The sequence below is a fragment of the Rhinichthys klamathensis genome, unplaced genomic scaffold (genome assembly GCF_029890125.1).
Source record: "Rhinichthys klamathensis goyatoka isolate OS25496 unplaced genomic scaffold, OSU_Roscu_1.1 h1tg000040l_1, whole genome shotgun sequence".
In the NCBI taxonomy this organism is placed as follows: domain Eukaryota; kingdom Metazoa; phylum Chordata; class Actinopteri; order Cypriniformes; family Leuciscidae; genus Rhinichthys; species Rhinichthys klamathensis.
The window spans coordinates 8,516,493-8,760,285 of record NW_026606587.1 but is presented as its reverse complement, the minus strand read 5'-3'; the positions used below and the strand labels follow the sequence as shown (position 1 = coordinate 8,760,285).

Genomic DNA, 243,793 nt, shown 5'->3' with positions numbered 1-243,793 from the left:
CTACTCCTGGAATGTCTAGACGGCAGCAGAAAATTGAAGGGTTAGTTAGAGAAAGGAGACAGCTGAGGAAGCAATGGAAAAGAGCAGAACAAAGTCAGAAGGAGGGACTCAATCTCTTACAAAGGGCCATAAAAGATAAGCTGGCAACATTACGCAGAGCTGAGCGACTACGGAAACGCTACAAAAAGAAGGAACGTGCGAGGGCTAATTTCTATAAAGACCCATTCAAATTCGTAAAGAAGTTATTCACCAGGGAGAAGAATGGCACTTTAAAAGCATCTAGGGTTGAGCTAGAGAGATATTTGGAGGAAACGCATACAGATGCAAAAAGGCATGAGCCTATGTCAATTCCATCAGACATACCACCTATCAACCCACCAGAATACCAAATGGAGGTCTGTGCACCTAAGTGGAAAGAGGTAGAGCAGGCTGTGAGAAAGGCAAGGGCTTCATCATCTCCAGGGCCTAATGGAGTTCCCTACAGAGTGTACAAGAGTGCTTCAGGAGTTCTGCGAATTCTGTGGAAATTGATAAAAGTGGCATGGGAAAAACAGGTTGTACCTAGAGCATGGCGCAGAGCAGGTGGAGTCTTTATACCTGAAGAAAAAGATGCTACAAGCATCAGTCAGTTTCATCCTATTTCACTATTAAACGTTGAAGGTAAGATTTTCTTCAGCATTATTGCCCAGAGATTGTCCACCTACCTATTAAAGAATGGCTTCGTTGACACTTCAGTTCAAAAAGCGGGCATTCCAGGGTTCTCAGGATGCTTAGAACACACCAATGTTATCTGGCAACGAATTCAGTCAGCTAAAAAGGAGAGGAAGGAGCTCCATGTGACATTCCTGGATTTGGCTAATGCATATGGTTCAGTGCCACACGAGCTTCTTTGGGCAGCATTTGATTTTTTCAGAGTACCAATGTCAATAACAAATTTAGTGAAAGCCTATTTTGGAGATTTGCAATTTAGTTTCTCAACTCCAAAATTCAGCACTGCATGGCAATGCTTAGAGGTTGGGATAATGGCAGGATGCACCATTTCTCCACTGGCTTTTACCATGGCAATGGAAGTAATCATTAGGGCATCAAGATGGGTAGTAGGAGGAGAGCGCTTGGCTTCTGGGATGCGACTACCACCAATCAGAGCATACATGGATGACATGACAACCATGACTTCAACAGTAGCCTGCACTAATCGGTTATTGGGGAAGTTAACAGATAATATCTAATGGGCACGAATGCAATTTAAGCCCTCTAAATCAAGGAGCATCTCGATAGTTAAAGGAAAGGTAGTAGATAAAACATTCTTCATTAATGGTGAGGCAATACCAACAGTTTCTGAGAAGCCAGTGAAGAGTCTTGGGAGATGGTACGATGGGGATCTAAAGGACACAGTTCGAGTGGGAGAAGTTAGACGACAAGCAGTGGAAGGGTTGAAGAGCATAAACAGCTGTGCTCTACCAGGCAAACTAAAACTCTGGTGCTTTCAGTTTGGTCTACTGCCGAGGTTGCTGTGGCCTCTGACTGTGTACGAGGTTTCTTTGACAACAGTGGATAAGCTGGAAGCGTTAATAAGTTCATACATCAGGAAATGATTGGGAGTTCCACGCTGCCCCCAGCAGAGTGGGACTTTATAGTAAAGGAATATTGCAGCTGCCAGTCTCTGCTTTAACCGAGGAGTTTAAGTGTGCCAAGGTCAGGCTGGAAATGACCTTAATAGAGTCACGTGACAAATGTGTAAGAGAGGCAGCCCCTGTGTTAAAAACTGGTAGAAAGTGGTCAGCAAAGAAATCTGTAGTAGAGGCAAAGGATGACCTTCAAATTGGGGATATCGTGGGACAGGTACAGCATGGAAGAGGGGGTTTTGGGCTCAGTTTAGCTCCTCCTAAATGGCACAAGGCAGGCCCAGCTCAAAGGAGGAAGCTGGTAGTCAACGAGGTGCGAAAGCAGGAGGAGAGGATGAGGTGTAAAAGGCAATTTCCCAGGCCAAGCAGGGAGAGTGGATGAGATGGGAGAGTGTGGAACAACGCAAGATGGGCTGGCAAGACCTTTGGTCAATGGAAGAGAGTAGGATCAGTTTCCTTATTAGGTCAACATATGATGTTCTCCCATCACCGCAGAACCTAAACCTCTGGGTAGGAGAGGATCCCTCTTGTCCTTTGTGTTCATCACCTGCCACATTAAGGCACATTTTGACAGGATGTAAGGTGGCTCTTAGCCAAGGTCGGTTTACTTGGCGCCATGACCAAGTACTGCGATGTTTGGCTTTAGCACTGGAAGGCAAGCGTAGTATGACCAATAAGTTGCCGCCTGTTCTAGCAAAACATTACACGCAGAAGACAATATTCCTCCGTCCAGGCGAGCAACCACCAAGAAAAGGTGTTAACACCAATTCTCGCCCAGGACAACTGGAAGCTGCTAGGGACTGGAAGATGCTGGCTGATCTTGATCAACGGCTTATTTTTCCACCTGAGATTGCTACCACTAACCTACGACCAGATATTGTTTTGTGGTCCGGATCAGCACGCATTGTTCAACTGATAGAGTTAACAGTGCCATGGGAGGATGCAGTAGATGAGGCATATGAGAGGAAGAAACTGCGGTATGCTCAGCTGGCCACTGAAGCAGAACAGCGAGGATGGAGAGTCCAGGTTTATCCAGTGGAAGTGGGTTGTCGAGGTTTTGTGGCACACTCTACAACCCGGTTCCTCAGAGACGTCGGATTCAGTGGCCAAGAATTGCGTCGCACAGTAAAGAACTTATCTGAAGCAGCAAAAAGGAGCAGCAACTGGCTTTGGTTGAGACGGAAAGATTCTAGCTGGCTGTGTACAGGCCGCCATGCTACGGTTTCGTAGAATTGTTGAAAACTTGAAGAGTCTGTTGGTTTATTTGGATAGGTTGTATAGTATTTACAGTCATTACGTTCCTGTGTATATTGCGTGAATGACGGGTGGTTGGGCAGATATTGTGTTTTTGCGGTAGGTGGTATGCCATACGGAACCGTTGCCACTGAAACTGCATATTAACGCACCAGTGGGGCTCGACAGCCTTAGTCAAACGGGTTGGCGCGTATGGTTGGGTTGCGGAGAGATTGTGAGATTGTGGTTAGGTCTCAGCAGCAGGAGGGATGTAGAGGTCAGTAAGCTGGGCTGAGTTGAGTGGGGGACGGAGGGGGGTGACTCTGGGACGCCAGAGTCACTGTCGAGCCCTCTTGAGGTGTCGTGGGCTAGTCGACGAAACACTGAGGACGGAAGGTGCCCACTTGAAGACCCTAGAGATGTCCCCTACTCGGCTCAATCCAGACGGTTGTCGTGCTGGTCCACTAGGGAGACCACACTGTAGTTGCAGCCGTCGTGTGTGCTGACGCGCCAAGTACACTGCAGCCGTTAGCGCCGGACAGAAGGGGAGTCACACCACCACGTGGAAAGAAGCGTAAATGGATGGAGAAGCATAGTTTACTGTAAATCTACGTCTTAGTGTTGCTTATCTTGGCGAAAGCCGAGTACAAATCAGCATGAAGTTTTAACATCTACTCTCGTGTAATGAAAAATCAGTATTTGATACTACGGTATGTATTTTATTATACAACCAACGGTCATTGTAACCTCACCTACACAATGTTTGTCTCTATAAATTGGTACTTTGAAGATCGAAATGACTGTGTACATGATATGTCGATAACACCAACATATTAGTATTACGAGAATCTTTCATAGTGTTTTCATCAGCAACCAATCCAGCTGCACATGCAAATGAGCACGCTTGAAACAAAAGATCCATGAATCAAATTCTCCCCCTTGGAAACTCCACCTTTCTTATTGGTCGAGCCAGCCCTGAGAGGCTGGGACCTTTCTCTGGCTTTAAATTGCACCTCCACAAGCCCTTCCCTCTCTTGTTTCCTGCTTCTCGACTGCTGGTTGATGTCTGTGGGGACCCCCCACTGGGGCCCATGGGCCCCAGCAGGCTGTGCCCAACAGAGTCAGACTGTAGTTTCTTCAATCCAACTCAGAGGAAAACTGCAACTTTGCCATTACTGAATGGGCAACCATCAAGACTTCCGACTTCCTCACTCCTTGGTTGCCTTCGTGGCCTCTCTGGCCCAGGGCCAGCAGGTCACAAGCTACATGTGCCCAGCCATGTGCTCATGGAGAGAGAGAGAGCTTTCAACCAGAACAGAGTCGAACTATCCAGGCAAGTTCATCATATCTTCTTCATCCAACGGAGAAGAAAACGATGTAGAGCCATCAACATCCTTTTCCAAGAACTTCAAGAATTGTTTCCACTGCAAATGCCATGCAAGTATCAATTTAATGAGGTGCTCTGAAAATGATAAGCTGCTGGTTCTTTTCATTGTTAAATGGATCTTTCCCATAGTTCCATTTCCTGCTTCCGATTACAATCTTTCTCTCAAACTTTTACCCATGTATGCATATGTTTAGATTAGTTATGTTTGTGATTTAGTTATTTTTATATTCGTATTTTTTTCTGATTCTCTGCTTGCAACTAAGTTTACTTTACGATTTAGATTTTGACTACAAAAGTACTGTACTTAGTACTGTACAGTAAGAAAGACATTTCCCTTCCCCGGAAATGAATATTTCTTAGAATTAATAAACAATTAACGCTGAGTGTCCATGGGACAAACAGGTGGGTTGGTTGTAATATAAATTTTACTACATTTAAGTTAATTATATTAACTGATCCAAATATTCATAATCAATTAAAACCAGTTATTATTGATTATTAATATTTCATAGAGTTAATTCGCTACAAAAGCGAGTCACATCCCCTTCTTTCGCTGAACTTGTGGTTCTCATCCGTACCGCAGAGGACAAACAGACCCTAAAAGAAAAAAGGATGAGGAAGCATCTCGGATTAAACAGACATGCTCCTGTTCCACTTAAGTTAAGGACAGCGACTCACCAACAGTTTGTGTACTGCAGCAATGTACTTGAGGATTCCACTGATGAAGTGCCAGGTCAGTTAAGTGCAAAGCAGAAATCAGCTAAGTCCAAAAGCAAAGCTGAAAAGTCTGAAGTCAAAACCCTGAAGAAGGAAGGTGCAAAACTCCAAGCCCAGATCACCGTGGTGAAGACAGAACCAGTTCATAAAGAATAGAGCAGTCCTACTGTAGATAAAATCTCTGAATTGAGGCAGAAGATAGCTGAGCTTCAAGCTCATCTCGTCCCAAGAGTTCTAGGGGAATATCGAGAGTCTTCAGCTTTGAGCACCTTCCCTGCAATATACCGACCCAAGCCGATGGAACCTGAGATGAATAAGAATTTAAGACCCACCTGGCAATCGCACAGCAGACCCCGTCCTAGCTATTGTTTCCATTCAGGAGAGGATGGACATCTTGCTGTTAACTGTGAAAATGACCCCAACCCTCACAAGGCTGAAGTGAAGCGCTGTGAGTTAAGAGAGCCAGATGGGATCTGCAGAACGTCTCCAACTCTAAGCATTTAAACTGAAATCCATCTTAGTTGCGGGGCGGACAGAGACGGGAAGAAGAGAACGTTGCCCTAGGAAGAATGAATATCTGTTACACCAGCATGCTCATGATTCTCCATGTTGTGAATTACCTACCGGATTAGTAGGGACCAGGTGCACCACCAGAATCCAAATTGAAGGAAGAGAAGTGAACTGCCTTCTAGACACCGGATCGCAGGTGACAACTAAGTCCTACTATGATAAGTACTTGTGCAAGCACCCCATGAAATCCTTGGAGCATTGTCTAGAAGTTGAGGGAGCCAACGGACAAGCCGTACCTTATTTGAGTTATGTCGAGCTTGACCTGAAGTTCCCCAAAAATATCCTTTGGGTGTAAGCAGAAGTCCCAACCTTAGCTCTGGTGGTCCCTGACTTGACAAACATACCACAGATCCTAGTTGGTACCAATTCGCTTGATGTGTTATATACCAACTGCACTCAAGGGAACACAACTACTATCAAGTCACTTTTTTTATGGCTATCAAGCTGTGAAAAATGTACTGCAGAAAAGAAAATGGCAAGCTTCCAGTGGAACTGTGGGATGTGTAAAGCTGAAGGGGAACCAACAAGAGGTTGTACCGGCAGGGTGCACTGTAGTTCTGGATGGACTAAATCAAATGAAATGGGTGTCAGTGGAGCCACCTACGACGTCTTCCTTACCTGGTGGTCTTTTGGTGGCAAGCTGTCTGCTCAGTCAAGTCACCTTTATCTATATAGCGCTTTTTACAATACAGATTGTATCAAAGCAGCTTCACAGTGATAACATGAAAATAATACAACAAGTTTGTTTCTATAAGAAAATTGCATCATCGTCCACCTGAAGTGAGGCAGATCAATAAGACAGGCAGTCTACCTTCAAGGCAACGCTTTGCTCAGTGACCAGTAGTAGTGAGGAATGACACTCAAACTGACCTCGTGATTCCCCCGAAGACTGTGATAGCTGAAGTCCATGCTGTCCAGCGAGTGATGAAAAAATACTGTAGTTTTCCAAAGTGGATGCTGGAAGTGAAAAGAAGGAGCCAATTCTGTCAAAGATTCCGATTGACTTTGGAGATTCTCCACTATCGCCAGAGTGGAAAGAGAGAATAACATCACTGTTGAATTCCATGCCTGATGTGTTTGCGTTACATGATCTGGACTACGGACACACTGACTAAGTGAAACACCGGATAAAGCTCAGTGATGAGACACCATTAAAATACAGAGCCCGACCAATTCACCCCCAAGATGTGGATGCAGTCAGGAAGCATCTCCAAGAGCTTCTTGAAGCTGGAGTTATCAGAGAGGCATCTCGATTCTCATCTCCTATAGTTGTGGTGCGAAAGAAAAACAATTCTGTGCAATTATGCATTGATTTCAGGAAATTAAACTCCCAGACAATCAAGGACGCATATGCCCTTCCTAACTTGGAAGAAGCCTTTTCAGTCTTGAACCGGATCAAGATGGTTTTCAGTCCTGGATCTAAAGTCGGGCTACTATCAAATTGAAATGGAAGAGTCTGATAAGCAGAAGACCGCTTTCGTATGCCCATTAGGTTTCTGGGAATTTAACAGGATGCCACAAGGAATCACGAACGCACCTAGCACGTTTCAACGATTGATGGAACGTTGTATGGGAGATCTCAATCGGGAGGAAGTGCTCGTGTTCATTGACTAGTCTTCTCATTGATAGTCTTCTCAAGAACTCTGGAACAACATGAAGCTCGGCTGGTGGAAGTGCTCAAGAGATTAAGGGAATTCAGACTAAAGCTTTCACCTGAGAAGTGTAAGTTCTGCCAAACGTCTGTCAGATACTTGGGCTACATAGTATCCCAGAGTGGAGTTGAAACTGAACCAGCAAAAGTGGAAGCTCTCAAAACCTGGCCAAGGCCGGAAACGCTTAAGGAGCTCAGATCTTTCCTCGGATTCTCTGTCTACTATCGAAGGTTTGTGCAAGACTATTCGAAAATTGTGAAGCCTCTTAATGATCTCACTGCTGGGTACCCTCCACTGCAGAAAGGTCACAAGAAAAAGATAGACGGGACGAAGCAGTACTTAAACCCGAAAGAACAGTTCGGAGAAAGATGGACTCAAGATTATCAGCGGGCAATTGATACTGTCATTGTGAAACTCACCTCTGCTCCAGTATTGGGATTTGCTAATCCCAAACTCCTGTATGTGTTGCACACAGATGCCAGTACCACCAGGCTTGGTGCAGCATTATACCAAGAGCAAGACGGACAGATGAGACTCATTGCCTTTGCAAGCTGAGGACTTACCAGGAGTGAAGCAAAGTACCCCGCCCACAAGTTGGAATTTCTGGCGTTGAAATGGGCCATGACCACCAAATTCAACGATTATTTGTATGGGACTGATTTCATTGTGATAACTGCCAGTAACCCGTTGACCTACATCTTGTCCTCCGCAAAACTAGACGCCACCAGCTATAGGTGGTTGTCAAATTTGTCAACATTCACCTTCATGTACAATACCGAACTGGGAGTAGAAATCAAGATGCGGATGGACTATCTAGAATGCCACAAGAGGAAGTTCCAGATGACCTGGAGACACAAAAAGAGATGGAAAGAATTAGACAGTCAACTCACCATCACCTGACAGAAGACTCAGAACCACAAGAGGAAGTTCCAGATGACCTGGAGACACAAAAAGAGATGGAAAGAATTAGACAGTCAACTCACCATCACCTGACAGAAGACTCAGAACCTTGGTCAGTTGTGTGGTAATCCTGGTTCTTCACATCTCCTGGTGACCTTAGTGGAATCCTTTGTTATTGATGTGGATGCTTTACCACAAGCCTTCCAACAAGAGGATACTTACCAGTTCATGGAGATTCCCCAGTTGTCTGAGGAGGACCTGCGGGAAAGACCGAGAATGGATCCAGAAATTGGAGTAGTTATCCAAGAGCTGGAATTAAATGACAAGCCTCGTTTCAAGACCATTCCACCTGAATTAATTCTATGGTTCAAAGAATGGAATCGGCTGGAGTTGAGAATTGGTGTGCTTTTCAGGAGAAGCCAAAAGCAAGGAAATTTGTCATACCAGCTGGCATTACCTGCTTATCTTCGTTCTACGGTCTTAAGGGAGCTCCATGATGAAATGGGTCACATAGGCATCGAACGGACTCTCGACCTTGTTCAATCAAGATTCTTCTGGCCTAAGATGGCCTCAGCAGTGGAAAAGAATGTCAAAACCTGCAAGCGTTGTGTTCGATGATAGACTCTGCCAGAGAAAGCCCCTCCATTGGTGAACATCAGAACTAGCAGACCGCTAGAGCTAGTTTGTATGGATTTCCTGTCATTAGAGCCTGACCTAAGTAACAGAAAGGACATACTGGTGATAACCGACCATTTCACCAATTACGCTGTTGCTGTACCGACACGCAATCAGAAAGCCCAGACAGTAGCCGAGTGTCTATGGGACAATTTTCTGTTGCACTACGGATTCCCAGAAAAACTCCACAGCGGCCAAGGTACCGACCAAGGTAATCGACTTCTCGCACGATTAAAGAACTGTGCCAATGTGCTGGAATATCCAAGACCAGAACTACTCCATACCATCCGAGAGGCAATCCGGTTGAACGCTTCAATCGAACATTTCTGCAGACGTTGAGAACCCTGAACAACAAGGAAAAATCAAGATGGAAGGATTATGTCAAACCACTGGTGCACGCATACAGTTGCACTAAGAGTGATGTGACTGGATTCTCCCCATGCGAACTAATGTTCGGGCGACTGGCATTTGGGTTACCTGTCGATAGTCAGTCTGGATCCCATTCCAAGTACGTACAAGATCTCAAGAAACAAGAAGAGGTATGACAAACATGTTGTTGCCTCCACCCTTGAAGTCGGTGATCGTGTATTGGTGAAAAATGTCCGCCTGAAAGCAAAACTCAAGTTAGCAAAGTCCTGAATCCTGTCCTGGCTGTGGATTCTTATCCCTGGTTTGGACTGGCTAGCCATCCCATCGTTTCGGAACTGGAAACAGAGTAAAAAGAACTGTGAGAGTTGTGAGAAAAAAAAGAGTTTTCTGATTGGGTAAGACAGAACTGCACACATTGCGTTTTTCCTGGATTTCCCTGAAGACAAAATTAAGTTTTTTTTCTTCCCTTTTCTCTTCATTGCGTTAATTTTTGATGAACATTCCTACTCAGTAATTTTTTTGGAATTTGAAAACAAGACATTGAACTTGAAATTGAGAAACAGGTTGAATTTCAGAAATTGACATTGGGAAATTTTGACTGTTTATCATTTATTTGAAATACTGTGTTATTGTTATCTATTTGTTTTTCTTTTGTTTTTTCTTTCATTCTTTCAATTCCAAAAGATACAACTCATGCAAAAGAACAAACAAAGAGAAAAATACACTTACCTTTTCTTTAATTAGCTGCATTCCAGTGGTCTGAGTGGTTAATTGTTTTTATTCTTTCTTACTATCATCTTTGCTTCAGTGAGTCGATCCAAATCTTCTGATTCTGGTCCATAGTTTTGCTTTTATAGCAACCTAGTAACTGAGACGAGTGCTACCCGCTGTGTGCTACATAATGATTCACTGTTTTGCAAAATGTGGAGGGGGTTTCTTCAGTCATTAATGGAATATACTTAGTTCTCCAAGGAACCCAAGTAAACAGCTAGGACATATTCATATAAAAATGTATTTAAGCTTATTATAATTCTTTCTTCTAGTCATGCCAAATTTAGTCCAAAGTAGGGAAAGTGGCTATGTTTATTCTGGGTTGAACTCTGTTCTCATGGGAGTAGATGGAAAGACATAGGGATGAACAAGGAATTCATTTTAGCTGGGAAAATGCACCATGTGACGTTGTAGTGAGTGATATAATTTTAGTTGGTTCTATAGCAAAAACAAATTGCATTATCTTAGTTTGTAATATTAAATAGCTCTAAATATGATATTATATCATGCTTCTTACTTTAAGACAATGGCATGGGGTTACTATTCATGTTTAGTTTAATACATTTTTAATATTATTACATTTTTATTTGCTTAGATAATCCCTCTGTTTGCAGTTTTGCTGTTGTAACAAATGTAAACCTCTCTTATCCACAAAATTAAAATGATTCTGTAAATGATTGTATTTAACTATAGTCAATAATGACATTTTCTGAACAAAATGTGTGATACTTTCTATTGCAAATGTTTCCAGCAATATGTCAGGGTGTTGCTATGTAGTATTTTAAAATTTACTAGTGTATTTGTCTACTTTAGCACCTTGCTGTGGTTAGGATGAATGAAATGTGATGTCTGAAAAATACATTTAACACTCTTTGATCACAGACAACATTTGAGTGGCCTGTGCCAACATCAGTGAGGGCAATGAATCCAGCTTAATTTCTCCGTATGTAGATAAGCAGGTAGGAGCACTGCGTTCTGCTCTGATGTTGAAGTTCTGGAGATATTCCCAGAGCTCCATGAAGCAGAGCAGAAGAAGAGCGGCTGTGCCTGAGGCCAGGGTGAATGAGTAGGCTGGAATGTTTGCTGTCATATTTTACTTCCAGGTCATCTGGCTCCATGCAGGAAAAAAAGACACTGTGATAATTTCCTGTTTATCCCTTATATCTCTGCTTCTCTCGTTATTGACATTTGGTGGAATGTCAAGCTCCTGCCTTTTATTTCCCTGGAATCAAATTAATATTTCATGTGTGGTAAGAAACAACCTATTTATGTAAAAGCTTTGTAGCTGGGCGAGCTGTGTAGAAAATATTAATGTGCTCAAACACAAGTCAGTCTAATGTAGCTTAAGTAAACGGAAAATTATTCTTGATAGCAAAAAAAGGAATAGTAAAACAGAATATTAATATGAGTAACTTAGATGGATAGTTATACTATGTACTATGGAAGTCAGTGGGTACATCAACTGTTTGGTTACCAACATTCTTCAAAATATATTTTGTGTTCAGCAGAAGAAAAAAATCCATACAGGTTTGGAACCACTTGAGGGTGAGTAAATGTTGACAGAATGTAATTTTTTTTTTTGTGAACTATCCCTTTAAGTAAACAGCTTGGATGTATCCATATAAAAATACCTAGAAATGTCCAATAGAGCAATTCTAAATTCTATTTAATACAATGTAAACCTATATATGTAAATGTGCATTGTAATTACATATGTATATGTTTATGCAATACAATGCTGATGTTTCTGCTGATACATTCCCTGCAGAAACATAAGGGTTGCAGGTAGTGACTGGCACTGGTATACAAACACTCAGTCAGCGCTCATAGTGTGTTTATAGAAAAATATGTTCATAAGATTATTTCTTCCATGTGATTACTGGAGGAGAACATTATTATGTAATGAATGTGCATTCAGCCTTCAAGAGAAGTTTGATTCTCATTAGCATCCCATTTGCATCCCATTCTTTCACATTGTAGCCTAGGTTAGCAGTCAGACAAAAAATGTGTCAACCCCCATACCAATATACTGTAGGCTACTTCATAATCATGTTTGATCAGCAATGTTTTTATTGTTGTTATTATTTAGATTAGATGTGGAGTTGTAAGAACACAAAGAATATAATTTTCTGTATTTGTAGCACATTGAACACAAACAATCTTGAAAACTATCTTTCACAGCAAAAATATTTAAAGGGATCGTTCACTCAAAAAATAAAATAAATATTGACATCATTCACTTACCCTCATGTTTTTTGCAAACCCTTATAACTTTCTTACCACAAAGGGTATTCTTTACTGATCACCTAATTATAATTAAAGATGTTTATAGGTTGGAATCAAACTAATTTTTAAATCAAATCCTTATAAAGCGATCTGATGTATGAAAGAAAGAGTGGCGTCACAGGAATTGCCACAGATGGAAATAATCATGAAGCACCTTAAGGCATGGTGCACTTTTTCTTAATGTGATTTTTGTGATAGTAAAATTCAGATATCCATAAAGACTGTTGACATTTCTCAAAACATCAGAGAATATTTTTGACTGGTACTACTGTGATGGACTGACCATACAAGCATTTTGGAGAATGGATGAATGTTCTTTCTGTTACTTATGAGATGATGTATATAAATTATTTATTTATTTATTATTTGTCTCTGGTTGGTCCATTGAATTGGACTTCTTATTTTTATCACTGGGCGCTAAAGTAACCTCAAGGGAAGGTCTGTTCATACATTAAGCAAATCGTGAAGAAGGAAATCTTCCCCAACCATATTATGTAATGGTGTGATAATGTCAATGAAAAAAAAAATGAAAAAAAAAACAGGATGATCACTGTTCCCTGTTCTCACATGAGACATGAATTAGACTATTGTTCATTATTTTACAGCTCTACTTGGTTTTGTGACTGGTCAGTGGCAGGCTTCCAGGATGCAGTGTCAGATATGTTTGCATAATGAAGCTACATCCCCCCCCAATTCATGTCTATTTATTTGTTTACTAAGTAGTCTCATTCAATTATTTCCCTGGTATCTGTGATTTTGGCATTGAGCCCTTTTCCAAACACACACACACACACACACACACACACACACACACACACACACACACACACACACACACACACACACACACACACACACACACACACACACACACACACACACACACACACACACACACACACACACACACAACACACCATTCCACCAAAAAATATTTACATTAAAATACCATAATGGTATTTTTTTTGTTTGATTTTATTTTACATATAAAATAGCTAAGAATAAAGAAAAGGCAACATATAGCCAATATTACTATCATGTTTCACGACTAAAAATGTGATAAAAGGGGATGCAATGTGATCTGGACATATTTCACCAAACTTTAATAAAAATAGTAAAAAGTTGTCTGTATCAGACAGTGCGTAGAGAGTAATATTTCAGCTGTGCGCTGAAAGTAACCAGATTTTTGAACATCATCTGGAGAGAGAGAGAGAGAGAGAGAGAGAGAGAGAGAGAGAGAGAGAGAGAGAGAGAGAGAGAGAGAGAGAGAGAGATCTGATCCCAACCTCCCATCATCTGATGCTCATTCATCCTCCTCCAGCAAGACTTCAATGACAACGACGCGATAACGGGCAACCATTGTTGTTTCATCGCTCTCCTCCATTAATTCATCTTCTGTTCACCTCTGGATGTGTAAATGGTGGTGTTTTTTCAACGGTTACCGCCACATTTAGACTTAATGTTTCCGTTTCTGACGTGCAATTCGTAATGTTCGCTTGTATGGAATAAAATAGCGCACACCGAAACTGAGGAAATAAAGATTGACACTGAAAACGATACATTTAAATCTGGAGATATCGACGGATATCTACAAAAGGTGGGTAACGTTTTCTTTCCAGTTATACTAGGCTAAGGTCTTGTAGAAATTTCAGTGATTTTATTATTGAACATATTTGAACGGAGCATGTTTGCACGTTTGATTAAAGGCACAAGGCTTTTTTAAAGGATGGGTTTAACAACAACATTTAACGTGGTTTAACATTTAATTGTTCTTTCGATACAGGAAGTGGATAGGCTCAGATGTGAGTTGAAGAGAGAAAATATTGTGGCTTGATTTAACACAGTTCAACATTATCACATGTGACATTTTATCGCCCACAGAGCTCACATTAGGCTATACTGACAGTATCAGGCTAAACACCTACACGACTGCAGTCAACTATTCATTACTGCAAATGTCGTTTAATCTGCTTCATTTGCATTGAAACGATCGGTGACAGTCTGACATTTATTCTACAATGTACAAAAACACAAACACGTTATGTGTAACAATAAAAATGAACAGTTTACAATTAAGATGTCTCAAATGGCATTAAGATTATAAACGTATGTAAACATATTGTCATCAGCTTATTCTAAATGGATGCGTTTTGCTATCATCTGCCTATCAGTATCCTATATAAGCAAGGGGAGTTTTTGCACATTTCAAACATAATGCTAATTAAAAGTGCTTTATGTATATAGTAATTTCACATAAAATAACAACAAAAAAATTACCTATTAATTGTCATTTAAGTGAAATTACTGAACTTAAATATACTAGCTTGATAAAAAATGATCATTCTAGAAGAAAATTTCAGATGGCACTTAGAGGCTTTTGCATCTGAACTCTTCATATATATATATATATATATATTAGGGATGTAATGGTACACAAAGATGATGGGTCAGTACGGTTCACACAAAATTGCTTCTTTTTTAAACTGGGTTTTTTTTTTAACAAATGTGTATGTGTTTAAATAAATGTTATTGTAATTACAAATTTCTTAAGGATAATATATATATAGGCTATATATATATATTAGCTAATGCTGTAAATCATGGGGAGCCTTACATGGCCTTACTATAATATTACAGGTTACAATTAACAACATATTATTTAATTTAGTTGCTATTTATTTGTAAATAATTAACACTCAAATAAAAATGGCAGGTTTTGCATTAACTTCTAAATCTAATTATAAAAAATCTGACATAACTTGTGTTAATGACAAATGTATTCAAACATACATTAAATAATCAAGACATTACTTACAAATTAAGTAAATATAATGAATAGGCTAATATAGTGCATAAATGCTTCTCTCTAGTTCTTTTCTCTAGCGAACTAACATGTTGTTGACACTAAATGCCTGAGGAAAATGTAATACTACGTGAGATATTGTTCTCAAGCTGTTTTATTGATATCTAATATACTCTCATTTAATTGCAGTTAACATTAGGCTACTTTCAGTTTAACTTAAGTAAATTCTTTAAAAGTATGTTATTTCGGTAACACTTTACAATAAGGTCCATTAGTCCATTAGTTACATACATTAGTTAACTACCTTAGTTAACATGAACTAAGAATGAGCAATACTTCTTCAGCATTTATTAATAATAGTTCATATTAATTTCAACATTTACTAATACATTATTACAATCAAAGGTTGAATTTGTTAACATTAATTAAAGGTGCACCGTGTATTTTTAGCGGCATCTAGTGGTGAGGTTGTGAATTGCAACCAACAGAAGTTACAGCAGAGGGTAGCTAGTTAAGCAATTGGGTTTCTTTACAAACATAAATTAAGAAATTAGGTTTACTTGATTATTCAAGTCAAGTCAAGTCACCTTCATTTATATAGCGCTTTTAACAATATAGATTGTTTCGAAGCAGCTTTACAGTGATAATAGGAAATTAAAGTAACAGAGATAGTTTTGGCTTTACAGCAGCTCTAGAATAAAGTTATTGTCTAGCTAAAGTTAGATTTGATTGATTCACTTCCGTCGCAACGATCATTAGTTATTAACTTATGGGCCGCTAACAAGACACCGTTCTAACAGAAAACCCTTAATGCGATCCGGCCGCTCATTTGCACAAAACAGTGCCTGGTGGCTCGAGTACAAGCCTAGAAAAATGTATAATACAGAATTCTTTATCGCTTCCGCCACGTGAACCGGAATTATCCGACAACGTTTTATCTGTACAGAGGTAAAGGGAAGGGAAGGAGGCCTTCACAGGGGAGAGACTGGTTGACACTTCAAGACTGCGTTGTCGTCGTGTCCAGGAGCAGGTCCTTCATCAGTTCTGGATACGGACTGGATCCGGCGGACTCCAGCCTCGGGATAAACAGAGAGACTAATATTAGTGTAGACGCCATCCTTCTTATGATGTAACAAGTACATCAGGATTTATGGGAAGTGTTCCCGGTTCCGGCTGACCTAATCTATGCAGCCTAACATTGAATTATAGAAGTCTATAATGTGTTATGTGTGTGCTAGGTCAAAGAGATATGTTTTTAGTCTAGATTTGAACTGACAGAGTGTGTCTGCTTTCCGGACAATGTTAGGAAGGCTTCCAAAGTTTTGGTGCTAAATAGGAAAAGGATCTACAGCCAGCAGTCAATTTTGATATTCTAGGTATTATCAACTGGCCGGAATTTTGAGCTTGCAATAGACGTGAAGGGCTATAATGTGTTAAGAGCTCGCTCAAGTACTGGGGAGCTAAACCATTTAGTGCTTTGTAAGTAATCAACAATATTTTAAGGGAGGAATTATGGTGAATGATCATGAATAATGCTCTGATTCACACCTGAGAAGACAATGACCTGTATAATGAGCCGCATAATGAGCTGCATATGAGCTTTTCACACAGGTGTGTCACTGGGTACCAAAGAATAGAGTTGGAAACTTCTTGAAAAAAATTGTCTTTTACCACTGGGTACCACAAGAAAGAATGCGCGGACCTGGGAGTCCTCGCATTCTTTCTTGTGGTACCCAGTTGAAAAAGACACATTTTTTCATTCATTCATTCACACACAGACACGCTTAAACAGTCTTTTTGCAGTTTACAGACACTATTCCATATCGCGATTAGAACAAAGCACTTAAGAATAAATAACAGCTTTCATATCAGCTGGATCCGTTGCTCCTTGAAATGAAACTACCAGCACTTCTGAGGTAAATTTTACAGGATTATTAGATAGTATTATTCCTCACAGTGTAGCAAGATGACGTAAAGTACATGATTCTTATTAACCCAGGGTCCGGTGTTGGGAGCTCTTTGCCATCTCGACAGATGCTTCCCTCACCGGCTGGGGAGCGGTAATGGAAGGCCGCTCGGCTCAGGGTCTGTGGAGGAGTCATCATCTCTCTTGGCACATAAATTGCCTGGAGATGATGGCTGTCTTCAATGCGTTGAGACATTTCCTCCCAGACCTGAGGGGCCATCATGTGCTTGTCCGGACAGACAACACATCGGTGGTCTCTTAACTGAACCATCAGGAGGGTCTGTATTCGCGTCTGCTTTTCAAACTGGCGCACCAGATCCTCCTGTGGTCCCTAGGGAAAATACTCTCTCTGAGGGCAGTGTATATTCCAGGGGGCCAGAATATAGGAGCAGACACCCTGTCGAGGCAGGGGCTGAGGCCAGGGGACTGGAGACTCCACCCCGAGGCAGTGGAGCAAATATGGGAGTTTTACGGCCAGGCAGAAGTGGATCTGTTTGCGTCTCAGCATACGACGCAATGCATTCTGTATGTCTGTATGCATTTCCCCCTGTTGCTCTTCTCCCAGGAGTTCTGGACAGAATCCGCCAGGATGGAATAAGCCTACTGCTAGTAGCACCACGCTGGCCTAGTCGAATTTTTGCAGCCCCTTTCGGTTTCCCCCACTTGCCTTGAGTTTGCACCGGGGATGGTCAAGGCATTCTTATATCCAAAACAGGGTCCCTAAGGTTCCGACCATGCTTCCGAGGCCTATTGTGCTGCAGGCTTTCTGTCTTCCTCCTTTTACCTCTTCGGACCAGGAAAAGCTGAACCTCTTGTGTCCAGTGCGAGCATGTTTATTGTGTCTTATGTTCATCGGACTTCTCCGTGGAGAAGTTCAGACCAGCTATTTGTTTGTTTTGGATCACCCAAGAAAGGTCTTCCTGCTTCTAAACAGACAGTTAGCAAGTGGATAGTCGAGGCTATTTCACATGCTTACGAGTCCTCTGACCAGCCATGCCCTTTGGCGGTCAGAGCTCACTCTACGAGGAGTATGGCGAGGATCTAAAGCCTTACTATTTGGGGTTTCTCTCCAAGACGTTTTTGATGCGGCGGGCTGGTCCTCACCGTTCACATTCGTGAGGTTTTACAGCTTGGACCTGGATGCTGCCCCAGGATCCCAGGTGCTTAGTGCTTAGCTGACAACAGGCTGACACTCAGGTACTTGAAAGTTTGGCGATTTGGGTATTCTCGTTCCCAAAGCATCATCGACGCATCACAAGTTCCCTCGAAAGTGAACGTCTCAGGTTACGACTGTAACCATAGTTCCCTGAGATAGGGAACGAGACGATGCGTCGCCCTGCCATACTTCCTGCATCCCTGCGATCGACTTGCTTCAGCAATTTTCGAAGCTAATGCCGGTTTGCACCGGATGCGCTTTTATCTCCTCCTGTCATGACGTCACCCGCCCGTGACGCTCATTCTTTCCATTGGACTAGTTGACATAGATGCTTCAGACGCATTCATGCTGGAGGCGTTACCAAAGCGTCATCGACGCATCGTCTCGTTCCCTATCTCAGGGAACTATGGTTACAGTCGTAACCTGAGACGTTTTATTTTCTTCCAGCTGTGCGCTATTTTTCTGGCTGCTCTCTTAAGGGCCCGAGTGTGCTCGTTGTACCACGGCATTAGATTATTTTTTTTAATCTTCTTTAAGCGCAATGAAGCAACTGTGTCTAAAGTGCTGGAGAAGAGAGTCAATTGTTTTTGTTGCAACATCGAGTTCTTCTAAGCTATCTGGTATGGTGAGGAGATTAAACTGATCAGGAAGATTTGGGGTGGTTGATTATAATTTCACTTTTCTAACTTTAGTTAGTGTGTAATGTTGCTGTTTGAGCATAAACAACATCTGCAAAGTTACAACGCTCAAAGTTCAAAGCAAAGGGAGATATTTGCTTTTAAAGAAATCGTTTTTTAAGGACCACAACAAACGGCTGGTAGGGACTGCACGAGCTTCCTCCCGGGTTAGTGACATCACTAACCCTGAAATTTACATAAACCCGCCCCCGGGAACACAGTCCATGTTGAGAAGAGGAAGAGCTGTTGTAGTAACTCTGTGTGCATCTCACAACAGTTCCTATACAAGCGATTTATAGATTATCCTGACAGAATATGCTAATTGAAGATAGTTAACTCCACATCAGCAACATAAATTCATCAACTAACCATTCAGAGATGTCCTGTTGCATTCTACAACAGTTGTCACTTCTTCTTAGTCTCTCCATCTTTGTCTGCCCTCACGAAACAAAAATATATTGCAGTATATTGGAAAATATCATGTGATATATTAGGCAATATATTTTCATATATGGGATTTAATATTTATATTTTCCAATATATTGCAATATGTGCATAGACCATATATGTATATATATATATGTAAAAAGTCACTATATTTTTTACATATAATAGTTTGTCTTTATATGCTTTAAAGGTGCATTGCGCACCTCTCTGAGTTTTTGCAGAACTATTTTTTTTATTATTTTTTTTTACGTTAAGTGCTCACGGAAGAGATGAGTTTTCAGTTGTCTTTTGAATGCTGTCAGGGATTCTGCATTCCAGATGAGGGTGGGCAGATCATTCCACCAGCATGGTACCATGAATGAGAATGTTCTGGAGAGTGATTTTGAGGCTCTCTGTGATGGTACCACGAGCCGTCGCTCATTGACTGATCATAGGCTTCTGGTAGGGATGTAGATTTGTAGTAGTGAGTGGAAGTAGGAGGGAGCTGATCCTTTGGTCAATCTGTAAGCAATTGTCAACACCTTGAACTTGATGCGAGCAGCAAGTGGTAGCCAGTGCAGAGAGATGAACAGAGGAGTGACATGGGCCCTTTTGGGCTCGTTGAAGACCAGACGAGCTGCAGCATTCTGGATCATTTGTAGAGGTTTAGTTGCACATGATGGAAGTCCAGCCAGAAGAGCATTGCAGTAATCAAGCCTAGAAATTACCAGGGCCTGGACGAGAATTTGTGTTACATGCTCAGTTAGGAAAGGCCTGATCTTCCTGATGTTGTGCATAGCAAACCTGCATGATCGAGCTGTCTTTGTGATGTGGTCTGTGAAGGTCAGCTGATCATCAAAGATTACTCCAAGATTTCTGACTGACCTTGATGGGGTGATTGAGGAAGAATCTAGCTGGATAGTGAAGTCGTGCTGTAGAGACGGATTGGCAGGGAGGATGAGAAGCTCAGTCTTTGCCAGGTTGAGCTGCAGGTGATGTTCTTTCATCCATGCCGAGATGTCCGCCAGACAGCTTGAGATCCGTACAGCTACTGTGGGATCATCTGGTTGAAATGAGAGGTGGAGCTGGGTGTCATCAGCATAGCAATGCTAAGAGAAACCATGTGCCTGTATGATGGGTCCCAGTGATGTGGTGTAAATGGAGAAGAGGAGCGGTCCAAGAACTGAACCCTGGGGAACCCCTGTGGTCAGTTGATGTGCTTTGGATACCTCACCTCTCCATGTGACCCTGAAGGACCTACCTGTGAGATAGGACTCAAACCAGTGGAGAGGAGTACCTGTTATGCCCAGTGATGAGAGGGTGGACAGAAGGATCTGATGGTTCACAGTGTCGAAGGCAGCAGACAGATCCAGGAGGATGAGAACTGATGATTTGGAAGCAGCTTTTGCGATCCGCAGGGCTTCGGTGACCGACAGCAATGCAGTCTCGGTCGAATGCCCTTTCTTGAAGCCAGATTGGTTGACATCCAGCTGGTTGTTCAGAGACAGGAAAGATGAAACTTGGTTGAAAGCAACTCGTTCAAGTGTTTTCGCAATGAATGGTAGGAGAGAGACAGGTCTCTAAAAGTGATGTGTTTAACGTTGGTTTTTTAAGCAGTGGAGTTACCCGAGCCTGCTTGAATGCTGTAGGGAAAATGCCAGTGTGGAGGGATGAGTTGATGATGTGTGTGAGAGCTGGAAGAAGTGTGGGAGAGATTGCTTGTAGAAGGTGTGAGGGGATGGGGTCCAGAGGGCAGGTGGAAGGATGACTAGAGAGGAGAAGTTTAGATACTTCATCCTCGGTTAGTGGAGTGAAGGAGGAGAGAAGGTTGTTGGCTGTGGGAGAGGTAAGTCTGGGTTCCTGTGTGTGTGAAGCTGAGAACTGACTGCTGATAGTTGTAGTTTTGTTAGTGAAGAAGTTAGCAAAATCATCAGCAGTTAGCGAGGAGGTGGGTGGTGGTGGAGGTGGACAGAGGAGAGAGTTGAATGTCTTGAACAGTGAACGTGTGTTAGAGGCGCTGCTGATCTTGTTGTGGAAATATGAAGATTTTACGGTGTGAACATCAGCAGAAAAGGCAGAGAGCAGAGATTGATAGCTACTGAGGTCAGATGTGTCTTTTGATTTGATTTGAGAGAGCGTTGTCGAGAGACAACAGGAATACATATAAAATATTTATTAATGAAAACAAAAATAGTATTACATGTAATATTCACAGTTTTATCCTTTATTGTGTACATTATTGCACATACATGTTCCCATATACACTCACCGGCCACTTTATTAGGTACCCCATGCTAGTAACGGGTTGGACCCCCTTTTGCCTTCAGAACTGCCTCAATTCTTCGTGGCATAGATTCAACAAGGTGCTGGAAGCATTCCTCAGGGAGTTTGGTCCATATTGACATGATGGCATCACACAGTTGCCGCAGATTTGTCGGCTGCACATCCATGATGCGAATCTCCCATTCCACCACATCCCAAAGATGCTCTATTGGGTTAAGATCTGGTGACTGTGGAGGCCATTTTAGTACAGTGAACTCATTGTCATGTTCAAGAAACCAATTTGAAATGATTAGAGCTTTGTGACATGGTGGAAGTAGCCATCAGAGGATGGGTACATGGTGGCCATAAAGGGATGGACATGGTCAGAAACAATGCTCAGGTAGGCCGTGGCATTTAAACGATGCCCAATTGGCACTAAGGGGCCTAAAGTGTGCCAGGAAAACATCCCCCACACCATTACACCACCACCACCAGCCTGCACAGTGGTAACAAGGCATGATGGTTCCATGTTCTCATTCTGTTTACGCCAAATTCTGACTCTAACATCTGAATGTCTCAACAGAAATCGAGACTCATCAGACCAGGCAACATTTTTCCAGTCTTCAACTGTTCAATTTTGGTGAGCTCTTGCAAATTGTAGCCTCTTTTTCCTATTTGTAGTGGAGATGAGTGGTACCCGGTGGAGTCTTCTGCTGTTGTAGCCCATCCGCCTCAAGGTTGTGCGTGTTGTGGCTTCACAAATGCTTTGCTGCATACCTCGGTTGTAACGAGTGGTTATTTCAGTCACTGTTGCCCTTCTATCAGCTCGAACCAGTCTGGCCATTCTCCTCTGACCTCTGGCATCAACAAGGCATTTCCGCCCACAGAACTGCCGCTCACTGGATGTTTTTTCTTTTTCGGACCATTCTCTGTAAACCCTAGAGATGGTTGTGCGTGAAAATCCCAGTAGATTAGCAGTTTCTGAAATACTCAGACCAGCCCTTCTGGCACCAACAATCATGCCACGTTCAAAGTCACTCAAATCACCTTTCTTCCCCATACTGATGCTCGGTTTGAACTGCAGGAGATTGTCTTGACCATGTCTACATGCCTAAATGCACTGAGTTGCCGCCATGTGATTGGCTGCTTAGAAATTAAGTGTTAACGAGCAGTTGGACAGGTGTACCTAATAAAGTGGCCGGTGAGTGTATATATATGATAGTTTATATATTATATATAAAATAAAGTGTATATATATAAAGAATGTATATATAAAAAAATATATATAATATTAAGCTGGTGGAGGTGTTTACTAAGGCTGTAGATAAATTAAATATTTAATGGCCAGCAGAAATAAGGGGGCACTCGTCCTTAAAATAAATTGAACGAGTTTCCTTCCCTCTATTTTTCCACCTCCATCACGGGGCCTTCCATTTTTCCCGATCTGCACAGCGAGCTGTCTAGATCATGGAAAAAGCCTTACTCATTTTTTAGCCCCACATTCATGTATATTCAGATATTTGGGGGTTAAGAGAGTATGGCTATGGGGCAATACCCCGGGTAGAACAGACACTTGCGAGCTATGTCTCCCGGTTCAGTATCGTCCCTGAAGGCGTCGGCTTCTCTCACTAAACCATTAAAGAAAACTATTTTTTAATCTAGTGGGAAAAGCATATATGGCAGTGGGTCTAGCATGAGCCTGCTTGCACACTATAGCAGTGCTGCAAGCATATCAGGCTGACCTGCTGTGGTATTTGGACAGAAGTGAGGGAGTTTGGCCCGATGGGGTTTGAGAACTCCGTCGGGCCTCAGATTTATCTCTCAGGGATGGCAGCCAAAAAAAATGTGGTCACTGAGAGACACCTCTGGCTCAATTTGATGGGAATCATGGAGAAAGATACAAGATAATCTCTCCCTCGCTATGTCCAACCCACTGGGGCTGCTGGGCGTGAGCAGCTCCAGCCGGCTAGTTTCTCATACACAACACAGCAGCCAAAGCCTTCAAAGCAGAAGCCGGATCCGAGGACCGTTCTTCATGCTGAGAAGGCTGCGGCTCAAAAGAAAAGGTCTGGCGCCACGGCGTCAGACCGGCGAGGGCAGCCCCAACCGGGGTGGAATGGTGTACACCTCATTATACGGTGCCCTTTCCATCTCTGTGCCCTCAGGGGACCGTTCTGCCAACCCCGCCACCCTTGGTGCTTCGGGGCGCAGCGTTCTCCAGCGAGCTTCTGGCGCAGCGTCAACTCGACATTGCGTCGGACTCGCGCCCTCTGAGGGGGGTTCGAAAACAGTCAGTTCGGGTGGTTCCTGCCAGTATGTTTCAGGTCCCCGAACTGGCTGTCTTTATTACACCAGAGGCCAGCCTCGAGGGGCTGGTTCCCTTGGTAGATTTTCTGGCAGCGCGGAAGCTACTACCAAATATATCTCTATGGGTAATGGTAATCTCTCTGGTAATGGAGCAAGGGGTAAAGGCCCTGTTAGCAAAGAAAGCTATAGAGCAGGTGTACTCACCCGACATTGCGTCGGGTCTTTACAGTCGTTATCTCATTGTTCCAAAAAAGGATGGAGAGCTGCGTCACATACTAGATCTTCGTCTGTTGGAGTGTTTGATGCTGGAACTCAAGTCCAAGATGCTGACACTCAAACAGATCGTGACTCAAATCAGATCCGAGGACTGGTTTGTCACGATAGATCTAAAAGACGTATACTTCCATATCTCCATCCTCCCTCAGCACAGGAGGTTTTCTTTGGGGCAAAGAACACCAGTATCAGGCACTTCCTTTCGGTCTAGCTCTATCACCCCGCACATTCACGAAGTGTGTAGACGCAGCTCTGGCCCCGCCAGGCTGCAGTGTATACGCATTCTGAATTGCATAGATGACTGGCTGATTCTAGCGGAATCAGAACAGTTAGCGGTTCGGCACCGAGGTGTCGTTCTCGCTCATATGCAGATGTTGGGGTTGAGGCTCAATGCCAAGAAGAGTGTGCTTTCTCCAGTACAGAGAACCACTTTCCTTGGTGTGGTATGGGATTCAGTGACGATGCGGGCCACTCTGGCCCGTTCGTGTAGCTGCTATCCTAACAGCCACAAAAGAGCTGAGGCTAGGCCAGTCACGCACTGTAAAACAGTTCGAGAGACTGTTGGGTCTTGTGGCAGTAGCGTCCAACGGGATACCTTTTGGCCTGCTGTACATGAGACCTTTGCAGTGGTGGCGCAGGACCAGAGGGTTCTCCCCGAGGGGAAACCCACTTCGTATGATCAAGATCACGCGGCGGTGCCTTCGTGCCTTGGTTATATGGAGGAAACACTGGTTCTTAACCCAGGGTTCGGTGTTGGGAGCTCTTTGCCATCGAGTTGCTATCTCGACAGATGCTTCCCTCACCGGCTGGGGAGCGGTATTGGAAGGCCGCTCAGCTCAGGGCTTGGGAGGAGTCATCATCTCGCTTGGCACATGAATTGCCTAGAGATGATGGTCGTCTTCAATGCGTTGAGACATCTCCTCCCAGACCTGAGGGGCCATCATGTGTTGTTCTGAAACAGTGACTGTTAGGCCTCAGGGCAGCAGCGTTCAATGTGATACCCTTTGACCTGCTGTACGTGAGACCTTTACAGTGGTGGCTCAGGACCAGAGGGTTCTCCCTGAGGGGAAACCCACTCCGTACGATCAAGATCACGCGGCAGTATCCCCGCGCCTTGGTTATATGGAGGAAACTCTGGTTCTTGACCCACAGACAACACGTTGGTGGCCTATTATTTTGGTCCCTCCGGAAATTACGCTGTCTGAGGGCAGTGTATATTCCAGGGGGGGCAGAATATTGGAGCAGACACCCTGTCGAGGCAGGGGCTGAGGCCAGGGGACTCCACCCCGAGGCGGTGGAGCAAATATGGGAGTTTTATGGCCAGGCAGAAGTGGATTTGTTCTCGTCTCAGCATACGACGCACTGTCCACTCTGGTTATCCCTCACTCAACCAGTCCCCTCGGGGCTGGTTGCTATGGTGCAGACGTGGCTGAGGCTACGTCTGTACGCATTTCCCCCTGTTGCTCTGCTCCCAGGAGTTCTGGAGTGATTCCGCCAGGATGGAATAAGCCTATTTAGTAGCACCACCCTGGCCGAGCTGAATTTGGTTTGCGGACCTAATTTTTCTCCTCGACGGACCTCCCTTGGAGGTCCCGATCAGGAGAGACCTTCCGTCTCAGGCAGGGGATGCAATATTGCACCCCCGGCAGGGGATTTGGAAACTGTGGGTTTGGCCTCTGAGGGGGCCCAACTCATAGAGAGTGGTCTCTCAACCGAGGTTGTTGAGACCATTCTAAGCTCCAGAGCTCCCGCTACGAGGAAACTATATTCACTATTTCGAGAGTTTTTCACTTCTTGGTGTTACCAGCGTCAGTGGGATCCGGTTAACTGTTCAGTAAACACAGTATTCGAGTTTCTGCAAGAACGCTTTGTATCAGGTCTATGTCCTTCCACGCTTAAGGTATACGTGGCGGCCATTGCGGCTTTCCACGCCCTGGTGGGTAGTACATTTTTGGGTCGAGACCCCCTGATCACTCGTTTCCTTCGTGGCACTTTGAGGCTGAGGCCTGCAACTTGCACTAGGGTGCTGGCTTGGGACCTTGCAATAGTTCTAGAAGGCCTATCTGGGGCTCCCTTCGAGCCCTTAGATTTGGTCTCAGAGAAGTTCCTTTCTTTTAAGACTATTTTCTGCTAGCTATTTCGTCCCTATTAGAGACAGACCTTCAGGCCCTTTCGGTCCCCACCTGCCTTGAGTGCACCGGGGATGGCCAAGGCATTCTTACCCGAAACATGGATATGTTCCAAAGGTGCCTACCATTATTCCGAGGCCTATTGTGCTGCAGGTTTCTGTCCTCCTTTTACATCTGCGGACCAGGAAAGGCTGAACCTCTTGTGTCCAGTGCGAGCACTGGATACTTATGTTCATCGGACATCTTCAATGAGGAAGTCCGACCAGTTATTTATTTGCTTTGGATCGCCTAAGAAGGGTCTTCCTGCTTCTAAACAGACGGTTAGTAAGTGGATAGTTGAGGCTATTTCACTTGCATACGAGTACTCTGACCAGCCGTGTCCTTTGGTGGTCAGAGCTCACTCTACGAGGGGTATGGCGGCCTCTAAAGCCTTATTATTTGGAGTTTCTCTTCAAGACGTATGTGATGCGGCAGGCTGGTCCTCACCGCTCACGTTCGTCAGGTTTTACAGTTTGGACCTGGATGCTGCCCCAGGTTCTCAGGTGCTTAGTGCTTAGTTCCAACAGACTAACACTCAGGTACTTGGAATTCTGGCGTTTTGGGTATTCTCGTTCCCAAAGCGTCGATGACGCATCGCGAGTTCCCTCGAAAGGGAACGTCTCAGGTTACGACTGTAACCATAGTTCCCTGAGAAAGGGAACGAGACGATGCGTCACCCTGCCATACTTCCTGCATCCCTGTGATCGGCTTGCTTCGACTTTTTGAAGCTAATGCCGCGTTTCACCGGATGTGCTCTTATGCCTTCCTGGTCATGACGTCACCCGCCCGTGACGCTCATTCTTTCCATTGGACTAGTTGACATTGATGCTCAGACGCATACACGCTGGGGGCGTTCCCAAAGCGTCGATGACGCATCGTCTCGTTCCCTTTCTCAGGGAACTATGGTTACAGTCGTAACCTGAGACGTTTTTGCTAACCCTCAAAAAGTGACAACTTTAACAGTCAAGCATAATGACTGTTTGAGTATTCAATTTTCTATTCATTTTGGGAGCTACAGGGACAGTCTCAAATTTCTACCAGTTGATCACGATCAACATGTTGGCGACCATGGTTTAAAGGAAAAAGAGCACTGCAAACCACCTCCAAAATCTCGTCTCAGCTGTGAAGTATAGTGAAAGAAGCATCATTATTTGGTACTAGTTTGCTGCCTCAGGGCCTGGATACTTTGCAATCATTGATGGAACAATGAATTCAAAAGTGTATCAAGACTTTTTGAAGGAGAATGTCTCGACTGCAGTTCATGACTTCAAGTGATGCATACAACAATGACCCAAAGCACACAAGGTAATCAACTAAAAATGGCTGAAAAAGAAGACAATACATGTTTTCCTGAGTCTTGATTAGGCCAAATGAGATGATGTGCCATAACCTAAAGAGGCCTGTGCTATTAAGACAGCCCAGAAATATTAATAAATTGTTTGATGGAGCTTTTGTTAAAGATCTACAAGTTAAATTAAAAGTTTCACTTACTTTATCCACCCTGCACTGGGAATGATTACTCAATGTATTACATAAAATGTGAAAAGTGCAATTTATTGTGTAATTAGTTGATTGTGTTTTAGGGCTGCAGCTATCGATTCTTTTTGTAATCGATTAATCTAGCACTTAATCGATCGATTAATCGAGTAATCGGATAAAACAATTTTGTGTGTGTTTTTAAACAACCAAAACAAATAATGCATAACGAAAATGATGTGGCTGTAAAATTATCAAGCATTTGGCTTTTATTTCTCAAAAAACCTGGTATTTATTCCAACTTCAACATTTGGCTCCAAAACTAAGCCTATTTATTGCAATTTTACCCATTTAGTATAAGTGCCAACAATGTTCTATGCTCAATTACTTTGGTAGCCGATTAAAATGTCTTCCCCAAAAGTACGAGTGGATTTGGAGAAGCAGGCTGGGGAATTTCATTTTTTGTTGTTGTCTGTAACTATTTGGAAGACGTGACATACAAACAAGGTCTCGCAAAGACTGCAATACAATATTTGTTCCTCCATCACGACCCGGTGTATACAGTAAAGGCATGCTGAAATTATTGTTGCGTGGCTACATACAAATTTAAGCATATGTGATGCATTGCCGCAATTGATCTGACTGGCGCGTGAGAGAGAGGAGGGTGCATGCGTGTGTGTGTGTGTGTGAAGGCAAGGGATTCACACACCGAACGCAAATTTAATTATTTGCGCGAGTAGATTACATACAAAGTCAATGCAAAGACGCGAATAGACGCATCATTCGCGCCGGGCGTCGCGAATGACGCGAATTGGGAGACGCGTTTGCCGCGAACGTCTTCCGCGCAAGTTGAAAAATTTGAACTTGAGCGAATGTTCAAGCGTCTCTAGACGCGATAGACGCGTATTTGACGCTCTATTCGCGTTCGTGTGAACACACCATTAGGTTACCTTGTTTCAGCGACGCTTGGTGAGACAGCATGGAGTGGATGTTTTCGGTTCAGATTCTGAATCATTGAAGTCGTAGTACTGTTGTGGTATGCCAGGTCTACTTTGCAGTAGACACATTGCACCTTGTTCTCTTCCTTTTTAAGTATGTAATGATCCCAAACTTTAGAAATTCTCTGCCGTTTATGGACATCTTTACTCCCCGCCATCGCGCCAAATAAATTCAATAGTATCACGCGCTAGTAGATCCCTGCGCGTATAGTGCGCGTCATGGGAATTTAACGAGGCTTCGAGGCAGAGTTTTTGCCTCGAGGCATTTTTGTAATCGAGTAAATCGAGTAACTCGATGAATCGTTTCAGCCCTATTGTGTTTGTCTATAATTGTGACATAAATTATGATCAGACCACATTTTATGAATAAGCAAAAATTCAGATATTTTATATAGGGTTTCTAAATATATTTTTGTCACTTTGTGTGTCTTTGCTATTTGGAGTTTAGCAAGCAGCATTTCACTAAATCTCTTACTTGCCATGTAATTCAACATTCAACTGCCATAACATTATAAGCAGTGTGGTACTGTTCCTCTAAATTAATAGCAAAATATGAAATAGAAATATCACTGAAAGAGTGTTCAAACAATAGTAAAAACACTCAAGGCTGTGCTGAATATTTTCTTACTAGAATGCTGCAAATTAATTTACAAAGATCTCCCATAAATTTCTGTTATAGGCTACAGCGAAGCAAGTGATGCCTGGTGTACCCTCGGCTCTGCTCACAGGCCTGCTCATTGTCAGACATTCTCTCTTTAATTATGTTTTGGAAACTTTCTTAACACAGCAATTATGTGTGAAGTGTTTCCACTGTAGACCTTCTAAACTCCAACAGACATGTTCTGTTGCTCCTTTACAATAAGACCAGTATGACTTGCCATTGTTGTCAACTGACAACGGACATAGAATTTTGAACAGTCAGACACAGTTTCAAGTAATGGTTCACCCCAATATAAAAATTAAATCACAATTTTCTCACCCTTACTGTATGTCATTCTAATCCCATATTTTTACACAAAACGAGATGTCACTCTTTTCCATATGGCATTATTTACTGATAATCTTCCCTTTTGCTGAATCTCATTCATGCTTGTGTTTAGTTTAATACACCACTATGTCAAATGCATTTGATGTGCCGGATTTAATGTTGTTAATGGCAAACACTCTTGTGTGTATATATGCAACTGGAAAATGAGAATTGTGGGCTACAGTATGGTAAATGAATAACAGCTTTCTTCCTCACATCATTAGGTTTCAGGAGACTTAGAATATAGTGTACATGTCATTATGGTGTTTTGGTCCTTTTTAGTCTATTTTGGAGTTTGGCAGTTTGAACCATCCACTTTACTTGTATGAAGAAAAAAAAACCCAGCTTGGACATTTTGTTTAACATCTCATTTTGTGTTTTAACGATGAGTGTCAGTTTTTAATTTATGAGTGTAGTATTCCTTGTAAAGTTTTCCTTGGAACTGGAATAACAATAGCCACAAATACTGTGCACAACATGTGCACAAATGTGTTACTATCTTGGCGAGCTGTGCTTTCTGGAAATATAAAAACATCCTGCCAGAGGTGGACAGAGTACACAACTCCCTTACTTGAGTGAAAGTACAGATACTACTGGTCAAATATTACTCCGTTACAAGTAAAAGTTGTAAAGACCTATTTTTACTAAGTAAAAGTACAGAAGTACTCGTTTTTAAAAGAACTCAAGTATCAAAAGTAAAAAGTGCATTGTTTTATTATTGTTGCATTGTTGGATGTAATACTTACAGTACCTTATGCCTCTGAAGCAACCTAGTAAATACACCTACCAGTTAGCAGTATCTGTGGAATTAAGAGCTTTTAGAACGTTATAAAACCTATAGAAATTAAACAACTGAATTGGCAAAAAAGACAGCCATAATCATTTTCCTTTTTTTTTTTTTAACACTCCTACCACCCCAACAAAAGTACATATCTGTGTGTATCCATTCATGCACATTTGAATCAAGTGGTCTGCAAAAATCCAACCTGCTTTAAAACTCAAGTAAAGTACAGATACTTAATATAAACTCACACATTATGCTTGATCATTTGGTCGGACCAGTCTTGGCAGTAAGTTAAAAAAAAAAATTATTGTAACAAATATACAAAAACTTCACAGGAACTAACAAAATGCTGTTGTTTGGAGTTCCTAAAAGTGCAGGAGTGTTTACTAGTTAATACATTCAATAAAATATGTTGCTGCTGGTTCAATTTAATAACCTTATGCAATTGTCAAGTCACCTTCATTTATATAGCGCTTTTAACAATATAGATTGTTTCAAAGCAGCTTTTACAGTGATAATAGGAAATTAAAGTAACAGAGATTGTTTTGGCTTTACAGCAGCTCTAGAATAAAGTTATTGTCTAGCTAAAGTTAGTTTTGATTGATTCACTTCCGTCGCAACGATCATTAGTTATTAACTTAGGGGCCACTAACACTGACACTGTTCTAACAGAAAACCCTTAATGCGATCCGGCCACTCATTTACACAAAACAGAGCCACCGCTCGAGAACGCAAAACATGAAATAGGTTCCAAGGTACAAGCCTTGAAAAATGTATAATACAGAATTCTTTATCGCTTCCGCCACGTGAACCGGAATTATCCCGACAACGTTTTATCTGTACAGGGGTAAAGGGAAGGAGAAGGGGGCCTTCACAGGGGAGAGACTAGTTGACACTTCAGGACTGCGTTGTCGTCGTGTCCAGGTGCAGGTCCTTCATCAAATCCGGATACGGACTGGATCCGGCAGACTGCGGTAAACCTCTGGATAAACAGAGAAACTAATATTAGCGTAGACGCCATCCTTCTTATGATGTAACAAGTACATCAGGATTTATGGGAAGTGTTCCCGGTTCCGGCTGACCTAATCTATGCTGCTTAACATTGAATTATAGAAGTCTATAATGTGTAATGTATATGCTAGGTCAAAGAGATGTGTTTTTAGTCTAGATTTGAACTGACAGAGTGTGTCTGCTTTCCGGACAATGTTAGGAAGACTGTTCCAAAGTTTTGTGCTAAGTAGGAAAAGGATCTACCGCCAGCAGTCGATTTTGATATTCTAGGTATTATCAACTGGCCGGAATTTTGAGATTGCAATAGACGTGACGGACTATAATGCGTTAAGAGCTCGCTCAAGTACTGGGGAGCTAAACCATTTAGTGCTTTGTAAGTAATCAGCAATATTTTAAAATGTATATGATGTTTAATAGGGAGCCAATGCAGTGTTGACAGAACCGGGCTAATATGGTCATACTTCCTGGTTCTGGTAAGAACTCTAGCTGCTGCATTTTGGACCAGCAGTAGTTTGTTTATTAAGCGTGCAGGGCAACCACCCATAATAGCATTACAATAATCTAGCCTTGATGTCATGAACGCATGAACTAACTGTTCCGCATTTGTCATTGAGAGGATATGATGTAATTTAGATATATTTTTAAGATGGAAAAATGCGGTTTTACAGATACTAGACACGTGACTTTCAAATGAAAGATTGGTATCAAAGAGCACACTAACCGACGACAAAGACTTGACAGAGCAGCCATCAAGTGTTAGACAGTATTCTAGGTTAGTATGTGAGGAAGTTTTTTGTCCAATAATTAGAATCTCTGTTTTTTAGAATTAAGTAGTAGGAAATTACTAGTCATCCAGTTTTTTATATTAGCTATGCATTCCGTTAATTTTGTAAATTGGTAAGTTTCGTCAGGGTGTGAAGAAATATCAGCCTAACAGTGAAAACTAATGCCATACTTCCTAATGATATCTCCTAAGGGTAGCATGTACAGAATGAACTGCAACAGTCCTAGTACTGAGCCTTGTGGTACGCCATACTGAACTTTTGATCAATAAGACATCTCTTCATTTACTGCTACAAACTGATTACAGTCAGATAAGTATGATTTAAACCATGCTAATGCAATTCCACTAATGCCAACATAATTTTCAAGGCTATTTAAAAGAATGTTGTGGTCAATGGTATCAAATGCAGCACTAAGATCGAATAACACTAATAGAGAGATACAACCACGATCGGATGATAAGAGCAAATCATTTGTGACTCTAATGAGAGCTGTCTCAATACTATGGTACGGTCTAAATCCTGACTGAAAATCCTCGCAGATACCATTTCTTTCTAATAAGGAACTGCCTTTTCTAGTATCTTTGACAGAAAAGGTAGATTTGGTTGGAAAAGGTAGGATCAAGTTGCGTTTTTTTAACAAGCGGTTTAATCATAGCCAGCTTAAATGTTTTTGGTATGTATCCTAATGACAAAGATGAATTAATGATATTAAGAAGAGGATCTATGACCTCTGGAAGCATCAATAGCTTAGTCGGTATAGGGTCTAACATACATGTTGTCGATTTAGATGATTTAACGATTTTAGAAAATTCCTCCTATCCTATAGCAATGAATTAATCAATTTTTTCCTCAGGGAGACTACAATGCACTGCCTTGGAGTATATTAAGTATATAAATATCAGCATATTTTCATTGCATGCAATCAATTATACATTGTAAAACAGAACTTTAGTTATATGTTGATCTGTCTTTTGTTTGGTCATTCTGCGGGGGATGTCCAGTTTCCATCATGCTTTGTTTAGGACTGGATGGGGAGTTTAAACTGAATTAAATGTTATTTTATCTGTTTTTGTGCAGAATGGGAAAGGGGGTGACTTGTTCTGTTGGAATTTTATTGGTTATAGTTTGTGATTAGGTTGAGGACAGGCTGATGTAAGTGAAGATTGACATGAATGAAGAATTATGTTTTGAATTTAGATCTGATTTCCTACATAGTGCATTACTCATGCATAGGGAGTGGGAGGACATCTAATCTAATTCCACCCTCTTACACAACACCCATACAGCCTTCATTTCAGTTGTTCTGTCTGCTTTCATGTTGTCTAACAAGAGTACCTCAGTTAATTTTGTTTGCTAAACACACTGAAACTGCTATTTGAATAGAATCTTAGAAAATGACTGGAATGTTATTGGTTCTTGATCCTAACTGGTAAATGTGTAGCCTGGTTAAAACCAGACAATTCTCAGTTGTAACTGAGTTATGGTCTGGCAAAGCGTCATAGACAAATCATTTCCAGAGGGGCGTCACCAACGGACGTCGCGGATAGACCTAAAACCAATCAGAGCGATGAAGGAGATGACGTATGCAGAGCGGCGGAGAAACATCTCCGAGTGTTGTTCTTTGCTCGGTTTTTAACAAAAAGGAAACGTTCAAATCGCTTAAAACAGACGCGATAGCTGATTCGAACGAGTGATGTTCGACGGCAGCATCCATCTTTGTAATGTAGGCTACAAAATCTGCTTCAAAATCCCAGCGCTGTCGTCATCGTGTAAAGCCCGCCCCAACGTTTCTGATTGGTGCCTCGATTTCGACGGATTGGAAATGGGCTTGAATGAGCTCTTTGCCAGACTAACTTTCAGAGCAAATCTAAATTTGCTGGAAGTTGTCTGGGTTTTCCCAGGCTAGTAAAAGTGGGCTGCATGTTAAAATATTTCCGTAAAATAGACGTGCCTACAAATGTCACTGGATCAAGATTATAGCACTACTCAGACAGAATTCGTTTTCTAAACGTCATTTGAGTTACATTTATTAACACTTGACGTCTGTCATTTCATATACTGATTCAGACAATAATACTTAGTAACACTTTATTTTAAGGTGACATAGTTACATGTCACTACATGTACATACTATAGTAATAACAGTAAATTATGCATAATTACAAATAACTCAAAAACAAACCCTAACCGTAACTCTATAGTAAGAATATGTAGTTATGTAGTTACTGCACTCTACTCCAAACCAGGACACGGGATAAAATGGATACAAACACACTTGGAATTGCAGTAGAAACACACTAAACAAAACTTTGCAGGAAATGAATGTGAAAACCAGGCTTATAATGGGGTGAGCTAAACAAGGTAAAGACATACAGATGAATGTGACCATGGCTGATTAGTCTGGGCAAAGAATTATGGGAAATGTAGTTTGTGGATGTGTGGTGATTGTCCAGGTTGGAGTGCCCTCTGATGGTTATCCTGGGCACTCTCACTGGTGATCGTTACATACCTTACAAGGTAACAAAATGCCTTACAAAATATGAAATATGAAATAAAAAAAGAATGGCAGACAATTAGGCCTAAGTGGCGCAAATGAAAATAGGCTACACAACATAATATACAAGGCTTTATTTTTTTCAGCTACAGTAGGTGTATTTAACAGTAGCATTCAAGAAAGAAATTAAATGAACAAATATAAAAATAAAACACTACATAGACATCACTGTATAAATTAATACATTGATTCTTATTAAAGCTACTTTTAAGGTTCTCAGTCAAGAGCAGTGAGTGATTTTCTCTTTGTTTTTGGTTGTTTTATTAACAAAGGATTAGTTGCCCCCAAAATGAAAATTGTCATTGTTTACTCTCTCAAGTTGTTTTAAACCTGACTAAGTTTCTTTCTTACGGAGCCCCCCTAGTCCCACTTTGTCAAAAAAAATTATTATAACTATCTCGTGGCCTCAAGATAAGTAACTCGTGGCCTCAAGATAGTATCTCGTGGCCTCAAGATAGTATCTCGTGGCCTCAAGATAGTATCTCGTGGCCTCAAGATAGTAACTCGTGGCCTCAAGATACTATCTCGTGGCCTCAAGATAGAGATACTGTCTTGAGGCCACGAGATACTATCTTGAGGCCACGAGATACTATCTTGAGGCCACGAGATAGTATCTTGAGGCCACGAGTTACTATCTTGAGGCCACGAGATAGTATCTTGAGGCCACGAGTTACTATCTTGAGGCCACAAGATAGTATCTTGAGGCCACGAGTTACTATCTTGAGGCCACGAGTTACTATCTTGAGGCCACGAGTTACTTATCTTGAGGCCACGAGATAGTTTTAATAAATTTTTTTGACAAAGTGGGACTAGGGGGGCTCCGTACTTTCTTCTGTTGAAAATAAAAGTTATTTTAAAGAATGTGGGTAACCAAACAGTTGCTGGTCCCTATGGACTTCTATAGTATATTTTTTTCCTATGGAAGTCAATGAAGACCAGCAACTGTTTGGATAGCCACATTCTTCAAAATATATTCTTTCTTTTTTCTTTTTTTTCAGCACAAGAAAGAAATGAATACAGGTTTGGAACAACATTAGAGTGAGTAACTAATGACAGAATTTTCATTTTTAGGTGAACTAGGACAAGGGGCAGCATGTTAAGGACAAGGGGCAGCATGTTTACTATTGGGCTACTGTCACTTTAAAGAGATAGTTCACCCCAAAATGGAAATTCTGTCAGTAGTTACTCACCCTCATGTTGTTCCAACCCCGCAAGACTTTCGTTCATCTTCGGAACACAAATTAAGATATTTTTGATTAAATCTGAGAGCTCGATAACTCCTCCATAGGCTTCTAAGGGATTGAAACTTGCCGGCCCAGAAAAGTTATTAAAGACATCGGTAAAATAGTCCAAGTGACTACAGTGGCTCAATCTTAAGTTTATCAAGCGACGAGAATACTTTTTGTGCGCAAAAAAAAAATAAAAAAATAACAACTTTATTCCAACTACTCATTTCCTTCTCTGTTGGCCTCGAGTTAGTTCACGTAGTGGAACTGCGCAAAGCTTCTGTGTTGTACATCACACGTAGGCTCACTATTGGCCGACGCTGGTCATGTGTGTGATGTGTGTGACGTACAACCAGAAGCGCTGCGCAGTGACACTACGTGAACTAACTCGAGGCCAACAGAGAAGGGAATGAATAGTTGAATAAAGTTGTTATTTTTGTTTGTTTTTTTACGCACAAAAAGTATTCTCGTCGCTTGATAAACTTAGGATTGAGCCAATGTAGGCACTTGGACTATTTTAACGATATCTTTAATAACTTTTCTGGGCCGGAAAGTTTCAATCCCTTAGAAGCCTATGGAGTGATCCAGCTCTCAGATTTAATAAAAAAAATATCTTAATTTGTGTTCCGAAGATGAACGAAAGTCTTACGGGGTTGGAACATCATGAGAGTGAGTAATTCCTGACAGAATTTTCATTTTGGGGTGAACTATCCCTTTAAGACCGGCACTCATCTAATGGACACACATATGACATGCATCCGATTTTCTCTCAAATGTGTGCTTTCACTTTAGACATAACCAACTGTGTTTATGTAAACCTTGTGTTTTTTTTTTTTTACAGTATTAGCGCAATAAGACTTGAAAGATAACTTAGTCCAGTAATCAGGCGCTGTTTGGCGTTTTAGTGTTTGTGCTTCGTGTGTATGTGCTCAGAAAAGTGCATGTTAGTTAGAACCACGCAACAGCACGAGAATGAAATGTTTAACCGGCAAAGCTTTAATGCACAGGCAAATAATGAACTTTTATGAACTGCAGTGTCCCGTGAGTGTAACTCTACCACTGCGTTAACATGTGATGTGAATACGTCACGTTGTAGGCTACAGTATGTTGAGACGGAGGCGCCAGAACTGAACTGATAGAATGCACTGTACCACGATATTTATTCAAAAGGAACAGGCAGATAATCAAGAGAACCAGGACACGGGAGAAACAGGACACACACTTGGAATTGCAGTAGAAACACACTAAACAAAACTTTGCAGGGAATGAATGTGAAAACCAGGCTTATATGGGGTGAGCTAAACAAGGTAAAGACATACAGGTGAATGTGGTCATGGCTGATTAGTCTGGGCAAAGGATTATGGGAAATGTAGTTTGTGGATGTGTGGTGATTGTCTGGGTTGGAGTGCCCTCTCACTGGTGATCGTTACAGTTATAGAGGTGCTTTATGTCAAGTCAAGTTAATTTTTTTATTTTTAATCTTGAGAGGATCCAGATCCACCTAGGGGAGCCCATCCTCCTCTGGCATTATAAAGAATGTACATATGCTCAATATTATCTTGTTACATAATTTGTATGTTTTCATTGAAAACAAGTTGTATGCTCAATGAATAAATTAAATGATTCCGTTCATTTGTTAGTAAGGGTAAAGTTTAAATATAGGATTGTGGTTGTAATGATTAGTTTGTAGTGTTTGAAGTTGATGCAGAGGTCAGTAACGTGTCTGGCTGAGGCTGTAGTTTGCAGTTCTCGCTCAACAACACAGATGAGATGGGAGTGGGATATAGAGATGAACCCAGACCTGGAGCGGAACAGGTTCTAGTGACCTCTGGATTTGTATTCTACGGTGGAAAGAGGGAGAACCAATTAAATAATGGTAATGTGAAATAATGCAACTTAAATATATGAATTGTTTTTGTAGGGTAGAGTAATATAGTGCAAGTTTATTGTGCACATTTCATAAGTTGAAAATCATAGGTAATTGCTCAATTTTACTAGTTTTACTAGAGTTTGATTGTTTTAAATGCACACACAAGCCACTTTATTAGGTACACCTTGCTATTACCAGGTTGGACCCCCTTCTTTTGCCTTCACAACTGCCCTTATTCTTTATGGCATAGATTCAACAAGATGCTGGAAACATTCCTCAGATTCCACAGAACCATACTGACATGATAGCATCACACAGTTGCAGCAGATTTTTCTGTTGCACATCCGTGATACGAATCTCCCGTTCCACCACATCCCAAAAGTGCTATATTGGATTGATGGGTGACTGTGGAGGCCATTTGAGTGCATATAGCAAACTCGTTGTCATGTTCAGGAAACCAGTTTGAAATTATTTGAGTTTTGTGACATGACACGTTATTCTGCGGGAAGTTGTCAGGTACTGTCAAGAATCTGAAAGAGGACCCAGGCGCAGAATAGCTGTGAAGGGGGGTTTTATTAACAAGACTGTAGACAGGGCACAACAAGGAGAGTGAGGTGAAAAACACTTCGAAGAGTAGGGCTGACGACACGATGACAGGCAAGGAGGATGACCACTGAAACCAGTCCTGGGTGAAAACGGGCTTGTAGAGTGCAGAAGAAGAGGCAGCACCAGGTGGAATGATGGTGAGGAAGACCAGGCAGGAACACAAGGAACCAGAGGCTTGATCTCCTAGCTGTAGCACCAGTCTAGCTGAAATGCAGTGAATGTCAGTGGTCAGGAATTCTCAGGATGCAGGGCAGGGACAAACACAAGACTCACAATGAACAAGACAAAACACAACAAGATAACAGGGCAAGGCAATAGAATAATTAAATAGGAAATATAAAAATAAAGACTGAAACAGAACAATGACTAGTGAAGCAAAACAAAAGAAAACTAGGAATAAAGTTACTGAAACTTGCAATCAAAAAATAAAACAAAAGAATAAGCTGACAGGGAACTACATATGATAATCTAGAGTAGAAATAAAATCAAAAGACTAAAACTAACTAGAACAAGACTGGAAGGAAAAAAGGCAAAAGGATACACTAGAGCTAAAGACCAATATCACAACAAGAACTAGGTTTAACCATACTCACAAGGCAAACAGGAATAAACCACAAAGCACACAAAACGAACCAGCAAAAACAAGAGGGAAAAAGGCACATAAAGGGACCAGAGCACATGAGGATCAGGTGAGCACAAGTAGTGAAATGAGGACTAGACGTGGACTAAATAAGGGGGCGTGGTAACGGGAAACAAGGAGGCGGGACAAGAGGAGATGGCCAACACAAACAAAGACAAAGCAATGTGCTCAAGCACAAGACAAACAAGGAAACATTAAACAGTGACAAAACAGACAAGACTGTCACGGCGGGACCCTGACAGAAGTAGTCATCAGTAGATGGGTACACTGTGGTCATAAAGATATTGACATGGTCAGCATCAATACTCAGGTAGGCTGCAGTGGCATTTAAACAATGCTTAATTGGAGGAGTACAACGGGGCAAAAGTTTGATCTGAAATACTCAGACCAGCCCTGGCACCAACAACCATGAAACAAGCCACATTCAAAGTAAATCACCTTTCTTCCCCATTCTGATGCTCAGTTTGAACTTCAGCAGATCGTCTTGACCATGTCTACAGGCATTGAGTTGCTGTTGCTGTGATTGACTAATAAGATATTTGTTGAAATCTGGGGCACGTTCAAGTTCAAAACGGTGCGCAACGTTTCCGGTTTCCGGGTTGAACGTCATGTTTCCTTGTGCAACGGGGTTTGAGATACGTTTTCTCTTGTTTGGTGGGTGTGTCAGAACTGCAGTCCAATCAGCAGCAACATGTATATAAAGCACGCGGTATTAAAGTGATCTCGCACAATGGGTTCAAGGAAAATAATTAAAAAATGTGTTCGATGCAGCTTGGTATACGCAACAACTGAGGATTTTAGAAGACATGTTTGTCGTAAGTTTTATTGTAAAAATATAGGATATCAACATAATGATGTAGTTGTTTATATTTCTAGCTTCATTGCAAGTGTATGACATTTGGTATAGAAATAAACAGAGGTGGAAAGAGTAATAAAATATTCTACTCAAGTAAAAGTACTATTACTTCAATAAAATTTTACTTAAGTACAAGTAAAAGTACCGGTCTAAAAATCTACTCAAGTAAAAGTAAAAAGTAGCTCATTTAAAATTTACTCAGAGTAAAAGTTACTGAGTTACTTTTTTAACAGCGGGGGTGGGAATCCCCCGTGTAGGGTTGTATTAATGGTATTTTCACAGTATGATAACGTCTCCGAAAATATCACGGTTTACAGTATTAATCAATTATTAAAGGTGCTATATGTATTTTTTAGCTGCCTCTATCGGTGATGTGTCAGATTGCAACCAATTTTTACAAGAGCACTCATGCTCTTGCGCGTGCCCGAACACAAGAGCGAGCACTCATGGTACCGGCCACACTGAGACTTTCAACACACCGGAGAAAGCATCACACAACATGCTGGAAACTCATGTAAACTCCCACTGCAACATTACAATAATAGGCTACTTTTATCAGCTTGACGTTGAACTAATGCTCCATGCTCGTACCATGATAACGTTACATGTGGTGTTATCTAGCATAAGGCATTTCACTAACTATTCGTGTATCTTTCACAATCAGGCAGCAATGTCAACATAGATGAATGTGATAACGAAAACGGTTAGTGAACTAGACTGAACAATTTCAGTGTAACAGTAAGATCGCAGGAAGTAGCATTACTGTACTGAACGTGTCTGGAAATGTGTATTATAAACAATATGATAGTAGTGGGATGAGTGACGTTAGACAGTAGATCTAGTACATAAAATAAAAGTTACATCCTAAAGCACCTACTTTTTGTTATCCTGGAACAGTCTTTTGTATTCATTTAATGTCTCATGTATGTTGTAGTTTACCTTGCTATTTCATTATAGTTTAACATTATTTCAGCATATCTGAAAACTTGTAATTTATCGCAATAAAAATAGCGGAGGTCTCTCCATAATTCAAACGCTCTGCCGATGTTGATCCGTGTTTTCGTCCTAAGTCGATCCGATTCACGTTTGGCCTGACGAGCTTCAGCAGATCATTTTTGTTTTGTTTTGTTTTTTATATTTTTGTGGAGTTTGTGTTGGAGTGTGTGTTGTGCTGGAGGCAGGTCGTTTGTTGGTGTTATCAGACTCCATGTCGTCAGCTGCAGTGCCGTCGCATAGACTGCATAAAAAGGAGAGAGGCTCGGGAGTCCATGCACGTCACATCCTTTTCTGCTTTCGCAGAAAATCCGACCCAGAGACTTCACATAGAAATAGGAATACTGGCCTTCAGAGGTAATAGCAGAACCCGACAAGTGGATCATTGTAATGTGTGATTACAACCCCTTCACACACAGGCAATAAAAAAAGGATTCATTTTAGAAGAAAAGTTACATATAGCACCTTTAAATAAATAAACAGTATTATTAAATTATGGTTATTATTATTATTTTCATTAGTTAAAATGACAGTTAAATTAATGAAAACTGGGTTTTTTTTGTTGAACAAATGCTTTTACTATAACAAACTTGAAACCATTTGTTTGTTTTGTTTATTAAAATTTCAATAAAACATGTCTAATCAATTAAATTCAATAATTGATAATGAATTAGATTAACAACTTATTTTTAACATTAATAATTTATTAAATTGTTTAAGAATAATATAGTCCTATGAAATGTATTTTATTCAGAAAATTAATGTTTCTTTTTATGATTTAATCCAAATATATTATCAAAAATGGTGGTAATCAAATGTAAATTTAAACTTTGTGTCCTTTTATTTTTTGGGGAAACGCTGCAAAAACAGATTTACTAAATTAAACCATGGACAAAAAAACATATATTCCTTTAAATGTTTAAATAAAATGTATATTATTGTTGTTATTATTATTTTGAGAAGTTCGTTCTATTCTATGCCCAGAATTTCTCCTTAGTAAAATCGAACTTTTATTTTGACAGGTTGTAGTGAAGACCCGTTTCAAAGTGTATTTGACAATGGTTTTTCTCAAATAAAATTATGAAAATGCTCATTAGGCGTTCTCTCAGAGCAGCTCTGAAAATGTTCATGTATTCATGTCCTCAAATTGTTTGTGAGACGCTGAAAACACCATGAACGTCACGCGTACTTGAGTATGTAACGTTAGTAGACAAAGCGGCGCAGCTCAGCAGAACAAATAGGTTATATATTTACATAGCAGTATTTTTGTGCTTAAATATTCACAGACCATGTCGCGATTGGATTTATTGCACATTTCTACTTTCCATGTATTCATCCATCCATTATTTTGCGTGTTTTACGTGACATCTGCATTATGTGAATAATTCCATTTTCATGACTGGATTCCGGGATTCCCTCTGCATCACGTAAGTCATTCGGCCTTAAGTTATAATCATCGGGACATACCTTTATCTGCAGGAGGATGGTGTCCTATGTATCCTCCTTTTGCAGCCACTTTTGCGTCCACATTTTTTGCAAATTGGATATCTATCCTCGAGGAGAACCACTCGTTTTTTCTACAAAGTATTTGCATACTTGCCATAATTCGCTTCATAAGATTTCGAGGGCGCTTCACTTTCAGCTCAGCTGGGTCTGCGTCACCTTTCTTGCGCGTTTGTTCTCCCGCCCTTCAGCCAATGCAGTAGTTTCCGGAGTGTGATTTTTTTTTCTCCCTTGTATTATTATTTTTTACTCAGTAACGGATATGATTTCAAATGTAGCGAAGTACAATACTTCAAACAAAACTTACTTAAGTAAAAGTAAAAGTACAGATTTTAAAAACTACTTAAAAAAGTAGAAGTACACAAAAAAACTGCTCAATTACGTAACGCGAGTAAATGTAATTCGTTACTTTCCACCTCTGGAAATAAACAATGGTAATTAAGTGCTTTTCCTAAAAATGAGAAAGAAAATACAGGGTATTAAAACAGTATGAACTACAAATAAAGTCAGTATGTGAGGCTAAATAGATGTGTTTTAGTCTGAATTAGGTAAGATGTGTGCTTCAATTTCAGTTTCCACAAATCCCTTCACTCGATTGGGATGTTCTCTTGTGTTCTGGGCGGCAAGTGCAACTGTAACATCGGACATATTTTGTAGTATTAAACATTTATACCGCCTACATCAGGCTCAGAAAATTCTTCACAAAGAACACAAAGAATGGGCTTCTCAGCTGCCATAGTTGCAACTCTTGCGTCATCAGAACAGTGTGTTCAAAGCATCACCGTTTCTGTTTTCTTTGTGCAAAAAAACTTTTTGTCGGGGCTGAACGTAGCCCTGTTGATACAGTTGAAAAGGTTTACTTAATAAAATGTATTATATTATATTATATTATATTATTGTCACACTCTCACACCACATGGACTCTTGTTTTCAATCAGTACCATTCTTCCTTAGTTAGTTTGTAAAAATGCTTTTGGGAAACGCACCACTGAATGATTTCTTTCTTCTGTAATGTATTATTATTGGCCCTTTTTCCACATTAACTTAAAGGCATAATAAAAGACAAGAAAGAATGGGAGTAGGTGGGAATGCAGGATAAAAAAAATGATTTTCAATGTCATCCCACCCACTTTAGCACAAGTGCAATGTTGGAGCCACTAGATCACAGCCTTGATATATCTGAATTATTTAATTATAGAGTTTAGCAATTCAGGAGAAAGTGCCTTTAGCTTAAACAATTACAACAATTATTTGCCATAAAAATAAATGATGTACAGTGATGTTTTATATAGAGAAATAAAACAAAATAAAACAATACATTTATTTAAACTCATTTGTGATTTTCTTTCTTGTAGTGCTTTACTTTTATTTAGTTACTTCATAAAAGACTGTTCTAGTAGCCTCCATCTTTGCATCTGTATTGTATTCTGTATTCTTCCATAATTATCTAACATGTAGGGCAAAACTGTGTGGTCTCTTTTGGATAGTTGACTCGTGTACTTTGACATTGACTGAGGCAATATGTGCAAGCAAGTCTTGTTTATGTCCTGGCTTCTTAGAGTTGTGTTACTACATATTTATGTCTATGCTCCTGGGCAGAATTTGGTGGGCCTGGATAGATTGCCAGTGGTTTGAAATGTTCTTCATTTTGAAATGTTCTTCATTTTAAACCCTTAACAGTCAGCCCCCTCTCGCCCCTTTTTTTGGGTATAGATGTAAAAATGCACTATCCAAACTTAAAGGACAAGTTCGGTATTTTACACGTAAAGCCCTGTTTTAAGATCGTTTCTGATGAAATAGAATGGTTAAGATTGAAATTTGGACACATGCTGCTGGCCCGAGAATTTTCGGTATCTGTGGTAGCACCCCCCCACCCACACCCCCCACCCCACCTCCACAATGGTTGCATAGGTGCACTGAAACAATCCTTCATAAAACGCATTAAACTTTAGTTTACAAAGACGTGAAACTCACCGAGTGGTCTGGGGTGTTCACTGATATGCACACACAAAAATGGCTGCAAAAGATGCTTTCCAACAGGTTTTATCGCAGTTTTTGTCCAAGTCAAGTCAATGGAGTGATCGAGACGGTGATCGAGTCCTCTCGCGTGTATATATGTGCGTTCAGTGAGCGCTAAAAAGCTGTTATTACAGCTGGTAAGAGCTGCGCCTTCAATGAGAGTGAGTGCACACTGTCTACAGGCAGCACATTCCCTGTCAGTTTTTCTGCAATCTTCCCCTGTGTGCTTCAGCACCAAGAGAGAGCGAGTTTCCTAAAAGAGCTTACATGGGTGTGAGTTGCGTCTTTCTAAAGATTACATTCCACCCGTGTGTTTCTGGACGCAGTCGTTTCCTGTCCTCACTGACGCCCACGATCACTGTCTCGCATGCCTGGGAAACATGTGAGACTGTGTTTGTGGGTGGTTCATGTTTTCGCATGGGAACATGACCACGTCAGCATGCCGGTCGACTCTTCTTTCCCTGGAAAGCTTGAGTCCCCTCAGGCCAGCCGCTGCTTGTGTGTAAAAGCACAGCTACAGGTCTGCTCGACACTCTGAGAGACCGTGGTGATGAGCGAGAGCTTCCGCCAGGCAACACCTGGACGGATCTCTCGCTCCTCAGCGTGTCGTTTGTCGTCGAGCTGGGTCTTTCCCGGGTCTTTCTCGGATGTGCATTGAAAACTTAGCAGTATGGAGCTATATTGGTTATAGCTCCCACTTATTACCTTCTCATCTATCCAATCGTGTTCTAATACTTGTGGTATAAAAGATAGTTACTTACACATGTCTGAGTTCACAGATGCTGACTCTTCCATTCAACAGGATGGTCCCTTCCCGTACCTCACAGGGGGTCGGCTGCGCCCCTGCCTTCGTCTTCAGGCAGGAAATGCAGAATGCTACGGACAGGGCCTACGCCAAAGAACTTTATATCATAATATTGCTTGCTGGGCTGTTAATAAATGGTTAATTCGCCTTTGGCTAAGCCACACTCTAGAATGTAGATTGACCAATCACAGCGCAGCCAAGAACGCGCTCCCACAGAGGTCCGACACTTTTTCACAGCGCTCCATTGACTTTAACACAGGCGTCTCATATTTTTGGTCTCGGCAGGCTATTACCGTCATAGTTTTATCAAAAATATGGTTAAACGTTGTGCCTGGGGCATTTGTAACACAGATACGCGTTTCCCAGAGAGGTTGGAGGGGGGTGTGCGTTTTTTCCCTTCCCAAAATCGGTCAAATCCTGAAAAGTTTCGTCTAGCACACGCTGCTAATAAATACAACGTTATACTCGCGTAGTCCGTTTGCTTTGTAATAACGATTATAGAAGTGAATAGAGACCTACCCAGCTTTGCATGAACAGTGTTGCTCCTTGATATTGTTAGTCCCAGCCTCCGTCTCGATTAGTAAGATATGCGGTGGTTCATTTTTTGACTGTGACCGGTATGCTTTTGCCTCTATTTGGATGCCTTGTTGTTCCTTGCGTTTCACCTGTATGTCGTGAATATAGCCTTCGAACGTATATTGCAGCCCCTTTTGCCTACTTCTATCGGACACTTTATTTGCTGCTTTATAAAAGTTTGATAAAATTTCAGCAGGAAGAGCTGTCACAGCATAAGCCATGTTGATACCAGAGCCCAGATTAAGTTTGTTTGTCGGACGTAGCAACAGTAACTAAGGGGGGCGGGGCTTAGCCAAAGGTGAATTGTTACAGTATTATTCTCCAGAGTCTTTCTGGTAGAACTTAACCTTCTGGGGTCTAAGGGGTTTTTGGGGTCCTTGAGATGTTTTGACATGCCCTGACATTTGTGCTTTTTTCAGTTGCTTATAAACATATTAATGGCACAGGTGAAATTACACTCTATTTAGCACAAACAGAGCTACCATAATATGTGAGCAACATGTATGTACATGTTTGTATTTTTGAGAGAATATTGTTTATGCATGGTTATTGAAAAAAATAAAAATGAAAGTTTCTGAAATAAGGCCACAAAACACATACTAAATATCTGTCCACAAGGTTTTTGACTAATGGATGTTGTCGCCTAGAGTTTTTGCTTCAAAATGATCTGAAAATCATCCTGCCCAATCATTCACATAAAACAATAGATTGTTTTAAATTGTGAAAAATATTTTTTTTGTTTGGAAAGGCAATATGCGTGGGGGCGTGAACGGCCCAACCCCTTGTCATGAATAATTAGGTGGTTCACACCTGAGAAGCCAAAGACCCGCATAATGAGCCTTTCATTCAGGGTTGTCACACAAGAAAGAATGCAAGGACTATATATATATATTAGGGCTGTCAGTTAAACGCGTTATTAACAGCGTTAACGCAAACCCATTTTAACGGCGTTCATTTTTTTTTCCGCGCGATTAACGGTCTTTTTGGCCTAGCAAACTTTGTAGTTTCTTTTCATATGCCTTTTGCAACAAGACGCGACATGTGCGGCGCGACGCTATGAAACCCATTCATTTCAATGGCTTGCGCTGCGCGAGGACGTTTTATTGCTTCGTCGACCAAAGCGCAAGCGGATGTAGCTAGACCGGAAACAAAACAACAGGCACGACGCCGCACACACTCGTTTGGGCTTGTGAGCCGGCCAAATAGTTGGTTAACGTTACGTTTTGAGTGGATGACGAGCGCGAGACGCCGAAATGGATGTCAATAAGATTCTGAATTGAAAGTTTACTTTTAAAAAGTTGCCAAATGGTTCCATTGACAAGACCAAAGTGATCTGTGTGTTTTGTCGTTGGGAACTGAGCTATCATCATCGCAGCACGTCCAGTCTGAAACACCACTTTTCTTTTTCTTTTTTCAAAATTATATGACATAATACAGTAGATATAAATGTTTCACATATACTGTTCTAAATTATTACAAACCATCATAAGATATGAAGAGCATTAAAGATAACATTCATATCAATGAAATTAAAGAACATTCGAATCACATATTAGAAACAAGAAAAAGAAAGAAAGAAAAAAAAAACAATGGAAAGGAGGTATACATGTGTAATTAAAATAAAGAAGAGGAATTTAATTCTTTTGAAACACCACTTGATGGCCAAGCACACACACACACACACACACACACACACACACAGCTGATGCGAATTCTCCGCCCCCTCGTCAATATCAGGACCTGTCAGTATTTCTTTCACCCTTTTATTGATAGACAGTGTTACATTGTGTGAGAGATTATTTGCTCCAAGTGAGAATGTTAGTGTGAAATTGAACACAGTATTGTCAATGTTGTTTTCAATAAAAAAAAACATTTGCATAAAGCAAGCCGATCCACTTTTCCATGTTGATAAGAGCATTAAAATGAGAGAAATCAAGAGACATTTAGAATAGATAAAAATGTGCGATTAATTGCGATTAATCGCGAGTTAACTATGACATTAATGCGATTAATCGCGATTAAATATTTTAATCGTTTGACAGCACTAATATATATATATATATATATATATATATATATATATATATACATACATACACACACACACATATACACTCACCTAAAGGATTATTAGGAACACCTGTTCAATTTCTCATTAATGCAATTATCTAATCAACCAATCACATGGCAGTTGCTTCAATGCATTTAGGGGTGTGGTCCTGGTCAAGACAATCTCCTGAACTCCAAACTGAATGTCAGAATGGGAAAGAAAGGTGATTTAAGCAATTTTGAGCGTGGCATGGTTGTTGGTTCCAGAGGGGCCGGTCTGAGTATTTCACAATCTGCTCAGTTACTGGGATTTTCACGCACAACCATTTCTAGGGTTTACAAAGAATGGTGTGAAAAGGGAAAAACATCCAGTATGCGGCAGTCCTGTGGGCGAAAATGCCTTGTTGATGCTAGAGGTCAGAGGAGAATGGGCCAACTGATTCAAACTGATAGAAGAGCAACTTTGACTGAAATAACCACTCGTTACAACTGAGGTATGCAGCAAAACATTTGTGAAGCCACAATACGCACAACCTTGAGGCGGATGGGCTACAACAGCAGAAGACCCCACCGGGTACCACTTATCTCCACTACAAATAGGAAAAAGAGGCTACAATTTGCAAGAGCTCACCAAAATTGGACAGTTGAAGACTGGAAAAATGTTGCCTGGTCTGATGAGTCTCGATTTCTGTTGAGACATTCAGATGGTAGAGTCAGAATTTGGCGTAAACAGAATGAGAACATGGATCCATCATGCCTTGTTACCACTGTGCAGGCTGGTGGTGGTGTAATGGTGTGGGGGATGTTTTCTTGGCACACTTTAGGCCCTTTAGTGCCAATTGGGCATTGTTTAAATGCCACGGCCGACCTGAGCATTGTTTCTGACCATGTCCATCCCTTTATGGCCACCATGTACCCATCCTCTGATGGCTACTTCCAGCATGATAATGCACCATGTCACAAAACTCGAATCATTTCAAATTGGTTTCTTGAACATGACAATGAGTTCACTGTACTAAAATGGCCCCCACAGTCACCAGATCTCAACCCAATAGAGCATCTTTGGGATGTGGTGGAACGGGAGCTTCGTGCCCTGGATGTGCATCCCACAAATCTCCATCAACTGCAAGATGCTATCCTATCAATATGGGCCAACATTTCTAAAGAATGCTTTCAGCACCTTGTTGAATCAAAGCCACGTAGAATTAAGGCAGTTCTGAAGGTGAAAGGGGGTCAAACATATTAGTATGGTGTTCCTAATAATCCTTTAGGTGAGTGTGTATATATATATATATATATATATGTGTATGTATGTATACTGTTATGATCAGGCAGGAATGAAGCAGAGAGTGAATCCAATCGCAAGCACTTTAATAATCCACAACAGGATATCCAGGGTAAACTCAGACAATGTACTTAGAACTAGGAACAAGGAAACATAGAACTCAACTACAAGCAACGACAGCAAACAGCAAACAACGACCGACAAACACCAACTGAAACACAGAGGTATAAATACACAAGCAGACAAGCTAAACAAGATAACAAGGGGGCGTGGCTAATCAGAAACACATGGGAACAATGATCAGACAATTAACAAGACACATGGCAAGATCACATGACAAACAGGGAATCACATGATAAACAGGGACAAGGGACAAGACACAAAACCCACACCGTGACATATACACACACACACACACACACATACATATATATATATAATAAAAATATAAATGAAAGTCAAAAGCACATTTTTAGTCATACCTGATAACAAATCCTGTTCAAATAGGTTATATGGGCCATTCTACAGAATTAGTTCAAAGTTAGTTGCAAACATCTTGAAAAGAAAATTGTCTTTTTCCATAAATTTCTTTATAAAGTATTATTTTTTAAAGTAGGCCAATACATTTTATCATACATATTTCAAAGTTAAGGATTCATTATTTATATTTGATATAGCTTGCATTGGAACAAACAATAACAGTTGATTAGTTTATTTTTGATATATATTATAGTATTTTTTTATAGTAAAAACTTTATAATCTATCCAAAACTCGTCAACGAAATGTTGTCATTACAGACACTATTCTATATCGCGATTAGAACGAATCTCAGTAGGCTATACTGCCCTACAAAGGCAAAATACCTTAACTCGCTAGAGTGTGGAACTGAGAAAAATGACTTTAAAGATTTTTAGTTGTCCCGCCAAATTAATTATAGGTAGGACACTGAAAATCTGGCAATTAGATGTTTAAGTAATGAAAATTATCTACATAACAAAATTTTGAGCTCAAACTTGACTTTTGACCACTATTTTAGAGTTACTGTACTCTGCCTTTGTATTGTCAGCAAAAAAGTGAGAAGTCATGCCAAGGCAAAAGGCAGTAACTTCCACATTATCAATATTTGGTTGCTGATCACCATTAACAAAATCATTATAGTAACACCTGTATAAAATCTAGTGATCATGGCATTTATTTTGTATGATTTACAATTACCTAGCCTTCTAGTTATTGTGCTTTGGTTGCATTCTGGTGGCCCTATTAATACATTAGACATGACAAAATACCTCCATAGCGGTAAAGACTAAAGAGTATCTTCAAGTGGTACCGAGTGGCATAAGACTTGCTAAACACGCGTTATAATGTAATGTAATGATCACGATAAAACAGATCCTCGCGCACATTCGACCCGGAGACTGGTTTATAGCGGTGGATCTGAAAGACGCATACTTTCACAGGCGTTTACCGAGATTCGTGTTCGAAGGTGTCACGCTCCATTCACGAAAAGTAGCCTGCAGTGCTTTAGCCCTTAAGACTCAGTAAGGAGCGCGTTCTGGACTACTTAGATGACTAATGCATTTATAGCACAACCTTCTGTGTTCTGCGTCTTTTTAGTATGCGTTGGTTTCAGCTGTCTGCCCTATTATTGTGCGTGCACTTCGCTCGTCCCGTGGATTTATCCCGGACGCTGTGTTTTGTATGCATGCTTTTAACAGCTGTTCTGATGTTGTATGCACCAGCACTTCTTGCTTCATTATGTTGTATGCGCCAATATACCCTTGTTGCTTAGTCCCGCGTCGGCTCGACCGTGTTCAAGGCGGAGCTGAAGGCGCCGGCGAAGTTTTGGCACTCTGCCAGCTAGATGCATGATTGTTTCAACTAGGTCCGGTACCCGAATTGGGTGAGGCGGGGCTTTAGTTCTTTGTTGTATTGACCTGCTTCGGCATGTGTAACATTTTTCTGTCAACTCTGCATATATCCTTCGCAATCGATATCGCACGTTTGTCGATGGAGCGGGTTAAGAGCATACTAAATGTTCTGACCGCATTAGTGCAGGACAAAGCTCTGAGGACATCAGAAGTTACAGGGACGGATGGTAGCTGTACAAAGTACACAGGCACAGGCAAGTACACAAGTACACAAAATATCAATAACTCATTTTCAACCAAAAACGAAGTTACGGTCTTTTGCCTTTGCACGGCAGTATAGCAATATAGTTTGGATGTGTTCATGGATTGGATTGAACTTTGAACTTTATTGTCCAGTCTGTTTTCACAGAGCGGAAATTTTTCTTTGACACTGTAACATAAGACACATCACATATCAACAACACAAATACAAAAAATAATATAGTTAAACACTGTAAAAAGGAAAAAATAAAAAAATTATTAGCAGTCGCTCTATTGTTTCAATTAAAACACTGTACGATTTAAGATAATCACTGCCATAGGAAGAAACGATCTTTTGTAGAGATTTTTTCTAGCCAAGGGAATTCAAAAGCAGAGTGAAGAGGGTGAGTGTTATCTTTAAAAATTGCAATTGCCATTTTTCCCATAAAATGATCGAACAAGCTCTGTATTGACTGTTGTTTTTGTCCAGTAATCTTATTTGCTTGATTGATTATTTGTGAGAGTTTGTTCTTTTGTTTCAGTGTTAGATTGCTGTACCATAAAATAATGTTATATGTGAGAATACTCTCAATCATTGATCGATACAACATAGTTAGGGTCTGCTGACTAACATTGAAGCTTCTCAGTTTCCTAAGGAGACCCAGGCGTTGTCGTGCTTTTTTATGAATATACTCCACATTACTTTCAAAATTAAGTTTCTCATCTATAATTGTACCCAAATATTTGAAATTCGATACTTGCTCTACAGTTTTTTCTTTTATGACAACTGGTTTATATTCAAATGCAGTATCTGCTCTTCTTGATTGATTTCTCAAACATAACTCTTTTGTCTTTTCGATATTAAGATGTAAAGAACTACTCTCAAACCAACGGATGATACTGTCGATGTACTCAAAATATGAGGTGCAGTTCATTTCTTTCTGGCATGAGAAAAATGCTATATCATCTGCATATTTTATAAGAGTAAGGGTATCGTCATTGCACTTCAGTTCATTTATGTATGCGGAAAAAAGTATTGGAGACAGTACACATCCCTGCGGTACCCCAGTATATAGAACCAAGCAGTCCGACATAACATTATTATTAACACAAACTCGCTGAGGGCGACCTTTTAAAAACTCCTTAATCCATAAAATCATCCAACTGCTAGCACCTAACTCATAGAGGCGCTTTAGAAGAAGATAAGGTTGGACAGTATTAAAAGCGGATGAGAAATCCATAAAGAGTATTCGAACATAGGAATTTGAGTTGTCTAGATGATTTTGAACCTTATTTAAAAGAGTAAGAGAGGCATCCACAGTGCTCCTATTGGCCCGATAGGCAAATTGCAGGGGGTCTATGCATGTCTCAATTTGGGATAACAATTCCTTACATACTATGCGCTCCATACATTTACACAGAATAGATGTAAGTGCGATTGGGCGAAAGTCTTTGAGAGATTTTGCATTAGGTATTTTTGGCACCGGAATGACAATGGAATTCTTCCAGGCTAATGGTACAAAACCATTGTCCAGGAAGGTTTGAAACAACCTTGTACACACATGACCAAGTTGTGCTGCACATTCTTTCAAGACTTTCCCCTTCAGACCATCTGGGCCAGGTGCCTTATGCGGTTTAATTTTATGAAGCACTGTGACAACCTCCCTCTCCTGTATAATCATCTGTGATTGAGTCATGGTCATCATTAATTCATTACTAGCAGACAAATTATCGTTAAAATCATTGTCAAATCGTGAATAAAAAATATTAAGATTATTTGCAAAACAATGAAGGTCTTCTTCAGGTTGTTTAATTATTTTCTTCTGTCTACCCATCATTGTATTCAAACCCTTCCATGCGTCTTTTACATTCCCTGTTTTTAATTTCTCTTCGACATTCTCTGTATATTCATTCTGTGCATGTTTTATCTTACGTTTTACTGCTTTGTTGAACTCTTTTACTTTCTGCTGATCATTCTGCAAGAAGGCTATTTTCATGTAAAAATAACGTTTACTAATGTAGGAGCGAGAGTGAATGAACGCACAGATGCGATGTACAGCTGTAGTAAACAACATCGCGCACGCGTCTGTGCCATTCATTCATTCATTCACACACAGACATGCAATTCATATTTAAACAGTCTTTGTGCAGTTTACAGACACTATTCAATAACGTGATTAGAACAAAGCACTTAAGAATAAATAACTTACTACATCAGCTGAATCCGTGCTCCTCGAAATGAAACTACCAGCACTTCTGATGTAACTTTTCCAGGATTATTACGATAGTATTATTCCTCACAGCGCAGCAAGACGAGGTAAAGTACAAGATTCTTATTAAACTGGATGTTTTATCCAGCTGATGTGGGTGTTGGCATGGCTTGCCTCAACATTTGCGTTTGAATAGCGCGCGCTCTCCGTGGGCGCGTCACATTAACATGTAATAAACTATAATGAGCTGAAAGGAAAAAGACTGACATCTCTCTCTTTTCATTCAGATTACATAAACTGAGAATATTTGTTTTTTATATAAATTACTTCATTTAAAAGAAGAGAATTTCAGCTTCATAACGAAAAAAATTTCGTGCCTTTTCATTTTCGGACGCGTTTCAGAATGAACTTCACTGACAGAGAGAAGGCAAAATTCGAATCATGTTTATTTTTCTTTATTTGACAAAAAGCAGAACACTTTGTTTTTATTGTGAGTATCCACAAAACAATAGACACTTAATAGGATCTAATGATGTACAACACTTATATGTAAGATAAAAATCAACAGAGTAATTTGAGTCTCTTTTGCACTGATAAGGAAAAAAGTGAGCTCGTCGCGCCGGCGCGATAGCCGACCCCAGAGGGTTATAAAGCCTCAGGACCTCAGACCAGCTCTTTGTCTGTTACGGAGGCCAGCAGAAGGCAAAGGCTGTCTCCAAGCAGAGGTTGGCCCACTGGATATTGGATGCCATCACCACCAACCACAAGGCGTGCCCTGCCTGCTCAGGTTGCATGCTCACTCCACGAGAGGCGTTGCATCCTCCTGGGCGCTGACACGTGGGTAGAAGCACTGAGAGGCCCAGCTCTGTCGACTTGCTGCGCCCTACTTATTGCTCCAGAGTGAAAAACCTGTTGATCCCTCCAACACCCTTGGCCCGGACGTGGCGGAGTGTCAGATGCCAGGCCTTTATCCGTTGAATCCTTGAGAACCGGGTCTAGGCTGGGTTCCATATGTGTGACCCTGCGGGGATCCCATATGTGTATTCTTCCATGGCTGCTCCTAAACGGAAGCCTGTGTCTTTCCCTTGGGCTAAGTCACCCAGTATTTCATATGCAGTACAACATTCGGGTTAGTCCGGGTATAACCTATATAACCTTATGTGGAGATATAACCTTCGGGTGCTTAGTGTTGGTGCTTAATGTAACACTATCTAATGTAAATGATAAATCACATTTGAGATTTGTGCTGGCTACTGTATACAGGCCACCAGAGCACCATACAGACTTTATCAAAGAATTTGCTGATTTTGTATCAGAGTTAGTACTGGCTGCAGATAAAGTCCTAATTGTTGGTGATTTTAATATACATGTAGACAGGGGTTAAATTGGGATTTATTATGTGGGGGTGCTCTCCCTAGGGGGGTCCGGGGGCATGCCCCCCCGTGAATTTTTTTTTGAAAAATAAACCATTAAATAGCACTTTCTGGAGAGTTTTGTGCAAAGAAATGGAGAAATTGAGTATTACATGATATGTGAAAAACTGCAAGGTTAAGAGCATTTACTTTGCAACAGGTATTAGGACATTTAGCATTTACATTACTGTTAATCAGTCATCACTTGATTACACGTTGTATTACCTTGTTATGATATAGTGAGTGACCCATACAATGTGCCAAACATAATGTGCCACATGGAGAGACAGTGCAGCATATGACAGTAGCAACAGCTGAGAAGATTTGGGTCTGTGGTGACCAGGTCCACCTCATACAAACTTCCTTCTCCCATTCTCTCTCTTTACTACGACAACACACACACACACACACACACACACACACACACACACACACACACACACACACATAAAAAGGCAAAGTTTTGATTTCTGGCTCCAGTGGTTGCCTCATTACACAACCCACGTAAAGTTGATAATTCCGCGAATAACTGCAATTGCAGATTTCGAACAGAGACGGCGAGGTCTAGCAAGTCTTATATTTCTGTAATTCACACAGATCAAATACAAATATGCTGACTGAATAGATTGCTAGTTTATTTTAAGTAGCCAGCTAACGTTAAATTAGCAGTTCTCTTGGCAGTTTGCTGATAATCCGGTATCTGAAGTAAAATGCTCAAAACATCTCCTGAGAAAAATCACATGGTCAACCTAGTCCTGGTTATTTAATTTTGATTTAGTCTTATTTTCCTTACCTTGTCATTCAAGGCCAGGGCACTTTTTGTTTGACATTTCTGGAACATCCACATCCCGCGCAACCACGGTCTCCCAGGAACATTCATTATTGCTGCGTACATTTATCCGTGTCAGATGCGCATGCGCGAGCGGTGCGCGATCATGGTTGACTGACAACGAGATTAAGCAGCTGAACAAAAATACGGCCGTGTTCCGATTGTTCTCATCTCAGCTCCGCCGAGACAAAATAGACATGCCATTTAAAAAATCTTTCATTTATTGTCAGAAATATGTTTTCAAAAGCATCACTTTCATCAAATTGTATGTGACATAATTTCCAGTAGGCAACTGACTGCAAACGAGCAGGCTTATGTGCCGGGGCTGAGCCCCGGAGAGCCCCGGCCCAATTTAACCACTGCATGTAGATAACGAAAAAGATGCATTGGGATTGGCATTTAAAGACATTCTGAACTCTATTGGAGTAAGACAACATGTGTCAGGACCTACTCATTGTCGTAATCATACTATAGATCTAATATTATCGCATGGAATCAATGTTGATGCCGTTGAAATTCTACAGCAGAGCGATGATATCTCAGATCATTATCTAGTCTTGTGTATACTTAATTTAGCCAAGGCTGCAAAGTCGAGTCCATGTTACAAATATGTTAGACCTATCACTTCTGCCACTAAAGATTGCTTTATTAATAATATTCCTGGTCAGTTTCATCTTCTCAGCATCCCAGATAGTTTAGAAGAACTCGATATTGCGTTAGAAACTTTTGACTCTCTAGCTTTTCCAGCACTTTAGACACAGTTGCTCCTTTGCGTTTAAAGCTGCATTCTGTAACTTTTTTGGGTTAAAAATTATCCAAAATAAATTTTTGAGCAAGTACATGACCAGCCAGTGTTCAAAACTATCTGCTTGCCTTAGCTCGATTCAAAACGGTAAGCTTGTAATAATGTTTTTAATTCCAGTGGTACTGGTGGATTTCCGCGTGAAATTCGAGCATGTCTTTACGTCATTACGTCACATCTGTACACATTAAGAAGGTGTCTCGGCTAGTAGGCTATATTGCATGTGAAGATGTTGGAGGTGGAGATTTATAGCCTTTTCTCACAGCACTTGATATAATAAAACATCAATTTGATGGCGGATCCAGAAAGGTTCAAACGACAATCATCAGTGACAACTGGAGATTCCCCCGGTGTAAAATGAAACAAGACAGAAAAAAAGAGACTGCATGCAAGGCCTATGCGAAAACAACGATAAATATCGGAAGGGCATTAAATTTAGTCACGCAATGCGGATGTTGTTAACATTAACAATTTGAGAAGAAAGTATAATTTTTACGGTTTGACGTGATATGATAAGCGATCGTTAGATTTAATCAGCGCGTTTTACTGCAATGCTTTTTTCCCCCCTTAGTTGGTCAGAACAAAAGTGGATGTTACTTACTTGTTCAGATGACATTTTCTGGTGAAAATTCTTATATAGGTCATACTTCCAAAACGTAGAATCTGTGATTCCGAATTACAGTATCCATAACCGGTGCACGGTGACTGACAGCTCCTCATAACATTGGATGCCTCAATGCATTCAACTGTAGTCCAACGTTGTGGTACAACGAGCACACTCAGGCCCTTAAGAGAGCAGTGTAGGGAATCTCGGGATTTAGTTCTATTACAGGGAATATAGTTTTAATAACTATGAAACATGATCGGGAATCACCTACAAATTATCAACCCGCAAAGGGTTACCAACGGCCTGTTTGGACAGCCGAACACAAAGAATTATGATCAGTTCTCCATCCAGGTCATTGAAAATAGATCAATTGTACTGTCAATACTCAATCATAAGAATTATAATTAAATATTAATATCAATTATGTCTATCGTATATCAACTCCCCTGATGGAATTAATTCAGTATCGGATGATCTGTTTGTCCAGCAAGCTGATCACACGATCTTTATCAACTCGTACAGAATTATCTTACTTTATTGACTTTCAAGAGAAGCTATCCTCTGGCCACGAGGATTAACTTTCCTGTTCTATAAACAAAATACTATTTAAAGTATCTTTAATTTGTAAAGCTCGTAGCTTTTGATCGAAACATTAAAGGGACTTGGATATGAGCAAGAGACAGAATTAATAAAATTAATATAATGATTTAATAAAGGAGTACACTACGTATACGGTTACTAACGTTACAGGAATAAAATGTATATACAGACAATAACACAACGACAATGAACAAAACACTAAAAGGATCTGAGAGTGAAAGAAAGAAGGAGAGAGTGAATGAGAGAGAGAGAGAGTCTGGAAGGATCAGTGGCAAATTACAGACTTTAAAACCTTTGAGAGACAACACGGAAAAACACCATCTCAATGCTCTGAGAGCTCGAAAACACGAGTATACTTACATTTGGTTGTTTGCGGTGCTGAGTCAAGAGAGCGTGTGTGTGTGGCGTTGGAGCGTCACGTGGTTTGCGGGTGTGTCCGGAGCGCGCAATTTCAAAGGCTTAAAGGTCCTTGGCATAAGGTTACCAAAGAAATAATTCAGACTAAGTTCATTTCCTCGTCTGGGGAAATGTCTATCATATATCACATATATGATAGACATGATATATGATAGGGTGTTAGCCGATGAAGAAACTATGGAACATTAGTTCCATAGAACATTCTTGCAATACTAATATGTTGTTGTTATCGACATATCATGTACACAGTCACTTCGATCTTCAAAGTACCAGGTTATAGAGACCACATATGCCATACATACGATTCTGGTTAACCGTATGCAAAGTCTGGAACATTAACCCATTAGAGTTTACAAGAAACAAAGACCAAACACACAAAGGAAAATTATGAGATGGAACATTAGGTACATGTTAATACATTTACCACATGGTTATATATATCTAGAATATATAGGATTAAAAAGGGTTCATTTCTTCTCAGAATTAGTCAAGTTACAGATTTCAATGAAGGAATGTCTGTGCTAGGTGAAGGAACGAACTTTCGGCCGCCTGGCATTCCTTTCTCCGCAGAAAGGGGGTGTTAGGACGATAAGATCTTTTTGAAGCTCGGCGAATTCTAGTTTATTGGTGTTTGGGTAAACACTCTCATGCCGTAAAGGTGTCAAGTGGCAATTTTGACGCAGACTCTGTGGGGCCAGGCCTGAGTTACGGGTAGGAGCCAAATGTTAAAAGCTTTCCTAAATGTAGAATTGAACGAGTCCCAACTGACACAGTCCAGATACCCTACAGTAGCCAGAAAAATGGAGCGCAACTGGAAGAAAACAAAACTAGAGTTTTTTCGCATTTCATGGAAAGAGAGCACGGCTGCGTACAGAGAGGCCTTAAAAGCTGCTTGATCTGCTTATTTTTCAACCCTATTTGAAGAAATTAAACAAAACCCTAGGTATTTATTTGAAACAGTGGCTAAATTAACGAAAAAAATAAAACTTCAACCACAGACGTTTCCAAGCAGCACAGCAGTAATGACTTTATGGTTTAAATGATTTTAAATGATTTAAGATTGATAATATCAGGGAGAAAATTATAACTATGCAACCGTCTACTACAGTATCGCATCAGGCAGTGCATTGTAGTCTCCCTGAGGAAAATTTTGATTCACTCATGTATGTTGTATGTTAGACCCTATACCAACTAAGCTATTGAAAGAGATGCTTCCAGAGGTCATAGATCCTCTTCTTAATATTATTAATTTATCTTTGTCATTAGGATACATACCAAAAACTTTTAAGCTGGCTATGATTAAACCGCTTGTTAAAAAAGCGCAACTTGAACCTACAGAATTAGTCAATTACAGGCCGATCTTGAATCTACCTTTTCTGTCAAAGATACTAGAAACTAGGCAGTATCCTCACAACTATGTTCCTTTTTAGAAAGAAATGGTATCTGCGAGAATTTTCAGTCAGGATTTAGACCGTACCATAGTACTGAGACAGCTCTCATTAGAGTCACAAATGATTTGCTCTTACAGTATCATCCGATCGTGGTTATATCTCTCTATTACTGTTACTCGATCTTAGTGCTACATTTGATTCCATTGACCACAACATTCTTTTAAATAGACTCGAAAATTATGTTGGTATATATCTGTAAAACCGCATTTTTCTATCTTAAAAATATATCTAAATTACGTCATATGCTCTCAATGACAAATGCAGAACAGTTAGTTCATCCGTTCATGACATCAAGGCTAGATTACTGTAATGCTATTATGGGTGGTTGCCCTGCACGCTTAATAAACAAACTACAGCTGGTCCAAAACACAGCAGCTAGAGTTCTTACCAGAACCAGGAAGTATGACCTTTTAGCCCGGTTCTGTCAACACTGCATTGGCTCCCCTATTAAACATCGTATACATTTTTAAATATTGCTGATTACTTACAAAGCACTAAATGGTTTAGCTCCCCAGTACTTGAGCAAGCTCTTAACGCATTATAGTCCGTCACGTCTATTGTGATCTCAAAATTCCGGCCAGCTGATAATACCTAGAATATCAAAATTGACTGCTGCCGGTAGATCCTTTTCCTATTTAGCACCAAAACTTTGGAACAGTCTTCCTAACATCTCTTTGACCTAGCATACACATAACACATTATAGACTTTTATAATTCAATGTTAGGCTGCATAGATTAGGTCAACCGGAACCGGGAACACTTCCCATAAATCCTGATGTACTTGTTACATCATAAGAAGGATGGCGTCTACGCTAATATTAGTCTCTCTGTTTATCCCAAGGTTTAGCGCAGTCCGCCGGATCCAGGCCGTATCCAGATCTGATGAAGGACCTGTGCCTGGACACGATGACAACGCAGTCCTGAAGTGTCAACTAGTCTCTCTCCTGTGAAGGCATCCTTCCCTTCCCTTTACCTCTGTACAGATAAAACGTTGTAATTCCGGTTCACGTGGCTACGCGGAAGCGAAAAAAAAAAATCTGTATTATAGATTTTTCAAGGTTTGTACCTTGGAACCTATTTCAGGGTTTGCGTTCTCAAGCCACCAGGCACTGTTTTGTGCAAAGGAGCGGCCGGATTACATTAAGGGGTTTCTCTTAGAACGGTGCCGTGTTAGCGGCCCAAAAATTAATAACTAATGATCGTTGCGATGGAATTGAATCAATCAAAACTAACTTTAGCTGGACAATAACTTTATTCTAGAACTGATGTAAAGCCAAAACAATCTCTGTTACTTTAATTTCCTTTTATCACTGTAAAGCTACTTTGAAACAATCTATATTGTTATAAGCGCTATATAAATTAAGGTTACTTGACTTGACTTGGAAACTTTCCTTGGAGCGCTTTTGAGAACTTTTTTTTTTTGAGGCATCGGCCAGGATTGAAAAACATTTTTGCAATGGAATGGACTGTTTCCTAAATAGACTATTTACTAAATGAACTGTTTGCTCATGTGTATAAACTTGCGACTCTTATTTGTGGCACTAGCCCATTGCATGTGAGCCAATGAATGCTGTTAATCAACCAACAGGGACTGTATGTATAACTTAAATCTAAAGTGTAATAACTGAAAGTATGTGCTTGTTTTAGAAGGTATGTATTGCAAAACTATCACATGTGACCTGTTACTTTCATAAGTGTAAAGATAAACTATATGGTTGGACTGGTTTATGACTTTGAGTGCACTGATGTCAGGAAGACATCTTATTTTGTGGGGATATTTTCAGTGTGATATACTGAAAAAAATATGATTCTTGTACCCTTTACGAGTTGATCAAATATTTTCTATTCTTCCTATTTTATTTCTATTTTATTCTCTGAAACAAAAGTCATTTTGTTACAAAAAGAAAAGGTTCATCATTAATTTCCTGTTATGAGATTATTAATCAGTTTTCTGAGTATAAGTAATGATAGTTTTATGTGTGTGATTAGTCATGTCTATGTATTTGCATGCTCGCGCTGCAGCCCAAGAACATTCGAGATGTTAGTGTGTGCTGATTGGCAGAATGCACGCGAAACACCGGTACCCGCCATTTTAAAAAAAAAGTGTAATTATAGCCTATATATTTACTTCACAAACTCTACGAACATGGAAAAAATGATAGATGGACCCTATTAACCTTTACACTAAAGAGAAAATCCAATGCAACTTTAAGGGGACCAAGCGAAACATGATTATGTATTTCTGCTCAGCTAGCGACATTGGACATCAACCACACGATAATATATAATGCTAATACTTCTCCATATACAGTCTACTTTCTTTGTATAACTGTTCTATCTAATAACGTATTAGACAGGACTGTTAAACAGATCGTAAACTAATGAAAACGGAGAAGAATGGGAGCGCTGTGTGCTCTGGTGTTCTCAGCGCCATCAAAATAAAGGTCCACTGTGCCGTTAAAATAAAAGTCACAACAACATGATCAAGGATGGCGCCTGTGTGTTCGGCTGGCCGTCGGTCTCTCTTGTACTTATTGTTTTGGATATTTTTATGGATGTCTATCTGGGCCTCTAATTGCTGCACACGTCTGGTCTATGACCGACAGTTACTCTTGAACATTCGCACCTCTTTTATGGACTTTTATAAGGAGGATGTAGCGCACGTTTTTAATCAATCACACAGTAACACCACTACTCATACATTGGAATGTATCCGCCAGTGGCCGCCTATCATTTCACGGAGGAAACGCAGAAGGAAACGCGGGAGGCGGGGTGGACGCATCATCAGATTGAAAGCTACTGAAAGACTCAGGATCGATGCAAATCATATGTCGGACGGCGATTTCGTCGCCCGGCGACCGCGAGCGCTGGCTCATCGGTGGCTCCTATCTATCACTCCCCCGCGATCTTCGCCTGTCCATATGGTTGGCTTACCTCGGGTTGGCAGTTGTCATCGGCAAAACGGTGTGAATCCCGGAAATCTACGTTCTTTGAAGAAAGGCGGAGCTTTCCCCGATGTGATTCATCCGCCCAAAATGGCACTGATCAACGCCAGATCCGTGGTCAACAAAACCTTCCTGCTCAACGACTTCTTCTCCTCTCATTGTTTGGATTTCATGTTTATCACTGAATCCTGGACTACGGTTGGTGACCTAACCCCTTTTTCAGAACTAGTTCCTAATGACTGTTCGTTTTTCAACACCCCCCGTCCGAACAGACGAGGGGGCGGGATTGTGACTATTTTTAAAGACTCATTCTCTGTGCGATGCCGGCCGGTTCCTGTCAGTGCTTTTTCAAGTTTTGAAGCGCAACTACTTCATTTAGACTGGAATGGCCCTATTTTATTAGGGGTGATTTACCGTCCACCAAATTCACTTAAGGACTTCATTCAGCAATTTACAGAATTCATTGGTAATATCACCACAACCTATGACCGCTTTTTATTGGTGGGTGATTTTAATATCCACGTTTGTTGTCAATCTAATACTCTCTCAAAGGACTTTCTAAGCCTTATTGAATCTTTTAACCTAGTCCAGTGGATAAATGATTCCACTCACATGAAGGGTCACACATTGGACCTTGTGCTTTCATATGGGATGGTGATTAGTGAGGTTGTAATATCTGATTTTATGCTTTCGGACCATAAGCCAATTTTATTTTCTACATCTCTTCCTTGCATTGCTCAAACCATCAGTGAAGATGTAAGACTATCTAGATCATACTCTCCTCTTTTTGTCTTAAATTTTAACGAGCACGTTATGAATTCCTCCACACACTTGCTTCTGAATTCTCCACTAGTGGAACTGGATGCTGACCAACATCTCGGTCTGTTATACTCCACTTGGTTAAATGCCTTAAATGAAACTGCTCCGCTTAAGCCCTACAAACCTAAACCGAAATCTGAACCATGGCTCAACGTGGATATTCGGCGAATAAGACAAGCTAGCAGAAAGGCTGAGCGCAAATGGAAGAAGGACAAGCTACATATTTCACTTCAGTTATTTAAAAACAGCCTGTCAACCTACCAAAATGCTGTAAAGGCGGCAAGAGCTGCGCACTTCTCTGACATGATTATGGCTAACCACTCTAGACCAAAGGTTTTATTTTCTGTTATAAACTCGGTTTTAAACCCTCCGGCAAATGTATTGAATGATGTTTCGGATGAGCTATGTGAGCGTTTCTTGAGATTTTTTATTGACAAAATATCTAACTTGAGATGCAATGCCAGCCGCTCTGCAACTAGTCAGTTGATGAATTCTGTTACCTGGGATGCTTTCGAGCCAATCACTCTGAATCTCCTCAAAGAAATTATCACTAAGATAAAACCTTCGTACTGCTCTCTAGACATCATCTCTCCTAAGTTTCTTAAATTGATTATCGATTCAGTAGGACCAGGATTGGTGTCCTTTGTTAATAAATGCCTCCTTACTGGCTCTATCCCTGCTGCCCTCAAGGAGGCCACTGTCACTCCTTTGCTCAAGAAGCCTTCACTGGATCCTACCGTGTTAAATAATTTCCGTCCTATCTCTGTTTTGCCTTTTGTCTCTAAGGTGTTGGAAAAAGTTGTTCTTGACCAACTCCAGCCCTTTTTAAAATGCAATGATATCTCTGAAAAATTTCAATCTGGTTTTAAGTCTGCTCACAGTACTGAATCTGCTCTGCTGAGAGTGTTAAATGACATCTATCGCTCCACTGACACTGGTGACTCTGTGGCTCTTGTCCTTCTTGATCTGTCGGCAGCTTTTGATACTATCGACCACTCTATTTTGTTATCCAGACTAGAATATGATGTGGGGCTAAAAGGTGTCGTCCTCCAGTGGTTCCAATCTTATCTTTCGGGTCGTACTTTCAGAGTAAAGCTAGGAAATTGCTCTTCGTCTGCTGCGCATCTAACCTGTGGCCTTCCTCAAGGTTCTATTTTAGCGCCATCTCTCTTTTCCCTCTACATGTTACCACTGGGCACCATTCTAAGAAGACATGGGGTATCTTTTCACTGTTATGCAGACGACACCCAATTGTATGTTCCAATCAAGAGAAATGATCCCACTGCCCTTTCATCATTGTTAGGTTGTCTGGATGAAGTAAAATTTTGGCTGGATCAAAATTTTTTGTTTTTAAATGAAAACAAAACAGAGATCATTGTTTTCGGGTCCACTGGTAATCCCCAGGCTGTTACCTTTGACCTAAGCAGACTAGCGGCATTTCGTTCTGCAAGTGTGCGGAATTTGGGCGTTTGTCTGGATGAGTCTTTAAATTTTGAAAAGCACATCTCTTCTGTAATAAGCTCTAGTTTCTATCACCTGCGGCTGTTGTCAAAAGTCAAACCTTTTCTTAATCACAAAACTCTTGAGATGGCTGTTCATGCTTTTATCACCACACGTGTAGATTACTGCAATTCACTTTACTGCGGTATCTCGAAAACGCAAACAGCTCTTCTTCAACTGGTGCAAAATGCCGCTGCAAGATTCCTCACTAATAGTCGTAAAAGTGACCACATCACCCCAATTCTGAGGTCCCTTCACTGGTTGCCCATTCATTTCAGAACTGAGTTTAAAATCCTGTTATTTGTGTACAAAGCTCTATGCAACCAAGCGCCTAGCTACCTAACTGAACTGCTTCAACCTTACACGCCGTCAAGAAGTCTGAGATCAGGTGGAAAAAATCTGTTACAAGTCCCTCAATGCAGACTTAAGCGTAGAGGGGAGCGAGCCTTTTCTGTGGTTGGGCCTCGGCTGTGGAACAATTTGCCCTTGGACGTTCGGATAGCCCCTTCTGTGATTTTTTTTAAGTCACTTTTAAAAACGCACTTGTTCTCTTTGGCCTACAAATAAGGTGCATGTACAGGTATATATATGTGTATATGTGTACATATATGTGTGTGCATGTATCTATATATATGGGTGTATATTTAGATATATTTATAAAAAATTTTTTTTTTTTTTTTTTTTTTTTTTTGTCTATTCTATATTTCTCTCCTTCGAGTATGATACTAGTTTAAAACCTGTTACTGTCTTCTCTGTTTTATTTTCTACTACTGATAGTCTCTGAGACTTCTTGAAGGTCTCCCGTTTTAAGCTGTTCTTAACCTGTTGTACTGTTCTATGATGTGCTACTACGCATGGTGTTGGTGTCTTTTAATTTTGTAGTTCTGTGAAGCACTTTGGTCAGTCAGTGGCTGCTATAAAATGTGCTATATAAATAAAATGAACTTGAACTTGAACTTGAACAACAACTGCGGCTTTTGTCACTTCAGAGTTTCACAAAATGGCCCTACGGGAACATTAAGTTCTCTGGGAAACACCCTAGTGGCTGGTTCCTATAACTAAGTTCCTAGAACTGGTGTGAAAGGTGTGAAAGCCTCTTATGTTTAATCCACTCTACCCTTCATAATACATAAACATTGGCATGATATTGGCTTTGTCACAGGCATCTTTTGGCAAAAACAAACATAAAAAAAAAAATTCCCAGTTGTCATTATTGCTTGCTGCTTCTGTATTGACACAACAAAAGCAGATGGATTTGTGCTTATCAGATTTGGTAAGGGCAAAGAGAAGGAAAAAGCTGTGAATTGCTATGTTATTCCTATATTATCAGTTTGTTCAATTGAATGTGATCCTCACCAATATCAGTCATATTGTGGTGCCTTGCCATTTGAGATGGATGATTACAGAATAAATTAGATAATTAATGTTTATTCCTCTTTTGTATTCCAATATTTGAAAACTACTCCATTGGTGGACGGTAACACTTTAGAATCTGTCATTAATGAAAAACTACACAGGAACAAATGAGTAACGCACTATTAACATTCTAGTAACTACTGTTAACTAACAAGAAATTTTGCTTACAAATTAGTAAGTAATAGTTCTCAGTTGAATGTGGTAGTTCACTATTCACTAATTAGTAACTACTATTTGTTATACCTCGCAGAGAACTACTAAGAACTACTATATTTAGGTTAATAATTAATGTGAATAATGCATAATGTATAATTAATTCTAAAGTAAAGGTAGCCCATTAATAATGACTCATGTATTACCAAATCCTTTAGAAGGAATTACTAATTATTTGGATCAGTATTCTAAAGTGAAAAACATGATTACTCTAGTAATGACTGAAATCGATTACTTAAAAAAAAAAAGAAAGAAACAAATGACTTTACATTTGTTAACATTCAAAGCTGAAAAAAGCTTTACTTGACCACGAGTTTATCTGCTTATCAAATTTCAGAGATTCATCAAAAACAACACACATTTTTAACACACATTTTAAAATATTTTTAATATTATTGATCTGCCTTACTTCAGGTGGACGATGACGCAATTTTCTTCTAGAAACAAACTTGTTATATTAATTTCATGTTTTCACTGTGAAGCTGCTATGATACAATCTGTATTGTAAAAAGCGCTATACAAATAAAGGTGACTTGACTTGACTTGACTTAACCCATGGTTTCACACAAGAAAACAGCCCACCAAGGTTTATTTTGGGAGCATTAAGTGGATCTGAAGGTCTGAATACAATAATTTCTGTTTTACTCTCATTAAAATTCAAGAAGTTTAGAGACAACCAGGCCTTTACATCTGTCAAACAGGCCATGAGAGTGTCCAGACCATCCACATTTTGTTTTAAAGGCAAATACATTTGGGTGTCAACAGCATAACAATGGAATGACCGCCCATATTTTCTAAAAATAGATCCAAGTGCGAGCATATATAAAGAAAAAGGAATGGGAGCCAAAATGAATCACTGGGGAACCCCACAAGATAAAAGAGCATCACTAGAAAAGTGTTCTCCAATGTTAACTGATAAACTTCTGTTGGTAAAATAAGATTTAAACTAATCCAGGGCACTACCTTTAATGCCTGCACAGTGCTCCAAGCGGGTAATAAGAACAGTGTGGTCCACTGTATCGAATAGAGCATTTAAATCTAAGAGCACAAGCACAGCATAGTTCTGTCATGACAACTCTCAGAGTATTTGGCATGGTAATGGGTATGACAATGTTTATATATTGGTCTTTGCAAAATAGATCTGCTACGCTGCTTCTGCTGTTATTACTGCTGCTGCAGAGCAAGTACGGGACTTGCTACTGGCAATACGTACATGACACGCTGCTGTGAGCAAGTAAGACACCTGCTGCTGCACAAGAACGCAGCACGCTGCACTGCTAAGGCAAAAGCTAAATAAGTATTTGAAGGTTGAGTAAGATCCTTCTGATACAGCAGGAGCCAATCAGCTGTGCCCTATAGAGAATGATATGATTGCAAGCATTTGAGTTAAGGAGAGTTTCATTACAGAACTTTGTATTTGCCAGAATCACAAGTTACTAGGAAATAATTTAAAACATTCAAAAGTACGGTCTCAGTAGAGTGATGTTTTCTAAAACCAGATTGAAAAATCATATTATCATCTAAAAACTTTGCAATTGTTGGAGGATTGTTTTCTCCAAAATCCTTGTGATAAAGGACAAATTGGAGATGGGTCTAAAGTTGGCTAACACTGTGGGGTCTAGGTTCTGTTTTTTAAGCAAGAGGTAGACTGTTGCATGTTTTAAAAAAAACAGGTACAATACCAGTTTCTAAACAGCTATTTATCATAATCCAGCAGCCATATCACCCTGTAGCCCAAGACTGGTTGCCCACTGAAGCTAAGCAGGGCTGAGCCTGGTTAGTACCTGGATGGGAGACCTCCTGAGAAAACCAGGTTGCTGCTGGAAGAGGTGTTAGTGAGGCCAGCAGGGGGCGCTCACCCTGTGGTCTGTGTGGGTCCTAACGCCCCAGTATAGTGACGGGGACACTATACTGTCAAAGAGCACCGTCCTTCGGATGAGACGTTAAACCGAGGCCCTGACTCTCTGTGGTCATTTAAAATCCCATGGCACTTCTCGTAAAAGAGTAGGGGTGTAACCCCGGTGTCCTGGCCACATTCCACCCATTGGCCCCTGCCAATCATGGCCTCCTAATGATCCCCATCCACTGAATTGGCTCTATCACTCTCTCTCCTCTCCAACTATAGCTGGTGTGTGGTGAGCGCACTGGCGCCGTTGTACTGTGGCTGCCGTCGCATCATCCAAGTGGATGCTGCACACTGGTGCTGGTTAAGGAGAGAACCCCTGATATGATTGTAAAGCTCTTTGGGTGTACAGTAGTACATATGAAAGCGCTATATAAATGCCTCATTCATTCATTCATTCATTCATTCATTCATTCATAATCAGGAGATAAGGACCAACTACATAAAACATTTGTTTAAGGAAATATGGAGCAATAATATAAATAGAGGAGCGCGAAGGCTTAAGCTGATCTACTATTTCTTGAAGATAAGTGCCAGAAATGGGTTTAAAATGACTAAAACAGCAGTGCAAATAGGGCAAGTAGAGGGATCAGAGGAAAAGGGAATCATCCCCAATCTTATATCCCTTATTTTGTTGACAAAGAATTTAAGAAAGTCTTCACACATAGATGAGGACACATCAGGGAACAATTAGACAAAAGGGTTAATAGTAGCATTAATGATATTGAAAAGAGTTTTCGGTCAGTGACAGTTCTATGTTATGATTTCTGAAAAAATACCTTGATTTCGCAGCTTACACTGCTCTCTGATATAGGGATAACAAATCTCTTAGCATGTCAAAAGAGACCTGGAGCTTGTCCTTTTTTCATTTAGCCTAAGAGAGCGTATGGTGTCATCTAACCAGGGCTCAGACCTGGGTTTATGCTGTAGAGTCTTTAAAGGTGCCACTGAGTATAAGATATTTACACAGATGGAATTAACCCTTATTTAGGAGCTCCTCAGCACTCCATAGATAGAGTGGCTTCACAGAACGCTAATGAAACGGCATTTCTGGGGGTAGAAGTAATAAGCAGAGACCGGCGAGCATATAGGATTAGAAGCATTAGATACACAAGGAACAGTAAACATAAGTCTTATGATCAGAGAAACCATTTTCACACACCTCAAGGTCACAGACGGAAAAACCATGCGATAACACTTGATCAAGTGTATGTCCTTGTGAGGAGACGGGGTGGAGGAGGGATGCAGAAAAAAAATATCGAGGAACATAGATGATTTATAGGCCTCTGCTCATGCTGATTGGTTAGATTTCTACCTTGCAATGCATCCTCCGAAAGCAGCATTTTTAAGTTTTCGGACTCATAATGTGCATAAAGGGGGGTCGCCAGAACTGGAATTGAGAACCACTGTGTTACTGAAATACAAATGTTATCTGGCCCAGCAATCTCTATGAAAGAATTGTAAAAACCATGAATGACTGGAAAAGTCATAGGAAATTATTGGTCAATAGGTGTAGAAAGCCTAAATCTAGTTCAATTGAATGCCTCCATCTTCTCTGTCTCTTTGTGTCGCTCCATTCTTGTCTAATTTGTCTTTTCAAGACCTGTCTTGTCTTTTCTTTTGTAGGATTGTTACAGCACTGGACTGGCTCTCAGTGCACGTTCTCCTTCTCTGCCCGACCCCAGTGCCTCTTCAAGCTGCTATGCCCCTCGCCCTATCCTCTCAGCACATCCAGAGGAAGGACTGCCCGTCCCTGTAGGAATGCCTGTTCGGGCCTGGCACCTGCCTCTGTCAGCGGCTGCTCCCATACCTTTCACCATTCCACCCCCCACCGGCTCTCACCAGCAGGCTGCTCCATCATGAACGATGAGGTCATCAGCACTAATGCACTGGCCTGGCTGGTCTGCTCGGGAGTGTCCATCCTGGCCAATGCCTGGGGAATCCTGAGTGTGAGCGCTAAGCAGAAGAAGTGGAAGCCACTGGAATTCCTCATCTGCACACTGGCTGGCACGCACATTCTCAACATGGGCATCCCCATCACCATGTACTGTGTCATTCAGCTACGCCGACAACACTCCAACTATGAGTGGAACGAAGGACTCTGCAAGGTCTTTGTCTCCACCTTCTACACCCTTACCCTGGTCACCTGTTTCTCAGTCACCTCCCTGTCCTACCACCGCATGTGGATGGTTCGCTGGCCTGTCAATTATAGGTAAGTGAACGACACTTGAGTTGATCTTTGTTCAAGAATTGGATTTTAATTTTAATTTACAGTGCTAAATTATTACATTTTGAAAATGCCTACCTATTTTTTTTTTTAACTGTTAACTGGCTTTGAAAATGTAGGTAATCTATGTGTATTGAATGAAACCAGAAGTAAACTTAAAATTACATTGGAGTTTATAAGATAAATAAAACTGATAGAACACTCTGGCCTGGTTTCAGACAAAGCTTAGATTAAGCCAGGATTAGACCTTAGTTGAATTAGGGCATTTAAGTACCTTTTATAAACGTGTCTTAGGGTTCTTTCACACTGGCAGTTTAGTTCAAAACGGGGCACAGTTCACATAAAAAAATTTGCTAACGTGAAAGCTGTCATGCGGACCTGAACGTCTCGGTTACGTATGTAACCCTAGTTCCCTGATAGGGAACGAGACGCTGCGTCAAACGCTGTGGGAACGCCCCTGCGTTGTGCGTCATGAAGCACGTATGGAATCAGCCCAATGGAGAGACGGAACGTCATAGGCGGGTGACGTCATCGACCAGGAAACTATAAAGCACCCCAAAAACACAAGCGCATCAGCTTCTGATAGGCCTGAAGGAGCGCTTAACGGGAATGCCGGGAGTATGGCAGAACGACGCAGCGTCTCGTTCCCTATCAGGGAACTAGGGTTACATACGTAACCGAGACGTTCCCTTTCAAGGGAACTTCGAGCTGCGTCAAACGCTGTGGGAACGCGAATACCCACGTCGCCATAGGAGCAAGTGACCGTCATGTGAGATCTAGCGCACAGCGGACGAGAGCACCTGCACGGTGAAGACCATCCAGTCGCATCACAAACCTCACTCAGGGAAACTCCTGACAATAAAGCTTTGGATGCAGCCATACTCCTAGTAGAACGGGCTCGTACAGCCAAAGGTGAAGGCTGACCAGCCGACTCATAAGCAAGTGAGATAGCCTCGACCACCCACTTGCTCATTCTCTATTTAGACGCAGGACACCCTTTCCTGGGTGGCCCGAAACATACAAATAAATGTTCTGATTTCCTCCACAGGGCAGCTCTGTGGACATAAGCGTCTAACGCCCTCACTGGGCAGAGCAAATTAAGTTTCTCCTGGTCTGACGACAGAAATGGAGGAGGACAGAAAGCCTGCAGAACTGTAGGTCTAACAACATTAGTAGGGACCTTAGGAACATAACCTGGCCTAGGGTATAGAAAAGCCTTAACCATACCAGGCGAAAATTCCAGGCACGAACTGCTGGCCGCAGCCTCAAAGTGCCACGAAGGAAACGAGTTATAAGCGGGTGTCTCCCAAGAGAAACTCCACTGAAAGGGACGTGGTAAGCAGCCAGTGCCGCCACATACACCTTTAGTGTGGAGGGGGATAACCCTGTGGAGAAACGCTCCTGCAGGAATTCCAGCACTGCACCCACTGGGCAGTTAACTGGGTCCTACAGGTGTTCTCCATACCAAGAAGTGAAAAGTTTTCACTTCAAAGGCATATAGCTTCCTCGTGGATGGAGCTCTGGAGTGAAGGATGGTCTCAACAACCTCGGTTGAGAGACCGGAATCTAAGAGCTGGGCCCCCTCAGAGGCCAAGCCCACAGTTTCCATAACTCTGGGCGGGGGTGAAATATCATGCCGCCCGCCTGAGAGAGTAGATCCCTCCTGACCGGGAGCTCCAAAGGAGAGCCGTCCAGGAGAGAAACCAGGTCCGCAAACCATACTCTGGCCGGCCAGAACGGGGCTACTAATAGTAGGCTGACCCCGTCCCGGCGAACCCACTCCAGAACTCCTGATAGCAGAGCAATCGGGGGGAAAGCGTACAGACGTGACCTCGGCCACGGCTGCACCATAGCGTCCAACCCCAGAGGGGCTGGATGACTGATGGAGAACCACAGACGACAGTGCGATATCTCCTTGGAAGCGAATAGGTCTGCCTCGGCGCGACCGAAACTCAACCAAAGGAGCTCCACCACCTCGGGGGTGGAGTCTCCATTCCCCCGGCCTCGGCCCCTGCCTCGACAGAGAGTCCGCTACCACATTCAAATACCCAGGAAGATACATTGCTAGTGATAGTAACTTCCCTAGGGACCACAGGAGGACCTGACGGGCCAACTCGTAAAGCCGGCGAGACCGCAGGCCCCCCTGACGATTTATATAAGAGACCACCGACGTGTTGTTTGACTGAACTAGCACATGATGACCTCTCAGGTCTGCCAGGAAGTGTTTCAGAGCCTGAAACACTGCCAACATCTCTAGACAATTTATATGCCATGATAGATGATGGTCCTGCCACAGACCTTGGGCTGGACGACCACTCATGACCGCCCCCCACCCTGTGAGGGAAGCATCCGTCGTTAGCTTTATGTGACGACAAAGAGCCCCCAGCACAGGATCTTTGGATAGGAACCAAGTTTCTTTCCATAAGACCAGAGCACGAAGGCAGCGCCGCGTGACTTTGATCGTGTGGAGTGGATTTCCCCTCGGGGAGAATCCCTTGGTCCTGAGCCACCACCGCAGCGGTCTCATGTACAACAGGCCAAGGTATAACGTTGGACACTGCTGCCATCAAACCCAACAGTTTCTGAAACTGCTTTACAGTGAGTAGCTGGCCTAGCTTTACTGTTTCAAGGCTGAAGAATCGAAGCGATGCGGGTGACCTAATCCCAAACAACGCCCAGAAAAGTGGTCTCCAGGGAAGGAGATAAACACTTTTCTTCGCGTTCAGCCTCAACCCCAACTTCCTGATATGCGCGAGGACGACATCTCGATGTCGAACCGCCATCTGCTCCGTAAAGTACGGGGAGATAGCTAGACCGAACGGAAGAACCCTATATTGGAATGCCTCGCCCCCGAAGGCAAACCTCAGGAACTTCCTGTGTTGTGGAAGTATGGAAATGTGGAAGTAAGCGTCCTTTAGATCTATCGTGACAAACCAGCCCTCGGACCTGATTTGTGACATGACCTGCTTGATAGTGAGCATCTTGAATTGAGCTTCCCTACCGAGCGATTTTATAGGCGCAAATCTAAAATTGGACGCAACCCCCCATCCTACTTTGGAACGATGAAATATCGGCTGTAATAACCTAGCTCCAAACTGGGAGGAGGAACCCGTTCTATAGCCCCCTTTTGAAGGTGCGTTTTCACCTCTTGTTCCATTACCAGAGCCTGCTCGGGGCCCACACTATGGGCAGAACCCCTCTGAGTTTCGGTGGACGACACCTAAATTGGATCGCATAACCTCTTACTACTGTCTGCAGGACCCGCTGAGATATTCTTGGAAGGCTTTTCCACTCTGCCAAACAAATTCTACTAAGGGTACCAGTCTCTCGAGACTGGTCTCTGGTGTAATTTGAGCAGCAAACACAGCGCCCTGTAACGGCGCACTGGCAGGGAACAACTGGTTTGACCGCTCTGAGACCCTCCTCAGAGGGAGCGAGCGTCCCTCGGGAAAGCACTCGCTGGGACCGTCTACGCCCCGGCATGAAGGCGGGGTTGGCAGAACGGGCCCCTGAGGGCACTGAGGAAGAATGGGCACCGTAAAAAGAGGTGAACACCTTTCTCCCTCGATGGGGACCACCCTCAGTGTCAGAGGCGGCGAGCGTCCCTCGGGAAAGCGCTCGCCGGGACCGTCTGCGCCCCGGCATGAAGGCGGGGTTGGCAGAACGGGCCCCTGAGGGCACCGAGGAAGAATGGGCACCGTAAAAAGAGGTGAACACCTTTCTCCCTCGATGGGGACCACCCTCAGTGTCAGAGGCGGCGAGCGTCCCTCGCGAAAGCGCTCGCCGGGACCGTCTGCGCCCCGGCATGAAGGCGGGGTTGGCAGAACGGGCCCCTGAGGGCACCGAGGAAGAATGGGCACCGTAAAAAGAGGTGAACACCTTTCTCCCTCGGTGGGGACCGCCCTCAGCATAGCCAATATAACTGTCCTCAAATCAGTTCTATTGCTTTATATATATATATATATATATATATTATATTATATTATATTTATTTTTCAAAAAGCTTTGGCTGAGAGTGCCGCGTCTGGTCCCACTGTCCAGCAGGGGGAGCGCGAGACGCGATACTCTGCTTTGCTGCGCCTATGCGATGAGCTCGTGGACGGCCGGGGCTGCTCCCGCCCAGCAGCCCCGTGGACGTGAACTTTTAATGGAAGAAACCTTTTAAAAGCTGCTGCCTGCTTCTTTTCTTCCTGAAATTATCAATGACAGTATTAACTAAGTCACTGAATAACCCCGCAGGGGAGAGAGGATCATTTAAAAGAAAGCTTTCTCTTTCTGTTTCATGTTGGAAAAAAAATCATTTTACCACAAATCGGCAGCCTGACGCAGTTCTCGAACCACGTCAGTACTGCCTCCTCACTCACGTCCTTTAGCAAATCAGCCTGGTATGCCTGCAATATAGACATTGTATGCAGACACGACGCAGCCTGACCTGCCGCCAAATACACTTTACAAAGCCGAAATATTTCATAATGGCTTGGAAGGTAATGCCGGTGCTTTAAATGACAATGCAGCCTCGGAAGAGAGATAGCTCGCAAGCGTCTCTTCTACCCGCGGCAAAGCGCCGTCTTTTCTTTTCAAAAACCTAGCCCCCGTTAAATCTGAATATGTGAATGATTGGGGGCTAAAATTATATCAGAAGCCTGCTTCTTCCATAATCTCGACACCTCAGTATGGAGATCATGAAAAAAAACGACAAGCACCGGCATGGAGGTTGCACACGGGAAGGGAGAAATCTTTCATCTAACTTAGATTTAATAACAGACTCCTGCCTAGCCACTGGCCACTCAATGCTTAGTTTTAATACAGCTCGAGTGAGAACCTCCATGAGCTCTTCGCTTTCGGGAGTGTTAGGTGGCGAGTCCTCCACATCTCCCTCGTCAATACTGCTATTTTTATCTCCTAGTTTTTATAACTATATAACGATAGTTGCAGTACTGGTGCCTCAGCCCGGGCGGAAGAAACCGCAGAGCGTGCTTCCAAACCGGGCTGAGACACTGGATCTAACAGGTAAAGGCAGAGATAAGGCAGAGCCCGTCTCTAACCCCGCTGAAAGATCCATTTGCGATCCCCACGATAAGCGTCGCCGCTCAGCCTCGGCAGAAGCGGGACTCGAACCGCGGGGAGCGCGCACCGAGCACTCTCCTCAGAGAGCGCCCGGCGGGAGCGGAGCGTCCATAAAGGCAGACGCTCGCAATGCTCGCAGCCAGCCCCCTCGAGAGCTGACTGGGCATGCTGCACTTCCAAACAAACAACACAAAGAACGTGTGTATCCCCGCCCGTTAGATAGCGCGAGCAGGGAGGAACACACTTCTTAAATGCCGTTCGCTCGCCATAGTCTCTCATACAAAATTGTTTGTGTGGTGTAAATGTGATAACTCCTGCCTAGCAAATACTAAAGACAGACACAGTGTTTACACACAGATTCACATATAGCGCGACTGAAGGCACAGAAGCTGATGCGCTTGTGTTTTTGGGGTGCTTTATAGTTTCCTGGTCGATGACGTCACCCGCCTATGACGTTCCGTCTCTCCATTGGCCTGATTCCATACGTGCTTCATGACGCACAACGCAGGGGCGTTCCCACAGCATTTGACGCAGCTCGAAGTTCCCTTGAAAGGGAACCCGGGACTACCCGAAGGAGGTCCAGTGTGAAACTTTACAAATGTGCATCTTGAGACAAAACAATGGCAGAAACATATTATATGTCAGAGCAATTTGCTTTCAGTTAAAACAGCTCAAACATGCATAGTCTGGGACTAGGCTTAAGCCTGAAACCGGAAGTATGAATCATATTCCATTCAATTATGCCAATGTAAATATCTAAATAACATACTGTAAAAACATTAGATATACATGCAAGTTAAGAAATAGTAAAATCCTTCCCTCAATTATGTTATCCGCAATGTTTTTCATATGGAGATCAAAGCAAATTGTTTTTGAGAGTTGTTTAAGTCCTGATACAAGTCATGCAAAAAAACTTTTACTGTTATCCTTTGAAATAACATGACCAGTGCCCAAAAGTTGCGATAGTCTTTTCTTCCCTATTGTGACGTATATCCGAGTAAAACGGCTTCTTGAAAAAAAATAATAATAATAAAAAATAGGGTGGGATTTGATTTTGTCCATCGGGAATTGATTGGATCATTAGATCGTTGTGGTTTGCTATTGCTGTGATCTCATGTGAGTGACTGGTTGTCCAGCCCTCGTGCCAATAAACACGTCATTAGAGAAAAGATGTAGTTGCAAGAGGGAGGGGAAGTTTTTTTTTTTGTTTAAAGATTACAAGGGCACACGAATAAAAAAAACAAAAACAATAATGTGCACGGATAAATCATTTATAATAAATGCTACTGCAATATTCCACAAAAAACAAGAATTGTCATTTTTGATTTCATTGTGACTTTAACAAACACTATAAATGTTTACATGCTCCCAAATAATCCATTTAATTGGATGTCAATTCTTGAATCTGACTATTTTCTCAAATAGATGAAAAAAATGCTCAATATGTATGTTTACATTTTTTTTTATGTCCATGGGCATACATTTCATCTAACAGTAGGGGGGGGACAGTAAACAAAACAATGCTCAAGAGCATTTTTTGAAGGAGACATTAATAATACCGCCAAAATTGTACTTGTAGCCTACACAAAGAGAAAGTTGTTTAAATATGAGTTATGTTCGTATGTTCACCACGCGGTCATATAATTATAAAATTATCTTGTGTCCTCCACATAGTATTTTAGGTTTCGTCTGGGAAGGACAAGCCCATTGATCTGCCACTTAACATCATATTGAGCAAATCCCAACACAACAGTAGATCTACAATATTAGCCTAATATCAGTTCACACATAAGCTTATCGCTGTGTTGTGGGTAACTTAATATCCAACAAGCTACTGTATTAAAGGGGTCATATAATGCCATTTTTGTACAAGTTAATATGAATCTTTAGGGTCTAAATGAAAACTTTGTAATATACTTTTATTAAAAATTTTAATTAGTATTGTAAGAAAACACTAATTTTACCTGGTCTAAAACAGCTCTGTTTTCAGCACGCCATTTCAGTGCATATGCCTTTAAATGATAATGAGCTTTGCTCAACCCCGCCCGCTGTTCTTTGGTGCATTTTGACACAACGCACGTTGATTGTTGCCTTGACAACAGTTGAGGGTATATTTTGGAGAAAGAATGGCAGCGGGAGTCTCTGAGTACACATCTGTGCAACCATACCAATAGGAACCGGAGTCTGACCCGGAACAAGATGACGGCCACAAAGAAGTTCGACAATTAAGTCTCGAACAGGACGTTTCTGAATGGTTGGTTAACGTAATGTCACTTTGATCTATTTTTGTATGTACTGGCAGGGTAGAGTAGTGAGATACGAACGCTATGTGTTTACTGATGTATAGTTCGTTGACAGATTGATGTTACAGTTAATGGTCATGAATAACTTTTTTGCGCAATTTGCAAAGATTAATATAACGGTGTCAGGGTTGCTGCAGGTAGCTGAAGACGAGGACAAGGGCTTCAATATAATAGATTTATTAAACAAACTTCAAAACATCCAAAAACAAACGAGAACAAAAGAACAGAACTCCAGGACTTCAGGGTTAACATACAACCATACATTGACGACGATCGACAAACACTGAGGGAAAACACAGGGTTTAAATGAACTGAACCAAACGAGATAATAAACTGAAAACAGGTGCAGAGAATTGAACACAAACGAGGAGCGGGAAAACTAACAGGACTAAACCAAAAATCACACAAGACAGGGGAAAACAAGATTACAAAACAGAACTAAACACACTGAAACGTGACAGTACCTCCCCCCTCCCTGAAGGCGCGTCCTCGCGCCGTATAACATCCAAAGGGGTGGGAGGGTGGGCGCCCTGGAGGCTGACGAGGGCATGGTGCAGGTCCGGGAAACCTCCAGGGCGGAGCAGGCTGTGGGCGTGGCCACGGCGGAGTAGGCTGTGGGCGTGGCCAGGGCAGAGCAGGCTGTGGGCGTGGCCAGGGCGGAGCAGGCTGTGGGCGTGGCCAAGGCAGAGCAGGCAGTGGGCGTGGCCACGACGGTGCAGGCTGTGGGCGTGGCCAGAGCAGAGCAGGCAGTGGGCGTGGCCACGACGGTGCAGGCAGAACCTCGGGCGTCCAGGGTGGAGCTGTGGGACCCTCGGGCGTCCAGGGTGGAGCTGTGGGACCCTCGGGCGTCCAGGGTGGAGCTGTGGGACCCTCGGGCGTCCAGGGCGGAGCTGTGGGACCCTCGGGCGTCCAGAGCGGGGCTGTGGGACCCTCGGGCGTCCAGGGCGGAGCTGTGGGACCCTCGGGCGTCCAGGGCGGTGAGGACCCTTCGGGTGGCCACGGCGGTGAAGACCCATCAGGTGGCCACGGCGGTGTTATTTTTCCGGGCCTCTGTGGATCTTTGGCTGGCCACGGCGAAGGCGTATAGCCCCCCCCCAAAATTTTCTTGGGGAGAAGGACAGGTTCAGGAACGGAAACAGACTTGACATCAACGGGCGCTGGGTCAACGGGGTCTGGGTCAACGGGCTCTGGGTCTGGGTCAACGGGCTCTGGGTCTGGGTCAACGGGCTCTGGGTCTGGGTCAACGGGCTCTGGGTCTGGGTCAACGGGCTCTGGGTCTGGGTCAACGGGCTCTGGCGCTGGGTCAACGGGGTCTGGCGCTGGGTCAACGGGCTCTGGCTCTGGCGCTGGGTCAACGGGCTCTGGCGCTGGGTCAACGGGCTCTGGCTCTGGGTCAACGGGCTCTGGCTCTGGCGCTGGGTCAACGGGCTCTGGCGCTGGGTCAACGGGCTCTGGCGCTGGGTCAACGGGCTCTGGCTCTGGGTCAACGGGCTCTGGCTCTGGCGCTGGGTCAACGGGCTCTGGCGCTGGGTCAACGGGCTCTGGCTCTGGCGCTGGGTCAACGGGCTCTGGCTCTGGCGCTGGGTCAACGGGCTCTGGCTCTGGCTCTGGCGCTGGGTCAACGGGCTCTGGCTCTGGCGCATCATGGGACTCGGAACTGGACGGGGCCAGCACATCATGGGACTCGGAACTGGACGGGGCCAGCACATCAGGGGACTCGGAACTGGACGGGGCCAGCACATCAGGGGACTCGGAACTGGACGGGGCCAGCACATCAGGGAGCTTGGGGCTGGATTCATGCTCTGGCGGGCAGGCGACGGTCTCTGGCTGGACGGTCTCTGGCTGTACGGTCTCTGGCTGGACGGTCTCTGGCTGGACGGTCTCTGGCTGGACGGTCTCTGGCTGGACGGTCTCTGGCTGGACGGTCTCTGGCTGGACGGTCTCTGGCTGGATGTGGCTGACGTGAACCCCAGCCTCGGCAGCCATCTTTTTGGCTAATCGCACTGATATCAGCGGGGGATCAGCCATACAGGATATCAGCCGGGGAAGTCCAGGGACAGATCTGGTGGCAGGGCTGATGCGGTGTGCAGGCTCTGGCGGGCAGGCGATGGGCTCAGGCTCTGGCGGGCAGACGATGGGCTCTGGCGTTAGCGTGCAGGTGATGGGCTCAGGCGCTGGCGTGCAGGTGATGGGCTCAGGGGCTGGCGGGCTTGGAACTGGCTGGAGTGGGAGATCTTCCACGAGGTATGTGGATCCACACGCCCACAGTGTGTGATCCACAAACTCCAAAAAGGACATATTGAGGTCCTTCACCAGAATTAACTGGGCTAGCGGGTCCTTCAGACCACCCCAGAAACTCTTAGTCAGCTCTTCTTCTTCCAGCGTCACATGATCATAGAGTTCTAGGTAAAGACCAGCGTATTCTTCAAGTGAGCGCTCCTCTTGGAAGAGGATTGGGTTTTCGAAGGGGCTCACCTCTTTGTTTTTCCTCCTTCGGCCCATTTTTAGATGTTGGTCGATCGTTCTGTCAGGGTTGCTGCAGGTAGCTGAAGACGAGGACAAGGGCTTCAATATAATAGATTTATTAAACAAACTTCAAAACATCCAAAAACAAACGAGAACAAAAGAACAGAACTCCAGGACTTCAGGGTTAACATACAACCATACATTGACGACGATCGACAAACACTCAACGCCTGCGAAGAGACGACTCAACGCCGGCGATATGTTATCCCCTAAATATTACATGATTAACTAAATGTATTTTTTCCAGGTACTCTCTGATATGGACTTACTGTAAAGCTTCTTTAAAACCCTATGATTGTTAGCCAGAGGAGAACTGGCCCCTGACTAGCCTGGGTTCTCCCAAGGTTTTTTTCTCCATCCAATCTGATGGAGTTTTGGTTCCTTGCCACTGTCGCCTTGCTTTTGGCTTGCTTAGTTGGGGATATTTAATATTCAACAATATTATTGAACTGTGTTGTACTACTTTCATGTTATCACTGTGAAGCTGCTTTGATGCAATCTGTATTGTGAAAAGCGCTATATAAATAAATGTGACTTGACTTGACTTGAGGGAAAACACAGGGTTTAAATGAACTGAACCAAACGAGATAATAAACTGAAAACAGGTGCAGAGAATTGAACACAAACGAGGAGCGGGAAAACTAACAGGACTAAACCAAAAATCACACAAGACAGGGGAAAACAAGATTACAAAACAGAACTAAACACACTGAAACGTGACAAACGGTTAATAACTCGTTACACTCACTTCTTCTGGAGGTGCAGCAGGAACATGAATAGTTGGTACCAATTCTTTTTTCAGGAGCAGCTTCTTAGCAATACCAGCTTTATACTGACCCTTGTTTATAAAGCAGTCTGGTGAGAAATGATTCGCGCAAACATGAAAGCATTGACGTTGATCTTTGGGAATATTGGGGAATATTCCCTTCGAAAACAAAACTCAGCCACTGCGTCTTCAGCGGTTCGGATTTAGGAACATCAAAATGACTGCTGTGTTCATTATTACACCCAAGAACAGAACACCACAATCGCTTAGACGCCATTCTGCTCCAGCGTATCATCAACAATGATGACAGACTATGATGACAGCTCGCTCAGCGCGGGTCTGTGTTGAAACGCTGCTGTCAATCAACAATCGTGGGAGGGGCGTCCGATTTAGTGACGTCACAAAATCGAACGGCTCAATTTGAGGCAGGGGAAAACATATAAGGATATTAAAACAAAAACACTGGATGGATTTTTATCATTATATGATGGTTGTGTACAGGCACTGCCAACACACATTTCAGTAGTACTCGAGGCAATTGACATGCATGAGGCGCTGGGGTCCTGTCCAGGAGCCCGCGGCTGCATGTCCATTGCACATGGCGCCCCAGCCCGTGGCAGAGGCATCTGTGGAGACAACAACATGCCTGGAAACTCGTTCTAGGGGAACTCCGGCCCGTAGAAAGCTGAGGTTCCGCCACGGGGTGAAGGACTGACGGCAGGTCGGAGTTATTGGAACCGCGATGCCATGCCCACCTCGGGACCCGATCGCGAAGCCACAGCTGAAGCGGTCTCATATGAAGCAATCCGAGTGGCGTTGCCGCGGCTGCGGATGCCATATGCCCCAGGAGCCTCTGAAAAAGTTTCAGTGGGACCGCACTCTTGCCCTCGAACTGTCGAGGACAAGTCAGCAGTGAGTGTGCGCGCTCGCTCGTAAGCTGCGCGGACATGGCGACCGAGTCTATCTCCATACCGAGAAAAGAGATCCTCTGCACGGGGCAAAGTTTGCTCTTCTCCCAGTTGACCCGAAGGCCCAGACGGGCTAGGTGCCGGAGCACTAGGTCTCTGTGTTCGCAAACCTGGACTCGAGAGTGAGCTAATATTAGCCAGTCGTCGAGGTAATTCAGGATGCGAACCCCGTGTTCGCGCAGGGGAACAAGGGCTGCCTCGACGACCTTCGTAAAGACGCGAGGAGACAGAGCCAACCCGAATGGGAGAACTGCGTACTGGTATGCCTGCCCCTCGAAAGCAAACCGAAGAAACGGTCTGTGTCGAGGTAAAATGGAGACATGAAAGTAGGCGTCCTTCAGGTCTATCGCTGCAAACCAATCCTGTGGCCGCAATGCGTAATTCGAAAATGCGTTTGGTCGTGAGCATCCTGAACGGCAGCCTGTGAAGGAGTGACCGGCCCAGGCGTGGGTGGCATAGCGGCCCGGTGTGGGGGCACGGTCATGCTCCGCGTCCTGACAGAGGAGACCAGGGAAGGACCAGCGTTCCATGGGGGTCTGCTCTGCCAGGGTCTGGCGACAGAGGGGGACAAGAGTGGTGTGGTCCGGAGACGGCACACACTGTCATCCGCGCCCTCAGAGACAGAGGGGGACGAGAGCGGCAAGGCCCGGGAGCGTCGCGCACTGTCGTCCGGCCCTCTGAGGGCTCAGAGATGGGATGCAGCTCTTTGGTTTAGAAAAGATTCTCCCCCAGCCCTCCACCGGGGGAAGGAGTGGCCCTGCAACCACTCCCTGAAGGACTGCAACCCACATCTGAGCTGCCCGTAACGGGAGCGCCGCAAGCCTGGCCTTGGCGGGGCTGCGGGACCGGTACGGGCAGGGGCGCCTTCCTGCGACCACCTCCACGGCGCGGCCCGGTGCTGCTGGGGGCCGGGCGGGAGGGGGCGGAAGTCGCAGGAGGGCGCATTCGGCAGCAAGCGGACTGAGGCGTCTGAGCCGGCAGCTGGAGGCAGCAAAGCCGCGGGGTCAGACAAAATAGCCACAGTCCACTTCTGGGCGGCCGAGAACTGTTGGGCAGAGTCCTCGACCGCGCCGCCGAAGAGGCCAGCCTGGGATATGGGGGAGTTGAGGAAACGAAATCACTCAGCCGCGCGCACATCAACCAGGTTAGCCAGAGGTGTCTGACCACCTATGTGGACATCACTTGACTCAGGGAGCGTGCGGTCACCTACGTCGCTCGGAGAGCAAGGTCGGTGACGGCAGGCAGCTCAAGGATGAGCCCTGAATCAGCCCTACCCTCGTGCATGTCATTGAACACCCAGGAGGATGGCAATAACACGCAGTGAGGTGGCAGCCTGCCCCGCAGCTCTATAGGTCCCCGCCACCGGAGTAGACAAGAACCTACAGGGATTGGAGGGGTGCTTAAGAGTCGCCACGCCAGGTGGAGGCACTGTGGGGACACATAAGTGTTGCCACAGAACACTCCACAGGGGGAACCCCAGTGCACCCTAGGCCGCGGCCTCTGCAAGGGCAGAGAAGGCGGAAGAGGCCACTGAGCAGTCGCGAAAAGTCAAGGAGACTTCCATGATCTCATGATCTCTTCATGCACGTCCGGGTAGAATGGATTTGGGTTCGCCACCCCCAAAAACCAATCAACAGCCTTAAGTGCTCGGGACATGGCAGAAGGTTCCACACAAGCCCGATACTCGCGGCAGCCCGGGAAGCATAGCTGTGCACTCTGGATCAAACTCGTTATGCTAGCACATCCGAGGACGGCAGCACAGACGAGCCATCATCTCTAGAGGACTCCAGCTCACCTTGTGATGCGGTGATACATGATTTCATCAGCCGGGGGACCGAATGAGACCGCGGGCGGGCCGGCGAACTCACCTGGGACCACGCAGGTTGCAATGTGAAAGACGGGGTGTGGACCGAGGAATTTTTCGTCGGTTTAGTTCCAAACCTGCCGTCTTAGGTCACCCTGGCCACCAGCCGAAGTATTATCTCACGTGGAGAAAAATAGATCGGGGTGTGGATGAGGGGACTCTCACTCATTGAGCTCATCGAGTCTCGACCGTTACATTGCGATGATCACGTTCCCAGTGAGAGAACGTGACACACCCACGAGCGCTGTCTGAGCGCGATCAAAGCCCAAACACTCAAAACAGCGCTCGCGCCCATCAGCTGAATCTATCAGAATACCACACTCAGAAAAACACGGGCAGATCGTCTTTAGAAAGACGCGTCTTTAAAAAGACGTGCCGCGTGCAGCTCTTTAGTGAGAGGAAAAACTCCGCGGATGTTGAAGCGACCAGGGAGAACACACAGACTGGCAGACCACTGCTCAGCTCGCAGGCAATGTGAAACTCGCTGGATACCGCCGTCACACCAACACCGGAGAGTTCGCTCGTCTCGAAGAGATGTAGTCACTGAGAAAACTCAGGATTTGGCTTGTGGAGTGAAGAGATGCTCTTGGCTCCGAAGCGAAAACATGATCTGCTGTTGCAGGTGTCTCTCCTTAAATACCCACGCGGTGGGGCGGAGATACATTATGCAAATTCCGCAGACCCATGGCATTTCATTGCCATAGGCTCGTTTTTTAATACTCGAAGATGATAGGCTTTCTGGCGAAACCCCCATTCTCCGTCATCCGACGTAACTCGGAGTGACTACGAAAGGGAACTCACTATCCCAACAAAGGTCTGTGAAACTTCTAACACACTGGCAGAACTCGGTGTCCTGTTACAGGACATAGTAAGACTGATAAGTTTTACGACCCAAAAGAATGTGAAGTTTTCCATCTCATGATTTTCCATTGTGGTTTGGCCTATGTCTTCATTCTCTCTTCTAAACTATTTTGGTCTGAAACATGACTTGCATACTATGGTTAACCAAAATCATATGTGTAGCATGTTTAGTCTCTATAAACTCCAATCTTCGTCCCCCATTTGTTAATTTACATTACATTTTGCTAACTTTATGACGCATTAGTATTATAAGAATCTTGTAGATTCTTTTCTTAAACACCCAATGAAATTACACATTCAAATGCCCTGCTAGAACACAAAGGGTCGTAAAAAACTCCCTCCAAAGGGACCGCTTCGTATTGGCTCACGCACCTCCAGAGGGTGTGACATCTTCACGCTTTAAAAATCACTGATCACAAGATTAGCTCTTGCTCTCTTAGCTCTCTTGCTCTCCTAGCCTCTTGCTCTCTTACTCTCTTGGTCCTTCCTGAGAAGTCCTAATGTGAAGATGATGAGGAACTAGAAGTCCCTCAAGGACTCCCAAGCTTGCGCCAGGCTGCGGCCTTGTCTTTTCATTCACCAAAGATCCTCTGACTCCCACTGGTTCTCTCTCAAGTCAAGTCAAGTCATCTTCATTTATATAGCGCTTTTAACAATTGAGATTGTTTCAAAGCAGCTTTACAGAGATAAACATACAATTTACGGTAACAGAGATTGTTTTGGCTTTATAGCGATTTTTGAATAATGTTATTTCCAGCTAAAGTTAGTTTTGATTGATTCACTTCCAGCAAAATTATCATTTGTTATTGCATTAGGGGCCACTAAGATGACGGCTTTCTCTCTAAACAGACTTTAAACGCGAAACTGTGACCTGATGGCGTTCATAAGCGCATTAAAAATTGATTCTATAGTTATATTCGTTTGAATATATGTGCGCAGGTTTGTAATTTCCCTACAAACCATGCCTAAACAAACTACTTGTCTTGCCTATACATTAAATAAAGAATTTTGTTTTATTTTATCACTTCGGGGTACGCGAACCGGATTTTCAACAACGCTTTATCTGTAGAGTGGGAAAGGGATCCTCCATGGGGAGAGGATAGTTGACACTTCAGCACTGCATTGTCATCGGGTCCAGGCGAATCTCTTTCGTCAGATCTGGATACGGCCTGGATCCAGCAGGCTGCGGGAAAACCTTGGGATAAACAAAGACACTAAAGTCAGCGTAGATGCCATTCTTCTTATGATGTAACGAGTACATCAGGATTTAAGGGAAGTGTTCCCAGTTCCGGCTGACCTAATCTATGCAGCCTAACATTGAATTATAGAAGTCTATAATGTATTATGTGTATGCTAGGTCAAAGAGATGTGTTTTTAGTCTAGCTTTGAACTGACAGAGTGTGTCTGCTTCCCGGACAATGGTAGGAAGACTGTTCCAAAGTTTTGGTGCTAAATAGGAAAAGGATCTACCGCCAGCAGTCAATTTTGATATTCTAGGTATTATCAACTGGCCGGAATTTTGAGATCGCAATAGACGTGAAGGACTATAATGCTTTAAAAGCTCGCTCAAGTACTGCGGAGCTAAACCATTTAGTGCTTTGTAAGTAATCAACAATATTTTAAAATGTATACGATGTTTAATAGGGTGCCAATGCAGTGTTGACAGAACCGGGCTAATATGGTCATATTTCCTGGTTCTGGTAAGAACTCGAGCTGCTGCATTTTGAACTAGCTGTAGTTTGTTTATTAAGCGTGCAGGGCAACCACCCAGTAGAGCATTACAATAATCTAGTCTTGATGTCATGAACGCATGAACTAATTGTTCTGCATTTGTTAATGAGAGAATATGGCGTAATTTAGATATGTTTTTAAGATGGAAAAATGCAGTTTTACAGATTCTAGACACGTGACTTTCAAATGAAAGATTGGTATCAAAGAGCACACCCAGGTTCCTAACCGACGACGAAGACTTAACAGAGCAGCCATCAAGTGTTAGACAGTATTCTAGGTTATTACGTGTGGAAGTTTTTTGTCCAATAATTAGAATCTCTGTTTTTTCAGAATTTAGTAGTAGGAAATTACTAGTCATCCAATTTTTTATATCAGCTATGCATTCCGTTAATTTTGTGAATTGGTAAGTTTCGTTAGGTTTTGAAGAAATATACAGCTGAGTATCATCGGCATGACAGTGATAACTAATTCCATGTTTCCTAATGATATCTCCTAATGGTAGCATGTACAGAGTGAACAGCAACGGTCCTAGTACTGAGCCTTGTGGTACGCCATACTGAACTTGTGATCGATAAGACATATCCTCATTTATTGCTACAAACTGATAACGGTCAGATAAGTATGAATTAAACCATGCAAATGCAATTCCACTAATGCCAACATAATTTTCGGTCCCACTTTATATTAAGTGGCTTTAAGTACTATGTACTTACATCGACAAATAAGTACAATGTACTTATTGTGTTCAGGTTGTATTGTAAAACACTTTTGCTGCTATTGAGGTGTGATACTGGTAAGGTTAGGGACAGGTGTTGTGGTAAGGGTCGGTTAAAGGGTAGGTTAAGGTGTAAGGGAAGGGTCAACTGTGTAATTACAAATGTAATTACATAAATTAATTACAGCTGTAATTACATGCAGGTATTTTCAAAATATAAGTACAATGTAAAACCATGTATGTACACAATAAGTCCATTGTATCAAATTATTAATTTCAATGTAAGTACATAGTACTTAAAGCCACTTAATATAAAGTGGGACCTAATTTTCTAGTCTATTTAAAAGAATGTTGTGGTCAATAGTATCAAATGCAGCACTAAGATCAAGTAACACTAATAGAGAGATACAACCGCGATTGGATGATAAGAGCAAATCATTTGTGACTCTGATGAGAGCTGTCTCGGTACTATGGTACGGTCTGAATCCTGACTGAAAATCCTCGCAAATATCATTTCTTTCAAGAAAGGAACACTGTTGTGAGGATACTGCTTTTTCTAATATCTTTGATAGAAAAGGCAGATTCGAGATCGGCCTGTAATTGACTAATTTTGTATGATCAAGTTGCGGTTTTTTAACAAGCGGTTTTATCATAGCCAGCTTAAAGGTTTTTGGTACATATCCTAGAGACAAAGACGAATTAATGATAGTAAGAAGAGTATCTATGACATCTGGAAGCATCTCTTTCAGTAGCTTAGTCGGTATAGGGTCTAACATACAAGTTGTCGATTTAGATGAATTAACGAGTTTAGAAAATTCTTCCTCTCCTATGGCAACAAATGAATCAAATTTTTCCTCAGGGAGACTACAATGCACTGCCTGATGCGATACTGTGGTAGACGGTTGCATAGTTATAATTTTATCCCTGATATTATCAATCTTATAAGTGAAGAAGTTCATAAAGTCATTACTGCTGTGTTGCTTGGACACTTCTGGGCTTGAAGCTTTCTTTTTCGTTAGTTTAGCAACTGTTTCAAATAAATATTTAGGATTATGTTTATTTTCTTCTACTAGGGTTGAAAAATAAGCAGATCTAGCAGCTTTTAAAGGCCTCTCTTTAAGCAATCGAGCTCTCTTTCCATGAAATCCGAAATACCTCTAGTTTAGTTTTCTTCCAGTTGCGCTCCATTTTTAAGCGCAATGGAGCAACTGCGTCTAAAGTGCTGGAAAAGAGAGAGTTAAAAGTTTCTGTTGCAATATCGAGTTCTTCTAAGCTATCTGGGATGCTGAGATGATGAAACTGATTAGGAAGATTATTGATAAAGCAATCTTTAGTGGCAGAAGTTATAGGTCTAACGTATTTATAACACGGAGTCGGCTTTGCAGCCTTAGCTAAATGTAATTTACATGAGACTAGATAATGATCTGAGATGTCATCGCTCTGCTGCAGAATTTCAACGGCATCAACATCTATTCCATGTGATAGTATTAGATCTAGAGTATGATTACGACAATGAGTAGGTCCCGACACGTGTTGTCCAACTCCAATTGAGTTTACAATGTCTTTAAATGCCAATTTTAGACACTTTTTCATTATCTACATGTATAACAATTAGTACTTTACCTGCAGCCAATACTAATTCTGATAGAAAGTCCGCAAATTCTTTGATAAAATCTTTATGGTGCCCTGGTGGCCTGTATACAGTAGCCAGCATAATTCTCAAATGTGATTTATCGTTTACACTATATATTTTTACATTAAGAACCAACACTTCAAAAGAAGTATATTTAAAACTAGATTTCTTAGTGGTTTTGAAAATATTACTATAAATTACAGCAACACCTCCCCCTTTGCCTTTCAGACGAGGTTCATGTTTATAACTGTAATCTTGTGGGGTTGACTCATTTAAAGTAATATAATCGTTTGGTTTTAACCAGGTTTCTGTCAAACACAGCACATCTAGATTATAATCTGAAATCATATCATTAACTATGAGTGATTTTGGACTAAGGGATCGAATATTCAGCAACCCAAGCTTTATCATTTGCTCATCTGTATTATATTGGTTTTTTATTTGTTGAACATCAATTCAATTTTTAACCTGACGTTTTTTGGATTTCCAAATTCGGGGAACAGACACAGTCTCTATATGATGATATCTAGGTGAAAGAGGCTCTATGTGATGGGATTTATCTGACCTTGGTGACTTGAGGCCGTTAGTAGACGGTCGGTTTAGCCAGTCTGTCTGCTTCCTGACCTGAGCCCCAGATTGTCATGTTTTAGCTCTAAGACTATGAGCCAAATTACTAGAGAGAAGAGCAGCACCAGCCCAGGAGGGATGAATACTATCTCTTTTTAACAGGTCAGGCTTGCCCCAAAAACTTTTCCAATTGTTTATGAATTCTACATTATTACGCGGACACCACTCAGACAACCAACCATTGAGCGAACACAATCTACTAACTATCTCATCACTCCTTCGAACAGGAAGGGGGCCAGAGCAAATTACAGTGCCTCTCTCATCAAGACAACATCAGCAAAGATCAACTGGAGCCTCAACAAATTGCATCAGGGCAGTTTAATTCAAATGGGCGAGACATGCAAGTATCAAACTTAGTCTCATTATTTGATACATTAAGTATCCTTACCCCTTTTTAAGAAGGGCGTGTTAGAACTAAACTGATGGTTTGCTCAGGCTGTTGATCTGCTGAACTTCAAACAATGCTATAACTTCTTGCTTTCCTGTATTCTGCTTCAGCTCTCTTTCCCTTGGTAAACTGTATGCATGTATGTGTGTGTTAGAGTAGTTTAAATGTTTAGTCTAGTTAATAAAATCTTGTTCATGTCACACGTAAAGTTGTCCGTGTCTCAAGCTCATATATGGAGTCACTAATCATAGATCTTGACTACTTGCTCTTAGTAGTACTTAGTAAGAAAGACATTTCCCATGCCCCGGAAATGTACGTTTCTATTAATCAATTAATAACCAATATTGAGTGTTCACGGGATGAACCGAGTAATTGGTTGTAATGTTAATGTAGCTACATACATCAAGTTAACCCGATTAACTGATCCAAATATTCATAATCAATTATAACAAGTTATGATTGATTATTAATATTTCATAGAGCTAATTTGCTACACCAGGATTAACCTGAATGGAATAATATTCTTGATCAATTTAACTATTACAATTTTTGCTTCTTTTTTTCCCTCTAATAAGGCTTGAGATCACTTTTTTTTTTGCTTTAAGATTTTTCTTGCTTTTCAAGATTTATCAAAGACTCACAATTGAAGATTACTTTGCACCCTGTTTGTGGCTATGGACTATTTTTGTTGTTGTTGTGATTTGCTAATGCTCATGGCATGCTGCATTATTATTATTATTTTGTACTATGTTAAAAATTACGGTAACACTTTACAATAAGGTTCATTTATTAAACATTAATTAATGTATTAACTAACATGAACTAACCATGAGCAATACATTTGTTACTGTTTTTGTTAATCTTTGTTAACGTTAGTTAATACAAATCCAGCTGTTCATTGTTTGTTCATGTTAGTTCACAGTGCATTAACTAATGTTAACAAGATTTTAATAAAGTATTAGTAAATGTTGAAATTAACATTAACAAAGATTAACAAATGCTGAAGTAGTATTGTTCATTCTTAGTTAATGTTAACTAATGTAGTTAACTAATGAACCTTATTGTAAAGTGTTACCAAAATTACATTGTGAATGCTAAGCGAACCAGGAGTAAATGTATCGTTTTCTTTTTTGGTCTGGACCAAGAGAACCGAACACACCCTTACAATAATTTAGTTTTTAAAAAATAATAATATTAATTGCCTTCTGAATATAAAACACATCTTGAAGGAATATATTTGAAATGTCTATTATAATGTTGGTTATCACCATGTCTACAACAGACGTGAGCGGTGTGATTTAACGAGACAAAAGCAAATAGAAACCATTATAATCAGTGATGCTGTTGTGATTGATTTTTTAATGAATAAAATACTAAACTGTATATCAAACTAATCATAACTCTAACATCTAACCTTACTTCTCTTTTAGGCCTAACATTCTAACATTTGAAGAAAATGTACTGTTCGAAACCAGTCGAAAACTCGTGACTTTGGGTGTGTGTGTCACGGTGTGGGTTCATGTCTTGTTCCTGTCTGTCTTGTGTTCCCCCCATTATTGTGTATTTGGTTTAGTCCTGTCTAGTTTTCCCGCTCCTCATTTGTGTTCATGTTTTCCACCTGTGTTCTTAGTTAATTTGCCCAGCTGTGTCTTGTTTCACTCACCCGTTCCTCTGTATTTAAGCCCTGTGTTTTAGTTCAGTCCTTGTGAGTTCTTAATGTTGTAATGGTTGCTGTTTCTGTGTTCCTGGTCTGAGTTTCTTTTGTTTGTTTTATTAATAAATGTGCTTGCAATTGGATTCACTTCTTGCTTCATTCTTCCCGCAACGTTACAGTGTGAGTGTAAAAATAACAAATATGGGAAATGAAACTAGACAGATGTCTAGGTTTGAAACCTTGTAATTATGAAGTAATCAAGAAAACAGAGTTGGATTCTACCTAGTAACAGAGGGGTTTGCATATGAAGAACCAATCAAATTGTAGGGAAATTATGTAATGTATCATGTAATTTTTGTCATACTCATATTCTATAAAAACTGTTGTATTCCTTTTGCTGGTGGGATTCTCTGAGGAATGCTCGAGATCCTCCGGCCTTGATTAAAGCATATTCGAAAGGCATTGTCTGAAGTCTGTCGGTGATTAATGCTGCACAGCAAGTTAGTTAGGGGAACAAGTTAGGGATTGTGAACTTGGCCGACGTCGACTGTAGACGCATTAAAGTATAAATATTATTGAATGGGGACGTCGATTGTAGACGAGACCCAGAGAAACTAACGTCGACTGTAGACATTCGGGGATGTCGATTGTAGACGAGACCTAGGTAGACTTGGGTCATGTGCAAAATTACAAAAATCTACCACACGGTTTACACCGGATGCGACGCAACAATTTCTATTTTTATTCTATTTTTATCTATTTTTCCCTTTCTATTTTATTCTGACATGAGAACAAATTGATTTGCAATGCTCGGTTTGTCACATCCAGTGTAGACAAGCCGGTGTAGCCTATGTCTTCAAATTTGAACACCTGTAATCCTTGTTCAGACTGTCAGTCCAAATCCAATTTTTGTGCTTATCCAATTAAAATCTGATCAGATTTAGCAAGTGTGAACAGCAAATAAATCACATGAAATGCATTTTTTACAAGTTTCGAGCTACATTCATATGTGGTTTGAAATCCTATTCAAAACGCATTTCTGGAAATCCGATCTGATAGGATTTTGCATGGTTTATGTGACTTTCTCATGCGACGTAATGTCAGACGTTGTTATTGGAAACAGGCTGAAAGTCGCGGCAGAAACAAGGTTGTGTTGTACAACGTGCCGGACGAGCAGAAAATAACAATATAATGGAGACATGTTTTGAAACCATTGGAGACAACAGCACAGCCTCCTACATTTCTGCCGCTGCCTCAGAAGACGCAGTAGTCCAGCGTGGCGGCTACACATTGTCATGTTGTAAATAAGACAACATCTGTATTACAAACCCCATGGTGCGGTTGTTGTTGTTTTTGGCGTATACCTACCAACATAACGTCATTGCCATAGAAACCAATGCCGATATTCAAGAAAATGAAAGAGCGGAATGGGACACACAAATCGGATGTGAACTTCTGCGATACACAAAGTAGACAGTCAATAATGTCCTTATGCATAGACATAAGAGGATATGTCCTTATATGCCTACTTAGTATATTTATAAATACACCTGTGTTTAAAGGCCCACTGAAGTCCCTTGAAATGCGCAGCTTTGTATTATGCGTTTACTTAATTTACACTGAAACAGGAAGCTAAGACGGGACATATTCAATGGCTCCTCCCCCTTTTCAAATAGCCAATAGCATTTAGTTTACCTCACAGACTGCAAGGACTGCAAGTCGTACTTGACAGCACCATGGAAGCGAATCCGAGTGTTGATGTGATTATACGTTGGATTCAATTGTAGAGGTTCTAGCCATTTCATTCTTACCAACGTCCTGACTGGGACTCTCAAACATGAACATATCACTCCGATTTTATTGTCTGGCTGCCGGTGCATTACAGAATTGACATGAAAATACTGATGTTTTATCTTTAAATCGTTAAATGGTCTTGCACCTTCTTACTTGTAGGAACTGGTAAATGTTAATATACCTGGGAGGTGTCTAAGGTCCATGAGTAACTATAATCTATCCCAGCCACGCTCACGCTTAAAGTCTAGAGGTGACCGAGCTTTTGCTGTTGTCGGTCCTAGGTTGTGGAATAGCCTCCCTGTCTCCTTGAGATCTTTATCCTCTTTATATGAGTTCAAACTCAAACTAAAGGTGTATCTTTTGAAGCGTGCATTCCTCTAAATTTAAATTTATCTATGTTTTCTTCTGCAGTTTGAATGATATTTTTACTCTTAAAATTTTGTTGGATTTATGCTATGTGAAGCACATTTTTGTTAAAAACCGAGCAAAGAACAACACTCGGAGATGCTTCTCCGCCGCTCTGCATACGTCATCTCCTTCATCGCTCTGATTGGTTTTAGGTCTATCCACAACGTCCGTTGGTGACGCCCCTCTGGAAATGATTTGTCTATGACGCTTTGCCAGACCATAACTCAGTTACAACTGAGAATGGTCTGGTTTTAACCAGGCTAATTTAATGATATCGCTAATATATTGTTACTGCCGAGAATTTTCACGTAAATAAGTCCATAGATCCGCGAATGTAGCTTGTGTATTTTCGTGGTCTGGTAAATCTTTTGCCAAGCGTGTCAGAGGTTCTGTGTTCTAATCCACACTATATCAAGCAGTGACCCGTTTGTGGGCATTTTGTTTTGTGATTTCACCAGAATGAATAGAGTGTTTCCACAACGGCATTAAAGGTTCTCTAAGCGATGTCGGGTGACGTCACTTCTTGTTGACGTTTAAAGTATTGTCAAACAAAACGGAGGCTAGCTAGACCCTCCCTCCTCCTCATCCACGCACTAACCCCCCAAACCCCGCCCCCAAGTCCTTCTTGTCGGTGATTGGCTGGAACTGTTTGTCATGTTTCGTGGAGCGGGTTAGCCCAGTTTGTTTTTGTTGCTGTTTGTGGAGCCTGGGCTGTCTACAGAGATCGCGTTTCTTTACAGTGTGTTCAGGGGACAGGCAGCCAGCGTTTAGTGAGGAGATGTTTGCTGTATGTGACAAAAAATGTTTTGGCCTAAAAAACACGTGACATCACTTAGAGCACCTTTAAGGGATAGATTAAAGCCTGCATCCGAGAGAAGACTATGCGCGAGCCACAAGAGAACACTTTATCCAAGCAACTGATCGCATAAAAAAAAAAAACACATTTCAGCGCTAGAACGCCTCTTATTTGCAAACGAATTAAATGAATGCCCTGCTAGTTAACTGGAGATGTTTTATATTGTATATATGTTTTATTATTATGTTTTGTATTAGGTAGCTACAGCGAGTTGTTTCAAAAAGTGGTGAGGTCAATATCCTGGCAGAAACCCATATTGCTCTGTGACGTGACTCGCTTTGGCATAGGGGGCGGGACGCTTTACATTCTAGAGAGCATTTGATTGGACAGAAGATGTGATGAGAAGCTGAAGTCCGCGGTGACATCATCAAAATCCATTTTAGCGGAAGTGAGGGGCTGTAAGTTTTGAATGAAACTCATGACAGACATTGGGAACTAAATGTCAAAAGTCAAGTCAAGTCACCTTTATTTATATAGCGCTTTTTACAATACAGATTGTATCAAAGCAGCTTCACAGTGATAACATGAAAATAATACAACAAAGTTTGTTTCTAGAAGAAAATTGCATCAACTTCCACTTTAAGTAAGGCAGATCAATAATACTGTTGAATATTAAATGTCCCCAACTAAGCAAGCCAAAAGCCAAGGCAACAGTGGCAAGGAACCAAAACTCCATCAGGTGACAGAATGGAGAAAAAAACCTTGGGAGAACCCAGACTCAGTCGGGGGCCAGTTCTCCTCTGGCCAACGAAGAAACAGTGTATGATTCGGGCAGCGTTACAAGTCAGATTGGATCGGAACATTTAGAGTATTCATCCATTTCCATCCGGTTGGAAGTCGAAGTAATCACGCCGGTATGGAGACGAGTTGTTGAGGATCAGAGCCGTTGGCCGTCGTGTCGATGAGGCCTTCACAGGGCTGATGAGGCTGGCACTTCAGGATGAGTTGGGATGGGTTCAGGCGCAGGTCCACCATAGAGGGTCCCTCGGGATAAACAGAGAGACTAATATTAGCGTAGACGCCATCCTTCTTATGATGTACCAAGTACATCAGGATTTACGGGACGTGTTCCCGGTTCCGGCTGATCTAAACTATGCAGCCTAATTTTGAATTAAGGAAGTCTATAGTGTGTTATGTGTATGCTAGGCCAAAGAGATGTGTTTTTAGTCTAGATTTGAACTGACAGAGTGTGTCTGCTTCCCGGACAATGTTAGGAAGATTGTTCCAGAGTTTTGGTGCTAAATAGGAAAAGGATCTACCGCCAGCAGTCGATTTTGATATTCTAGGTATTATCAACTGCCCGGAATTTTGAGAACGCAATAGGCGTGAAGGACTATAATGCGTTAAGAGCTCGCTCAAGTACTGCGGAGCTAAACCATTTAGTGCTTTGTAAGTAATGAGCAATATGTGTTCTGGTAAGAACTCGAGCTGCTGCGTTTTGAACTAGCTGTAGTTTGTTTATTAAGCGTGCAGGGCAACCACCCAGTAGAGCATTACAATAATCTAGTCTTGATGTCATGAACGCATGAACTAATTGTTCTGCATTTGTTAATGAGAGCATATGGCGTAATTTAGATATATTTTTAAGATGGAAAAATGCGGTTTTACAGATACTAGACACGTGGCTTTCAAATGAAAGATTGGTATCAAAGAGCACACCCAGGTTCCTAACCGACGACGAAGACTTGGCAGAGCAACCATCAAGTGTTAGACAGTATTCTAGGTTATTACGTGTGGGAGTTTTTTGTCCAATAATTAGAATCTCTGTTTTTTCAGAATTTAGCAGTAGGAAATTACTAGTCATTCAATTTTTTATATCAGCAATGCATTCTGTTAATTTTGTGAATTGGTAAGTTTCGTTGGGTTTTGAAGAAATATACAGCTGAGTATCATCGGCATAACAGTGAAAACTAATTCCATGTTTCCTAATGATATCTCCTAATGGTAGCATGTACAGAGTGAACAGCAACGGTCCTAGTACTGAGCCTTGTGGTACGCCATACTGAACTTGTGATCAATAAGACATCTCTTCATTTATTGCTACAAACTGATAACGGTCAGATAAGTATGATTTAAACCATGCTAGTGCAACTCCACTAATGCCAACATAGTTTTCTAGTCTATTTAAAAGAATGTTGTGGTCAATTGTGTCAAATGCAGCACTAAGATCAAGTAATACTAATAATAATAATATAATAATAAAAAAATTATTTCTTCAGCACATTTAAACACAACACGAGTTGACCAAAGTGCTTTGCAGAATCCACATTTCAATAATGTTAAAACAGACATAGATGGATACAAATCATTCAGAACCACATATAGCTAAAAACAATTAAAAGCAACAGTAAACAGATATGTCTTCAACATAGACTTAAAACCTTCAATGGAATCGCAAGACTTGATGTAAACAGGGAGACCATTCCAAAGCCTCAGTGCAGCCACCGAGAAAGCTCGATCTCCCTTTGTTTTCAGGCGAGATTTCGGAACCTTTAACAGTAAGCTTTGCGATGATCTTAATGGTCTAGAGGTGCAGTGATGCTGCAAGAGCTCGGAGATATAGACAGGGGCTTGTCCGTGTAGACCCTTATAAACCATTAAAAGGACCTTATATTGCACCCTAAACTCCACCGGGAGCCAGTGTAAAGAGGCCAGAACTGGAGTGATACTAGAATATTTACTGGTCCCAGTCAGCAATCTGGCCGCTACATTCTGCACTAGTTGCAGACGCGCCAGGGACTTTTTGGACACACCCACATACAGGGAATTGCAATAATCTAATATGGACGAGATAAAAGCATGGATAACGGTTTCCATATCTTTAGTAGACAAAAAGCCTTTCATTCTGGCAATCCCTCTTAGCTGAAAAAAGCTACCCTTCACCACCGCATTTTTCTGTTTATCAAATTTTAATTCGGCGTCAAAGATCACTCCGAGGTTTCTAACTTGAGTCTTAACATTGGAGACAAGGGTGCCAAGCTCCTCGGAAAGCTGTTCAGCTAACTTCGGTAGGCCGAACACCACCACTTCAAATGTGGCCATATGGTTGAGGGTTTAGAAACGATTAAAAAGAATATTCGGGGTGGTGACCAATTAAAATTACTTTTACAGAGAGAAACTTTTTATATATATGAGTTACAGGCCACAATATACCCTGATTTGAATGAAGAAATAGATTTCAGTCCCTTTTTGTGATATGCCTTCTGTCTGTTTTTTTTTATTTTATTTTATTTGACTATGTAACCTCCTAGAGGGCCTTCTCTGTATGTGCTTGTAATTTGTCATTCAGGTGTTTCTAATTAGCATCTATAAAAGAGGAAATTGTTTGATTGAAAAACATACCCTGAAGAAGGCTGTTTGTGCCGCTACGCGTGGGTTGTTTTTTTCTCCCATGTTTTTTAAATTTTCTACTATGAAATAGCCAGTTAAATAAAGGCTTTTTATTAATTCCTAAGAAGAGTACCTTGGATTTCCTTCTACCACCACCACTTCATATTTTGATTCGTTCAGCTGAAGGAAATTGTCTGCCATCCATTGTTTTATCTCATCCAAGCAATTGAACAACGCTGACCCTTTAGACTTATCCTCAGAGTTCAAAGGCAAATACAACTGGGTATTGTCAGCATAACAATGGTATGCCACTCCATGTCTCTGACAGATTAAACCCAGGGGGAGCATATATAATGAAAATAGGACTGGGCCAAGGCATGAGCCTTGAGGCACCCCACAAACAACAGGGCAAACAGAAGAGGTAGAGGTCCCTATTTCCACCGCAACTGTCCTCCCCTGAAGATATGAGACAAACCAGGATAGCACATACCCCCCAATACCCACCCACTTACTCAATCGTTCAAGAAGAATCCCGTGGTCCACCGTGTCAAAGGCCGCACTAAGATCCAGTAATACTAGCACTGTGCAATTCCCTGAATCCACCGATAACAACAGATCATTCGATACTTTAAGAAGGGCAGTTTCTGTATTGTGTTGCGATTTAAAACCTGACTGAAAAGTCTCAAAAATATTATTTTTGTTTAAAAAAGTAGAGAGTTGCTTAAGTACCACCTTCTCCAGCAATTTAGATAAGAAAGGTACCTTAGAAATTGGTCTGTAATTGCTTAACACAGAGGGGTCTAAACTCGTTTTCTTTAGCGGTTGTACAAGAGCGTGTTTGAAATAAGATGGCACTATCCCCTTTGTAAGACTCTGGTTAACTAAAACTGTAATAGTGGGCCCCACCGCATCCCACACCTTAATCAACAAACGAGGCGGTAAAATATCCAGCGAACAAAAAGCTGGCTTCAGGTGTAGGACAATATCCAGCAAATCATCCAAAGAAACCGGCTCAAATGTAGTCAGCACACCCCGAGCACACAAATCGAGTGGTGGTTCCAGGCTACCTTGGGCACTGACAGAATTCACAATGCCGGCTCTGATCATTGTGATCTTGTCCATAAAAAACTGAGCGAACTTTCCACAGGCACTCCCCGCATGCTCAAAAACAAAGGGGCTGGCAGGACTCATCACAGAATTAATCACACGGAATAACATTTTTGGGCTATGCTGATTTTTAGAGATTAGGTCCGAGAAATGTTTCTCCTTAGCCGCTTTTACGAACTGTTGATAAGATAGCATACGCTCTCTTAGAATCTCGTAAGAGACCTGCAGTTTGTCCTTCAACCATTTCCTCTCTTCCTGCCTCCATAATTGCCTCAACAATCGACTCTCATCATTAAGCCAGGGCTGGAATACAGTTTTTGCTTTTTCCTGTCTCCAGGGGGCAATACAATCCAATATATGGTTGCACTCCGTATTAAAATCTAACACACGGTCCTCTACACTCTGGTTGAAATCATTGAGTTTATTTGCTAACTTGTGGGCATTGTACTGTTCTGAAAATCTAAAAGCTGATGCAGCATTTATTGCCCGGGCAGGACTGCCCACTGTCCCTGGTCCCGCAATCCGCCTGGCAATAGTGACATTAAACGATATAACAAAGTGATCTGACAACCCCAAGTTCCCTTTCGAGGGAACTCGCGATGCGTCACTTGACGCTTTGGGAACGCCCCCAGCGTGAATGCGTCTGAGCATCAATGTCAACTAGTCCAATGGAAAGAATGAGCGTCACGGGCGGGTGACGTCATGACCAGGAAGGCATAAGAGCACATCCGGTGAAACGCGGCATTAGCTTCTGTGTCTCAGCAAGCGATCTGTGTTACTCTGTCTCTGTCTATTTATTGTTGTCTGTTCGATATTATTGGGAAGAGTTATGGCGAAACAACTTTACAAACTCTGTGCTTCTCCCTGCCCGCGTTATTTAACGGGTGGGGACACACACGAGCTTTGTGTAGTTTGTTTGGGAGTGGAGCATGCGGTATCAGCCTCCGAGGGGGCTGATTGCAACATTGTGAGAAGCTTTCGCTTCGCATGCTCCACTCCCGCCTGTCACTTTTCGAGGAAAGTGGCCAGGCTCGCGATCCTCGAGGTGCAGGACACGCGTCTGCCGAGGCAGCGCGGAGAATGCATTCCTGTGGATCGCGAATAGGATCTCGTTACGGGGTTGGAGACGGGTCCGCGGATCTTATCTCCTCCCTTTCCACGAGGGATCCAGTGCTCTCTCTCCGGTCTCGGAAGCCCGCGCTGCGGTCTCTTCCGCCCGGGGAGAGAAATCAATGCTTCAGTGCTCTACCTCCGAGGAGGTAGATGTGCTGGGCATTGAAAGTGTACACAATCATGGGGGAAGTGGATTTGCCATCTCTTCCCCAGCGTATGAGAATTATATATAGCCTATATATATATATATATATATATATATGATAGTTTATATATTATATATAAAATAAAGTGTATATATATAAAGAATGTATATATAAAAAAATATATATATAATAATAAGCTGGTGGAGGTGTTTACTGAGGCTGTAGATGAATTAAATATTTAATGGCCAGCAGAAATAAGGGGGCACTCGTCCTTAAAATAAATTGAATGAGTTTCCTTCCCTCTATTTTTCCACCTCCATCACGGGGCCTTCCATTTTTCCCGATCTGCACAGCGAGCTGTCTAGATCATGGAAAAAGCCTTACTCATTTTTTAGCCCCACATTCATGTATATTCAGATATTTGGGGGTTAAGAGAGTATGGCTATGGGGCAATACCCCGGGTAGAACAGACACTTGCGAGCTATGTCTCCCGGTTCAGTATCGTCCCTGAAGGCGTCGGCTTCTCTCACTAAACCATTAAAGAAAACTATTTTTTAATCTAGTGGGAAAAGCATATATGACAGTGGGTCTAGCACGAGCCTGCTTGTGCACACTATAGCAGTGCTGCAAGCATATCAGGCTGACCTGCTGTGGTATTTGGACAGAAGTGATGGAGTTTGGCCCGATGGGGTTTGGTAACTCCGTCGGGCCTCAGATTTATCTCTCAGGGATGGCAGCCAAAGAAATGTGGTCACTGAGAGACACCTCTGGCTCAATTTGATGGGAATCATGGAGAAAGATACAAGATAATCTCTCCCTCGCTATGTCCAACCCACTGGGGCTGCTGGGCGTGAGCAGCTCCAGCCGGCTAGTTTCTCATACACAACACAGCAGCCAAAGCCTTCAAAGCAGAAGCCGGATCCGAGGACCGTTCTTCATGCTGAGAAGGCTGCGGCTCAAAAGAAAAGGTCTGGCGCCACGGCGTCAGACCGGTGAGGGCAGCCCCAACCGGGGTGGAATGGTGTACACCTCATTATACGGTGCCCTTTCCATCTCTGTGCCCTCAGGGGACCGTTCTGCCAACCCCGCCACCCTTGGTGCTTCGGGGCGCAGCGTTCTCCAGCGAGCTTCTGGCGCAGCGTCAACTCGACATTGCGTCGGACTCGCGCCCTCTGAGGGGGGTTCGAAAACAGTCAGTTCGGGTGGTTCCTGCCAGTATGTTTCAGGTCCCCGAACTGGCTGTCTTTATTACACCAGAGGCCAGCCTCGAGGGGCTGGTTCCCTTGGTAGATTTTCTGGCAGCGCGGAAGCTACTGCCAAATATATCTCTATGGGTAATGGTAATCTCTCTGGTAATGGAGCAAGGGGTAAAGGCCCTGTTAGCAAAGAAAGCTATAGAGCAGGTGTACTCACCCGACATTGCGTCGGGTCTTTACAGTCGTTATCTCATTGTTCCAAAAAAGGATGGAGAGCAGCGTCACATACTAGATCTTCGTCTGTTGGAGTGTTTGGTGCTGGAACTCAAGTCCAAGATGCTGACACTCAAACAGATCGTGACTCAAATCAGATCCGAGGACTGGTTTGTCACGATAGATCTAAAAGACGTATACTTCCATATCTCCATCCTCCCTCAGCACAGGAGGTTCCTGAGGTTTTCTTTGGGGCAAAGAACACCAGTATCAGGCACTTCCTTTCGGTCTAGCTCTATCACCCCGCACATTCACGAAGTGTATAGACGCAGCTCTGGCCCCGCCAGGCTGCAGTGTATACGCATTCTGAATTGCATAGATGACTGGCTGATTCTAGCGGAATCAGAACAGTTAGCGGTTCGGCACCGAGGTGTCGTTCTCGCTCATATGCAGATGTTGGGGTTGAGGCTCAATGCCAAGAAGAGTGTGCTTTCTCCAGTACAGAGAACCACTTTCCTTGGTGTGGTATGGGATTCAGTGACGATGCGGGCCACTCTGTCGCCCGTTCGTGTAGCTGCTATCCTAACAGCCACAAAAGAGCTGAGGCTAGGCCAGTCACGCACTGTAAAACAGTTCGAGAGACTGTTGGGTCTTGTGGCAGTAGCGTCCAACGGGATACCTTTTGGCCTGCTGTACATGAGACCTTTGCAGTGGTGGCGCAGGACCAGAGGGTTCTCCCCGAGGGGAAACCCACTTCGTATGATCAAGATCACGCGGCCGTGCCTTCGTGCCTTGGTTATATGGAGGAAACACTGGTTCTTAACCCAGGGTTCGGTGTTGGGAGCTCTTTGCCATCGAGTTGCTATCTCGGCAGATGCTTCCCTCACCGGCTGGGGAGTGGTATTGGAAGGCCGCTCAGCTCAGGGCTTGGGAGGAGTCATCATCTCGCTTGGCACATGAATTGCCTAGAGATGATGGTCGTCTTCAATGCGTTGAGACATCTCCTCCCAGACCTGAGGGGCCATTATGTGTTGTTCTGAAACAGTGACTGTTAGGCCTCAGGGCAGCAGCGTTCAATGTGATACCCTTTGACCTGCTGTACGTGAGACCTTTACAGTGGTGGCTCAGGACCAGAGGGTTCTCCCTGAGGGGAAACCCACTCCGTACGATCAAGATCACGCGGCAGTATCCCCGCGCCTTGGTTATATGGAGGAAACTCTGGTTCTTGACCCACAGACAACACGTTGGTGGCCTATTATTTTGGTCCCTCAGGAAATTACGCTGTCTGAGGGCAGTGTATATTCCAGGGGGGCCAGAATATTGGAGCAGACACCCTGTCGAGGCAGGGGCTGAGGCCAGGGGACTCCACCCCGAGGCGGTGGAGCAAATATGGGAGTTTTATGGCCAGGCAGAAGTGGATTTGTTCTCGTCTCAGCATACGACGCACTGTCCACTCTGGTTATCCCTCACTCAACCAGTCCCCACGGGGCTGGTTGCCATGGTGCAGACGTGGCTGAGGCTACGTCTGTACGCATTTCCCCCTGTTGCTCTGCTCCCAGGAGTTCTGGAGTGATTCCGCCAGGATGGAATAAGCCTATTTAGTAGCACCACCCTGGCCGAGCTGAATTTGGTTTGCGGACCTAATTTTTCTCCTCAGGAGAGACCTTCCGTCTCAGGCAGGGGATGCAATATTGCACCCCCGGCAGGGGATTTGGAAACTGTGGGTTTGGCCTCTGAGGGGGCCCAACTCATAGAGAGTGGTCTCTCAACCGAGGTTGTTGAGACCATTCTAAGCTCCAGAGTTCCCGCTACGAGGAAACTATATTCACTATTTCGAGAGTTTTTCACTTCTTGGTGTTACCAGCGTCAGTGGGATCCGGTTAACTGTTCAGTAAACACAGTATTCGAGTTTCTGCAAGAACGCTTTGTATCAGGTCTATGTCCTTCCACGCTTAAGGTATACGTGGCGGCCATTGCGGCTTTCCACGCCCTGGTGGGTAGTACATTTTTGGGTCGAGACCCCCTGATCACTCGTTTCCTTCGTGGCACTTTGAGGCTGAGGCCTGCAACTTGCACTAGGGTGCTGGCTTGGGACCTTGCAATAGTTCTAGAAGGCCTATCTGGGGCTCCCTTCGAGCCCTTAGATTTGGTCTCAGAGAAGTTCCTTTCTTTTAAGACTATTTTCTGCTAGCTATTTCGTCCCTATTAGAGTCAGACCTTCAGGCCCTTTCGGTCCCCACCTGCCTTGAGTGCACCGGGGATGGCCAAGGCATTCTTACCCGAAACATGGATATGTTCCAAAGGTGCCTACCATTATTCCGAGGCCTATTGTGCTGCAGGTTTCTGTCCTCCTTTTACATCTGCGGACCAGGAAAGGCTGAACCTCTTGTGTCCAGTGCGAGCACTGGATACTTATGTTCATCGGACATCGTCTATGAGGAAGTCCGACCAGTTATTTATTTGCTTTGGATCACCTAAGAAGGGTCTTCCTGCTTCTAAACAGACGGTTAGTAAGTGGATAGTTGAGGCTATTTCACTTGCATACGAGTACTCTGACCAGCCGTGTCCTTTGGTGGTCAGAGCTCACTCTACGAGGGGTATGGCGGCCTCTAAAGCCTTATTATTTGGAGTTTCTCTTCAAGACGTATGTGATGCGGCAGGCTGGTCCTCACCGCTCACATTCGTCAGGTTTTACAGTTTGGACCTGGATGCTGCCCCAGGTTCTCAGGTGCTTAGTGCTTAGTTCCAACAGACTAACACTCAGGTACTTGGAATTCTGGCGTTTTGGGTATTCTCGTTCCCAAAGCGTCAAGTGACGCATCGCGAGTTCCCTCGAAAGGGAACGTCTCAGGTTACTACTGTAACCATAGTTCCCTGAGAAAGGGAACGAGACGATGCGTCACCCTGCCATACTTCCTGCATCCCTGTGATCGGCTTGCTTCGACTTTTTGAAGCTAATGCCGCGTTTCACCGGATGTGCTCTTATGCCTTCCTGGTCATGACGTCACCCGCCCGTGACGCTCATTCTTTCCATTGGACTAGTTGACATTGATGCTCAGACGCATTCACGCTGGGGGCGTTCCCAAAGCGTCAAGTGACGCATCGTCTCGTTCCCTTTCTCAGGGAACTATGGTTACAGTAGTAACCTGAGACGTTCTCTATAGTCAGATCACCCACCGGGACACTCCAGGACAAAACTAAATCCAGAGTGTGCCCCTGTTTATGTGTTGCACCGGCCACCGATTGCGAAAGGTTAAAGGAATCCAGCAATAACAGGAAATCTTGAACTAAGGGCTTCTCAGGGCAACAGATATGAATATTAAAATCACCTAATATAACAAGATTGTCATCACAAGTCATCATACAGGATAAGAACTCAGAAAACTCCCTTATAAATTCCTTGTTAAAAATGGGAGGTCTATAAATTATTGCAAATGTGACCGGCTTAATCAGGTCGACTTTAAATACTTGTACTTCAAAACTAACATAATTATCAATCGACACCAGCCTACATTTCAGAGAGTTCTTAAAAATTGACGTCCTTGGAGAGTTCAGAGCATTATAGTCTCTAGGTGAAGCTTCAGCGAGGGAGCCGCGATTATAATCACTGAGCCATGTTTCAGTCATTAAGAATAAATCCAAGTCACGAGAAGAGATGAGATCGTTAATTAAAAATGTTTTGTTATTAATAGATCTTAAAGGGGTCATATAATGCCATTTTTGTACAAACTAATATGATTCTTTAGGGTCTAAATTAAAAGTTTGTAATATACTTTAATTAAAAATTATCATTAGTATTGTAAGAAAACACTTATTTTACCTGGTCAAAAACAGCTCTGTTTTCAACACGCCGTTTCAGTGCATATGACTTTAAATGATAATGAGCTTTGCTCACCCCGCCTCTCTGTTCTGTGCGTACACCATTTGTAACTCAATAACACAATAACCATAACGCGTTGTTCAGTATAAACGTGGGATTATGAATTATATTGAGAACGTCATACATAGAAAACATGCCGTAATGTACCCTGAGTGTAAACCTTAGACGCATTCATTGTGAAGCGTGCAGCTAGCGATTAGCAAAGATTAATATATTAATATAAAGTTTAATAAAACGTTACACTCACTTCCGTTCTTCTGGAGATTCAGCAGGAACACTAATATCTGGTACCGATCCTTTTTTCATGAGCAGCTTCTTAGCAAATCCAGCTTTATACTGATCTTCGTTTATAAAGCAGTCTGGTGTGTGAAATGATTCGCGCAAACATGAGAGCATTGACGTTGCTCGTGGGGAATATTCCCTTCGAAAACAAACACAGCCACTGCGTCTTCAGCGGTTTGGATTTAGGAACATTAAAATGACTGCTGTGTTCGTTATTACACCCAAGAACAGAACACCACAATCGCTTAGACGCCATTCTGCGCATAGACAGTGCTCCAGCATATCAACAATGACCGCGCCGGTCTGCGCCGCGCAGACTATGATTGACAGCTCCCTCATGAGCGAGGGCGGGTCTGTGTTGAAACGCTCCTGTCAATCAACAATCGTGGGAGGGGCGTGCGAGCTTGTGACGTCGAACGGCTCGATTTGAGGCAGGGGAAAACATATAAGGAGATTAAAACAAAACCACTGGATGGATTTTTATCATTATATGATGGTTGTGTACAGACACTGCCAACACACATTTCAGTACAATCAACTTGTAAAAGTGCATGTACCATTATATGACCCCTTTAAGTTCAGGAGGGCAATCTTAATGATTGTACCTTGGGCCGGCTCACTTCGATTACAATGGATAGGTGCATATTCCAGGAACCGGAGATTCTCAGGGTTACTCCCTCTCTTCCTAAAACACTGATGCGAGTCTTTGATCCCCGCTGACCGCACCCAGCACCGCGGAGAGACCACAACCGGGACCCTTTCATCCCGATGACACGACAATAGATGCCAGAAAGATGGGTCGATGAAATCCACCGCTAAGCCCGTAGACATACACAGACAAGCCGCTGATCGCGCTAAGCCGCTGTCGCGCGCGCCCGTCTCCGTGTCACAGCCACACCCGCTCGCTTGCCTCGTCTCCTATTCCGTTTCCTTCTGTTGCGACAAAGATCTGATAGTCCGCACAGGTAAACCGAAGCGCGTTCAGATAATGGGGGATTACAAGACCACTGACCACCTGTATAGCCTCTGCAAACATCCACCGTCGACTCTTGAAGACTCAGAAGAAAGTTACGCTCATATACAAGAAGAGAGCTGGCTCTCTGTACCAGCAGTACTAAGAGGAGGATTATAACATAGAGGACAAACAAAGACCGACGGCATGCCGAGTGAATCACAGGCGCCATCTTTTATCTAATAGAGAGATACAACCACGATCGGATGATAAGAGCAAATCATTTGTAACTCTAACGAGAGCTGTCTCGGTACTATGGTATGGTCTAAATCCGGACTGAAAATCCTTGCAGATATCATTTCTTTCTAGAAAGGAACACAGTTGTGAGGATACTGGTTTTTCCAGTATCTTTGACAGAAAAGGCAGATTCGAGATCGGCCTGTAATTGACTAATTTTGTATGATCAAGTTGCGTTTTTTTAACAAGCGGTTTTATCATAGCCAGCTTAAAGGTTTTTGGTACGTATCCTAGAGACAAAGACGAATTAATGATATTAAGAAGAGGATCTATGACATCTGGAAGCATTTCTTTCAGTAGCTTAGTCGGAATAGGTTCTAACATACAAGGTGTTGATTTAACGAGTTTGCAAAATTCTTCCTCTCCTATAGCAACAAATGAACCAAATTTTTCCCCAGGGAGACTACAATGCACTGCCTGATGCGATACTGTGGTAGACGGTTGCATAGTTATAATTTTATCCCTGATATTATCAATCTTATAAGTGAAGAAGTTCATAAAGTCATTACTGCTGTGTTGCTTGGACACTTCTGGGCTTGAAGCTTTCTTTTTCGTTAGTTTAGCAACTGTTTCAAATAAATATTTAGGATTATGTTTATTTTCTTCTACTAGGGTTGAAAAATAAGCAGATCTAGCAGCTTTTAAGGCCTCTCTGTAAGCAATCGAGCTCTCTTTCCATGAAATCCGAAATACCTCTAGTTTAGTTTTCTTCCAGTTGCGCTCCATTTTTCTGGCTGCTCTCTTAAGGGCCTGAGTGTGCTCGTTGTACCACGGCGTTGGACTATTTTCTTTAATCTTCTTTAAGAGCAACGGGGCAACTGCGTCTAAAGTGCTGGAAAGATAGAGTTAAAAGTTTCTGTTGCAATTTCGAGTTCTTCTAAGCTATCTGGGATGCTGAGATGATGAAACTGATTAGGAAGATTATCGATGAAGCAATCTTTAGTGGCAGAAGTTATAGGTCTAACATATTTATAACACGGAGTCGGCTTTGCTGCTTTAGCTAAGTGAAGTTTACATGAGACTAGATAATGATCTGAGATGTCATCGCTCTGCTGCAGAATTTCAACGGCATCAATATCTATTCCATGTGATAGTATTAGATCTAGAGTATGGTTACAACAATGAGTAGGTCATAATAACACACATCACACCACAGGACAATCTGATAAGATAATCTGTAGAACCATCAAGATAATCGGGACTTTACCTAGGATTGCCTGAAAAGGAGAATTGGGCCCAAAATTGGCCCGATTATCTTGTAGTGTGGGCCAGCCTTTAGTGATACTTGAAGGGGTGCCTACGGCGGGAGGGGGAGGATTGTAATGTATTGTTTAGTGTTACTTTCAGTTTCTGTTTCATGGACATTTAGTTTGTATGTTCTTATTTTTTCTGTTTAACATTTAATCATTTAGCAGACGCTTTTATCCAAAGCGACTCACAAATGAGGAGATCAATTGTAGCTACCAAAACAACAATATGCAAGTACTGTGACTAGTCCCAGTTAGTCTATCACAGTACACGTAGCATTTTTTTTTTTTTTTTTTACCTGTTAGCCAGCAACCCTACTTTTGAAAAAATCTGCAGAAATGGATATATAGAATAGGAAGTGTTAGGATTAATGGGTCAAGTATTGACAAAGTGTTAGTTTCTGTTCCCTTTCGAGGGAACTCTACACTGCGTCGAGAATCGACACTTTGGGGACGCTCCCTAAGCGTGCGCCTCTGAAGTATGAATGAAACTAATCCAATCCTGATTGGTGTTGCGTCGTGACGTAACATGTGACGGCATACCCGGAAGTATAAAAGTGACACTGTCACAACACACACTAGCTTTCGCTCTTCAGCAAGCGCTCTGTGTTGAAACTGTCTGTCTTATTTGGTGTTGTTTGTCAATCAGTTGATCAGAATGGCCAGCGAACAATTTAAAAGATGTGTGCATCCTTGCCCTCGTTTTATTACGGGTGGGGACACACATGCTTTGTGTGAATTGTTTGGGAGCACAGCATGCACAAGCAGCTCTTGAGGGAGCTGTTTGTGCAGACTGTGAAGCACTTCCTATTAGAGTGCTGCGCTCCCGGCTGGCGTGCTTTGATGAGCACGGTCAGGCTCACGTTCCCCACGGTTCTGGTCCCGCGTCCGTTGAGGCGGCGCGACGATTGAGATCGCGGGGTTCGCAGCGGGATCTTACAGATGAGAATGAGACTGCTGCGGCACTTTCTCATTCTTCGTCTGAGGATCCCGTAGCCCCTGAGAGTGGTACAGGAGCCCGCATCGCGGCTTCTCCTGCCCACGATCAGGTCCCAATGCTTGAGCTCTCTGCTTCCGAGGAAGTGGATGTGCTCAGTATTGATGCGGATGACCGTGATTTGGGCGCGCCAGTTCACGGCCAAAGCTATGAGGAGCTGGTAGAGGTTGTGACTCGTGCTGTGGCCAGACTTAACATTAGCTGGCCACATGATGAGCAAGGAACGCAAGTGAAAGCAAGCTTGATGAGCGTTTCCTGCAGCACAGGTCACAACCTCAGCGCCGGGCTAACTGTTTTTCCCCAATCTTACAAATAAAGAGATAAGAACTCTCCTGAAAAAAAAACAAAAAAAAAAACTCTTTTTCACCTGTACTCTAAGACGATTTTACAGGCGTATAATGGCACTAAACGTACCATAGCTTATTGTAGCAGTTATGATGGTTGAGAGACATCAGTGGCTTAATTTGTCTGGTATAAAAAAGGGAAGACAAATATTTTCTGCTGAACGCTCCGCTATCACCTTCTGCCCTGTTCTCCGACGCTGTAACTTCTATCGTCGACAGGTTTATGAATAAATAAATAAAATAAATATATATATATATAAAAATAAATATATATATATATATAAAACTATATATGTTGTCCCGCCGTTTTTGAACGTTTCGGGCTACATCGATTTCCAGCGAACGCACACCGTGGCGTTCACCCCAAGAGCTTGCAACCGGGCACCGACCATGATCACAAAATTTTTCTAGACTTTTTCCTGCCGGTCATCTGCTTCAGGAAGTCGAGAATAGTGCTCGAGAAACACCCGAGGCCGGTCCCAAGGGGCTGGTTCCCTTAGTAGATTTTGTAGAATGGCAACGCCTTCCAATTATCTCTATGGGTCCTGAATATTTTTAAATATGGGTACGGACTGCAGTTCGGTTACCGACCTCCCAGCTTTGTTGGGGTCGTACCGACCGCAGGGGTTCCAGAACAGGCTCGGGTTATGGAACAAGAGGTACAGACTCTACTGGAGTTAAGGGGCCATAGAGAGTGTTCCCCTACCAGATAGAAAGTCCAGGTGTTACAGCCGGTACTTTTTAGTTCCAAAGGAGGATGTTGGACTGGGGCCAATTTTAGATCTAAGGCTATTGACTTGTTCTTTGAGGAGATCCAGGTTCAAAAGGCTTACAATTTCCATTATCGGAAACCAAATCAGATCCGAGGACTGGTTTGGCATGGTAGATCTAAATGTTGGGGCTGTCCACTCAGTTGCAGGGCAACCGATGTTGTTCTTGCAGCGGGGCCCGGAAACGATGTGTATTGCCCGCCGTCTATGACGCTTTGGGCCGCATCATTTTCCATTGAACGCACTCTGCGTCGTCTGTCCTCGAAAAATTAAAGACGAGCATCAGTTATGGTCACGAAAACCGTATCGACTACAGCCTGCCGGTCTTCCGCTTCAGGCAGTCGAGAAGGGTGCTCGGAAACCACCACAGACCAGTCTCGAGAGGCTGGATCGGATGTGGTTCTTGCAGCGGGGCCCGGAAACGATGTGTATTGCCCGCCGTCTATGACGCTTCGGGCCGCATCATTTTCCAGCGAATGCACTATGCGTCGTTTTTCCTCAAAAAAAAAAAAAAAAAAAAAAAAAAACGAGCATCGGTTATGGTTACGAAAACCGTATCGACTACAGCCTGCCGGTCTTCCGCTTCAGGCAGTCGAGAAGGGTGCTCGGAAACCACCAGAGACCAGTCTCGAGAGGCTGGATCGGATGTGGTTCTTGCAGCGGGGCCCGGAAACGATGTGTATTGCCCGCCGTTTATGACGCTTCGGGCCGCATCATTTTCCAGCGAACGCACTATGCGTCGTTTTTCCTCAAAAAAAAAAAAAAAACGAGCATCGGTTATGGTTACGAAAACCGTATCGACTACAGCCTGCCGGTCTTCCGCTTCAGGCAGTCGAGAAGGGTGCTCGGAAACCACCAGAGGCCAGTCTCGAGAGGCTGGTTCTCTTAGATCGGGTTCTTCCGTTCGGCCTAGCACTCTCTCCCCGCATGTTCATGTGTAGGTTTATGGATGTGACTCTGGCTCCACTGAGGCTTCAGGGCATCCGTACACTGAATTACTTCGACGACTGGCTCTTATTGGCCCAGTCTCGAGGAATGGCAGTTCGGCATTGAGATGTCGTCCTTGGTCAAGATTAAAAATCGGGGTTTGAGACTCAACACTATGTGTTGGAACCAGCTCAGAAGACTGCTCTTCTGGGCATGAAATGGAATTCGGTTACAATGCAGGCACGTATGTCTCCCGCTCGTATCGAATCCATCCTGGCCATGGTGTCCGGGTTAAAGCTAGGCCAGGCCATCACTGTAAAGCAGTTTCAGAACTGCTGGGCCTCATGATAGCGGCATCCAACATTATACATTTGGGCCTTCTACACATGAGGCCCCCTTCAGTGGTGGCTGAGAGCCAAGGGTTTTTTCCCTCAAGGGGAATCTGTTCCGTATAGTCAGAGTTACGCGCAGATGCCTTCGTTCTCTGGTAATTTGGAAGAAACCTTGGTTCTTATCCCACAGGCCAGTGCTGGGAGTGTCATGTCGCCGGAAAACCGTTTCGACAGTCGCCTCCCTCACTGGTTGGGGCGCGGTCATGGACGGCCGCTTTGCCAGGGGTCTGTGGCAGGACCATCATCATTCTTGGCACATAAACTGTCTAGAGATGATGGCTGTGTTCAGGGCTTTGAGGAGCTTCCTCCCAGACATTAATGGTTACCATGTCTTAGTACGATCAGACAATACGTCTGTGGTAGCTTATCTGAACCAACAAGGGGGACTCAGATCGCGCCCTCTGTGCAGACTGGCGCATCAGATCATTCTTTGGTCCCAGGGGAAAATACTCTCTATCAGAGCAATGTATATTCCAGGGGTTCAGAATCAGGGAGCAGACATCCTGTCGAGGCAGGGGCTGAGGCCCGGGGAATTTAGACTTCATCCAGATGTGGTGAAGTCAGTATGGGAGAGGTTTGGACCATTGGAAGTGGATCTGTTTGCGTCTCGAGAGACGTCCCACTGTCCACTTTGGTTCTCCCTCTCACATCCAGCCCCACTGGGGTTGGATGCCATGGTACAGGCCTGGCCGAGGCTTCGCCTGTACGCATTTCCCCCGATCGCTCTGCTTCCGGGAGTCCTGGAGAGGGTCCGTCAAGAGGGCATCAGTCTACTTCTGGTTGCCCCAATGTGGCCGACCCGAGTATGGTTTTCAGACATAATATCACTCCTGATAGCTCCGCCATGGCAGATTCCTCTGAGGAGGGATCTGTTGTCTCAGGCGGAGGGCACAGTCTTCCACCCTCACCCAGAGCTGTGGAAGCTGTGGGTCTGGCCTCTGAGGGGGTTCAGTACCTAGATGCTGGTCTATCAGCTGGAGTGGTTGAAACCATACTTAGCTCTAGGGCTCCGTCTACTAGGAGATTATATGGCCTCAAGTGGAATGTCTTTTCCACTTGGTGTAGAGAACAGGAGTTAGATCCAGTTAACTGCCCAGTGGCTTCAGTTCTGGAGTTTCTTCAAAATCGTTTCTCTGCGGGTCTCTCCCCTTCCACACTTAAGGTGTACGTGGCTGCCATTGCGGCTTTCCATGCGCCTTTGAGTGATGGGACTCTGGGGAGGCACCAGTTGGTCATTCGTTTTCTCCGTGGTACTCGGAGGATGAGACCGGCAACCAGGTCCAGGGTTCCTGCCTGGGACCTGGCAATAGTTCTTGAAGGGTTATCCCTGGCCCCCTTCGAACCTTTGCAGTCGGCTTCGCCTAAGGACTTAACGCTAAAAGTGGTATTTCTCTTGGCTATTACCTCACTTAAGAGGGTGGGAGATCTCCAAGCCCTGGTACACCAGCTTGCTTGGAGTTTGCCCCTGGCAGAGTAAAGCTTTTTTGCACCCGAGTCCGGGCTACGTGCCTAAAGTATCGAATACGGCTCGGTCTACAGTTCTTCAGGCATTCCATCCTCCACCTCATGTGTCGGCAGAAGAAGAGAAGCTTAATTTGCTCTGCCCCGTCAGAGCTTTGAGCGTGTACCTTGAGAGGTCCTCTTCTTGGAGAAGGTCGGACCAATTATTAGTATGTTTTGGGTCACCTAAGAAGGGGCTCCCGGCATCCAAGCAAACTATTAGTTTTTGGATTGTTCAGGCTATTACTGAGGCTTACAAGGTGCGCGATTTGCCTTCACCTTTAGCCGTGAGGGCTCACTCAACTAGAAGCATGGCTTCTTCTAGGGCCCTTCTTTCGGGAGTTCCTCTACAGGAGATCTGTGAGGCAGCCGGTTGGGCTACTCCACATACTTTTATTAGGTTCCACAGTCTCCACCTTCCTAGTACTCCTGGCACATACGTGCTCAGTCCTTGCTGAGTGCCTAAACAGTTTCACTCCGGGACAGGCCTATTCGGTGCGTGGCCTAGTGGGCACTCGTTCCCCAAAGTGTCGATTCTCGACGCAGTGTAGAGTTCCCTCGAAAGGGAACGTCTCGGGTTATGACTATAACCCTTGTTCCCTGAGAAGGGAACGAGACACTGCGTCGTTCTGCCACGCCCCTTGAGGCCTTAGAGCGTCTTGCTTCATCGCGAGGCTAGTGTGTGTTGTGACAGTGTCACTTTTATACTTCCGGGTATGCCGTCACATGTTACGTCACGACGCAACACCAATCAGGATTGGATTAGTTTCATTCATACTTCAGAGGCGCACGCTTAGGGAGCGTCCCCAAAGTGTCGATTCTCGACGCAGTGTCTCGTTCCCTTCTCAGGGAACAAGGGTTATAGTCATAACCCGAGACGTTTTCCTTGTTTCATATGATCCCATTGCTCGTTTGTTACCATGATTACATTTTCAGTTCTAGTTGTTCGGTATTGTCTATGCTTTTTGATGTGAAGCTGTTACGTTTATTTACTCCCATTCTTGTTTTGGATTATCTTCTTAGTTTTTAATTTAGTAAATTAAGTGCTGCATATTGGATCCACCTCTTCTTTGTCTTTCCCACCGTAACATCAAGATGTTAAAGAGGATGGACTCAGCAAGTTTAATGGCTGATGGACACAAAACGTTCACCTAATGTTAGTGTATGGCATCCATTTTATTGTTCTTTTTTCTGCCCTAACTGCCTTAACAGTTTAAAACAATAAGCCCTTGAGACCCCTGAATTTGTTATAGTGGTCTCAAATCACCCAAATACTCAGCTGCACACATGTATACATACCTTTTTGACCCTAGGTGCCGCAATAGTAAACACTTTTATGCTTTTGCTTAGATTCACGCAAACGTAGAGGTTATAATAAAAATTCTTCTTTCCTCTGGTTCTCTGAATCTCCAGTTTCATTGCCGTGTATGAAATTATTTAGCCATTTTGAGCTTTCTGTAAAAAGAACCTCTTTTTTTTAGACTGTTCATACAAACCGCATGTATCATCACATCCATTATAGGCCATATCAGCGTGCAGTGTATCTGGTTGCCATGACAACTTCACACTTGCAGATTGATCTGCATAAGAAATTGCTATGCGGCTGTGTGATTGTGCTGTGTTCATATTCATTCATAGAGTGTATTCTCATTCACTTTACACATTCCCTATTAAGTTAAAGCATTTAAATTGTTTATTTAAAATATCTTGCTGTCATCTTGCTCAGCAATAACAAGGACTGACTTCATTTTACAAATACACTCCATAATGACAAAGCAAAGACCAGATTTGTGATAGCTTTACAAATTTATTAAAAAGAAAAAAATTAAATAATAACTTTGCATAAGTGTTCAGACCTCTTACTCAGTACTTTGGCACTTCTGGATTTGGGTATTTCCTAACATTCTTTTCTGCAGATCCTCTCAATTTCTGTCAGGTTGGATTGGAGACTGTTTGTGGTTAACAATTTTCAGGTTTCTCCAGAGATGTTTGATTGGGTTCAAGTCTGGGCTCTGACTGGGCCACTCAAGGACATTCACAGAATTGTCCCTAAGCCACTCTTGCATTGTTTTGGCTGTGTGCTTAGGGTCATCGTCCTATTGGAATGTGAACCTTCGGCCCAGTCCAAGGCCTGTTACTTAAGGATATATCTGTTTTGCTGAGTTCAGTTCCCTTTCGAGGGAACTCGCGATGCGTCGATGACGCTTTGGGAACGCCTCCAGCGTGAATGCGTCTGAAGCATCTATGTCAACTAGTCCAATGGAAAGAATGAGCGTCACGGGCGGGTGACGTCATGACCAGGAAGAGATAAAGCGCATCCGGTGCAAACCGGCATTAGCTTCTGTTGCCTCAGCAAGCGATCTGTGTCAATCTGTCTGTTATATTTACTGTTGTCTGTCTGTTATATATATATCTAATACTATGGCAAAACAATTGCACAGACTCTGTGTTTCTCCCAGCTCGCGTTACGAGTGGGGACACACACGAGCTTTGTGTGATTTGTTTGGGAGTAGAGCATGCTGTGTCAGCCTTCGAGGGGGCTGATTGCCAACATTGTGAGAAGCTTTCGCTTCGCTTCGCATGCTTCGCTCCCGCCTGTCACTTTTCGAGGAAAGTGTTCAGGTTCGCGGTTCTCAGGGTGCAGGACCCAAGTCTGCCGAGGCAGCGCGGAGAATGCATTCCTGGGGATCGCAAATGGATCTCTTTACGGGGGTGGAGACGGGTCCGAGGATCTTTTCTCCTCCCTTTCCCGAGGGATCCATTGCTCTCTCTCCGGTATCGGAAGCCCGCGCCGCGGTTACTTCCGCCCAGGGAGAGAGATCAATGCTTCAGTACTCTACCTCCGAGGAGGTAGATATACTGGGCATTGAAAGTGACACAATCACGGGGGAAGAGGATTCGCCATCTCTTTCCCCAGCGTATGAGGAGCTGATGGAGGTGATTACTAAGGCTGTAGATAAATTAAATATTGAATGGCCAGCAGATAAAAGAGCGCTTCCTTCCCCCTATTGTTTCACCCCCATCACGGCGCCTTCCATTTTTTCCTGATCTGCACAGCGAGTTGTCTAGATCATGGGAAAAACCTTACTCATCTTGTATCAGCCCCCAAGTTAATGTATATTCAGATATTAGGGGGTTGAGAGAATATGGATATGGGGCAATGCCCCGGGTAGAACAGACGCTTGCAAGCTATCTGTCTCCCGGTTCAGCATCGTCCCTGAAGGCGCCGGCTTTTTTCACTAAACCATTTAAGAAAACTACTTCTAATCTAGTGGGAAAAGCATATACGGCAGCGGGTCAAGCTGGAGCTTGCTTACACACTATGGCAGTGTTACAAACATATCAGGCTGACCTGCTGGGGGATTTGGACATAAGTGAGGGAGTTAAGCCCGATGGGGTTCGAGAACTTCGTCGGGCCACAGATTTATCTCTCAGGGCTATTAAGGAGACCGCCAGAGCAATCGGGCGGTCTATGGCAGCCCTTGTGGCCACTGAGAGACACCTCTGGCTCAATTTGACGGAGATCAAGGAGAAAGATACAGCTATTTTTCTTGATGCTCCCATCAATCCTTCTGGTCTCTTCGGCGACGCAACATTGCGTCAGACTCGCGCCCTGAGGGGGGTTCGAAAACAGTCAGTTCGGGTAGTTCCTGCCAGTATGCTTCAGGTCCCCGAACTGGCTGTCTCAACTACAACAGAGGGCAGCCTCGAGGGGCTGGTTCCCTTGGTAGATTTTCTGGCAGTGCGGAAGCTACTGCCAAATATATCTCTATGGGTCCTGCAGTTAGTAGTAAGAGGCAGATTCCAGTTTGGTTCTCGTCCTCCAGGCTACAACAGGGTGTTGCTCACGGCAGTGCATCCCGAGCAGGCTCTGGTAATGGATTCAAAAAAGGATGGGGAGCTGCGTCATTTTTCTTCTGTTGGAGTGTTCGGGGCTGGAACTCAAGTCCATGTTGCTGACACTCAAACAGATCGTGACTCAAACCAGATCCGAGGACTGGTTGGTCACGATAGATCTGAAAGATGCATACTTCCATATCTCCATCCTCCCTCAGCACAGGAGGTTCCTGAGGTTTTCTTTCAGGGGCAAAGAACACCAGTATCAGGCACTTCCTTTTGGTCTAGCTTTATCATCCCACACATTCACAAAGTGCGTAGATGCAGCTCTGGCCCCGTCCAGGCACAGTGCATACGCATTCTGAATTACATAGTCGACTGGCTGATTCTAGCGGAATCAGAACAGTTAGCGGTTCGGCATCGAGGTGTCGTCCTCGCTCATATGCGAAGGTTGGGGTTGAGGCTCAATACCAAGAAGAGTGTGCTTCCTCCAGTACAGAGGACCACTTTTCTTGGAGTGGTTTGGGATTCAGTCACGATGCGAGCCGTTCTGTCGCCCGCTCATGTAGCTGTTATCCTTACTGCCACAAAAGAGCTAAGGCTAGGCCAGTCACACACTGTGAAACAGTCCGAGGGACTGTTAGGCCTCAGGGCAGCAGCGTCCAATGTGATACCCTTTGGCCTGCTGTACGTGAGACCTTTGCAGTGGTGGCTCAGGACCAGAGGGTTATCCCCGAGGGGAAACCCACTCCGTACGATCAAGATCACGCGGCAGTATCCCCGCGCCTTGGTTATATGGGGGAAACACTGGTTCTTGTCCCAGGTTCCGGTGTTGGGAGCTCTTTGCCATCGAGTTGCTATCTCAACAGATGCTTCGCTCACCGGCTGGGAGCGGTATTGGAAGGCCGCTCAGCTCAGGGCTTGTGGAGGAGTCATCATCTCTCTTGACACATGAATTGGCCAGAGATGATGGTCGTCTTCAATGCGTTGAGACATCTCCTCCCAGACCTGAGGGGCCATCATGTGTTGCTCTGGACAGACAACACGCTGGTGACCTATTATTTTTGGCCCCTCAGGAAAATACGCTCTCTGAGGGCAGTGTATATTCCAGGGGGCCAGAAAAAGGGAGCAGACACCCTGTCGAGGCAGGGGCTGAGGCCAGGGGACTGGCTCCACCCCGAGGCGGTGGAGCAAATATAGGAGATTTATTACCAGGCACAAGTGGATCGGTTTGCGTCTCAGTACACGACGCGCTGTCCACTTTGGTTCTCCCTCACTCAACCAGCCCCCTTGGGGCTGGATGCTATGGTGCAGACGTGGCTGAAGCTGCGTCTGTACGTAATTTCCCCTGTTGCTCTGCTCCCAGGAGTTCTGGAGATAATCCGCCAGGATGGAATAAGCCTACTGCTAGTAGCACCACGCTGGCCGAGCCGAATTTGGTTTGCGGACCTAATTCTTCTCCTCGACGGCCCTCCCTTGGAGGTCCCGATCAGGAGAGACCTTCCGTCTCAGGCAGGGGGCGCAAAATCGCACCCCCGGCAGGGGATTTGGAAACTGTGGGTTTGGTCCCTGAGGGGGCCCAACTCATAGAGAGTGGTCTCTCAACTGAGGTTGTTGAGACCATTCTAAGCTCCAGAGCTCCCGCTACGAGGAAACTTTATGCACTAAAATGGAGAGTTTTCACTTCTTGGTGTCACCAGCATCAGTGGGATCCAGTTAACTGTTCAGTGAACACAGTACTTGAGTTTCTGCAAGAGCGCTTTACGTCAGGTTTATGTCCATCCACGCTCAAGGTATACGTGGCGGCCATAGCGGCTTTCCACGCCCTGGTGGGTGGTACATCGTTGTGTCGAGACCCCCTGATCACACGTTTCCTTCGTGGCACATTGAGGCTGAGGCCTGCAACTCGCACTAGGGTGCCGGCTTGGGACCTTGCAATAGTTTTAGAAGGCCTGTTTAGGGCTCCATTCGAGCCCTTAGATTCAGTGTCAGAGAAATTTCTTACTTTTAAGACTATCTTTCTGCTAGCTATTTCGTCCCTCAAAAGAGTCGGAGACCTTCAGGCCCTTTCGGTTTCCCCCACTTGCCTTGAGTTTGCACCGGGGATGGTCAAGGCATTTTTATATCCAAAACAGGGATACGTCCCTAAGGTGCCGACCATGATTCCGAGGCTTATTGTGCTGCAGGCTTTCTGTCCTCCTCCTTTTACCTCTTCGGACCAGGAAAAGCTGAACCTCTTGTGTCCAGTGCGAGCACTAGACACTTATGTTCATCGGACTTCTTCGTGGAGAAAATCCAACCAGCTATTTGTTTGCTTTGGATCACCCAAGAAAGGTCTTTCTGCTTCTAGTCGAGGCTATTTCACTTGCTTACGAGTACTCTGACCAGCCGTGTCCTATGGCGCTTTATCTCCTCCTGGTCATGACATCACCCGCCCGTGACGCTCATTCTTTCCATTGGACTAGTTGACATAGATGCTTCAGACGCATTTACGCTGGAGGCGTTCCCAAAGCGTCATCGACGCATCGTCTCGTTCCCTATCTCAGGGAACTATGGTTACAGACGTAACCTGAGACGTTTTCTTTCTACTCTGAGCAGTTCCCCAGTCTGTGCTGCTGACATTACCTCCTAAACAAGATGCTACCACCATGCTTGACCTTTGGAATGGTACTGCATAGGTGGGGAGCAGTGCTGGATTTCCTCCAGATATGATGCTTAAAATTGAGGATTATAAGACCAGAGAGGTCTTTCAGGTGTTTTTTGGTTCAAATGCATGCAGGTTTTCATGTGTCTTTACTGAGGAGATGCTTCCATCTGGCAACTCTGCCACAAAGTCCAACTTAGAGAAGTGTTGCAGTAATGATTATCATTCTATAAGTTTCTCCCATCTCCACACATTGTCTCTGGAGCTCAACCAGAATGTCCAACAGGTTCTTGGTCACCTATCTTTCCAAGCCCCTTCTCACCCGATTGCTCAGTTTGGCGGCCATCTAGCTCAAGGAAGAGTCCTGGTTGTTCCAAACCTCTTCCATTTAAGAATTGTGGAGGCCACTGTGCTCTTGTGAACCTTCAATACAGTGGTACTTTCAGATAATATAATAGTTCTACCTAAGACACAGTCATAAAAATGTATACTCTCTTTAAGTATACTTTAGTGGCCTTTTATTTTAAAAAGTACACTTTGTAATAATTTCTAATTAAAATTTTTACCCTAAAGTATGTTAAATCATTATGTTTTAATAATCTTTTGCCACGTTTGCCACGTCATGGCGTTGACCAGTGTCAAGCTAGCTATTGGACAAAGTCACATCTATAAATAACGTCACCAGCTTCTATAACTTCACCAGATTCTTGTCTTCAGAATCTACTTTGTCTGTCACTGTGTGTACAAACTGTTTGTCTGTCTTAGAGCACTCTCATCCTATGCAACAGCCCTGCTTGCTACAGAGGAAGCATATTGATGCAGCAAATACCCCTTGAATTCAGGTGCGCGACAGATGATGGAGCAGGATGCTCAAAGTGATAAAATCTACTCCCTAAATCTACTATCTCTATAAATAATGAAGGTGACTAAATGAGAGAAATGAGACACTATTGTGTGAATGTGACCACTTTCCATTTCCTTAACCGCCCATAGTGTGATATGAGATTAAAAGGGATGCACATAAATCCTTAATAAAAGTTCACATGCACACACAGACAAAGCAGCTTCCTGAAGACAAAAGAGTTGATCACATTGTTGAGGCGCCCTTTTATAGCCTGTCAGTGCACTTGTGACATCATCTGACTACTGTAGCCAATCAGAATTGGCGTGTATTCACACGTGCTTCAGACACCAGTTCACGTGGAGCATACCCATAGCGTCAACACCATGACGCAGCATCGAAGTTCCATTTTGAAAGGGAAATGTAACTTCTGAATATTAAAAATAATTGAATGTAATTAAAAATAGCAAAATTCTAGTACTAAACTATTTTAATGAATTGAGCACTAGTTATTTGATGTTCAGACTGCCTATGTGTGTACAATCAACTTAGTCAGCAAGTCATCTTATGATTGAATGGACAAAGCCAATGTCTATTGTCTGCTGTACAACACAGTCGTGACCTGTATGGAAGTGGGGAAACATCTTATGGGAGTGTTTAGGTCCTATAATAGCTCACTTTTTACCTTAGGAATCCAAGCTGAAAAATCAAGCATTGCTGGTCACCAGCATATGCTGGTGGACCAGCCACACCAGCTTAGTTTTGCTTGAGAACAGCATGACTATGCTAGTCCACCACCTAGACCAGCACTATACAATCACTATACCAGCTCTAACCAGCATAAACAAGCCTGGACCAACATGGAATTCATGCTAGTTTATGCTGCATTTTTCAGCAGGGATATGGTGTTTTACTGGATCAGGTGTAGTTTATGCCGACATTATTCTCTTTTGATGCTCCAGGATAATTATTCTCTTTTGATGTTCCAGGATAATCATTTATATAATAATTCATTAATGGAGTCCCCAATTACCACATGTAAACATCTTTCAACATTTATAGAACATTCTGCAGGGCATGCTAGATACCAGGTTTTCTTGACTGCTCAGAACTGGAACTGGAGTCTTGCATCTTTCTGAATGGTCCACTATCCAGATGGTCCAGATTATGGGTGTGCCCGAATCCGAAAAATGTATCAACACCATGTCCCGAAACGCTTTTAACAATATAGATTTCAAATGCAGCTTTACAGTGATAATAGGAAATTACAGTAACATAGATTGTTTTGGCTTTACAGCAGCTCTAGAATAAAGTTTATTGTCCAGCTGAAGTTAGTTTTGATTGATTTATAGGACATTCTGCACTTCCGTTGCAAAGATCATTGGTTATTAACTTAGAGGCCGCTAACACGTCACCGTTCTAACAGAAAACCATCAACGCGCTCCAGCCCGCTCATCCGCACAAAACAGTGCCTGGTGGCTCGAGAACGCAAACCCTGAAATAGGTTCCATGGTGCAAGCCTTGGAAGAAAAAAAAAGAAAAGAAAGGTTATCTCTGCGCAAACCTCAAAAGCGCAACCCCGCAGAAACGCAGATGACGAGCACATGCGCATCACGTGTTTAAGTCAAGTCAAGTCACCTTTATTTATATAGTGCTTTTTACAATACAGATTGTATCAAAGTAGCTTCACAGTGACAACATGAAAATAATACAAGAAGTTTGTTTCTAGAAGAAAATTGCGTCATCGTCCACCTGAAGTAAGGCAGATCAATAATATTGTTGAATATTAAATGTCCCCAACTAAGTAAGCAAAAAGCCAAGGCAACAGTGGCAAGGAACCAAAACTCCATCAGGTGAGAGAATGGAGAAAAAAACCTTGGGAGAAACCAGGCTCAGATGGGGGCCAGTTCGAACAGTGTATGATTATGATTCAGGCAACATTACAGGTCAGAAGTCAGATTGAATCAGAACATTCACAATATTTATCCAGTTCCATCTGGTTGGAGTATGCAGTATGTTTAGTCCATAGGTATGCGCGTTTGAATATGTGCACAGGCGTGTAGTCCTTCTTTATACTATACTTTATACTTCTTCTATCACTCTCTCTCCTCTCCAACTATAGCTGGTGTGTGGTGAGCGCACTGGCGCCGTTGTATTGTGGCTGCCGTCGCATCATCCAAGTGGATGCTGCACACTGGTGCTGGTTGAGGAGAGAACCCCTGATATGATTGTAAAGCGCTTTGGGTGTACAGTAGTACATATGAAAGCGCTATATAAATGCCTCATTCATTCATTCATTCATTCATTCATTCATTATAAACCAACCCTCAACAAACTACTTGTCTGGCCTTAAAAATGTATAATACAGAATTATGTATCGCTTCCGCGTAGCCACGTGAACCGGAATTATCCCAACAACGTTTTATCTGTACAGAGGTAAAGGGAAAGGAATGAGGCCTTCACCAGGGAGAGACTAGTTGACACTTTAGGACTGCGTTGTCGTCGTGTCCAGGCACAGGCCCTTCATCAGATCAGTCTGTCTGGATCCGGCGGACTGCGATAAACCTCGGGATAAACAGAGAGACTAATATTAGCGTAGACGCCATCCTTCTTATGATGTAACAAGTAGATCAGGATTTATGGGAATTGTTCCTGGTTCCGGCTGACCTAATCTATGCAGCCTAATTGAATTATAGAAGTCTATAATGTGTTATGTGTCTGCTAGGTCAAAGAGATGTGTTTTTAGTCTAGATTTGAACTGACAGAGTGTGTCTGCTTAGCTTCCTGGACAATGTTTTGGTGCTAAATAGGAAAAATACACACAATGAAACAGCTGCTCGGCGGCGACCTGACCCCGAAATATAACAACCTTTTAAACGGGGGCACGTCAGCCAACAAGATGTACCGAATCCTTTGAAAAAACATGTATACTTACCTATTTGAGTCGCATCCGACAAGCCTTTTGCTGAGCAAAATATTTGACAGGAGCTGTGTCCCAATGTGAAGGCTGCATCCTTCGAAGGCCGTGGACTTCGAAGGATGCAGCCTATCCGTCCTTCGAAGGACGCACCATGTAGCATAGCCTTCGTGGGATTTCCTAATTGCGCAACCAGGTGTTCCCGATTACCGCTCCAGGCGCCAAGCAACAGTGCGAGAGTGCAGCTGCCATCCTGATCATTCATTTGATAAAATTGAGTAAACAGCTATGGAGCCAGAATTGGCTATTGTCATTTTTTTGTTTTATATTTTACTGGAGGACATGGGAGCAGGGGCGTAGCCAGAATTGTATTTTTTGGGGGGTCCCGTCTTTAAATGAGGGGTAACATTATATATATATATATATATATATATATATATATATATATACATATACATATATAAAATATAAAATATATATATATATATTTTATATACAGGTCTATTCTGGTGGGTGCGGTGATGCGGTGGCGACATGTAAGGGTGGCGCTGCCAATAAAGCACCCAAAAGCTGTCACAAAGAACCGGCAAAAGTATGATTATGAATATGTAAAATATAGCAAGGAGATATTGTAATTGTTTATTAATAAACAAGTGTTTTCTTTGTCGGCTAAGATGAAGTTGACGATGCTGACTCGCGATCTTCAGTAGTGAACGTGCCAGAGAGAAATGCACATTTTATAAGGATTACATAAGCAGAGAGCAGTCTGTAGTCTGTTTTCTTTCGTTTTGAATTGTTCTGTTTAAAAGTAGACATGTGAGGCAAGTAGGCTACCTTATATGCTGAGTTTCGGTTAATTTATGAGACGAGCTCCAGTTCACGCGCCGGCGTCTCCGTTTCTTATCTATCATCTGCTATATTTACTTCTTATTTATTAAATCCAGGCAATTGGTTGATGAAACATTGATTAAAATTAAGATACAATTAATACAAAACGAAATTCAGGTTAAAGAAAGGTTTTGTGCTTTCTGTTTGATGTCTCTGTGACAGTTTTAAAGCATCTTTTGCCGCTTTCAGAGCGGTCATGTCCGTAACGGAGAACATGTCCGTAACATTGTTTTTTTCCTCATAAATGCGAACACGAAAAATAAAATAAAATAAAATGAATATTTTATGTACTGTGGAGACTGAGAGCCAACCCTTATTCATCCGGTGGGTAGTAGCCTAGCCTATTACTTTGGTTTGCGCAGTATAATTCACATAATCACTAAAAAAATATTTTGCCTCCTAAAGTCTTTTTTTTTTTTTTTTTAGCAATCAGAAAACTGAGGGGACCGGACATGTAAATTAGTAACAATTTGTTAATATTGTGACAATAGACCTACATTTTGTTACTTTAATTTTCAAAATAACCAGTGGGGGAATGTAAGGAACTTCATACTGCGTTAAGTATTCATGTACAAATGTGAAGTAGCCTACTTTTTCCCTCACAGGACAGCAACACTACGCACTTAAACTACACAAAAGTATATAGTTTAAATGTAGCCTATCAACCTTGCAAACATTCAGATACCATTACAAAAATAAACAATGTCCAGAGCCATGAATTTTATTTTATTTAAACATTCAAAGCATAAAATAATAAAAAATTATGAATAATAAAGAAATATACAGAAATTTATTTTTCGTTTTCGCGTTTTCACATGACAAATGAAGCCACGCAATGGTGACGAATGAGTTAAGATGAATAAGAAAAAAAAAACATCATATTTTTACATTTAAATGTTAATTTGCCGTCCACCATCGAACTCTCCGCTGCCCTTTAAAAAAAAAAAAATGCTGTCGTCACCAGCGCAATGACTTATGGGGTAGGATAGGCCGCTTAGGATCCATTTATGTATCCTCTCTTACACGGGGAAACTAAGGGTGCATTTGGCGTCGCTTTTGAATCAGGGTAGCCTTCGTCGCGCCGCAATGACGCAACCGGCCTTCGAATACGGCCTTCGGAGGACGCAGAATTGAATTGGGACAGCCTTCATCGCGCTGCGATGACGCAATCGGCCTTCAAATACGGCCAAACGGCCTTCAAATACGACCTTCGGAGGATGCAGCCTTCACATTGGGACACAGCTAATGTCCTTAATTGTTACAGGTCTGCCAGGATCCTGCACTACATTTTCTATCACTCTCCTCTGTTCCCACCTGCACGTCATTCCTGATCACTCACACCTGCACCTCATCTTTACAATCATCACTCCAACTACTTAAGGACTCACTTCACCACTGTTCACTGTCTGGTCTCTTTCGTTGGTTGGAAGGAGGACTACTGACCTTTCCTCCTACCTGACTTCTCCAGCGTTCTCCAAGTCTCCAGTGATCCTGCATCTCATCTCTCCACGTCTCCATGACACATTCCTTTCACTGCCAGCACACCACTCTCCAATCCAGCATTGCACTTCCCACTCACCTGCTTCCCGTTCACCAGCCCTGTTGTTGTCAATAAACTTCCTGTTTGCATTTATCTCTGTCGCCTGAGTCTCATTCCGTAACAGAAGACCGAACCTATACCAACAGACAACAATATGGGCATCCTCCTCAGTCCCCTAGACCCTGCCGATCTGCTTCTTGCCATCTCCCAGGACCACCGCCTGATTGAGACTTACATAGAGGAGTACCTCCACCTCGTCCACCAGGTGTCCTGGAAAGAGGCAACCCTCAAATCCATCTTTTGGATGGGTCTGGACGATCCACTCTTCGGGCGATTCCCATCTACTGCCACCACTTGTTCCTTGAGGGAATACATTGAGAACATCCTGTGGGTGAGTGGATCGTCCTACACCATAGTAGAAACAGATTCAGATATACCCTCAACGCTTTGTCCTGTTCCCCTGAGCTGCTGTCTCCGCCATGGCCGCCTGAAGGGCCGTCTCCGCCATGGCCGCCTGACAGGTCGTCTCCGCCATGGCTACCTGAAGGGTCGTCTCCGCCATGGCTGCCTGAGCTGCCGGCTCCGCCCTGGTCACCTGCTAGTCCGGCATCGCCCTGGAGTCTGCACCCACCTGCTTACACCGGTCTAGACTGCAGCCCTGTTGTTGTCAAACGTCCTGTTTGCAAATCGATAGCTATGTCCACTGAGTTTCTCACTATGGTGACATATCTGCACACTTGACTAAGTTGGTCTCGCTTGGACAGGTCTTATTTGGTATCCATAATAATTGAAAAGAAATGGTGCTTGGTTAATTTCAGCCGTAATCTGTGACAAAATATAAATGTGCTCATTTTGGATAGAGGGGGTGAGGTATTTAATTGACCCCTTGGGCCGTTTGATCAGCTCTTGCAGCACATGGTCATAGGTTGCCAGCAGCTCAATAATGGCAAGGAAATTTCTACTGTTTGGCAATCCCAAACGGAACGCAAGGTTGCTCCAAAAAGTGCGATTAAGTTTCCACTGTTCATACACCACACAGGTTTGAACATGAAACGGAGAGAACTTGTGTAGTTAATTTTTTTCAGACAAATGCCCCCAATCTCTGACTCCCTTCACCCATGCATTATTGTAGTGGGGTAAACTGCGGTCACCAAATAGCCAGCAGGGTTCACAGTATGTACAGTCCAAACTGGGGGAGTAGCAAAGCCAACTGTGTGGCAGTTTAATGCCGTCTTTTGTTTAGTTTTTTTGTAGTAAAACAACTCTGAAAAACAACATATCACTCACATATCTTTAAATGTACACCTAACACAAAAGCCTCACATTATGATTATTTACACCAGCTTGCTCCTAAGGCTAGACTACCTACTACATGAGGGCAGCGGTGTAGTTGGTGAAGCATGCTGAACTGATAACGAAGTACAAATATTGCTGCTGGGAGGGGACTTGGGCTGGTATTGGTAAAAAAGAGTATTGGTAAAAAATCCAAAGGAATCTAATTTTGGGAGCTTTGCAGTCTTCTCCTCCTGTTCTTTTCTCTCCTGTCTCTTCTCACAACCACTTTTATGTTTGAATGGCATGGCTACTCGCTTATGTCTGCTCAGCTAATGAGTCAGATTTTGCGTTTAACCTAGCTGCCTGCCGGAGTATTGTCGTCGTGTCACATGATCAAATGATTGGGCAATGAATGGACCCTTTTCACAGACTGTGATGATGCGTTTCACCAGTTGTCAACTTCGCAGTCTTGATTTTTTTTTAATATCTCATTTATAATGCTACTTTGTGTCATATTACCTTGGCAGTAAATAAAATAAAATAAAAAAAAACAAAAAAACACTGCTGAGAGGGTGTTTCTAATTCAAAGGCTGAGGGAGTGATGGCATATTTGACATCTTTTTCTCCTCTAACCAACGTAATCAATCTCTAGATATTGTTTCCCTCTTTTGGAAAGTCGTGGAAATGACATATAACAAATAAAACAAGACTATTCCTTCTGTGGTATATTTTTAATGGTTTCCTCAAAGCATTTCATGCATAGTCAAGTCAAGTCATCTTCATTTATATAGCGCTTTTAACAATGGATTGTTTCAAAGCAGCTTTACAGAGATAAACATATAATTTAAGGTAATAGAGATTGTTTTGGCTTTATAGGGGTTCTTGAATAATGTTATTTCCAGCTAAAGTTAGTTTTGATTGATTCACCTCCGTCGAAATGATCATTTGTTATTAAATTAGGGGCCGTTAAGACGACGCCGTTCTCTCTAAACAGACTTTAAACGCGAACCTGTGATTAACGCTGACGGCGTTCACATGCACATTAAGAATTGATTCTATAGTTATGTGCTTTGAAAATATGTGCGCAGGTTTGTAATTCCATACAGCCCATGCCTAAACAAACTACTTGTCTTGCCTATAAATTTTGATACAGAATTTTGTTTTATTTTATCACTTCGGGGTACGCGAACCGAAATTCACAACGCTTTATCTGTAGAGTGGGAAAGGGATCCTCCATAGGGAGAGGATAGTTGACACTTCAGCACTGCATTGTCATCGGGTCCAGGCAAAGCTCCTTCGTCAGATCTGGGTACGGCCTGGATCCGGCAGGCTGCGGGAAAACCTTAGGATAAACAAAGACACTAATATTAGCGTAGATGCCATTCTTCTTATGATGTAACGAGTACATCAAGATTTAAGGGAAGTGTTAGGCGTAATTTGTGGGTGGGACATGTCCCCACCACTTTTTGCCATTCGATAAGCAATTTGTTGGTCTGTGTTAAATAAGAGACTATCTATCGCTGGAATGTTGTTTTTAAAATCATCTCGTTGCCGCTGTTATCAGTTCTCTCTTGGCACTCGTGCACACTGCGCAGTCTTCACAAAGACGAGCGCTTCAATCTATTGCTTAACGCCATTGCGTCAAACTCTATAGTTCCGGTAAAAGCACAAAACAAATTGCACACGTTTCCCTGCTCTTGATATACAATCACTGATGAGCACCTTGGTTTTAATGAGGAAAAAAAAAACTATACGAGGGCAGATTACAACCCAGGACCTCTACAGTACATGCTTAACAAAATTTCTTGGTCCACCAGACCATTAAAGTGCACAAGCATTCCACGCGAATCTATGTATTTATTCACTGATGTGAAGAATCTCGGCACATTATTAATATTTATATTAATATTAATAGTAATATTACAGTATGTTGTCACTTCATCGCCAGGGGTGCGTGCGTTACGGGCCCCCCTGAGGCACTGGCCCGAAGTGTGGCTGCACTGCCTTCATATTTACACTCATTCACAGGGGTGTATGTTATACCCCTGTGAATGAGTGTAAACACTATGAATGAAATGAGAGCAAATCAAATAGCCGCGTTGCTGTTGCCTCTCCTTATCTCTCTCAGAAATCAGAGCTTGACAACTAAAATACTACATTATACACGTTTTACTATTTGATATGTATGATATGATACACGTAAGGGTTAATGCCCGACGAGGTGTCCGTTGTAAGGTTTTAATGGACGACGGCGAGGTGTAAACCGGCCGACGCGCAGCGGTTGCCTCCGCCGAAGTCCATTAAAACCTTACAACGGACACCTCGAAGGGCATTAACCCGCTTATACCATGGTCACTTGCCAAATAAAACATTTTTAAAACATTAGTTTATATTTTAATTAGGCTAAATCTAGTTTTTTCAAATAATGACGATTTATTTAGCAACTTGAGATATATAGTCCGCTCAACTTGTAGAACCCTTCAGGTTCAAAAATGCTTTTTTTTTTCATGAAACACAAAGGTAGGCATAGTTATTTTTTTATTACACATAAAACACTATGTGTTACACGAGTCTACACTAACCACAGCCTCCGAAGCACCGCTGTAGGTCAACTCTCCGATGCTGGACTGGAGAGCCGTCAAATAATGTCGGTGACAGCCAGGCCATCGATGCGAGAGCAGTCTGCGGGCTTGCTCCGTCAGTCCGTGAGAGACTGAAGATGAAATAACGAAGTCGCTCATTGTTGTATTAGTAGGCTATGTAATATCTTACTGACGTTAGATGTTTGTTTTGATAGAGCAAATAGGCTACGTGCACAGTAGAACTTCCGGTTAACTTCCGTGTGTTGAGTGTGCGGTCGACTACTTCCTGTTGGTCGTGTTGTTGTTGTGGAGATTTTCCGGAGTCGCTAGTTTTGAGTACAAAGTTTAAATATGAGCGGATTTCGGGTAAAAGAGAGGCGGTTGGCGTATCAACGTGTGAAAAAGAACGCACTCCATTGTTGTGTACCCCTGTGTGCGAATTCGTCCAGGTACAACAGTACTATAAGCTTTCATAGCTTTCCAGTGGATGTGTCGGTGAGAGCCGAATGGATGGTAAGAGTACGGCGGGACGACTTCACCCCAAGTAAGACGAGTCGTGTTTGCAGCAGGCATTTCCAAAAGCAAGATTTTGTTAACAACCCGGGGAAATTGAGAAAGTTGAAGAAAGGGGCCATTCCTGCTCTTTTTTCCTGGAATAATTTTCAAATACCGCCACCGCGGGCGAGCGTGTGGGAGCGGAGACCCAGAGCGGATAGCCCTCCTCCTGTCCATGACATCGATTCAGAAGAAGAGATGGAGGTGGCTACCCTGGCACCAGATCATGATTACTGTATTACTCCTACAACAGCAATGGTCGCAGATCAGTTCTCTGAGGAAAATGATACACTTCGCCAGAGAGTAAATGAGCTCGAACTACAAATTCAGGCTCTCCAGCTGCAGAGTTGTTTTGGACTGAAGCGCTTTGCAGGATCGGACGAGGACATCCGATTTTATACCAGGTAAGTCATAATTAAGGTGTGTTGAATTGCAGGAAGCTGATGTCTTGTACCATATTAACAGTGATAGACAAAAAAAAATCACGCAAATCATGTACTTTAGTGAAAGTAAAGATGGGCTACTACACATGTAAAATGTTGATCCACTAAAACTACACCTTACAAGAGGAAGATTATTTTCCTTCAAGTGTACATCCAATATCAAAAGTAAAAGTAATGTAATTTATGACTAACATAATGATATGATCAGGCCCAAACTTGTGCTACCTACAGCACTCAGTCAGATGCGTAGATACAACCTTTCATTGTCTTTTCTTCATGTAAAACAAATGTAGTAAGTAGAGTCAAAATTAAGATAATTGATCATGTGTAACTAAATTAGTCTACCATGACTAACAACAATGTTATTTTTGTGTATTTTGTTTAAAACATTCCATTCTTATGACCACCTGATGGCATTCTGGAGACTCATCGAACCAGCAACATCAAGGATGATCCGTGTGACAAGTGTGGCAAGAGAAGCATCGGCCTCTGTGGCAGAGAAGACAACATCGAACAGATCAACTAAGTTGCTGCCCATAGATGAGTTATTTCTTTTTCTAAATTATCTATCAACCGGATGCACACAGAGAGAGCTTGGCCATCGATTTAACATCCATCGGACAACAGCCAGCAGGATCGTCACAACCTGAGAGGTTGCAGTACTCTTCGATGGCATCAGCTTCCATTTCCAGACCCCGCTTCATTGCTGCTGTCTGACGGACCCCTTTGAGCAGCCGGTCTGCCATCTTATCTAAGCTGCATGGTTTAGCATGGCATATTTCCCCAAAATGTGATGAAGTGAGTCTGGGTTTTCTCAGTCTATGCCAGTCTGCTGATGTACTTTGACTCCTAGTTGCATCCTCTATTTTTTTAGCGACCTCCCAGGTAACCTCAAGTGACTTGAAGTGCAGCTGTTGATGCTCAGTGAAAACAAACATACTGCATGATGTCTCCAGTCTACAGCCAGCCAATGGCAAATCTGGGCATGGTGGAGCGTCATGGTGAGCAACAGGGCGACTTCTTGCCTTGGGTTGTTGGTATGACAGGGGACTGCCTGCTTGTACCAAACCGAGTGCAGAGTCCACTAGTGGCACCTCACAGGTGATACCCATTGTACAAATGGTTGGTGCAGAAACAGGGGTGAACTCTTTGTAGATCTCTGACACTCTGAGAATGGACAGGTCCAGCAACTCTCCACTGATGGCTTTGTACAGTGTGGACCTATTTGAAACAAATTGAGAAACACCAGTAAGATACATCACTTCATAACTACAAGTAACAAAACTAGAGTTCCCTTTCGAGGGAACTCGCGATGCGTCATCGACGCTTTGGGAACGCCCCCAGCGTGAATGCGTCTGAGCATCAATGTCAACTAGTCCAATGGAAAGAATGAGCGTCACGGGCGGGTGACGTCATGACCAGGAAGGCATAAGAGCACATCCGGTGAAACGCGGCATTAGCTTCTGTGTCTCAGCAAGCGATCTGTGTCATTTTGTCTCTGTCTATTTACTGTTGTCTGTTGCGGAAAAGGATGGAAACGAAACAAGTGTACAAACAGTGTGCTTCTCCCTGCCCGCGTTATTTAACAGGTGGGGACACACACGAGCTTTGTGTCATTTGTTTGGGAGTGGAGCATGCGGTCTCAGCCTTCGAGGGGGCTGAGTGCCAGCATTGTGAGATGCTACCGCTTCGCATGCTCCGCTCTCGCCTGTCACTCTTTGATAAAGAGAGTGGGCAGGCTCGCGATCCGCAGGGATCAGGACCCGCGTCTGCCGAGGCAGCGCGGAGAATGCATTCCTGGGGATCGCAAAAGGATCTTTCGGAGGGGTTGGAGACTGGTCCGAGGGCTCTTTCTCCTTCCTTACCCGAAAGATCCAGCGCTCCCCCCCCCGGTGTCGGAAGCACGCTCTGCGGTTTCTTCCGCCCGGGGAGAGAGCCCTCCATTACTTCATTGCTCTTCCTCCGAGGAGGTCGATGCTATGAGTTTGGAGAGTGAAAGCACACACATGGGGGAAAGAGATTCACAATTTATTTCCCCAGCATATGATGAGCTGGTGGATGTTATGTCGCGGGCTGTAGATAAATTAAAGATTGAATGGCCATCTGATAATAGGGGCGCTCGTCCTAAGAGTAAATTAGATGAGCGCTTTTTATCTTCTACTGCTTCATCTCCACCACGAGGGCTTCCATTTTTTCCTGATCTTCACAATGAGATTTCTAAATCATGGAATAAGCCATACTCATCACAACTTTTCAGCCCTCAAGTTAATATTTATTCAAGAATTAGAGGGCTGAAAGAGTATGGTTATGAGGCGATGCCCCAGGCGGAACAGAATTTAGCCAGCTATCTTTCCCCTGGTCCCGCATCGTCTCTGAAAGCCTCGGCTTTGCCCACTAGACCGCTCAAAGCCACGTCGGTGTTAGTGGGCAAAGCTTATACGGCAGCAGGTCAAGCTGGAGCATGTCTGCATACTATGGCAGTGCTTCAGGCTTATCAAGCTGACCTGCTGGGGGATCTGGATAATAGTGAGGGAGTTAGTCATGACGATATTCGAGAACTTCGTCGGGCTACTGATCTTTCTCTCAGGGCTACTAAAGAGACCGCCAGAGCGATTGGGCGGTCTATGGCAGCTTTGGTAGCTACTGAGAGACATTTATGGTTGAATCTTTCGGAGATTAAAGAAAAAGATCGTGCTTTTTTGTTAGATGCTCCGCTTGAACCTTCTGGTCTCTTTGGTGACGCAGTCCATACGGTCGTCGAGAGATTTCAGGAATCAAAAAAGCAAGCGGACGCTTTCAAAAAGTTTATCCCTCGCCGTGTCCAGCCCCCTGGGGCTGCTGGGCGTGAGCAGCCCCAGCCATCAAGCTCATCATATCGTGTGCATCAGAAAGAGAGTGTTGCGTCTCGTGCACCTCCACGTGGAAACTGGAGACAGACGCAACCCTCTCAGCCGAAGTCTTCTAAGTCGAAGCCGGATCTGAGGACCGTTCTTCAGGCGAAGAAGACTTCGGCTCAAAAAAAAAAAAAAAGGTCCTGATGTTCATGCATCAGGCCTGTGAGGACAGCCCCGACCGAAATAGAGCGGTGTACACCTCATTATACGGTGCCCGTTCCATTTCGGGGTCCTCACGAGACCGTTCTGCCAACCCTGCCACCCTCGGTGCTTCAGGGCGCAGCGGTCTCCAGCGAGTCGCTGATGCTATGCTGCGGCACAGCATCGGTTTCGTGCCCTCTGAGGGGGGCTTTAGAGTGGCCAGTTCAGGTAGTTCCTGCCATTATGTTTCAGGCTCCGGAATTGGCTGTCTCGATAACACCAGAGACCAGCCTCGAGAGTAAGCCTTCCCTTTGTAAATTTTCTGGCAGCGTGGAAGCTTCTGCCGAATATTTCTCATTGGGTCCTGCAGATTGTAGAGAAAGGATACATAATCCAGTTTGGTTCTCGTCCTCCTCGTTACAACGGGGTGCTGCCCACAGTGGTGCATCCCGAGCAGGCTCTGGTAATGGAGCAAGAGGTAAAGGCCCTGTTAGCAAAGGAAGCTATAGAACTGGTGTACTCACCCGACAGAGAGTCGGGTTTTTACAGCCGTTATTTCATTGTTCCAAAAAAGGATGGGGGGTTGCGTCCCATTTTAGATCTTCGTCTGTTGAATCGGTCAGTACAGAAACTCAAGTTCAAGATGCTGACACTCAAACAGATCGTGACTCAAATCAGATCCGAGGACTGGTTTGTCACGATAGATCTGAAGGACGCTTACTTCCATATCTCCATCCTCCCTCAGCACAGGAAGTTCCTAAGGTTTTCTTTCGGGGGCAAAGAATACCAATATCGGGTTCTTCCTTTCGGTCTAGCTTTATCACCCCGCACGTTCACGAAATGCGTGGATGCAGCTCTAGCCCCTCTCAGGCTTCAGGGCATACGTATTCTGAACTACATCGACGACTGGCTGATTCTGGCGGAATCAGAGCAGTTGGCGGTTCGGCACCGAGGTGTCGTTCTCGCTCATATGCAGATGTTGGGGTTGAGGCTCAATGCCAAGAAGAGTGTTCTTTCTCCAGTACAGAGAACCACTTTCCTTGGTGTGATATGGGATTCAGTGACGATGCGGGCCACTCTATCGCCCGTTCGTGTAGCTGCTATCCTGACAGCCACCAAAGAGCTAAAGCTAGGCCAGTCACGCACTGTGAAACAGTTCGAGAGACTGTTGGGTCTCTTGGCGGCAGCGTCCAACGTGATACCTTTTGGCCTGCTGTACATGAGACCTTTACAGTGGTGGCTAAGGACCAGAGGGTTCTCCCCGAGGGGCAACCCACTTCGTATGAACAAGGTCATGCGGCGGTGCCTTCGTGCCTTAATTATATGGAGGAAACATTGGTTCTTAACCCAGGGTCCGGTATTGGGAGCTCTTTGCCATCGTGTTACGATCTCGACAGACGCTTCCCTCACCGGCTGGGGAGCGGTAATGGAAGGCCGCTCGGTTCAGGGTCTGTGGAAAAGTCATCATCTTTCGTGGCACATCAATTGCCTGGAGATGATGGCTGTCTTCAATGCGTTGAGACAGTTTCTCCCAGACCTGAGGGGCCATCATGTGCTTGTACGAACAGACAACACATCAGTGGTCTCTTATCTGAACCGTCAGGGGGGTCTGCGGTCGCGTCCGCTTTGCAAACTGGCGCACCAGATCCTCCTGTGGTCTCTGGGGAAGGTACTCTCCCTGAGGGCAGTGTATATTCCTGGGGACCAGAATATGGGGGCAGACATCCTGTTGAGGCAGGAGCTGAGGCCAGGGGACTGGAGACTCCACCCCGAGGCGGTGGAGAAAATTTGGGAGTTTTACGGCCAAGCAGAGGTGGATCTGTTTGCGTCTCAGCATACGACGCACTGTCCACTTTGGTTCTCCCTTACTCACCCAGCCCCCCTGGGGCTGGATGCTATGGTGCAGACGTGGCCGAGGCTACGTCTGTACGCATTTCCCCCTGTTGCTCTGCTCCCAGGAGTTCTGGAACGAGTCCGCCAGTACGGAATAAGCCTACTGCTTGTAGCACCACGCTGGCCGAGTCGGATCTGGTTTGCGGACCTGATCCATCTCTTAGACGGTCCTCCCTTGGAGATCCCGATCAGGAGAGACCTTCTGTCTCAGGCCGGGGGCACAATATTTCACCCTCGACCAGAGATTTGGAACCTGTGGGTTTGGCCTCTGAGGGGGCCCAACTCATAGAGAGTGGTCTCTCAGCTGAGGCTGCTGAGACCATCCTAAGCTCCAGAGCTCCAGCTACTAGGAAACTTTATGCGCTTAAATGGAGAGTTTTTTTCTGTATGGTGTCACCGACATCAGTGGGATCCAGTTAACTGTTCTGTGAACACAGTACTCGAGTTCCTGCAGGAGCGCTTTACGTCAGGTCTATGTCCTTCCACGCTTAAGGTCTACGTGGCGGCCATTGCGGCTTACCACGCCCTGGTGGGGGGTACATCGTTGGGTCGAGACCCCCTGATTACACGTTTCCTTCGTGGCACATTGAGGCTGAGGCCTGCAACTCGCACTAAGGTGCCAGCTTGGGATCTTGCTATAGTACTAGAAGGCCTGTCTAGGGCTCCGTTCGAGCCCTGAGATTCGGTTTCAGAGAAATTTCTTACCCTCAAGACTATCTTTCTGCTAGCTATTTCTTCCCTTAAGAGAGTTGGAGACCTTCAGGCCCTTTCGGTTTCCCCCACCTGCCTTGAGTTTGCACCGGGGATGGTCAAGGCATTCTTATATCCGAAACAGGGATACGTCCCTAAGGTGCCGACCTTGATTCCGAGGCCTATTGTGCTGCAGGCTTTCTGTCCTCCTCCTTTTACATCTGCGGACCAGGAAAGGCTGAACCTCTTGTGTCCAGTGCGAGCACTGGATACTTATGTTCATCGGACATCTTCAATGAGGAAGTCCGACCAGTTATTTATTTGATTTGGATCACCTAAGAAGGGTCTTCCTGCTTCTAAACAGACGGTTAGTAAGTGGATAGTCGAGGCTATTTCATTTGCATACGAGTACTCTGACCATCCGTGTCCCTTGGTGGTCAGAGCTCACTCTACGAGGGGTATGGCGGCCTCTAAAGCCTTGTTATTTGGGGTTTCTCTCCAAGACGTTTGTGATGCGGCAGGCTGGTCCTCACCGCTCACATTCGTCAGGTTTTACAGTTTGGACCTGGATGCTGCCCCAGGTTCTCAGGTGCTTAGTGCTTAGTTCCAACAGACTGACACTCAGGTACTTGGAATTCTGGCGTTTTGGGTATTCTCGTTCCCAAAGCGTCGATGACGCATCGCGAGTTCCCTCGAAAGGGAACGTCTCAGGTTACTACTGTAACCATAGTTCCCTGAGAAAGGGAACGAGACGATGCGTCACCCTGCCATACTTCCTGCATCCCTGTGATCGGCTTGCTTCGACTTTTTGAAGCTAATGCCGCGTTTCACCGGATGTGCTCTTATGCCTTCCTGGTCATGACGTCACCCGCCCGTGACGCTCATTCTTTCCATTGGACTAGTTGACATTGATGCTCAGACGCATTCACGCTGGGGGCGTTCCCAAAGCGTCGATGACGCATCGTCTCGTTCCCTTTCTCAGGGAACTATGGTTCCCTTTCGTAGTCACTCCGAGTTACGTCGGATGACGGAGAATGGGGGTTTCGCCAGAAAGCCTATCATCTTCGAGTATTAAAAAACGAGCCTATGGCAATGAAATGCCATGGGTCTGCGGAATTTGCATAATGTATCTCCGCCCCACCGCGTGGGTATTTAAGGAGAGACACCTGCAACAGCAGATCATGTTTTCGCTTCGGAGCCAAGAGCATCTCTTCTCTCCACAAGCCAAATCCTGAGTTTTCTCAGTGACTACATCTCTTCGAGACGAGCGAACTCTACGGTTCCGTCTCGACGGTTGGTGTGACGGCGGTATCCAGCGAGTTTCACATTGCCTGCGAGCTGAGCAGTGGTCTGCCAGTCTGTGTGTTCTCCCTGGTCGCTTCAACATCCGCGGAGTTTTTCCTCTCACTAAAGAGCTGCACGCGGCACGTCTTTTTAAAAACGCGTCTTTCTAAAGACGATCTGCCCGTGTTTTTCTGAGTGTGGTTTTCTGATAGATTCAGCTGATGGGCGCGAGCGCTGTTTTGAGTGTTTGGGCTTTGATCGCGCTCAGACAGCGCTCGTGGGTGTGTCACGTTCTCTCTCTGGGAACGTGACCATCGCAATGTAACGGTCGAGACTCGATGAGCTCAATGAGTGAGAGTCCCCTCATCCACACCCCGATCTATTTTTCTCCACGTGAGATAATACTTCGGCTGGTGGCCAGGATGACCTAAGACGGCAGGTTTGGAACTAAACCGACGAAAAATTCCTCGGTCCACACCCCGTCTTTCACATTGCAACCTGCGTGGTCCCAGGTGAGTTCGCCGGCCCGCCCGCGGGCCCGCGGTCTCATTCGGTACCCCGGCTGATGAAATCATGTATCACCGCATCACAAGGTGAGCTGGAGTCCTCTAGAGATGATGGCTCGTCTGTGCTGCCGTCCTCGGATGTGCTAGCATAACGAGTTTGATCCAGAGTGCACAGCTATGCTTCCCGGGTGATTGGTTTTTGGGGGTGGCGAACCCAAATCCTTTCTACCCGGACGTGCATGAAGAGATCATGAGATCGTGGAAGTCTCCTTGACTTTTCGCGACTGCTCAGTGGCCTCTTCCGCCTTCTCTGCCCTTGTAGAGGCCGCGGCCTAGGGTGCACTGGGGTTCCCTTTGTGGAGTGTTCTGTGGCAACACTTATGTGTCCCCACAGCGCCTCCACCTGGCGTGGCGACTCTTAAGCACCCCTCCAATGCCTGTAGGTTCTTGTCTACTCCGGTGGCGGGGACCTATAGAGCTGCGGGGCAGGCTGCCACCTCACTGCGTGTTATTGCCATCCTCCTGGGTGTTCAATGACATGCACGAGGGTAGGGCTGATTCAGGGCTCATCCTTGAGCTGCCTGCCGTCACCGACCTTGCTCTCCGAGCGACGTAGGTGACCGCACGCTCCCTGAGTCAGGTGATGTCCACATAGGTGGTCAGACACCTCTGGCTAACCTGGTTGATGTGCGCGAGGCTGAGTGATTTCGTTTCCTCAACTCCCCCATATCCCAGGCTGGCCTCTTCGGCGGCGCGGTCGAGGACTCTGCCCAACAGTTCTCGGCCGCCCAGAAGTGGACTGTGGCTATTTTGTCTGACCCCGCGGCTTTGCTGCCTCCAGCTGCCGGCTCAGACGCCTCAGTCCGCTTGCTGCCGAATGCGCCCTCCTGCGACTTCCGCCCCCTCCCGCCCGGCCCCCAGCAGCACCGGGCCGCGCCGTGGAGGTGGTCGCAGGAAGGCGCCCCTGCCCGTACCGGTCCCGCAGCCCCGCCAAGGCCAGGCTTGCGGCGCTCCCGTTACGTGCAGCTCAGATATGGGTTGCAGTTCTTCAGGGAGTGGTTGCAGGGCCACTCCTTCCCCCGGTGGAGGGCTGGGGGAGAATTTTTCTAAACCAAAGAGCTGCATCCCATCTCTGAGCCCTCAGAGGGCCGGACGACAGTGCGCGACGCTCCCGGGCCTTGCCGCTCTCGTCCCCCTCTGTCTCTGAGGGCGCGGATGACAGTGTGTGCCGTCTCCGGACCACACCACTCTCGTCCCCCTCTGTCGCCAGACCCCTGGCAGAGCAGACCCCGTGGAACGCTGGTCCTTCCCTGGTCTCCTCTGTCAGGACGCGGAGCATGACCGTGCCACCGCACCGGGCCGCTATGCCACCCACGCCTGGGCCGGTCACTCCGCTTCGCTGCCCCTCCGGGGGGACGTCTGTCGTTCGGATGTTTCCGCTGGTTCAGTTCTTGGGAGTAAGTCTCTTGGAAAACACGACCTGATCATCAGGTTCCTGAGAGGAGCGAGGAGACTGAATCCTCCTCGCCCTCCTCTCGTTCCCTCTTGGGACCTCTCAGTGGTCTTAAATGCCCTGCAGAGGGCTCCCTTTGAGCCTCTGCAATCAGCTGAGCTTAAGATCCTGTCAATGAAGACAGCGCTCCTGGTTGCGTTGGCCTCCATCAAGAGGGTAGGGGACCTGCACGCATTCTCCGTTGACGAAGCGTGCCTGGAGTTCGGGCCCGGTCACTCTCACGTGATCCTGAGACCCCGGCCTGGATATGTGCCCAAGGTTCCCACCACTCCCTTCCGGGACCAGGTGGTGAACCTGCAAGCGCTGCCCCGGGAGGAGGCAGACCCAGCCTTGGCACTGCTCTGTCCAGTACGCGCACTCCGTGCTTACGTAGACAGGACGCAGTGTTTCAGGACCTCAGACCAGCTCTTTGTCTGTTATGGTGGGAAGCTGAAGGGAAAGGCTCTCTCCAAACAAAGGTTGTCTCACTGGATAGTGGACGCCATTGCTTTGGCATACCAGCAGCAAGGTCGACCATGCCCCCTTGGTGTGACCGCCCACTCCACCCGGAGTGTGGCGTCCTCTTGGGCTTTAGCGCGTGGCGCCTCGCTGACAGACATCTGCAGAGCTGCAGGCTGGGCGACACCTAACACATTCGCCAGATTTTACAATCTCCGAGTGGAGCCAGTCTCCTCCCGTGTACTGTCTTTTTCAAGCTAACACGGGAACCGTTAGGTGTCTTCGCTTGCTCGCCACTCCACTCCACGGACTGGATACGTGCGATATTTCCTCAGGTAGCCTTCCTCTCTGAAGCCCTGAGTTCCTCCAGCACTGTTGACGCTGGCGCCAGTGTCTATTGCCTGTGCGTCGGCTAGGTGCCTCCGTGTGCATGGTTCCTCCTCCGAGCAACCCCCACATGTGTATTTCCACTGTAAGCCTCTTTGAGCATGTGTCTTTCCCTCGGCAAGCCACCTTGCCACTCCTGGAGTTGAAAGTAGATGCCACCCTACGGGCTGGTCACTCCAGTGTTCCTCCATATGTAGCCCCCTCGGGCCATATGTGTATTCTTAAGTCCTCCCTACGGGTAGGCATGCTGCGGCATATCTCCCCTGAGATATGCTTCCCAGTGTACCTTGGTATTCCTGTGTTAAGTAGGACTCCTTCGTCCGTGCCTATATCACGACAGGGAGGTCAGACTTCGCAGGGCACTGGAAGACAGCTGTGAAGGTGGCGTGATTACACGGGGACCCCCATTCTCCGTCATCCGACGTAACTCGGAGTGACTACGAAAGGGAACGTCTCGGTTACGGATGTAACCCTCGTTCCCTGAGTAGGGAACGGAGACGTGACGTCTCCCTGCCACTTCCGCTGTACCGCTGGGTAGACGCCTGAGTTCAGTCTCGGCTCCTCAGCGAAGACATGATCTGCTGTTGCAGGTGTCTCTCCTTAAATACCCACGCGGTGGGGCGGAGATACATTATGCAAATTCCGCAGACCCATGGCATTTCATTGCCATAGGCTCGTTTTTTAATACTCGAAGATGATAGGCTTTCTGGCGAAACCCCCATTCTCCCTCATCCGACGTAACGTCTCCGTTCCCTACTCAGGGAACGAGGGTTACATCCGTAACCGAGACGTTACAGTAGTAACCTGAGACGTTTTCTTGATTTGATTGAGAAAAGTAGGCCTAACAAATTAATTAATAGATTACTAACTACTAGCCAAATTCTCACCTTACTCCCTCGGCCATGGTCCTCTGCTTTGGTTTGGCAGAATTGTTAACGGATACTTTGACTGCCTGTTGCTATGGTTACTCAGTCACAGCTGTTGTAGGCAGCGCATTTATTTATTAATTTCGAACGGTAAACAGGCAGTTTCACCAGAACTCCTTTACTAGGTGTCCTCTATCACTTTTTAACGGACACCCTGCAGCCAATCAGAATCGAGTATTCACCCAGACCATGGTATAAGAATAAATGGAATAAGCACAGCAAGATCACAAATCAAACAGCCGTGTTCCGTCTCTGCACGTCCCCGTCTCTCAGAAGCCAAACCAGCTCTGTGTCAAGAGTAGCCTAATGATCAACTAAGATAGATATAACTAAGATACATTTTATACTACTTGATATGTCTATTTAAAAGTTTTCAACTTTGTACATGATATGATAGGATACATATTTCTCTGTCTCTCTCGGAGACGACATTTATGCAGTTAGCCTATATATATATATATATATATATATATAATTTAATATGTATTAACATTTAGTATTACTGTTTTAATTACAACTATTTAACCCTCTGGGGTCTGAGGGGTTTTCTGGGCCCTGCAGGTGTTCTGACATGCTCTGACATTTGTGCTTATTTCTGTTCCTTGTAACATTTTCATGGCTAAAGTCTGATTACACTGTATTCAGCACAAACTCTGCTACAAAAATATGTAAGCAGCATGTACGTAAATGTTTGTTGTTTTAAGAAAATGACGTTTCTGCATGGTTTGAAAAATTGTAGTCACTGAAATAAGGCCATATAACCTATATTGATTATTTGTTCACAAGACTTTTGAAAATTGTATCACGTAGCCTACAATTTTTGCTTCAAAACTATGTAAAGATCATCCTGCCCTAACCCTGCCCACAAACAATAAAATGTGTAAGACATGTTTTGTGTAAGAAAGCTTTATGCGAGGAGAGCGTGAATCATCATGAATATTGATGTGTTTCACATCTGGGAAGACAAATACCCTCCCCTAATGCCCCTAGCAGGTGGGACTGTGAGGGAACCAGAACAAAGAATATGTAGAGTTTAGAATGGCTTTTTGATTGTTTGGATATATTTACAACACAACATAACCCAAAGATACACAACGAAGGTCAAAAAGGTACATTATTAAGCACAATGATCTAAACAGAGACTCGAACAGTCACACACCTTTGTGCCATTCCTAAAACAGTTACCATTTAACATACCTATTCATTTCCAAGCAGTTTGCTTTTTCATTTTACCATGTTCGTGTACAGAGTCTCATGTGGATGTTTAAGTCAGCAGGACTCATCGGTGGCATCTGGTCCCTGTAAAAAAATAATAATCTGTAAACATGCTGATATCAGGGGCAAGGCTGCACGATTTGGGGAAGAAAAGGCTGCATAAAATAATAGTAACAATAATAATATTTTTTATTATGGGGGGGGGGGGGGGGGGATTCAGGTTTTCTTCCCCCCAAAAAATGTTGCTTTTCAAACGCAAAGTGCGAGTGACTCAAACTCACAGCGCGTGCAGAGAACATTTACTGAAGTGATCGAGTTGATCCTCGAAACATTGTTACCACATTATAATAAACATCAGTTTGAGCAGATATCCACGAACACAGTATTTCATAGTAAATATACATTATAATATTCATCATGTTAGTGTATACACTCATACTAGCCTACTTTTATATCATGCTATGTTTTATATCAAAGAGCATAAAAACATTCTCATGTCATACATGTATATTTATTTATCATTTAAAGGTTGCCTACCTGTCTATAGTTCATATTTCAACATGTTTCCGTCGATTTCATACATTTTAGTCTAGCAACAGTTCAACTGCAATGTGAAGTTTATGCAACAATAACACTCTAACTAATATAATTCAGAATATATTTCTTATCTTAAAAATTTTCTTATCTTTAAATTGCGTTATTCTTCTTCTGAGCTAAATCCAATGTAAGCTCACAGCGTGTCTTCCAAACTTGACAAAAATCAGAGGAATGATGAAGTTTGGTGCTTTGTTTTGGAGGTAATGAGGGTGTTTACAGGTTCGTGTTCCTTCACGTGGACATTTGCATGTGAATCTCTTTTGCGCGCGTGGATGTGATCAAATTAGAGCTAATGAGTGCTAGCTTGAGAAACTGGACATCTTGTTGGTTTCATACAAATGACTTAAACAGAGAATATTTGTTTTCATTTTTAATTAGATAGTTTAAAGGTACACACTTAAATGTATATAAAGATACACTCACCTAAAGGATTATTAGGAACACCATACTAATACTGTGTTTGACCCCCTTTCGCCTTCAGAACTGCTTTAATTCTACGTGGCATTGATTCAACAAGGTGCTGAAAGCATTCTTTAGAAATGTTGGCCCATATTGATAGGATAGCATCTTGCAGTTGATGGAGATTTGTGGGATGCACATCCAGGGCACGAAGCTCCCGTTCCACCACATCCCAAAGATGCTCTATTGGGTTGAGATCTGGTGACTGTGGGGGCCATTTTAGTACAGTGAACTCATTGTCATGTTCAAGAAACCAATTTGAAATGATTCGAGCTTTGTGACATGGTGCATTATCCTGCTGGAAGAGGATGGGTACATGGTGGCCATAAAGGGATGGACATGGTCAGAAACAATGCTCAGGTCGGCCGTGGCATTTAAACGATGCCCATTCGGCACTAAGGGGCTTAAAGTGTGCCAAGAAAACATCCCCCACACCATTACACCACCACCACCAGCCTGCACAGTGGTAACAAGGCATGATGGATCCATGTTCTCATTCTGTTTACGCCAAATTCTGACTCTACCATCTGAATGTCTCAACAGAAATTGAGACTCATCAGACCAGGCAACATTTTTCCAGTCTTCAACTGTCCAATTTTGGTGAGCTCTTGCAAAGTGTAGCCTCTTTTTCCTATTTGTAGAGGAGATGAGTGGTACCCGGTGGGGTCTTCTGCTGTTGTAGCCCATCCGCCTCAAGGTTGTGCGTGTTGTGGCTTCACAAATGCTTTGCTGCATACCTCGGTTGTAACGAGTGGTTATTTCAGTCAAAGTTGCTCTTCTATCAGCTTGAATCAGTCGGCCCATTCTCCTCTGACCTCTAGCATCAACAAGGCATTTTCGCCCACAGGACTACCGCATACTGGATGTTTTTCCCTTTTCACACCATTCTTTGTAAACCCTAGAAATGGTTGTGCGTGAAAATCCCAGTAACTGAGCAGATTGTGAAATACTCAGACCGGCCCGTCTGGCACCAACAACCATGCCACGCTCAAAATTGCTTAAATCACCTTTTTTCCCATTCCGACATTCAGTTTGGAGTTCAGGAGATTGTCTTGACCAGGACCACACCCCTAAATGCTTTGAAGCAACTGCCATGTGATTGGTTGATTAGATAATTGCATTAATGAGAAATTGAACAGGTGTTCCTAATAATCCTTTAGGTGAGTGTATATTGCTCATATATGTGTGACAAATATTCGCTGAGTTTTGTTTCAGTTTATAGATGTGCTCAAGAAAAAAAAAAGTTCACGGAAATGGAGAGGCAGAAAGCACACCCTGTTTATTTTCTTTATTTTACAAAAGTACAATTTTTGTTTCGATTGTAAGTGGCCACATACAAGAGTAGACATCTTACAGATTCTTTTTTTCATATTTCTTTTTTCTGTATGACCATAAATGACGGAGTGATTTAAGTCTATTGCGCTACTAGTGAATAAAATCCAGCAAAACTTGCCGGCGCATTGGCGACCCCTAAGGGTTAATCACGTAAGGTCCCCAAGCTGGGACTTGAACTCGGGTCATCCAAAGCACAACTCAAAGCATTGCCTACACGAGGCTATCGGCTTCGACAGTTATTTAAATAGGCTAAATTTTACAATCATATAAAACATATTATTTTATCTGTTATACAAGGCATATTTCATCACAGCAAAGAATGCAAATGAAGTGCTGCACAGGGTGTGAAATCTCGGTGCTCTTTTGTTGCTTGGGATAATTAAGCTCAAAAACAAAATAATACTCCAAGGCACTCGAATTGTGTAGAAAAAAGTTAAAAAGCCTTTATTTGATCATGGCTTTTATCAATAAAACTGGTGACTGATTGGTGTCACCAATTTTATTGATAAAAGCCATGATCAAATAAAGGCTTTTTAACTTTTTTCTACACAATTCAAGTGCCTTGGAGTATTATTTTGTTTTTGATACAAGGCATATTTGTTTAGTGATAACTACGAAGAAAACAGATGTAAAACCATAGACATAACGGTCTTCTCAAGTTATTGTACGCACTTCCGGTTTATACGAATATCCGACACAGAATTTCACAGAATACTAAGAATTTGGAGATTGTTACAGATAAAGATACATATACAGATATTGGCTCCGCTGCACACCCCTAGTCCAGATGATTGGAGTCCTAAACGTAGAGTTTAAAATATAGTTTATTCCTCTTTGTTGACAGGAAAAACTTTTAACTTTTAACTTTTAAATCATATTTTCTTTTCAGTACAGATTTCAGTCTTATTTAATTAAATCAAAAATAGAGAGAGTGATTTATAATCAGTGCTGTGATCTAAAGTGTAATGTGACATATTTCTAAGTGAAACTAAAAAAAAAGTAGAGCGGAACTTGATTCTATCAATCAGAAATTTGGATTCTAATTGATGATGTTATAATTTACAACTCACCCCGGTTTATAACCATACTCAGTAAAATTAACTAGACCACACATTTTAACAGCGATGTTGCAAAAACAGAGTTAGAAATTATTAAGCTCAATGATGCAATCTAGATTTATTAACCACTTATATAACTAGTATATCCATTATAGTATTATTAAAAATACATTTTCCTCAGATTTGTGTGATTCTGTTTTTGCAGATATATTAACCTTTCATTAAGACTTTTAATCTTTAATCTCCTTTATCTTCTACCAGGTTGAGTAACATCAAAAAGCAAACATTTTCCTCAGATATGTGTGATTTTGTTTTTGTAGATATATTAACCTTTCATTGAGACTTTTAATCTTTAATCTCCTTTATCTTCTACCAGGTTGAGTAACACCAAAAAGCAGGCTGTACATACCGTCATGGGCATCTGGATGGTGTCATTCATTCTGTCCACCTTGCCCGCTGTTGGCTGGCATGATACCACAGAACGCTTTTACACCCACGACAACTGTCGCTTCATTGTGACTGAGATTGGCTTGGGCTTTGGCGTCTGCTTCCTGTTGCTGATCAGCGGGAGTGTGGTGATGGGCGTCATCTGTATTGGAATTGCCCTCTTCCAGACCTTTTCCATCCATATGGGCCAACATGTGGACAAGAACAAATTTAACGTTCCCACCATTGTAGTGGAGGATGCTCAGGGCAAAAGGCGTTCATCCATTGATGGCTCAGAGCCCATTAAGACATCGCTGCAGATCACCTATCTGATCAGTGGAATAGTCTTCATATACGATTTTCTAACTGGATTCCCCATATTGGTGAGTGTTTGTTTTCATTTAAAAGAACATGATTTTCAAGAAGGGCTTCAGTGGAGATTCAATGGATTTTGGTGGAGTGCCATTGTTCTTTATCTTTGCATAGGTTAATGAGTTGAGGAGTTGCTCTAAATTGACTTATAAATGATATTGACTTGTTTGACGACTATTGACAAACATAGTGATAGTAGTATACTTTATTATCCTCGGAAGGAAATTTGTTTTGGACTACATGTTGCTGCATATACATATAAATATACAAAAATACAAAAATAAAAATAAAAAAGAGGAAAGACAGTTGATTTTACAAATTTAAAATTAATAAGATAAACTGTTATTCAGCAGTCGTACAGACACAGGAACAAAGGAATTCTTATACCTATTTAGTTTGCACAATGGGACTCTATATCTTCTGCCGGAGGGGAGCATTTCATACTGTGAATACAAAAAGTGAGTTTGGTCCCCCACGATTTTCTGTACCTGATTCCGAATGCAATTTTCATATAAAAAAAAAAAAAAGTGATGTTGATTATAACAATCCTACATGAAATCCTCGAATGTGTCAGTTAGAAAACTCCATGGAATCTGTTGTTACCATTCAACAGTTCTCACAGCTTCACATAGCTAAAACGTCTGTCATAAAGGCCTATTTTTAAAGAAGAGAAAAGCTCTGCCCCATATTCTACATGTATACATTTTATGGATTTCATAAATACACATTAGGTTTTCAAATGGTTTTGCAGTCAATCTGTAAATTGACACATTTTGTACATCAAATTATAAATAAGAGCAGAAGTTAGATTTACTTTTGGATGGATTGTTGTGATGTGTTCAGATCACAATATTTATTTTGAACACAACAAGTTTGTTTATTTCTAGAGCACATTTACTACCGGCTTTTATACAACAGGCTTGTGGTTGGTATCTAAATGTCTCTTGGTTGCCCTTCAAAGTGGATCTTCGACACTGCGTCATGGCGTTGATGCTATGGGAATGCTTCCGCGTGAGACGGTGTCTGAAGCACGTCCCTGTAATAATTATTATGATTATTATTAGTTCTAAATAAAAATATATGTATAGTATCATATATTATAAAACTGTAATGCTTAGATCCAATGAAGACGAAGATAGGATAACACAAGGTTTAACAGATAAATACAAATAGACAGCCAACATGCGAAACAGCACAAACAAACAACACGAACAATACCAGACACTGAACAGAACACAGACAGGAACAGATGCTAAGATGATTAACTAAAAGACGAACAGCTGTGATGATTAGTGTTAGTGTCCATGACTGATGAGTGGCGGGAAACTAGAACAAAGCACTAAAAACATGTTATGTATGTTTCATTCATACTGGAACCCGGAGGGCGCCCTCACGCAGAAACTCCAAATATGCCTCACAGAAGTAATATGACTTATGATGTTCCAGGAAATCCCTAATACAGCTATCGCTGTAGCTGAATAAAAAGAAGATAGAAATGCTTTGACATTAAACACAATATGGTGACAAGATGGTGACAATATATATGGTTTATCTGTGTTCTTCACGCCATTTCGGGTATTTTCATAAGATTAAAGAATATTTACAATGCAATGCTAATCGACATAGTATTAATTACAGTATAGAATACTTCAAAATATTATATTGTCTGCCTCATTCGGTGATAAGAATCCACTTCAGATCCCAAATGGTTAAATTCCATTTGGGATCTGAAGTGGATTCTTATCCCAGTCTGTGTGGAAAGTATTTGCTGAGTTTGAGCTAATTTTTTAAACACGTTTCAGAAAGAACTTCACAGAGACTGAGACGGCACAAATAAAAGTAGATGCGTTTTTCGACCCCAGATGGTTTAGAGCCTGCTTTGCTGGTATGATGCGACTCTCAAGGACACAGAACAAGTGGACAAGCTCAGGCGGCACACCCTTAGTGGCCTTGAGATAATTGACAAGACTCTACGAGGTCCCAGTCTCAAAAGTTGAAAAACTGCAAAGGGTGATCAGCTCATTTGTCAAAAAATGGCTAGGCCTCCCTAGGTGCATGAGCAACATAGGCCTGTATGAAAATGGAATTTTGGATCTTCCGGTGTATAAATGCTCCCAAGTAAGACTGGAAATTAAACTGATGGAATCCCTTGATCCATGCAGGCTAAGTCAGCCCTTAAGCCATCATTCGACATGTGCAGCAAGGGAGTGGTGGCCTTGGAGATAGTAGACCATTTTGGCACATGGCAACTCTATCTCAGTGTCAAAAACTTGTTGCTTGCTCTTGCCGGGGCACCTCCTTAACCACGAGATCTACCAATCTCAAGCAAATCTACCTCTCAAAGCAAAGCAAGGGCAGTGGATGAGATGGTAGGGATTTGAGAGCTGACATTTCTCTTGGGAGGAGCTGTGGAGCATAGAAGCATCTCAAATAAGCTTCCCATTAGGAGCCACCAATGATACGAAGAAGATCCTATGTGCCCCTTCTGCTCATCTCTAGAAAACCTGAAGCACATCTTGGTTGGCTCACATGAAGGCACAACCAGTTACTGAAGTATCTTGCAGTGTCATTGGACTCCAGACGGACCACCATTACCTCCCGACCAACGGACCAATGCATTACATCCTCCGTTATGTCTTCATGCTCCAGTAAAGGAGTTTGTGGGGGAAGCGACAAGTGAGGTCAAGGTGAAAACCCCAGATCCTGGCCAGTTGGTTGGAGCTCAGGATTGGAAGCTTTTAGCTGACCTGAATCAGAGGTTTTGCTTCCCACCCAAAATTGTAGCTACCAATTTTAAACCAGAACTTGTGCTTTGGTCCTCCTCACCTCACACTCTGTATATCATACTGTGCCCTGGGAGGATGCTGTAGAGGAGGCCTATAAACATAAGAGCCCAAAGTATGCTGAGCAAGCAGGCGACGTGAAAAAATGTGGCTGGAAAGCAATGTTTTGCCCAGTCGAATTTGGCTGTCGAGGCTTTGTCGGTAGATCTGTCATCAAAATTCTTAAGGACTGAGGAATCTGAGGCCAAGCCCATCAGAAAGCTGACAAGGCCCTCTCAAGTGCTGCTGAATAAGCGAGTCGATGGTTCTGGATTAAAAGGAAGAACATTGGTTGGGCCCCGTAACAGCAGAGGCACAGAGTGGGGGTAAAAGCAAAGGGGGGCGCACCCATAGACCGTAAAAGAAATGGACACAGCGACACCATAGACTTCAACGGAGAAAAGTGGAGTCAATTAGAAGCACTCACTTCCTGATGGCTGAGCGTACTGCGCATGCTCAAACTGAGCTTGACAACGTAGATGTGACTTGAGCAACCTGTCTGACAGTTGTAAGTCTTCTAATAGCTGTGCCAAGAGAAATCTGAATCATTCCCTTCTGAATCTTGCAGAGACTGAGAGCGCGAGTAGGAGCTGTCCATGAGCTAGCAGCAGGATCAGCTTTATGACTCTCTATGGGCTTCTACCTTGACTTTATTGGACGTTATGCCTCCACGTCCCCCCGATTGCCTGCGAGGTTCTCCTCCGGTCTATATGGTAATTTATCTACTGTGCGATAGAGAGTCGCATGGTTATGACGCAATCGTTAGCCTATTTTTACAAAAAACGGCTTCTACTGGGCCATAACGTAAGATACAAAGTAATGGAGCCTTTTATACATTGTCGTGTTTCTTTTTAAATAAATAATGGAAAAATGGAGTCTTTGGACGCCTCAGATGTAAAGTTATTCGCTGTCAAAGTGACGCCAAAATGAATGGGAGTCAAGGGGATGCTATAAGCAGGTGATGGTCTGCTACAACGGCGGCCCCCAAGGGAAGCTTCAGTTTCCGACTGATGGATTACCTCCTTGGGCGCACCTGGGATGCCAGATGTCGCCAATGAGCCCTCTGGAGGTGTCGTGGTCATATATCATTAAGGAAAGAGGGTGCCCAACTGATGAACCCAAATTAAGCTTTGCAATAATAGCAAGGGTTATTACCATCTAGTCCTAAAATGTAACTGTCCATGTTGTCTTGTAAAACACTTTTGCTGCTATTGATGTGGTATACAGGTAATGTTAGGAACAGGTTTGGGGGTATGAGTAGGGTTAAGGTGTAAGGGAAGGGTCAACAGTGTAATTATAGATGTGATAACAGAAATTAATTACAGATGTAATTAAATGCAGGTATTTTTCAAATACATTACAAGTACACTGCAAAAAAATGTATGTACACAATAAGTGCATTGTGTCAAATGATTCATTTAAATGTTAGTACCAAGCGGCAACCTTCACCTTTACATTGTACTTGTAATATATTTAAAAATACCTGCATTTAATTGCATCTGTAATTAATTGAATCCAACACGGAAGTGACTTAAACTACAAATTTAGCTGCAAGCAGCCATTACCGGGGCCAAGAGCAAGAAGCGGCAACAGATACCATCATGGGTGGGAGTGGCAGATCAACTGCAGCAAGGAGCAATTAAAGACATTTTAAGAGAATTTTGGTAAAATGGCTGAAAAATCATATACATTAACTAAAAGTATGATTTAATGGATTATCCCTTTCGACCAGTAGCTGGCGCAGTTACGAAATTGATGTGGTGTGGTCAGAGTGAGGTGACAATGACACATACAAAGTTTGGTGTCAATATGTCGAGGCATTGCAGATATAAAGCCTGAATAGTCCTTTTGGCCACATGCCTCAAATATGCTGCTGCAGTATAAGAAAACGGTTTCGTCTATCAACACGAAATCCATAACTTTTATTTAACACGGTCTGGAGATGATACGATTCGAATTTGGTGAAAATCGGACAAACGATCTAGGAGGAGTTTGAAAAAGTAGGTATTCAAGAAAAATCAAGATGGCGGACAGGAAAATCGTCCAAATACGTCAAACTTGGTATCTATGTTCTCGGCATGACCCAAGGAATCTATTAAGACCAGTGCCATTACAACAGGCATATTTATTCAAAAGTTATTAGCATTTTTGGAAATTTAATTTAACTTTTGACCAACAGGTGGCGCTAACTCGAAATCTTTTGAGTACCTTCAGGGGATGGTGTTGGTGGCAAATTCTGAGTTTCATAATGTTACAGCAATGCATTTGTTAAGTATAGCATTTTACATCACAAAACTGTATTGAAGTCAATGGGAATTTCATGTTTTGTTCTATTATAGCGCCACTAAGAGGCAAAATCCCACAATTTTTTTTATGTGTCCTCAGAATGAGCTCATACATGTGTGTGCCAAATTTGGTGAAAATATCTCAATTTGCTTCGGAGTTATAGACATAAATTTGAAAAAACACGTAAAAAATGACTGACACGTGACTTTGATTGAATTTTACTACCCCTTACTATCAATATTTGGGCATTTGGGCATTAGAATATAGCCAGCGACCTATGTTTTCAAACTTCTGACGGTGGTTTCGTCTTGATCGGACTAACGGTTTTGAAGATATTGGCAAATGTTTTTTAAGTGCTAAATCACAACACTAAACGAACCGTAAGTCGAAACCTAGCATGTTTGGTATCTGTGGACTCAGCAAGGAATCAAGAACTCAACGAGAAGACTTTCGTGAAAATAAGTCAACCATACCCAGAGTTATAAGCATTTGAAAAATAAATTTTACCACTAGGTGGCGCTGTTTTGAAACTTCTGAGGCTCCTTCAAGGCATCGTACTGATGACCCATACCGAGTTTCGTAACAATTCGTTCATGTGTTCAAAAAATACAGCATTTTAGCACATAATTCAAAATGGCCGACAGCCAAAATGGCCGATCTGGGAAATTTTGATATCAGTCGCCTCGGCACGACGCCCTGAATCTAACGAGACCATTTTTTTTTATTTTTGGACAAACCGTTGAGAAGTTATGAGCAAAAATAGCCATTTTTCATATCTCCGGACCAGTAGGTGGCGCTGCGCCGAAACGCAGCATGTAGCCTCAGGTCATGCTTGTGATGACATCTACCAAGATTGGTCTGAATACGATTAAGCGTTGCGGAGATACAGCCTTACGTCTGTTTTCGCAAGTGCTACGTAAAATTAGTTTGCGCGGTTTTCAAGAACGGTTTGACGAATCAACTTGAATTCCATAACTTTTTGTCAGCGCTACCTGTAGATGATCTGGTTCAATTTTGGTGAAAATCGGACAAACCGTCTAGGAGGAGTTCGAAAAAGTAGTTTTTTTGGACAATTTAAAATGGCGGCCATATTTTTATGACGGAAAATGACGTCATAGGATGCAATCAAATCGTCATGAGCTCAGGAATCAGAGGAAAAAAGATTTTTGTTGATAGGCCTTACGTCCAAAAGTTATTAGCATAATATGAGTGAAACTTTGGACAGGTGGTGGCGCTAGAGGCAATGAGTTAGACACACCAAAATTGGTGTATTTAATGTTGGGACTGTCCTCTATCAGAATGTCAAACCAAAACAACTTTCCCGCAAACGGTTCTATGGGCTGCCATAGACGCCCAGTCGGAAGAAGAAGAAACGGAAACGGAAGAATAATAAGAACCGGAACAGATACAATAGGTGCCTCCGCACCTTCGGTGCTTGGCCCCTAATTAATTGACTGGCCGCTAAAAGAGAGTCAATCTCGTAGAACTTTACAGCATAAAAAATACAGCCTGGTACAAAAAGTGGTTTTGGTCTCTGTAGCTATTTTTGCCCTTCATGACAACTGTGAGGGGGGTGAATTGTTTTAATAACTTATCCGTTTAAATATTATTAAGCCTTATAGTTCTGCATAATTAAGGGCGTGGCCACTTAAGTGAGAGGCCAGGACAGGATTGCCGCTGCTGTCACTATTAGCCGTTTGTCTGCTGTCTATTAGCCGTCACGTCACCTCAGCTGATCCCGCCATTTTTGGTTATCCGAGAATGACTCGCCCACTTTGGGCTTCAAAAATGCTTTTCAGTCAAGTCAAGTCACATTAATTTATATAGCGCTTTTTACAATACAGATTATTTCAAAGCAGCTTTACAGAGATAACAGGAAATAATGCAAAAAAGTTTGTTTGCAGAAGAAAATAGCATCACAGTCCAGCTTAAAGGGATACTCCACTTTTTTTGGAAATAGGCTCAATTTACAACTCCCCCAGAGTTAAACTGTTGTGTTTTACCGTTTTTGAATCCATTCAGCCGATCTCCGGTTCTGGCGGTACCACTTTTAGCATAGCTTAGCATACATAATTGAAGTGGACAAGACCATTAGCATTTCTCATTAAAAAATGACCAAAGTGCTTCGATATTTTTCCTATTTAAAACTTGACTCTTCTGTAATTACATCAGAAGAGTCACTGTACATCAGAAGAGTCACTACATCAGGGAGTTGTAAAATGAGCCTATTTCCAAAAAAAGTGGAGTATCCCTTTAAGTAAGTTCAGTGATGTTTCATTTTTGTTTTTTAAAAAAGTTATTAATTTAGTTCATTTATATATATATATATATATATATATATATATATATATATATATATATATATATATATATATATATATATCCGCTCTGGAGTAAACCGTGATGTCATCGCACAGCTCAGTTCAGTTCTTGTACAATAGTGTCAATGCAGGCAGATCAATATTATTGTTGAATATTAAATTTAATGTCCCCAACTAAGCAAGCCAAGCCAATGGCAACAAAGGTGGAAAAAGGCGACAGTGGCAAGGAACCAAAACTCCATCAGGTGGCAGAATGGAGAAAAAAACCTTGAGAGAATCCGGGGTCAGTCGGGGGGCCAGTTCTCCTCTGGCCAATGAACGAACAGTGTATGATTATGATTCAGGCAGCATTATAGGTCAGAAGTCAGAGTGGTTTGGAACAATCAGAATATTATCCAGTTCCATCTGGTTGAAGATCTGAGTCATGCCGGTATGGAGACGGGTTTGTTGAGGATCAGTGCCGATGGCTGTCGTGTCGATGAGACCTTCACAGGGGAGAGGCTAGTTGACACAATCTCTTCAGAAATGTAGTGTCCGATGTCATGGACACTACGTCCATATTTTTTTTACAGTCTATGGTTTGTACATAGTAGTTAAAGACACCTAATATAAAGTGGGACCGTGATGTGTATCACTGCCAGAGTTAAATGATGCATAATGTGAACTGTATGTGTCTGTATCCCATTTTTCTTTGCTTTTTACCATATAAATAATTGCAGTGCTTCATTGTAGGTGGTGAGCTTTGCCAGCCTGAAATTTGACCGCTCTTACAACTGGATGGTCTTATGTGTACTATGGTGCTCCATAGCACAATCAATTCTCCTTCCCATGTTCCTGTGGGCTTGTGACCGCTACAGGGCAGACGTCAAGATGGTCTGGGAGAAATGTGTTGCCATCATGTCCAACGATGAAGTGGATGAAGGTAAGGGCCACTGAGCTTCTTTTAGCATTTTCCAAGGAAAAAACAATGGTTTATTCAAAATAACATAATATTGTACTTCTTACATTGACTATTCCAAAAAATAAACACTGGTATAGTATAGAGACAGACAATACACAGTACTATGCAACAATACATACTTGTAAATTCTAGAATTACATACTTGTCATATAACTTTACTCTTGGATTCTTGAAATGCTAAAACGAAAAAATTACAGACGTTGGATTGTGGGGGAAAAGCAAATGAGCTCTGCTTGTATAAATCAGGTGAAAATTGAAGGAAGGAATACAAAATTTCTTTCAAGTAGTATGTGTACCGGTAGTATAATTGTAATTTATTCAGTGGTATTCAAACACAGTCTCTGATGTTAGAGTGGGGGTGGAGAAAGGAAGTAAAGAGTTTTATCCTTCAAATTATATTTTTTTATAATTTTTTTGTCTTTCGAATTAATTATCAATTAACTTATTAATTGATTAATTAATTTCACATTCATTACTGCTATGTTTGAAAAAAAAAAAAATTCTACTACAATTACTACATTACTACATTACTACAATGATTACAGTCATTGGATTTATCATGTGACCTACATTTTGAGATGGATGGCTATTATTTTAAATTGTTGTTTTAATCTCTCATTAGACATACGTAAAACATACGTTTTAGCTAACATAAACTTAAAAATAAATCTATAACTGGAATACCGTCAAATTGAATAGCGCATCACTGAGAAACGTCCTGCTCAAGTCGTCCTTGTGATGGAGGTTTGGGTTGAATAACTAGTTCTTCCAATGGTTCATCATCGGACTTGCATTCAAATTGATATGGTAAAATCAACGCCATCGTTACTGTCTTTACAGTCTGTACAATCGCTGAGCTTTAGGAAGCCTCCGGAGCTGAAATTCACTTATGTTAATGGGTAGTGTCGTTTCTGACCAAATACAACAGAGTGGGCCATCTGGCCAATCAGAGCAGAGTAGACTCGTGTAAAGGAGGGATTTAGAGAAACTGAATCTTCGGACGAGTCCTTTGAGAATAATTGAAAAATGTGGTGATGTGAAATGTATATTATGAGAAAATTAAAGCATTTTTTACCTTTGATGTATGTAAACCTGATGTAGGAGGCCTCCAAAACAAAATTAGGAACCTTTAAAGTAGCATAATAGGGGCACTTTAAATGACATAAATCCAGAAAGATGAAAAGAAAAAATGTCTCACGACTGTACCCATGGTTCCCTGAGAAGGGGAATAAGAGACTGCGTCTTGGATTGACAGTCTGTGACGTCATTAGCTGAGTGCCCGGAAGTATAAGATAACCCACATAACCCACATCATCAACTTCTTAGTCTGAAGGAGACGTGCAGGCAGGCCAGAGGCATGACAACGAGATGCAGTGTCTCATTCCCCTTCTCAGGGAACCATGGTTACAGTCGTAACCTGAGACGTTCACTTTCGAAGTGGAACTCAACACTGTGTCTTGGAATGGCACTACTGGGAACAAATACACACTCTGCCTTGCTGAGGGAATGCCTGCCTCTCTAGGTGATATGTACAACCATAGTGGGGATAGCATAAGTTGACTCAACAGATTTTTTTTTTAACCAGAGTCAGATCGTCAACCCAGGGCACAACCCTTCAAAGACTCACATGGAAGCACTCCCTAAGTCATCCTCTCCCAATAAAATATACTGGCTTCAATGTTCTTATAACAAAGGAAGTCCTGGCCTTTACGACCTTCCTCCCTCCCTTGCAGGCCATTTTTAGCCCCAAGAACAGAGCTCTAAGGAATGAACGGCTTAGCTATGACAGCCTCATTCGCTTGCCACAGCCTTTCAGGGAGTATTCATCAAAGGGAGAATATTTAAACTACAACCTGGATGGTACCACTACTTCCAAGAGGGATGCAACCCTTTAGATTTCATGCGAAAGGTTGAAACAAGAATGGCAAATATAGTTGCCTAATACTCCTGCAGTCAAACTCCACCCTCTCAGGGACCCGCAGGGGAGCTCCAGCTCTACTTACTTAGCCTATAAAACACCGGGGGAGAGTGCTCCCTCCCTGCTTGAATTTGACCCAGAATCCAACCAGACTTCTCTATCACTCTAATACAGAAGTGCAAAATAACAAGGAGGACTGCCAATTTTAGGCAAACTACCTCTACTTGTTAGGTTCTTAACATGGACCACTGGACTTTAGAAGGGACAAGGAAGAGACCCTTACTTGAAGACCTACTCTGTATTAGGATTTTTTAGGCTGCTGTCACTTTAAGACCGAATGCACGGATCCAATATAATGATACACATGCATTATCTTTCTCGATTGTTTACGTTCCCTTAAGACATAACCGACTTTGATTACCAGAGACGGGCATTTTTTGATATAATTTTGTATAAATTTGTCTGTTCAATTGCAATAAGATGTTAAACATAACTTAATTCAGTATTCCCATACGTTAACATGTGTTCACGTTCATGTTCCCACAACATTGCATTGTTAGAATTCATAAAAATGTTACCCGCCATCTGGCGATTGACACCGTTTCACATGCTCGCTTACACCAATTTTTACTTGCATTTGCCGATTGTTAATTTTAGGCCCTGTTTCTACTCCTCCATAAGGGAGCCTCAGCTTTGTACCAGCAAGACTCAACCCACAGGACCCACAGTGGAGTTAAACCATGCTTAAAAACCCAGATTACTTGTAGGAGGCAGCTCGGAACCTACCCTTCTAGGAACTGTCATAGCCAACACCGAGTTTCTTTTTCATTACTAGCGCTAGCCATAGTAAGTGACTAATAACAAGGAGGGACGCCCCCCAGCTTCTAATGAGGTCAACTAGAGGTATCTAACTACACCCACCCTCCAAGGAATATTCACCCATACTTACAAACACAGCAGTAGTTTGAGTAGAGGTAGAGTAGAGGGAGATAGAGATATCTAGCTCAGAGGAGACTAAGCAGCTATCAAAGGGAGCCTAAGATTAGGGTTAGGGAGAGGAACAGGGAGGAGGAGGAGGAGGGATGTTACTCCTCCTCTGTGGTCCTGTCTTTCTTACCGAACCGCTTTCTTTTGATCACCTTCCTCAAGTCTTGTCTCTTCCTCCTAGCATCAAGGGAGGAGGAGTATGAGTGGCCAAGCTCTACCTCTGGCCCTGCCTCCAGTCCTCAGACTGTGATGGGCCAGGACCCCCTGAGGCTTTAGGCAGAGACCTCGATCGGTGCAGGATACTTCCTAAATACCTCTCTAAACTTTCCAACCACCATCTCTACAGATGTGCCTAAAAGCTCAAGAGGGCGAGAAATTATTTCCTTTCTCCTTGATGGAAGGTTTAACCACAAGTGCCTCTCCATCACCACCATTGCTGCCATGCCATGACCAATAGCAACGGCTGTTTGTTTAGTGGCTCGGAGGGCTAAGTCCATGGTGTGGCGCAGCTCATCGACTGCTTCAGGAGACCACCCCTGCCCTGATACAGATTTCTCAGCAGATCCGCCTGGTAGGCCTGTAACACAACCGTAGTGTAAATGGCCCCTTCGACCTGACCTGCTGCCACATACGCCCTGCCATTCAAGCGTGAGGTGGTCTGTAGTGGCTTACACCATGTCTACACTGGACGCGACGGTTGACGCGTAGCAACCACAACAGTTAGAAGCTGTCTACATTGGACAAGACAAAGTGACCATTGCAAATCAATTTCTCCTTCCTATGGGAAGTATTGCAAGTGCTTGGAGTATGTCATAAATAGAACGAGGCATATGTTTACTGTCGTGGATTCGTCACGTCGCACAGTGCCATATCCAGTGTAGACCACATCACTGATTATAATGAGTTATATTGTCTTTTGTCGCGTCACATAGCTCCGCTCGCTTCCGGTGTAGATATGGTGTTAGATGGCAGGGCAGGAACCTTCAAAGAGGGCAGGAGCCTTCAATGCTCGCAAGCATCTCTTCAACAGGTGTCATCCTCAAATATCCATGCTGGGGTTTATGACCTATACTGCAGCAAGTCACCAAATGTTTTGGATTCTCTTTTCAGGATGTGTGTGGCACACTTGGTACAAATGCTATCTTCGCCCTCTTCAACCACATCCGGCTCCTCCTGGCAGGATGGTGCCAGCAAAATGCTATCTGCTGGATCAGATGATGCTAAAGACAGCTCACCCTGATCCAACAGATTGCTCAAGCCCACAACTGAGGAACGATTACCTGCATTTCTTGAATTCCTCTGCGAGCTCAACCTGCGATCTCCACAACTTGAGCCACCATTGTGCCTCGGCTACAGGGGGGCCTGAGCCACGAGGTGCAAACCTTTGTCCTACATCCCTTGAGAATAAGGCCAAGCATGAGCGGAGCTTCCACATTGTGAACTTCTCACAATAGGCGCATTCAGAGCCCTTGAGCACTGAACGCACATGCTCCTCAACCAAGCACAGAATGCACAGGTTGTGTGTGTCTTCAGGTGTCAAAAACCTGAGACACAGAGGCACACACTTCCTTAAACGTTTGCTAGTATTTTCCATAATCTGCATAATCACCAGGGCCGGCGCTAGCCATTTGGGTGCCCTAAGCACAAATGCTTGGTGGTGCCCCCCCCACTCCCAACCACCCACTCACCCAAGGAATAACAAGCATTCAGAATTTCTTAGTTAGGTTCTCTTTACTTCCAAAATAACTGCTGCAAATAAATAATTTTACATTAACAATGGCACCAAATATGAAAAGAAATAACTAATATAAAGGTTAAAATTATAAATACCAAAAACCACCACAATTACTAAAAACACAGATTTTGAACATGAATGATAAATGTGTGTACTGTGCATAATTATTTTGTATATATATAAATACACATTTGCATGTATGTATTTAAGAAATATTTGTTATTTATATATAAAATATTTAAATTTATATATAATATGAATTATATATAATTATATACAGTATATACATGCAAATATTTCTTAAATATATACATGCATATGTGTGTGTATTTATATATACAAAATAATTATACACAGTACACACACATATATCATGTAGACACAAACTTTTATTTTGGATGCGATTAATCTTTTCCCAGCCCTAATAATTTGACAACTCTGTGAATATGAAAATATACAAACACTGAGATTGTGGGGTTTTTTTTCTAATTGCAGTTTTACCAACAGATGTCGCCCTTGGGCCTTGGCCTATGAACCTCTTGAAAATTATCCGCATAGAACAACAACGAAAAAAAGTATCTAAGCGGTCTTCCTCTTCTTCTCAAACAAACTAACTGCATCTTAAACAGCCCAAGTTTCAAAATTCGAGAACCCCCCGGACCCCCGTTAAAATAAAAGATTCAACATGCAGGGCTAAAAAAGCACCGGATCATTTGCACTACTAGCGACGCCCCCCTGGACATGCATTCACGATGCAAGGGCGCCCGCGCTACAAAACTAACATTTTTATTTAAAACATTGTCTACCTGCAAGTTGTATCATCCGCGGGATACAGCGCGGGATACAGCGGGATGATACTCGCGGGAAGGGGGGGCACCAGAGGGAGACTGGCAGAGGAGATTCACCTTTTTCTCGACTAATTTGGTCTAGGCCTATATTACTTTTGTATTGCTTTTGTATATTAACATGCTTTAGACATATTTTATTTGTTATTTATACTAGTAGCCTATTGTGATGATTTTTCACGACCCAGATTTTTTGGTGCCCCCCCAAGCACTTGGTGCCCTACGCGCAGCGCGTGATGTGCGTGTGTGGAGCGCCGGCCCTGATAATCACACACTATTCACACAAACTCCTGAAGACAAAAAAATTTATGACGTGTGTCTCTTATACTTCCGGGTGCTCCACTAATGATGTCACGGACTGTCATCAGCCAATGAAAAATTGGCATGTGTTCATATGTGTTTCAGACCCCGGTCACGCTGATGGCATTCCCCATTGCATCAATCCAAGACTCAGTGATGTGTTCCGCTTCGAATGGGAATTGGAATGGAGCACAGAAAGGGAAAAAATAAAGGGAAATTTAGAGAAGAGCAAGCAAGACTGACCAAAATGACAATGCAATTATTTCACCCACGCTACAACCTTTTTTTGCATAATGTCACTACTTACTGCCCCTGCAGTACCACTGGCCAAAACACTACAGGTGTAGTGACAAGCTTAGGACTACAGGCATTGTTATTACACTGTCAAAGATTTAAGAGTGAAATTAGAGTATATTCCAGGTTAATAATAATTGCATTACTTTCATAGTAATTTCACAGTAGGACTTGTATCTAACTGCACTCTCAGAAATTTCTTGTAAAATCTACAGTACTTTATTACCCACATTTTTACAATTGTACTTCTAGGTTTTTTCTAGGTGTGTCCCAATTCACGTATTTATGCACTAATCTATGACATTTTGTTATATAAATAGTGTGAATAGTGTGTTCACATTGAAAATAGAAAAAGTTAACTTTAAATACTCAGATGATGCACTTAAAAAAACTAAGTGTGGAATGTTGAACACTTCATGCACTTAAATGTTGCACCTTTAATTACGTAGCAGAGAGGGAGGTGCTATCAGACTTCGATGTTGATTGACAAAATAACCTTATAAAATTAATTCACTACACGGTTGAGTACATAGTGCTTAAGTACATAGTGTATAAGTGCATAGTGCATTATTTGGGATGGAACTTTTGATTCTTGTTTTTATCTGTGCTGCTGAACTTATTTTTGGTTGACTATTTTTAGCAGTTTCTTTTGGTTTGGTTTGTAATGTTCAGAGCTTATCTTTTACCTTTTTTTAACTCTTCTGACTTGGCTAGATGAGAACGTCTTGGTTACGTATGTAACCCTAGTTCCCTGAAGAGGGAATGAGACGCTGAGTCGAAACGGTGCGGGGTCGCCCCTGCGTGATTGCCTCATGAAGCATGTATGGAATCAGTCCAATGGCGAGATGGAACGTCATCGACCAGGAAACTATAAGCACCCCTGAATCACAACAGCGCTAGCTTCTGATAGGCTGAAGCAAGTTGATCATGGGCATGCCGGGAGTATAGCAGGGCGACGTAGCGTCTCGTTCCCTCTTCAGGTTACATAACTGAGACTTTCCCTTTCAAGGGAACTCAAGCTGCGGGAACGCTAATACCCACGTCGCCATAAGAGCAAAATGTCCGTCCGTGTGAAGTCAAAGCGCACATTCGGACGAACGCACCTGCGCCCCTGGAGTGGAGCTGAAGTCAAGATCATATAACCTAACGAATGTGTGCGGTGAGGACCAACCTGCCGCATCACAAACATCATGTAGGGAAACTCCTGACAATAAAGCTTGAGAAGCAGCCATACTCCTAGTCAAGTTAGCTCGTACAGCCAAAGGTGAAGGCTGACCATCCGACTCGTAAGCAAGTGAGATAGCCTCAACCACCCACTTGCTCATCCTCTGCTTAGATGCAGGACACCCCTTCCTGGGTGACCCAAAACAAACAAACAAACAGCTTTTCAGATTTCCTCCACAGGGCAGCTCTGTGGAAATAAGCATCTAGGGCCCTCACCGGGCAGAGCAGATTTAGTTCCTCTAGGTCTGACGTCAGAAAAGGAGGAGGACAGAGGAGTAGGGACCTTAGGAACATAGCGTGGCCTAGGATGGAGGAAGGCCTTTACCATGCCAGACGAGAATTCCAGGCACGAGGGAGAAACAGAGAGTGCTTGAATGTCTCCAATTCTTTTGAGAGACGAAATAGCAAGAAGAAAGATAGTTTTTAGAGTAATGAATTTCTCAGAAACTTCTTCAATGGGCTCGAACGAAGGTAGGGAGAGGCCTTCTAATACAACAGCCAAGTCCCATGTCAGCCTCAAAGTGCCACGAAGGAGACGTGTTATCAATGGGTGTCTCCCCAGAGAAACTCCACTCAAAGGGACGTGGTAAGCAGCTAGTGCCGCCACCTACACCTTCAGTGTGGAGGGGGATAACCCTGCGGAGAAGCGCTCCTGCAGGAACTCCAGCACTGCACACAACGGACAGTTAACCGGGTCCAACTGGTGTTCTCAACACCATGAAGTGAATAACCTTCACTTCAAGGCATATAACTTCCTCGTGGACGGAGCTCTGGAGTGGATGATGGTCTCAACAACCTCGGTTGAGAGACCTGAATTTATGAGCTGGGCCACCTTAGAGGCCAAGCCCACAGTTTCCACAGTATCTTTTAGTAAGTAAGTCTGGTATGCCTGCAGAATGGACATTGTATGCAGGCAGTTGCCTGACCTGCCGCCAAGTAAGCTTTACCCACCAAAGCCAATGTATTTCTTAGTGGATTGGGGGGTAATGCAGATGCAGACTCAGGGGAGAGATGGCTCGCAAGCGTCTCTTCAGCCCTGGGTATCGCCCGATAACCGTGTTGTTTGGACCCATGTATATTTGAATATGAAGATAGCTGGGGACTATATACACGGTACGAAACTGGTCTTTTCCACGACTTCGACACATCAGTGTGGAGGTCGGGAAAAAACCTAACGAATGTGTGCGGTGAGGACCAGCCTGCCGCATCACAAACATCATGTAGGGAAACTCCTGACAAAAAAGCTTGAGAAGCAGCCATACTCCTAGTCAAGTGAGCTCGTACAGCCAAAGGTGAAGGCTGACCATCCGACTTGTAATCAAGTGAGATAGCCTCAACCACCCACTTGCTCATCCTCTGCTTAGATGCAGGACACCCCTTCCTGGGTGACCCAAAACAAACAAACAGCTTTTCAGATTTCCTCCACAGGGCAGCTCTGTGGACATAAGCATCTAGGGCCATCACCGGGCAGAGCAGATTTAGTTCCTCTAGGTCTGACGTCAGAAAAGGAGGAGGACAGAAAGCCTGCAGTACTATTGGTCTAGCAATATTAGTAGGGACCTTAGGAACATTGCATGGCCTGGGATGGAGGAAGGCCTTTACCATGCCAGGCGAGAATTCCAGGCACGAGAGAGAAACAGAGAGTGCTTGAATGTCTCCAATTCTTTTGAGAGACGAAATAGCAAGAAGAAAGATAGTTTTTAGAGTAATGAATTTATCAGAAACTTCTTCAATGGGCTCGAACGGAGGTAGGGAGAGGCCTTCTAATACAACGGCCAAGTCCCATGTCGGCACCCTTGTGCGGAGTGCTGGCCTCAGCCTCAAAGTGCCACGAAGGAAACGTGTTATCAATGGGTGTCTCCCCAGAGAAACTCCACTCAAAGGGACGTGGTAAGCAGCTAGTGCCGCCACGTACACCTTCAGTGTGGAGGGGGATAACCCTGCAGAGAAGAGCTCCTGCAGGATCTCCAGCACTGCACCCACCGGGCAGTTAACCGGGTCCAACTGGTGTTCTCAACACCATGAAGTGAATAACCTTCACTTCAAGGCATATAACTTCCTCTTGGACGGAGCTCTGGAGTGGAGGATGGTCTCAACAACCTTGGTTGAGAGATCTGAATTTATGAGCTGGGCCACCTCAGAGGCCAAGCCCACAGTTTCCACAGTTCTGTATATATATGATAAAACTCCTGCCTAATTTCAACTAAGGACAGACAAAAACACTTTTTCAGACAATGATTCACACAGAGCTCTTGCTGTAGGTACAGAAGCTAGCGCTGTTGTGATTTAGGGGTGCTTTATAGTTTCCTGGTCGATGACGTCACCCGCCTATGACGTTCCATCTCGCCATTGGACTGATTCCATACGTGCTTCACGACGCAATCACGCAGGGGCGTTCTCGCAGCTTTTCGATGCAGCTCGAGTTCCCTTGTAAGAGAAAATTAAATATGAATAGGTTCAGTTTAATCCTGTTAAGTCCTGGCATTTCTTACAGTGTACAATAAAATGTGTAGCTTTGTATTAGCCACCACTATCATAAAAAAAAAGAAAATGATTAATTAAACAAAATGACAGAAAGAAGCTTCTTACACCTTTTCAGACCCTATATTAATTTACTACACGCAGTTTTCTGTACCCAAGAAAATTCTAAATTGTATTTTGTTTGCAACTATGGTTACCTTGTAAAAATGTAAAACGTAAAAACAAATGCAAAAATGTAAAAAGAAGATTTTATCTGGATTCCCACCAAAAATAGCTAGAGGTCACATGATAATTATATCATTAATATGCTTAATCACAAACTATTAGTAAATTGAAGCTGTCATTATGTATTGCTGAATGTAGGTGTCAAGTGTCTGACTCTGCTGTTAGCTGTATTTCATTACCCTTCCTGCTATTTGGCACCATTTCTAAGTTTGCAGCCATAAGGAATATGTGCAAGAAATGGATTGTGTGATCTTAATTTTACAAGTGCTCTGCTTCTTTTCAGACGGTTTACCTTGTGTAACACAACTCAGTTGTATGTATAAGGGTTGCTTCTTGTACTTGTGTCTCACTCAAATGCATGCTAAGCTCCGCTGCCTGTGCTAATAGCTGATCTCATCTATCATCCCGCTGTGTGCCCCCATTTTGCCTTAAGATCAGCATTTCACATTGCTCTACAACTGCTTTTAAAGTTCTGAAAAGAAAAATCGTTTGTAGAATATTTTGCACCAAAACACATTTTAGGGAATTTTAATTGGTAAATGGCAACAGTCAGTCATGATTTTCAGTACAAGACAGTTTAGTTGATGCTAATGATTTCGAATAAAGCATTTTTACGACCTCCAATTCTAATGCGGATCACGTAAATCTATAAAAGGGAATTTTTTTTCCTAACTATTCGTCTGTCTGTCTGTCTGTCTGTCTGTGTATATTGAGCACACTGATTTTTAATCCTGATATATATGCTTTCTGCGTTTGCAGAAAACAGCCAGGATGGAGGCATTCATCCGGACTTAATATTTGACAGACCATTTGACTATAGCTCCGCTGGTGATATCATGACGGTAGACCGTATTGCCAAATACGAATTCTCAACCTTAGAAAGGGGGGGCTCCCAGGGTTATCCATTGAGGGAGCTTCAGGAAGATAAAATGCACTATTTGCAGGTATATTTCCATTGATTTTGTTTCAAATTGATCTTTTCTTTATTTTTAATTAAAAATGTGCATGTTGCAATGGCCCTCCACCTCAGTATTTGCAAAACCTTTATAGTCACTATATTATACAATAATATAACTTCTTTTACTGGAATCATTTTATATTCCTGTTGTCTTACCTATTAGACTTTTCAAGCGTCAAGATTTGAAATTGTAGACTTGTTTTGTGTGAGAACTGTTTGGAAAATATGATCTAACAAACACTTTTGTTTTCTTCACCCAGTGGTATCTTGGTATTTTTGATTTAGGCCTACTGTTGCAGGGCTCATGTGATTACTGCCACTGATGCCTTTTCAGTTTATACTTTAAAGTTAAAAGCTTGAAGTCATTGCAAATATAAATGAGTAAAAAAACTCAATTCAAATACTAGTCTGAATTTGAAACGGGACTAATCATGTGTCATGTTGTAAAAATCCCATACTATAAATATTATGACCCACTATGACTAGACCCGTCATGATTGAACCACTTCTACAAGGAAATACTACTATTAAGGCTTATAGACTCATATTATAGACTGCCAGTATGTTTTAGAGGTGTGCAATGCTTCACTTCAAACTTTTAACCTTTTTACATTTAAATGATTACTTCACATACTGCCCATAAACCCTCACATGTAAACTCCACATGTAACTTTCATTGGCCTGGATTATCAGTTTCACATATTATAATTTTTTCTCTTTGTATAAATAATTAACCAATTATTAAAAATATACCTGACTGGAATGAAAAATTGGACTTTGGAGGTTAAATGTGGAGAATATGCCATAAATGTGTACGCCAAACACTACCCAAAGCTCTGTTAGACAATGTGCAGTGCTTGACTGCTTTTCATTGCTGATTTTATTGCTATATACATTGCACGAATCAACTTTTGAAGTTCTCTTCAAAGTTTATAAAACATTGTGTGTGTTAGAATTGCTCCAAAGACGTTCAGCAAAAAACACTGATGCTTATTGATAAAGAACTCAAAATCATGTGCAAACGTTAGAACATTATTGGTTCTATTAGACTAGAGAATCAATGTTCTTCTTCAATTTCACCAGTGTTTTGTATCATCATCATCAAGTATCAGAATGTCATAATTTGGGAAGTACAAGCTGCTGTTGTTTTTGCTGTCAAGCAATTTAGGCTTATAACAATAAATGCTTCCAGACAATAATATTTAACACTGTCAAAGAATTGTGAGGTAATTCCATCTTTATCTTTATATAAGACAAAGTGATGTTTTATTAGTGGGCAGTATATTTAAAGCAAAATGACAAGCTTTACAAAATAGACAAATCATTTTAATCAGCGGAGTATCAAGGTTTAAAAATGTAAAATGCCTAAATGTAAAAATGTTGAAGTGTTCATAATAGCTGGTCCTGTATCATAATATAAGACATAATTAAGGCTGTGCATTAGTTGATAATATATTTAAACAGTTAAGATCATTAGCATTGGTTTTTAAATAAATCTACTCGCTGAGCTATTACAAAATCTTTTTTTTTTTAAACGAACAGACTAAATGGCATTGCTTTGATGCTTTGCTTCCCTCTTCTGGCCAGAGTGTAGTAAAGACCTCATAATCCATAGGACTTCTTTGTAATCTGCCGTCTCATTCCTTCATTAACCAATACAGTTGCTTTCATGCTAGGCTTGTGCTGTATGCTTTGGATAGTGTACTAAAAGTTCTTTCGAATACTAAAAACTAATTTTATGTCTTTCCTGTGTAGTTCTCAGAACAATGTGGAATGTGAGTATCTATTTGAAGAATGAGTGATTATAAACAAAAAATAATATTTACTTCATTTTGTACTCAAAACATTTTTAAAGGACGTCCCTATTAAAAGGTAAAAATCTATGAATATTAGTACTTTAAAGTGAAAGCAGGCCTGTGTTGCTATTATATGTAGTTCACAAAATTCCATTGATTATTACTTTATAAGTGTGGCGAGCAGGACGAGGTCGAGGGATGTGAGAGAACGGCGTGAGGCCGGTGGTGTGATTAATGATGAACGACACCTGTGAGATGCACTGGTCTCGTATCTCTCACGGAGGAGCGGAAGCATGTAGGAGGAGCGACGCCTGTGAAGATGGAGAGATGAACAGGCCTGACTTTATGTTGTGTTTTGTTTTATTATATGTGGCAGCAGTCGGACGTGAGGGGCTGCTGTCTTTTACTTCCGTTTTGTATTTGTTTATTTATTATTAAAATTGTTGAATGTTCGCTGGTCCTTCTTCCCGCCTCCTTCTTCCCGGGATTCGGGACCAGTGTAACGAGGTTAGATGTTGTGGGAAGAAGGAGGCTGGAACCGGCGAACGTTCAACAATTTTAATAATAAATAAACAAATACACTGGTGCGTCTCACAGGTGTCGTTCATTACTAATCACGCCACCGGCCTCGCGCCATTCTCTCACGTCCCTCGACCTCGTCCTGCTCGCCACAATAAGATATGCAAGAAGCATTGAGAACATGTTTTGTGTCTTTAGATTGAGCCGGAAGCAGAGATGTGTAGAATTGTGCTTTTAGAAATATACTGCTTCATTCGTCTGTGTGTTACTCCAGGTGCCCCCTACAAGAAGATACTCCCACGACGAAACCGACATGTGGACCACCGGTCAGATCCCGTCTTACCTGCATCGCTGGGGCTCCACAGAGGACATCATTGGCATCCCGCAGTACAGCTTGCCACGCCACGAGAGACGTCGGAGCAGCCCGGCATCCTACCACGAGGAGAGCCACCCTCACCGCAAAAGGAGGCGATCAGAGGACATGCATTCACTCAAGCAGATTCCACGAGTCGAGCGTTATGAGGACGATTTCAAGTGCTTTAGCCGCGATGAAGTGATTAATTTCATCGACGAGACACCACTAGCTAGTCCAATGAGGAGCCCTCACCAAGCCTCTGTGATCTCTCTGGTCCCGCAGACGTTCGAGCAGCACATTGTCTTGTTGCCGCATTTTCCGCTCACGCACTTTGAGCGCGAGCCTCAAGCGTTGAGACGCTGCTCTGGCCATGGCAAAGGAGCCACATTAACTGAGATCCCTCATGATACACCGAGAAAGGCAAAGAACGGTAGCGACGGCAGGGGTGCAGCCGGCGAAGCCTCGAGCATTAAGGGATGCCTTGAGCATAGGCGTGATGCCAAGCATGCATCAGAGCTGGTTCTGTTGGCCCAGGGTGGACGGACAGGGGATCAGTCTTCTTCAAGTATTAGGACAGGACAGGTAGATGCATCTGCTTGGGTGGAACAGAAACACCTTTCTAAAGGTGAAAGCAAAGAAAGCTCAAATAGTTTTATAAGTTCACAATCTGCATCGTCAGGCTATATCACTTTTCACTCCGAATCTATAGGATCCACAAACTAAGGAACAGTTTTATGAGTATCATAAAAAATAGTCCCTGATCTGTTAGTATTAAAGCTTTTACTAAGTGGAATGTTTTTGTAATCTAGGAAGTAGGCTTTTTGAGATGTGATTGATTCAAAATGGCATAGGGACAGCATTGGGTTTTCTTTTTTTAACTGATACAGGGCTGGGTTATGGGCTTGGCCCTGTGGGGCCAGTTCGCCTCCAAGCCAAGGGAAGCTGAACAGTAGATAAGAGTCCTGAGCTCAACACTTGAAGTGTGAGATGATCACAAAGGCTTCTACTCATACAAGTGAGCTTTTTACTGAGGCCCTCTATCTTATATGACAGTTCTCAGCTTTTACGATTCAATGATAATTTAGTGTTCTGGTCAAATTACTGCCTTTCTTGACTAAGAAATAAGGGCCTGTTCCATCACTTTGTATAGGCCTTGATAGGGTAGGCCTGGGAGTTCATGCTTTATTCTAATACTTAAAAAATGTCTTGCATTCATGTCTAAAGATGCATAGATGTATACTAAGTTTAACCATCTAATATTAGCCAAACAAAACATAATTTTCCTTATTTTTTTACCAAACTGCCCTTCTCCTGTTATAATATAGTGGAAGAGGTGCATTCAAAGAGGTGTGCCTAGTAGACCATAATCCAGATAATTCTGTAGCTATATAGAATTGTATTACTTTTGAGGGGATTAATGTTTCAGTAAACAGTTTGCAGATTTCTGATTTCAGATTTTATTTCTTGCATTTTATGAAACCTCAAAGGTCAACTTGGTTGTGGAAAAGGTTGGAAGTTATATAGTGTTTCTTTACAACACTTTAGCTCACAGAGCTTTTAGCTGACTCTTTAACTGTGTTTTTGTTGTTTCTGGTGATGTGGCATGTTTTTAATATTTTAGTTTTTAATATTTAAGTAAAGAAAAAATATATTTTGTTATATCGTTTGAATTCATATTTTTGAAGCACAAGGTTCTCTTTGTAGATCCAGACATGCTTGCCAATAGCATAATGTTTCACAGATATGTTTTAACAAGTTTGTGTTAAGTGCTTTGTGATAAATGAAAATGTATTTCCAATGCATTGTTATTCTCATGATTACAGTCTTATTTGTCTGGTAGCCCGTAACAAAGTATGATATGAAAAGTGACACTATTTAAAAACACCTTTAACCTGCACCAACATGCATCGATATGCACTTTTACAAAACAAGTGACATAATCTTGTCACGTGGAGAAAATGACTTTTTGAAAGAAAGCTGGTGTTATTTGATTTGTTATAGTAGACATAACCACTGAATCAGAATTGGATATTTGTTGTATTATTTTATGTTGTATATGACCACATTTTCTACACTTATCCCAAGATTGCAGCTTTTTAAATTATTTGTTTTTGTTAATTATATAAAAAAAATCAATTGCTTGCTGCCGCATGCACTTTTGTACGTTTCATACAACCATATATTGGTGTTGAAATATCAAATGGTGCTTGATACCTAGGCAGCTAGGGATCCACTAGGACATTCTTAAAACTTTATATGGGAAACTGCAGGTTGCCCCTCAAAGTCCAATATACATTAAAGGCATTAATAAGAGTCTTCTTCCTCCTAAACTCTGGATGGCTGTACAATCCCCCCTCCCCCCAATTAATTATCATTGGCTTTTGACGCCATCATTGGGATGACTTTAAAATCAATGTGTCTAAAGGATTGCTAGTGGAAAATATACATTGACTAAAATCAAGACTTGTTTTATATAACCACTTACATACTATATATTTCACAGTTATCTAGAATGATATGTAGCACTGAAACCTAAACATGCCACAGATTTGAGCCTAAATTAATGGTGAGAATGATCACTATTGTAGTAGCACAGTGGGTATTTTAAATAGTTTTGAATGTGAATGCAAACAGACTTGTTCAGTTTCAAACCAGCTTATATTATACATTAAAAAATATAATATAATGAGACTTTAAAGCTACTTCAAAGTTTACAAGGCTCATGTTGTGACCATGCATTGAGTGTTCAACTCTCTCAATTGAACAGATTTAAACATTTGCATCTCCACCTATGGCAAAGTGTTTTTGATTACGGATGTTTTGTTGTTGAAACAATCTCTCTCTCTCTCTCTCTCTCTCTCTCTCTCTCTCTCTCTCTCTCTCTCTCTCTCTCTCTCTCTCTCTCTCTCTCTCTCTCTCTCTCTCTAATTCAAGTTAATTAAATTAGCTTTACTGACATGACTGTGTAGAATAGCACAATGTTGCCAAAGCATTAAAGGCACAGTATGTAAGTTTGGAGACTTATTCAAAACAATAACAAAGGCGTAGCTTGATGACACAGTGAGTAAGCGTGGAATCATGGGATGTGTCGTCTTGTGTCGTCTGCGTTAGCTCAGTGGCTGGTATGAGACACTTGTTGCACACTGCAATAAGCTAGATTGATATTAAAATATATTAATCAAAGCTGGATGACTTGAGTTGCTAAATGCAATTCATTTCAAAACATTGTATGATGGAGAAAATGCTGTATTACTGTTACTACAAATAAATCTCTTTCTCGTTATCCTATGTTAGCCACTTGACAAAATAGTGTTGTCTGATTTACTTTTTGGGTACTAACATGTTACTCACAGTAAATCAAAGAAAAGGAGAAAACAGTAAGACTAACCGTGTTGAGCTATTTAACAAATGATTAGCTTTTCAGTCAATAAAGGTATCCTAACAGTGGCTCACCTGTCTAATAAAACACTCAGGCTTGGTTTAGATTAAGTTTAGATTAAGCCAGGATTAGGCTTTAGTTCAATTAGGACATTTAAGTAGCTTTTATAAACGTGCCATTTAAAAAACATGGCAGGTGTGCATCTTGAGAAAACAATGACACTGACATTTTTCATGATGTTAAAATCAGTAAAATTAAGTTAAAACCGCTCAAACATCCAAAAATTTTAGTCTGGTACTATGCTTAAGCCTTGTTTGTGCAATTGGGGGATTATATATTAAAGTGTCTTGGATTTTTCCATGGTTTCTACGTAAGTAAAACGTACTCGGTTACCTAACGTAACCTCGGTTCTCTCTAGAGAGGGAACGAGTATTGCGTAAGTTTAGCTTACGCTACGGGTAAAGTTCATCTTTGCTCGAGATATTGAAGCCAAAATTATCCTTAATTTTGTATATATTGTCAACGCAGTGCAGCAGCTGCAGACCTAGAGCAGGCTGTCTAGCGTGCTCATTGGCTGCCTTGCGGCAACTGCAGCAGCCTACCAGTGAGCCTTCGTGCCCACTACGCGTCACAGCCCACGCAAGGGGGTGTGGCTTAGCGTATAAAAGCGGGGCTCAGAGGCTGCTTCCCTGGTTTTCATAATCTGAAGCGAAAATCGCTCGTGGCGCTTAGCACGGCCGGTTACGCAATACTCGTTCCCTCTCTAGAGAGAACCGAGGTTACGTTAGGTAACCGAGTACGTTCTCTTACGAGAGGTTCTCTCGTATTGCGTAAGTTTAGCTTACGCTACGGGAACACTTTGTCAACGCCGTGCGCGCCCAGCATCCACTCTATGAGTCCCAACCCGGGGAACATTGAAAGTGGGAAATTCAGGCGGCCAGCAAGCGGGCCGACACATGTATAAACATAAGCACCCATGGGGAATGCAGAGCGGCGGCGCCGGGCTGCATGTACCTGTATATCAACCCATATTAGTGCAGCTCAACCAGGAGAGCTAACGTTGAGGTAGCCTGCGCACCAGTGATGTGGGCAGATCATACACACATTAGACTGATAGAAGTCTGGCCTGCAAGGCGGGAACTTCCAGATTATAGAATCTCACAAATGTAGACGGGGAGGCCCAGCCCTCCGCCATACAGATGTTGTGAATGGAAATTCCACTGGACCATGCCCACGACGAGGCCATGCCTCTTGTGGAATGAGCCCTGATGCCCAGAGGGCATTGCAGACCTTTTGACGCTTAGGCAGCAGAAATCGCGTCCACTATCCATCTGGATAGGGACTGTTTCGAGGCGGCGAGGCCTTTGGTGCGCCAGCCAAACGAAACGAAGAGCTGCTCGGAGCGTCTGAAGGGGGCGGAGCGCGTAACGTAAGCTCTCAGTGCCCTGACAGGGCAGAGGAGGCTGTCGCTGCTCATGCTGTCGGATGCTGGCAGAGCCGACAGAGAAATGACCTGCGCTCTGAAGGGAGTGCCAATCACCTTCGGGACATAGCTATGTCTCGGTTTGAGGATGACTTTAGAGTCATTCGGGCCAAACTCAAGGCACGCTGCGCTAACAGATAGCGCGTGTAAGTCCCCCACACGTTTAACTGATGACAGAGCCAAAAGAAAAACGGTTTTGAGCGAGAGGTATTTTAGATTAGTTGAATCTAATGGTTCGAAGGGATGCATCTTTAGGGCCTCTAGGACCACGGAGAGATCCCAAATAGGAACCGAAGGTGGGCGCGGAGGGTTCATCCTTCTGGCTCCTCTCAAGAAGCGGATGACCAGCTAGTTCCTTCCTAGTGACCGGCCTTGCTTCGACTCAGCGAAGGCTGCGACAGCCGCCACTTATACTTTGAGCGTGGATGGGGACCTGCCCTTATCCAGCAGCTCTTGAAGGAAACCGAGCACCTGCGAAACCTCACCCGTTCTGGGGTCCAGATTTTTGTCGGTGCACCATTTGGAGAACACAGACCATTTAGACACATATAGCCGTCTCGTAGAGGGGGCTCTAGATTGCGTGATCGTGTTCATAACTCCTTCTGGCAGGATAACGGGTATCCGTTGATCAACCACACGTGCAGAGACCAGCGCTCTGGGTGGGGATGCCAAATTGAGCCGCAGGCTTGAGAGAGGAGGTCCCTCCTCACCGGAATCGGCCACGGGGCTGTGTGTGACAGCCGTGTTAGTTCCGGGAACCAGGTTTGGATCTCCCATCGCGGGGCTATGAGGAGCACCGGGCTGTGCAATTCCCTGATTCTCTTGATTACCTGTGGTAACATAGAGATCGGAGGGAAGGCATATAGCGGGCGGCTGGGCCAGAGTTGGGCCAGCGCATCCTCGTTCTTTGAAAAGAGCACTGGGCAATGAGCGTTGTCCTTTGACGCGAATAGGTCGACTTCCGCTCTGCCAAAGAGGCGCCATAACAGCTGGACTGTTTGGGGGTGTAAAGACCACTCCCCGGGGGGAATATTGTCCCTGGACAATCTGTCCGGTCCTTCGTTCAGGATCCCTGGCACGTGCGTCGCTCTCAGCGAGCGCAGGAAGCACTGGGCCCAAACGAGGAGGTGTTCTGCCAGATCGCAGAGGCTCCTGGATCTGACACCGCCCTGGCGGTTCACGTAGGACACAACCGACATGTTGTCCGAGCGGACTAGAACGTGTTGGTCCTGTATGAACGGGAGGAAACTCTTCAGCGCGTTCTCGACCGCCAGCATCTCCAGACAGTTTATGTGAAGGCATTTCTCTCGGTCTGACCACAGGCCAAAGACCGGTCTGCCCTCGAAAAGGCTGCCCCAACCTGAGTTGGAGGCGTCTGTCGAGATGATTTTTCGGTGGGAAATCGCTCCCATTGTCACCCCCTGCTGGTACCAATTGGCCGCTAACCAGGGCTGCAGAGCTGAAATGCAGCTCTGAGATATCCTGATCCGCTTGTAGCCACGCGTCCACCCCTGACGGGGTACGCGGGCGTTCAACCAACGTTGTAGCGGGCGCATGCGCAGTAAGCCCAGCTGAAGCACTGTTGCTGCTGAGGCCATACAGCCCAGCATCCTCTGAAATTTTTTCAGGGAGGCGGTTCTGCCCTTCTGGAAAGATGCGGCTAGGTGTCGAACACGGCACGCTCGCTCTGTCGACAGCTGAGCCTTCATAGCCACGGAGTCCAGTTCCATCCCTAAAAAGGAGATTGACTGGCTGGGCCGTAATGAGCTCTTGGTCCAGTTGACCGTGAGACCCAATCTTTCCAAGTGACTGAGAAGCATAGTTCTGTGAGATACGAGCTCTATCTCTGACTGTGCTAGAATCAGCCAATCGTCCAAGTAGTTCAGAATTCGCACACCCTGACATCTGAAGGGGACGAGCGCCACGTCCATGCACTTCGTGAATGTACGGGGTGCCAGGGACAGGCCGAACGGGAGGACGGTGTACTGATATACCTGGCCGTCGAAGGCGAATCTCAAGAATGGCCTGTGACGGGGTATAATCTGTATCTGAAAATATGCCACTTTCAGATCGAGAGATATAAACCAGTCCCTCGGGCGAATTTGCGCGAGGATCTGCCTGGTTGTAATAATTTTGAACGGTCTCCTCATGAGAGCTTTGTTCAAAAATCTCAGATCTAATATAGGCCTCAGGCCTCCGTCCTTCTTCGGTACGAGAAAATAACGGCTGTAAAAGCCTGACTCGCTCAGAGAAGGCGGCACCGGTTCTATAGCTCCTTTGCACAGCAGTTTGGCTATTTCTGCGCGGAGTAGATGTGCTACTTTTGCGCTCACTGTCGACTCGAGCGTGAAAACGCGGGGGACGGCGAGCGAACTGTAGTGCATAGCCCTGTCTTATTGTGCTTAGGGTTAGGGTTAGGGTTAGGGTTAGGGTTAGGGTTAGGAAACCCCTGGAATGGCTTCCCATGCTTGTGCATGTGTGGCCAGGGGGAGAATGGCCTCCAGGTTCCGGTCGCCGCACACTGTGGGCTTCGGGAACTGAAACGGAGATGTGGGCGCGGCGCGCGCGCCCTCGGTGCTTGGATTAAGCGGCTCGCTGACAGCCGCTTTGGGCTGGTTCGCACGTAACGACCCGATTATATTGAATGGGGAGCGTTTTACAATGGCTTTCTGAAGCGCGAGCGGCGCTTGAGGCGGAGCGACTGATAGCACACGCGAGCGCTCGTGAGCGAGCTCGTAGCATACATTCGCAGTCTGACCGGTATGAGTGCTTAAACACGGCGGCTCGCTGACAGCGATGGCACGCTGTTTCATATGTGACGTCCCTGTTACTTTGAGCGGGGAACGTTTTCTGAGAGCTTTGTAGCGAGTGAGCGGCGCCGGAGGCGAGGCATTTATTAGCAAGCGTGAGCGCGCTGGGGCGGGCACGTGACTTACAATCGCAGCCTGACTCATATGGGTGTCTATATGCGGCGGCTCGCTGACAGCAACAGCTGGCTGTTTTAAATGAGGCGACCCGGTTACTGTGAACGGGGAGCGTGCCATGAACATTCTGTGACGCGCGAGCAGCGCCGGAGACAGTGTGTCTGTTAGTAAGAGTGAGCGCTTGTGAGCGAGCACGTGACTTACACTCATAACCTGACTTACTTGAGGTTGAAATGGCCGTGTGACAGAGCGGGCATGAGATGGACGCAAGCGCGAGTTCGCGGGCGCGATGTTTACATCTAACACTCGAGCGGCATTTGCCAGCTTTATGAGAGTGGGTTCTGTGGGCCTGAGGGACACATGTTTTTGAGTGCTTGTGTGTAGGGGTGAACACTGGGACGTGGGCACATTTTCTACACTTAAAACACCAGCGGCGTGAGCTGGATAAACAGAAAATACACTCTTTATGAGATTTCTGTGGGTCGCCGTAAAAACGGCGTTTGTGTGCAGGCGAGAGGGCATTATAGCCGGCTCGTTGGCTGCTAAATAATCTCCTGCAGTAGCCCTCTGTGGGGGAACTGACAAGGCGTGGCGTTTCGACGGTGGTCCGGCCGCAGCGGGACTTAACCATCTTTTCTCCCTTGGTGTTAGGAGGGCTTCGCTTGCTCGGGTTTCAACACAATCCTCGGCCGGGGTCCCCGCGGGGGAGGCGGCCTGTGGCGGCTGTCCGAGCGCGATCTAGGGCGGCCGCCCCTGTCGACGCTGCAAGGCGGCAGGCTTGGCTGGACGCTGAGTGGAGCTTCTAGCAGGCGGCTTGTCACGTGAGCGGCCTGTGGGTGAGCTAGAGCGTCGTGGCAGAAACAAATTCATGGCCAGCGAGCAGCCTCTGAGCCCCGCTTTTATACGCTAAGCCACACCCCCTTGCGCGGGCTGTGACGCGTAGTGGGCGCGAAGCGCCACCATTGGGCGTGACGTCACGCCAGGCTCACTGGTAGGCTGCTGCAGTTGCCGCAAGGCAGCCAATGAGCACGCTAGACAGCCTGCTCTAGGTCTGCAGCTGCTGCACTGCGTTGGCAATATATACAAAATTAAGGATAATTTTGGCTTCAATATCTCGAGCAAAGATGAAGTTTACCCGTAGCGTAAGCTAAACTTACGCAATACGAGAGAACCTCTCGTAAGAGAACCGGAAGTCGAGGGTAACACGGATATGATGTAATTGACAGGCTACGCAATGACACGGGACGTTACACTGGTCAAAATAGCTGATTTCTCTGTAAATATTGTAAATGTAAATATTGTTGGAGACATTTGGGATAATGCAAGTACACAAGTCAACACAATATATAACACTTTTCGAGTGGTGATAATCCAATTTAATCCAAAAATCTTACATATTGTGCCTTTAAGTAATAAACATATTACACACACATATAATTAAATTAATTAATAATCATATATATGTTAGCAAAAAAAAAAAAAAAAAAATGTCTAAGTAAATACACAGCGGGGATTTTTTTTTTTTTTTTTTTCAATTAGACTCATTCTCATTCTCATATGATAACACATTGCTCTGCCAGCTGGACACACTCTTAATTTTTTCCCAAACATATAAGAGTTTGTCTAAGTGACCCGTTCACTGGTAATCAGGTAGAATTAAAGATGAACTGAACTGAAAAAAATCGACGTTGATAACGTGTTGTTTATGACAATTAAAAGTAAATTACACTAAAATTTTTAATTAAAAATATCAATATAGCTTTTTTTAAGCAACACAAAAATTGCGCTTGTTCCGCTGGCAGTTTCGATGACGTCACTGGCATGGTAGGACACGCAGAGGTGCATAGGCAACAGCTGCAGGTCCTAATACACAGACGAAAATGAGCACTTTTAACGGCATGGGTTACGCATTTGAACCTGTGAGGGACAGTCCAGTAGTTTCTGACTACCACCACCACATGGAGGATCAGTTTCAGGCTCCACATAGCCTACAGCACAGAATCGTTTGGGGCGAAGTGACTGGTGTGGGTGTGTGAGCTGCCGGAGCATGGACACTGCACCGGAGTCAATCTGTTGCAGAGAACAGTCTCTGTTACAAAAAATGCACTTGAATAAATACCAAAAAGGGAGTCTATCTTAAATGATTTCTTGAACACAATGGCCAATCAGAAGCAACACATATAACTGTGATTGGCTACATCACTCAACGCGATGTTATAGCGTTGTTATGAATAGAATGTTATGAATAGAAACTCTGGCCTGTAAATCGTTTCTATTTTGTTTTAGTTGTTCTTGTTGCTTTTCTGCAACAGATGAATAAAAATCTATTAGTTTTTATGTTTTATTCATAGATATTTCTAGTTCGCGGGAGTCCCGCGAATCGTTTTATTTATAACCCGCACACACAGAGTGAGTGCATTACCGCCCGCGCCCGCGCTCGCACTCGGAGTCTCGGCCATCAGATCTAGTGCCGCGCAGCACGTCTCAAGGATAGTGTCGGGAAATATCGTTCGGGCAGAATAAGCTCTAGTTCACTCTTCCTACGCTAAGGAACCGAGAGTTGTCATCCAGTCTCTTTGCTAGAGAGAGAGAGAGACGAGGAAAACAAACAAGCATGCAAATGGAAATGATCGCGGCCGGAAAAATTATCGAGCTAATTTTTTTTGTCGTGCGATTAATTTATTTATTGACTCGCGACAGGCGCACAGGCCTACTAAATAGTCTGTCACTAAAAAATGCTCACTACAGACTCGAAATCCAGGGGCTGTCGGAGGGCTAGACAGTTTTAAGGCAGCTAGCCATGACTTGAGGGCTGGTTTCCTTGTCAAAGGTAGCCTGTGAAAATGTATCGTAACCCCAGCTGCCTTAGCCCTATACAATTCATTACTACAGCCAGGGGCAATACAGTATGAACCCCCCCTAGACCTGTTGGTTTCTGTTTCCCCAGCCATGTCAGCTAGCCTCAGACTATTTACATGCTATGGCTGCTCTGCTGGTGTTGGTTGGCAACGGAGTAGCCTACCATGCCAGTGACGTAGCCGAATGTTGAAATCCAACATGGCGGCGGCCGTGTAACAAAAACAACATTTTCAACGTACAGTTTTATCCCTTTTAACAAATTCTGCCATTTTAATAATTGTACCAATGATAATAAATACAATAGATCTGTTATATCACCGTTTTTCAAATTTCAGTTCAGTTCATCTTTAAAGCTATCTGAGTAGTGTAAGTGTATCTAATGGTCTTGCTCTCCATGAAGTAGTGCAACTTGTCCTCGACGACTCCATCAGTGCAATGTGAACACAGTCTGTGCTCTCCAGGTCTCCAGCTCTGCTTGTGTCGGCCCATCTCTACAGACAGTATGTGCTCACTCACACGATACTCAACCAGCAGCTTTATCTGATCTAGTTTTTAAAATTAATTTGAGACCGTGCTAATTTAAGATTTTAACAATGATTTTCTTGTGCTATAATAAGCCCTGCTTGTCAATCAGATCTTATTGCTATATCAAATTGTCCAGACACTGAGATTGTTAGACCCCAATACATTTGGCATGATAAAGAACTGTTCCACGAGTGTAAAAACTTATATTTTCAAAATATAATTCAACTTCAAGTAGCATGTAGATACCTTATAGGTAAAACGTTTCGGTTACGTATGTAACCCTCGTTCCCTTTCAGTCGTTCCCATTCGACGTAGTCGACATCGACTAAATGGGATCACCATTGAAAACGCCACTAGTGCTGCCACCTTCCAGCGCCTAGACAAAAGCCTTCTGATCCCCCCGCAACTTGAGGCAGAGATGGCAGGGCTAAGGCCAGGGAAATCTCTGCTGTTCCACAGGACCACTGGGAAAGCTTACCTTATCAATGGAAGAAAGGGACGCTGCAGAAGCCACATCCTGCCTGAAGGGAGGTAACATGTGGAGAATACACATATGGACTGGGCGGAAGACCGGGCAGTACAACATATAGAATGTCACTGGGATGGCTCCAGCCTATGACAGGGGGAGACACAACCGGACAGTGACGGCAGAGCAGGCTCTGCCGAGGGAAGACACGGGCTTGCCGCAGGGAGCCGTACCATGGAAGAATACACATATGGGATCGCCGTAGGGATCACAACATATGGACCCAGCCTAACACAGGTTCCACAGTGCATACGAGTGATAGGCCTGGCTTCGGACGTTCCGCCACGTCCATTACCGAAGGGTATGGAGGAACTCGACTGGGTTCGGCTAATAAGGGGAACTCTACTGGAGCAAAAATTGCGCACGTATCCAGTCCATAGGAGGGGAATGGCGCAGCAAGCCGACACTTGGAACCAGGCTTATGTGAAGGGAGCCCACAGAAAGCAGCGGTTCGACACATAGGCTAGTTCTCTAGCAAATGTGATAGGTGTCGCCCAGCCCCCAACTCTATTTAACATCTGTTCAGCGAGGCACTCTGTGTCAACGCCTAGGAGGGAGCAATACTCTCACTTAGGAGGAGCTCACAACCCAGGTGGGCACGTGCATCTTGGGAAAACTTTCTCACCAAGATGAAGGCAACCACATGTAGTGGGCCAACCTCTGCTTGGAAACAGCCTTCCCTTCTGCTGGTCTTCGTAACAGACAAGAGCTGGTCTGAGGTCCAGGCTTTGCATTCTGAGCACGTAAAACCGCAATGGAACGGACGGACAGAGAAAAGCCAGGGCTGGGTCTGCCTCCTCCGGGGCAGTGCTTGCAGTCTCACCACCTGGTCCCGTAGGAGAGGTAGGAACCTTGGGCACATATCCAGGCCGGGTCTCAGATTTCATGATAGTTAGCCAGCACGAATTCCAGGCACGATTTATTCATTCATTCATTCATTTTATTTTATTGTCCACGATGTGGAAATTTGCCTTCGGTCTCATAAATACAACAATCAAACCAACAACAACAAAAACAACAAGAACAACAAGACTAACACACAGACATATTCAGGGCAAAATGCAGTACAGCAGTAGCAATTACGTTACAATGCATCAACGGGACGTGGTGTTCAGCGTCCGAATTGCATTAGGAATAAAATAATTTTTAAAGATATTACGATTTGCCCTAGGTACTTTGTAACGTCTGGCAGAGGGAAGAAGTTCAAACTCCCTATTGAGTGGATGAGAGGGATCATTTGCTATTTTAAAAGCTTTTTTCCTGAGAACTTCCCCGTACATGGAATTTAATTGTTTTTGACTTGTCCCTATGATTTTTGAGGCGAGGTTTACTATTCTCTGCAACTTGCTTCTCCCTTTTACGTTTCACGAGTTCACACTTACATCAATTAAACAGAGTAAAGATTATGCGTATTTGGCGTGCTGTCCGGGGGGAGGGCTCCGAGCTCGGAATTTTGCCCGAACCCAGAGTACTCCCCCCGTTGTTGTAAGAGTATTAGGACTATAAGTGAGGAGATGGGGTGGTGGAGGGATGCTGTTAAACTGTCAATGAACGGAGGTTAGTTTGCTGTATATATACACAGCGCTTAACTCGTTTATTAAGCACCACTCTTGTCTAATTAGGTTTGATTATCTGAATGTGCTCCACGTGTGTTTAATTAGGTTTAATTATCTGAACGTGCTCCTCCCGAACTTTGTTAATAAAACATCATTTCACGAGTTCACACTTACATCAATTAAACAGAGTAAAGATTATGCGTATTTGGCGTGCTGTCCGGGGGGAGGGCTCCGAGCTCGGAATTTTGCCCGAACCCAGAGTACTCCCCCAAAAGGCAAAAGAGCAAAGGACAGCCGCCAGACCAAAGACCCCCCAAAACGCAGAGAATTTGGCGGGCTGGCGTTTTGAGAATAAGCCTGGTTGCTTGACCAGGAGGGCCTGCTGGCTCACGAACGGGGAGCAGTCGTAATTTGGAACAACAGTTGGGAGGGCTCGCACCGTTTCTCGACGGGAGCAGCTCACAGCGTCAGACAGGTGAGCTCTACCGGCCGATGAACAGCGTGATTTATGCCGCCTGACCAGGAGGGCCCGTGTTGCCTCTGGCGGGAGCAGCTCACTGCGCTGGGCGGACGGGCCCTACTGGTTGACAAGATTTGGGAATGCCCAACCAGGAGGGCCCATGTAGCTTCCGACGGGAGCAGCTCACAGCGTCGGGCTGATGGGCCCTACCGGCTGACGGTGGAGTGGCGCGTTTTTTGGAAGCCCGGACTGGAGATTTCTTGCTGTCCGCTGGGAAATCGATACCTGTTGGATGGGAAAGAGAAAACATAGATGCATGCAAAGTCCGCTGGGAGACCAATGCTCGCTGGACAGAAAAAGAGGAAACATAGATGCTTGCAATGTCCGCTGGGAGACCAATGCTCGCTGGACAGAATTATGCAATGTCCGCTGGGAGACCAATGCTCGCTGGACAGAATTATGCAGTGTCCGCTGGGAGACCAATGCTCGCTGGACAGAAAAGAGGAAACATAGATGCTTGCAATGTCCGCTGGGAGACCAATGCTCGCTGGACAGAAAAAGGAGAAAACATAGATGCTTTGCAATGTCCGCTGGGAGACCAATGCTCGCTGGACAGAATTATGCAATGTCCGCTGGGAGACCAATGCTCGCTGGACAGAGAAAGAGGAAACATAGATGCATGCAACGTCCGCTGGGAGACCAATGCTCGCTGGACAGAGAAAGAGGAAACATAGATGCATGCAACGTCCGCTGGGAGACCAATGCTCGCTGGACGGAGAAAGAGGAAACATAGATGCATGCAACGTCCGCTGGGAGACCAATGCTCGCTGGACAGAGAAAGAGTAAACATAGATGCATGCAACGTCCGCTGGGAGACCAATGCTCGCTGGACGGAGAAAGAGGAAACATAGAAGCATGCAACGTCCGCTGGGAGACCAATGCTGTTGGACGGAGAAAGAGGAAACATAGATGCATGCAACGTCCGCTGGGAGACCAATGCTCGCTGGACGGAGAAAGAGGAAACATAGAAGCATGCAACGTCCGCTGGGAGACCAATGCTGTTGGACGGAGAAAGAGGAAACATAGATGCATGCAACGTCCGCTGGGAGACCAATGCTCGCTGGACGGAGAAAGAGGAAACATAGCCAGAGAAACAGAGCTCCTACGGGAGCAGAGGAGACATCACTGCTGCGGCAGTGAAGAAAATAGCCAGGGAAACAGAGCTCCTACGGGAGCAGAGGAGACATCACTGCTGCGGCAGTGAAGAAAATAGCCAGGGAAACGGAGCTCCTGTGGGAGCAGAGGAGACATCACTGCTGCGGCAGTGGAGAAAATAGCCAGGGAAACGGAGCTCCTGCGGGAGCAGAGGAGACATCACTGCTGCGGCAGTGGAGAAAATAGCCAGGGAAACGGAGCTCCTGCGGGAGCAGAGGAGACATCACTGCTGCGGCAGTGGAGAAACTTACCTGGAGAAAAAAGAGCTCCTGCGGGAGCAGAGGAGACATCACTGCTGCGGCAGTGAAGAAAATAGCCAGAGAAACAGAGCTCCTGCGGGAGCAGATGAGACGTCACTACTGTGGCAGTGGAGAAACTTACCTGGAGAAAAAAGAGCTCCTGCGGGAGCAGAGGAGACATCACTGCTGCGGCAGTGGAGAAAATAGCCAGAGAAACAGAGCTCCTGCGGGAGCAGAGGAGACATCACTGCTGCGGCAGTGGAGAAAATAGCCAGAGAAACAGAGCTCCTGCGGGAGCAGAGGAGACATCACTGCAGCGGCAGTGGAGAAAATAGCCAGAGAAACAGATCAGATTATTTTATTTAATGCCATGTCGGCATTCAGAGCTATTTTCATGGCAAAAATTCAATCACAAAAATACAAATATCATATAAATACAATAAAAACAAAGCAAATATAAACAAGTCATATTATATAATATATATATTTAAATTAACATGATAAAAAATCCAAAACCTTTTCAGGCATAATCTCATTAAATATGTCCTTCAATGAAGAAACTTCATAAAAGAGCATTCTGCTTGCGTTAAGGCCAGAACAATCTAATAAAACATGTTTGACAGATAAGGGAATTTTACAAAACATACACAAAGTTGGGTCTTCAACTTTAAGCAAAAAAGCATGGGTCAAACTTGTGTCCAGAGAAACAGAGCTCCTGCGGGAGCAGAAAACTTACCTGGAGAAATGAGCTCCTGCGGGAGCGGAGAAGACATCACTGCTGCGGCAGTGGAGAAATTTACCTGGACAAATTGAGTTCCTCTGGTGTGAGGCTGAGCAAAGAGAGGAGTAGGTTGGGGCCTGGTGGGCCGATGCTCGTCTTCTTGCGCGTTAATCAAAAACGCGAAGAGGAGGTGAGAGATTAAATCCTTGCAGGATTATGTGCATCTGAAGTTTAAGTGGCCGAGCAAAGATAGCAGTTCGCGTTTTAGAACAGTGGGAAGGTGGACGAGATCAAAAATATCCTATCGATTTTTTCTTGTGCAGTGAGGCCTGGAAAACAACTGTATCCAAGTTAATGCCCAGAATTCAAATGGACGAGGCTGAACCCATGGTTTTAACCTGTGCAATTGGAATCCCGAGCTCAGCAGAAACTGTGCGGGGCTGTGAGATCGATTATTAAACGTACGAAAATGTTCTTATTTTCTCAGTTTATTTCGTTTATTTTGATCATTTCTATGGGTCATATTCCCTGCCGATTTGTTCGTTCTGAATCAGAAAAACCAATAGTGAAACTGTGGCTTTAAACTAGCCTACCTACTTCAAAAAATAAAAATAAAATAAAAATACATTTATGCTATAACTTTAAGTTTCTAAGCGATTTTTGTAAATAAATTGCAGGACAGTGTTAACGAAAGGTTCTTATTCTGTGTGCAATCTGCACGTAATGTGCGACCTATTGTTTACGTGTGAGTTTACCAAAAGGAAGCATCGCGTTAATGAACGGCAAATCATTTGTACGGAAACTATTTAAAACGCGTGTTCCCCCGATCAAAATTAGTATCCAGATAGCATAACTTGCTCGTGATTCAACAACTGAAGTGATACGAAGTTCAATTAGGGACATAAAACGAAAAGGTTTTGAGCTGAGCACTCACAGAGTTGACCCGGCAGATGTTGAGTGTGGACTGACCGGGACTGAATCTGCAGCGCGGCTTACTTAGGGCCTGCTGCGGCGGCCTGACGCTGGAGGAAGACCCGTTACTTCGAATTAAGAGGGCGGCATTGCCTTATGACCATTTATCTATGGCAGGAATTATTGAATGGTCCGGTTTAAAGAAATATGCGGAAGTAGATTGTGGATGTTTCGCCCGCGGTGGCGAGGACCCGTTTGTTTGGCCTGACGCCCACGAGATAATACCGGAGGATTGTGGCAAAGATTCCTAATCCTGAAGGACGAAAGATTCTTCATCAAACGGGAAGAGCTCGATTCGGACATGTTAGGAAGGTACTGCGGGGTCAAATGCTGTTAAACTGTCAATGAACGGAGGTTAGTTTGCTGTATATATACACAGCGCTTAACTCGTTTATTAAGCACCACTCTTGTCTAATTAGGTTTGATTATCTGAATGTGCTCCACGTGTGTTTAATTAGGTTTAATTATCTGAACGTGCTCCTCCCGAACTTTGTTAATAAAACATCATTTAAATTACCATACCACATCGCCATGTTAAAAGTTAGAATACTCTCTATCAGATTCTTATAAACTATTTCCATAATGTGCTTGCTCAATCTGAAGGACTTGAGCTTGCGCAATAAATGGAGACGTTGGTTACAGGTTTTAAAAATGTAATCTGTGTTTTCACCGAAATTTAGATTAGAATCAATATATGTACCGAGGTATTTGAACTTTTCTACTACCTCTACAATTTGTCCCCTAATTATAAGGGGCTGCACAGGGTCCTTTTCATAAAAAACAAGTTCCTTTGTTTTTGTTACATTTATCTCTAAGGAACTTTCATCGCACCATTTCTGGAGAGATGACACATGTGCTCTATATACTTCCTCTCCAACTAGGCTATGTCCCCCCTCTTTAATAAAGCATCCAGGGCCATATCATCTGCATACTTGAACAAACGAAAATTTTCCTGATCTAATTGGAATTCGTTTGTATAAATGGAGAAGAGTAATGGGGAAAGGATAGTCCCTTGCGGGGCGCCAGTATTAAGCACAAGGATGTCAGACCGAGTATTATTAACCAGAACCTGTTGAGGGCGGTCAGAGAGGAAGTCCCTTACAAGGTGGATAATACCACCATTTACTCCTATATGGATAAGTCTCTGCAGCAAGGTATGAATCTGCATGCTGTTAAAGGCAGATGTAAAATTGATAAACAAGGCCCTAGCTAGGTGGGAAGGGGCTTGAAGGTGCTTTGCTATGGTGTGAAACATACTGACAGTTGCGTCGTCGGTTCCCCTCATACTTTTGTAAGCAAACTGGAGATGATCTAAACTATTAAAAACTGATGCTGTAATATGCTTGCTTATAACTCTCTCAAAACATTTTCCTAAGACGGAAGTAAGGGCAATGGGCCTGAAATCTTTTAGTTCAGTAGCTCCAGATTTTTTCGGAATAGGCACAATATGGGACATTTTCCATAATTTGGGAATTGTTAAGGAATTAAGCAAGTACTGGAATAACTCCAGCACAATACCTTTTAATTCATGGATATGTTCTTTTAAAACTCTCCCTCTCAGGGCATCTGGCCCCGGGGCTGAGTTGGACTTAATACTAGACAGGCTGGCTATAATATCATGTTCATTCAGTGTAATAGGGACATATCCCGAAATGGACCTACACACACTGTCACGTTCAGCACTAAAATCATTTTTGTCAAAACGACTGAAAAAGACATTTAGATCATTTGCAAAAGATGGAGAGGAGTGTGACAGGGGGGTACGGTTTTTCTTAGTTTCCCGACCCATCATCACATTTAAACCTTCCCATGCTTTCTTGGCATTTCCTGAAAAATAATGACATTCAACTTTATCCTTATATTCTATTTTTGCTTTACTCAGTTTCGATCTTAGTTCGCTTCTTTTTTCCTTGAGTAACTCGATATTACCACTTTTGAACGCATGTTTTTTCTTACGAATACATTCCTTAAGATCACTAGTCATCCATAAGTTGTTATTAGGAAATATTCTTACAATTTTAGTTCGAGTGATTTTACTTTCATTAAACAACAGATAAGATGTAAAAGTGTCAATTTGTTCATGCGGTGTGTCACATGAGTTAAGAAATAACCAGTCAGTAGTCTCCAGCTCGCATTTCATCTCCTCCATACAGTCCTCAGTCCAGATCTTAATTTCCTTAATCACAGTCTTTTCCCGTCTCAGCTTAGCCCTGTAACGTGGAAGTAGGTGGACGACATTATGGTCCGATTTCCCCAAGGCAGGCCTGCAGATGGATTTATAGGCGTCTAGTATGTTGCCATAGCACTTATCTAGAGTACGTGCCAGGCGGGTGGGACAGTCCACATATTGATGTAAGGTGGGTAAATGATCAGACAGGTTACAGGAATTAAAGTCCCCAAGTAACAGGACGGGTTGACTGACTGCACGGGACAGGGCGGTGTTATAGCTCTCTGCTATCCTGGCTGCAGCTCCCACAAAGTCCGGCCGAGGTACATAGGCCAATATGATAGTGATCAGTCCAAACTCCCTCGGGAGATAAAAGGGGCGAAAAGAGACAACCAGGATTTCATAGTCATGTGTACACACACGTTCCCGGAAGGTATACTGGGTAGCCCAGCGTGTGTCCATATAGACACACAAACCACCACCAATAGATTTCCGCGACAAATTAATGTCTCTATCAGCCCGAATAATTGTATAACCCGGCAAGTTGGGGTCTGACGTCTCCTCTTTCAACCAGCTTTCCGTAAAACAGATGAGATTACTCTGTTGGAACTCATTATCATATTGAATTTTAGCGATCAGTTCATTCATCTTGTTGCTCAAAGAGCGAACATTAGATAAAGTTATTACCGGTAGGGGATGTCTACTGCCGCGCCTCCTCAGTCTTTCTCTCACTCCTCCTCTTGATCCTCTTCTCTTTATTTTCATCCCTTTTCACGTTCTGATGTTTTTGAGTTGCGGATACTTGACCATAAGCTCCAGACCAGAGTCCCCCGGTTTAATTGAGTGTCTGAATGACAACAGCTGGTCCCTCGTGTAGGTAAGGATTCCGGCGTTTCCATATAAACTCCATACTTCGGCGATTAAACCACTGAGAAGGCACACAGCCAGCCAAAGCAACATGCCGACGCTGAAGTTCATCTTGCTACAAAGAGAATGCGGGCTCAATCACTTAAATAAAAATAAAAAAAGACTCACAGGACACGAGACAGACAGGTGAGACACTGCAGCAGCAGAGCCGCGCCCCGGCCCGGAAGTAAGGGTCCTTCGTTGACCGAAAATGCATGCAAGTCCCTAGAGACCAAGCAACAAGGAGAACTGTTTCTCTAAAAACAGGATTTTTAACTCACTGCCTGCAGGGCTCAAGGGAGGTCTCTGCAGTGCAGTTGCACCAGAGATAAGTACCGAGAGGGTAAAGAGGGGGCGCAAGGCGGATTCAGTCTCCTTGCTCCCCTCAGGAACCTGACGATCAAGTCGTGCTTCCTACGGATTTGTATCCACTGCATCATGATGTGCTTCAATACAGAGGCAACAACATTTTGAGGTGGAGGAGACAGCCCTCACTCCAACCCATTAGCAGGAAAGAAGCACTGAAGTGATCGAACACCTTCGGGATCTCCTCACGGAGAGAAGACTTAATTCAACGAATAGGTTCCACTTCTAAGGGGGAGCGTGCCTCATTTTGAGAGGGTGCTCTCACAGAAGTGATGGTCTCTACGGCATACAATTTATTGCGGTAGTAACCAGAACCTCCACGTCCCGTTCTTTTTAGAACCGGACCTGGAACTCTCCAAGGTCTGAACACGGGTGTCATCATGCCCCATCCCTGAGAATGTACTCAGAGGAAGGAGTCAGGAAGGGCTGTCAAGAGGAGAGGTCTGGTTGGGCCAATAAGGGGCAACTATCAAAACCTGCTCCATCTCCTCCCTGACTTTAGCACAGTTGTGTGCAAGAAGGCTCACTGGGGAACACATTTCTGTGGGGGCCCCGGGGCCAGCTGTGGCACAGGATGGCCTGTGGGAGATGCAACAGATGTAACTGTGCGGCCTTCCGAAGTGGTCCCAAACAGCTGGACCACCTGGGGACAGAGACTCCACTCTCCCTGGGCCATAGGCTGTCGTGAGGCTCGTCAGCGGCATGATTGAGCAGGCCAGAAGGGCGAGTTGTGACATGCGAGGGAAGCGTAGCGCAACGGTCGCAATGTTGTTTTTTCAGACCAATACAAATTCACTGAGTAACGGTGTCTCAAAGCGAGATGAACTGCGAGCAACTCGAGGCAATGGATGCCAATGCAGTCGGAGGGCCGCCCAGACCTCCGTTACTGCATGCCCTTTGTACGTGGCCCCTCAGCCGGTATTGATGGACACAAAAGGAGAAACAAAAGGTCTGTTACGGACTAAGGGTTTGGCAGCAGGCCAGGGTGCTTTCACATGGAGCGTGCGGCTCTGCCACGGCCACCTCGGGACTCAGCCGTGAAGTCAGTGCTGAAGCGGTCTTCATATGGAGGAAGCCGAGCGGCTGCGTCTACTATATACCCCAGGAGCCTCTGAAGAGTTTCAGTGGGATCCTTTCTCATTTCTATACAGCACTAACCATCCACACACTCTTTTTCAGAGATGCGGAGGACCGAATCCATCTCCAAACTAGAAAAGAGATCCTCAGCCCGAGGACGAGTTTAACTGGCTATGAACACTTGAAGGGTAGGACGTTGTACTGAAACTTCACACCTTTAGAACGCACAAACACAGGATGGCCTGTGGGAGCGGCTGCATCGCGTCCTTTGCCAGTACACAGCGATGTGCGCACACAAGACTGGAGCACTGCTCAACACTTAGGTGTGATAAATATTAGGGATGCACCGATACCATCTTTTTCAGAATCGATCCAATCCGATACCAAAAATTCTGAGTATCGACGATACCGATACCGATCCGATACCAGCGCATTTTTTTAAAAATCAAGTAGAATTTTTATAACTATGTGTGTTGAACTGATAATCACTCTTTTGTGTGTTAAACACAATCTACTTGATACAGACAACTTCATTATAAAAAAAAAAACTAATCAAACAAATATATGATCATAATCTATGACAAAAATGCTATTATAAACTAGATTAGTGGATAATACACATTGCTCTTTGTATTGTTGTAAAATAAATTCATGAAAAACAAGATAACAAAAATCAAAAAGATAAATTATTTTAGATATAGCCTAGGCTACTATAAAATTGAGACATGTTTTAAATGTATAGCACAGCTGTTTAATGAGGCAGCAACATATGATAGATATGACAGAACAAGAAAGGCTATTAATAATATTTTATTGCGTCACTGCATTCTGATATGAAAGGCTCCAATACTGTGCAGCACAAAGCGCTTATGCGCATCCCGAGCGCAGAATGATGCGCTTGAAGCAACATAGAGTCACAGACCCATCATCAGGGGTGTCGAGCGCCCATCATCGCAGCGCGTCGAGTCCGCATTGAAAAGTTCAAAGCACAATGGAAATACATATTGATGCGTAGTGTATTAAACAGTATCTATCTATGCAATAGTTTATTGAGCCTTTTCTTTAACAGTTTTAAATTTCAGTTACTGTGCGCGTGAAGAACAATTATAGTGCTCTGACTGTACTAACCGACACCCGGTAGAAAGTAACATGATTAAGTTACAGCAATAAAGTCCAGCAAGATAAAGTAGTTTTATGCGAAACCATAGACCTTTATCTACAGATCAAGTATAATACTATTAACATTGAATCATCTTGAAGAGAGTTTCATCGTTGACTGTAACCGAAAGTGACGCGCTGTTTGAATGCTGAATGGAGAATGACTGACAGCCGCAGCGGGGGGGGGGAGTTTACGTGATCTTGAATTTAATGACTTAAAGGTATAGCGGAGGATCTTTCCGAATTTTAGAGAAGACCCGCCCTCTCCAATTTAAAAAAAATGCGCAACACTCTATTTGCATTACTTGTGCCAGGGCTAGCATCGCTAATCATAGCTTACATTAACTTTTACTAGCAGTGATTTTAAATGGATTTCTCCAAATAGCATGACTAACTTTAGCTGTCTAGTAGAATCTTCGCGACTGCGGTATCAGTGGGAAGCCCAACCTGCTTTTAGCGCACGCCAGCGTGTGAAATATTCACCCAAAATCACTCTGGTCTTGTTTCTATATTCTGCGGCCTTTCTCTTCTTATCATACACTTCGTATACATTTTTTCTCTTTCGACCCTCAGCCATTTTCAAAGGAATGGCTGAAACCGTAACTCATCGCACATAATACACCTGAAAGTGCGCATGCGCAGAAAGCGAAAACTACATAGGGACGAGCACGTACGACGGCCTTACGTAAACATATCACCAGAATGATTGACACCTAGGTGGACCAATAGTATAGACTACCCACCCGGAAAAAGAAAATCCTCCGCTATACCTTTAAATATTAATTTCTATCTCACATAATGGCTTCAGAACACTTATAATAGAGTGCACGAAAACTTTATACTTTAGAATGTTTTGTGCCTTTTGTGGGGCTTAACAATAACACAGAATAGTATACGCACAATATCGGATTTGGATCGGCCTCGTCTGATCGATACCCGATCCGGCAAAAATATCACTAATTTTAAGAGCATCTGCTCAACACCTAGGTGTGATGAATATCACTGAGCTTGGGCGGAAGCCGAGCGAAAAGGAATCGCAAGCCGAGTCTGATGTATAGTTTGGGGCCATCTGGACCGGTTGGGAAGCATTTTTGGCTTCCACGAACCGGGCCAGGGGTCGGGACCACAGACATACCCGAGGTGGGTACAGCGAGGTGAAGGACAGGGATCCGGCTCGGAAGGCCCGAAGGCAGCCCAAAGCAGGGTCTGAGTGTGGTGCTGTTACACCACGTCTAGGAGGAAAGGGGCAACATGAAAGAGTCAGAGATTTGCAAGGATTTAGAACAAAAAGTCATTTATTTTCTTAATTTGGGACTTAAGATTCAGGAGCTGACCACGCCAATATAACAAACAAAAACAACCTTGTCTTTAAACCCCTTTCCTAAACCCTAACCCAAAATAAAATAAAATGAGAATACAATCTAACTCCCTAACCAAAAACAGAGTTCAAACAGTTTACAATAAAAAAAGAATGGCGTCAAGGTCCCTACTTTCCCAAAAATCAATATTTACAATATATTTACAATCAAGCAAACAAACTGAAAAGGGCTGTCCAAATCAGTGTCAGTAAACAGGCAAAGGGTCAAATATACCAATGGGGATATTTATATACAAACAGTTCACAAATCAAACAAACAGACAGTACTCACAGTCTCAAAACTCTTAACACTCAGTCTTAACAGTCTCAAAACAATAGCTCTCTGTCTGCTCAAACACAAAACCCACTCTCTCTGTAGAGGAAATGATGACGTGTCTTTTAAAACACTCTGCACCAATCAGGATAGAGCATCAATCACTGTGCAGGAACCAATCAGATGGAGTTCCAATCATCCTGCAGGAACCAAGGCGGAGGAACTGCCACCGGTGGCGGGGTGGAGGCAGCAGTGGGCCGCCGGGGCAGGATTTGCCGGATGGCCTCCGTCTGCGCTTGGGTGGCCGAGAACTGTTGGGTGCAGTTCTCCGGCGCGTCGTGGACATCGCCAGACCGATCGCGCACGCCATGACACTCGTGCCCTGGAGGGCGAGTTCGGATGCAGTGCAATGCTCACCTATGAGTGCATGGTCTAGGCTACCCTCGTGCATGTCCATGAGTGCCCTGGCCTGATAGACCTGTAGCAGCGCCATGGCATGCAAAGAGGAGGCGGCTTGCCCACAGGCTTTGTAAGCTCTGCCAGTCGGAACAGACGAGAACTCACAGGCCTTAGGGGGAGACGAGGATCCCCCGTCCAAAAGGCAGCGGCCGAGGGACACAGGTGCACCTGTGTCACGACAGACCGCTCCACTGGGGGGATAGCCTCGCAACCCTTCACCGCTCCTCTGTTAAGGGTAGTGACAGTTTCTGGCAGAGAAAGGTGCTCTCCATGCACGGGAAAGAAAGGCACTGGGGGGGCGAGCTGAGAACCAGTGCGGCCCGCCCCGAGATACAAATCCTCCAACCGAGACTGAGCGGGACACAGTGGAGGATTTCACTCGAGTCCGGCAGCCTCGGCGGCCCGTTTCAGCATAGCTGACATTTCTGGATCTGGCTCAGGCAATGTTACACTCCCAGAGGGAGATAACACAGCCGAGTCGTCATCTCCAGAGGCCAGCTCACCCTCCGATGCTGCAATCAACATCTTATCCTCTGGGGGAACCCCAATTGAAACAGCTAATCGGTCCATTACAGAGGGACCAGCACATTCACAGGAAATTCCACCGGCTGCGGTGTGATGGAGGAGTGATGAGCCCACAGGGAATGGTTACCGGGCAAGACATCCATCACTATCCTCTGATCACACTTCCCACACGGCACCCGGGGGTGGGGCATGGTAATTTGCGACTCAACACTGCGACAGTCATATTCCTGCAATGGGAACATGAACCGTCCACAAAAGCTGCTTCAGCGTGCTGTAAGCCCAAACACATGATGCAACAATTGCAACTATTGAAATCGTTGGCTTTCTTATTATTCTTCCGCTTCTTCTTCTGCCATGGAAGTCTGTGACAGCTCATAGAACCGCTTGCGGGAAACTTATGAAATTTGGCACACTGATAGAGGACAGTTTGAAATGTCACCATAGCAAATTTCTCTAACTCAATCCCTCTAGCGCCACGAACTGTCCAAAGTTTCACTCATGTTTATGGTAATAACTTTTGAACTGTGATAGCTAAAAACAAAACGTCCTCGGGTTACGACTGTAACCCTTGTTCCCTGAGAAGGGAACTCCAACTGCGTCGAATGACACTTTGGGGGGGAACGCCCCTCAGCGTAGCGCCTCTGAAGCATGAATGAAACTGAGCCAATCTCCGATTGGTGCAACGTCATGACGTAATGTGTGACGACACATAGGCGGAACTATAAAGGGACGCCGGCACACATGAAATGTCAGCCTCTGTGATGAAGCAAGCGCTCCCAGGCAGAGGAAGGCGTGGCCAAGGGACGCAGTTCTCGTTCCCTTCTCAGGGAACAAGGGTTACAGTTGTAAACCGAGGACGTTCCCTTTCGAGGGAACTCCAACTGCTGGAATGACACTTTGGGGGAACGAGTGCCCACTACGCCACAACGTGCCCTGCCTGCCCTAGTGTGAAGCTGCTCACAGGCACACTTAGGATGAGAGCACAAGAGAGCCGGGTGTTGACGGAATGTCCAGACTATAAAACCTAATAAAGGTATGAGGGGTGGCCCATCCTGCTGCAGCGCAGACCTCCTGGATGGGGGCCCCCGCGAGAAGGGCTCTAGAGGACGCCATGCCTCTGGTAGAATGAGCCCTCACGGCCAAAGGTGAAGGCATACCGCGCACCTGGTAGGCCGTGGAAATCACATGGACAATCCAGTTGCTGATGGTCTGTTTTGAAGCGGGAAGCCCCTTCCTGGGCGACCCGAAACACACCAGCAACTGGTCCGACTTCCGCCATGAAGAGGACCTCTGAATGTAAATTCTTAGTGCTCTGACAGGGCAGAGCATGTGAAGTCTCTCTTCATCCGCCGTCACATGAGGTGGAGGATGAAAAGCCTGCAGAACCGTAGGCCGTGCCGCACTGGACGGCACCTTAGGCAGATAGCCGGGCCTAGGGTGAAGGATGGCCTTAATGTTGCCTGGAGCAAACTCCAGGCACTCGTTAGATATGGAGAGTGCCTGGAGATCTCCTACCCTCCTCAGAGAAGTAATGGCCAACAGAAAAGCGACCTTCAGCGACATGTTCTTGGCCTCAGCCGACTCCAGCGGCTCGAAGGGGGCCTCAGCCAACCCTTCAAGAACCACTGCCAGGTCCCATGTGGGAACCCTGGTACGAGCCGCAGGTCTCATCCTCCATGCCCCACGGAGGAAACGTACGACCAACTGGTGTCTCCCCAGAGGCCCATCACTCAGAGGAGCGTGGAAAGCCACAATGGCAGCCACGTACACCTTGAGTGTGGACGGGGTAAGACCAGTGAAGAAGCGATCTTGGAGGAACTCCAGCACTGAAGCCACTGGGCAGTTAAATGGGTCCACCTCACGCTCCCTACACCACACGGTGAAGATGTTCCACGTTAAGCCGTACAATTTCCTCGTGGAGGGACCTCTAGAGCTGAGTATGGTCTCCACTACTCCAGCTGATAGGCCGGCCTCTAGGTACTGTGCCCCCTCAGGGGCCAGACCCACAGTTTCCATAACTCGGGCCGAGGGTGAAATATTGAGTCCTCTGCCTGTGTCAGCAGGTCCCTCCTGATGGGAATCTCCCATGGAGGGCCGTCCAGGAGCAAAATTATGTCGGAGAACCATACTCGGGCCAGCCACAACAGGGCTACCAGCAGTAGACTGATCCCGTCGCGACGGACCCTCTCTAGAACTCCCGGGAGCAGAGCGATCGGGGGAAATGCGTACAGACTTAGCCTCGGCCACGTCTGCACCATGGCATCCAACCCCAGCGGGGTGAGGGATGGGTGAGGGAAAACCACAGTGGACAGTGGGTCGTCTCTCGAGACGTGAACAGGTCCACTTCCACTGGGCCGAACCTCTGAGATATTGACTCCACCACCTCGGGGTGGAGTCTCCATTCCCCGGGCCTCAGCCCCTGTCTCGACAGGATGTCTGCTCCCTGATTTTGACTCCCCGAGATGTATGTTGCTCTTAGAGACAACAATTTCCCCTGGGACCACAAGAGGATCTGATGCGCCAGTCTGCATAGAGGGGGCGAGACCTCAGACCCCCCTGATGGTTTATATAGGCCACTACCGATATGTTGTCTGACCTCACAAGGACGTGATGACCCTTGAGGTCTGGCAGGAAGCTCCTCAGAGCCCGGAACACCGCCAACATCTCCAGGCAGTTTATGTGCCAGGAGGAATGATGGTCCTGCCATAGGCCTGTCATAAAGCGGCCGTCCATGACCGCGCCCCAGCCCGTGAGGGAGGCGTCTGTTGAAACGGTATTCCGGCGACATGACGCTCCCAACACTGGACCTTGGGACAGAAACCAAGCTTTCTTCCACATAGATAGTTAACGAAGGCATCTGCGCGTAACCCTGACCATGCGGAACGGGTTTCCCCTCGGGGAGAACCCCTTGGTTTTTAACCACCACTGAAGGGCCCTCATGTGCAGCAGGCCGAATGGAATGATATTGGACGCTGCTCCCATGAGCCCCAACACTCTCTGGAAGTGCTTTACAGTGATGGCTTGGCCTAGTTTTATCCCGGACACTGTGGTCAGGATGGACTCGATCCGTGCAGGAGACAATTGTGCCCACATCGTGACCGAGTCCCACACCACTCCCAGGAACGTGGTTCTCTGGGCTGGTGTCAACACGCTCTTTTTCGTGTTGAGTCTCAACCCCAGGCTTTGGATGTGGGCGAGGACGACATCTCGATGCCGAACCGCCAGCTCTTGTGACTGCGCTAAAATCAGCCAGTCGTCGATATAATTGAGCACCCTGATGCCCTGAAGTCTCAGCGGTGCTAGAGCTGCATCCATACATTTGGTAAATGTGCAAGGGGAGAGAGCTAGGCCGAACGGAAGAACCCGATATTGGTACGCTTCGCCCCCGAAAGCGAACCTCAGGAACTTCCTGTGAGATGGAAGAATGGATATGTGGAAGTATGCGTCCTTTAGATCTATCGTGACAAACCAATCCTCGGATTGAATTTGACTCACGATAATGGGGATAGTGAGCATCTTGAACCTGAATCTCCTCAGAGAACGGTTCAGGTGCCTGAGATCTATTATTGGACGCAACCCCCCCATCCTTCTTGGGAACTATGAAGTAGCGGCTGTAAAACCCGGACTCCCTGTCCGGTGGAGGAATACGATCTATAGCCTCCTTTGCCAGCAGGGAGTTTACTTCCTGTTCCAATACCCGACCCTGCACTGGGTCGACTACAGTCCAGACCACCCCGTTGAATCTGGGTGGGCGGAAACTGAACTGCAGCCTGTACCCATTTTGAATGGTGCGCAGGGCCCAAGGAGAAATATTCGTCAGATTTTTCCATGCATCGAAATATTTTACCAAGGGAACCAGGCTCTCGAGCCTGGCTTCAGGTATTAATCGGGATTCGTTCTCGGCCCCCTGAAGCGGATTCCCGGAAGGGCTGAACCGAAAACGATTCTCGATGGGCGGACGCGAATGCTGCCTGACCGCAAGCCCGTGGGGCGGACAGTGCAACCTGCGTTCGCTGGAAACCGATGTGTCCCGAAGCGTGTTTAACGGCGGGAGAGCAACATCGATTTCCTGCGGGCTCCGCGAAGGAGACGACCTCGGTCGCTCCACCACGGATGGGGCCGCCCGCAGAGATCCTAGCGCCATGGAGCGGCCGATAGCACGGGCCGTCTTCTTGGTGACTCGGAGAGACAGGTCAGCGGCCTTCCTCAACTCCGCAACGTCATCGGGAGTTGGTCCCTCGCCCTCATCAATATCTTTAAGAAGGTCGGCCTGGTACGCCTGAAGCAGAGCCATGGTGTGAAGGCTCGCACCAGCCCTACCAGCAGCCATATATGCCCTACCCACTAAAAATGATGTATCCCTACAGGGTTTAGTGGGCAGCACCCGGGCTTTCAGGGATGATGCCGATTCGGGGGATAAATAGTTAGCTAGTGGCTGTTCCACCCGTGGCTTCATCCCATAACCGTTTTCTCCCCCAAGATGTTACTATAATTAAGTACTGGGGGGTTAGACACAAGAGATGAATGTGGTCTGTTCCACGACTTACACAACTCGTTGTGTAAGTCGGGAAAAACGGTAAGCCCCGGTGATGAGGTTGCTCTCTGTGCTGCAGGAAGCGCTCGTCCAACTTGCTCTTAGTAAGCGCTTCCTGCTTCTCATGTGGCCAACTGATGTTCAAACGGGCCACAGCACGAGAGACAACCTCCACCAGCTCCTCATATGCGGGGACATGGGGTGGCGAGTCATCCCCAAAATCCCCGCCCTCGATGCTGAGCACGTCTACCTCCTCAGAGGCAGACAGTTCAAGCATCGGGTCCTCGGCTCGCGCAGAAGAAGCCGCCGGGCGGGCTTCCACACGAGGCTCGAGAACATCGGAACCTTGAGAAGAATCCCGAGAAGGTGCCTCAGCAGCCTTGGGATCCCCTGACAGATCCATTTGCGAGCCCCATGAAGAGCGTCGCCGCGCCGCCTCAGCAGGCGCGGGTCCCGCACCACGGGGCTCGCGAGGCTGGCCATCTTCATCAAAGATAGCCAGCCGGGAACGCAGCACACGGATTGTCATTTTCTCACAATCCTCGCAAGCAGCCCCCTCGAGAGCTGCCTGTGCGTGCTGCATTCCGAGACAGTGCGTGCACAGTCGGTGTGTGTCCCCGCCCGTGATGTAACGAGGGCAAGGATGCACACACTTTCTGAAACCCGCGCTTGCCATTTCGCCAGAGATACTTAGTTTGACAAACAACAATAAATAAGACACACAGTCACAGATAGCGCTTGCTGAAGAACAGAAAGCTGACATTTCATGTGTGCCGGCGTCCCTTTATAGTTCCACCTATGTGTCGTCACACATTACGTCATGACGTTGCACCAATCGGAGATTGGCTTAGTTTCATTCATGCTTCAGAGGCGCTACGCTGAGGGGCGTTCCCCCCCAAAGTGTCATTCGATGCAGTTGGAGTTCCCTCGAAAGGGAACTCTTATTTCCTCTGATTCCTTAGCTCAAGACGATTCGACTGCACCCTATGGCGTCATTTTCCGTCATGACAAATTGTCTGCCAGTTAGAATTTTCTGAAAAACCTACTTTTTCAAACTCCTCCTAGGCCGTTGCTCCGATTTTCACGAAAATTTAACCAGATCATCTTCAGACCATGCCGACAAAAAACGTATGGAATTCAAGTTGATTCGTCAACTAATTTTACGTAGTGCTTGCGAAAACAGACTTAAGGCTGTATCTCCGCAAAGCTTTATCACATTCAGACCAAATGTGGTACATGTCATCACAAGCATGACCTGAGGCAACATGCTCTGTTTCGGGCCAGCGCCACCTACTGGTTCGGAGATACGAAAAATGGCTGTTTTTGCTTATAACTTCTGAACAGTTTGTCCAAATCATAAAAATGGTCTCATTAGATTCAGAGCGTCATGCCAAGTCGACCATTTTAGGCGTCGGCCATTTAGAATTTTGTTACAAAATGCTGTATTTTATGAACGCATGAACGTATCGTTTAGGGCTGTCAAATGATTAATCACGATTAATCACATCCAAAATAAAAGGTTTTTTTACATAATATATGTGGGTGCACTGTGTATAATTATTTTGTATATATATAAATACACACACATGCATGTATATTTAAGAAAAAAATATTATTTATATATAAAATATTTATATATAATATAAATTATATATAAATCTATATACAGTATATACATGAAAATATTTCTTAAATATATACAAGCATGTGTGTGTATTTATATATATAAAATAATTATACACAGTGCACCCACATATATTATGTAAAAAAAACTTTTATTTTGGATGTGATTAATCACGATTAATCATTTGACAGCCCTAGTATCGTTACAAAACTCTGTATGGGTCATCAGTACGATGCCCTGAAGGAGCCTGAGAAGTTTTGAACCAGTGCCACCTAGTGGTTAAATAAAAATTTCAAATGCTTATAACTCTGGCTGTGGTTGACTTATTTTCAAGGGAGTCATCACCTTAGATTACTGAATCCAATGATACCAAACATCCTAGGTTTCGACTTATGGTTTGTGTAGCGTTGTTATTTGCGCTTAAAAAAACATTTGCCAATATCTTCGAAACCATCGAAGACCAATCGAGAAGAAATCACCCTAGGAAGTATGGAAACATAGGTCGTTGGCTATACACCTATGCCCAAATGTCAAAATATTAATAGTAAGTGGCAAGAAAATGCAAAAAAAGGCACCATGCCTTGAAGGTACTCAAAAGGTTTGAGTAGCGCCACCTTGGGGTAAAAAAAAGTTATAACAAAAATTCCAAACATGCTAATAACTTTTAAATACATTTGCCTATTGTAATGACACTGGTCTTATTGGATTCCCTTGGGTTATGCTGAAAACATAGATACCAATTTTGCCATTCTTCCTGTCCACCATCTTTGTTCTTTTAAAACCTACTTTTTCAAACTTCTCCTAGACCGTTTGTCCGATTTTCACTAAAATCGGATCGTATCATCTCCAGACTGTGCCGACAAAATGCTATCTATTTCGTGTCGATAGACATAACCGTTTTTGTATACCGCAGCAGCAAAGTTGAGGTATGATGCAAAAATGACTATTCAGGCTTTATCTCTGCAATGCCTTGACATATTGACACCAAACTTTGTATGTGTCATTGTCACCTCACTCTGACCACAAAACATCAATTTCATAACTGAGCCACCTATTTGTCAAAAGTGACAAAGCATTAAATCATATTATTAGTGACTACAATATATATGATTTTTTCACCCATTTTGCCTAAAATCATCTTAAAATCTCTTTAATTGCTCATTGTTGCAGTTGCTCTGACACTCCCAGACATGTTGTTATGGTTTGTTGTCTTCTTTACGCTTAGCCCCGATAATTGCTGCTTGCAGCTATATTTGTAGATTGTAACTGTAGGTTATTCAGATTTTATGTTATTATCCGCTGAAATTTAATTGGCCATGTTTTTTTTAAGTATCCGAGTCATATTAGAGGACATTTTAGGACATCCCCCCAAAAAATTCATAGGCCTACCAATTTTCAACTTCATGAATCGTATACGGTTAAAGAGTTAAAATGTTTTTTTTTAGTTTTAGTGCCCCTTGTTGGCGGAATTTTATGACAATTGGTGTGCATGCTCAGAATGTCCTGATGTCTTTATGTGTCACATTTCATTAAGCTTGGACATTTCATTCAGCAGCTATAGATCAACTTGTAAAAATGGACATTGCCTGACCGTCCAGCCAACACGCCCATGTGAGTCCCACATACTGGGTTAAATGGTTCCCATCTGGGCATGGTGTCAAAGTAAGTAAGTATTAATGGGCTCAATATGGCCCCCAGCTTGGTTAAAGTTGTGGGCCCCATGCAAACCATTATTGTTTATTTGAGGATCCCATATAGGCCACATTTGGGATATATTAGACTGTATTATAATTATTTTTTTTAAATAATTTGTTTTATATGATTATATAATAATTTAATAGGCTATATAATAATCAATGGTCCTTGACGTATTTCTTTTATTATCTACAAAAAATGTCCTCAAAAGGAAAGAACTTGCATCACCTTCACCACGAACCAAAATGAGTGTGTACCCACGAATGTGTGTATCTGTGAATCCCACCTTTTCGTGGCCTAATAGTTAGAGAGTCAGACTGGTTACCCGAAGGTTGCATGATCGACTTGAACACTATCACTTGCGTGCCAAGGGATATAAACTCTCTATCAAGGTAAGTTAAGTACATTTTAATTTTATATTAACAAACTTTTACTGTTGCTTTTATATAATTGGATCATTTTAATTATTAGAATTAAAGAACTTAACGAAGTCAGCTGAACTACCGCAGCTAAATAGCTATAAAGAATGAAAATGATAAAATTGGCAATTAACTAGCAAGTTTTGTATGTCTCTCTTATCTTACACACTAAATTGATTGCCACGCCCCCTAGTTATTGTTACTACGCCCGTCAAACAATTGAGAACCAGACACATAGCCATGGCTGGGTTGAGCTCCATACCTATTGGTATAAGTGATTGGTTTTGGAGTAATGCAGCAGACATATCCTCCAGGGCACGACAGAAAGGGCTGCAATATGCAGTGGAGGGATATGTCCAAAATGTTAAAATAAGCAAAGACGGGTGACGGGAATATTACAACAATCGAGACAAAGGAGTGCCGGTCTCAGTCCAAGAATGAGAAACCTCACGACCTGTTCTTGCAATGCAACCAGCACAGCCTTGTGGTAACAATGCTAGATGGAACCACAACTGTTAAGTTCAGTTTTACAAATTTTATAGCCTCCAGTGAGCGTCAACCTCTTGCTAAATTATCTGTGTCAATAGCAATATATGCTTGGCAGGCTAACAGCTACCTTACAGGCTGCCTGAATTTCCTACAGAATAATAAAGTATCTAATGTTCTAACTTTACTACTTTCGATAATAATGGTATATAGAACCACAACTGTTAACTTAAGTCCAGTTTTACAGATTGTATGTACTTAGCTACTTAAACTACTAATTGATATGCTAAGTTAGCTTGCTAGCTTTACTTACCTTAGAGCAGACATATGTATGCTTATTAATCTTCGAGGCATTTAGCTGTGGGTGAGGTCTACCACACTGCTTAATCCATTGTCGGCATCTTTCCGCTTGGGTCTTGCGCTTTGGAAAGGCGAAAAAAACGACCCCTCCCTCTAAACTTTTGGGGTACCTGGTGTCAGACTTGCAGGTGCCATAGGCGCATCGGTGCATGAGCAACTGCTCACCCCACCCATCTCTTCCATGGGGGGTGTCGACACAAGACACATAAAGTGCTATGGCAAGCCGTTTTAACATTTAATCATTTAAACCTACTAGTCTCTATTTTCAAGCTACTAGTACTTATTTTTTAGATACTAGTATCTATTCCATTAAGTACTAGTACTTATTCATTAGCTACTAGCGCTTATTGTTTAGGCACTAGTGCCTTTTCTTTAGATACTAGTGCTTATTCTTTAGGTACCTTTTTAAAGATACTAGTACTTATTCATTAGATACTAGTCCTCATTTATTAGATACTAGTTCTTATTCATTAGTTACTAGTACTTATACACTAGATTCTTGTGCCTATTAAATTGGTACTAGTACTTATTCATTAGATACTTATTCATTTAGTTACTAGTACTTATTATTAGATACTTATTCATTTAGTTACTACTAGTACTTATTATTAGATACTATTACTTATTCATTAGATACTAGTACCTATTAAATAAATACTACTTATTCATTAGATACTAGTACTTATTTTGATAGGGACTAGTAACTATTCTTTTGTTACTAGTATCAACTATTCAGTTCTGACTAGTATGTAGGCCTATTCCAATTGTGATATATATATTAGATACTAGTAGTTATTTATTAGGTACTAGTACTTATTTTTTAGATACTATTACCTATTACTAGATACTAGTATTTATTCAACAAATGCTAGTACTAAGTCATTAGATACTAGTACTTATTTTTTAGATACTAGTACCTATTAAATAGACGGGACAGTCCGTCAGCGGTCGTGGACGGAGCATGAGCGATATGACATCATATTGCTCAGAAAATCCAAACGGTTTGATTATTGAGAGTGTTTAGACTTTTTGAGGATTAAAAAAAAGGAGTGAATGGATTTTTTTCATTGTATGGTGGTTGTGTCCACACACTGCAAAGACACATTTAGGCAAACACCTTATAACAGTGAATTTTGCATCCGATGACCCCTTTAAATATAGGGAAAACATACAAAATGTGCAAAGAGCGGTGGGTCACCAGGATTAAGAACCACTGCACTAGAATAAATACTTTCTGCTGTTTGCACATTTGACCAGTCGAATAATTCTGTCTTTTCTTTCTTTACTCTTGTATGAAGCTGGCCCAGGAATCAGAGATTTTCCTCTTGATGCATTCAAGAAGGTTTTATCTTGAAGTTCAATATAAAAGCATGATTTGCATATTCCAATTTGAAATCATTTTCTTTACAGTTGAAATATTTTAATATTTAATTTAAAATATAAAGCACACCACATAAACCACATTCTTTGTTTGGTCAAGTACAGGCAGTTATCACTTTCCTGTAGCTCAAACAGTAGAGCGTTGGCGGTTGCAACAACAAGGTCAGGGAACCCAGGGAAAGCAAGAATTGATAAGAATGTAAATGTGTACCTTGAAATGCAATGCAAGTTGCTTTGGATAAAAGCGTCTGCCAAATGCGTAAATGTAAATGGTTTGAAAGTGAATTTTTCATAGCAGCTCATTGCATGACCCACATGAATATTTAAATAAATTAATAAATGGGGCCCAATTTTTGCTCACTGTGGTCCCAAAAAAAAAAAAAAAAAAAAAAAAAAAAAAACCTTAATCTGGCCATTTGTGGGTCAGTGTGATTTTTCCCCCAGGGTTGAGGCACCTGTTTCCAACAGATGACTGATAACTTCGAGGCTGCAGATAGTCTACCTGAAAATTAATCTAACACTTTTCTTTCATTGAAGTGCAAATTGAAAATATTATGTTGCTATGCCATACCACACAACTTCAACAGAGTTTGCCAGACCCAGCCTGCACCTCCCATCACTGCCCAACACTGTTGTAGCATCACTGTAACATTTGTGACTTTTAATTATTCCCTCATCTTTTGGAGTTCAGCTATCTTCTTTTTGCTTTCACTGCAGCCACAACGACCCGTTGCTCAGAATGAAGAGCCCTCAGAATTAGGGGAATAAAGAAATTTCCGTTTTGTTTTAAATTTTAAGTATATATGTGTAAGTACATTTCAGACTTTAAAAAAATAAAATATTCAACAGAATAAATTTGAGGTCGACCTATTTAAAAAAGGCTATAATCTACTGAAAATTGATCGTATAAAATGACCACAGTGCATTTTAAATATGTTATACTCTTACAGAATGAAAACTTTGACATGCATTCGATCTCAGAAGCAGTTATTACTCCATCTCCAACCTAACGTCATTCATTCATAAACACAAATTCGGGAAGAGACCAGCTTGCCCCTCTAATGTAATATATCAGTTAACCATAGAGTGTATAAACTGATGCATAATGGTATTGGTACTTTAGTAGGTAGCAGTATCGTTATTCAAGAGTTAAATTTCGCCAATAAAAAAATTGCACGTGTATGGTTTTAGTGTTCCGAGGCTTGAAAATGTTCTTAGGCGACAAGCAGTAGAGATAAAAAAAAAGACTTTGAGTCATATTCAATGTTGTTCACAAATACGGATATTGTTGTAGTATTTTATTACTAAAATATGCATTTGTCATTCATCAAAATAAGACCTACATATACAGTGCACGAGAAGCACAAATTAGAGCTACTTATAAGTCTAAGTGTTAAAACAATGACATTTGAAATTATTCATATTTACCAAGGCCGCCAATAATTATGTTTCAAACTGCAGCACTCATCAACCTTTGTATTTTTAAGACTGGAGTGTATGGTTTTGAGTTTCTTGGATCCAGTGGTCCCAACCTGTGCGTCGAATGATATTTTGTCAATATCACAAATCTCAATCCTCTTCGGCATAAAGCAGTAATTTCTGTCTGATATTTGCTGCACGTTGGGACAAGGAGCGTCTGTTTTAAGTGCAACTTCATATGATCGCCGACGTGTATTTGTTGGTGCAAGGATCGGTGCAGGGTCGCTTTCCGCGGTACTGAAATCAGGAACTCTGGTGTGGCGAGGACCGCTCGTGAGATGTGTCAGCATGGTGGAACAGGAATCCCTGTCTATTTCTGACGCGTGAAGATAATGACTGACAGTGGCGAGACAACTTCTGTAGCCAGCGTGATATTCAGCAGAGTCACAAACTGTGGCCATTCCTGTATTTAGAGAAAACAATATTTAATTATGATCTTCCAATAATACACTTCTTATATAGCCTATTATGTTGGGAAATTAATACATTCTTAAAAAAATAATTAAAGGGCACACGCACCTCTTTCGCTATTTTGCAGATGCCTCAGATGTTTCACCGTTAGTTCCAAAATGTCAGCCTTTTCCAGTTTTCGCTTGCGGATCTGAATAATGCAATAATAAGTTAAATTAAAAACAGATCCGTTAGATTTTGGGAGAGAGATTCGTGTTAGAATTTGCATAGAAGATTAAAAATTTCTTACATTGTTGGAACAGACGCTTTCCAGGAGGCTTTTCAATTGATTCAAACATTTATTGATACGTGCCCTTCTTTTCTTCTCCATCAGTGGTTTGGAAACCTGAAATACAAAATCGTTTTCTTTGGTTTCAAATACAATAAATATACACCGATAAAGAAGGTTTACGATTTATTGTAAAAAATAAAAAATAAAAAAGCACTCTACTCATAATCACCTTTTTAACGCATTGCGTTTTTGCCGTATCTGATGCTGGATCCATTGTCCTCAAATGCTCAATGTGCTTAGATACCCAGATGAATTATCAGACTTCCTTGAGTTGGAGTGAAGGAATTCCCCCTAGTGTCCTGGTTTATATAGAAAGACTCACTTAACATCTCAATGGACTGCTCACATCCATTGAGACGTGCATCCACACGTGCGAAAAAGAGCATCCATTTAGTTTCTTCTGGACACCCAATCAGCATGAAGTTGCTTTCCTGGCTGTGCTTTTGTTCTCAAAAAGAGCTTAGGAGTAATTTAGGTATTTCTCTCTTTTATAAACCACGAGACTTTTATTTATACAATCAGAAGAAACATAATTAAATAATATGTGTTTTGTGAGTATTACTTGTCCGTATACTGGCGTCATACGTAATAAGTTATAGGCCTACAGTCTTTTTTACATGCCAGCCTAATTTAGTTTGAAATGGCAATCTGTTGCTTTTCAATATTTGGACTAACGCTTATAATTATGTTATACCTAAGAGCGATAAATCTTATATTTAATGCGTTTAGTTTAGATAGAAATGAACAATTAAGCACTGGCCTAAAACATCATCGTGTGGGGTGAAAATGTAGGTTTTAGAGAGTTGTATAGAAGCACCGTAAAATGGGAAGTGTTACAAATAACCAGACGAGCTGTAGAGGAATTAGCTCCGACTATTCATCCTTTTCTCTTCAAGTTTCACGCCATGTGGGACAGGCAGCACCGTGGAAATCTTTTCCGTGTTTTCACAACGTGACAATTTTCTGCCAATAAGGAAGGGGAACCTTCACCTTTGCTGAATTAAAATGTCAAGATTCTACAAACCAAAGCAACTTTTTCTAAAAATGCCCAAAAGTTATATGATTATTTGGCCTGTAGAATACAAATGGTCATGCTACAAGCAGAGCTCTTCGTGTTTTAAGCTTGACTTGAGAACATACCTGGTCTCAAAAAGAAGTAGAATTCTCACAGATGCTCATTTCAAAGAAATAAGCGAGGAGAATCAGAGGAACGCCTCCTGTCCGAGGGCCCTATCTGCCTGATTTTCCACACTTCCCCATCAATAGAGTCTGTCCTTGGGAATGTCGTACAGGGTTTTAATAGAAATGAAGAACCTATTTAAGTAAAACCACTTCAGTGTGTGAAAAACTACAGTTTCACATAAAACAATTTTTAAAAAGTGGTTCAAGGTGAAAACAAGTGTATAATGCCTGCACAGCTAGCTTAGTGTTCATTTCACAATTCAATCGACCTTTTCGGTTATTTTGTTAATTAACAATGTAGAAACATTATCGGAGCAATGACATTTTGGTTCTTAATTTTTCTTTGATCAAAATAAATGTTTTTGGTCAAAATTACAATACCCGGTTGCACATGCGCAGTAAGAAAGACAGGGGTGCCTCCAAACGCATGACACGCGACAGGATGAATGAATGTCCATTGATAGCTTTAAGACTTTTTTTCACTTGAGGCGGCTTCACCATACAATAGGTGTATTTATACAGAGGGAACAAATGACGTGACACTGGGATAGAATCACATTACCATTTCAGCAGCTCCGGTCAAGAGCCTTTAGAAGGCAATGAAAAACACTACAGTTTATATAGGCCTATGTATAGGATAGCGATTGATCTTTCAGGTCTATTGTATATTTAGGTCTATTGTGTAAGTTATCTTTCAAAGAATCCGACCATTTTTAATACGACACACTAATATTGCATAAAACTTGCAAAGAGCACAAAATGTGAAACGTTTTTAATTTGTATGTTAAATACATAATGCAAGCAATAAACTAGATATATTGTCAAAAAGCCAGTTGGTTGAATCTCAAGAAAAATTCCGAGTGCTGTTAACGTCTATAGTATCATTTTGCTCTTAGCTTTTCTGTTGTTCCGTATTTTAATTTTAAGTTTTACATAAAACATGTTGAGCTAACAAACTAAAAGATTTGTAGTGCACAGATGCATGTTTGTTATCTACAAGCATTTGAGATTCAGTTGTTTGTAATGGCCAAAACAAATTGGTTCAAACGCTGCTGTTTCTCTTTTCACAGCGTAAAATGGCGCAAATCAGTATTAAATCGGAGCAAATCAGCTCTCTTTTGTGACGCTGATTTACACGTCAGTCACACGCTCACACTGTGGTACAGTTCACAGTTACTTTTCAAAAGCAAATAATCTTATTTAGTTAATTGTAGGCTACCAACAAGTCCATCATTTCAGATCAAATGAAAGAAAGAATATTTGCATAGCACACACACAACGCTTAGAAGATCACTTTATTGCATGTGTTCTATTTAGAGGTTTCACCGTTTTCTTCATTTTGTCAGAAACAATAAGATAGGAACAATCTGTGCTCGAGTTTGGCATAATAACAGACTGTGATGAAGGTTACGCTCATGTTTATCAAAAGCTTGGAAGTGCTTTCACTTTTCTCCATCTGTAACTGATTAACCCTAACTGCCTTTTATCATGCACGCTTAGTTAGGAGATCCCGTAGTGACTGAAGTATTCTATGGCTTGTTAACAACAATTAGTGAAGCAATTATACAATTACTGCAATAAACGTTCCATTTCCAAAGCGCTACAATTCATTGTTAACATGTAAATACAAAACCATGGCAGTAAAAGAGAATCAGCTGATGTTCTTGGGCTCGAAATGACAGGTACCAAAAATATAACAGTAAAACAAAAAACAAGTTTAATCGTCACCAAAATTCAAAGACTTTAATGAGATAAAAAAAAATATCGTAAAATGCTTTATTCGTTGTTTCTGTTTTTGTTTTTTGCATTCTGAAAGATTGTTTGTTGCCTTTTTACGGGAAATTTTACTGTTTACCGTTAACCGATTATTTTAATAACAAATAGTTTCCCACAAAGTATAATATCATAGGCTACTATGTCAATGCTATAAAATATGACGACTCACGTACTGTAGGCCTATTTGTTCTTCATAAAATAATAATTAGGCTATTACAAAGCATAAAACACCACGCGACGACATTTTTTGGTCTGATCAAATATTGCAAGTTATGAATTTCTATAGACTAGACCGCAAGTCTTTGAGAAGTCTTTACTTTGACTTAGGCGTCCACGGTCTTGTGTTTGGCTGTGTGCACTAAGGAGAAAAACAGAGGGGCACATTAACATTGCTTTGGCTATTCTTAGGGGCTGAATTAAATTAGAGCATAGTAACTTAAAACCCAGCGAAGGATGGAAGCTTTTGTGAAGCCATTCAGTCAGAAACTAAAGACAAAAACCCTCTCACATTGTTAAGTACCACATCTTGTCTATTGAGGCTCTTTGATTTGCAAAGCATCTGCCATTTACCTCACAGAATAAGCAACCAATTTGTATAAGAACAAAACACTTGTGGGCACTGTTTTTACTTGAAATGTAGCAGAGAATCTTGAATGATTGAATTTTCACCATGAAGTATTGATTCTGTATAAGTTTCATATTCTTTCATTTTAAATTTATATAAAATAAATCCAAATTCATCATTTGCGTTTGATATTTTTTCAGTTTATCAATATTGTTTATTTGTCTAGGGTTCTCCAAAATTTTGAAACGTGTGTGTAAAAAATAAAGGATTTAATAATTACCACATGAAGCACATTTTTTAGATACCATGCAGTGTAATAAAGTGAAACAAACAAATAATAAAGTGTGTGTGTGTGTGTGTGTGTGTGTGTGTGTGTGTGTGTGTGTGTGTGTGTGTGTGTGTGTGTGTGTGTGTGTGTGTGTGTGTGTGTGTTGTTTGGACATTTCGTTTATCTATTGTCTTATTTTGTCTTAAAGATTTATTTATTATCTTTGTGTAACTAAAAAAATTCCAACAGTCAGTCATAGACTGATGGAAAATAAATAATAAAAAAAGGCACACAGATGTGTTACTATTGAGTCGCGTGGGTGGCATGAGTTTTTCCTTCAGAGAAAATTAGTATGAAATCTGCAATTTGTTGGTGTCAGCGTTCGGTTAGCTGGCAGCACCATATGCTATGCTGCGACGGACTATTGAAACTATTCGCCTCTGGTTTCACGGTCCATCCCCCGGTTCCGCACAGCAGAGGTCTCAATAAGAGAACAATGTGACAATTTACCTCTCTAATAACCATATCGTCATGGTGATTGGTATCCCACTGCGGCATTTCTTGCTCGACTTCAATACTACTTTTGCAAACTGCGCCTTTTGTAGTCATGTTAGGTCCAAATAAAAAAGCTAGATCTCAACATCATATAGACTCTTTTAGTAAAACTGGAAAATATACTTTTCTTAATAACGGTGGATAATTGTTCAACGGGGTTTCCGGTTATGCCATAAAATAACCACTTTGGGTTCCCCAAAGAGCATTTCAGTGTGAGTTTCCTATCGTGTGAAGAATATTTTAATAATCCAATTTTTAAAAAATAAGGGAAAGGCTTAATTTTACTTGGTGTCGTTGTCCAAGGTACTGAAACCTGGGCCAGGAATAGGCTAGACAAGCTGTTCCAGTGCTCAAAACTACTTATGGACAGATATTGATGTTTGTTGCGTTGTAGGCGTCATCTGTTGAAATCCTAAGTGTTCTATAAGTTGTTCAAAGATTTGAATTCGGAGAGTCCAATGTGTTTTCATTTGTTAATTGCCGTCTTGTTAGTTGTCCATGCACGCCTATTCTATAAATACTTAAAAGCTTTAATGTTTTTTTAATACCCGACGAAGACAGAAATGGTCTGAACGTTAATTGTTTGTCAGTCATTAAACACAATTTGAGAGCATTGTGACAGTGTGCTATAGGCTATTTTGCTTTAATAAAGAGACATGTGGAGTGAAACTGTTCAGAAAAAGGCTTAAGAATTGCTAGAACGAAATGACGTTGTGACCTGTTGTGTAGGAAAACCTGCATGGTTTCACACTTAACATTTAATATGTCATAAGCAAGCATTGGGAATTTAAGAAGTGTCTTCTCAAAGTAAAGGTTAATAATTTCGTATGTGCGCGTTTCTAATAGGACGGTCACTTATTTTGTGATGAGTAGAATCCAAAATAATATATCTTTGGTAGGCCTACTTGTAAGATTGGACATATCGTCTGAAAAAAAATTGCCACAGGATGCTCCCTTCAAACAGCAGAGCGAGGCGAATCAGAGGAACTCCTCCTATCGAAGGCCCTATATGCCTGATTTTACACACTTCCTCGTTAACAGCGGGTCCTTGGGAACGCCTTAGAATACCATGTGACCAACAAGGCCTGTCTCCTACTACACTTTCTACTTGCATATTTCCAAGGCTTCGTGTTTAATGACAACGTACACACTCATTTAATCGGAGACACATCATTTAAGTTGTAATTAAAATCTGACAGCCTTTGCTTTTTGGACACAAACAGGCTTCCAATTTAAAATGTAGACTAATTAATATATGACATGACAGTTTCCTGTGATTTGAGAAAATTAGAAAGATTACGTTAGCTTCAGACGCAAGACACGCGACAGAATGAATGGCAAGTGTTAGGACTTTTTTATAGCCTATAGACCTCACGGTCACACTTTATTTTAAGGTGTCCTTATTACAGTGTAATTATAGCACATTTAAGTAGGCCTACCGAATATTAATTGACTACTTGTCTACTTACTGTAGGGTTAAATTACAAGTAGGAGTTATCAATAAATTAAAGCGTTTTTAAGACTTGTAAATAATATTGCATCCTTTTATTTGTAATTTTTTTTTTTACAAATTTCTGAATGAGTCTAATATTAGTGAGAACTCAGTAGTAAATTCAGTAGTTTTATATTTTACTAAATAGCCTACACTTATGTGTTTGTGCCTATTGTTTATGCTGCTACAAGCAATCACTTAAGCATGTAAATCTCAGATTAAATTGCCTGTAATGCACCGAATAATTGTTTCAAACACTGCATTGCTGTCTTACAAAGTAGCGCGAAATCAGTATGAAATTGGCGCACAGCAGCTTGGTGCATGGCTTGACTCCTTTGTACCTCATCGATGCTGTTTATCACGCTATTGTCACGCTTAAATTCAACATGTTGCAGCACATTGGCCCTTCAATTTAGCCACTACATTCTGAGAAAAAGTTGTGTTCACAAATATGCATTAAAATATGCCAGACACAGCCGATCCCTAAAAATAAACAACAATATTTAATTAGGACATATGCCATTTACACCCCTTTGTCAACACTCTAACCCTTTAAAAATGTTTTTCAAATGTCTCTCAAATCCGGTGATGCTTCTTTCGCTCTGATTAACTGTTCAACCTGCCTTTTGCTATGTTTTGTTAAGGGGATTCTGGGATTCTATTTATAGTAGCCTACAGTTAGTCGCATTTTTTAGGGGAAATTACATCTTATTAAAACCGACGTTGGCGTAGGTTAAAACAGAATGATGAATATAGAGACATAGGAAATGAACAACTTATATAAATAGTCACCATTTATATACCGCTTTTTACAATACAGATTGTTTCAAATAAGCTTTACAGAGATAACAGGAAAATATCAGTGATGGTTAATTTTTGTTGTAAAAAAGTTATTAATTTAGTTCATTATTTGGAGAAAACAAGGCAGGCAGATCAATAATATTGTTTAATATTAAATAGCTACATAATTTTACAAAAACAATACAGACAATAAATACACAAAATACAATTAGCCTACAAAAATATGGGCTGTGCAAGAAGGACAAAGAATAGCCTATTGAATTTCGCAGTAGTCGCCTAAACTTTAATTTTGCAAATATTACAGCGATGAAACTTGGCTCTATTTTTGTAAAAAATATGGACAACGTCTATACACCTTAAGCTATAGTAATTCTTTAAATTACTCTTCAAAATATTTGAAAATATGATTGGCTACAGGCTACCGAACGAATTTTGCTTATGCAAATATGATGGCACGTCTCGGGAATCCTCACTGAATGTCAACGGAACGGGTCAACCAAGAGCGAAACAAATCGGAGAACCGCCTACTATTCAGAGGTTAAAAAAACTAAATGAAACAAATGGCTTCCCGCAAAGTTAAACAAAACCGCCAACTTGATATATTTAATAACGTAAACAACCCACAATTCGACATGTTTTATGTTACTGTAAAATGCCACGCGTCGGTCTTGTTTGTATTGGGCTAATCAAACACGTTCTATTAATGAATTTCTATAGACTAGACTACATGTTATTCAGAAGGCTTTGGTTCAGGTGCACAATGCCTTATGTTTGCTTGTGTGGACTGAGATCTCTGTCTCAAAGGAGAAGAGAGGGACATTAACATTGCTTTGGGTTTTCTCAAGGGCTGAAATGAACTAGTGGAAAGTAACTTTAAAACTCCATGAAGGATGAACCCTTTGTAACGCTTTTCAATGAGAAACACAAGGGCTTAACAAAAGACGAGCCCCTCTTTGTGAAGCACCAAATCCTGTCTATGGATGCGCCTTGAATTGCAAAACATCTGCCCTTTACTCGTCAGAACTTGAGACACATTTGTATAAGAATAAACGACTTGTGTACACTTTCTTTTTAACGCAAAAAGCCAGGGGATAAATAATAAAAGAAAGGGTTCCTTGCCATGACTTAGTCTACATTTTATTGGTGTTGTTATTTATCTTCAACTTAAAATACGTACGACCCACAAACCTAGCAGTCTCCATACTGCTGTTTTTTTTGGCTCATTAGGTGATATGGCTGTACGAGGATTGCCATTATGGTTAGGTCTATATGTTTCTGTGTTAAAGTAGCCCATAGCCAAACCGTATAGGTTTCCCAGAGCCCGGAGTACTTTACAACTTCAAAGTATGTAAAATCGGACCATCTTCTGAAAAGCTTGGGGGCGGCCCGCCAATTTTCCTCGCTTCGTATTTTTGGCGGACAAAATATGCGTTCTGTTAAAATAATGAATGGGTTCGCTGATGCAAAAAAAAAAAAAAAAAAAGGGTGGGGGGTGTACGGGGGGAGTAGGGGTTGTTTATGTGGCGTTTCAGTTCAGCTTTTTAAATAACACATTTTCTTGCTTCTATTAGAAGGCCTATGATGCTGTTACGGCATCTATTTTTATTTTTGTTTAAATGTTGTAGACTTTGCCCATTCCACCGAAAGGGTGACATTTCTGTCCCTAGGACATTATATGTATAAAAATGCATGAAAATTAACTCTAAAATACATTGTATTATTAATCAAAATGTCCTGCACATTGAGCTAATTTAAAATGTATAATTAAAAACATTAATAAAAACTACATAGAACACTAAAAATAGCATTTTCTGCATGTCCTCACTCTCTATCTCTAAACTTTACTATAAAAATGTAATGATTAAAATCCTTTAGAAATCTTTTTTTTTGCATTGTTGTGTGACTTTATATCCAAGCTATGCTTTAAAATGTTTTTATTTTTTCATGAGAAAAAAATATTGTATCTAATATTTTAGATAAAATAAACATTTTAGTTGTGTCCCCGGGTTTTCACTCATTCCTGTTACTCTAATACATCCCTCCTCTGAAAAACTTGGAATACATTTTCAACAGGAAGTTGCATCATCTGGATCTTCTGAAGGCAATGGGAAGACCATAAGTAAGTCCTCACAATTTAATTACTGTATATTTGATGAAATTGTAACTATGACTGAGAAGGTCAATGTCAACATACTGTACTGTTATCTAAATTATTTCTTAGATTTTATTAATATATTTAAAAAATATTAACTTTGGTAAGTCGCTAGAATTTGCTACGTGTCCTTATGCTTTTAGCATATATGCTATGTGCCCATATGTCATGTATTTGATAACTTTTTGCTTAAAAACTCAATCCTGTTACTTTCAGTCCTGTTACTTATATGAAAAATAACAGGAGTGAGTTAAAGTAACAGGAGGGAGTAGAGTCCTCTGTTTTGTTGATTTTATACTGTAAATATTAGTTGATATAATACTATTCACCTGAATTAGGAGTTTTAAGGTTGCAATTACTTATATTGTAGACATTAGCATTAGTTTTACAATGTGAACACCATACTGCAGGAAGCCAGTCCACCACGAAGTGACTTAAACGTTTTGTCTTTGTCTTTCTTATATTTTGAAGAAGATGGAGAAACCCTACAGGTGCCAGAAACACCCACCTGTGGCATGCTGCACGGGAAGGAGCAAGACAAACCCTCTCTTTTCTCCCTTTTTTGTCTTAACTTCCCTCTTTCTCCCTTCCTCTCTTCTTCTCTCTCTCCTTTTTTCCTCTTTCCACCTCCTTCGCTGTGAAGTACTACTAGCACATAGTACATCACTTCAACACAGAAATCTTATGCACACATAGTCATGTACACTCTCTCATACACACACATGCACACACATATGGACACTCATTCCTGTTACCCAATGTTCATTCCTGTTACTTTTTTTTTTTCTAAAAAAAATAATGTTAAACCACTATTTTTATTAGTTTTGTTTGGTCCATCATTTATACAATTGTTTAATATTTATAAAATTATAAACTTGAGGCTTCGGTCTTCTTTAAAATGAAAAAACAAAACAAAAAAAACAGCATACCTCAATATATAGTGATTTTTTTTGTCACAAATATCAATTATTTGAACATATAACCAACTATTTTTTTACAATAAACACTTTATTGTGGGGAAAACAAAGGAATTAATGGACAAGCTTTTAAAGATGCTTTTTAATTGGCACATGAGTTTCGGTAACAGGACTGAGAAATCATGCGTCCATCTTCTACTTAGAAACCTTGTAAAAAATTAAATAAAGTTGCCTGAGATTGACCAATGCACATTTTGAATAGTTAAATATGTGTAGTATTAGATTCAGGGTTGAAAAAAAAAAGTTACAACAAGCAAATGTCACCCATTCGGTGGAATGGCTCTTCAAAGATTAATAGCCTACCACAATAACTGCCATGTGCTTTACAATATTACTGCCAAATTGTTTAGTTTAATATAGTGTAACTAGGAATTCAAGTATGTGACATGAGAAGCCCATATCACCTGAAACTGTATGAAAATGGCATGACATCAACAACAATCAGCATATTTTCATTTGAACATTCTGATTTTGAAAGATATATCGAGCTATGCCACCACCATATGGCCAAATGGAGCACTGTTGGGAAACTAAAACAGGTTCATTAATATTAGCGTACTCGGTTACTAACGTAACCTTGGTTCCCTGAGAGAAGGGAACGAGTATTGCGTAGCTAATACGCAGTGGGTAAACTCCTTTCCTCGAGAAATATTTAAGCCTATATTTTAAAACACAGTACAGCTGCACAGCAAACATAGCAGAGCATCTAGCTCGCCCATTGGCTGTGCTGCTGCAACTGCACATCCTATGGTGAAGCGCCTCTCAGGTGATTTGGAGCCAGAGCATGTCAGAGCCCGCCAGAATGGGCATGGCTTATGGCTATAAGAAGCCCCTATTTTCGCCCATTGAACAGTTTAAATCGACTGAAGCGACAAACACTGACAGATTGCAATTTTGCGGCAGGCTACGCAATACTCGTTCCCTACTCTCAGGGAACTGAGGTTACGTTAGTAACCGAGTACGTTCCCTTTCGGTATTACACTGTATTAGACACAGTGTAATACGCCGCACTATTAGCAACTGGCTCTAATCCAACTGGAGCCTAGGAAAGCATCCCGAGGCTCACAGAAACAAGCCATAATAAAACGAGCCAGAGAGATGGCGTCCACTATCCATCTGGACAGTCTCTGCTTCGTGATCGGTAATCCCTTGGTGCGACCGCCGAAGCTGTTCTGACTGCCTAAATGGTGCCGGTATAGAAGGGGGTCTGGGGGGATTCATCCTCCTGGCTCCTTTGAGGAAACGAACGAGGAGGTCGTTTCTCCCCAGTGACTGACCAGCCACAGGAGCATGGTAAGCTGCTATGGCTGCCACATAAACTTTGAGCATGGATGGGGAGCGACCCACATCCAGAAGCTCTTGTAGGAAGGACGGTGGTAGACTGGCGGTGCCTGGTAGACGGTACTCTAGCCTCAGTGATAGTATTTTTCTGGGAGGTCCCAGGATACCCGTTGAGGGGCCACACATGGAGGGCTCATAAGTCGGGGCGAGGGTGCCAAATTGTCCCATTCGCCTGAGTGAGGAGATCCCTCCTCACTGGCACCGGCCAGGGAACAATGTCCATCATCTGTGCCATCATCTGTGCCAGCTCTGGAAACCATGCCTGGGTTTTCCAGAGGGGGGCTACTAGGAGGACTGGGCATCCGCTTTCCTTGATCCATCTGATGACCTGAGGGATCATAGAGACTGGCGGGAATGCATATAGACGGCATCTGGGCCAGGAATGGGCCAGCGCGTCCCTGTTCTTCGAAAAGAACATTGCGCAATGAGTGTTGCTTTTCGAGGCGAAGAGGTCGACCTCTGCCTTGCCGAATACACTCCAATCAGCCGAATCGTCTGTGGGTCGAGAGACCACTCGCCTGGGGGAGTGTTGTCTCGAGAAAGCATGTCCGCACCCAAATTTTGGACGCCCGGGACAAGAGCAGCTCTCAGAGAGCGCAGGTTGGCTTGTACCCAAAGGAGGAGATTTCTGGCCATCACATACAGGTTGGCAGATCTGAGGCCGCCCTGGTGATTTATATAGGACACCACTGACATATTGTCCGTGCGGACCAAGATGTGGTGTCCTCTGAGGTCCGGCAGAAACGCGTTCAGGGCTAACCAAACTGCTCTCATTTCCAGGCAGTTGATATGCAAGCTCTTCTCCGGGCTCAAACAGAGGCCGGAGACAGGCTTGCCCTCGCACAGCGCCTCCCAACCTTGGTTGGAGGCATCTGTGAAAATTACCTTCCTCCTGAAGGCCACGCCCATGGTCACGCCTGATTGGTACCAGTTTTGGCCTTTCCAGGGGACCAGAGCTCTTATGCAGCGCTGGTTCACCGTAATGTGCAGGCGCCACGCATGGGCTGGCACACGGCGCTTTAGCCAGTGCTGAAGGCGGTGCATATGCAGTAACCTTAGCTGGAGTACTGACGATGCCGCGGCCATGAGACCAAGAAGCCTCTGAAACTTCCTGAGGGGCGTGCGCGCACCTACCCTGAAGGAGGCTATCAGCTGTTGGAAAGAAAGAACGCGCTCTGGTGTGAGCCGAGCTCTCATCAGTGTTGAGTCGATAACTGTGCCCAGAAAGGTTACGTTCTGGCTGGGTAACAGTTTGCTCTTGGGAAAATCGATCCTGAGCCCCAGGCATTCCAAATGACTGAGGAGCATTCATCTGTGTGTCAATAATTCGGTCTTCGACTGAGCCATAATGAGCCAGTCGTCGAGATAGTTCAGCATGCACACTCCCTGTTGCCTCAGGGGAGAAAGCACTGTGTCCATGCACTTCGTAAATGTATGGGGTGCCAGGGACAGACCGAACGGTAGGACCATGTATTGATAAACCTGCCCCTCGAAGGTGAATCTCAAGAATGGCCTGTGATTGGGCGTTATCTGAATATGAAAGTAAGCGTCTTTCAGATCCACCATAAAAAAAACAATCCCCCGGGCGAACCTGCGAGAGAATTTGTTTGGTAGTTTTCATTCTGAATGGCCGTCTCATGAGGGCTTTGTTCAGATGTCTCAGGTCTAAAATGGGGCGGGTGCTGCCGTCCTTTTTTGGTACAAGGAAGTAGCAACTGCAAAACCCTGATCGGTACACTAGATTGTGTACTCCGGTGCGAAGCACGTGAGCCACGTCGCTTTTCACCGAAGTCTCGATGACCGCCTGAAATCCCGGGGGTCTGCGAGCGATTTGGAGCAAGTAGCATCGCTTTATAATGTTCAAAACCCAGTTCGACACTTCGGGGATGGCTTGCCAGGCCTCGGCCCTTGTGGCTAGGGTTTGAATGAAACATGGGGCTGGGCCGCCTGGCATGGGTGACCCCATAACCTTGTGTTGTGTTTTGTGCACATATTCTCTTTGGGCCTGGCTTGACAGGCCTTGGCCCGGCTGGACAGAGATAGAGTGACAACTGGGGGAGGGCCACCTAGAAAAGGGGGACCGGTTACCCGGATGTTGTGTGTTTGAAACATACTCTTTGTGTGCTTTAATTGAGTCGCTGTAAAAACACGTTGCATGCAGTGCGACGGGCCCATTGACTACAATAGGAAAATCTCCAGCTGCCTGAGCTAAAGTCTTAGATCTTTGAGTTCAGCGTGCTCTTAGGGCGGTTCGAGGCAGAGCTGGAGCGCTTGAGCAAGAAGTGTCTCATAGCTTGAGTAGACTTCTGTGCTTCTGTGAATCGTTCAGAAAACCCTTTCACAGCCGGGCCGAAGAGACCGGTGCTGGAGATAGGTGGAAAGTACTTTCAGGAATCAAGGAAAGCAAGGAAAGCCGTCCTGTCCGCCTCTTTAATGTCTGTAATTCAGCCAGAGATGGCGCTCGAGCATGACGAGGTTAGCCATGCCTCTGCCGAACGCTTGAGCAGTAGCCTTCGTAGCGCGCAGTGCTAGGTCTGTGGCGCTGCGTAGGTCTCAACATGCATCAGGGTTCGGGCCAGACTCGTCCAATGTTTGGAGATGTTTGAAGAAAAACCTGTAACACCACCATGGTGTGTAGAGCTGATACAGCCTGACCGGAAGCTGAGAAAGCGAGTCCAGCGAGGGCTGAAAGTGTTTCGGCAGGGCTTAGAGGGGTGTACCGCTCTAGATCTCCAACCAGCAGCAGTGGGCGGGCAGAGATGAGCGGCGACTGCTTCCTCGAGAGGAGGCAGCTTCTCATAACCTTTTTCTGCTGCGCCGTCAACAGAGGAGAGCGTAGCGGAAGTACACTGAACAAAATTATAAACGCAACACTTTTGTTTTTGCCCCCATTTTTCATGAGCTGAACTCAAAGATCTAAGACTTTTTCTATGTACACAAAAGGCCTATTTCTCTCAAATATTGTTCACAAATCTGTCTAAATCTGTGTTAGTGAGCACTTCTCCTTTGCCGAGATAATCCATCCACCTCACAGGTGTGGCATATCAAGATGCTGATTAGACAGCATGATTATTGCACAGGTGTGCCTAAGGCTGGCCACAATAAAAGGCCACTCTAAAATGTGCAGTTTTACTGTATTGGGGGGTCCGGGGATCGGCGTATACGACAGCGTGTTCCAGGTCCTGCCAATATCCAGCAACTTCGCACAGCCATTGAAGAGGAGTGGACCAACATTCCACAGGTCACAATCAACAACCTTTTTTGAGGGGTTCCCCCCCGGACCCCCCGCAGCACGGCCAATGGGCGAGCTAGACGCTCTGTTGTGTTCGCTGTGCCGCTGCACTGCGTTTAAAAATATAGGCTTCAATATTTCTCGAGGAAAGGAGTTTCCCCACTGCGTATTAGCTACGCAATACGAAGTGACCGTTCTCGAAAGGGAATCTACAACATTCGATTATCATGGTAGAATATATTACATGATCCCACATTTTCTTTATAATGGAAGAATATTTTGTATTAATGAATGAAATAGATATTTGTACTACTACAATCTGTGGTTAAAAATATGACATTGAGACACACGAGATGTCCTTATTTTGTATGTAGGCTATGTGAACAGAATAAGCAGTCTTCTGGTAAAGCACTGTCAATAAGAATGTTAAAAGGATCTTCTGTTGTGTTCCACAGAAGAAAGAAATGCATGTTTGGAACAACATAATAGTTAATAAATGATGACAGATTTTTTTCATTTTTCACTTCTTTATTCACCTGTTAAATTGCAGTGTGATTAGAAGGGCTTATTTTACCATTTAGGCTGATGAATGAAGTTAAATGTCTACTGGCATACCAGTAAAGTGTTTTATAACATTTTGCCTTATCAAGGGGATAGCTTTTTCTTAACAAAACTTAAATACAGCACCAATACAAGCCGATATAACAACACAAACAAATGATAATAATATTGGGAACTACTAATGGATCTAAAGACACAGTATAGCAATGAGTATAAAAGTCTTTTACAGAAAATTTCTTAAAATAAAACTAATTAAAAGGAAGCATCTGTGTTTACTGTGCTTTGTTGTGGTCTAAGACCTACTAATGGTCTGCGTGTAATTCTGAATAGATGCTTGAAAGTATGCAGGAGTGTTCTTTTGTGGTTGGCATATTATAATGTATGATTTTGGTATGAAATAGCTGAAGACAATTCCGTATATACTAGATATCTGGGCCATTGCATTAACAAGTTGAATGTATTGGCTTTTGAGAATGAGGTATGCTGTGAAGTACACAATCCAGCTCACAATGTACAAAATGAGACTGAATGTTATTGATTTAGCTTCATTGTAATCTTTTGGCAGATCTCTTCCCATGTAAGAAAATAAGAGACACAGGGAACCAAGAAACCAACCTATAAACATAACAATGCTAATAGTTATAGTGTTCCCTATTTCACAGCTGAGTATAATCTGGTCTTTAAAAGTGAATGAGTCTCTGAAAGTTTTGGGAGCTGAGACAGTCATCCACAGCACACAAGAAATTAAATGAATGACAGAAAAAAATCCAACAAACAGCCACTGTCCATTGTACTTTACCCAAAGGCTGTGCACGTTGGGGAACTTGGCAGCCATTTTGAAGATACAAACAATTTGAAAGGAACGGACAGCCATACAGGAGAGAAAAACAGTGAAGAAAAATGCAAATATGACATTTCTCAGGAGGCAGTCTACAGATGTGGGGTTTCCAAAGAAAAAGAACACACTTATGCTAGACATTATCAAACATGTTAACATCAGGATAGACATGCCACCACCAGCAGACCTCACCACTGGTGTGTTGTAATTATAGGTGAAAAGGCAAAATATGGCAAAAAGGAGATTAATTAGACATGTGGCAGAAACCATGACAGCAATGGAGGAGATTTCTGTGAATTGAAGATAGACAACAGAACGTGTCTTACATGTCGCGCTGCCCTCATCAGACCATTCACTCTCTGGACATGGAAAACATGTATAGGGATCCCCTGAGAAACAGTAAAACAATATGAAAACATACTTTTGTGATTAAGGTCAAACAGAAATTGATTTTACAATGCATGCTGGTGGGAAATATCTGTGGAAAATTAATTCACATAGATTCAAATGCCGTGGTTTGTTCAAACAATGAAATCATTACAGATGGTATGGTGTGGAATAAAGAATGGAGCACCAGTAAACCACATTAGAGCTCAGCATAACATTGGGAGACGGCACAAAAGAAGAAGATGGGGTATGATGTCCCTTCAATTTTTTTCTTCTTGAACTTGGGTAATCACAACACATTGGCTAATAATTTTGACATTTTATCTGAATATCAACATTAGTGAGATTTATTTGAAGTTGTCTTTTTTTTGTTATTGTCATTTGTGAATTTACTTCATGTTTGCTATTAGGAGTGTTTACATAATAGACAGTCTCTATACGGTTTTATTAATAGTAGATTTGTAGACACAGTAATTATTTTAAATTTGTAAGGTAAAAAATATGAACAGTTACATTTAGACCATGTGGTTAAAATTTTATAATGGAGCTGTTATTTAATTATTTCATTAATTAAATTTACTTTTAAAAGATTATTTATTGTAATCTACAGACTAATTTAAGATCAAATTTTTTTTAACTATTTTTTTACTACAGTACTTGCCTCAAACAAGATTTTTTTTTTTTTGTGCTATAACAACTAAATGTGCAAATGTTTCATTTTATTTCCCTATTAAAATAAAGTGGACTGAAGAAGCTGAAATTCCAAGGTTTTTTCATTCATCTCTTAAAGTACTCACGGGAATAATTCACATAGCTGTTACGTGGACATTTTTTACACAGAAAACAGCAACTATGATATCCATCAGGTTCCCTCGAAAATCCTTCTTTGCACTCAACAGAACAGTTTGAGAAAGGAACCTTTATGGAATAAGAAAATTTGTTATTAAAATTAAGCTAAGTCAGGTAAATGTTTAGATAAGCACTCACCAATAAGATATCTTACCGAACCATTGTTATGCCAGGACAAGAGAGAGTTGTTGATAGTAAAGGTAATTTCTGGATATGTATCATATATGCCAACCATATCAAATAGTGGAGGATTTGTTTCAGTATTCCAGCGTATGACTGCAAAACTGACAGTTGGATCACCATTTTCATCATATTTCACCTGACGGCCGTTAAGTGGGAAGTCCAACTTCTTGATTTGTTCTAGAAGCTGTTGTAAAGTGTGGTAAAAATGTTGATGAATGCTGCTATAAGAATGACTATTACTTTTCCTTAAACATTTCATTATCATCTTTTGATGCATTTACTCACCACGTATGGCTTAACTGTTGTGTTTTTGCTGCATTCATTCATGTCACACTGCAGAACCTTATGTAATGCATGAGCTATGGAATATATGGCAGCATAGATGGCATATGAGAATGTGGGATTTTCATTTATAATCTCCTCTGCGGTCAACGTTGTGGAGCAATTACAATCTTGATTACATGTCTTACTATTACTCTTGACTTCACTATCAGCACTATCATTATGGCCAACATCAGTTGTTCCCCTATCTTTATAGATGAATTCATTAAATCCGGGCAAAGACAACAATCTTTCTGTAATGCCAATAACTGTTCCAATTTTCCCAATTCCTGGCTCTCTTGGAAGCTGTTGATTCATAGCCCATGCTTCACTTGCAATCCATACTTTGTCTTGGATGTTGTTTGCTATGGCTGCTTTGATAATGTTGCTTGCATATTGTGTCACAGCGAAAACAACAATGACATTGATGTTAAGCATATCAATCTTTTTAAGTGTTAGACTGTAGTTTGCCCTTTGACTTAGAGCCTCTTGATAGGCCAAACAAATTCCAGTATTGCGTATATACTTGTTAAAAAGACTTAGGCCGTCTTCACTGTAATCGTCTTGGCCACCAAGAAAGGCAACCCAGTTCCAACCAAACCATTGTATGATGCGAATAATCATTTCAATCAGGTCTTTGTTGCTGGGCACTGTTCTTAGAAAAGAGGGGTACTGCAGTTTATTACTTAATGCATAGCTGGAAGCTCCATAATTCACCTTTAAAAGAAGAGGACAACAGTATTATGTGTTGTAGTATTTCTTTATAAAAATTAAAAGGGGACTGAAAAACATAATTTACCAATGGTATAAGGTCCATTGTGATCAGTGGTGCAATAGTAATAGTTGTTGTGCTTCCATATGGCCCCGTTAAAGCAATCACTTTAGGCTGATAGTTATTGAGTTTTTCTTTGGGTTTTATCGATCCATTTTTTGAGATAAAACTTAAGACTGAAGGGAAATTATTTGTGTCAGAACAATGGTCAAAAATTTCATAGCCCAGAGAAACATTGGGCAAAAGAGTGGTGGAGTTATTAATTTCCTCAACAGCAAACCTCATCACTTGGAACATCTGATAGCCAGATTCTGAGAAAGTATATCTAGAACACAATAGTGAGAAAGTGAATTGCACTTAATTTAATCGTTGTATTAACAAAAAAATTACTTTAAATATTAAATATTGAGGAAATACTGCTGCTGTAAAAAAATTGCTCTCTTACCTGGAACATTCAATAGCTTCTGGAGATAACAGAGGTGTTGCATATTGAACTTCATGTAAAGGAAAAAGGCCACCCAACAAGTAATCTCCTTTCAAGCTGAACTCAGATTCTAAGCAAGAAACTTTAAAAGAGAAATAATTAATAAAGGCAAAAAGGAAAGAGTAAATGCTACTCAGAAGCATGGTTTACGTTGGACCGTTGGTTGTAAAACTGGAATCTGTAGTGGCAATCCATAGAAGTCAGGTTTATATACAACAATTGAATTTGCTTACAACACAATTCAATTTGCTTAAACCACTATACTCACTGATACAAAGTTCAATTTCCATATCTAAACTCAAAAAAGTTTACATCAATCAGTTATTAAGTAGAGCATTACACCACATCAAAAAAACAAAACAAAAAAAAAACAGCGTTTTAACATTACTAACTACCACCATCATTACCTCATTCTTATCAATAGCCTATATCAATATAATCTCAAATGTTAGCTTTAGAGAAAATCAGAGGAGCCAATCTATAGAATAAGTTTCCTAAACCATAACACACACTAATGGATTTCTAATGTCTCTGAAATTCGAGCATTGTTTACAGATTTTATGAGATTTTGTGATATGCTAAGGTCAAGCATGGAGTTGGGTATAAGTGTGGCACTCAATTTATTTAAGAGAATGCTTTGCTGAAGGTGAAGTTGGTTGACGTTTAAAACGGAGGTGTAACAAGTTGCTTGAAACAGGGATCAACACTAGTAAGGTGTTTTGACAAGCGCTTGAACCCCAGCTTCTCAGACAAGGTACCCCTGAGCAACTGGCGAAGGCAGACAGCTAGTGGACTCATATGAAACACAAGGAGTTATAAAGGCATAATAAAATATTTTAAAATAAAATAAAAAAAATAAAAAAAAATAAAGGTCTTTACTTAGACTAAGGCAAAAAGCACAAAAACGGCAGGAGTGTGTCTTTTAGGTCAGGGAGGGTTTAAAGGTCCCGTTCTTCGCGATTCCATTTTTCAAACTTTAGTTAATGTGTAATGTTGCTGTTAGAGCATAAATAATACCTGTAAAATTATAAAGCTCAAAGTTCAATGCCTAGCGAGATATTTTATTTAACAGAAGTCCCCTTTCAAAAGCATACAGCGAACGGCCGGTTTGGACTACATCCCTCTACTTCCTTTTTTAATGACGTAACTAGAACAGTTTTTTGACTCATCTCCGCCCACAGGAATACACAAAAAAGGGGGCGTGGTCTTGTTGCGCTCCCAGGAGAAGAAGCACTTCAGCTGTGCATGCATCTCCAATTTATGGTAAGAGGCGTGACCTTTCCGGGCAACGTGCGATAAGCTGCTGTCGAATCACAACACAGGAACCGCTGGCACAATCAGAACTCGTTACGTATTTCTTAAGGAGGGACTTTATAGAACAAGGAAGTCATCAGGCCGTTTTTTGGACAGTGAAAACAGTGGTATACAGATAAGTAAATTGTGTGAGAAATACTGTGTTTTTTTACACGTGAAACATGAACACATGTTATATTGCACACTGTAAACACAATCAAAGCTTCAAAAAAACACGAAGAACGGGACCTTTAATCATTTTTATTGCAATAGTAAATATATAGACAGTCAGAATTATTGGCACCCTTGATAAATCAGCAAAGAAGCCTGTAAACAAATCTGCATTGTTTATCCTTTTGATCTTTCATTTAAAAAAATCACAAAAATCTAAGTAAAACAATTGAAAGTGAGGGAAAATAGCATTATGTTTTATTACTGTATATTAACATTCATATTTAAAAATTTTAGCACACCAGGGTGACTAGGAACATGAAATTTTCCAGCCAAGTCAAGTCATCTTTATTTATTTAGCGCTTTTTACAATACAGATTGTTTCAAAGCAGCTTTACAGAGATAACGGGAAAATAATGTTGTAATAATATTGTTAAATATAAAATTAAATGTCCCCAACTAAGCAAGCCAAAAGCCAATGGCGACAAAGGCGAAGAAAGGCGAAGAAAGGCGAAGGCGAAGAAAGGCGAAGAAAGATGAAAAGGCGATAGGGGCAAGGAACCAAAACTCCATCAGGTGACAGAATGGAGAAAAAACCTTGGGAGAAACCAGGCTCAGATGGGGGCCAGTTCTCCTCTGGCCAATGAACGAACATTGTATGATTATGATTCAGGCAGCATTATAGGTCAGAATTCAGATTGGATCGGAACATTCACAATATTTATCCAGTTCCAACTGGTTCCATCAGTTTATCCAGTTCAATCATTCACAGGGCTGATGAGGCTGGCACTTCAGGGATGCGTTGTGGTCGTATCTAGGTGCAAGTCCACCATCTGATCTGGATATGGTCCAGGTCCGGCTGATTACAGTTAACCTCTGAATAAACAGAAAGACAAACATTTGCGTAGATGCCATTCTTTTTATGATGTAGCGAGTACATCAGGTGTTATAGGAAGTGTTCCCAGTTTCGGCTGACCTAATTAATGCAGCCTAATAATCATTTAACTGATTTGAATAATAGGAATGTATAGTGTTCTATGTGTATGCAGGTTGAAGAGATGTGTTTTTAATCTTAAACTGACAGAGTGTGTCTGCTTCCCGGACAATGTTAGGAAGACTGTTCCAAAGTTTTGGTGCTAAATAGGAAAAGGATACCGGTACTGCCTCCAGCAGTCGATTTTGATATTCTAGGTATTATCAATTAGCCGGAATTTTGAGATCGCAATAGACATTCAGCCATGACTTCCTGTTTTACAGGAGTATAAAAATGCCAAATTCCCTTAATCATCCATCACAATGGGTAAAACCAAAAATTATACTTCTGGGTGCGATTCACAAAACATCTTAAGGTTAAAACTAGCTCCCCTTATGAAAAAATATATATATTTCCCATATATGAATGATCAGTATATTAAATGGTTTAACAGTATATTTTAAAATATACATATATATATATATATATATATATATATTGTGTTAATATATTAGAATATATTGAATAATGCATAAGGAATTAACACTTTTCATACAGTATATTAAAAAATATGTGACAATATGTTTACTAATATCATAATGTATGTAATTTTATATTCAGTAATACACTTCATAATATATAGATGTATATGTAATCAGATATGGTACTGCATGTGTAATATATTGCAGATATATTTACTCATGCAACATAAACACACATATATAGAGAAATATATAATGTAATATATTTCTTATATTTTTAAAATTATTTACATTATAAATGTTTCATATTTTCAAGCTAGTTAACAAAAGCACATGCATACCTGCATGTGCAAAAGTAATTAGCCAAGAGACAATCACTGTGCTGAGAAGTGCACAGTCATTACTTTTAAAATATAGTAAGTCTTATGTTCGGCCAATCGTCAACCGAACCACAGGCTCTACTCTTCAGCACAATAGTAACCCCGAAAAACCAATACAAGAAAACCTTTCAAATTCCAAAATAATAGAACATTAAACACTAACAGACCCCCCCCCCCCCATATTAATATTGCGCAAAACAGATTAAATAACACTTAAATTTTAACAATTGCTCTCCTTTAACAGTCAGAAGCAAAGCATGCTGGGAACTAGAAATCTGTTGTAACATTCCGTGAATGTGTGTGTGTATATACGTATATGTGTGAACATACATTCACATTTTTATGTGAACATGTATGTGCAATATATGTACACAATAAAAGATAAAACTTTGTGAATATTACATGTAATGCTATGTTTGTCTTCATTTATAAATATTTTATATGTATTAATACAGTCGTGCTCAGAATTAATGGCCCCCCTGGTAAATATGATCGAAACTGGCTTTAAAAAAAGAAATCTGCATCGTTTATCCTTTTGATCTGTCATTTAAAAAAAAGCCAAAAATCTAACCTTTCATTAAAGTAAAAGAATTGAAAGTTGGGGGGAAATCACATTATGAAATAAATGTTTTCTCCAAAACACGTTGGCCAAAATTATTGGTACCCCTAGAATTTTTCACGAGTAAAATATCTCTGAAGTATATTCCCATTAATGTTTACCTTTTTTAGCACACCAGGGTGTGTAGGAACATGAAATTGTCCAGCCAAGACTTCTTGTTTCACAGGAGTTTAAATATGAGGAAACACAAAGGCCAAATTCCCTTAATCATCCATCACAATGAGTAAAACCAAAAAATATAGTTCTGATGTGCATCAAAAGATTGCTGAGCATCTCAAAATAGAAGGCTGTAAGAAAATAGCTAAAGAATTTAAAATCCCCATTTTGACCATCAGGGCAATAATTAAGAAGTTCCAATCAACTAAAGATGTTACGAATCTGCCAGGAAGAGGACATGTGTCTATATTGCCTTAATGGATGGTGAGGATGAAAGTTTGAGTGGCCAAAGACTCTTCAAGGATCACAGAATTGCAGAGATTAGTTGAGTCTTGGGGTCAGAAAGCCTATATAAAAAAAAAAATCAAACAACCCCTACATCACCACATGTTGTTTGGGAGGGTTTCAAGAAAAATCCTCCTCGCTCATTCAAAAACAAACTCCAGCAAATTCAGTTGTCAGACACGACTGGAGCTTCAATCGGCACAGGGCTCTGTGGTCAGATGATAAAAATAATAATAATAATAATAATACATTTTATTTGTAATGCGCCTTTCTCAGACTCAAAGCGGTACAGCATGTACAGAACAAAATAATCAAACATGGAAGTAAAAAATATAGAAGTATCAAAAAAAAAAAAAAAAAAAAATACAATTATAAATTAAAAGCTTGACTAAAAAAAGATGTGTCTTAAGAAGTTTCTTAAAACAATCCACTGAAGCAGCATTTTTTTTTTTTTTTTTTTTTGATAGGGACAATGCACATTAATTAACATCTGCATTGAAGAACAAGAACAGACATAAATATGCCGGAATATAGCCACAGGGCTAATTTACATCCGTAGTCCCCAGACAAATTACAGAAATACAGAGAAATAACATACAAAAAGAAAAAGAATCAGTATAAGCACAATAAAAGATGAATCACTTAATGACCACAAAACTGGTTTGCTTTAAGCCACACTTTGAGTTTAGTTTTAAATATAGAAAATGTGGGACATTCCCTGACAGTGATGGGGGTACTGTTGCATAACTTGCAGGCCTTCACGGACAGAGAATTCTGTCCAAAGGCTGTTCTTCTAAGAGGAACCTTACAGTCACCTCTAACTGAGGCCCTTGTCCTGGCACCACTGTGAGTCATCGGTTTAAAAAAGTCCGACATAGGAAGTGGGGCTAATCCATTTAGCACTTTGTATACAAAATAGGCATATTTAAAATGTTTAAAATTATCTATACTTAATAGATTATGCTTTTGTAAAATATTACAAATATGGAAGGACATTGGCTTTTTATCAAAAACCTTCAAGGCATTTTTATAGAGTAATTCTATTGATTTGAATGTCTTCATACTGGTCAATGTCCAACTTGTACAACAATATTCAATATGTGATAAAATCATGGAATGTAAAAACACTTTTGCAGCCCCAAATGGTATAAATTGTCGAATTTGTTTAAAATTTCGTAAATTAAATTTGACTGTACTCGATATTCTTTTTACATGTTTTTTAAAACTTAATGTGGAATCAAGGGTCACACCAAGGTACTTAAATTCCCGGACGATTTCTAATTCTTCTCCTCTCAAAAATACACCCGATTGTTTTATATCGCTTGACTGTTTGGTGAACATCATACAAACTGTTTTGTTCGTATTGAGTAACAGACAGGATTTAAAAAGCCATTCATTTACAGGGACCAGAGCGGAGGTCAGGATGTCAGAAGCCTCTTTAACACTTTTTGCACTTGTGTAGATGACTGCGTCATCAGCATACATTTGAAATTCAACATCAACACAAGTGTTTGGAAGGTCATTTAATGAGAGAGAAAATAATAAGGGACCAAGTATTGACCCTTGAGGCACACCAACGGGGACATCTAAAAACGACGATTTAACACTGTTAAATCACTGTTAACACACTGTTTTCTTGAGTCCAAGTAAGATTTAATCCATTGAATGGCATTTAAAGAGAAGTTAAAATATGTCAGTTTAGATAATAAAATGTCATGATTCACAGTGTCAAATGCTTTTTTTCAGATCTAAAAACACAGCACCGACACAAGCATTATTGTCCAATTTACCTTTTACTTTTTCTACAAACAAACTGTTGGCAAATTCAGTCGAGTGATTAGTACGGAACCCAAATTGCATAGAGTGCGATGGTGAATGGCCTTTATTTAGATGTTCATTTAAAATTTTTGCAACCCATCTCTCAGCAACCTTAGAGACCACTGGAAGGATACTGATTGGTCGATAGTTGGCTGCATTTAATTTATTTTCCAGAAGGATGGAACAATTCTCTGCTTGAATGATAAATTGATCATATTGGAGCAATTAAGGAGTCTTTATATAATTTTAGAGAATATGAACCTAGCCCATAGGCATCCTTTGCTTTGGAACTCTTAACTGATCTAATGATGTTATCTACCTCCATCTCTGTTATTTCCATAAATGGTAAATGGACTGCATTTATATAGCGCTTTCACAGACCCAATGGCCACCAAAGCGCTTTACATTTTGCCTCACATACACCCATTCATACACCAACGGCAGTGTCAGCCATGCAAGGCGCCATCCAGCTCATCGGGAGCAGCTGGGGTTAGGTGTCTTGCTCATGGACACCTCGACACTGAACCGGTGGAACCGGGGATTGAACCACCAACCTTCCAGTTTGTAGACAACCTACATGAACCACTGAGCCACTGCCACCCCTATAATTTGAACACAGGCTTGGAAGAATCAATGGGTCTAGTTATTTTCTCAGGTGGCTCAAACAGTTCGGTTATCTCCCTAACAGATTTAGAAAAGTATTGGTTAAATTCATTTGATAGAGAATTTGGGTTTTTCACTACAGTGTTGTTAATTTTGAGTTCAAAGGCTTCAATTGATTCTTTTTTTTTCTGTCTACCAAGTAATTTATTAAGATTTTGCCAGATCTTTTTACCTTTCCTTTGGCATCAATGATAATATCCATAAAGAATTTTTCTATTGCCTTTCGCATATAATTAGTGACTTTATTTCATAAGGATGTGAATTTTTGCCTATCTATTGTGAGACTTTAATGATTTTTTAAGTTGCACATCCCTCTCCCTCATTAATTTCCTACACTCATCATTTAACCAAGGTAACAACTTTCCTTTTCTCTTATTATGGCTCCCTCTTTTGATAAAATTTAACATTACTTGATTGATTTTAAACTGAAAAAGATTACTACAATTCTCTATGTCCTCACTTTGATTTAATTCACTCCAATCGGTTTCTTGCAAAGCCGCCGCAAAATTTGACATTTGGTTTTTTGGAATAGCATTATACACAGAATGGCTGTGTGAAACTTTAAAACGTCTTTTTGTAAGCTTTCTTGAAAAAAAGAATGCATTGTGGTCTGATAAACCTGTCACAAAATGAAATGTTTTAGTAATTATTTCAGGTCGATTAACAAAGAGTAAATCTATTAATGTTTTGAAACGTGAAGTTATCCGAGTGGGCTGTTGAATTAATTGTGTGAAATTACAGCGATCTGTAGTTTCTTTAAGATGTTTTCTAACCTTCTTTTCATTCCAATTTACGTTAAAATCACTAATAATAATTATTTCTTTATTTAAATCACAATATTTGAGAAGAGTTTTAAATTTTTCATGGAAATCCAACTTTGCAGATGGTTCACGATATACACATATTATGGTAAATGACATTGAAGATGAAAGGGATACATCTACTCCGACAACTTCAAGTTGAATATCCTCTGGCCCTACAATCTGTTTACTATTAAAAACATCTCTCACATACAAAAAACTCCTCCGCCCCTACCGTGATCCCTGTCATTCCTGTACACATTATACAATTCAGCATCCTTAATAGATGCGGGTAGTGTGTTCCATAACTTAGGAGCGTTATAGGAAAAGGCTCTTCCCCCCATGGTTTTCAATTTACAACGAGGCTGATACAGAGCCAGCAGAACGGAGAGAGCGAGCGGGAATGGATGGAGTAACCAAATCACAGATGTAATCTGGAGCCAACCCATGTACTGCTTTATAATTTAAAATCAGAATTTTAAAATCAATACGTGGCTGAACTGGAAGCCAATGCAGTTGCTGGAGCATGGGTGTAATGTGATGGCGTGAGGATGTATGAGTTAAAACACGTGCGGCAGAGTTCTGTATTGCAACCTCTTAATAGAATTTGCAGGTAAACCAGCCAAGAGAGAATTACAATAATCAAGCCTTGACATGATGAAGGCATGGATAAGCCTCTCTGCATCAGGCCTAGAGAGAAATGGTCTAATACGCGCAATGTTCCTCAGATGGAAAAAAGCAACCTTTGTTATGTTTTTAAAATGTGAATTAAAAGTTATTGGGAATCAAAAATCACGCCCAAGTTACGCACCTGGCCAGAAGGGGACAATTGGGTATTGTCTACTGAAATTTTAAAATCCTTACATTTACTGACATTAAATGGAGTGCCAATTAATAAGATTTCAGTTTTGGAGCAGTTCAGTTGTAGAAAGTTGAGTTTCATCCACACTTTAATTTCCAACAAACAGTAAGAAAGTTTTGAAGAGGAAGAATTGAGATCAGGCTGAGAACTGATATAAATCTGGGAGTCGTCCGCATCCATCCCAGTTCCCTGACCTGATAAGTGGAGTGAACTGAAGAGAAGAAGCACCAACATGGATCTGGGAATCTGAAGGATCTGGAGAGATTCAGTATCCAAACTCATCAGGCATTATAGGAGAAAACTCAGAGCTGTTATCTTGTCAAAAGGAGATTGCAAAAAGTATTTAATAAAAGGGTGACGATAATTGTGGCCAACGTGTTTTGGAGAAAAACATTTATTTCACAATGTTAAAATATTTTAACTTAAGAATATATGTCTTAATATTGCTGCACTCATACAACAAGAGCTGTACCATGCTATTGTTAACATGTTAGCAAATGAGCAAGTGACCTTCAGTCAGGATGTTTATTCACATATACTTTACATTTTTAAATTTGCTTAACCAAGTTCCTGCATCTGTTCAAACGCTTTTGCATATCTGACAATATTTTGGATTTGTCACCTAAAAGTTGTCACATTATACCACCAATGTGGTATATGTGACAATTTTAACACTGTGAGGGAGAGAGGGAACAGGTGAGAGAATCATGAGCCATGCACATTGCCATTTGTGATCAGCTGTGAGCGGCTGCCACATGGAAAGAAGTCGAACCCAAGTCCTGACCAATTTTCCAAAACATCACTAAACTTGCAGGGCTCGACAGTGCGACCATGTCACTCGCATTTGCGACTAAAAATAGATGTGTGCGAACTGTAAAATGTAGTTTGGAGCATGTGTGCGAATAAAAAAAAAAAACGGATCAGTTTAATAAAAAGTATTCAACACCTTAAATGGTATAACAAGCGATCATGTTAAGGCATCTTATATTTTGGGGATGAAAAAAACATAAATCGCGATAGGCTATACTGCCTAATGTGATTATTAAACTTCAAAAGGCTATGTTTTCATTAAATAGATGTGAGCGCTTCACATTTCAATTCCTGAACGTGGCGCTGTTGTGCATTCCACAAGCTTGCGCAACAGCGCTTCAGATCAGTTCACAATCAATGAATGGCGCACATTTATGCCAAGCGAATGCTTATTAACTAATGCTGATCATGTATTGACTGGACTCTGCACACAGACTGCCATTCTCAAGAGTGCTTTATTGCTCAACATCCGTTTACAAGCAACATAAAGCAACACCGCTAAACGGCACCCTCTGTTGGTTACAACTGTTACAATAGTCAGTATCAGTACATCTCCCTTTTTTTAACTGTAACTTAAACAAGGTCTGTCAACTTAAACAAGGTCTGTCAACTTTAACAGCACTTACTCATAATAACAGCAACAAAAAAAAAAAAACAAGTTAGTTCAACACAATCTTGCTGCGTATTTCTAACATTAGCGGCACAAAACTTTGTTTCATATAACTAAATAAATACTCTTTTTTTTCTGGTGTAAACAAACCTAACTTAACACTCTTCTATCAGTCTTTTAGGTTTCATTGTGTGACGACGTGGTCTTCCCCGACCTATCTCAGTGGAAGGTGAGTTTTCTGTGATGTTTTCAGTGACAGCTGTAGATCTAGGTGAGTTTTTCTCTACTCGTGTTTGCTCAGTTAGTCCATCAGAGATAACTATGTCTGTACTTTCAATACAGGTGCTTGGCACTTTCAGCAGGTGACACGATTTCTTCGCAGTGTGTTACCATACTCAGTAAGTACCTCGTAGGATCTTGGTATTGTCTCTTTGATGACCTTCGCTACAGGTCCCCATTTTCCATCACATCTGACACGTACTGTGTCCTTTTGTTCCAGTGGACATAACTGTTTGGCATTCGTGTCATAGGCTTTGCTCTGGGTGTTCATCCTTGTATAATCTCTGTGTCTCTTTTGAAGCAGGTGTTCTGCTGAGGGTAGCCTTGTTCTCAGCTTCCTGTTCATGAGAATTTCACCTGGAGACTGTCCACATTCAAGAGGGGATTTGAATGTGGACTTGATGACTTTTTCAGCCAAGCCGTTTGACTGCGGGTACAGTGGACTTGATGTTACATGTTCAAACCCATAAGTCTCTGCAAAATCTCTGTAGTCCTGACTGCTGAACTGTGGTCCGTTGTGACCACAGTCACCGGAATTCCATGTCTTGCGAAGATGGCTTTAGTGTGTTTTATCACCTGCTGTGCTGTTGTAGACAGCATTGCCAGCTCTGGATAGTTTGACTTCTGGATAGTCCCTCCCTGCTAGGTGAAATAAGTCTGTACCGACCTTTCTCCATGGTTCCTCAGGTTTACTGTGGGCCATAAGGGGTTCCTTAGGTTTCTGGTACATGTGCCGCTGACATGTCTCGCAGCGCTGCACCAGTACTTCAATGTCCCTATTCATGTGTGGCCAATACATCAAAACTCTTGCACGTCTCTTGCATTTCTCAATGCCTAAGTGTCCCTCATGCGTGAGTTTTTCCATTTGTGAGCGCATGGAGGTATGACAATCCGTTCACCTCTCAGGAGCACACCATGCACAACTGACAGCTCGTCTTTAAAGCTCTGATATGGATTTGTCAGCCTCTGATCTCTTGGCAGGTGAATTTTGTCTATTACTGCTTGTAGCTCACGGTTGTCTGCCGTTGCTTCAGCAATCTGTCTCCATTTATCCTCAGACACTGGTAGGTGTTTTTGTAAGCAGTCTACATGAACCTGTACATCATGTTCCATGTTACTCGATCCTGTATGGCTCAAAGATGCTCTGCTGAGTGCATCTGCCATTACCAGGTGATTCCCTGGAGTGAACTCAAACGTCAGACTGTATTTCTGGAGACGGAGCATTAACCGTTGGATGCGAGGAGGAATATCTCCTATTGCCTTCGTTGAGATCGCAATCAGTGGTTTATGATCAGTTTCTAATACCACTTATCTTCCATATATGTATTCATGGAACTTTTCACATCCGAAAACTGCTCCTAATGTCTCTTTCTCTATTTGTGCATAGTTTCTTTCCGCCTCTGTCATCGTTCGTGATGCATATGCCACTGGAAACCATGCCAAGTCATGTTTTTGAAGCAGAACTGCTTCAAGTCCATCCTTTGAAGCATCAGTAGATACTTTCACTGGAAGCTCTGGATCAAAGAATTTCAGCACGGGTTCTTTAACTAGGCTGTTCTTAAGCATGTCCCATTCAGTCACATGTTCATGCTCCCATCGCCACTCAGTTCCGCTTTCCAGCAAGCTGCGCAATGCGTTTGTGTTAGCCGACAGAGATTTGGAATAAATCTTCCCACATAGTTGAATAAGCCTAATGCACGTTGCAGCTCAGTCTTTTCTTTGGGTTGTGGCATTTCTTTTATAGCTCTTATTTTTTCAGGGTCTGGCTGTATTCCTGCAGCAGATAGTCTGTCTCCCAGGTAAGTAATGTCTCTCACTCCAAACTGACACTTTTGTTTGTTCAGTTTCAGCCCTGTTTTTCGTGCTCGTGTCATCACTTTTCTCAGTCGCTCATCATGTTCTGCCCTTGTAGCACCCCATACGACTACATCATCCAGGAAGACTCGCACACCTTCCATGCCATCGAACATTTGTTGTACAGTCCTGTGGAAAACCTCTGGAGCTGAGGCAATTCCAAAAGGCATGCGTATGAAGCAATGTCTACCAAAGGGAGTGTTAAATGTGCACAACTTAACTTTAAACTTTATTGTCCTTAAAGGCAATTCTTTGTGTAGACAGCAGTATACACATGCACATATAACACATATCACAACACAACACACAGATTACAATCAATCATTTAAAAACCTAATTACAGCAGGTATAAAGGAATTTCTGTATCTATTTGATTTACACAAGGGGAGTTTAAATCTCCGTCCTGAAGGAAGTAGTTGAAGTTCACTACATAATGGGTGAGTGACATCAGAAAAGACTAACTGGCCCTTCCTAATTATCCTATGCTCATAAATTTGTGTGATAGTCCTTAAGTCAATCCCAACTATCTTGCTACATATTGTAACTATGCTTGTCAACTTCCTCCTATTCTTAACATTAAGATTACCATATCAACAAATAATAGAAAAACTTAAAACAGCCTCGATAAAACAGGTATAAAACATTTTCATAAAAGACACATCCATGATAAAGGTTCGAAGTTTCCTTAGAAAATACATACACTGAAGAGCCTTTCCTCTAATGATATCAGTGTTTGCCTCAAATTGTAGTTTGTCATCAATTACAGTCCCTAAATATTTATACTGTGTAACCACTTCTACCTGATGTCCCTTTATGACAGAAGGCAACACAGGTACAGAGTTCTTCTTACGGAAATCAATGAACATCTCTTTTGTTTTTGAAGCATTGATATTTAGAAATGAAGCATCACACCATTGGATAAAATGATCTGTCACTGGACCAAAGTCTGATTCAAACTCATTAAGAAGCGACACAATCACAGAATCGTCCGCAAATTTAACAATGTGTCTCCCATTAAAAGTACTACGACAGTCGTCAGTATATAAAGAAAACAGAAGAGGGGACAAAACGCAACCCTGTGGAGTACCAGTAGAAGACAACAATACATTCGACAACACTCCATTGACACGTACTCTTTGGGATCTATTTGTTAAAAAATCCACCAACCAACACACAATGTTAAAATCTAAGTGAAAATTATAAATCAATTTCTTTGCCAAGATAAAAGGCTGAACACAATTAAAAGCAGAAGAAAAATCAATAAATAGCAAACGTACATGATTTTTTTTGCCTTCCAAATGTCTTAAAATCATATTCAGTAGGGTACAGGTGGCATCATCAACTCCTCTGCCAGATTTGTATGCAAACTGCATAGGATCAAGTGCTGACTGTGTTAAGGCTAAAATCTCCTTCTTTACTATTTTTTCAAAAGATTTCATAACCAAGGAGGTTAGTGCAACAGGCCTGTAATCTTCCAGAGAAGGAGAATTTCTTTTTTTCGCAATTGGCACCACAATGGCATCTTTCTATAAACACGGGACTTTAGAAAGTTGTAATGATAAATTAAAAATAAATGAATAAATCCCTGAAAGCTGCTCTGCACAATTCCTCAACAGCCTACCACCAATGTTATCAGGGCCTGGACTTTTCCCAACCTTAACCTGTTTAAAACAACTACATACATCAGCTTTATTAATTTGAAATTTAACAATAGTATTCTGAGTCACTGAATTCCCACAATAATCAGACAGTTCTTTTGAAAAATCATGATTATCAAAACGTGTATAAAAAGAGTTAAAATCATCAGCTAATTCATGATCAGATTTTCCTCCTAAAATAATACATTTATTCTTCTGTTTAGTTCCGATTATAGACTTCACTCCATCCTAAGCTACATGAGACAATGCTACAATGCTGCACTTTCCTCGTCCAGTTTAACTTGGTAGAACCCTGATGATGCATCAAGCTTGGGAAAGAACTGTGCTCCAGCCATTGCGCTTGTGATGTCTGATTTAGTTGGCAGTCTATAGTGCTCTCTTTTGATCCATTTATTCAGATCTCTTGGATCGATACAAAGTCTCAGATTCTTTTTTTCCACAATGACGAGAGAATTGACCCAGTCTGTAGGTTCTTCTACTTTTCTCACTATCCCTTTGTCTATCAATGATTTCAGTTCTTTTCTCAGTCTTTCTTTCACTGCACAGTCTCTGCTCCGTATCTTCATCCAGACGGTGAAGAAAAAATTTAAAGAAGCATATGCAAACTTGCTGCATAAAAATGTATTTCGAATTTGATTTTAGTAAAACAATCAGTAGCATGCATAGGCCTACTGTATGCCTTTCTGAGTGTGGTATAATCATACTTATTAGCGAATAATCAGAGGGCAGAGTTCTGCTCATGTAAACTTCTTACTGTGATTAAGACCTTACTCTGATTATTAGAAATAATCACATTATTGGTGCACCATGAGGTTTAATCGCAATATTGCCAAAATCCCATTATAATCGATTATGAGGGTGCATGTAAACGCACCGGTGTGTATAGTAACATGTTGTAAGACTGCATATTTTATCTCCCTCATCTGAATTTGAATGAGCATAGACATTTCAAAATAAGAGTCCCGGCCTATTTCGGGCTCGTTTATAAAGATGCAGTCTGTCCAATTTACACCAAGTTATTATTTGTTTACACAAACTGTATGTAATGTAATTTAATTTAATTTTCATTTAATTTAAAGTAAACTATTGTAGCTTCTGTCTGTGATGCCCTGTCACAGGAAGGAAAGACTAAGAACATTATTTGAGGCATATTATTAAATATTTGAGGCATATTATTAAATATATAGATTTGACTAGTATCAGTGTTAATATAGTTAAAAAAAAAACTGTTAAACAAATCTCTTTACTTGAAATAAATAAATGTTAGGCAAGGCAAGTTTATTTATATAGCACATTTCATACACAATAATAATTCAACGTGCTTTACATAGAGGAAATTAAAATAACCAAAAGAAATATCATTAAAATTTAGAATAAAAAATAAAATAAAGTACAGTACAAACAGTCGGACGAACAGTGGCACAGTGCTAAATGCACAGCTAAACAGATGTGTTTTGAGTCTGGATTTGAATGTGACTACTGTAGGAGCATATCTGATCTCCTCTGGAAGCTGGTTCCAGCTGCGGCTTGCATAATAGCTAAAAGCAGACTCTCCATGCTTAGAGCGGACCCTTGGTATTTCTAGCTGATGTGATCCTAATGATCTGAGTGATCTGTTGGGTTTATATTCAGTGAGCATATCTGCAATATATTGAGGTCCTAGCCCATTGAATGATTTATATACCAGTAATAATACTTTAAAATCAATCCTAAATGTAACTGGGAGCCAGTGTAAAGACCTGAGGACTAGTGTGATATGTTCATATTTTCTGGTTCTGCTCAGAATTCTGGCAGCAGTGTTCCTTATGAGCTGCAACTGTCTTATGGTATTTTTAGGAAGGCCAGTGAGGAGTCCATTACAATAATCCACCCTGCTGGTGATGAAAGCATGCACACGTTTCTCTAAGTCTTGACTGGAAACAAAGCATCTAATTCTTGCAATATTTTTCAGATGATAGTATGCTGATTTAGTTATTGCTTTGACATGACTACTGAAACTAAGTTCTGACTCTAGAGACACACCAAGATTCCTGACTTGATTTTTAGTTGTTAGACCCCTAGCGTCAAGGTATGCGTTCACCTTGAGAACTTCATCTTTGTTTCCAAACGCAATGACTTCAGTTTTGTCTTTGTTTAACTGAAGAAAGTTTTGGCACATCCAACTGTTTACTTCATCAATGCATTGGCACAGGGAGTCAATGGGGCTGTAGTCGTTAGGCGATAGGGCTAAGAAGAGCTGCGTGTCGTCTGCATAGCTGTGGTAAGAGATTTGGTTCTTTCTCATTATTTGGCTCATTGGGAGCATATACAGGTTGAATAGGAGTGGCGCAAAAATTGAGCCTTGAGGGACTCCGCATGTCATGGATGTCCACTCAGTCTTATGGTCTCCTATACTCACATAATAACCTCTCCCTTCTAAGTATGACCTGAACCATTTTAGGACTATAGCAGAAAGCCCCACTCAGTTTTCCAGCCTGTCAAGAAGTATGTTATGATCGACAGTGTCAAATGCAGCACTGAGGTCGAGTAGTACCAGTACTGATAATTTGCCTGTATCAGTATTTAAGCGAATATCGTTTATTATCTTTATTTTTTTTATTTTTTTATTTAATCTTTTTATTATTATTATTTTTTCTCACTGAACAGAGGTCCAAAATGGAAACATTTGCACGGTATACCATATACATAAAAGTGAAGCAACTCTAGTTACAGATTAGTATTCTTGATACATAGGATAGAGGAGTTCCAGACAGATCACAGTGGTAACATCAGATGAGTAAATTAAGAGTTACAAATATGTAATGGAGTATAAGACCCAGTATATATTCATCACATTCCAAAGTAATCTAATACAGGCTTCCATATTTTCCTAAATATTCCTAGCTTGTCGTTATTGATAAATCGTAACTTCTCAATATGAATAATATTCACTAGCTCACTTTGGAGCACATCGAATGTTGGAACAGTATCCAGTTTCCACCTCTGAAGAATCAGTCTTTTTGCAAGAACCATAAATAAAGAAATACCCTGTTTTTCAAATTTACTGAAAAAAGGTACTGAAATCACCCCAAAAATGGCAATCATCGGATCTGGAGCGATCTCTTTTTTATAAACTTTTTGAAAGTAGGTCGAAAATATCAATCCAATACTTGTGAAGGTTGCAACATCTCCATAGTGAATGTAGAAGTGTACCTTCTGCCACCTTGCATTTATTACATACCGGTGATACTTCAGGGAAAATCTTATGCAGTTTAGTTTTACACATGTATACTCTATGTAAAGATTTGAATTGGATTAAGTTATGTCTAGTATTAATCGAGCAATCTTGTATGTTTTGTAGGCATTCCTCCCATTTTGCATCCTCGATGGCGTCATCTAAATCCTAAATATGTCTGATAGCTGCAACTATCAGACACCATCTTAAGAAATATGAAGAGAAATATCCTGAAGAAGTCAAAGTGTTGGATGAATGTCTATATGTGGACGATTTCATAACAGGAGCAGATGATGTGGAAAATGCACTCAAATTGTCCCAGAGAGCCAAAGAAATAATGTCAAGTGCAAGTATGAAATTATGCAAATGGAACACAAATTCCTCTGAGTTGCAAAACGAATGGAAAGAACGAAATAAGGATGAGATAGTGGAAATCAGGGGTTTAAATCCACTTAAAGTTCTTGGTCTAACATGGAATAGAGTCACTGATGAATTCATGTTTGAAACTAATGAACTGATTGAATTTTTGCAGAATAAAAGAGACACGAAACGAGAGGTCTTACAAGCAGCTGCGCGTATATTCGATCCCATTGGATTTTTGTCCCCGTTTACCATTCGTGTCAAATGTCTATTTCAAGAGATGTGGGAGAGAGGAATTTCATGGGATGAAGATCTTCCCAGTGATCTCGCGCAAACCTGGCATCAATGGTGCTCAGAGGTACCCTATTTGAAAAGGATAAATATCTCACGTCGTTACGATAATGATGTTGAAATGAAATGTGACGAATCAAGTGTAAATACCCCAGTTGAACGTGAGATTCATGTATTTACAGATGCCAGTGAGAAGGCCTACTGTGCCGCGGCATATTTGCGGTGCATAAAAGTAAATGGAGAGTGTAAAACCAGTCTGATTGCTTCCAAAACTAAAGTTGCTCCATTAAAGAAAATGACACTACCCAGGTTGGAGTTAATGGGAGCGC

General features: G+C 42.7%; 2 protein-coding genes and 1 pseudogene across 4 annotated transcripts; 2 read left to right on the top strand and 1 right to left on the bottom strand.

Annotated features, from left to right (window-relative positions):
- Nucleotides 1–13,460: 13,460 nt before the first annotated feature.
- On the top strand, nt 13,461–170,187 carry LOC130082015 (probable G-protein coupled receptor 153). 3 transcript variants are annotated; one of them, XM_056246758.1, is made up of 7 exons: nt 13,461–13,782; nt 70,146–70,731; nt 146,835–147,267; nt 155,418–155,607; nt 165,939–165,968; nt 168,369–168,388; nt 169,203–170,187. In XM_056246758.1, exons 2-7 carry the CDS (start codon nt 70,379–70,381, stop codon nt 170,004–170,006), a joined length of 1,830 nt encoding a protein of 609 aa, XP_056102733.1. In that variant the 5' UTR covers nt 13,461–13,782; nt 70,146–70,378; the 3' UTR covers nt 170,007–170,187. The 3 variants fall into 3 exon arrangements, with proteins under 3 accessions (XP_056102733.1, XP_056102734.1, XP_056102732.1); XM_056246759.1 differs by lacking the exon at nt 165,939–165,968; XM_056246757.1 differs by lacking the exons at nt 165,939–165,968; nt 168,369–168,388 and adding an exon at nt 166,415–166,599.
- On the top strand, nt 68,326–68,442 carry LOC130082171 (5S ribosomal RNA; annotated as a pseudogene).
- Nucleotides 170,188–224,053: 53,866 nt separating the features above from the next.
- Nucleotides 224,054–225,727, bottom strand: LOC130082020 (taste receptor type 1 member 1-like). The gene is made up of 4 exons (XM_056246770.1): nt 225,430–225,727; nt 224,595–225,347; nt 224,281–224,493; nt 224,054–224,195 (listed from the first exon to the last, which is right to left on the bottom strand). The coding sequence occupies exons 1-4, from the start codon at nt 225,697–225,699 to the stop codon at nt 224,055–224,057; spliced, it is 1,377 nt and encodes a 458-aa protein (XP_056102745.1). The 5' UTR covers nt 225,700–225,727; the 3' UTR covers nt 224,054.
- Between the last annotated feature and the right edge of the window lie 18,066 nt (nt 225,728–243,793).

Coding starts and splice junctions, on each gene's coding strand:
- LOC130082015 (XM_056246757.1), top strand. CDS start 70,379: ATGAACGATGAGGTCATCAGCACTAATGCACTGGCCTGGCTGGTCTGC. Junction 155,608..166,414: donor CAACGATGAAGTGGATGAAG/GTAAGGGCCACT, acceptor CTGCGTTTGCAG/AAAACAGCCAGGATGGAGGC. Junction 166,600..169,202: donor ATAAAATGCACTATTTGCAG/GTATATTTCCAT, acceptor GTGTTACTCCAG/GTGCCCCCTACAAGAAGATA.
- LOC130082020 (XM_056246770.1), bottom strand. CDS start 225,699: ATGTTCCAAGTGATGAGGTTTGCTGTTGAGGAAATTAATAACTCCACC. Junction 225,348..225,429: donor CAATGGACCTTATACCATTG/GTAAATTATGTT, acceptor CTTCTTTTAAAG/GTGAATTATGGAGCTTCCAG. Junction 224,494..224,594: donor CAACAGTTAAGCCATACGTG/GTGAGTAAATGC, acceptor ACTTTACAACAG/CTTCTAGAACAAATCAAGAA.